General features: G+C 46.9%; 4 protein-coding genes and 1 long non-coding RNA gene across 5 annotated transcripts; 1 reads left to right on the top strand and 4 right to left on the bottom strand.

The window, feature by feature from the left end:
* Positions 1 to 481: 481 nt before the first annotated feature.
* On the bottom strand, positions 482 to 185629 carry XKR6 (XK related 6). Its single transcript, XM_030036974.2, has 3 exons — positions 184863 to 185629; positions 22449 to 22645; positions 482 to 1919 (listed from the first exon to the last, which is right to left on the bottom strand). The coding sequence occupies exons 1-3, from the start codon at positions 185627 to 185629 to the stop codon at positions 955 to 957; spliced, it is 1929 nt and encodes a 642-aa protein (XP_029892834.1). The 3' UTR covers positions 482 to 954.
* Positions 129568 to 132754, bottom strand: LOC121233812. Its single transcript, XR_005934000.1, has 2 exons — positions 132588 to 132754; positions 129568 to 131379 (listed from the first exon to the last, which is right to left on the bottom strand). It is a non-coding gene; the product is annotated as an uncharacterized LOC121233812 (long non-coding RNA).
* Positions 185630 to 218565: 32936 nt separating the features above from the next.
* Positions 218566 to 219914, bottom strand: LOC115351337 (cygnin). Its single transcript, XM_030037969.1, has 2 exons — positions 219857 to 219914; positions 218566 to 218699 (listed from the first exon to the last, which is right to left on the bottom strand). Exons 1-2 carry the CDS (start codon positions 219912 to 219914, stop codon positions 218566 to 218568), a joined length of 192 nt encoding a protein of 63 aa, XP_029893829.1.
* A 3673-nt stretch (positions 219915 to 223587) lies between these two features.
* LOC115350814 (small basic protein 1-like) lies at positions 223588 to 224255 on the top strand. Its single transcript, XM_030036755.1, has 2 exons — positions 223588 to 223645; positions 224125 to 224255. The coding sequence occupies exons 1-2, from the start codon at positions 223588 to 223590 to the stop codon at positions 224253 to 224255; spliced, it is 189 nt and encodes a 62-aa protein (XP_029892615.1).
* An 8738-nt stretch (positions 224256 to 232993) lies between these two features.
* Positions 232994 to 234452, bottom strand: LOC115351255 (cygnin-like). The gene is made up of 2 exons (XM_030037831.2): positions 234395 to 234452; positions 232994 to 233132 (listed from the first exon to the last, which is right to left on the bottom strand). The coding sequence occupies exons 1-2, from the start codon at positions 234450 to 234452 to the stop codon at positions 232999 to 233001; spliced, it is 192 nt and encodes a 63-aa protein (XP_029893691.1). The 3' UTR covers positions 232994 to 232998.
* Between the last annotated feature and the right edge of the window lie 13984 nt (positions 234453 to 248436).

Here is a 248436-nt window from a genome sequence, read left to right on the forward strand (position 1 = left end):
TTCAATGTTTGCAGATTTCTTATTTTGCAGAAATCAAGGTGGCAGGCCTTATTCTGGGCTCAGACGGTTGTTATTTACTCCACTGAAGACAGTGGAGCTTTAGTGTGTGCAATTGTTCGAAACAAGATCAGATACTGTATTACCATATTAATCTGGTGAAAACTGACCATTACACATGGCCCATTTACACGAGGAAAACGGTTACATGGTGGGATCGCGTTTATAACGTGATTCGGTCAAGGCTCGCAGGCTTGGCCAAATGGTGTTATAAATGCATTGCCAAATTGAGTTACAGACCTGATTTTGTCTTTCAGCTGTTGGAATAATCAAACTCCATTGGGGGTGTCTTGGCTTTTCTTTCTTATCTTTAGACATTTGCTTTGTTTCTGCTAAATCCAATAAAAGCAACAAGATTTTTTCATACATTTCTCTCTTTTAGTTGTTGTTGTTAATTTTTTTCTTTTATCTTTTTTTTTTTTTATTTTTATTGTTAATTTTAAGGTTTGTATTTCAGTTGGTTGTTTTTTTCCTGGCATATATAATCATCAAAGAGTTTTGCATGAGAAAGGTGACAGTACTTAATGAAACTCAGCACCTAAGGGCATAAGGCAGTTGTAGGTTTGTTTGTTTGTTTTTTTTATTTTTCAATCAGCACCAATCCCATAAATAATGTTCTACACTTGGTGTACGGTATAAAACTGATGTGGAGATGCCTCCTTCTCCACCTGTGAATCCTAGGTGTGGAAGTTGAAATACTGTTTCTTGTGTGTAAAAAACAAAAGAAAAGTTTTTCTTTTTGTTTTTACTTACAAAACATAGAGAATATCTTTTTTTTTTTTTTATACATACAGCAACCAGAAAGAAAGCTTATCTGAAGGTTTGTGTTTGTTTCATGATCTGTGTTTACCGTAAACAAAAATAAGGTCCCCTCTTTTACTTTTGCTTTAAGGAGCTTTAAAGTGAAGATTCATATTGTAGCAACTCATATAAGAGAGGTCCATCTCTATACCTAATACCTACAGCTGTGGGGGTGACATATTGGAGGATGTTGATAGTTCTTCTTAACCTCCTGTCTACAAAATGAGCATCCCATGCAGGATATCTTTTTCTTGGGATGTCAATCTTAATGAGAGGCCCCTCAGGGGGATAGGGTCGCCCAGATGGAGTAGATGGTACCATTGCTCTCACCTGGAAAACGGGCAAGCAAGTGTCAGCTGTGAGTTCCTCCTGTTGCTCCGTGACCGCTCTGGTGGGCGTAGCCTGGGCCCCCCGGTACCCAGGGGTTTGGGGTGCCATGGGCTCAACATCGGGGGGCAAAGGAATGCCCCAGAGCAGCTCGGCGCAACAGGAGCTGGCAAAGATCTTAGCTCTTGGCCCCGTGGGATGCAGCACACCATAATATAACAGCATCAAAGCTATCCCAGCAGCAAAGCTAAGAAAGACACAACACAGTGCTGGCACGGCATATGAGTCAGTAGTGTCAGGATCTCTGTAAAAATACCAAAGGAGTGTCAAGGCAGCGTTCTCCGTCAGGACTACCGTGTAATACGCAAACATTCTGTATCGAGTCCGCCCTTCCTTGACATTAAACCAGCAGAAAATGTACACAATCCCTACCACCATGTTGAAGAGGATCTCCTCCCACTTAGACATGCAGAAATCTGTCCCACCATGGATGATCCAGAAAGCCATGGCACACCAATGGACCACTACAAAGATCCCAAAGTAGAGCTGGAAGATGGAAGCAAAGAGAGCAAAAGAAAGAACTCGGGATGAGATGGTGAAGAGGCGCCAGAAGACATGGATGAGGGCCCCTCTGTAGCTCATACTCTTCTTGTCGTCCCTAGAGTCCCGAAGAAGCTTGTGATAGGAGGCTAGCACCCAAGCCAGGGACATCAGGGAAGCCACAGAGGACACACCTGCCGGAAGACACACAGATCCACTGAGTTAGACAGGAGGTTTGGTTGAAAACATCATCTGCTCACTAAATTATTGCATCTGGGGCAGGCTCAGTAGCCCAAAGCTTCAACTCACGTCAGGCGGTCCTTACAGTCTGGAGGAGACAAATACAGAAATATCAGTGTAGGAATTGGAAACGATGCTGTATTCAGGAGCTCTCTGACACAGCACATTAAGCTTATCTTCCTGAGCCGTTGGCTCTGCCACCCCACCCCAGCTCTGCTCTTCTTACAGGGAACAGCCTCTGTCCTCATCCTGATTAGATCCACATTTGAGAATTTGAAAATCCAGGTCCCATCTAAATGCTGCAGGCCAAGTATGAAGGTTACTTTCTGTAGGAAGGGGTCTATCTTGGAGTATACCATTGCAAGAGCAGGACATCTATATTCTTTGTAACTGCATGGATCTTTTTTATTCTAAAATACTTTCATACAAGCAACATTCACATTGACTTGTACTTGATTCTGCCTTAATCAGGAATCCCTGTTTGCATTCGCCTTTGGGAAAGATAGGCATTTGGTCAGGTTTTTTTCACGCTGTGGTTCCATGCAGATGAATGTATAAATACAGGGAACACCAAGACTCATCAATACCCTCCAAGTGGTCCCAAAACAAAGAATCTGATCCCTCCAGCAACTCCCCTGCCCCGTGTCCAGGATGGACTGAAGACCTATATTGGAGGTAGTGATCTGCAGCCTTGTGTCCTGGATGGACCACAGATCCAAGCCACAGTCATGTCTCCAGCCCTGTCTCATTCTGCTCCCGGTGGGACCCCCTGAAGAGACCTTGGATCTGGTCCATCCCCTTGCCTTCTCTGGGACCGCTGAGGGAGCCATTACCAGCACGCAGCTCTGCCCAGTGAACTCAGCCCCTGCGAGGGCATTGCCTGCGCTGGGGTCACCCTCGGTTCCCAACTCATGCCCCTGTGCCCTGGCATGGGGTACGCACCCCGTGATATTCCAGAGGCGCCTGATCTTATTCCCCATCCCAACCAACACTTAAACTATTTATTTACTCCAAAGGATAAAATAGCACCCCATCACGCTTCAGGAGCTTTTAAAAATGTAATACCATTGATTATCAAAACGGTAAATTGAACAACGTATTGAGCAAAGCATCGTAATAAAAATTAATTGACAGATTCCTGGGAAATGAAAAGGCCACTGGCATCTTTTTCCTTTAGTCCCACTGCTGCTCACTGGACAACTGCTCTGCAGGTGGGGGAACAGATGATGGACTAAGATCCACGTTTGGGAAGCTCAGTAACTTGGTAGCTATAGTTCGACTGGGCCTTGGCCAAAGATTTGTCTGGGAGCATCACCTATAAAATCTAAAGGAAAAATGCTAATGGTTTCAAGGAAAACAAACAATAACAAACGCCCCTCCATCTCTGATGTGTAACGTACTGGAAGATAGGTCCAGCTCTTTTGCTTTTTCTATTTTAAGAAAACCCAAGGAGCATCTTGCTGCAGCTGCTCAGGGTTTAAGAGCTAAACTGTCCAAACCCCCTAAATTTCTCCTTCTTCTGTTTTCTTCTCACTTTTCCCTCTGCCCACAAGGACCTGGCTCCCATGGGGATGGAAAGAAGATCCACTGGCTCTTCAGACCTCACTCTAGAGACTTCTTCTTTTTGAAGAGCCCACCCCACAGTGCAGCGGGGCTAGATTTCTCCCCTTCCAGCCTAGCTATGTCTGGAAGAGAGGTGATGGAGAAGGCAGCCAGGAAGGATGGCAGACCTCCATCTCTGCCCCTCATTAAAATTCTCCCAGTCTGCACGTCCCCCAAAACTACGCCTTTGCATCAGCTCTCAAGTCTCTCTCTGAATACCTTGCCTTTGGGCTCTCACACGTGCACTAGTATTTCAGACTGAATTTTAAAAAACAACAAACCACAAACCAGTAAGATCAGTGGTCTTATCAGAGAGGGAAGCTTTAGGCCACCACCTTTAAGAAAACCACAATTTTCCCCAAGTTCTAAGTCCTCAGTAAGAAACACTTGCATGTAGGACTTGGGGACTTTAATGGATGGAAACTTCTGAAAGTGAATAGCCTCAGCCCCAAACAGGTATAGATTAGATTTATTTTTAACCTACCAGATGTGTTACATTCTTGGTAGACATAATTAACAGTTTTGGAAAGCTGAGCAATGCCACACAATTCTTAAGGTAAGTGATGCTATGTGTGTAAGCACTGTTTGTTGCAGTACCTTCTAGCTATTCAGTTTAAAAACTTTCTATGTTTAGCAGAAAAAAAAATCGTCATGAATTGTCTTATTTTAGTGCTGTTATACTAGAAACTTGTACACCATTAGATGTACCTGTATACTGAAACTCGAGCAGCACCAACCCACAAGAGACAGATGTGTCACACTGGCTTAAAAATGTTTCTGTTGGGTTCATTTATTCTAGAATAGAGAGAGGAATAAAATACACCAGAAACAAAAACCCAGTATACACATAAAGGCTTTTCCCACTGTAATGTTTTCAGTGCAGAAACCTACACTAATCACAGCCTTTGCTGTAAATTGCACAGAGCTGGCTGAGAGTATGTGTGTTGAGTCACTCCCATTGCACGGTACCATGCCGGCTGATAGTCATCTGAACATCTCCTCGAGTCAACAGAGAGAGGCAGACACCCCCAGAAAGTGATTCAACCTGTCCTAAGATCCATGTGTGGGACAGGGAGGGGTTGACTCATGCTCCCAAAGTGTCTGACTCCATCCCTTGACAGGGGAGTGCGGGGACTTGCAAACACCAGCAGTCAGGTGGAATGAGTCCTACCCTTACAAAACAGTTTGTTGCCTCCTCATTTGCACTAAGACCTGGGGAGGGGTGGGGTGGGGGGGGAATGAAGTACCTCTAGACATTTTGACATATCCCTGCCGTTGTTTAAAAATTCACAACTCTGTGACGAATGCAAATTTTGGCATCTTAGTGATGAGCAGGATCTGGACCTGGGTGTCAGGGAGGGGTGATCAGTAGGTGGATGTCAACAGGAACCATGGAGCAATATAAAGACTTCTCCGGTACTTCTTGCTGTGTTGCCACAGAAATTATTCCCTGGCTATTTCATACAGACTTAAAGGACAAAGCACGCCTTGGCTTTTGTCATCTTGACCATGAATTTCTCATTCCCATCTTTCCCTGTTACTGCTAGCCTGTGACATCTTCATACAATGTACAATTCTCACAGAGTGTGGGATAAACTGGTCCTTTCTTTTCCACATCTCCAGGCCTTATTTCTAAGCAAGTATAGAGATCTCTCCAATTATAACTAGAACAAAAAGTCCCGGTAAGTTGGATCACATGGGAAGTATTTTTTTATTTTGATTTTGACTTTTGCACATGGTGACTGACGCACCTTCATCTAGTGTGAGTGGGTTTCAACTCCCTTCCAAGGTTTGTTTATCAAAGGGTTGGGGTTGGTTTAAAACTGAAGTAATTTCAAAAAACCCACTCCCACTCCTGTCACTCTGTGCTTAGTCTTGGGAGTGGAAAATACCTGCCATGTACTGCCCCATCTGTGTGGGCATTCTCAAGCCAGGACATCAGCTACCATGGGGCTGGATCTATATCCCACCTGCCCATAACAAGTCAGACTGGCATAGACTGGGGTTATCGTCAAACTCTCTGCACCAGGCTGTACAACAGCCCTTGAACTCCTCCTGTCACCTGCTAGGAAGGAATGAGTGACTCACAGGCCGTAGTCAGCAGCATTGAGGAGTCAAGCCCATGTGTCTTGAATGACACATCACAAGAATTAGTTCCCCAGATCCCTTTAGTAATGTGCCCTGAAGTCCTTACGGTGAGACATCTCCTAACCCACATTCAGCACGGTGAGGTAACGCTCTGTAATGTCGCTGTTTGACAGACAAAGCACTAAGATTTGAAGGATTTACCCAAGGTCTCATATAAAATCCATAGTAAAGCAGGGAATAGATCTCCTTCACATCACAGTGCACCTTGCCAAGGCATTTCAGACAGGATTCAGCTCCTGCTTTAGCGACTCGCCTCAGGGTGTCCATGGGTAAGTGGTGTCTCTTACTTTACTCAATGGAGAATTAAGGCTTAGTGCAACCATCATGGATGGGAATCCAGCAACATTTGAGAAGCTCTAGGATATTCTAGACCTCCATGTGGAGCTGGCAGATGTGACAAACTTGCATACGAAAGACAGGAACGTTTTTGAGCTGGGAGCTGGAGTGAGGCAGGGTATTCAGGACATCTCAAATGACACGAGGCAAAAGTCAAACAAATTGTTTCCTTAGTCATTACAGCCAGTGGAACCAAAGCTGTACGAAGGTCATTGTTTAGTCCCTGTGGCTGTATTGCCTCTATCTCCACTGAACACAAGGGGAGCTTGGATATCCCCATCATGTGGAGACACCTCCATCAGAGACACCTTTGTTTAGGTGTCTGAATCTGTAGCTGAACTCGCCCATCATCTTCAGCTGCCTTGATGATGACTTCTTGCCTTAGTAATTCTGCCTTTCTCAGGGGGAGCTAATGAACAGTCCTCAGTGGTAACGGGGACTAAGCAACAGTAAATAGTGAAGAGAAAGGAGAAAGCAGTGGGAAATAAGGCAGCTATATAAAAGGCTAAACTTTCTGAGAAGAGCATCGGACAGAGGAATAGAGTCTCTGAGAAGGGGAAACAAGACCCATTTGCTTGGGATCATGGAAACATGAGTGGACTAGAGTATAATGCAGGTAGCGATCTGACCAGAGGAGAGGAGCATGAACCACTCTGAGTTCAAGGGAAGCTCCTGGAGCCTTGCTGAAGCTCGCAGGGGCAGCCTGAATTTCAGCCTCTTTCAGTTTCATCCTCTAGTTCCTACTGATGGCCCAGAAAAAGGAAAGGCCATCTCAGAAATGTAGTAAGTGTCTTTGAAAAATCCACATCCACAAGAGAGACTCAAAACAATAATTCCCCTTAAATTGCCATTGCCGTTTTTAAAGCCCGTATATGTGCAGGAATAAAAACAGCGCTTGGAAAGCCATCCCAGTCTATCTGGCCTATTCATGCTATGCAATCACACATGGGTTTACAACTAGTCTAATAAAAGCTGTAGACAAATCACACACACACAAAAATGAATATTTAAAATGAACAATATATCCATTTTTCCCTTACTCACAGTGTTGTTCAGCTGAGGAGAGAGATTTTTTCACTAGGGGTATGTACAGTTTTCATCACAAATCCAGCTGCAGGTTATTGGCTGTAAGCAATTTGAATGCACTTACTGTAGCATATTACCTAAATATTTACTGTGGTGCCTGTTCCTTTAAAGCTGAAAATGATGCCTAAATGGTGCTCTTTTTCTTTTTTGACATTAATTCTCCTGAAGACTCTACTAAAACAAAATGGGAAGATACCAACATTTCTCCTGGGTGAGCTGGACAGCAAATATGCGGTGAGACATGAAACCTTCCGTCAACCCCTGTGCGAAGGCACCGCTTGCTTAATGCCAAATGCCGTTTCCCAGTTCCTCCCCATCACTTGCTGGCTGCTCAGGCCTCTGTGCTGTGAACCCTGTTATCATGTTTTCCCCTTTGGGTGGCACGTTCCTCCCTGAAGCTCAGTATGAATCGAGGAACAGGTTTTCATTCTGATGCACACAGACCGAAAATGCATTTGTATACAAAAAAGATCGAGACAGATTCTGGTTTGTAACAACGTTGCCTGAAAGTTGCTCCCCTCTACTTTTTAATCTGTTTTTATTTATTTGCACCAGAGTAAAAGGGCTCAGAATCAGACCCCAGGTCTGAGTTTCATTTGTTCCTGCCAGACTTTGATGATGCCTGGTTTTTCTTTTTTCTTTCCTTTCACAGGAGGGAGTGACTTTTGTCTTCTTTCCTTCATTTTCCCTTTTTATTTTTCACTTTGAACATGGAAAAATATGGATCATTAGCAGTATATAAACAATAAAGCGCTGCATACACCATTTTGCCATTCATTTTTCTCATAGGATTTCAGGACACTTCCTTAACCAGTTTCTCCAGCATGCCACCAGTCTATTATGGCAGATGAGCACTATTCCACCTATGGTGAACATCACTCATAAGTCTGACCCAGGAACAGCCTGCTGACATCTATGTGACACCTCTGTACTCTACTCAGAGCTGGAGTGACCAGGGATGAAAAACCAGAGCCTGACACTGGGAAGAGATGTTACACTGGTGTCCTGTCCTTCGCTCTTTCCTCATGAAAAATATTTTGCTTTCGTTGGGCAAGGGGTGAGTTTCAAATCCTCAGCATCTGCTCCCTTGCTAGGGAGCTCTTCTGAGACCTTCCTCCAAGGAGCACGCACAGCCCCGTTCTTCCCAGGACCTGACACCCACAGGACACAGCCTCACCAGTCCGTAAGAAATAGAAAACTGCTGGTGACTGTTTGGGAGAGGCAGGAAGCAAAAGTAAGTAACTCAGTTGAGGGACCAATCTCCAAGTAGATCTGGACAACAAGAAGAGGGTCTTCTACCACCAAATCCCACTGGCATTTCCTGACATGAGGCTTGCTTTAAGTTTCTATACATGACCTTCCATGTCCAAGCTAGCACAAGGAAGGCTCTTCCACATTAGACCAGAGGAACATCCACATTCCCAAACCAAAATAAAATTGTTCCAAAATAAAATTGTGAGATTGCAAAAGTCCATAGCAAGGCAACTTCAGAACAGCTTGCTCATATGGAGAGTTGCCCTCTCACCCCTCATCAGTTAAAGGCTGGCTCATGTCCTGAAATGTGAATGCTTCCCAAAACCTTTTCTTTCTGCTCAATTAAGATGTCCTCACTGACCCCAGAAACACTGGCTCTTTTTAGTTCCCCTCCAGCCTTCGCCTCAGCACTGCCTTGAGGAACTCAGGTCCACAGGTTCACTACAGATTGTGTTTCAAAAGGACTTGCTTTTCTTCCCTTTCATCCTGCTGCCTTTCAGTTCTCCCGAATGCCCCTTCTTCTCTACTGCTAGAAGAGGTGATCTGCCACATTTGTCTGATCTGTCCTCTCATTATCTCGGCTGCTTCTGTCATGTCTCCTCCTATTCATCTCCTCCGTGAACTCAGGAGCTGCCAAACTGGCTCAGGCCCTGGGGCCATCCAGTCTTGTATCTTCTCCTGGATGCAAGCCAGCGACTGATCCTTCCGTGGGAGGCACAAGCACCCTAGGCCAAGCAGAAATGCCCTCTGTTTTGGATTGTCCTTGAATACCCTCAGCAAAGTGTCAGATCTCCTGTTGAAAATGTTGGCTATCATCCACCACATAAGGATTGGCAAAGCTTCCTCCCCCAATCCCCTTTTTAAAATGCTCTTAATGAAGATCTTCCTTGTATTATGTGCCTCAGTGTTTACCCCACCCAAGGAGAGCTGTCTGAGACACGGGATGAGTTGCCCACTGGAAGTGCCTCTCTCCCTCTCCATTGACTCCACCTGGATTGTGGATGATCAAACTGAAATGACCAAACAAGAAGTGGGTAAGATTAAAAGTACCCTAGCTAGCAGTGGTTTGGCATCCACCAAATCCCCACAAGAGCTCAGAGGAGAGCCCTGAGTTCCAGCAAGGTGAGGAGAGCAGAAAGGAGGGTTGGGGAAACCTGTTCCCCACTCCAAGATGAGCACAATAGCTACCATCGGCTTCTGCAGAGCAGAAGTTGACAGACCGAACACAATGTGGGCAAATTCAAGTGACGCAACACAACGATTTTATACCACTGAAGGCCAAACAGGCAAAACAACCCCCCAACACCCTCCTGATGAGAGAAGGGTGCCATGATCAGTCAGAGGACATATTCAAGTTGCATTTCCCTGAACAGCCAGACAGACTTATCACTATCTTCAAGAAAGTGGTAGCAGAAAGACAATATCCCCCTGCTACATAAATGAGAAGGAAGCTGATCTCAACAGGCATGTATGTGTACAGTCCTCATAGGCATGTAAGTCCACTATTTGCTTTCCATAATAGCCTTGCCCCTTTCCTAGGATGCTGACCACAGGTATCTCAGTTTTTATGTACCTATGTAGGCAAAAAACCTGCTGACATCCACTCCACAGCTGAAACATTTCTGGCAGCACTTAGCTGAAGCTGAAATCTCAGTCCTTACATATGCGCAGATTTTCAAACAAGCCTCTCCTCACCTAGCTAACCGGGATCTTTGATCTTGTATAATGGCTCGCCACCAGATAATGGCTCATAAAAAAACAGCAGAGAGGAGAAGGGCACATGGGAACCCAGTCCTTGAGAGAACCTGGGTCACTGTGGTGACATATAAACTAGCAAACAAGAAACAGAGCCAGGGCTATTTGTTGACCTTCAGCCCAGCTGTCAGAGTCTGCCATGTCCATACTATTAAGCTCTCTCAGACTCCGAAACAGAATATTTATATCCTATCTGCCTTTTGGGAATTGTCCCTGCCCTAGGTGAACTCACTTTCCCATGCTTGGGGAAGCTTTGTGAAAGGGCTAGCTGACCAAAACTGTACCAGGGACCACATTAACAGAATCACCTGAGTGCCAGTACTTGGGCTCCAGCACCGTCTGCATTAGAGGTATAGACGTAATTCGTGCACAGTCCTCTGCCTGTCACAAACACGGTCATATAATGCTCTTCATCACTTTAAAAATAATGGGGAAGACCTGTGGTTCAACTCCTGGAGATGGAGCCTCTCATATTACCAGATTTTCCAGGCTGGGCTTTTTGGCAAAGTAAATTAGCCCAGGTGGCTGCTGTGTCCAGACAGCTCTGGGGAGCCCAGACATGGCAGCTAGAGCTTAGGTAAGGTGTAATACAGACTTGTAGACAGCTTAATGCCAGCAAAATGTTATTTTGGCAGTATACTTTAATCCTTCTAGGAATCTGGTCTCAGCTATGCTCTCAAAGCTATGTCTGAGGAAAAAGCCAGCGTGACTCTACTGCTATAGCTAGACGGGCAAAGTCTGCCTTATGGAGAAAAGTCCTCTTCTGAAGGTCCCTCCAGCCTCCAGAGACTCTGATTGGAGTCTAATGGAGTAAAAGGAAATCAGCTTCAAAATCACGCTTTTCAGGGGGAGCAATGCATGGCAGGCTTCTAACACCACTCAGGAATCTGGGGTGAGTTTGGTGAATAGTTCCAGTCCTAAAGAAGCTGGAGACAATTCAGGGAGTAGAGGAGAAGGGGGACACACAACAAAGACTAATCTTTCCTTTATAGTCCCTTTTGATGTGACATTATAATGACATTATTTATGACATATAGCTATTTACTTTGAAATTACTCTTCCATTTTTAAACTTCCCTTAAAAGTTAAGAAAATATACAGAAAATACTTCACTGTCCCCCTCTGACCAAAGCAAACAGTTCCACTTCAGTGGACGCTATTTTGGGGGTGTTAATACAGAACAGTTCTTTTCTTTGTGATTTTTGGCCAGTAAACCAGAAATGTCATTAATCTTACCGATGGTGTTTTTTGATGTTGGTGTGGGGCTACATTTGATGGTGTTTCCAACTAGGATAGCTGCTGTTATCACTTAAATTGGGATTCATGTAGGCTGGTAACCCACACCCCCCGCAGTGAGGACTCAGGCTATCATACACAAGTGCCAATATCTCTCCAGGATCTTCCCACCATGCCCCCACGCATCCCTCCCCAGTGCATCCTCCAAAGGGCACGCTGAACCTCATGTGGGCAGGGCTGCATTGAAGTTCATAGAGACGCTCAGCACCAACAACTATGTGCATCTCTGTCTTCTAATGCCACACATACAGGAACGAGAGACGGTCTGGTCTGAGCCTGGTCTAAATTTACCCAGGTACCAATCACCTGGGCCAGTTCTGCAGTGGAAATGTGCTGGGAGAGCAGCAGCCAGGATTTCCTGGGCACAGTTTAGGTTGTTTGGAAATAGAGCATGAGAACTCTTACATGTGTCTATTTTTGTCTGCATGAATTGCCACTCTCTTCAGAAAGAGATACCCTCTGCACAGTCACCACTGTAATTATAAAGACTTTAGTTAAATTCCTGTTAATCTGAATGCCTTTAACCAGTGTCTCAGAATCACACTGGAAAAGAACACCACCCAAATCCCCCAAAGTGAACAGTCACAGACAAGAGGACTTGCAGCTCCTTGAGAGACCCCAAAGGATTTCATTTTAAATGCTCCATCAGGATGTCCTGACAAGACCTCTAGCAAGGACAGGATTTAAATCTATGCATGCAGAGCAAAATCTCTCTTTGTAAGCAATGATACAGGGCAGTAGAGTCTATCACAGAAACCTGGTTCAATCTGAAAGGAACGCGGCCAGCAAAGAAGTGTTCAAGTCATCTCTATAGACTTCCATTGCTTTTTCTTGGTGTACTTTTGGGTTTCTCTCGGCTCACTTGCTTCTGACCTCAGTTCAGAAATCAGAGTAGCCTGAGCAGAGCCTTGTATCTACATGGCCATTAGCATGTCACAGAGGCATCCTAATTTTACCAGGCACCTGAGATGGAAGAAAAGTCAACCTAAGCTGCCTTTGTGGGCAGCTAAGCACCACCATTGGCATGGATCTAGCATGGGTGTCTAGAGCCTAAAGACACTCAGGTATGACTGCTGCTCTTGTAGCCTCTTGGTTAGATGTGCAATGTTGTGTGGTCATTGATTGCTGAGATCTGGGTTTTTTCCCTCTGCTATTTAAAATAGTCTTTCCCAGAGCAACAGGAGAAAAAAAGATCAAACATATGATTACTTTAACTGGGAAAAATAACATGGCAAAATCCAAGAGGAGTTACTCTTGGAGGAAAAATCATATTGCACACTCAACAGCTGGTTCTTTGTGAAGGACACTTTAGACACAAATTTTAGCAGCCAATTCTTTGCTCAGATTCTTGAGTATATTGAATGTCTTCACAGACTGCAGCAGAGTCGCTCCCAGTTCACACTCTGCAAAGATCAGAACAACCCTCCTATATTGAGATTTTTCGGACTTAATGATATTTGAACTCTACCACTAGGAACCTTTAGAAGAGAAACACATCATATGATACTGCTAGAATGCACTGAAATGGGAAAAAAACCCTTTACTAAGGAAAACAACACATGGATTGGCTTAAAATAAAATCTTCCCCCATCCACTTTTATGTTCTGAGTAGGGGTAGTCGGCATGACACAACACAACTCTTACCACAAACACATACAATATACTTGCATTTTTTAACACCGTACATTTGATATTTGTTACAGCATCTTTATCCTGGCATTCTTTTTTAATTCAGATGAGAACTGCAGCCATTGAGAAGAATTTAAATCTGCCTAGCACAAGTTGAACGGATGTTGTAATCTTGCAGGTGGGGCAAAAATACTCTGAAAAACAGGGGAGCGCATCAGCACTGGCAAGGAAAGCCCTAGGAGTTCTGCTGTCCACTTCTGAAAGCATCCATGAGAATCTCTTTTCCCTAGCACTGGTCTGGGGCAGCTTTTGAACCTGGGACCCTGTGCCTAAAGATCAGTGACTGAGCAAAGCCTAATTCTGTTGACTGCTACATCCATGTCATTGTGCTGTCTCAGCCCCCAAACGAGGGTGGCCCAATCCAGACTGGTTGTTGGGAATCGTCCTTGGCCTGTGCTGACACCTGAGGCAAGCCTGGGAATTCTTTGGGTTGGTGCTAGCTGCCGTGGGCTAAAAATGTGCCAAGGACTGTGCTGATAATGGAACCACGTGGATGACCGAGATCTGGTGGCTGTGCTCGTGTTCTGATGTGTTTCAGTTTATTAGCATAGATGAAACCCAACAGACTCGTCACCAGATTGAGGAAGCAACATCTTCTGCCAGGGCTTAGTGAAGGAACTTCCTGCTATAAATACAGCTCCCACAGCCAGTTCCTTGGAGACAAGACAACATCAAGGCAATGTTTCAAACAGTCTGTGACAGTACCAAACATGGATCCTGCAAACCACCTCTGGTTAATCGTTTGGCCTGGACACAGAAAGTTTGCAGGCCATTAGAGAAATAACTTCATCCCAATTCTGGAAATGCTTTTGACCTGATGGGGAAGAGGAAGGAAACCCAACTTGGTTCACACTCACTGGCCAAAGTGAGAGGTCTTCATTCAGTGTGTTTAGAGGAGATGTGTCAGCAGTGCACGCTTTGCTAACCTTATGGTTTGTAAATCTTTGTTACTGTGTAGGGGGTCATTGATGGAATTGTCTCGGCATAATTGCAGGTGAGGGGACTGGTCTCCTGAAAAGAAGGAGCATCTCAACGCTTCTGGAGAGTACACAGGGCTGGCATCATTAGAGTGAGTCTGGCAGAGCATTTCTGTGAGGGGGAGTGACAAAGTGACAAAAAAGGATGTGGTGCAGCTGGTGCTGTCTCGCAGTGGGGTAGCTGAAGGCACCAGGGACACTGATTTCCAAGGATAACAGCAGGAACCTCTTTCTTCCTCTGCTTCCCAGGCTTTGTACGCTCTGCAAAGGTCTAAGTGATGTGTAGCAGGCCAGAACTCAATGACACGCCAGCATCCACCAGTTAAGTCATGCTCAGGTTGGCTTGTCTCTCCTGGGTCTTTTTGCCTTCTCAGAAGTTCATTTGTGTACAAGATGGAGTTGAGACTGCCTCTTCAACAGGTTAATGAACATCACCTTCCCCACGAACAGCTGAGATCAAACCATGCATCCGTTCCCCTACTGCAAACATCTGTTTGCACCTTAGGGTATTTCAGATATGGGGTCCTGCGACAGGGAAACGGCCATGCCTGGTCTTGGGTGCCCCATGGGTGAGTGTCCATGCGAAGACGTGAACGCAACTGAGGGCACTGAGAGCATGAGGTTGGTCAAATGCCACTTAGGACAAAAGTCATTTCAGGAGATTTCCACTGACTCAGTAAATCTGCTGCACTCCCAGACTCAGGACTGTCACCTTGAGCTAATCATATAAAACAACTGATAGTTTCTGAAACAAGAATGTTCTTTCCTTCAATACTCAGCAATTTTAAGCCAGTTGCATCAACCTGAATTGCTCCATCTACATCAGGGGTAGAAACACAGAGACATCCCTGCCCAGCACCCGCCCGGCATCTTCCCCAGTTATTTTTGCACATCTCAGTGACTATGTGCTCTCTGTTTATCCAGAGTTAGCATACTCTCCTGGATGCCTGACGTGAACCCCAGAGCTGCGCACTAGAGCAACCTGAAGATGGAAAGACTTGAACTTCCATGCATTTTACTAGCTAATTGCACAGCAGTGTGCAGCCACCTTTTCCTATGCTCTAATCATGAATCTGCCACGGGAGGTATGTCTCCAGGAAAGTCTGCAGCATGAAATTACCTGAAAAAGCCTTAATTTCCTGCCTGGAATCTGTTTGGCATGAACTTGCTCCCCAGGAGCCTGCAGCGTAGAGATCCTCCCCAAGACCTTAGGCTAATCAAACCTCTTTCTCCGTGCCTCAGTTTCCCAGCTTGCCTGCAGCTCCTAGGAACAGCATGGGCTAATGCTTGTGTAGTGCTCTGATGATGTAACCCCCTTCCAATGATTACCACAGTCTTACAAAGCCTAAAATTGGCAGCACTGGCTACCTGCCAATGCTGTCCCGTGAATGGTGACTCATCTTTATTGGCTGTGGCATGTCATATGCGTGATGGCGGCACGTGGTACAGAACAGAAGGTTTTTTATCAGCACTCCAAAATAACAGAGCGAGAGCTATGGCAAGGTGGTGGACGGACAAGCTGCAGGTGGGGATGGGCTAAGGGGTGACGTCTCTCTTTGGGCTTGCTCCAAAGCCCATTGGAAAAAAAAAAAAAAAAAAAAAAGCTGTCACTGGCTTCAAAGGCTCCTGGACCCAGTCCTTCCCCGCCGCGCCGGGACAATACGGCTGATGATAGGGCAAGCTTTCCCCATGCTGCTCAATGCCAGCGTGCCTCAGGCTTGGCCTGCTCTCAGCATGCCGGAGCAAGACGTCCTCAGTGCCCACTGCCAACTGTGGAGATGGCTTTTTGATGCTGCTGGGAATTGGACCGGGACCAGCGACTCATTTCAAGCAGGGCACCAAATTGCTATCTGTCATCCGGCTTTGGTGAGAAGGAGGGGAAGGCAGGAACAGAGCCATATGCCCCAGTCTGGCAAAGCACTTGAGTCATATGAGTGGCCTCCCAGGCGAGCTGCTTATGTGTTTGGAGCTCTCTGGGCATTTTGTGAGGTGCCTCCTTGGTCTGCTGATGAACACTTAAAGGGAAACTGTGGCTGAATCAGGGCAAACTTTCAATGCAGATTATCCCGGTTCCTCCCTGCCGAGCCCCTGCAGCAAGCACACAACTGGTGGGGTCCCTTACCCACATGGCAGTGAGCAACTGCTTTTCTGCTCGTGCCTCTTCTGTCACAAGGAACCAGGTCTGGGTGATGGATGTCTCCCATTTCTTTTACTCCCCAAGGAATGGCATGAGAGAGAGGAAGAAAGAATATGCCTTCAGCCCCATGGGTAAAGTTTCAGCATCTTTTTTTTCCTTATGATCTGCCTCACAACCCAAGCCAAAGCCCAGGGTGTGACTCTGGTAGACCTTACCCTCACCCCATCTCCTGTTACTGAGAACTCTATCAGGCAAAGACTTTTTTAGGCATACGTTGCAGTTATCTTGCTGGATCTTAGGAAAAATACATCGGTCAGAAAAGGGAAGAGGATTTCTGCTTCTGGAGGAAAAGGACTTTGCTTGGGCCTGCATCAATGTCTTACCCATCCCAAACGGAGTCTGTAGATGATGTTGGTCTTTTTTGTACTGAGCCCTGTGGAATCTGATGCCTGTGTAGAAAGGGTGAACCACGGTTTATTTATGATGGGTAACTCTGGTTACAGGACTCGGCACAAATGGGGACAATTTTGTGTAGTGAGGTCACAGGGATTTGAATTTGGGGGTTTGGATTCATGTTTGAGCACTGTTGGAATGCAGATATTTAGTTGCATCCAAACTGAAAGACACCTGTGGAAGACCAGCAGCAACACCCCACAGCAAGCACTTTCCCCTACCCATGCTTTTCCATCCAGCATGGCATCTCCCACCCATAGTCCTCTGTGGCTGCATCTCTACTAAGAATCAAGTATTTGCAGGGGTTGTTCTCCAGCCCGGTGGCCAGTAGGCACACTCTAGCCCCATCCATATCCCATCTCCTGCCATCCAAAGGTGGCCACATCCAACTGCCTGCTGGGAATGGTCCCTGCTCTGTGTTTACCCCCAAGCAGTCTTTGGGGATTGTTTGGCATAGAGTTAGATGGTTCAAGCCAAAACCGTGTCAGGCCCGTGCTAACAGGGCAACAGTGGTGGTGATGGATGTCCATTGCTGGTGCCATTTCTGCTGGGCTCTCCAATGGACGTACCTGCTCGGCCCAGACCAGCATGAAGGATCTTGCACTAACTTCTAGTGCTCCTTCAAGGTTAGCAGTGCTACCTGTAGGATGAACTTTCAAATCTAATGAGTCTCTTTTCCACGTTCAGCAGAGACATGGGAATTTTAGTCTTTCCATTTACGTTCAGGCCAGTGTTGATCACATTTGAAAATCACACCCTTGGGCAACTAAAGGCTGAAGACTCCCTTTTGGACTTGGTTGCCCCAGCTAAGAAGGGGGCCTGAGTGGTCAGGGGACTGAGTAAGAAGTGATCCATTCACGTGTTGTCCTTTAGATATGGCCTCGGTTTTAGATCTCAAACTAAACCACTCCTCAACAAGTCATGGTGCCTTGAGATATTTCCTATCCTATGAATCTATCTAACAGGACATTTCAGACAGTATGTAGTTCACAGCATAGCCATTATTCACAGCATGTTATTGGTTAACTACCGGCCTGTCATTGGGAGAAAATTAACTGAGACATTTATCTCCACATTAGACTTAACTCATTATTGCCCACACAGGAATCCTCTCACCCATGTGCAGGAGTGTTTAACTTGAGGCTGGCTCATCCCAAACCTGCTCAGCTCTATGGGGGATGCCTTCTCTGGGCGGTGAGGACAACGGCTAACCCATCCCTGCTGCTCATCCTTCAATACCCTGCAAAGACCAGTTAAGTCTTCTAAACTAAGTGACAGGGAAAAGCATCTTAGTGTGCCCCTGCAAAAAAGGACAAGCCCTGATCATAGATGGCCCCCAGACATGGTACAGAAAGAGTGAGGACACGATAAAAGATAGGACTTTGCTTTGGGAGGGACAAGAAGATTTGCAAACTCCATCACGATAACTCTGCAGCCAACACACATCTGTATCCGAGATGCCTAAAATCCCTTTTAGTGCCTAACTTGTATCACTCTGCTTAAAAGAGCAACCCCCCAGAAAAACAGAAGCTAATGTTGCTTTTTCTTAAATATACAAGCAGCTTCAGACTACTTATTGCAGGCTGCAGAGAGTGCAGACACCTCGCAAAATCCCAGAGATTTCAACAGGACTTTGCAAAATGAAGGCTTACGCTGCAAATCTCTTTCAGACCAACAGCAGGGTTATAGAGGAGATGGGCACAGCATCGGTGGATAGACAGTCCTTTTTTGCGGGGGGAACCCTGCGCTGAAAACTGCAGCCTCATGCAGGCAAATTCCCAGCAAAAGCTTTGCGTAAAGAACTCATGACATGAGTGGAAGGACGTTAGATGTTCTGCTAAATCTCATTAAGTCTTAAAGTAGCCACATGAAAAAAATTAAGTAAAAGGAAACCTCTTTAAGAGGAGATTTCTGCTGAAAAACTGGAATCCCTCTCACCTCAAAAACTGCCTAGAAGTTAGATTTAACCTTTAAGCTGGTTATATGTGCTCCTTTCCATTCAGTGCACAGGAACAGGCACCTCTGCAGGGTGAAGTAGGTTAAGGATGGTTTATACCGCAAGAAGTGAGGTGGATTGTCTGCTAGGAGTGATTATGAAATGAAGATTTGGGTTGCCTGGCTTTTTTTGTTGTCATTAACATTGTGTTTCCCCCTGCAAATACACCATGTTATTTAAATCAGGGGAGTCCTCTGGCCAGTGCTGTTCTGTAATCTGAGAGAGATGGCCACCCTTTCGTACCATCCTCTCCTATACCTCACGGACAGTTACAGTGAGCAAGGGACAGGGCTGCATCCTCTTCAGAGTCCCACCACCTCCTTTTGCCTAACACTAAGGGTAGATCTAGATACATCACCTAGGTTCTGTCTAGCTGCCCTGGAGAAAGGTGCTGCTGGAGGGCATCTCATCTCACCTCCTTCAGCTGCTTTGGACACGGCAGATCCATGTTTTGGACGCATCCTTCCTCCCTCACCTTCCCTTTACTCTCTTTTGGACCCACACAGCTGTGGTTGTAGCAGATGAATCACTCGCAAAGGGCCTGCATACCAACACCAGCTCCTGCCAGATGCAGATTCAGGAGCTGATGTCGACCCATTTGTCCCAGCAGCCACAGCACAAAGTACTCCAGCTCAGGCTCTCAGCGTGCACCTTCCAGGTCAGATCTGCTCACCTGATGGAGTACACCGAGTTCTCACCTCTTTTCTCTGTGTGCTATTTTCTGCTCTTCCCGAGTCATCGGGCGACGGGAGCTAAGCTGGGATCTGGTCTGCCTTGTGCTAGGGATATGATGAAGGAACGAATCCTGACCTTCATGAAATCCCACGGGTGTTGTCCCAGGCTTTACTGAGGCTGGGACTTGACCTCAAATTCCAGCTCCAGCACTTCTGCTGGTGGTGTCAGACCATGCAGGAGATGCTAACTCTTGGGTGAGCAGGGGCCCATTAGTGAAACTGGTCTGTTCTTTCAGCACTGAAGGACCAATAAACACAGGTTCCACCCAACCCTTTCAAACAGGTACCTCTCAGGGTAAAATGGTTTTTGCAAGGCATGGTGAGGCTTTTCTTTCTTCCACCCACCCAATAGATATGGAAACCAGGAAATTAAGCCTTAGCCTGATTGCATCCCCTTCTACTAGTCCTCGGAGTGCTCCCCTACTCACTGCAACCACAACTGGCAAGAACAACCCTTTCTGTCACCATGTTCCTAAACATCTCTGGAGGAGATGCTCTGGGTTTGAGTAAAGACCTCCAGCGTATTCACTCTTCTTACCTCAACAGCTACCTTAACATGGGAAATAGGAGAAAAAAACAAAACTTCCTGATAGCCGTTCCAGTAACTCCCTTTCTAAAGCTCCTTAAATAGGAGATGGAGACGTTAGCTGACCCATTTGGAGAAGACTGGAGCCTGGCTTGGCTTCCTGCACTGGGCTTGGCATTGCAGTCTTAAGAGCAGGGAGGACTGGGGCTTGGAGGGGGGGATGTATGCCATATAAAATGGTAAATTGACCTTGTTCTAGCACTAAATGAATCCATAAGACACCGTGTGAACCATATGGAAATAGCTGGAGTCTGGACATACTAGCACGGGCTGTACCTGGGTTTATAAGCCCTGCTGTGGGCTGTTTTGCCCACGTGCATCCCTTAGTGACGCAGCTGACGCTGCCCCTGTGTAGAGGCAGAACCGGCCTCTTCCTGTGATGAGCCACGCTCACATAGACATGATGAGCCAGGAGAGACTTGATTTGATTTTTAAACACACTGCCTTCCTAACAATATCCATCTTCCTTTGGTTTCTGCCTGCTTTAAGGGAAATCTTTGATGCTCCCTTTCATAACGGCTCCTCTCAGCATTTAATTTCCTTCTACATAATGAAGTACTGGCCGAGAGGAGGAGGAAGACAGAAGCGCCGAACGGGCATGGAGGAGCTTTAGGAAACCTTGCACCTGAGTCAGGAGCGCCGAGCAAGCTCCGCTGCTCGTATCCGTCAGCAGCGCCCGCCGCTCGGCACGCAGCCCCGAGATGCGCGACAGCATCTCCGGCACAGGCAGGGAGGGAGGCAGGGAGAAGGGGCTCTGGGGACCCTGAGAGCTCGGCTGCTGGAGCGTGGCAGGCAAAGAGCCCTCCAGGGCCCGGGGAGGCAGGCGGGGACGTGCGCTGCCTTGGAAGAGAGCACAGCCTGCTCGGTGTGGTGGAGGAACGGAGGAACTGCATAGCTGAAGAAGGGAGGGGGTTGGAAAATGATGCAGCTTGTTCAGTGGATTAGGCAGCCATGCCTGGAAGTGGCAAACTGAAAGAGCCACAGATTTGAAAGCCTAGAGGGATTATTCGGCCGTGTCGTCTGACTTGCAGCACAACAGAGGCCAGCAAACTTCACCCAGTGCTTTCTGTAGTGAGTCCAACAATCTGCGTAACACCCTGGCAAGTCTCTTAGGTTATGATTTCTACATCTTTAGTAGGGTTAATAATGTTGGAAGCAGCAGGAAAAGGGTGCTGGCAAATGTGAGCAGTTCTAGCAGGAGTTGTAGAAAGGCATGTTCATCATGTCAGCACTTTGGAGGCCTGGAGAGCTCGTGATGAAAGGTTTTAGAAAAAGACTGCATAAATAGGAGAAGGGAGGGAGGCCTCTACAAACAACATGTGATGGACATGCTTAAAGTATGGAGGAAGGGGAGAGTGTTCCAACTTATTGATGCTGTAGATAGTGGTGACCTTGGTCCAACCAGCAAGATTTAACCCTGAAGAAGTGCCCAGTTCCAATCTCAGCTCCTCGAAACTCCTCAGGTCTGTCAGAAATGGCGTGCCACAAACAGGCTGTCTTTGGGAAGCCGAGTATCATGCCCGGTGTGTGAATTGAGCAGGGGCCGAATAACCCAGCAGCTCATCAGCTGATACCGCTGTTGGTCCTTGCCAAGGACAAATCTCCCTTGAGCTAGCGACCCTTAGGCAGCCAGCATGCCATGGGCATGGGCTGGTAGAGCTGCTCACCCCAGGGCTGGCACAGGGGCATATGCCTCTCAGCTGCTCAGGACATCACTGCAGCAAAGGACATCAGAATTGGCAAACTATTCTCTGTGGTTGCTTCCAAGCCTCTGTTCCTCTACCTACCTTTGCAATGATACCTGCACTACAACATCTCTGTCCCTACGCAACCCCCTCCACTGCTTTCCCCTCTCTCTTTTCTTCGACTTCCTGAGAACCATGGTACCAATGGCTAAACCTCAATTCCTGGGCACTCTTCAGAAAAGGTCCTACAGTGTTTAGCTATTAAAAACCCCCCTTATACTACACTTCACACCATCAGAGCATTGCACAGGCATTGAACCATTTGTCCTCACAACACAAATTCAAATCTGGCCAGTTTTATCATCCTACTTATGTAAGGAGGGAAACTGAGGCAGAGAATGATTGTATCTGCCTGCTGCCAGGTGGCAAACGAATGGCGACACTTGCCATAGCAGCAGAGACTGCCTGCCTCCTCCTGATAAAAGCATCATTTCTTTAGACTGGACTGGGTGTGGAAGAGCTGAATCTCATCTTTTCGTTTATACTGTTTTTTTTTCTCAGTGGAATGAGCAGAAATTTTACCCAGCGAACGCAGCGCGGAGCTGGAATGAGATTTGTCCGAAGTGGCAGCCCCTTACACGCCAGGTTGCGTAGGGCAGACGGTTAGCAAAACATCCATCGGCAGCTGAGCATGGGATCAGAGGGGGGAGGCCGGGAGGATGGGGAGGGGGGGACGAGGGGGCCACTTACATGGTAATGTTTCTGCACGGTTCTTTTGGATCATTATGCAGAGCTGTAGCACCAGTTGAGGGGCGCTCTCGAGGAAAGTTTCCAGGAGGCGCAACATATTTACGTCTGCATATTCGTACATCATAGCCCAGTAGAAACGCCGCTGGTGTTCCTTCCGCCTCTGGCTCTGGATCCCCAGGTACATAGTTCGGATATACCTGCAGGAAACAGGAGGAAAAGCTGAACGTGAGACTTTGGCATGCATCAAAATCTGAGGAGCATGGGGCTGTGGGCCAGTTCTTTGGGGAGAGGGAGGTTGTCTGGGGGAAGGGGAATCTGGGGTAGATACAGGTGTCTACGCAGGTCTAACACTATCTCCTGCAAGCTCTGAGGACCACCTTCGTATTGCAAGAGTGGGAAACCTTTGATTTGCACTACCCAAACGTGAAGCGTGGGGATAGGAAATGCTCATGAAACACTTGCACAAGAAAACAACTCCCTCAGTTTGTTTTCGTGATGAGAAGAGGAAAAGCTACTTGACAAATACTGGTCATGTCACTTGGCGGTGGCTTGACAGATGGTCTAAGCCCCTTCAGCACCCTAGTAAGGAGCTTCCCTCACAGAGCCCAGAGATTGGCCCCTGTTTCATCGCAGGTGGAGCAATGAGACACCACATTCACCTTCAGCACACGTGTGACCCACAAATGCAAAAGGCCACAGCTTGCCACTGGTCAGCCATTGAGACTTTGGGCAATGTTGGACTAGAAGGAGGGGTGTCATGCGTGGACAGGTACTGCTTTATCGCCTCTGGTTCCATATCAGTGTGCAAGGAGACCTGCAAACCTCACCCTGGGGACACAACTTCCCTTCAGGGAACTTTTGGCCAATCTTTGTAAATGGAGGTGATCCAGTCAGGGTAGCACAAGGTGCCCAGATGACACAGGACTTGAGCCATTTAAGAAAGAAAACACCTCCTAACAGGGTTCTTTCTACTGCTTGCTGATATTAATGATCTAATAATAATGGGTCTTTTCCCTTCTCATCCTGCGTGGTGGCTGTAACCTTGTGCTCTGAAATTTGGGATGGGCATCGTTTCACCTAACGCTGACCCTAAAGTGGGTTATCTGAGCTAGTCAATGGAGAGAAATGTCCCCTCCTGGGACTGCTCATCTGTCCCACCTCAGATGCCAGCATGACGGTTGGATGAAGTGCCTTCTGGAGGCTCTGGGAGGGGCTCACAGCACAAACTGGGGTTTCGCCAAAACGATTAGATCATTCCTTGCCACTCGGGGCGAGATTGCACAGCAAGGAAGAGCAGCAGGGAAGGACATAAGCCTCGACAGCTTCTGTATCTCCAAATTACACCCAGGGACAGGGAGGTGGGAGAGAGGCAGAGGTACCTCTGCGAGCCCTGCCCTTTCTCAAGCACCTTGTCCTTCCTTCCCGTTCCCAGTTCGCAAGCACAGAAGACGAAAAATCCCGAAAGAAGACACAAGGACACACACACACACACACACACACACAAAAATGATGCAGGAAAGCCACCAGATGGGGCTCGACACTCGAGAAAATGCTATGCCAGTCATATACGACACCGGTGACACTGCTGTGACTTCCCCAGCAGAACCCGAGTGGGGTGGAAATGCCGGTGGAGCCACCTTCTCTCCCATGGACACCAGTCCTCCTCCCACTCCCCCGACATGCCCACCGCCACCGCCTGTACTCAGCAACTCCCTGAAAGCCCCCAGCCCCAGAAGCTGCAGGATGACACAGGAATCCTGCCTTCTTTTCATGCATGCAAGGAATTAAATAAATATAGTTTAGCTGGAAAGGCAAAGCTGGGGAGAGTAAGTTGGAATGGCTCAAAGAGAAGGCAGAGAACAGGAGCATGCAACTGGTTTTTATAATATCAGCAATACAGGGACACTGAAAACCAAGGTGGTGGCGCCCATAAGGTGCTGGCCATGGGCAAAGACAGCATCACCTCTGCCAAACTCTTTTGACAGAGACAGTCACTGAATCTGTCCTGTAGTCTTGCACGGCCTCCCCTTGCCAGGAGCTCCCATTCCTGCTACTACATGAAAAGTAAACTCCCCTTCTGAAGTTTAAGCCACTAATTTCTCATCATTCCAGCCATGGACAAGGAGAGGAATTTATTCATTTTCACCCTGCAGCAGTCTTTTACCTGTATGCACCTAGTTACCATGTAAACCCTCAGTCACCTTTTCTCCAGACTAAAAAAACCCCAATTTCTTTCAGTCCCTTCTCACAGCTCACATTTGCTAGACCTCTACTCTTCCACATTGCTGTCCCCACCAGCTGTCTCCAGTTTTTGGTTATTTTTAAGACTGTTTTTACTTTTCCAAGTACTCCAGGTTGGCAAAACCAAACTATAACAATGGCATTGAGTCACTCAAAAAGATTAAGAAGAAACTTAACAGAAGGGACACCATGTACTGCAGTGATTTCTCCTCGATCTCTAGGGATTCACCACCATCCACACAGCTTAAGCATGAATGCTTCTAACTGGCTACAGTGAGAGGACATGCCACCTCTTCATGGAAGCAGCATGCATAAAAGGACATAAAAATGCATTGGATAAATGTAATGCCCTAGTCCTGTCTCCATCAATGGCCAGAACAACGGCAACGACAGTAATACCAAATTCTCTTGGCTGTCGAGCCCACAGCCTTTTGCAAAGGTCAACTGTACTGTGCCCCTTCCACAGATGAGGAAACTGAGTCATGGAGCACCAAAAGGGCTCTCCGAAAGTCTTCTGGCAGCAGAACCCAGATCTTTTAGTGCTGTCCCCAGCCTCTAAACCCCACAACACAAACCCACGAGTGGAGTACCACTCTGCCTGCTGATGGTCCTCCACCCAGGGTAGACATGCTTCCTTGACGCCGTAAAGCCCAGTGCTGCCCAATCTGATCTGTGCTGGAAGACCCAACAGGACAAATCTGTCCCTATCCAGCTGCCACATGGGACTGTGACCTCAGGAATCCCTTGGTGTAATTTTGGCCAGCAAGAGGTCACAACCTCCCAAATGAACAGCACATGAGCGAAACGGCTCCAAGGACTATTTGCAGCAGAAGGGAAATGAACTTCCCTTTGTACTCTCTTTTCGGTCCAGGCAAAAATATGGCGCTCTCTCTTTAGCACCTTTCAGACCCAAATCCGACAAAAAAAGAGGAAAGGGAGGAGTAAAAACCCATTCCTCCTTGATGCCAGTCGATTGGGAGTTTTCAGCAGAGAAAGTGTAAGAGTAACTGGGAAAAGCAGACTTTCCACCTGGTAGGCTTTCAACAACTAATAAATACCTAATTCATCAATATAAAATTTCACCGAGCTGTAACATTGGTAGTGCTCAATCCTATATCTGAACAGAAATGTATTGCACTGCTGTAAGCAGTTTTATTCCAGTATATCTGTTTCTTCTTTGTGGTATTTTATTTACTTGTTTGAGGGCTTCTTCCTACCTTTACTAACACTGGTTAAGTGTAGACAAACTCTGAAGAAAAAAAAAAATCAATGTCATTTCACCTGAAATTTGTTGTTCTCGGTCAAGCTGGTAGCAAACATGATTCTATAATTAGACTTTCAAATCCATATTCAGGCCTGATCTTCAGTCTTTAGCAACATGATGCTTCCTCTTATGTCAGTGAAAGCCATTCACCACTCTGTGCTTTTGAAAATCAGGCTAATTTATTTATTTAAGAGCTTAATTTTGGATACAGGAGCCTAACTTTGGGCTTTTTATTTTTTGAATGCTGGCTATTTTTATATACGAGTGTGTGTATTTGTGTGTATGCATGTATTTTTAGTTCTAAGTCCCATCATGGCTTCAAGAGATAGAACTAATTTGGCATTGGGAGGGGGATTTGGGGCGATTTTCTTTAAAAGCACAAAGGATTGGCTGTCCCCTCCGTTCTGGCAGGGTTCCCAGAATTCCTGTTGGTATAATTATCCTCACGCTTATTTACTACGTATGTCGCAGTAGCACACAAACTGCGCGGGGCAAAGTCACTGCTGTCCCTGTGCCAAAGCACATTTTTAAGGAGCCAAAGCCATCGGCTCCAGAAATGTGGTCAAACAACCTTTGGAGAAAGCCCCAGGATGCCATCAGGAGGGGGAAGAGGAGATGTTCCTACTGTAAAAAAAAAAACCCACCCTAAGTGCTATGGAGAAAGATGCTTCATGTGGATGAGAGAGGTTGCTTAGCTGTCTCAGCAAGGACTGTAGCAGAAATGTCCAGAGACAGGATTATGGAGTCAGAGACTCTGTCTATACCATTAAACAAAGCAGACCAAAGACCAGCCTTTGTCCTTGGCCAGCTGGCGTGACTTGACTCCACGTGGCTATGTCCACCCTAGTTGGCCTTGGCCAAAATTGCCAGAGACTGTGCTGACAATTTAACAGGGTGAACTATTACAGGATTGTGCCTGTGCCTTGGCACTGTTCAATTTACAGAGGTGGCTTTGAATATCACCAGCAGAAAGTGTGGGAGGATGCCTCAGGCAACAGGCTGGCTTGAAATGAAGAGGATGCTGATGTGTAAGAAAGGTTGCAGGAACATGGAAAAGCACGTCAGCACAGGCCCTGGGCTATGTTTTGAGGAAAGAAGAGTCCTGATGGCCTGTCCCGCAAAACCACAAGCTGACCAAGGTCAGGAATCTCAGACCATATCTACAATAGGCAACAAAGTACAGGGGCCCGATCACTTTTCCTGAGACCAATGGGCCAAGATTGACTCCAGAAATGAACTCGCTCATCCTCCAAAACCAGGTAGCTGCTTTCATACTCAGTATTGGGACCGATCCCTGTTGGGATGGAGTCCTGAACCCTGCCTAGGTTATGATTACTTGGGAGAGTGCTAGTAAGCCTTGACCGATCTAGTGATTATACGAACAATTTAGCAGCATGATGAAGTCACAGTGCCCATGAGCAGGCCTTCAAATTGCCTAGTTTACTAGTACACGTATGTGGAAAAACAGAAAGGAATAGGATTTGAGGTACTCGGTCCACTCCCAACAACTCCAGGTTGGGAAACTCTTCTTGACCAAGCACAGCTTTCAGAGAAGCAAACCCTGGCTTGAAAAATGGCAGAGCATGCCTGAGAAGTCAGAAACAGACCTCTAGGGAAAGGAAAACTAACTCTGCTGAGTAGGTTGCAACTTACAACTGCAGAACCTTACATGCCCCTTCGGATGAGTAGGTTTTATCATGACCAGGAGGGCAACAGGTACAACACCCTTCCCAGCATCTCACCAACCTCCCCTTCTCTCTGGACAACCTTACTTTGCCATGGCGATATGGTTATATCCTAGGTGTCATGGTAGCAACGCACACGGTATGGATGGACACCATCTCCCTCACCATCCCGTGCCACCGACCTTCTCCCTGGTGCTCTCTCCTGGAAGGAGAGGGGTGGGACAGGGCGCATCATTCAGCTGACGGCTCACCCTCCTGCCGTCTTCTCCGCAGGCGCTCCTGCTAAATCTTGCAAGGGGCCATTATCCTTATGCACTAGAAGGTGTTTACGGTTTAAAAGCCCACTCCTTGGAAGGGAGGAAATGAGGACATGTGTAACTGCTCGGCTGGAAGGCTTGCAGCGGAGGCTGCCTGAACGTACCCTTAAAATGAGGTTATGTAAGGCCAGATCTCAGCTGGAGCGAGCTGGCATCTACAGGGCTCTAGCAATTTACACCAGCTGCGGCTTTGGCCCGCTTTTTTAATTTTAATGAATTATTTTCATTCTAACAGATATAAAAGGAATGTAAGATGCAGCGCTCAAGCAACAGGGGAGCATGAAAGTAAAATGCTGTCTATTAAAAAATCAAAATCAAACTTACAGTTGCCATCACAATTAACATGCTCAATATCAGCATTTGTTAGCGATTTTTTTTCTTTGTTATAATGTTGCAAGTTAGCGATAAGGATTCACAGATGGATAATTATTGTTCCTAGTTCGAGTATCACAGTAGTAACTATGGGGCCCCATCCAGGTGCCAATATACCACAGCTTCGTCTGGCTGCTTCCACGGCATCAAACTCCTCCAGAACAAGGGGCTGCATCCAAACTGCCTCTAGGAAATGGTTCCTGGCCTGGGCTAATCCTCAAAGGGTGTGCAGGACTTATTTACACCACTGCTAATTGTGTTGGGCCAAAACCATGCTGGGGACCATTGCTAAACTGGGAAAGATCACTTGCCATCTCAAAAGCAAGAAAAGGCACCTTAATTCTTCTCACAGGACTAAGCAAGCAATGCACAAACCCTTCATTTAATCCACCATCCTCACAGGTCATCCCAGCCACGTATGACTAAATCTCTCATCATTTTGATGGCCTTCATCAGGGCCCTGATTTGCAGAATTGGGATTCTCAGAGCTTTCTGAAATCTTGCCATTTTTGGCATTTCTTCATATGGTTTATACCTAAGAATGAATAAAATGCAGCAAGAAGTGTGTTCATCAAGTGTTTCAGTCCTTCTGCCTTGCAGTTTCTGCCCTCTTCTGACCAGTAAACATGCTTCACAGTGTACAACTACCTCTTATCTAGTTAATTGCTTCTATCAGCTCCCATTAAACAATTAATAAACTCCATTCCATGCTTTGTCTTGCTTATTGGAGGAGAATGCTGCTGAACACAAACAAGCTTGTTCTGTGCCTTAGAGACACTTAAAAAGCTTAAATGACATCATCCATGAGTTGTGTAGACTAGTAGGTCGCAGAGGACACTGTCTTTCTTTGGACACAGAGTTTATCGTCATCTCGGTGCCAAACCTGGAACTCCAATACGAGACTTTATCCACCTCCTCACTTATCACAGCTTCACTGGGATCCCGCATCAGGCTTAGGAGTCACTCACAACAAGATTACACAACAGTGATTTCATCAAGGTAAGAAAATTGGATTACTTGGCCTATATTAACATTTTTGAGTTAAGCTGTACTGCAGTTTACTGCATCAATCTCTTTTCATGTTTTCTAGCATCCAGACATTCCTGTTGGCTCATTATTTCCTTCTCCCTGCTTGAAAACTTCTCTGTGAGCGAGATTCTCAAAAGCATTAGCCAAGATCTGCTCCCTTTAAAGCCAAAGGGTCAAGTCAAGTCAAACTTTCTGAATAACCCTAATTCATAGGCATGATAGCCACCACTTCAGGGAAAATACTGGTCTTTGTGTGAATTTGAACCCCTATTCTTTAAGTGCACGTATTTGAGAGGGGATGATACTTGAACGTCCATTTATATTAGAAAGTCCTGCTTTTTGCAAAATACTATTTGCAACTGAAATATCTACTGGAAAGAATGATAGTGCCAGTCTTCTGCTGTGCAGGAGAAACTGTAATAATTTCATCTTCTAAGCCAGTTTAAAGCTGTTTTAAAGCACAGATGGCTTTACTATACACCAACTACGAAAGAGGGATCTGATTTATAAAACGTACGTTGGGGAGGATCATATCATAGAGTGATACAATAATATAGGTTGGAAGGGACCTCTAGAGACCTCAGGACCAGGCCTCCCCTCCAAGTGGGGGTAATTTTGAAGTTAGAGAAGGTTGGTCATGGCCTTGTGCAGTTGGGTTTTGAAAATCTCCAAGGATGGAGACTCCACAACCTCTCTGGGCAACCTGTTCCAGCACTTAACCACAATCATTGCAGAAATAATTTTCAGCCTGAGATCATTTTCACTGTTTAAAGAAAGTCTACAAATCAACCCCTCCTTGAAAAGAGTACATTCCGTCAAATAGTTGGAGAGAGACAATAAAATCATGATGCTGTAGGACTTTTAGGATCTGATTCCCACAGCTTTGTTGTTTGCAGGCTGATTTAACTTGTGGCTGATAATTTGGGGGCTCTGATACACAAAACAGGGAGCTGTGATTGATAATTTCAGAGTAGTGTTGCCAGCTCCTCTGAAATTATTCCTTTGGTTGCAATGCCAGCCAAATGGGTCATATACCTGTATCACCTCCTCTGGGACATCGTCCACGGTCTTTGTTCAATTCCCTTTTTACTGATGGTTTAAGCAGATATTTGGGACTGTGAGACCACATGGCAGACCTGCAGGTGTGCATTTCATCCTACTGACAGATACCAGGGTCATAGCCTCCAGCAGATGTGTGGGGAAGAAAACTGGGGCAAGGGCATCACTGCAGCTAAAGCTCCAGAGGCCAAAAATGCATGAGCTGCCCGTCGTGTTGCTCAATCTGGGGGATGTTTCTGGGATTCATCTTTGTGACTACTCTCCTTTCCTAGTTGCAGAGTAGTTTTCTCTGACTCACAGACTGAAAGATCAGCATCAGAAGAAGAGAAACAAATCGTAAGAAAGTGCTAGCCCTAAACAGCCCCACTTCCTGGCACTAATTTGTCAAACTTTCCCAAATCTGGCTGTTACTGAAACATCCATGCTTAGCCAGAGCCTGGCCAGTATTTCTTTGTTTGCAAAAATAGTCATGAATGTGTTATTGGCATATTCATTACGACCCCAGTTTTGGAAGCAGGTCTGTCCAGGCTGCCTGCGTCCCCATGGGCTGTGGGGCTCCCCTGAATATTCAGGTTATAGAATCCCTATTTCCAGATCTTTGCTTGGTAATTCAATACAGAGTCAGAGAATAGCATCCTAGCGGAAGCTACTATAGTTTTGACCCAGGTTCATAGAAATCATGTTTATGTTTTCACTTGTCAATTTTGTGAGGTGCAGAGTCCTAAACCAGAAAAAAACCCCAAAGACCTCTTCAGCACCAGGGTATGAATGCCCTTTTTTGATTTTAATGTGGGAAGCATCTCCGTGCTGCATAAAGGAGCAGGCAGGGTAGCAGGGGCTGCTGGAGAGGGTATCAAAGTGATGGGTGCTGCAGAGACATGTCACAGTATCTATCACACGTGGGATGGTCTCACGGCCTAGCACTGAGCCAAGTGCTCTCTTTTATCACAGATTCCCCCCAAAATTAGTTATGAATACTTAAGCCCCAGTCCCTTTCCTATTTTGCACATACTTATTTACTTAAAGTATACTCCGACACCTAGTGCTATCGCCTCTGGCAAAACCTTCTGTTTTAAATCAAAGCTGTTAAATAGCTTTACACAGAAAGAAGAAAGTTGAACTCAGACTGAATTTTTGCTTCAAGTGTGTTTGAGCTAATAAGGTTTAATGTCAGGGCTCTCCTTTTGGAAATAAAACTGGTCTCAGTCCAGTAAGTCCTACAGGAACAGATGCAGCCGAAGGCCTTGAAAGTAATCGGAGGTCTTTTGATTGACTTGTCTTGGGTCCAAGCAAGGGGATTTTCAGGACAAATCAGAGAAATGTCTGAGGCCTCCCAGAATGGGAGTATTCAATGGCATGATGCTACAGGGACACATGGGAATAGTCACCTTGCCCTTTCTATAGGATGCCACATTGCTTAACTCAGATGGTCTTGAGAGGTGATTCGGCATCATGTGGACTCACCAGAGCCACAGGATATCTCAGGAAAGGAGAAGTCTGCATTGCTCTGGGAGGCCAAAGACAGGGACACATCTTCATCTCCTCACGGCTGTCTGCAAGCCTCCAAGATCCCTTGGTGGAAGATGCAGAGGAACAGAGGGGAAAGCAACGGCTTTAACCAGCTATGAGTCCCCTGGAGATAGACACACAACGCGTTTTTTTCTTTCAAGGGTTTTCCACTTTCTGAGTGATTTAACAAACCAGTTTGGGGTAGCACGTCCAAAGATCTGAACAGAGACAGCAGGTTGCCTGCAGTCTAAACCCTCAGAAAGTGATGCGGACCCCAGAGGCAAGGAGGAACACGACTGGGAGCTGGTCCCCTTGCTCTTCTGAGGGAAACATTTCATATTCCCAGGCTCCGGCTGCTGGGGAAGACGAGGTGGTCACATCTCCCACTGGGAGATCAGGGAACTGATACAGGAACTGATATGGATTCTAGGAGAGTATTCACTGAATTTACAATATTTACTCTCTCCCTGGCCATCAAGGTCACTGATGCTGAAGCAGGACCTGAAATCACTAGACAAGACTCTTCCATACAGCAGTGTCTCTCCTAACCCCCATAGACGGTGGCTTTGTAGAGCTGAGGAGGTGGATGCTCCAGGATTTTTTAACAGCATGCCAGAAAAACACCAGCCAGGAACAGTTTAGGGGGAGAGGACCCTGCTTAGGAAAAGGGAACCTGATTCTTGAGTACCTGGTGAAGCTGAAAAAATGTCCCTGCCTACTGCAGAGCTGCCAGGGTCAGAGCTGTAGGCGTGCTGCCGGCTGCAGCGTGCTCTCCCCCCCGCTTGCATCCTCTTCCCAGCACACACCGCTGCAGAGCAAAGCTTCAGGGCTCCCCGGGGCCAGCAAATCCTTCGGGTGCTGCTCAGCAGTGATCAGGAACGCTGGGGTCCACCCCAGCCTTGCAAGGGACCTTACGGACCTGGGACTGTATGTTCAGCGGCATGTCCCCGGCTCATCTGTGCCGCAGGGGTCAAAGGCATCCGTGGAGCGAGGCTCCCGACGCGGCGGCTTTGCACGAGGGTTGAGACTGTCGCCTTCATTTTGCCATCCGTTTGAGAAGAAGGAGCTAAAAATTGGGTGAGCGCCTGTGAAATCCTGGAAGAACAGCCTCAGATCCCAGCTATTTTTAGTTTCACAGAAGCTGCGCATACATTAGCAAGGGCCTGCCTTCCTCTCCGGGTGTGCAGGGCTCTGAGAAATCACACGGTGTCCTCCCAGCCTGCCAGGAAAGAGTTTAACCCTTGTTGTCTCACCACAGCCGGCCCCATCCAACTGCACCTTGCTATGGACTCTGATGGAGACCAAAAAAGGGGGTAAAAAGGTCTTCATGGCCATTTTGGCTCTAGCCAGCTGGAGGAAGAATTGGAGTGATCTTTGCCCCATGGCCCTTATATCATTATAACTGGTGGGAGGAGCAGGGATGTTTGGTATCAGCTGGGGACTGGAAGGAAACTCCAGCACAGAAATGGCATCTGATTCCCATCACCATCAGCTCTTGCTGGGAAACTGCAACACTACGGGCTGAGAGGGGCAGGGAGGAGTTCAGAGCATTTGCAGGACCCAAGAGTTGATGCCTCAACTCCATTGACCTTTCGTGATGGCCAAGATGGATGCCATTCATGAACGACCACGTCACCTTCAGTGCACCCACCATGAGATGCTTAATCCGAATCTACAATCTTTTAGCCATGCAATCTACTGGGAAACAAGGCCGCATCACCACACAGGCTCCTCAGATGCTTGGTGTCACATCTCCTTCCTCCCACTGGCTGTGTCTCCACTGGTCCAGACACATCACGCCAGGAAAACCATTGCTTGGGCCCATAAAGGGGATGAGGCCAGGGATGGGGCATGAGATCACAAGCTCGCTGAAATGCATGATGCCTTTCAACACACTATTAACAGAAAATAATTGCAACGTTTATTTCTACTTTTCTTTCTTCACGAAAGGATGAAAAGCAATGCCTGCGCGAGGTGCACGCAAACGATCTCTGCACTTCACACCCACAGTGCATGTCAGCTCCGCTGCCCGTGCACTTTAACATTTTCCAGCTCTTTAATATTTATTACCTCTGCTGCTTTGTATTACTCATCAGCTATTCCTGGACAGAGGAAATGTACTGGCGGGTTCTGAAGCGTGTACATACTCTGTTCTTTAAGGGGGCTATAAGTGCAACAGCAGCCTTGCAAACGCGCTGCATTTGGGCATCGCAGTCTCCTGGGGCTTTTGAGGCATCGGGTACAAGAGAATCAAACAAGCCTAACTGCCCCCTCGCAGTGGCTTTTCAAAGGCCACAAGGATGTAGTAAGCCATCAGGAGAGGAGACACAGCACTTTTGGAAGGTGTAGGAGCCCTTACCTCAGCGTATTTGTGCTGATCCCTACAGAAACACCCCTTTCCCCCTCAGCATGCTTAGGAAGTTCACATGAGCACCCTTCCCTGCTTTACTTGCAGTTATTTTACAAGTCTCCTCCCAGCCCTGTGATTAACCACGAGCCTGCCAGCAGCTTTGCCTGCTTGCAATATTTCTTCCAGCTGCTGGGGGCTCGGGTGCTCCCAGTAAGGACATAATACAGGGAAGCAAGGCAAGCTACGCAGAAGCCTATGGGTGGCTGCAATTGCAGCTGTTTCATTTAATAGGTAACTCCTAATTAAGACTGACTCTAAATAACATGACAAAGAGGACTACTTTCTAGTAGTCATGTTCAGGAGAAGAAACAGCCCAGGTACAGTATTACCCAGTATTACAGTAATTTTTCTTTTTTCCTCTTCTCCTACTAATTTAAAAGGAGCTTTCTGCTTGAAGCTTAATAAAAGTGAAGCCACCTGACCACGTCCTCGCTCCACCACCCTCCGGGTACAGCTGAGTCTTCTCATGCTGGCGGACAGTTTATCCAAGTGACACAAATGCGGTCACAGGAGCTTTCTACCAGTGAACAGCATCTGGGCTGCGAGGTACAGGATCCTGCAGCCCAGCCCAAGGGACTGATGTTCATGCACAGTTAGGTGCAGAAATGGAGGCAGAGAGGTTAAGTGACTGCCCCCGAGCTAGTGGGGGAAATCAGTGTGGGGGTTGGTGTTTTTTAGAATAGAATAGAATAGAGTAGAATAGAATATTTCAGTTGGAAGGGACCTACAATGATCATCTAGTCCAAATGCCAGTTCGGGAGGTCCTTGTCTCCCTGTCCCTGCTGGATGGGCTCCTTGTCTCCTTTAGAGGTGCAAGGTGTGTGCCTAATACAAAAGGAAATAAAGCCTTTCATTTTCACACACGTACTTTTGACCTCCTGCTACTCAAAATGCTTCCCCAGCCCAATCGAATGCCTCTCGCATGCCTGATACAGCCAACGCAGCTGCCCTGCACTGCGCAGAGGATGTTTGCATTAACATTGACTATTGTAAATGCTTAGACGAGATATACCCCAGAAGCACCAATAAATTGCTGAATGCATTGATCTAGACATGACTCAGGAGTCACCACTGAATAATCTCTTCAGGCACCTTCCTCTGGCTGAGCCCGGGCAGAGTTTCTGCTCTCATCAGTGAAGCAATAGAGGTCTCTTCCATCTTGCACTTCTCCAGGGGAAGGCCAGCTTAAATGACACGTGGGGGCTATTGATTTCTGTAATGAATGAATGGATTTTCCCCCTCTGCACTCACACCCCCTCCCTCTCCTGTGGAATAATTCAGCGCCTCTGTCATTTACTGCCCAAATGCCTCTCCGAAGTGCAAACATGCAACCTTTCCCTGCTGGCATCGCACGCTGCCTCCAAAGCCCTGGCCTTGGCTCCTCTCTTTTCTCCTGCTTTCTCTGATCTTGCAGAGCATTGCCTCCTGGAGGGAGGATTTAATCTCGTACAGTGAGGCAAGGATCCCAGGCAATGGAGAACATGGAAGTTTTCCTCCCAAGAAGGAAGGTGTGTGGCCAGAGTGGTTGGCTAAGCTCAGGCTGTGTGTCAGATGCTGCAGTATTGGCTGGGAAAGGTGGTGCAGCTGCCTGTTGGGATGGGTCTGGAAGAGATTCCTGCACTCTGGGAGTCTGCTCTTAAACAGGAGCAGAGCAGATGCCATGGTCATGGAGGAGTTGAAGGAAATACAGCTGGGGGTTTTGCAGTTATGGGTTGAAGAAAAAAAAAAAAAACCACCCTTGTACACTGGGGTCAGCTGAGAAGCGAAGGGGTGTCCTCTTTTGGCTACAAGGAGTCTCACTGCTAGCCCAAAATGTCCTTTGCCCCTGCTTCCCCCAGTTCCTCCCTAGGTAACCCCCTCCCACCATCTGCTTCTCCTCAGCCAGGTCTCCACAGCTTATCTGAAGTGCCACAGCCGGTCTCCTGCTTTTGAGTCCCTGCTCTTCACATTGCCCCACGTTCAGATGACCTGTCCTCCCTGCAACCTGCTGCCCAGCTGCTGTTGGCCACAGCTTAGGGGAATTGCTCTGCAGCTAAGGGACGTGCCAGATACCTGTGCACATGTTCAAAAGAGCCCTTTTGCAGGCAGAGTCCCCAGATGCAGCCTGACACTGTTAGCCCTCCCGCCCCTACAAGTCCTGCCTTGCCCTTCACAGGAGTTAGGATCTCGAACATCATGGGACATAGCATATGTCACCTCCTACATTTGCAGAGAAGATGTTGGAGACCTGCCATTAGCAACCAGTTTGCACAGGCTCTGAGAGATGGCCTGCCCATAAAACTGAGATCACAGAGCTCCGTGTCCCACCTGCCATCAGCTGGGATTTGACATAACCCCTCTGTTACAAACTCTGAATCCAACTCAGGTTGCCCTTTGCCTCCAAAGTTAAGCCCTGACTTGTAAAAAGATGCAGCATCTCAGTCCAGGATGTAAATCCCTCAAATCTGAGTCTAAAACTTCAGGCATTTGAGTCCCCTAAGCAGGTAAGCTACAGCAGGCAGACACGGGAGGGCCCATCCAACACTGTTGACAGGTCTAGGCCACCAAAAGATTCATAATTTCCTCTTCCATCCTTCCCTGCCTCCAACACACCATCCCACGTATTGGCCCAGACCTCAACATGCAACTAGGAACAGTCCTTGTGCCCTCTCCTGCCACCCAGGAGAGAGACCAGACCCCTTCCTGTGCGTTCAAATCCCTTCTTTGCTAGACATGAAGGAAGGGCTTGACCTTGGCCATCGAACATCACAGGCAAACACATTAACCACTCCGAGCCAACCAAGGAGACAAAGCTCTCAGATTCCTGTGTTGGGGCTGCTGTGCAGGATATCGAACACTTAAACACCTCCTGAGACACGGCAGCACGTCAGGAAGACTCTCGTCTGCTGGCTCGAAGGGTGGCCCGGAGAGGATAACGCCGAGGTTTGATTCCCTGCAGTCAGAAACGCTTCCTCAGCCGCACGGGGTGGCTGGGTGCCAGCGGACTGAGTTACAAACGCAGTTTTGTGGACGCCCTGTTGGAAAAAGGATGTTGCAGGCTTGAGTCATCTCCAGGCTACGGAGGGAATTAAGCCTCCAGCTTCTACCCCCCCCACCACCGCCTTCATGCCCTGCCTTTTGAGGTGACAGCTAAATGTGGGATGCTGATCCTATGGCTTTTAAGGTAGCTTTGTGAATTAATCCCTTTTCCCTTGCTTTCCTCACACAACCTTTTTCTCTGGGCTGTAAAGAATACTTTGTGTCAAATGCTTCCCCCTCCAATACCCCCAAGCCTCTGGGGTGGCCCTAGACACAGTAGGAGTTTGCTCCAGTTGTTTTGCAGCTTTTTGTTGAAGCTCAAGTTCATGTGTCTAAAAATCTTTTCTGGAGCCACAGAAGTAGACCCAAGTCTCCTTGAATATGATTTCCTTTCTTACTTCAACTGTCCAAAAGTTGGAAAGCTAATTTAAACTCATCATCTTGGTTCCATCTTTTATCAATGGAGAGAGAGAGAGATTTCCAGAAAGCCATTCATCCCATCCCAAGATAAGTGTCTACAACACCTCCTACAGATTTCCCGTCTCCTTCCCTTGACTACAGAAGGGTCCAGACAACTAGCTGAGATCTGATGGCTGATACCAGATGTCTCCCATCTCCTTGGCACCACTTTCCTATCAGATGCCTCTCACCTCCTTGCCATCATTTTGATATGCCATTTTGAGGAATCACTTGTGCTGGATGCACATACTTCCCCATGGAAAAGACTTGGAGGACATGGAGAATGAGGCAGTGCCAGGGACGATGCTAACAGGTAGGAAAGGATTTTCCTGTGGGAAGTAAAGTTCACACCAGAATTGAATGCATTCCCATCTGACAGCTGGAGTAGGAGCTCCCAGAGCTGATTGGCATATTTTTTGTTCCAGCCATCTCTTAACTTGGCCTTCTTTTTCTTTGTGGAGCAAATACACAGCCTTGGGAAGATGACACATGCCATGAATAGCTCTTGTCTAGAATAGACCCTGTCCCATAACTTCCATGTCCTTCCCCACCCGGAGGAGTAGTCTTGCCTTTCAATGAATGTCCCCATGAAGGACAATCCCATGCATAATCCCCCAGCTGGCTTCTCCAAGGCATTCCTGAAGATGCTGGAGACCAGTGGCAAGGCTCATAGGCATCTGGGACTGGTATCAAAGATATCCACAGACTGGTGGCAGGTAGGATACAAGGCATGCAGAAGACCTGTGCCCTTCTAGACCCACAGCTGGGGGTGCACTGGGACACCCACAGCATCTTGAATGGTGCTGGGTGCCTGGTTTGGAGAGCAGAATGGAGCTCCTGGGTCTCAGTCCAGAGGGGGAATCTCTACAACAACAGGCCACCAAGCCAGGCAGGCCAAGTCCACCCTGCCACAGAGAAAGAAAGCAGGCTCTCCTCCTCCCGATGTTATTCATTTCTCCATCTACGCTTTGCCTGTGGGGAGCCACCCAGTTTATTCGCCTCACGCCTGGAGGTCTTGCCCTTCCCTGGCCCCTGCTGCCCACTGCGTGCAGCGGCTGGAAGAATCCCTCGCTGCGAGACTGACAGCATAGTAGGCACGTCCCTGCAAGCCACAACTACCAGGACCCTCTGTCCTTGCAACCTCCAGGGCTGCTAGTCCTCCTGTCACCAGCTATGCCCTTTGACAAAGATGTCACTGTTCAGTGCTTAGAAAAGAGAAGCAGCATATAAAGGAGGTTTTGGAGCTCGCTCAGTAGGTTTGTAGGCAGCAAAGAGTGGTACATGGGCAGAATATATCTCTATGAAAAGCTTTGTTTGTTAAGGCAGCAAATGGAGAAGGTTGGGAAGCGCAAGGGAGCAGGATAGCAGTCATGCAGTAGAGCCAAGACACTGTCCACAAAGCCTTTGCTCCGATATTGGATCAGCCCTATGAATAAGTGCAACCCCTTTTAATTTTTTTCCTTAGGACGAGTGACCAGTTCTGTAGGAAGCCAAATATAATTCATATTAGCTATTCACAACTGGTCATTCAATTCTTGCACCCCATCAACTCTACATTAAAGTTATTCATAAATTGATCCTGTTTTCCTCTGCCACTCAGCCAGTCCTTCTGACCACTATTTTAGAGATGTTTTATTCTAGCAAGGGGTAAAGTAACTTGTCCCTGGCTGCAATGCAGGGTTGAGAGACCTGGGCACAGAACCCAGGAGTCCTGGCTCCCAGGTATCACCGTTATTTATATTATAGCAATGTTAAAAGGCTTCTGCTGAGATCAGAGTTTGATTGTACTGAGTCCGGTGCATACATATAGTAAGAGACAGTTCTTGCCCTAAAGGATTTACAATATAAACTGACAAGGACAGAAACACAGCAAAGGAAAGGATGTGTTATTAACAGCAGGGGACTGAGGCATTGAGAGATGCAATAAATCGCCTGCGGTCACAGAGGGAGCTTGTGGCAGAGCCAAAACCTGTCCCTTGATTTCCCACCAACCCTGTCCGGTCTCAGCCATCAGGGAAGGTGCACGCCAGGAATCTGGGTGAGTTGGGAACTTTGCTGATGGTTCAGGTGAGGCCAAGACCCCTCCCAAAAAACACAGACCAGCACAAATGCATCCATGCCCCTGCCCCATCATTATTTGTGCATGACCAGGAGGGAGGAGAAAAGCCCCCTCTGATACCACCACCCCCGGTGTCATCGTCATCCCCTGTCAACTGGCTTTTGTTCACACAGAGAGGTCCCCTCCAAGCCCTGTTAGAGGAGTCAGGACTGAGGCTGATAAACCGCTCCAGGTACTTCTATAGTTCGGCAAGAAAGGAAGGTGAAGCTGAAATCACTTTTCCTTAGGGGAAACCTGCCTGAAAGGGTAGGTTTCAGGGCATACCTGCCTGAAAGAGTGACCTTCAGCAAGTTTGCTATGTTGGGCACAACACCGTGCTGAGACTCTGGTGAGACTTGTCGATCGTTTCCGAGTCTTGTCAGGACGTCTCAAAGCATGATGAGGTTATCCCACCTGCCTGCGCACACATACCCTGCAACACTCCATGTCTACATGGGTGTGAGAAAGCACATGAAAACAAATAAATTTACTCTATCTACTTAAGCAGAGGCTGGTACTACTTCTTGTAGATTTGGCCTCTGACATCAATTTCTTTTCCATTAGCCTACCAAAGCTCTGTGACTCTGAGGGATGGATTTGAACCACAGCAGTGATGCAAAGGAGTTTTATACTGAACAGCTATTCAGTGGAACCCCCAAATTTGAAGAGTTTAAGATTAGGTATGGAAGGATTTGATTTCAGTTGATAAGCATCAATAAATTTAGGGTTTTGCCTTGTCGCATCCAGCCCTGTGTCTCATTTAGCTACTCATTGTCAATCTGATCTGTTTGGGCTCCAAAGTGACTCAAACTCTTAACTGTCCAGAAACTGTAATAGTCAGATCTGCAGGGGAGACAGAGGCAAGGAAGAAGCATGGTGGGGTTGAGGTTTGGACTCTCAGAAGTGACAAACACCAATAAAAATGGCAACCAAAAGTAAAATAGTGGGTTTAGCAGTTAAAGCTGTTTCTTAACAAAAATAAATGTCAAGTCCTACCAAGACAACTTAGAATTTCAATTGCTGAGTGACACTGCGTAGGACGGGTAACAGAAACAGAGAAATACGTAGAACTGTATCTGCACCCCTCATGGCTATGCCCCAGCATCCCTGGCCCATACTATACATTTTGTGGTCATTACACTGATTTCTATTCTGAAGCCATAACCATCAGGGGTCTAGCCCTCAGACAAGCATAGCTATGAAGTAGGAAATCAGGGTAATTTGCCCATGGTCATACGCAGCAAAACCTGTATTTCTGAAATCACCCTGCCTCCATTTGGTCACAGCTTCGTCCTGTTGTGTAACTGCTTTTCTTTCCTCACTGCTCTAGAATCCGTGCTGGATTAGAAATGGTTATGATATCAATAAATATCGTACTGCTGTGGGTGCTCTCAACATCTGCATGTAAGCCTTCGTACGCAGCCACAGCAACGGGGAATTCAAATGATCTGTCTCATTTCATCTCCTCCTTGCAGCATGCCGTCTCAGGAGCAAACATTCCCATGAATTATTCGTGTCAAATCATAGAGTCCCCGCGTGCTCCCGAGTGCAAACAAGCACTTTCCTTACACCATGTTTACGGAGCAGAAGCATTAGGTGAGGAACGAGCAGTTTTAGGGCTCATGTCATTTATTGGGCCAAGAAAAGAAATTGGTTTTTACATCGAGCTTTGTTCCCGTCTCTAGGACCTCATGTAAAGTAATTAACTAAACATTTCAGGGTCCTTCTCTTGCCCTGAGGCCACCAGGCAGAATCTGGCCACATCCATCCTATTGAACCCTCTGAGCCTTCAAAACAGGGTGGGCACATCCAGCGCCTGCAGGGAATGGGATGAGCAGGGGGGACTAGGACTAGACAGCAGGGCAGCTACGCTGTAGCTGCCACCATGCAGTGTCCTCTCATAAACCAGGAAGGACAGGATGTAATAACGCCTTATGTCGATTTATTGCAAACATTTAATATTATCAGTCTTCTCCCATGGGAAAGCATCTCTGACTCTGTGAGCTTAAGCCAGTCTGAGACAGCTGTTGCCTCTACAAAGCCTTAGTCTTGCACAGGATCCTGTCCCAGGGCACTGACAGCCTGCTCGTTCCTGGACAGTGCCCTGAAGAAGGGTAAAGCCTTCAGGACAGGACCCCACAATTCATTACTACGGCTTTAGGAGGGTCCTTGGCTCCAATTTTCTTCACAACACAGGCTGCTTATTTGTGCATTGCACTCCCAACGCATCCCAGCATTGAAAAACATCACCCTGGCTCAAGCAGACTTCGTGTTTGAGCTAGAGCCCTTGGGCTTTGCAATCTGCCCCCCTCTCCCTCCCTTGGCTTCAGCCACCCTCGGTGAAAGTTAATTTAGGATGCCAGCCTTCAAGTGAAAAATAGCGTTCGTTTGGGAAGCACCAGACGGAGGGTAGCTGTCCATGCACAGAGGCGGTTGCAAGGAAGGGACAATCCTGGCTTTTAGGAATATCAAGGACAAGTCCCCAGGAGGCAAAGTTGTGCCTGAAACTCCCGCTGTTACACTGATCAAAGTCAGAGAGCTTCTTGGTGATTGCCAGAGCACCATCCCCACCAGCATCATTTTAATAAAACGCAAAGCAAACCAAGTTACAGTAACATGGCTTTTCTTCATGGACCGGGTTGCTCTCAATCAAGGTCTTTTACGAGCATGTTCCCTAATAATAGGACTCCACTATAATGGTGTCACCAAAGCCCAGCAATGCCACTCAAGAGCCTGTGATCTTAAATAACGTATTTTCCTTCACAGCAGTGAAAACTGCAGTACCTTCACCCATTCTACTGAATAATGGGAGTGTTTCTGCAAGCTTGCCATGGTAATTTAAAGTCAATTTTACTTTTGTACCCCATTATAACTTTTGCTATAGGAAATTAACACTTTAGTAAATCATATAATGTCTGCAGAAACAACAAAGCACATTAAATGGTAGTACTGCAAGGTTTGGTTGGTTTGCAATGAAAAAAACAATGGATCTATGTATTATAATTTAAAGATGTACTTTGGTAGCACATCAGGGATGATAAACACAGGGAAGGTAGGTGAATCTGGAACAGAGCACAATATCTGCTTAGTGATGGAGAGGAACATGCCCAGCCACTTAAGATCAAAAGGTACCCTTTGAGGTATCTTCTTGGGTTGTAGAAAATAAAGTGATTGTACGACTGGGACTTTTCACACCTCAGCTATCACTTTTAATAACTTTCATTCAATGTTCTGCAGGAATGGTATGACTACATCCATGCTAGAAAACTCAGCAGCATTTGGGAATGTGGAAAAGGGCTGAAGCCTGACTGTTCACACTTAAATTGTTAGTGTGGTCCTGGCACAGCTCTGTGCTAGGAGAATTAGCCTTCTCCCACACAACTTCCAGGCATGGATGAGGAATTAGCTGAAGCCAGGAACCATTTACAATAAAACATCTGGGGTGTTGCCACATCATTTTGGTGTTTGAGAGATTTGATTGTGCAAATGTGAGCAGACCATGCAGGTCAGTCTCAAGGTGAGAGGACAGTCACTGATTACTTCCCTGGTTTAAACATAGCCACAAAATTCGGGCTTCAAGTCCCATGTTTTACCTATTTTTCACCTGAAAGCCAACACAGAGAGCTCCTTTTTAAAAGGTGTGAGGTTTATTGTAAGGAGACTCCATGGATGGCTCTAGAAGACCTTTCTCCACAAATCAAAGAAAGCACATAGCAGTGTTGTGGTTTAACCCCAGCTGGCAACTAAACACCACCCAGCCACTCGCTCACTCCTCCCTGGGTGGGATGGGGGAGAGAATCAGAAGAGTGAAAGTGAAAAAACTCGTGGGCTGAGATAAAGACAGTTTAATAGGTAAAGCAAAAGCCACGCATGCAGGCAAAGCAAAACAAGGAGTTCATCCACCACTTCCCATGGGCAGGCAGGTGTTCAGCCATCCCCAGGAGAGCAGGGCTCCATCACGTGTAACGGTGACTTGGGAAGACAAATGCCATCACTCTGAACATCCCTCCCTTCCTTGTTCTTCCCCCAGTTTTTATGCTGAGCATGACGTCCTATGGTCTGGAATACCCCTTGGGCCAGTTGGGGTCAGCTGTCCCAGCCGTGTCCCCTCCCAACTCCTTGTGCCCCCCCGCCTGCTCGTGGTGGGGTGAGAAGCAGAACAGCCCTTGGCTCCGTGTAAGCACTGCTCAGCAGTAACAAAAACATCCCTGTTATCAACACTGTTTTCAGCACAAATCCAAAACATAGACCCATACTAGCTACTATGAAGAAAATTAACTTCACCCCAGCCAAAACCAGCACAAGAGGATGGAAGCATATCTTTGGGTTGAAAAACAACTTCTTTTTCAATCTTTCAGATGGTTATATGATAAGGTGATCAGAGACTGTGGTGACATGATATTGTGCTTACCTAGATGGATTTTAAAACTCCACTAAAATCACAATGGCATTTTTTCTACTAAACAGAGATCTAGTGAAGCAATACACATTAACTTTTTTTTTTGCTTCACTGGTGGAACCAAAGAAGACACTAAAAGAGAGGTGATGCTGGAGGCAGCCAGTAAGAGCAGATCCTTACGGGCTAGCCCGTGCTGTTAAGAGCTGGAGTTCATAGAGTCATAGAATGGTTTGGGTTGGAAAGGACCTTAAAGATCATCTAGTTCCCAACCTGCCTGCCATGAGAGTTCAGATCCCTGCTCAAAAATCAGACTGATGTGGCAGGGGTGGACACAGGCCCGGGGGGAGCATGGGCAGACCTGAGCTTGTCCCCAACAGAGGTTGTGCCCAGCCTTCATATGTGGGTCAGGTAATGGGGCTCTGGGAGGACGGGTGCCACCTGCCCATAGGTACCCTTTGGAGAAGCCAGAATGACTAAAGCATCACCCTGCTGTGTGCATGATGGTTGTCAGCCCCATAACCAGTGCTGTGGAGGGGGTGTTAATGGGCGGAGGTGATAAATAAAGCTCACTTCAGCCTATTGCCCTGCAAATCCTGTTGGATATGATCTGAACCCAGGTCTTCTGCTGGCTGTCAGTTGGTAGCACCAATTGATTATAAGGTATGGCGGAGGACCCTATTCATCCTCCTGCCTTTGGGGAATGATGTTCAAACCCTCTGTTGACACTGGCATGAAAACCAGAGCTGTATCTTGCATTGGGAAAGGAACTGCTCCAGCACTCCTGGACTTATGGGGCTGGTTTTCTACCTGTTTTCCCACTGGTGAGCAGAAATTGCAGAATATATCGGTTACCTCCAGCGCTTTCCGTGACCATCACTTCGATAAAAACATGCTAAAAAGAAGAAAAAAATTCACCTGTCTCTGAGTTCCCCCATTTAAATTGCTACAGCCATTCAAAAGCGAGGTGTTTCATGCTGTCTAAACCTCCAGATTACCCAGCCCAGCTCTTTAAATGCACAGGACAAAAAAGAAAAAAAAAAAAAAAGGCATTAGGCTGGGCCTTCATCTCCTCTCCTGATGATGCCTGCTTTCAGCCCTTGCTGTCAGCAGTCCCCTCCTACCATCAGAGGAATCAAAGGTGAAACCGGCTCCGACATGACAAATAACAAAAGCGCTGGCTCCTCGCTCCCGAGCCGCGAGTCATTAGGAAGTTCCTGCCTCTCTCCCAGTTGCGCGTTAATGAGTGGAGGGAGAGCCGGGGATGGTTTTGCTCCGTGTTTCAGAGCCAGCTCAGGAGATGAAACCTGCCGTTCAGTGGCTTTCACAGGAAAAACGCTCCCCTCCCAGGCTCCAAAAAAAACCCTCATCAAAACCAGCATGTGCAGGTAGGCACAGCCTGATCCAAAGGACGGAAAAGGAGGAGGGCTGGGGATGGATGGCTCCTGCACAGCCCGGTTGCAGAAATCCTCTCTGATCGGCCCATGTGTCGCCCCTCGTTTACTTGGAGGCATTTTGTAGGTGGGTGTGTGGATTTTAGAGCACGAGATGACTTTGGGACTAACGCCAAGGGTGCACAGCACCATCAGTGAATGGACAAGCCAGGCTGGACATTTAACGTGGATTTAACAAGAACCTCCTCAATGGTATGGAGATCCTCGATGGGACGAGATCTGGTTTGCCTTCCTCAGCTTGGTGGCATTTGTAAAACAGGGGCAAGAAGGTAAAATTGTGACAGATGGGACAGAAAGGCTATGTCTATACCTGCAAACCTGCCTTCTACCTCTTGGTCTCCCTCTTCCCCGTACATGCCATGGTATGGAAGATGCACCCCATCCCCACATGGACATGCTTAGCTACTTCAGAAGATGGGATATGGAGCCAGAAGACCATCTTGGATCCAAAATAAAACCCTTCCTATTAAAACTTTCCCAACACAGGTGTTTTCCCACCTAAAGCATTTGCTTTTGACAAATGGGCATCTTCCTTCGGGGGAGAGTAAGCAGTTTCACTGTAAAATGCCTTGCTTGTGTTAATGAGCATTTTGCCCAGATGCAGATATGCAGGGACCCCTACTCCTGCCATGTCAGTCAGTGAAAGCACAACTATATGCTAAGAGGTGTGGGCTCTGTAAAGCCTCTTGGGAGCTGGCAGGGTGTCTCGTAGGCTGCCCGGCGTACAGTAAGTCCTGGGGGATTACTCATGCAATGCCACACCACTACGAAGTTGCACGGGCAGGCACATGGAGAAGGAAGTACGGTAAAAAACATAAAACCTTCCTTGCCCCACCCTCTATCATCCCAAATCAGCAAGAGGCTGCCTGTGCCTGGGGTGCAACGTCCAAGACAATCACGGCTGACAGTGCCTTCAAGGGATGCTGTCAAAGAGTTTTAGGCTCACCATTCGGTGAGGGAAAGATTTCATGACCGACTTCATGGGAACAAGCCCCTTTGCAGACATGCCGAGAGCGCAACCTGCAGCCAGCGTGGATTAACCCCTGGTTCCCACAGCCCAGCACCGCAGCAGGATGGTACCACCGCCATCCTTGAAGGTGAGGGTTGAGTCAAAAAAGCAGTAGGAAAGGTTGGGTGAGGAGTCAGGCAAGGATGAGGAGGTCTACATGGGAAGCTCTTAGTAGGCAGATGGTGGCAATGCTGTGGTGTAGCCAGCCCCAGTGGGATGGGGAAATGCCCTTCGCTTCTCCTTCTGGTCCATGTTTTTCTAGCGGTTTGGGTACTGCAGGTCGCCAGCTTGACACGAGACGTTGGCAGCGCCTTGGGGGTTGTGGTGAGCGGATGTGCAGTGCGTGCTCGGGGCATCAGGTTATTCGTGTCTCCAACATCAGACGTCTGATGTCAACCGGGCTTCCTCTGCGGCCGAGGGAGAGCAAGGGGCAACTGCAGAGGGTGACTCATCTCACAAAACCAGCCTCCTGCACTGAGTCATCCTCCGGAGAAACGTCTCTCTCGGATGGAGAGCGGAAGGATGAGGTGGTACACAAAACTCACGGGCAGAGGAGCAGCAATGGCTGTCAGCGCTTCCGATGGCTGCAAGGGATGGGGCTCCTTCCAGGTGGCAGTCAGGGACCCACTACCCACACATCCATCTGTGCTGGTAAAGTGCAGTGCCCTTTATATTCAACAGGAAGAAAAAAATGGTGTTTTTTGAGTGAGAGCCATCTGATGTGTTTCAGAGGCCCGCTTTAGGCTGAGAGGAATTGTAAGTTTAATTATAAATTATATACCTCATTTTGAAACATCTCCATTGCCAAAGTACCAAGTCAGGTGAGGTGAATCCCATCCTGGTCCAACCGTTCCCCTATTTAGAAATCATCTATATATTCACCCAAACCCGTTTTCTGACACTAGACTGTTGCCTCACTTTCATCTTTCCCAGGATTTTGCCCACAAGTCTCTTTATGTAGTGACTCTGGAATGAATTTTTGAACTGTTTTGATTTTTTTTTTTTTTTAATTTTATGAGCACCACACAGAACTCTGTATCCCAAGGAAAAATATATAATGAATAAATAAACCACATACACATATACATACCTTTATACATACTCTTAAACATTGACATATGTTCATATATATATATATGTACAAACCTACATGCATATGTATCTATGGCTTATTCATTATAGATGTAAATACGTGTGTGCATATATATACACATAGAGGTATATGATATATATATAAATAAATGAATAAAAAATGGTTTTACCTATGTATTTATATGAATAAACAGTATGTGTGTATATATATCATATATATGACCATATACATGCTTTATTTATTCATTTATACATCTATACAAACAATCTCCTGCTGGTGAAGTAGGTCAAACCAGGAATTCCTGTCTGATGTAAATATGGACAATATCAGCTTTGAGGTCAAGCCAGAATAAATAAATGATTATTCTGAAGATTTTGTGTAAAAGACCTTTGGAATGATTTGGGAAAGCTTTTTTTAGGAACCTAGGAAATGTTACTTCTTGGCAAAATTTTTCTTCCTGGTTGTATTTCACTTTTTAAACTTCATATTCAGTGTATGCCATCTGTAGTGCTGGATGGGATGACCCACTATCATATAATGTATTATCATGGCAAAACACTATTTAAAAAAAAAATAAATAAAATAAGGGCAGCTGTAACAATACAGATTGAATCATTGTCTTTGGAAAGGTGAAGGGTTTCTCACTGGTGATCCAAGGAAGCAGCTAGGCCTTGGTACGCCTTGTTGCAGCTAAAGATAAGGAGAAAAGTCACTTTATTGGGTTCCTGCTCCACATGGAGGCATCAAGAGACCATGGCCAAGCTCTCGCTCGCCTTTCCCCATCCTCACACTCTCCGAGGTGTTACACGAGCTGAACTTTGCTCACCATCTGGCACCTCTTTCAGTCCTTCCATCACTCCCCTGCCTTTCTCTGGTTTCCCTCCTGAGCTGCAGACGGCGGGTCTGGACAGTCTCCCCGGAGCCACGGCAGCAACACCAGCAGCAGAGATCACATCGCCGCTCTCGGCTGCTCGGGAGGGCGGAGGAGCCTGTCCTGCCGTGGCCGTGCAGGGGGGACCGGCACTCAGCCGCCCCATCCCTGCATCCCCGAGCTGCATCCCCTTTACCGCAAGTCCCGTCTCCCAGTCTTTGTTCTGGGAGGCGTGACTTTGTATTTGATCTACAAATGAGCGCGGAAATGACTCATTTGATTATATACATACACACGCACATCCCAGCCCTATGTATATATAAAGGAATCTCTTTCATATTAATTCATGAATCAAATCTAAGCTCAGACGCGGATCTGGCAAACTCAGCGGTTGCAGAGATGTTCCCCTCCTGCTGCCCCTGCCCTGGGATTTAGTTCAGCTTTTGATAATCTCAAGGGTAGCTGGCCAGAGGGGCTAATTTATTCATGTCTTGATGTCTGGTAAGGGGGGAAAGAAGACACAGACCAAAGCCCTGGACCGAGCACAAACCAAGGCAAAGAGGAACAGCTCTCCACCATGGCGAAGGGTGGACACGCCACCCAGGAGAGCCGCGGGATGATGCTATGAGAAGAGGTGAACATCTCACTGCAGGGGAAAGAGAAACAGCCAGGATACAGCCCTTTGCCTCTCCCGGAAAATCACTAAAGCAAGCAATAGTAATTGGAGATCTACTTGTAAGCTGGGCATCTTCTCCCCTGCTAAAAGCTTTGCCTGTAGCACTGAAGGAGCGGCTTGTGATAAAAATATATATATATTAAAAATATCTGCTCTGACAAGCGTGAAGCTGGAGAGCAGAGAGGGAGGGGAGGAGGTAAGGCGAGTAGGAATCATAAATCAAAATATTTTGCTGCTTCTAATTAAATCCACCAACCTGTTTGTAACAAAACCACTCTAGGTCACTGGGAAGAGATGGGGATGAGAAGCTGCCACCGCCTGATGGCCACGGTGGCCAACCGCTCCCTCTGTAAGGCTGAGCCTCACGCAGGAATACGGTGGCCTCGGTGTCTTTACACTGTGTTTTCAGCTTCAGAAAAAACTCCAACCATCTGTGCCAGGCAGAGAAAGCGGGAGAAGGCAGAGCGATCCCAGCTAGGTAGAGCGGAGAGGAGGGAAAAGCATTGCAGGCTGTAAGCGGAGGGCTGGAAACCTTCTCACTGCACCGCGTCCTCTCCAGCCAGACGGCTGCAATGTGCTTCTGCCAGCCCTGCAGCCACCACGGCTTGTGCAACCGGCACAGCCTGGGAATGGGTCAGTAAAGGAAAATCAGATAAAAGGAAGGAAGGAAGAAAGCAAACAAGAAATCATGCTACTGCTTCACTGTCCAGAATGCTGGGTGCTGCGTGTTTGTGGTCCCCACTCATCTCCAAAAGGATGTAGCAGAACTCGAAAAGGTTCAGAGAAAGGTGGTGAAGGTGATCAGAGGGATGGAGCAGTTTCTATATGAAAAGCAGTCATAGACACCAAGGCTCTTCAGTCCAGAAAAGGGACAACTGATGTGATGTAAGATAAACAGGTGTAAAATCATGAGTGCCCTGCAATGAAAGATTTTCCTAGCAATAGCTAGGAGCACCACATGAAATGGTTAGGTGACAGTTCAAACCTAGCAAAAGGAAGGCTCTTTTTCTTCTATACAGCACAGTTAAACTGGGCAACTCCTTCTCATGCTGCCAAGCATTTAGAAAAAAATAATAGACAAATTCAACCACTGAGGAAAACTCTGTTATTAAATTGACAACACCATATCTAGCTCAGGAAGACCTTTCACGAGCATCCTGGGATGCAGCATTGTGTGCTTGCCTTGTCCTTACACCATCCTGCTGTTGCTCAACCTGCGCTTGGTGGACTTTAAAGAAGGCTGGCCCAGCACAACTGTTATTTTTTTCAATGCCAAACCTGGTTCAAGTTTCTCAGCAAATTCCACCCAAAAGTTGAGTTAGCATCTGCAGGGCAGCCTCTGCTGACCCTGCTGCTTGTGATTGCAGCAAAGGTACCCAATGCTCTCAAATCTTGGACAGGGATGGCTTTGCCCTGGCTTCCCCGGGGCTCCCTCAAAAGCTGCCACAGCTGAAGCCCCAGAGGTGGTCAGGGAGAAGCTGTGTGGGCTGAACTGCGATTTGTCCACATCCCATCTTCTGATTGCAAATATCATCACACACTCACTGCATGTTGGGGCTATGTCATGGGAGGAAGGTGGTTGGGGGCATCAAAGCCATCTACTATACAGTTGCTTCAGCAGGGAATGGCACAGCTGGTCCAAGATCTTCTAAAGAACCTACAAATCTTTCCACTTTCTTGACATTTGTTCCCTGCCTTGCACACCGGCTACTGAAGGGAATAGGGGATCTTTATCAGAGGCTAATGTTTTTCTACTGATCATATTGATTGCAAGTAGAAATCTGCTGACCTGTTGGAAAGAAAGAAGAAGGTAAAAGAGCAACCTCTGGAGAAACACACTAAGGTTACTACTACTCTTCAGTTGCCAGACAAAATAAACACTGTGAAATTTCCACAGGTTGGTTGAAGTGCCGTGTTAGTGCTAAATATTGCTGTGAAGTGGGCAAAGTGAAAGTGACAATTAAATACTTACTAAATGACTGTTTGGGTTTGGGTTTTTTTCTTCATGGATGCACAGAGTGGGAAGTGGTGTAACAGGACAGTAATGAGCTTCTGGAGTGATTGGTCTTAGCACCTAGGGTAGGGATTTTGCTTGAGAACGTCATCGGATCCCTGTCATGGGTTTTGGCTTCTAGAAAGCTATGCAGGTTTGATTTATCCATGCAAATAATGGAAAAAAAATAAATCATGGTCCCTGTTGGTGATTTGTTCCCATTACTACCTACCCACGCTGTTCAAAGATGTGAAACTTGTTTCAAGTTGGAATTTGCCTGACATCACTTTCCAAACATGGGTGCTCACTAGGCGATTTTATCTCCTACACCAGACATTGCCTTTTGGAGAGTGAGTAACTAACAGTGCCCATTCAAGAAGTGGCTGTGCTTTTAGAAATCAAAAGTTCACCCACTGGGGCTACTCTGACTCAGGAGACAGGAGCCATGGGAACCATTGTTAGCATTTCACAGTAGAGTGGGTTGATATTTTTTAATCAACATTTGCATGCTTTAACTTCACTTCTATTTTATTTTTATCCATCTCCTTTCTCCTTGTATTTTCAGAGGACAAAAGGAAAGAAAGAAAGAGAACTTTTTAATTAAACTTTTGAAGAAAACTATAGTACAAAGCTGTTCCTTATATTAAAGGAGATAAATCACTGCAAACATTTCAGAGCCCTGCCTATTCTACCGTCTTTGGTGCGTTGTGTCAGTGCAATCACACCTCAGAAGTGATCTGGGGTCCAAGTTTGCCTCCAGACTGAAGGGGGCCACCAGATGAACTTAGCTGTCACTACCTGTTTTATCAGGCTAAGGAACCAAGCCAAGGCAACGCGATGCTGGACACATCTTGGGTACCTCTGGCAACAGACAAGGGTGTCACAGCCATCCTATCCCGATGAGCCACGCAGGCATGCGACAGAGCCTGTGTTTGGGCCCAAGATCTTCTGGACAGACAAATTACCTCTGTGTTAGTAAATCAAGGTCTTAAGACTGACACTTTTTTGTCTGAACTTCTTTAGGGTGGTTCTTGCTATAGTTTTGCCCGTTCTTTTACAAATTTTGGCAAACTTCAGGAATTAACATGGGCAGGGACAGCAGTCCCCATATGGCCACTCTGTTTTGGAGGGTAAGAGAGTTTAATAAAATGGATGTGGCCAAAAGGCTCTGTTTTATTTAGTGAGTATATATGCAGTCAGAATTTCCTGATTTGCAGTTCCATGTGGCTGGCTTTCTTCTAGGAAATATTTTCCTATTGTGACTGGTAGAAATTTGGACTATAAGAGGAACCAGGAATGGGATACACCTCTCAGCTACTAAAGCTACTAAAAGTTCTGGGGTCTGATACACATTTTTCAAAGGAAGATTCAACTTTTCAGAAGAGAAAGCTTAAAATCGCACAGGATTACAGAAATGTCATAATGTTTTTTCCTAGGAGCTGTGATTCAGATACTCCATATTTTCAGTCTCAGTAGGATAAGGTTTCTGGGAAGACTTGCATTTCCAGGACGTACCAGCCTTCTTTCCTGTGTATGTGACATTATGGACACAAAATCTAGTGTCCTTTCATGAAGAAGACTTGGAGATACCTAGCACGTGCTTCTGTTCCTGGGACACCCAGTCTTTGTTGTCTCTGTCTTTGTGCCACCAGAAGCAACTGCCAGGATGGTCATTTTGGAGCTGACTGAAACCCTCGTGGGTAAAATGCTGGCCTTGACATGGCTCTTCGTGCAAGCAGATGGAACAGAGGCCTTGGTCCATCCCTAAGCACAACCCCACACTGTAGTCAAAGGGGGAAAGAAAAGGAAAAATGAAGGGAACCTGCAAGAAATGCCTCGGGGGAAGGTGCGAAGGCAGAGCGCTGCTGTGGGGCTGGAGCTGGGCTACCTTCAACCGCACCACCAGCCACTGCCAACGAGAAGGAAGGTCTGACTGGCCCAACATTGCAGAAACTTGCCCTGTTGGTGGGCTCCAAAACACACTGTTACACACCTGCAAGGAGGCATCTCCCTGAGTAGCCTGTGCTGTACCCCTTGAGACAGCTTTGAGGATGACACCTAGCCTCTTGCTGCTGGTCCAGAAGGGCATGGGGCTCCCATAGGTCCCATATCCAAACTGCCATCCCCACATGGATGTCTCTGGGTATCTCAAGCAATGCTAGGCACCTGTATTTAGGCAAAATGCTGAAGCTGAAAAAGCAGTAAGTAATGAATAATGCAACAAGCTGAACTGAACCTTAGGTGACTAAAATATAAGCGTCTACTTTTGAGTTAGTTGCCCCAGGTCCTTTCTGTAATCAACTGAGAGAAATGCATTTGTGCTACTTTAGATACATGTTTCCTTCTATTAACTGTAAAGGGGGTCGAGGTAACAGCTCAGAAATAAGTGTCTACATTGTGGAGGTTTTCTTCTGGTTAGATGATTCCCACTATTTATATCTTCTTGTCTTCCCCAAAGGTAGATGGCCCTCGGCTCTGTTCATGCTGTTTATCCAAGAATTCCAGTTACTGTATGTTATAGCCACCACTGCCTATATATCAAAAAAAACATGAATGCCCTGAAGTTTTTTTTAAAACACCCAGAAAAATGAAGCCTTATTCTTGTCCATAGAGGGAGGGATGGGTTACTACACCAGACAAGAAGGCATCAGCTGTTAATAATACCTTACTCTGTATCATACCTCTCACTACAGAGTGTCACTGTGGAGCTCCTGCTACTTCTGCTCTGCTGTCAGTGATGGGCCAACTCTATATGGGCTGAACCAACACTACTCAGAACTGGGATGGTGAGCTAGAAAGACCTCAAAGAGGGATATTTCAGGAGAAAACAAACAAAGGAAAAAAAAAAGGCCTCTGCTCTAGACTAACTGTAGACTAATGATAAAGGCTTCTCAAACCCTCCTCAGCTGGCTCATTAAACACCACTGAACACAGTGAACTGACAAAACACTTTTTCACTGGTGCCAACGAGGGTCTCGTCATGCTTCCATGGACTTTGGAGCAGCATTTTGGTCATCAGACCCAATTCTGCTGAGCAGTTTGGCAGCGGTAGCCTAGACAGCAGTCAGTCCAGCTAATGGGCAAGACAGGGAGGGATGCTCCCCCTCCACACCCTGGCAAGGAAGATCCTTGGATCTAATGGTTCATATCCTGGCCTGCTCCCCCTTGCACAGGAGCATTTGCCTGTCAGATTAATAATGCAGTCAATGCAGCTTGTCACCGTGCATAAGGTGAGCTGTGATAAGCCCAGCATCCGATAAAGCTGTCTTCAACACTGACAGTTAGTGTAATTTCCCAGACTGTCGGCAGCGAAAGAATGGAAAGAAATTTAATGGGACTCTTCCAAAGTATTTCTTGGGCTTGCTGATCCTGCCACCAGTGGGGGGAAAGCAGGCAGGTGAAGACCAGGATCAGTAACAGGGTGCAGTGTGCAATGGCAGCCTGAAATCCCCACAACAAAATCGTCCCATCTGTCTTTGCTCAGACACCAGGTTTGGTTGATAAGGGTAACTGCAAAGGACTTCTGTCAAGTACTTGGCTTTGTGTCATGCAATATTCAGGTGGAAAACCAGCCCAACAGATCTCGTGCCTGGCTGAGGTTGCAGAGAATCAGAGAAACATTGGGTGGAAGAGAAACCTGGAGGTCTCTGTCTGTCTGCTCGAAGCAGGACTATGTTCAACACTTGATCCGGTCAGCCATGGTGTGGGCTCCCCAGGTCTCGACAACCTCCAAGGATGGAGATTCTCCCACTTTCCTGAGTACCTTTTCCAGTGCTGCACAATCTCCTGTGAAAAAAGCTTTTCCTGATGCTCTGAATATCCCACCAACTTGGAGAAACAATACTTAACTGAATAATGGCTAGAGCCAAGGGAAGTGATGTATGGATCTGGGTAACAGTTTTACATTAGAAGTAAAAAGGCATCAAAGAAAGAGCAGGCAAGGATAAGAATTCTAGTCTGACTTTTTAAAATCAAGTGTTTCCATCTCCCATGTCAACAGTTAGCTCAAAATAAAATGGAAAAATCACCCTGAAAAAAAGGAACTTCTTTTTTTTTTTTTTTTAATATCCAAAAGCAGAGGGTGAGCTGCATTGGGAAGGGGAGGGTCTGTCTGTTGAACGTGGAGAGGGCAGGAGCATTCACAATCAGGCAGTAAAATCAGGGGTGGATCCCCCTTCATTCAGTTTTCCTCCTGAACTTCCACCCCTGCTTGCATCCACCCAGCACCCTCAACCAATATGTGGGTATACCTCTAACCACGCTGCATCCCAGCAGACCCCTCCTCTGCGAAGCGTGAGTTCAGAGACCACACCACGCATTATGTCATCCTGCGAGGAGGAGCTGGGCAATTCTGCAACTGACTTCTTTCCTAGCCCTTTTATTCAATCCTTTCTCTAACAGCATTGCTGAAGAACTGGAAAAAGGAGCCTGGCCACAGGGGAAGGGTATTACAAGAGGAGATCCCATGCCAGGAACTCCCTATCAGCATCCCAAAATTTAAAGTGCTGCGGTGCAGGGCTGAGAGCGGTTAAACTGCCTCCCTGCCTGCTGTTCACCTGCTGCACGTAAAAGCCAGCTCTCTCTTGCTTGCAAGAAAACTCATGTGCAGCAAAAGGTGATGTCATCCCTTCCCTGCTCCTGAAATCCAGCTCCTTGCTGAACGGGGCTCGGGGCTGGTGTTATTAACAGTTCCTTTTGACACATCCTGTGCTCTGATGATTTCTTTTGCTTTTCTTTTTTTTTTCTTTTTTTTTTTTTTTTTTATTTTCCACTCCTCTTTTCTCTTTTTGCTGCACAGTGACCAGGCTCCTGAGAATCAGGTTGATTAAATTTCTATGCCTAGCAGCTTCCCTGGAGTCCACATAATTTATGTAAATACGAGAGATAAGAAACGAGGGGGAATCACAAGAAAAATGGAGCATTAAGCCGCCAAGATCCATTAAATTCTCCATCACCCTTTTCAGAATCTCAATGTTCAGCAGTACCGCCCCCATGTTTTCCCCTTGCCACAGCAGCATGGATCAAATTAACACTCATCGGGCTAAGGAAATCCACAGGATCAGTCCTACCTCCTGCCTAACATTTGGATTTAGCCCTGCCTGCAATGAATCAGCGCACAAAACGAGCCCTATTTGAAAAACAGGTGGTGCAGCTGGTTGCAGCCTTCTTGCCTGGCTGTATCGCAAGGCAATGCCGAGCAGCTGGAGCTCCCTCCAGGCGGAAACGATGCAGGGCACATCCAAATGTACACAGGTATTTGCGGGTAAAGCAAGATAAGCAGGGCTTCTCCATTTTAGGATACTTGGGAGACCCCCTGCACTCCTTTGGGGTGTATCCAATGCTGTCAGCTAACGGAGGGCTAGTCTGAGCCCGCCGTCATGACCAGACCTAGCAATCCCTGAAGTTTGCCCAAATCCAGCCCTTTAACCCAAAACGCTGGAGAGGTGTGCCGGGAAGGAGCAGGAATAAGGTCAGCAGCCTGTTGCCTTCCTTCGTGCAGGCTCTGCCCCTCCTAAGCCCTTCCTAAGCAGCTTGCTGAGTTTAAACCCCTTCTCCAGCCTATTCATCACTTCGTTGCGTAGGTAGGGCTTCATAGCCAGCAGACACCTCCGTGAAATAGTGCCAAGACATCTGCACTAGATCTTGGTGGTCTATCTTGTTAAACTGTTGTGAGTACCATTTTGGCCCACAGGAGCAAGCAATGACCCAAAACGATTCCTGAGATTGGTTTGGGAGGTGGCCTGGATGGGGGACAGTCCCCAGTCTGCAGGCTGGATAGAAACATTCTGTTTCTAGAAGGATGCAAGGACAACAGGGACAAAAGCCGTGGTAGTAAGGGCATGGCCAGATTGCACCAGTTGGCCTCAGGGCCAGCAAACACATCTAGAAATCCATTCCTAAGGTGCACAACCTCTTGGTAAAGTGCCATCCCAGGCGTGGGGCAGCCGTCCAGGGGTGCACACACACATGCCGACCACCTCTGCCTGCTCCCAAGCTGGGCTGAGCTCAGTCCGTGGATGACAGTCACCACGGTCACAAAGTCCACCACCAACAGTAGTGCTCAAAGTGTACCTGCTTTCACAAATGGCAGCTGAGACCACTTCTGACAGCACCGGGAGCCTCGGTGCAGGCTGCGCTGTCTGGAAGTCACTCAGACCCAAAAACCTCCTCTTACACACAGCCTCCTGCTTCCCTGGGATTTTCAGTCCTGCACAGAAAACACAGTTAACCCCAGCTCTTCAGAAATATGTATTTTTCCCTCTCCAAGTGGATGGCATTACTAATAACACCACAGACTTTTTCTTTTAAGTTTTGAGCTCACGGGCAGTACTTGAATTGCTTTTCTTAACAAGTGTGACAGACAGAAACATCTCTTTAATGGAAGCAAAGACTCTCCAACAACTGTATGATTTTAGGATGCTGGAGCTCGAGGAAAAACTTTGCAAATCCGGGGTGGTGATGAAGTCCCAAGAGCAGAAGTCATCAGCTCTCACTCAGCCCTGTCCCAAACCTGGATGCTGCAGCATTACCTTTGGCATTTCTGCTTACAGTGCTAACTCCGCAGAGTCAACCCTTGGTGCCTGTGCCCAGGGCAAAATTAACTACTCCAATAATCAAATATCAACTTATAGATCTTTCAATAGTCATCCAGGATCAAGATCTAATTAAGACTATAAATGAATTACTCGTGCGATGAAGTCTCTAAGAAAATGACACCCAAGATTTACCTTCTCTGAGCTGCAGGTACTTTTGACAAAGGCCCAAAGCAGAGACTAAAATAGTGAAGATTAGATGGAGACATGGGTATGAAAAACCAAAACTGGATAGGTTTCAAAAAAGAAGGCTACCTATAATCTGCAGCTTGGAGTGCTGAATTATTTGAGACAAAATTGATTTGACAGATTCCCTTGAAATATCTAATAAATTTGCAAACTCCTCAGTGACCAGCAATTGAAAGAGATCTACTGAGTCTCCCCCTTTGCCTACGTAAAATATCTAGTTTTGAGCTGTGGACAAATAAAACACACTACCAAGACAGCCCTTGATCACAGCCAAAAAAGGCCAAGGAGAAGTGACAATCTGTTTGAAGTTCCAATCCCACAATGGGAACAACACAGCACAGTCTAAAGCGCCCTGTAAATAATATGTGTGCCTGACATTTAACAGGGTTTGAAAGGTCTGTTCTTTGGCTTCATCCTGTCCCATGGATGCATCATTTACTGTGCTATCATGCTAAAAATGACTACGGTCATTAGGAACAATTTATGCTTAGGAAAATAATTACGGTCATTAATGGGGCTGAAAGCAGACGCCATTAGGAAGCGGGAGCGGAGTTGTGACAGCCAACCGTGCATGCGATGTGATTGACGTACACGGCAATTATGGTGTTCACATGATTAGGCATCCCGACTAACTCAAGCTAAGGCTCAGAAGGGAGCCAAAAAGTGATATGTCCAAGGGATGTCTAAGAAAGGCCAACAGGATCACAAGACAAGCCACAGCACCATCTTGGAGAGCTGGCTGGAAACACAGCGTGTGGGGCAGGCACCAACAGTCACCACTGACCACAGGGGTGTACAAAGTGTGCCGGCAGTTTTAAGTCTACTGATAATATTCAGTGAGTGGTGTCAGTGGCTCATAAACAAGGCCATGTCTGGCTATTGGACCATAACTTCACAGAAATATGATGTCTGCAAAGAGATGCCTAAGCCAGATACCAAAGTCCTTGGGCCAGCTGATGGCACAGGTAGGACTAAGCACAGGTAGCTGCATGGAAGAGATGGCTTATCCTCTGGTGTAGCTCTCCCAGTGGAAAACAATGGTGAAATGAAGTCCATAAGCATCCGATCGGGATCACATTTTCAGGGCAGGTTACATGCTGTGACCCAGGAAACACTGGTTTAAGAAATACGACGAGAACAGCAAAGCCCTGCCTGGATTTCCTCAGGCTCCCTCTTTCTGTGAAAAGCACAGGATTATTGGCAGTTAGTTAATAAAGCTCATTTGGGTTGTCTGGACAGTCTCCTAAAGATTTAATATATTACTTAACAAAAGAGTGAATTTGGAAAGGATACTGGTCAGTGAAATTGGCCAATGGTTGATTGATATCTACACTAGTAATACAAATGTGTACTGTTTTCACTGAGACCAACTAGGAAGGGAAGTTTAATTCAGCACACGGCTGCTCATATCTAAGGCAAATCCCTTCTGCCCCCAAAACAGTCAAGGCTGAAGTCAGCCTTGCTGGGTACCCTGGCCACAGGTATGAGTTTCAGGACATGGATGGCCACAGTTTTGCTCCACGGAGGACAGCAGTGAAGTCCCAGGGGTGATGAGACCATTGTGCAAAGCCCCAAAGGCACCTTCTGATGTGATATCCAGGAACAGCCACGCTCAGCCAGGTGTCATCCACTTCTTTGCTACTCCCTAGTTCAAAACACCTTCCTCTCCCTTCATTAACTCCAAATCCACAGACATCTACTCCCCTTGGTGGCCAAGTTATACTCCCGGGGACAAAATTCCTTTAGAGGCAGACTGAAAAATGCCTTGTCTCTTCAGTGGAGAAATGACCTATCATGTTTATACTCCCTGCTCTAACCGTGTTGCTTGCAAGTATCTGGTCTTGCATTGACTTCCAGGCTGAATTTTGCTGATTCAACAGCTAGGATCTTGTTGTGATTTAACTTGATAAATTAAGGAGCCTTTTAGTACAGGGGATCTCCCTGGTGTTTAGTTAGTGAGCCAGATTAAATCAATCCATAGCATTGTGCACAAATGCGTAACTGAAGGTCAGGAGTGCAGCCTGAGAACCTGAGGGGGAAACTTTGCATTCCCTGCTTGCCTTGGGATTCCCCCAGGTGAGAGGCAAGGTGTCACCAGAGAGAAAAGCACACAAACAGGGGGGTGGTAGGGAAAGAATGGGTTAAACCATCACAAAAGATATGGCTCTGTCAAACTTCCCATTTGGTTGAATTAAGCACGGCACAAAATGAATTAACCGTTTGCAAAATGAGGATGCGCTGCGGCCATTTGTCTCCAAGGCATCCCTTGGGTGGGAAGATGTAACAGCCAGCAACATAGAGGTCCCACCACCAGAAAGTCCCTAAGCGTCAGGAGGATGAATACATTAAGGATGCAAAGTGCTCAGATGTTAGCAAAATAAACATAGCGGTGCTTTGGACTGCAAGGCTGACCAGACAGGAGGGGGAATTACCACGGTTGTAGCAGGCATCATGTCAAGCAGGACACAAAGGTTAAGTGGATGCTCAGGCTTTGGTGCTGCCTTCCAGGCTTCAGCAGTTCTATAAATAGTTCATTTAATAAATAGGCTGGTTAGTTTTGCAAACATGGAGTCCCTCCATACTGTATTGCAGCAGGTGGTACATGAAACATGGTGGCAGGAGGCAGCATCACCAGCCTTGCAGCATGGGGAAGACTAATTAACAAGCAAACAACCCAGCATCCAGAAAGTGGATCTGAGCAGGCAGCATGGAGAGATTAAGGCAGCCAGGAGCACAAGCTTGCCAGAGAGGAAAGCCCCCATACAGGCATGGGAAGAAGAACTGAGGCCAACTGCAGAGGTGAACGTGGATGTTAACAATACAAAAGAAAAAAAATATTTTTATCACTGCACTGTTGGGGGCAAAATCGTACAAGAAGTGATTAAGAGTGGTCCCAGTGATAACTTCCCAAAACACAGCTATTTGATGATTTTGAGACCCAAAGAAAAAATGGGGCAGTTGTCTAGACAGTCTCCTGAGGTCCCTTGCAACCTCAAATACTCTGTGCCTCTGTGAAATGCCTGTGGTGCAGAAGGTTGTATCCATGGACTGCAGTCAAACCCCTGTAGTCCAAAGCCGAAGGGGAACGTGGGCTCAAGGAATCACTTGCAAAGCAATGGGAAGGCAGCCTTGTTTGGAAAGACAGTCAAAAGTCTGATAGCAAAGACAAAATGCAGAGAAATTCCACAAACTTGCTTCCCACAGCTTAGCACGAAGGCAGGCCAACAAGCAAGAGTCTCCTTCCCATCAAGGTTGGTTCTTTGCAACGGGGCCACACAGCATGAACAGTCCACAGAGGCAGATAAGAGAAACCAGCCAGGTTTGCATTAGTAACCTCTGGTCCCTTCAAGCCAGCAATCATTTGAAAATGTAAAGATAAAAATACAAGAAATATGAAAAAGGAAGGTGTAACAGCCCATGTGGAGTACAGGGGAAGTCAAGCTGCAGAAGGAGGAGGCATCCTAAGGCTGTTTGCCTGCCCGAGGCTGGAGAGCTGTGTTCACTCCTGGCCACCCTGAAAAGGATGCATTTAGAGATGAAACCATTTCATTTTAGGAGCATTAAGCCTTTTGCCATGCTGGCGCTCAGGGCAGACCAGGCGGTGGCCCTTGGTCTATGCACGCTAGCAAGAGCAGGTGAAGGCGACATCTCCACAAGCCTTGCGGGCAGGAGAAGGTGGATGACTCCTTGCCTCCCCACTCTGCCTCCTGTAACGATGCAGAGTGGGAGGCAGAACGACCTACTTGTGTCATGCACTGAGTGCCTCTTTTTGCTCCAGCCAAGGCATCTACAAGCACCGCTCTTCCCGAGGCTCCTGTTCTGCCTATCTGCAGCATCTAAAAGGATTGCGTTGCTCCCCGCTTCCATCCCCTCCTGTCCCTCATCCATCCTCTTGGCTCACCTGGAGCTAGGAGGGCTGCAAAGGCACTTTGAGAGATGCAATGGGAACAGACAGCAGCAGCTGGACCACTTACAAGCCCCGGTTTTGCCGTGGGCGGAGGAGATGTGGAGAAGCATCGTTGACGTTGCGCTACCCGTCAGCTCCCCGTGAAAGAGGGAGCCGGGTGCTCCCCTTGATCACAGACTGGTCCACTGGTATGATTAGTGTTCTTCCAGGTTTAGGGCAGGATTACTGAAATCATCCTCTCCTCTCCCTGACAAGGAAGGATGGGAGGAGCTGGGCTTTTGGGGATCAGGCTCTTGTTTTGGTGGGGGTATTTATTTATTTGCCTGCTTAGCCAAAAATATATGAGGGATGAGCTTTTCAAAAGCTCCCAGAATCAGCAATACCCTGCTCCTTCATTGATTTCGGAGGTATAACCCCTGTTGACTTCAATGGGAGCTGAGATAGCCCTGCACTGAACTGCCTTGGAAAATCCAGCCCTAAAAGCATAAATCTATTAATTCTTTTTTAAAAGATTTTTATAAAAACTATTGCTGTGCACATTATCACGGGCTTTCGGCACAGCTCCCACAAAGCCTAAGACATTTTCACTGCATCTTGAAGGCAGTCATAAAGAACCTGCTGTCTGCATTATTGAGCTCTTGTAGATATTTCTTTGTCCTTTACTTGCGGCTGTAGCCTAACAGTTGTGACAGATTTCATTTAAGATCCTTTATTTACAGCTACGATGCGCTCTCATTTAATCAGCCCTGTCCATCCCGCTTCGCACATTATATGTGGCTAACTGTACTCTGGCTGGTTTGCTGCTAAGAAGAAGACGGGAGACACAAGGAGCAAACCCTAGAATTAGACAGCTAATGAAATTTTCCCTCTCCCATGGGTGAATAGTGGTTGTCATATTGTCTTCCCCGCTGTTAAGTTTTCCCTGGACACTCGGACAGAAATCGCTGAGCAGACTGCAAGGATGGGTAGACCCCATCAGAGCAAGATGTAGTCTTGAGTACTATTGCTGAACACATCTCTCCGGCACCAGCACTCCTTCTGTCCCTTTTCCCCTAGTTAAATTGACCAGAGATGGTGGGATGCCTCAGACTTATCTGCAGTGGACTCTCTCTCTCCCATTGGGCAAGCAACACTTCCCAGTCATCCAGGATCCTTCCAAACACAACACACCGGGACCTTCAGTCAGATGATGTCCTGGAGCATGTTGTTTCTGGTGCTGTAATGGCATCTCGCCTCTGCCTGTATGGGAGGCCAGATCTGGCCAGCATGAAGCACAACCACCTGCATCAACTGGCATTCTCCTGAACCTGGTGGCCAGGTAATGCTGGATGCCCAAGTTAGTCTCACATCATAGGTGGTCTGATCATGACCCCATTGACTGCGATCTAGCAAAACTCCTGCACATAGTCTGAACCAAAGGGACACTTCAGGTGTTTAGCCCTTTGAACCTGGGCTAAACTATTGACGTGGTGCAGTGCCCACGGACTCAACTACTTGGGACTGGTGCTTGACATTCAACATACCTGCCACTTCTTCTGGAAGCTGCTCTGACTTAGGAAGGTGAAATGGAGATGCTGTTCAAGTTTTGTCCACTTTTTGTCCAATAAGGCAAGGTCTTGTCAAGCCACATGCCAGATGTGTCTGCACTTCAGGACACACACTAATACAGGGGCCACAGCTTTAGCCTCCCCAGCCACCAGCTGTACTACAACTTCTCCTCCACACTGAAGCCACCAGCTTTGAAGTTTGGCCAGTCGCACACCAGCTCATGGGACAGCAGAAAAGCTGTGGCTGTGGGCTGCAGAGGTGTGAGGTACAGAACTTTAGTGCAGAGAACTTCAGAGTACCAGGAGAGAGACCAACTCTGCTTGTGAGATCACACAAAGAGATGCTAAAATGCATAGTCCTGTCTGAAGAGCATCCAGGAGAGGTGGGTTTCCACCACAGCAAGCTACATTTGCAGTGTGGCTTCTGGGAGAAGAGCTGTGGCCTCCTCACGATCTCGGCATGCTCCATCATCAAACCACTGCCCCTTCACTCAGCAAGCACGGCTCCTCTTCTTGCTGCAGACCTGGCTGAGAAAGCCTGGCTAGTATCTTCACATTAGCATCATCACCATAATCGTTCCCTTAGGGAGCACAGCAAGAGGAAGCTAATGTGAAGAGATGGGCCTCACCATCATCTGTTCCAAAAGCGCCAAAGATCCCTGGTCATCCTAACCTCTTGAGGATTGAGTCCCACAGCCGAAGGGCAGCTATGCAAAAGGTCTGACCTCGCTGCACTTGAGAAGTTCACCCCAGGGCTCGTTAGCACCAGCTGCCCTGGGGATCTGAGCTGTCTTTGTTGGTCACATCATGGGGGAAGGAGATCATCTGATCTTACAGAGAGTTTCCCCTCCCTGACTTCATATATTTTGTATTTCACTAATCCTGGTGCCTTCCCACTGCCCCGCAGCTCCCTGTGTACCACAGCTCCTGCCATTTTTTTAGAGCAAAACCCGGATGGGGTTTCAAACCATGAAGAAGCACTTTCCTCTTTCACCTTTAAAGTACCACCCCGGCACTATCCTTGCCCTCTGCTAACCCCAGCAGTGCACCTAGGAACCACTTGGGCCAATGCTATTGGCCCCAAATCATGTCCTGGCACTGCCTAATTCATCCATACAGCTGTAGTCCGCAGGTGGCTCACTGAAATGATGGAGCAGTTGATAACTCAAGCCACTTTCAGGCACTTTTAAGACTCAGATCTGATACACCCTGGTCATGTTGACTGCTGGGGTACAACTCTTGACTCCTTGTTGGCTTAATATCATAGCGGTTGGAGGCCAGGAGGTCTACAGGACCTCTAGGCCAGGAGGTCTGAAGACCACAGGACTAGAAGAGAGCATCTGATTCACAGAGCACCGCGGGGTGGCAGAGTGAAATACCTCAACAGGCTGCTAGAATGTAGAAACCACATTTAACACTGTCTGGAAAGCTTGCGGGAGTTTCCTGGAAGCAAAAGCAAGTCCCAATAATTTAGGAAGATCACTTGCTACCAGGCTCAAAACCAGAGGTGGGTTCCTTCATGTCTGCTTCTTTCCCTATCATCAATGCCCCACAGTCCCACACTCACAGAAATTTTCACCCCTCTCTTTTCCCCCTATCTTTTTCTGATAACAGAGTGATTTTCTTTATGCTGCTCTGGAGCCAAAAACCTCTGTGGCAGAGCAGGGGGTTCTGTGCTCAAGCACTTCACTCCAGATTAATTACTGACGGGACCTCTTCTTTCTTCATGAATAAATCAGGACTCTTCTTGCAGTCTCCTTTGGGACTGTTCAAAAGGCCTCTTCCTGCACTCAGGCAGGAATTTGTTAAATTCATGCTAGTGAGGACTTTTTCCAATAAACAATATCGCAATCCCATCAACCTGAAGAAAGCAACACGAAAGGGAAGACCCGCTCCTCATGGTGGTTTGGCACGCTCCTGCCATAGATGATGGAGACCACAGGGTCTCTCTGCCAAGGTCCAAGCTGTCGCCTCACTCACCAACACAGCCTCTGATGTGGCATCAGAGAAATGAGGGGTTCAGCATTGTCCTGTCTGGTTCTGCAATCTAAATATTCCCAGTAAAATGTGCAGTTCCCCCTCAGATATGCACCATGTGCACTTAATGCTCTGGTTTTCTGGAATGATGCCTATACACAGTAGGTGAATTAGCACTGACCCAAACAAGTCCCCAAATACAGAACATCCCCATTTTATACCAGCCACACAACATTGCTACCAAATAGGTGTGTGTGTCCCCTTTTTTTTAAAAAAACCCAGCTTTTTTTTTGGCATTTTTCACCTAGATTGGTTCTTAGGATAAATAGATTTGTTTACTGCACCTGGGATGAAATTTCATGCTTGTTCCAAATTTAAAAGTTTTTCAGCTATATAACAAAAAATAATCAGCCAAAAACCAGAAACATTAAATTAGCGACTCATTAACTTGCACACCAAGTGGTAAAAGAATTGATCAGCACTACACCCAGAATGGAGTTCTCCCAACCACTTCTCTAGTCAGGCTACTGTTCTATGAAATTTTTTCTGCAAATTTATTTTCAGGGGAAAAAAAATCACTCTCACTACAGCAGGAAGAGAGTTTAGAGTAGAAGACCTATTTCCCAGCAGTGCTGGGGGCTCTTACACTATATCATATCATTGCAACTTAAAATATTACCGTACATCAGCTGAGACTGGGTTATTGCTCGTGTGTGTATTTTTTACTCAGAGGCAGGTATTGCTATGTGACTTTATCCTCCTCTCTGATATGTAAAATTAAGCTGAATTCCTTTGCATTTTCTATGGGCTTGCCTGCCTATCCAGTTGGTTACCAAAGCTCAACTGATTTGTGCTAATTTCTTAACCTGGTTTTGTGGCAGGGTCCCGGGTGGATTGAACTAATTTGAAATAAGGCGTGTCTGATTCTGGAATAAGAGCATCAACACAGGGAATTAATTACGAACCATTAATGTCAAGTACGTAGTCCAGAATAAGTCCTTGGATAGATGAGGCTTAAGGCCATCTCTAATTTTTCTCAAAAGCAATTTTTTTTTCTTGGTCTGTCTCTTGATCTGTCTATCAGGAAATACTCACACCTTCATTTCAGTCCCTGATCACTCAGGTTCAGCTCTGTGAATGGGATGCTCAGTGTGCAAAGTCCTTCATACATAGGGCTTGATCTTGCCCTTTAAGTCACTAGGCTTATTTTGTCTAAAAGAAGTTACTCAGATCATAGACCCCACTTAATCAGAGTTCAGCCAAAGAAATACAGACCTTCTCAAGCCTTCCTAAAGACTGACTGTATGGGAGCACAATGAAAAAATGAACTGGAAAGTGTGATTTTCAAAGCCAGTGAATTATTCTGCATTCAATGACCCGTGCATACACCCTCTCCCACTATTATTTTTGTTTATTTAATTTCATTTTGCATCTAATAGGGGCCATTTGTTCAGAATAGGCATATCTGGGTTTTAACTCACCTACCTTAGAAGACATTCAGACAGACTTTCTGTTGTGGCCCCACGGAAATTCAACCTCTTAAGCCTGCACTAAAGTTCAACTGTCTTAACTACCCTGGTTTAATTTATATGATACAGGCTCTCCACGCGTGACAACCCTCAAGTGGGATTACACCAAGGTGGAAAGCATCAGTGGCCTCCAACTTCAGGCACAGCCACCCTAGTGATCCCACCGGGAGGGACGGGGACCCCTGGGGTTGTAGCTCCCTTGCCCAGCATGGGAGGTCCCCAGGTGACCAGAGCATCTTGAGACAATCAGTGAACTAATCACTCATTTCAAAGCACAGCTAATCGCTGAGCCCTCTCCCCTCCTCACCCAACCTCCAAATGCGACTGATGGTCCCCTCATTAGCTATAAACCTTGCTCGGCTCTGGGTGCAAGCGCTGCCCTGTTACAGCAACCTCCTGTGTTGGCCCCACTGAAGAGTTTTAGCCTTGCAGAAGTGTAAGCAGGTGAAATTTAAACCTGAGAAACTTTCTTGGCATAAGGACATTGCACTGTGGGTATGCTGGCATTCAGAAACTACCCTTTTATCCAGGAAATTTTCAGCAACCTTGTTAGAGACCATGACAGAGACATGGTAATTCTGTTCAGTTTGTCATTTATTTGCTCAGATTGTCTTCAGTTAGAGATGAAGTGCATGGGCAATTCCTGATTGCAATATAACCATGACAAAGTGAAGATAAATACTGAACTTAGTTTGACTGGAGTGTTTTGTAGAGCCACCAAGAATGATGCTGTAACATAACAATGTGGTAAAGATGTCCTTAGCAAAATGCATGTGGGCAGTAGCTAAAATAAGGGCACCGTACTGGGTGGATCCTTCGGAGATCTCCCAGATGTAAGGTGAGGTTTCTGGCCTCTGTGTCACACTGTGCAGTCTCTGGTAAACTCAATGAAGTGAATTATTGCTTTGATTTTAGCAGTGAGGACGGGTAATTCTGTGTCTTGATTGCTGCTTGAGTAAACCTGTGAGTCCGTTTAATGGTTCTGGTGTGACTAGTCATAAATAAACCTAACAAAAGTAACAGTTAATTGGACCATAATGCGATCTGATGGCCAACATCTATCTCCACAGGTAGTCAAGATGCTACAAAGTGCAATAGGGCAGGACGCAGTGATTGCTATGCCCAGGTGTACATAAAGAGGACGCTCGCTCGCCGCTTACTTCTCCTTCCAGATGTTTGACATGGCCCAGACATGATGGACATGTCACAAGCTGGGGAGGCTCAGGGAGATGCTCCGATTTCGCAGCAATGGGCTGCCAGTAGCAGTGCTCATCTCTCAAGAAGTCCTATCCAGGCAGTGGACATCCAGCTGCCCTGGACTGTGTTTGTTTGAGAGATGCATCCACTCCTGGGGTGGGAAGAGCCAGAAGGTGATGGGGAAGATTTTGGGTGGCTGCATTTGTCTGGAGAAGACCAACTGAAAACCTCTGGCCAATATCAACCAAAGCTTTGCCCCAGATTCAGTGGTGCTGGGATGACTCTCCACTGGCTTAGTGGTGGAGCGTGGAGCTCCTGGCATCTAACAGCAATGACAGACTTGGTGGTGGTCACTGCAGAGCTGTGCCACCATGGGAAGTGCCACCCATCCCTATATGGGAAGGGGCTAAGGAGAGGGTCTCCTCCAGGAGCTGTCATCTCTGCAGGGAGAAGGTCTAGGATGCATCTCATCCTCAGCTTTGCTGCTAGAGGTGTCTTCTTGCCTGCCAGAGCCCTTGGGATTAGCCCTGGGGATTGTGCACCCCCTTAGGAAGCATGTGACAGGTTTTGCCCAGTGAAAGCCTCAGCTTTACAACCCAGACAGCAGGTGACAGTGTGAAGATCTCAAAACAGGATTTTACATTTTATCAAGAGTAAACACCACTCCTTTCCCTGGGGCTCATCAAACATCAAGCCATCTTCAGGCACACAGCCTGTATTTTCTACCTGCCCCTCTACATACACCCCCGGGTGCAAATCTGACATAACCCAAACATACATGGGGGACTGTCTGCTCTGCTCCCAACCCTGCCAGCACCCCCTGACCTCCCCTGTAGGGAGAGGTTGCCAGGACATCCCCATGAGTGCCTGGCTCCTGTTCCCAGGATCCCTGCCTGCTCTCCGCAAGGGCTGGGGTTTCAGTGATGTCATTTCAGGGAGGAGGGGGCTGTGATGTCAACTGTCCATCAACAGCTCTCCTGCACGCACATATACACACACACGGACTTCCATAGGTTTCCTGTGAAAGCCCCCACCCACCAAAAGCAAGGCCAGCTTGGACATAGATGAAGTTAGCTGAGGATTTCCCTCGCTGCAGCCTGTGCCCACTGCCTGTCATCCTTTTATTGGCCATCTCTGAGAAAAGCGTGTTTTGATCTTCTCCATACCCCCCCATACGTGATATTAGAAGACAGCAGTTCAACTGCCCATCACCTTCTCCTACCCGGGCTGAGCTCACCTGGCTTCCTCAGTCCCTCCTTGCAGGTCAGGTACGAGCAGGCAGAGGACACTTCTCTGCAATGAACCCAGGATAAGTCACCTCACTCCCTCTGTGTGACTCAGTTTCCCCTCATTTTCTCTACCAACCTTCTCAATATCCATACAGAGCAGACATTGTCAACCATCTGGGCAGCCAACAGTCACTTTCCAGTTTCCTTGAGAAACTTCACACCTCCAGGTGACTACCTAGCATACATGGATTTGCTTTTCTCAAGCTTGTGTCACCGTCCCACCTCAGCGCAACCAATCGGCCCCCAATGGCTGAAGGACAATGACCCAGGACAAGACCATGGCCCTAAGCAACACCACCAGGCACTGCACTAAGACAAAGCTGAAGACACCAGAAATCAGGAGGGCATTCAGCAGTCTTAGATGAAAATTCCTGGAAATAGAGAAATCCTGATTTTGGCTGTGAATTCTCCCACCCTAAGAACTCTGCAAACTTTGGTTTCTCCTCCTTCCCGTTAACCCCCTGTCTTCTTTAAGAACAAAAAGATTGATGGGGCTTAAAAAGATGAACTACCTGATCTGCATATTCAATGAAGCTCAAATGCTTCATAAATGTGACATGAGTTTTAACAGTATTTAATGGTATGCATTAATTAATAATTCTTTAAAGATGTCAAACATTTGTAGATTTTAAAACTTTATAATTTTCAATAAATTCAGTGGGGCTTAATGAATTCCTCCAGATTTATACAGCTTCTGAAACATGCTCCATCTCAAACAAATTCAATAATGTATGCAATTTTAAGAGAAAGGAAGAAAGAAAAGAAGGAAGAAATAAAAAGGGTGGGGGAAAAAAGAGACAATTTATTAAGTCTTGATTTAACGGGAAATAGATGTATTAAATAACTTCAGCATTTTATTATATTACTTGATGGATTTTTTTTGAGGAGTTCTGTGGAAGAACTCTTGGTGTGACGAGGGGTGGGGAGCTCACAGGCTGAGCAAGCACCCTCTGTGAAAAAAATCTGGCGTCACCCCTTTTAATGTGGGTGGGGTGAACAGTCCAAAATGGGGGTTCATCCCCAAGGAAGCGATAGAGACCTGAAATGGTCAAGCTGGATCCTAGGAGGCCATGGGGCCAGGGTGGACACAGATTAACACTGAGCTGACCTGGGACATTTTGATTATCCAAAAAAAAAAAAAAAAAAAAAAAAAAAGTCCAGAAGGTGAAAATCCCACTTGTCAAATGATTTTCCACAAAGAGAAAGGTTGTTCTGCAGAACAAATAGGTACAGGATCTCAACTTCCTTCTCCGAGTCCAAAAAGAAAATAAGAGCTGAGATATTAACATTTACTCTTGGATTGAGTCTGATTTTCTGCCATTTCTGGAAATTTTACTAATTCAGAAGATGGCCTCTTTATGTCTTATTTACCAGTGCAAGTAATTATTTGTATTATGATAGTAGTTGCATTCCCCTCCTTAGAAAAGGGATAACACACAGCTGGAGTCAGTCCTCCCCAGATGATTTATCATTATTAGCAGAAGTGTTTCATTTACATCCTCCCGTAGCACAGAAGCACTGGAGATCTCAGCCTAGGTCCTACCAAGGGATGTCTTCCAGTTCTCATCAGGGGTAGTGCACTGTGGTGATGGGGAACCGATAAACCATGTGAAACAGTGTCAGACCCCAGAAGACAATCCCAACTCTCATGTCCCAGCATGGTGCCTCAGCTTCGAGGATGCTGCTCCTCACCAAGCTCCAGAGGTCACTACAGCTGGTGAGATTTCATTTTCCAACGGGGTGGCTGTCCGCAGGCACGGATCGCGTTGTTAAAATCGGCTATTTCACTGGAATGTTCCCACTTTGAGAAGTATTTGAAATCTTCTGTGATCAAAATAGGAGACTTCCTTTTCTGAATTGGGACTATTAACTTCTAAAACATTGTTTTTATATTACAGGATGATGTTTTGATTTTTTGGAATCAGAAGGCTGCAATAATAGCAACAAAATAGTAGCAAATAGCTGCAAAATGAGGCCTGGATATCAATTAAAATATGTGTACGTGTATGTCTGTATACATATATGTCTCTATATACATCTATGTCTCTATATACATCTACATCTGTATCTGTATCCATATCCACACAACTATACACACACACGCACACGCACACACACACTCTCTCTCTCTCTTGCTAATATATATATTTTGCTAGTATCATTTCTGAAGCAAACTGTTTCAGAAATCCAATTCCACAAGCATATCCTAAAGGTGAACTTACATCCATTTGATATGAACACAAAGTCTGGGTGTTCCAATCCCCCCACACACCTTTGGTAATTACATATTTCAGAGAAGCTCTGCACAGAGGAAAGCAAAGTGTGAGGCAGGGGAAGGGCTGAAAGCAGAGCAGGGGAAGGAAAGAGAACATAACTCATCCTCATGGGCGAGACACGCGTACAAACAGACCAGGATTTGTCCTAAAACAACTTCCCGTGCTCACATCGGAAGAAAGACAAAAGGGACCGTAAACCCCATGAGTTTAGAGAGGGGAATGAGCCTTTGCTCTGGCTCGTTCAGGGAATTATTGATTCTCCCATGTATCTCACCAGCCTTCTAGTCGAGATCACTCATCCCACTCCTACAACATATTGGATATATAAATCTCAGGGGACGGTCACTGAAATGCTGTCCCTGCCTTCACAAAGGCCACTCTACAAGGGATGAGCATGTCATGCCGCAGGGTACATTGGCTGCTCTTAGATGATGAGGCTGGAGAAGGAATCACAGGGGCATACACGGCCACTGCAGGCTTGACAGAAGGTTGGCGTTGCCTTTTCTTAGTCATAATTGCCTCGTGGCAGAATCAAAATGGCACAAAAATCAGAGCAGAGGCCCCACAAAAAAAGGTGATGGTGCTAGTGTAGGTAAGGATCTTCCCACAGATTCACCTGCAGGGACATGCCCGTGGTCCCTCAAGGTCTTCCCCAACGGGTTTGCATACCTAGGAAGGCACAAAGAAGAACTAGCTGGATTTGCACCCAACAGCTGCTTTCTGAGTGAGCCCTTGGGTTTTTGTATAAGAAAGATCTGAGACAGCTTAAGACACAGTGTGTCTCTGGTGAGAAGTGTGTGAAAACAGGTTTGGAAAGAGCCCATAGCAAGTTCTTGTTGATGTTCAAGGGCCTGATTCACACCACAGGCTCCAGGACAAACTCTGTTAGGGGCGTTCAGGAGTACTCACATGAAACCTGGGGGCTATTGTAATCCACCCGCCTCTTCTTGTTCCCAGTCTCCTCTGAGGGACTCGTAGAAGAGAGAGGCAACAAACCAAAGGTCCACCTTGAGGTCTTTTCTCTCTAGCGGTGACCGGTAGCAAGTGCCTGGGGATGCTTTATAAGGCGACCTTCTCCTGTACCCACCAGAAACTGCAAATCAGCAAATCAGCAGCTCAGGGACCCTCTGATGTACAGGCTGCATTGCTAGCCACCGATGGATGTGCCCTCCATGGACATCTGCTCCCTGTTCAAAGAGACTCCCAGTCCCAACCATGACAGCACCTTGCAGCACCAAGTGCCACCATGCGATAACACCCTGCACTACCACATGCTTTTTGGAGGCTTGTTCCTGATCATTTCACTGATTGCCCCTGGTCCTTTCACTGTGAACCTTCATGATTTTAGAGAACAGTCTCAGGCAACTCTATTTCTTTTGTTCCTTGAAGTCATTTATTCTAAAGGGAACTGAGTCTTCAGGAGGCACCTGGTCCAAAGCCCCAGGCTGTGAGCCCCAAATCAGACACGAGTCCTAGTCCCAAGTGAGCTACTAACCTTCTGAAGTGTGTTGCTTTCCTTGTGTGACCTGTATCCTTCAGGACAGGGATTATAATGTGTGCTTCTGTCTCTAAAAATGTAGTGCAGCAGGACTCTAACCTTAGCCTCTGCAAGCTCCTGTCGTGCAAACCAAACCCTAGCAGATGCCGCTCAGGTTTACCATCCTCGGTCATGAGGAGGACACCTATGCCCTCTTGAAAGCAGGCACAAACATCCTTTATCTTCAGTCCTGATCTTCTTCACCAAGCATTTATCATTTTCGGTAACTCACGTGGTGACTTGCCCACGCTCTCCCCCCGAGCTGTGCCCAACATCATGCACCCTGGGGACAAAACGGGCCACTCCAGTCCTGCTCATTTCTAGTACAAAGTGCCCTCCTGCATTCTGAAACCTTCTCCCCTTTTGCTCCCCTCATTTTACCCCCACTCCTGTTCACCACTGGGGACAACAAAAAAGGAGCAAAGGTGCTCTGGAGCCCCGATCCCAAACCGGTGCCTCTCCTGTGCCTGTCAGATGCAACAGCTGGGGTGCTATTGCTTCCATCACGGCTTTGGCAGGACCCTTTCTCCACCAGGCAGCGAGGATGCTCAGCCCCTGTGATGGGACTCGCAGGGATGCTGTCATCCGTACGGAGATTTCCACCGAGGGGACGTGCTGCTGACGTGCTGCTGCCTCCGCTTGGCCGAGGGAACCCGGCCGTGCGTCTGGCTCACTCCCGTTGCTCATGCGGATCGGCTGCTTGGACTCGCAGCATCCTGGGAACTTCCTGGCTATCAGCTTTACCGGGCGGGCTGAGTTAGGAGACAAACAGAGGAAGCAAGTCTATAATTGCAACAGAGGGGAAAGCTGCAGGGGAGTTTGTCTCTGAATGACAAACAGGAGCTGTGAAGGCAAGAAGAGGCTGAGGGAAAAGGGATAAACAGTAGCGAGCGCGGCTTGACCTGCTTCGTTGCGTGGGCTACAGCCAAGTGCCCTGGAAAAGGAGGAGGCGGGTCTCACTCCTCGCCCCTGACCTGACACAGCAGCACCAAAGCACTTTGCTGTGGCCACCCACTCGCCGGATCTGGCCATCCAAATCAGACCTCGACTTGAACTGTTATTGAAGAAGATCTTGCGAAGGCCAGAGCACCCTGATGGATTGTTGTGGCATTGATAAATAACCACTCAAGCAATGCTACTGTTGTGCTTAGAGCTGCTGACCACGACTGGGACAGAGAGGAGATACTCTTGAGCTGATGTGATCTACTGAGTCTACAAGGGCTGGGAAACTGAGTCACAGAGCAGTGACCCAACTTGCTCAGTGCTCCTTTGGCCTGGATGATGCTGCCCTCAGGGAAATCAGCCTTCCAGGGACATGTGAGAAAGGACAGAACTCTCCCATGAAAACACAGAAGCAATGCTCCCTAGAAACATCACAAACTTCATCTACCAACTGCAGCTGGGAGCAGCCAGACACCAGACTGGCTGATTTGGGGTTGCTCGTCTTGTCTAAATTCAAAGGGAACACGCCAAGGAAACACAACCAGTCAGAGGCACCTAGGAAAGGAAAACTTGAAAAGCTTTTGGGAAAGAGATTAAAATTTTCCTACAGCGCCTTCTTCTGCCCTGTGTTCCCGGTCCTCCTTGAAGGCTTGGGTACTCATTGTTCTGAAGCTGGGGCGATAAAAAAAAAGTCTGTGGCCTTTTTGGATAATATAATAAAGACTTAGATGCTTTTCGGACGTCAGCTGCTGCCAGTAATCAGCGCTTCCCAGCTGCTGAGTCACAAATAGCTTGAAAAATATTTCCAGTCCTTGCTCTCCTGAGAGCTAATCCCAGAACGGGCAGTCTTAAAAAAAAAAAAAAAAATCCCCAAATTACCAGAATGGCCCCAGAAATCTCTTTTAAGGAGATTAGTTAGATGTCAGTTCTGGATTGTCTTTAGCTCGTTGCTTTCTCCTCCGTGTTCTCACCTCCTCTCTTCCCTGGACATCCCCACATGGTTGGAAAAGGTCATTCTTCTGTCCCTTATCCTGTCCTTGAGCTGGTGACAGACATGGCCCCGACCTCCGAACCATCCCCATCCCCAACACATTGGGACCTGCTCTCCTCCTGGTATGGGCTCTGTCCTTCTGCTCCCTCCCCATACCTGCCCTGTCCCCTCTCAATGTCTGTCCCTGCCAGAAGATAAGATAAAACATTTCACTAAGCACAAAGAGATTTTTTTTCTGTTTTTTTTGTTTGGTTTTTTTTGTTTTTCATTTTTCAGGGAGAACAGAGATGTTTCTCTGTGGGGTTGTCCAAAAATTTTTCAAGTCACCCTTCAAACCAAACATAAACCCTTGGCATGGCTGTCTGCAAGAGATCTTACCCTGCTGTCCAAAGGGCTCCTCTAAGTTTGTCTTAAGCTTGTTCAAAATTGTTTTACCAGTATTACTAAGAAAAAACAGAAGAAATAACCAGCTCCTTTATGACACTTTTTTTAAGTGAATGCCAAGCACGCTGCAAGAGTTGTCATCATTAATTAAGCAGAAAAAAGGCCAGCTGAAACCAATATGAGCATGTCCATGCAGCTGTTTGCATCAGTTTAAATAAATAAATAAATAAATAAATATTTTAGAGCACCTTCTCCAGCTCTGGCTCTAAACCCACTTTGATACCACCAAATCCTCACTCAACAAAGCAGGGTGGCTGCACGTGAGCTGCCTGTTGGGGATGGCCCCTGCGCTGTGTTAACTCCCAAATTCAACCCAGCAACTGTTTGGGTTGGTACTCTTCAGCCGGGTCAAAGCTGTGTTAGCGACCATGGCATCATTTTAGTAGTGTGGATGATTGAGTTCCCTTGCACCTTTTAATTTGCTCATGTAGGTGAGGCTGAAGCTGATCCCCATCTTTCAGGTAGGGCAGGAGACACCAGAAGCCCTTCACGTTACCATGTCATGGTGGAAACCACACCTAAGCAGCTTGGTCCCAGTTAACAGCTGGTATGACTGCCTCGGTTGGTGTCTCCCAGGTTGGAAATGACATGCCTGGAACTGCACAGCCCCAGTTAGATTGAAGCTGCCCCAAGGCTCAGAAAATGGGAGAGGACAGCTCAGTCTTCAGGTGCAGGTCCTTACAACTAAAGTCTCATGCCCTCTGAAGAGGGGTGGCTGTATCCAGACCACTTCGTGGGAATGGTCACGGTCCCTGCCCCATGCCTGGGCATTGTGTGGGTCAGTGCTCTTTGGTCTTGGCCAACTGGTGCCACAATAAACAAGCAATGTAGTCAAATGACAGACCCTGTACCAGGGCCCGGACACTGCTGCATTTAATGACACAGACCCCCTATGGCTCTCCCCACTATTGCTCTTCCCCTCTCTACTTCTGACCCCAGTTTTTCTCTCCCAGGATATCCCCAGTTCCAGAAATCTTATTCCCCTTCCCTTGACAAGGACTCAATATTTTATGTAAACCCAGGACATGGGAAGACATGAGACATCCACACGGAGACAGCCTAGCAAGAGCAAAAGCCTCTGTAACTCAGCAGAGAATATTTTTAACATTAACAATAATAACCGGATGGCCTGGCCTACAAAATGCTGCTACAGGGCATCCATCCCAACGTGGCAATGCTCCCGAGTGGCTGCTGGGACTCTCTGAACTAAGTTTAGCACCGAAATGAGCTCAGACCCCTTGCTGAGGTCTCTGACTCATGGTCTCCTAGCTGAGCCGATGGAAGAAGTTTGCTGCTTCCCCTTCCAGCCTTCGGCACCAATGACTTCTTTACCACGGGTGGCTTTCTCTACGCCAGAGCAGGAGACGCAAATGCACCCATGGGATGTGGCGTGGACTTCATGTCCCCCCGATGATGACAGCACGAGGCTCTGCTTGTGCTGAAAGCTTTGGCTCCGAGGGATCAGTGACTGCCCTGGCTTGCTCCCCGCTCTGATTTAGGCTTTGTTTTTCACATTGCTGCTCCCCACGTGAAAAAAAAAAAAACCAGTGGCCGGAGCCAGACTGCGTGGACAGCTTGGGGCTGGGGGTTTGCCCAGCATCGCCTACCAATGCTTGCAGCACGTCCTTGCAGGACCCTGCCCCAGGGCTCGCAGCCAGCCCCAGCCCGGGAGGAGATGTCCAGGGAAGGGCTTTGATGTTCCTGCATCACCCCAGGCATGGGGACTCTCACGCCACATTTGTCACCCTGTGGTTGCCCTGACTGTGATTTTTCCCAGGGAGGACCAGCTCCTCCCAATCCTTCCCCTGCTACAAATGCGAGGGTCAGAGCTGAGCTCTGCCCCGCCACAAGCTAAGCGCCAAGCGGGAGGCCTTCAAGGACATCCTTACAAAGTATGACGAGACATGGATAGTAAGGAAATAAATAAGGAATAAACTGGGGGTGGGGGTGGACACCCCAGGAATGTCACAGCCATCACTAGGAATATGCACAGGCGAAGGGGAAGGAGGGGCAGCGAGGAGCGAGCTTGCTATTTTAAGGACAAGCTCCAATAGTAAAGTAATCATCTCCCGAGCAATGCTATTTTCTGGATCTGTGCCCTCAAGTCAGCACGAAGCCACCATGCTTTCTATTCCAGTCACACCAAACGCTTCTCACCAATCTATCCATCTTAATCTGAGCCCCGGCAGCTGCACAGCCCCGCTGGGGTGGAGGGGGTGCCGGGGACCTGGGGTGCTGAGCTGGGTGCATCCGTGCCAGCCCGCCCGAGGGCACACCAGCCCATCCTCGCCATCGTCTTTTCCCCCAGGCGGGATGCTTCTTTCATCTGCATCCTCACTGCTGCTGCTGGTGCTGGACAAAATGCCTCCCACGTAATCAGTTCCCAGCCTCCCTCTCCTCCTCCTCCCCCCTCCATCGCTCTCCTCCCTCCATCCCCTCCTCTAGCGCACCACCGCTACAGATAAAGGGATCGGTCCTGCGGCGACGGGGTCATTTCAGGAACCGCCGCCGCTGGAACGGCAAATGTTTGCATGCACAAAAATCCTGTCCTCGCTGCAGCACCGAGCGACAGGACCGGCTGGCCACGGGCAGCCAAGGAGATGCCAGGATGCTTCACCCAAGTTATGCACCTGCATCCCTCCTTGCTGACACGCCAGCACTGCACCTGCCTATTCGCATGCCGTGTCCCCCATCTCACGGGGGCGAAGAGCCCGGTCTGCCATCCAAAAGGCATGTGCGCAGCCCGAACGCCCGCTCGGCGCGGGGACACGTGCACGGCACAAAGCCTCCTTCACCCCCTCCATAAGCGCTACGTCCCCCACTTCCCACCCCCACATCCCTCCCCGCTCCCCGGGCATCCAGCCCCAACCAGACCACAGCATCGCAAAAAGCTCTTCCTCCCTCTTTTTATTAGCGGCGCGAGCGCGCTGCCTCTATAATCAGGCAGGAGCTGCACTTCATGCTGCAAGGATTTCCCTGCAAACTTCACCTTCAAAAGCCCAAGTCCCCAAAGCCTCGAGGCACAAGGTTTCCTTCTGCTTAGCGCTAACAAGTGGTCAGGAGCTTGGGTTTTTTTGTATTGTTCTTAAATATAATGCTTCTTCGGAAGCCCAAGAGATTAAAAGCCCAGCTGATTTCTAAAAGTGATGTTTACATGGAGCACAAAAGTATCTGGACTTTAAATAAGCGTATATACATGCACACATGGATGCAACATGCTGCCATGCAAATACATGCTTACAGCCACATCCTGGACACAAATTAACCTCTATTTATGCTTTGGGAGGAAACTTGCCCTGGGGCTGTGTGTTTCCTGTCTACCCAGACAATACACCTAAATGCTAATTGTTGCAATAAAAAATATACTGCATTGAAAAGCCTGATCCACCCAGGCAATTTTGGTACCCTTTGCTCCCAGACACTTGGATTTGAACCCCACTTTTTTCCACCAAAGTGCCCAAAAGCCCTGAGCTCCAAGACGTGCCTCCCTCTGTGCCTCAGTTTCCCCAGGTCCCTCAAGAGCTCAGCCCCAGCACTAAAGTCAGATGACATTGAAGTTTGTGACATATCCAAGACCCGTTTGTGCTGAAAGAAATCAACCGCAAATCAAAAATCAAAGCTGAGAAAATGCTCAGAGAAGGATTGGGGGGGGGAAGCTCGGGGGGGGAGAACTTTTTTTTGAGATTTTTTTTGAGAATTTTCTGAAAAAATATATTTTTATTTAACATGATCCAGAAAATGGCCAGAAACCAGTCACAAGAGACCTAAAGTTTAAAAACATGACCTCATAATTCTTTCCAAAGCCATGGACCAGCTCAAATAGGGACATTAATCAAGTTCCTTCACCAAGAGCTTTGCAGTCCACAGGTGACTCAGATTTGGTTTTTACATTCATTTCCCCATTAGCACCTTTTCCCCCCCTTCCCACCCCTTTTTTCTCCAGCTCAGCACAGCATTTAGCAAGGTGATGCTCTTAAATATATTTATAAATAAATATTTACTTAGATGTTCAGTGGGTAAGTTTGAGTGAATGAAGCTGAGGAGGAAGAGGAGGAGAGGATGGGTAAGGATGGCTGTTTGCAAGGGGCTGCACCCGTGTGGGAGATGCACAGAGGTTATAGCTCTACTGGTTAAAATCAACTCGAGGGTCCCTTCCTTAAACCCACTGGGCCATATCCAGACTGTTCAACTCTCCCCTCCTGCTAAACTGCCTGGGCCGGGTCCTCAGCCCACACGTCAGGATTCAGTGCCCTAAAAGAGTATATATATAGAGAGAAATATATATATCCACAAACACTCAAACCTAGAAATTTTTAGGGCTTTTCCCTGCCTAAAGGGAGGGGAAACAAAAAAAAAGAAAAAAGGCAGAACAAAACCAAACCTCTAACAAAATAACAGAATACGATCCCGCTACAGAGTCATTCCAGGTCCTCAGGACTAAATTGGAGCAGGTCCCCAGGAGTCACTTGAGCAGCAGAGAAGAGGCAGAGTGCTGCAAGAGCCAGTTATACACCCTGCAGCTGGCAAAATAATAATAATAGTAATAATAATAATAAGCCATGTCCAATCAGCCCTAATATCCGTCACCACCATCAGGTTCAATGCGGGATTAAGAACTGGAAGTGAATAAATATGCCTGTGATTTCCGTTGCATTTAGAGACTGATTGGAAATCCCAGCGGAGGCATGTTTTCAGCCACGGATGCATTTCAGCCGCTTCCCCAGGTCAGGGCCACTGCACCTCTCTCTTGGTGCACTCTCGTCTCTCCCAGCGTTTGACTCCTCTTCCTCGCTTCTCACTTGAGTTGTGCCATAGCTGGGGTCGTGCCGGGCTGCAGACCAAGCCAGAGTGGCAAAGCCAACGGTCTCACGCATTAACAAAATTAAGGACTTACTCTATCCTGTGTTAGTGACCTCCACTGCCTCGGCTTGGATTTATCCTGCCTAAACACAGCATACAACCGAGGGCTCAGGTGAGCAGCTAATATTTGGTAAGATAAACCAGGGCTCATCCTGGTGCTGGTGAAATACTCGTCCCAAGCCCAGATGGGGATTCATTCTTTGAGTTGGCCGAGATTTTGAGTTGAGCCCATGAGTAAGACCTTGTGCTGCTCTTTGTGGAGCAGCCAGGAAAAGGCAGCAGTAAATCTCCCACTGCTCAGGCACCTTCTTCCCCACCCAGTCCCTGTTGTGAGGACTTTCAACCCCACAGTGACACAGATCATGTAACTTCTTTTCCTCATGGTGGTCTCATCAACACTCCTAATAAATGCAATTTCCTCACTTCGCCTTTTGGTAGTCGAAGGCCCACTTGCAGGTTTCAGCACCCTGCCCCCAAAAATTCATGCAAAGCAATGGGAACATCCTCAGCCAGGCAATGTAGGTATGGGAAGGTCTGGAGAAGCTGGGCCAAGGGGTGGGATCTCACTGAAGAGTGTGGCACCTCCCTTTAGGTGCCTGCTCCTCCACCTCAGCCATATGGCAAGAGCCACGGCCACCATGGGTTCATCTAGAATCACCATTTAAATACTGCCATGCCACTGGGACTTGACCATCCCCACCAAAACTGCTAAAATGGTTCTTGGCACAGCTCGTACTGACCCAGACCCAGCCAGAGCTCAACCTGGGAGTGAGCACAGCCCAGAGGACTCCCCAGAGTCTTGTTCCCACGGCTGCACCCACAGCTGCACTGCAGCATTCCCTGTGCACACCCTGATGTCCACATGTGAACCTCTGCTCCCCGCCACCGCCACCCTTGAACCACAGCAAGAGGCCAAACGTGGCCTTTGGTGACCTCCCTGCAGTCTCTCTGGGAGAAGCTGGCAAGCATTCGGATGGCCAACAGAGTTGTGGAGAAGGACAGAAAAGCGATGGAGGCCCCTGCACCATGGCCATGTCCTGCCCGCCATGCCGGTGGTCCTGCATCACATCCACGGTGTGCCACCTCTCAGAGCCCCGTGATGAGGGGCAAGATGGGGAGCAGGCTATTTTCTGGGGAAGGCAGAGGAAGGGGCAACCACATTTGCCCTGAAGCACTCAGGTGTTGACAGATGAAGCTGTTATGTTGGTGCCTTCCAGTGCCACACCGCAACACAGGAATCACAGGTATGGGGGCAGTGGGAATTTGGTGTTACTCCTCCATACACCTCTGGATCCTCTGTCTTTTCTCACCAAGAGCCTGGTCTTTTTTTTTTCTTTCTTTCTTTTTTTTTGGTGCTACAGGGAGGAACGAGTTGACTCGGAGAAGGAACAGTGCGGACAAATCCATCAACTTCAGCCTCACCAGCGGGGAGGAGCCGAGCCGGCAAGCTGCCGAGCCCGGCGTGGAAAGCAGCAGCGAGATGTCTCTACCTTGGGGGAATCTCTGCATTGACTGATGACGGGAGAGCCCCTCAGCCCCCCTACCTCCCCGAATCCTCCTCCGCACTCTCGGCATCCCCTCTCCGCCTCCGCACCAACTATCTCGTTACCGTGACAACGGTTGGCTCACATGAGCCTCTCCGCGATGCAGCATTCACCCACCCCAGCGCAAAGCACAGCCCGTGGTGCATGTGCATCCTACACGGGATTTTGCGGGGCCGCCATCAAGCCAACGCCCTTGGGCTGGGTGCTTGGAGGAAGCTCCAAATTGCCGTTGAATCTTGGAGCGGAAGGAAACCTGCTAGGCTGGGGATCGTCTCTTTTACCCGGCTCCCAGGAAAGGCTATCAGAAGAGAGCAGGTGGGATGCAGGAAAGGCAAACTGGCAAACCCTTGCAGTGCTCGGGGCCGGAGCTGGTGCTGAGGTTACACCTCCGCAGTGGAACAGATCCATGATGGAGCTTGGTCTCTGGCCCTGAGGCCTGGCCATGCCCGCATGATAAATCTTTCTCACCCTCCTAAGCAGGGTGGCTGCTTCCCAACTGCCTGTTGGGGATGGTCCCTGGCCCATGCCAACTTCTGAGCTGTGCCAGGGATGGTTTGGGTAAGGCTGAGTTGGCCGGGGCTGAAATGGAGCTAGGGATGGTGGTAGGAGTGTAAGGGTAGAGAAGATTGAACTCCAGCCCTTGTGTCCTGACTCTGTTTCATTTACAACTTAAAATAATCAATCACTCAGCCATGGCAGGGCCTGGGCAAACCAGAGCACATCTCCTGGCTGCTGGCAGCGCTTTTAATTCATCTGTGCCCTGGCTGATGTCAGGGCAGGTGCCCAGAGCAGCAGCAGTAACTTTCATCAATGAATGAAATTAGATGGTGAGTCACATAACACCCTTTCTTCAGTTGCTTGCCCTCTGCTCCAGGGGATAGATTCAAATGCCAGCTACTTTGGCTAAACAGTCACCAAGGACATGAAGCCACCTCTACGGACACTGCTAGGAGTGTTTGCAGTGAGCAAGGGCTATGCCTAGGAAAGCGGCCACATGGTGGGACAAAAGAGCAGGGAGGATTTCAGTTAGTGCAGGTGGAAAAGGGACCATGAAGAAGTTCCCAGGGATAGAGAGGGGACATGCAAGTTGGCTGAAGGAATCACCAGCTCTGCACATCCCCACTGAGCAGTTGTGAACCAGGAGTGAGGGCAGGGAGGAGAAAGCAGGGAACACACTCCCCCAAAAAAGCATGACTCGTTTAGTTGTATTGCTAATGATCAGTAAATGTGGCAGCCCTGTAACCTGGAGCACAAGAAAACAGTCGAGGAAAACATCCAACTCTTGCAGGTCTTCTCCCCATCCCAGTTCTTGGCACCAATGACCAGCAAGATGTAGGGAGGACTTCATTTGCCAGCATAGTCCCTGGCACAGTCTCGGCCCTGACCAACAAGTGCTGTCCCAAATTGTCCCACCATATGGGTCTTAAAGAGGACGCAGGAGCAGCTGCTACACAGAGTGAACACAGATAGGTTGTCCCATTTGGTCCCAATCTTACATCCCCACAAACATCACAAAAATAGGCACTTGGGTAGAAAAGAGAAAGGGAGGCAAACAAAGGTAGAGAGAGAGCACACATATCATCCTCCTTTTCCCAAGGAAAAGACTCTCCCATGGTCTTACCTCCACAAAAGACATCAGTGAGTCCAAGTAGGGTGGACAGCCCTAACCAAGCTTCGGTCAAAACTTGCACCTTTTGAAAATCTCATCACAGGGAGTCTAGGAAACCACACTTTCTAGTTCACTTTACTTGGCCAGAAATCTGAGACAACATTATGAACTCTGCTATAGCAAACACAGGAACGGGAAAGGGGTAAGAGCAGAGTTTGTTGAAAGGGAGATGAGATCCGTAATAGCATAAAGACATGGGTATAGGAGAGGGTACAATGACTTACTTTCCTCATTCCCATTAATTTCGGCAAACCTGATCTGGAGGCAAGATCCCTCTGCTTTCCAGTTAGGACTCAGGGTTGGACACCAGCAATGAGGGAGTTATATATACTGCTGCCTGCCCTGGTCTATAGAAATAAATCAATGGAGGGGAAAACACAACTCAGTGTGAACCTTGGACCACTGGGGAGGGAGTTAATTAGCCCACCTGCAGCTAATTGTTGTCATGAGATCAAGTGTTTTGTGCTCTTTGGAGAATGCCAACCATTCAATGGGAAGACAAAGAGGGCAAAAAGAAAAAAAAAAAAATTGTACTGTCGCTGCTGGAATTTGTTTGCAAGACCACTTTATCAGTGTCAAGAGAAAGGCAGGCTGTTCTACACTGCATGGGTCCAAATCGCTCAACTTATTAAAAGGCAGCTTGCTGGGGGGTGAGAGCCTGCTGCTACCAGCTGAGGTTGTTCCTAATGGGACCCAAAGATGATGGAGATGTTACTTATGGGCAGCCAAATTCCCACTGCATGAAGGAAGGGGCTGGCGTGGGTAACTCTTCTGTATCACATGGAGTCATGTTTTAATGTGGGTTGGGTACAGAGTTGACTTCAGGACCTGGACCCTTGGCCTTGGTAGAAGTACCGGCACCAGTGAAATATGGGTTCGACCTCATCAACATTGAGAAAAAAGCTCAGATTCACTTGGTTGCCAGAACAAACACTGTGCACCTGTACTTAACAGCATGAAGATACAGCTATATATTACATACATCCACGCACACACAAAGTTGTCCCTAGCATTAAAATTTTATTACAAGGAGTGTACCAAGAATAACTGGTATCAATTATATATTACATGCTGCTTTAGTCTAAAAGAAATCTAATGGCTTGGGGGTTCTGCTGCAAGAAGGAGTCTCTCTTGCAAGGTTTGAAGCTGGTTGTGTTGAGGAGCTTTGTGATTCACCACACATCTGCCACTCACCCAGCCCCGTATCGGTACGGTGGGGATATCCAGCCCAGGAGGTGCCTTACTGTTTCCCCTGGCTCCATGCAGGTCATACGGGGTTACGGATCCCTCTGTGGGATGTCCAGGACAGGTCAGGGGCTGAGGACTGGATCTTATGGCTTTCAGAGGGGTTATTCTGTAAAGCTCTTGCTTCTCTGTCCAGATAAGGCCACTGTGCTATGGGTCTCCAGCCCCTGTGATCAATTTGCACCCAGACCTTCACGGACAGCCTTGTTCTCAGTTTGTCATTGTACTGGTACCAGAGCCCCTTACGTGAGTCACCTGGGATGCCATCTACAGCCATGGGCACCTCCAAAGGTGGCTGTTCCTGTGTGTCTTGGATACTTCTCATGGGTGGGAAGAATGGAGGTGTCTCCACTGCTGACAGAAGGCTCTTTGGTGACCACAATCTCCTCCTTTAGATACTTTAGTCTAAGCACTAGACAGGACCCACATCCCAAATCTGCAGTGTATTCACTATGGAATTTGCCCCACACCATTTCCCTCTGAAAGCAGTGACAGCCCTATCTCCACTGCTTGCAGTCACCTAAATCTCCTCTTTCCCCCAGCATACCACGCCTGAAGGCTAAGCAGCTTTTAAAAATGAAAACAAAAGAGACAACCTCCTCCGTTCTTGGAGTGCTCCTCATCCCCGCTCCTGCCTCCAGCCATTCAGCCCCAAGCAGCCTTTGACCTGGCCCTATTGAAAAGACCAGCTGGCTTCCACACCTTCATGTTGAGGAATAAATGTTTTCGTTGTCCGAAGGCTTTCCAGTTAAATGATTCGCAGATCCTCCTTTGTGGATGGCAGACAGCGAACAATTCCAGCATCCTGATAGATACTGTCTAATAAAAGATAATGACGGGGACGCTAAGCTGCAATAGGGCGGAGGGAGGGGCTGCTGTGCTAAAGTCTTAACACTGATATTTTAATCCAATTAGTGCCCCTGTGCGTACCAAGGCAGCGGCTTTTGTGGAAACCTCAGTGCAAAGGCAGACGGGTGGGCTCCCGGTGCTCACCAAAGCCGCTCTGTCACTCCCCTCCTCAGCTGGACAGGGCAGAGAAAATATAACAAAAGGCTTCTGGGTGGAGATAAGGATGGGGAGAGATCATTTGGCAATTACTGTCATGGGCAAAACAGACTCGGGAAAAAAATGATTTAATTTATTACCAGTCAAATCAGAGTAGGATAATGAGAAATAAAACCAAATCTTAAGAACACCTTCTCCCCACCCTTTTCTTCTCCTGGGCACAACTCCACTCCCAATTTTCTCCACCTCCTCCCCCGAGTGGTGCAGGGGGACGGGGAACGGGGGTTGGGGTCAGTTCATTACACATTATCTCTGCTGCTCCTTCCTCCTCAGGGGGAGGACTCCTCACTCTTCCCCTGCTGCAGCGTGGGGTCCCTCCAATGGGAGACAGTCCTCCATGAACTTCTCCAATGTGAGTCCTTCCCACAGGCTGCAGTTCTTCATGAACTGCTCCAGCGTGGGTCCATTCCACGGGCTGCAGTCCTTCAGGCACAGACTGCTCCAGCGTGGGTCCCCCGTGGGGTCACAAGTCCTGCCAGAAAACCTGCTCCAGCGCGGGGTTCCCACGGGGTCACAGCCTCCTTCGGGCATCCCCCTGCTCCGGCATGGGGTCCTCTCTCCCCGGGCTGCAGGTGGAGATCTGCTCCACCGTGGACCTCCCTGTGCTGCAGGGGGACAGCCTGCCTCACCATGGTCTTCCCCACGGGCTGCAGGGGAATCTCTGCTCCGGCGCCTGGAGCATCTCCTCCCCTCCTTCTGCACCGACCTGGGGGTCTGCAGGGCTGGGGCTCTCACGTATTCTCATTCCTCTCTCCCGGCTGCTGTTGCACAGCGGGTTTTTTTTTTCCCCTTCTTAAATACATTATCCCAGAGGTGCTACCACTGTCACTGATGGGCTCAGCCTTGGCCAGCGGCGGGTCTGTCTTGGAGCCGGCTGGCATTGGCTCTGTCAGACATGGGGGAAGCTTCAAGCAGCTTCTCACAGAAGCCACCCTCATAGCCCCTCTGCTACCAAAACCTTGCCAAGCAAACCCAATCCAGCTGGTATTGACATTAGAGCAAAATGGTAGAGCAAGCCAAGCCCAGTTCAGGAGGTAGGATAAGACAGAGATCACTGCCAAGAAGCAAAACAGATCTGGCCACCCTCATGCGTGGGAGACAACAGCAACAGGGAAGGGACATTAGCTGCATGGAGATCAGCTGGGTTAACACTAAAGCGAGTCCCACATTTCTCTGCTGCCAACAAGCCCATTGCTGCATTTTGAAAGCCCTTTTTCCCTTTCCCATTCAGTAGATCATGCCTGAGAAAGTGATTTCTCAGGATGCAGATTAAAGCCGAACAGCAGAGAGCCCCCAGTGCAATTATGAAAAGGAAGTCGTAAAAAATAGTAATTAAAAGTCGTATTTCTGCTGGGTAAATGCCTGGGCAAGTCTGGGAGTTGCTGGAGAGAAAGATGCTTGAAAGACAGAGGATGCAGCGGAGGTAGAGATGGGACAGAAAGGCGTTGTCTGCACCAGTGAACGAAACCGGGACAGGGATTGCACCATCCCCGCTGTTACCTGTTAGCACAGCCCCTTGCATGGTTTTAATTCAGCAAAATGGTCCTAGTGGGCACGACTGGGAGTTAGCACAGGCAGTGTCGATGCATCCACCCTGCTGTGATGGGTGCCTCTATGTAGGGGCCAATTCAGGATTCCTGCAGAAAGAACAACAGGTCCTATTGCTAGAAGCTCAGGTGGTCACAGGGAAGGGGCTGGTGGCTGAGGATGTCCCCTAGGCCTGATGGATCTTGCTTTCTGCTGTGACCTGCCTGTGCTTTGGCTTCCTATTCTATTGGCCAGGGATGACAACATGTCTGTTGGCTGTCCTGTCTGTGTAGATGGGGTGGTAGCGGGACATACGGCATTCCAGTGTGGCTGCTGAACTGGAGGTGAGGAAAAAGCAAAGCAATTTGGGTTTGATGGCACAGATTTCTCTTGCTGAAATGAACACATGGGAAGATTTTTATTTGGTTCAACCCTGAACCAAGCACATATGACCTCCTGGAGTGACAGCCTGGGTGCAGCCCGAGGGCATCTCAGATGGCCTTTGGTACCTATGTTTGGGCAGGGGAATTACTAGTAAAAGCCCCACGCAAAGGCAATATCCACATATGCAAAGTAACCAAAGCATCTTCTCTGAGGTCCTGAGGTCTTCTCCTTGGGCTGCCCAAACTGCAGACCCTCTTCCAGGTCCTGATCCAGCTGTACATGCAAGGATTGTGCACCACCCGTGATGCCTCCTGTACTCCTGCAGGAGATGGGGTACTTCTGTCCACTCCCCGACCTGGCGTCAGTCCCTCAGACCTGGGCAAAAAGAGATCTCCTGGCAGAGGGGTTTGCAGGTGACTGCAGTCTCAACATGTTGCTCTTGGAAACTTTAACTTTAACCTGCCATGGATGTACAGCAGGAGTAGCTGCCAGTGGGACAATTGCAATGAGACCTTCCAAGGAGAGGCTTCACGCGCCATCCATCAGCCCGTTTCAGCTGCAGTGACATGGCACCAGACCCAGAGGTAACAGATGAGGCTCCAGCTATGATGAACCTTTCGGGAAACACTCAAAAAAAACCCCAAAGCCAAAAACCCTAAAGCCCAGTGGGACTCTTTGCCTTCCTGCCGCTGAACCACCAGCAACGCGGGCAGCAGGAATTAAACAGAAGAACTAAGAATGGAGCAACAGTAAATGGATATTGTAAACACGAGCCAGATTAAAAACCTAATGGGTCTAAGCAGGCACCAGGGGAAAGCAGGAGTGGGAGAGAATGGGGCTGAGAGGGAGGGGGGCCTGTTTTTTTCTGATGGGCGGAAAGGGCTGTGGGAAGATCAAGCAATCCCACTGCACTCAGGGGAGGGAACCAGATGCTCAGGGAGTGGGAGCTGGAAATGCAATTACTCTCCCCACACGCAGCTGCCGCTGCGCTGGGCTGGGTTGCATCCAAGAGCTTGGAGGAAATTTGGAGGGAGCTGTGTGCAAGACAAGGCAGAGGTTCCTGACCTCCACCATCCCACTCCTTGCTGTGGTCCCCACATGGGTTTTGGGGCAGGGACTGGGATACAGACTGATGGAGGCTATTCGAGGGATAATGGGAAATTATGCATATGGAGGAGGAAAAGGTTTTTCAGTCCTGTGTAGATGTTCCTGGGACAAAGTGGAGATCTGCTCATGGAAAACAACCTCCTCAGTTCTCCCCATAAAAAAGGAGGATACTCAGGCCAGTCCAGGATAAGCCCAGTGGGTGAGATGTGTGCCTCAGATGTGGAAGACTGAGGCTCAAATCCCTACTGCATTTACTTCTCTGTGGTGCAGATGACCATGCTAAGTAGGACCTTCCAGAAAATCTGCTCCAGATGAAAAGAAGTAGCACCTCTAGGTTTTGACACATCACAATCTTCCCACAGAAGAGCCATTTTATCCACAAATCTCCACCTGCCTTTTACCATCAATGATTCAATATTCAGTACTTGTGTTTTCTACGGGTAGACCTGGAAGCAATGTGCTCCAAAAGCCCTGTGCGGAGCAGTGTTTGACTTGCCATTTTCCAAGGATTTCCAAGAGCCCCCAGGGGTCTCAGCCACCTCACAACTGAAGAGCGAGCTCTACAACTACTCTTCGAAGAGGGAATATTTTCTGGGCCAACAACCCAATGAATTTCCAACTCTCACGCTTTCTTTTTTTCTTTGCAAGCCATTTGGAAATTATTTTCAGACCAGGGATGGGACAGATCTGGTGGCAAGAGGGGCCTTCAGAAGCTCAGATGCAAGGGCTATGGTCCTCGTATCTCTCCTGAAAACCCTGCAGCATGCTAAAACAAAGGCTTTCCCAGTGTGACTCTTCCTGATCCAAAATGCTCTACCTCAGCTCCCTCAGCCTCTGAAAACTTACCCTTACTGGTTGAAATTCAGAGAGCAAGTATTTTTGTTAGGATACGTGGGATTAAGGCCCTCATTGCAGGTGTTGCTTGTCCCTCATGCTCAGGTTTTTGGTCTGAGCCCCGACTTGCAGATCCCCAGTGCACGGCACGTGCTGAGCATCAGGTTTAGAAGAGCTCCAGCTTGGTACCCTCGAAGCTGCCTGACCTTAGGGAAGTTCAGAAAGGATGACCAGTTGTGCAGGCTTGGAGCCCATAAGCTTGACGTCTTTCTCGTGCTGTATCAGCCAGTGTAATAAACCCATGATCCTTCCCTACAAACTTCCCTTCCATTACAATTTGTGTAACTGTACTTTCAGTGCTGTGCATAAATACACTTTAAGTTTCACTCTGCCATTCACAAGAGGTGATTGAAAATGAAAGCCATAAACAATCAAGGCAACATCAGCTTTACTATTATTACGGCCGTTAGGAAATTTCAATGTTCTTGCAGTATCCTGGGGTTCAAAAAAACCCCGCTTTTCCCATTTGTCTCCTGAAGTGTTACTTTACATGCTCTAACATGAAATCACTACCAGACCTCTCCCTATGCTACAATGCAGTTAAGAAAACAAATTGCTCTGTGAGTAAAAGAGCAAAGCAAGGTTGGTTTCCAAGGGATGGTGGTTTCTCTAGTGTCCAATAGAGCACAAACTCCAATGAAAGATTTACCCAAGGCTGTGACATTTATAAAGTCTCTCTAATGGGTGGTTTGGCTGGAATTTAAGAGGGGGTATGCTCCTGGGCTGCTTTTTCCTTCACTGAGGATACTAACTGGTCCCTCTTCTCTTTCCACATGCCTGGTTTTGTGAAACTTGTAGGATTTATCCTCTGACAAATTAGTATTAAAAGATGCAAGAGGTCCTTGGCTGCTGACAGCCACCCTCCATCCCTACACAGGTCTGGTTTCCTTAGGAAATCAAAGTAAAGCTGTGATAGTTGCTGTGGTGAAAGACGCTGCACAAAACCAAACATGAAAGCTTTGAAAACAGATTTTTGCACCTCCCATGAAGATGGGCATTTTAAATGTCTCTGAGGTGAGAAAATTTGACTTGAAAATTTTCCTCCAGGCTCTAACACCTAAGGGAAAAAATAATAATAAAAAAAATTGAATGCTGATGACTTTTTCTCTGCTTGCCTGGTTTTAGTTAGTTTCTGAGGGCCCAACGTGCATCCTGGAGAGCCTGAGATTGGCAATACCATTGGTGAAGCTCCTAAATTTCAAAACATGGTGGAAAGAGCTACTCAACCACACCAGTGTGAGCTACTGATGGGACAGGGACTCTGCCAGGTGGCTCAGCACTCATCTCCCGGGTGGTGGTGACCAAGTCCTCTCCCCGCTGTGCCCGTCACCCCAACCCATCTCTGAGACCACCAAGGAAAAGCCGATGCATGTTGTAGCATCGTGCAGACCTCAGCCACATCTGCTTTTTGGACCTTCTCTGAGCGTGTGAGCCACATTCTCGTGTCCTCCTCCAAGGAGGCACTACAGCCCGGCATGGCTGCACTTGGGAAGAGGGGACACGCAGGATGCCACCTCGTCCGAGCATGCACGTATGTTGGGATGTGTGTTTACACATTAGTGCCCGTGTAAGCTTCAGCATGTGCACACGGGCTCAGGTGTATGCATGCATTAAGTGTGTTTATGCACGTACGTTTGTGTACATGCATAGACATGTGCACGCCCATTTTTGCACCCGTGAGTACGTGTGCGGGTGTGTGCGAGCTGTTTTTTGCAAGTGTGTGCGTTGCATACTCATGCAATGCTGTGCGCACACACGTGCGGACAGCTGGCAGGTGTGTTTGTGTGTGCAGCCTTGTGCGTGTGCCCTGAGCAAGAAGGCTCCGTTTGCCCTCCGGAGCATGCAGTGGCACCCACATGCGAATACAAGGGCATGCACAGCTGTGTGCACACGTGTGTTCAAGGGGGTCCAAGCAAACCCCTGCCACGCAGATCCTTGACTCTCTGCAGAGCTGGGCTAAATCACAGCCGGGGCCGGGGCAGGCTGACCTGCCCTCCGCGAGGTATTAACGAACGGTAACGGGATCTCGCTGTGACTCATCATCACGGATCTGACAAACTGTTGATCCCATTGATAAAAGCCCGGAAGGTTTGGGCACCCAGCCAAATCCCTCCACTTCATTCATGGAAAGGAGGGCCAGGGAGGGAAATCGGCTGGGCTCAGGTCCAGGGAACAGAAGCACAAGCATCTCTGGCTATTGCACAGAGTCCTCCGATAGCCATGGATGGAGGCCAGAGGCACGGGCAGGAGCCGGGAGCCATAGCCATCCCCACACACTGAGGCTCCAGCCAGAAAACAGCAAGGCAGCAGTGTCCGGGGCCAGAAATTCTCCTCGGGTGGGGAAAAGGAGCAGACCCTTCTGCAAAGCCCTGTCCCTGGGAAAGGTCGTGTCCTTCTGCCCTTGTGCAAATCCCTCCGCCAACACCATTAACCCAAGCAGTGCTGTTTTCCCCGTCGGATTTAGAGCCGAACTCCAGTCCTGCATGCCAGCAGCAAGCGAGACCCCATCAACGAGACAGGCAAGGACAAGGAAGGGGGAGCCCGTGGGTGTTGTGGGATGCCCAGGCTGCAAATATTCCTCCTGCAATCCCTCATGCATTCACATCTTCACGTGTGCTCAACCTCTCCTAGCTGCCTCCAGTGTTGGAAATTACATGTGATAGTTCCTTTCAGCTTTTCCTAATGCTGCTGGAGACGAAGAAGCACCTGGAGCAGCCAGCCTATCCACCCCTTATGAATGAATCTCCCAGGCCCTGTCCTTGCAAGTTTATACAGGTTTTTTTCCCCTGTCCTGGGAAGTTTATACAGTAGATCATGGACAGAATTGTCTTGCCAATGGGTGGGGTAGGCAGATGAACTGCACCATGGGCTACTGGAGCGTATTGCACCCATGGGGCACCCATCACAGGGGGAAAACCTGTAAATAGTAACCTCTAGATAAGTACCCAGGGCACCAGATTATTAGTCCAGAGAGGTCCTTCCTGCCAGAGACTTTAGTGAAACAAGCACCCTCCCAGAAAAGGGATTTTTTTTGGCTGAACTGGTGTTTTCCAGCAGGGAAATAAAAGTTTGCCTTGAGAAATTCCTGGTCAACTTTCTCAGGAGATTCATGAAACAACATGACCAGGGGCACTGAAGGACTTATTAAGACTTACGCCTTAGTGCAATCTGCTTGGCAACAGGCCGAAGAGGCAGGAAACCTTCCCAGTTGCCTCAGGCAGTGCTGGACATGCTGCTCTGACCCATCAGCAAGGAGCTAAGGCATTACCGCTCCAGGCAGAGATCTACCAGCACAACCCTGTGCACAGCTGCTATCAACCTCTCTGTTGAAAATGCTAGCTTAGCTCAATATGCAAAGGTCTGGGGTTTTTTTGAAACCCAGGACATTTTGATAGACTGGCCGAAGAGGTCGATCACAAGCAGCAATGCTCACAGACCTGAGGAAACAATCAGTTCAAGCAGGGTTGGGCTACCTTTGCCAGGGGGAACCTTTCTCTCATCTCAGGTGCAACCAGAAAGAGATCGAGTCATGTTCCAGGGGCTAAGTGCACCATCTTATGTCGATAGCACACAAACTTCTCAATGGGTTTCTTTTCAAGTGTCAGGTCAGGAGACCTGACAGCCAACCCTATAATATTTTAAGCTGTGGGGATAAGAACTGAACCACAGTCCTCTCTCAGAAGGCAATGCTTGGAGGACCCAGACTTGGATAGGCTGAACACATCCTGTTGTCACTGATAGCATCTCCAGGTCTTATGGATGAACTACAGAGAGTGACAACCCATCAAGGACAAAAGACTATTCAATAAGACCCCCTTGGACTTTGATCCCTAGCCAAACCTGTTGTAAGAAAGAGAGATGATGGCTGGTTTGCTTTAAAAGCTGCAGCAGTGGCTTAAGTCAATCCAGCCCCCAGACTACTCTTGGATTAGTCTCACTCCACTGCTTTAATGTGTCCGTAAAGGTTAAGTGCTGATTCCTGAAGGTGTTAACCATGCAGTGGGGCTGTGCTGGAAGGGAAAGTAGAAATGATAGCTTGAAAGGAACCAAAAGGCAAATTTAAAGTGTTTACAAAGACCCTTCTGAAGAGAGAGATGCTGGTCTGTGGTACAGTGCCCAGGAGGGAAGGGAACTCAATCCCACCACCCACTTGGGGCTGATTTTGCCAAATCATCGATGCCACAGGAGACAGCAAGGTAACTTTAGAAAACTTGAGTCTAACACAACGCAGATATGCAACAGTAAGCGCAAAACACCTACAGAGACCCCGATCCCGCTACTGGACCAAAGCAAGCAAGCCCTTGGAGAGTATTCTACACCATCCCCTCATATCTTCATGTTACTTCCAAGCCTTGATGCAGAATTCAAGGAAGAACCTGCATAAGTACTAGTGACTAACTACATCAAGCAGAGAGAAAAATTAATACTTTAGTTGCATATTGTAGCATTAGTCACGAGTTTCTGTGCATGAGGAAAGTCGATCCCTGTGTTGTGCTCTACCCACACAAGCAGTCCCATTGAGATCCAGAGTTACTCAAGCAGGGAAAGTCAAGCAAAGTGAGAATGTGTGGGTAGCTTTCACAGTGCTTTTAAGGTAACATTTGAGGTTGCCATCCAATTTTTCCTCTTGAAATTCACTGAGCAATTTTCTCCCTCCTGTAATGCCTTCTTTTTTTTTTTTAAACCAAATCCACATTACAGAGAAAAATGGCAAGAAACTGTAATTGTAGAGGAGGGGAGTGAATGCAGAGAAGGGAGAGAAGGCAGCTGTATTGACCATCTGCTATACCGCTAAAAACACCCACTTAAGTATCTGTTTACAAATCAAGTTGCCTGTGTTAGTAGAAACAGAGGCACTTGCTTCAGAAGTATCAGACGATTGGCTGCCAACACGCTGAGTTTATTAGGTAGCAGACTGGGTCTTTGTGAAAATGTGTGGTAGGAGAATAAAACCAAAAGCTGTTCTTAACAAGGAAATATTGAGACACACACGTTAGAAAAACCAGTGCCGGCAAGGAGGTGCAAGGAGTGCCCACCCCTGAGCCAGCTGCCATTGCTAGAGGAATCCTAAGCTTTCTTAAACACAAGGTGTATCTTGAAAAAAACCCAAAACACTCAGCTCCAGCTCCAGCTTTGTCTCTCTTCTTTACCAAGGACCATGTCCGGGAATGCTGTACTGCCACAGAGACATCTCGTGGCTGTCTCACAATATTGTTAGCAAAACTATTATTCCTTTAAAAAAATTGAAGTTCCCAGTCATTTTAATATTTCTTTACCCACTGAACTCTTGGAGTGCTCAGAATCCCTCGGGAACAGGTTACGTACCACAGAAGTATTTATCTTAAGAAACCTCCTATGAACTATTATTAAATTAATATATTTGTGACATTTTGTGACCGTTACCATAAGATACGGTCTGATCCCTGATGGTATCAAACCAGTCTGGCTGTCTTGATTCAAGTCCAGCAAGTGGGTAGAAAGGCCTCTGAAACCATGAGCCTGAATGCTCTCAGATTAATGAGCCCAGCAAATAAGGTCCTATTCTCCTCCTTCCTCCATTCCATGGAGGTCCCATTAAAAGCCCTGACTTCAAAAACACTTTGGTGGAGACCAATGACAGAGTGTGATGTTGAACCTCCCACACCACCTTTATGTGGAATTATACCTCTGTTTTTAGGAGCACTGGAAAACTGCAAAGGAGATCAAGTACATGGGGCTACACAGGCGCCTGGGAACAGATGGGTGGAAGACACGTGGCAATGGAAATCAATTAGTGCAGCCCATGGATCTTGCACATGATGACCCACCCTAATGTAGACACCTAAAATAAGTTAGATGAACTGAGTTCATGCAGTGCCCATTCACGCTTGTTGCCTATAGAACAAAAGTCTTGCCTAAAGACCATCCGAAGAGGTTCTCTCAGATGGAAACAACTGTGGACACTAGCAGTACAGTTCACTTTCTCATGCGTAGCCACCTCCTGCCATTTGAGATGTCCTGAGGCATCCCTGACACTCATGCATGCCATGCCTTTCTGGAGCAACACCCAGTAGCCAGAAGGATTCTGGTGGCATCTCAGAACTCACCACATGCTTACTGGTGGGCAACTAAACCAATCCCCAGGGATGGGAGTCAGGTCTGGATTCATAAACCTACATTCATGTAGTAGGTGTCTCCATGTGACCTGTGTGCCCGGGCCCTCACCACAGTGAAGTGTATTGGGTTTGCTTGGCAAGATTTTGGTAGGGGGGGGGGGGGGGGGGGGGGGGGTATACGGGTGGCTTCTGTGAGAAGCTGCTCAAAGATTCCCCCATGTCTGATGGAGCCAATGCCAGCCAGCTCTGAGACGGACCCACCGCTGGCCAAGGCCGAGTCCATCAGCGATGGTGGTAGCGCCTCTGGGATAATGTATTTAAGAAAGGGAAAACTGCTGCACAACAGCAGCCGGGAGAGAGGAATGAGAACATGTGAGAGCCCCAGCCCTGCAGCCCCCCAGGTCAGTGCAGAAGGAGGGGAGGAGATGCTCCAGGCGCCGGAGCAGAGATTCCCCTGCAGCCCGTGGGGAAGACCATGGTGAGGCAGGCTGTCCCCCTGCAGCCCAGGGAGGTCCACAGGGGAGCAGGTGGATGTGCCCTGAAAGAAGCTGCACCCCGTGAAGAGCCCGCGCTGGAGCAGGCTCCTGGCAGGACCTGTGGCCCCATGGAGAGGGGAGCCCACGCTGGAGCAGTCTGTGCCTGAAGGACTGCAGCCTGTGGGAAGTACTCACATTGGAGAAGTTCGTGAAGAACTGCAGCCTGTGGGAAGGACTCGCACTGGAGAATTTCATGGAGGACCGTCTCCCATTGGAGGGACCCCATGCTGGAGGAGAGGAAGAGTGAGGAGTCCTCCCCCTGAGGAGGAAGGAACAGCAGAGATAATGTGTGATAAACTGACCCCAACCCCCATTCCCCATCCCCCTGTGCTGCTTTGGGGGGGAGAAGGTAGAGAAAATTGGGAGTGAAGCTGTGCTTGAGAAGAAGGGAGAGGTGAGGAGAAGCAGTTTTAAGATTTAGGGTTTTTTTCTCATTACCCTACTCTGATTTGATTGGCAATAAATTAAATTAATTTCCCCAAGCTGAGTCTGTTTTGCCCATGACGGTAATTGCCAAAGGATCTCTCCCCAACCTTATCTCCACCCAGAAGCCTTTTGTTATATTTTCTCTGCCCTGTCCAGCTGAGGAGGGGAGTGACAGAGCGGCTTTGGTGAGCACCTGGTGTCAGTGACTCAGGTTGTCCCACCTGCCTCTAGCTGCTGCTCCAGCCTGCCTGGTGGCATACCTAACAACCTTATGAGGATGTTCAGATAACCCAGTGCGTCTTCAATGGCACTCGTTGCCAACATGTGGATAAACACTGCTCCCTTAGTGCCACCATAGCCAAATGCAGCACTTAAGTGAAGGACCAGAGGTGTGACTTCCAGGTGAGACCATCTAGTTTGCCATTCTTCCCCCTTTGGATAGATACTCGTATACCCTCACTGCAGAGGAGCCTGAATGCCTACCAGACAGCATTGCTTGGAATTCATATCCATTTTACACAGAAATATTAAACAAAAAGCCCCCAAATACCTTCTAGAGGTGTGTTTAATCACAGCAGGGATAATGAAGCATCCTGACCCCTCAGCTGTCAGGTCATCGCCCATGAATGCCTAACGATGCAAACAGAGTTTTAAAGATGTATTGCTAACTGACTCATATTTCCATTTGCATCATTGCTTGAGAAACAGGTGCAGGAAGATACAGCTGCATTTTGGGAAGTTTGCACACGCAGCTGAGGCTGCCTCAGTTTTGAAAATAAGGGGCTGTGCACTTCTGACACAGCCACTTCTCAGATGATACCCTTCAGAGAACAAAACTTTGGTCTCCAGGATCTACGCCACCATCCCATTCCATCCTAAAATGGGTTTGGGGTAACATCAATTTTAGGGTAATCCAGCAATAATGTCCTGAAGTCATCTGGAGGAAACAAAGCTTTTCTCTGATCACAGAATTCACGGGATAGGACTTAAAACCCAGGGAACAGTGTAAGTAGAGTTGCTGTAAGACTAACTACACTCAACTCCTCCAACTCCAGTTTCTGGGATTCTACAAAATAGGAATCCAGGTACTTTCTGTGTTGGAAACATAATCAACATAGTCAAAAAGTCCCAGGAAAAAAACATTTTAGATGCCAGATGTCAGTCAATGAACCTTTAAAAGTATTCCTCTGACTCCCAGCTTGGCCACTGCTGGGCACATGTAGCAACAAGTGGAAATGAGATGTATGACTAGCATTTATTTCATGAAACAGGAAGCATTTGCCTTCTCCTGAGGTGTCTGAGTGGTGTGGACATCTTTGCCTCCTATGCAGTACTATCAAGACAGTCCCTTGGTTGCAATCTTTGGCTCCAGCCCTTCACCAGAGGGATGGCAAATGTAGAACCATAGAATCATATGTATTGTTTAGATTGGAAAAGACCTTTAAGATCATTGAGTCCAACCGTTAACCTAGCACTGCCAAGTCCACCACTAAACCATGTCCCTAAGCGCCATGTCTACATGTCTTTCAAATACCTGCGGGGATGGTGACTCCACCACTTCCCTGGGCAGCCTGTTCCAGTGCTTGACAACCCTTTTGGTGAAGAAATTTTTCCTAGTATCCAATCTAAACCTCCCCTGGCGCAACTTGAGGCTGTTTCCTCTTGTCCTATCACTTGTTACTTGGGAGAAGAGACCAACCCCCACCTCACTACACCCTCCTTTCAGGTAGTTGTAGAGAGCGATCAGGTCTCCCCTCAGCCTCCTTTTCTCCAGGCTAAACAACCCCAGGTCCTTCAGCCGCTCCTCATGAGACTTGTGCTCTAGACCCTTCACCAGCTTTGTTGCCCTTCTCTGGACACACTCCAGCACCTCAATGTCTTTCTTGTCGTGAGGGGCCCAAAACTGAATACAGTATTTGAGGTACGGCCTCACCAGTGCTGAGTACAGGGGGACGATCCCTTCCCTGGTCCTGCTGGCCACACTATATCTGATACAAATACATGTAATATCAATCTGAGTAATTTCACAATTGTGGCTCAATGAGTGGCAATGACATTGATGTCCAAGGCAACCACAACTGTTGTAAATCAAAGCAGGTCAGTCAGTTTGCATTTCTTTACATCCATGGGAGATCTGTCTTGTACTCCAGCTTAGGCATAAGCAAGGGTCAAAGTGGGACTATGAAAATATTAGTAGGGATACTTAGAAGTGTTAAGGCAGATGGCACAGCTCCATCCTAACTCCTGCCTGCAGAAAGCCCTGGCAAATTCCTCTGAAGTTCTGGCTGACGTGTCTGCAGCGATTGCCCATTTCAGACCATATAAAATCCCAGCCACATGCCAGGGATCTTCTCCCTGACAGTCCCACCAGTAGCCCATCACACCTCTTCAGGAAAGCCCTGCTTGGCTTTCCTCCCTTATGCTCCCCTATAGAGTAGTTTTCTCTTGCTGAGGAGCCCAAGGAAGAAGACCCCGCGCAGGCACACCAATTTTTAAGCTCTAACGACAGCAGCTAGGAGGCCAACCCTCTCCTGCAGCCCACAGTAGGCTGGCAAACCAGCATGAGAGCCAGATCCAGGCAGCTACCAGCCATTCATCTCCTGCAGGAGACAGTATTCCCCGTCTCTTTGAACAACTGCATTTTACGAGGGAGTGAAAAGAGCAGACACTGCCGATCAGCTGTTAATGCTCACTCCAAAGATGAAAACATTTAACACAAAATCAGATCTTAGGGGATAGGATTTTTTATTATTATTCTCTCTCTCTCTCTTTTTTTATTCCCTTCCCTTTTAATTCACTCCTTTATCTCCCAGGCCTTGATAGTGTCAAGAACTGACTGATGACTATGGTGTTAAGTTGCCTCTGGTTAAATCAAACACCGCTTCAAGCAACGAGTGTCTGGCTAGGAGCAGTTCAGGAGTGACAGGGAGAAAGGGAATATGCTCCTTTGATGGGTGGAGGGAACCATGCTCTTGGACTGATGGAGAGAGGAAGAAAATAACCTCAGCCTCTGGCACAACAGAGTTATCCACAGTGAGGGTTCTGATAATTTGGGCAAGAGACAGGGTCTGTGAGGCTGCGGCAGGACAGGAGAGGATGCTCATAGGAACACAGGCTCATAGAAGTGACAACATCTTCCACTCAGAGGGAAGAGACAGTCTTGTGCTTTGTCTTCTCAAACTGAAGCTGCATATATGCATGAAAAAAAAAGCCCAACACCTCCTACTACAGTGAAGCTCTGTGCTACACAGCCTCTCTCTCCGCAGGAAGAAATAAGTGGAAATGTTAGGCAGGGGACTCGTTTTGCTCGGCGGCAGCTGCCTCTTCAGAGGGCTGTTCAGCGACTGAACCAGCACCATCCAGTCATGTGTACAGGTGCACATGGTATAACACCATTGCAAAACCAGCGCTGAACGCATTGCCATTACCCATGCTGAACAGCAATGCAGCCATTTCCAGTTGCTCACAGATGTCCAAATCTGAGCTGCGTTTTCTTCAAGGTCAGTTCCTGCCTCTGTTCCCACCAGGTGAAGCTTCTCTGAGAAGCCGGTGCACTCCTCCCGCTCCACTTTGTGCCATTTTACATTAGCATCAACGCCACTTAGAGCAGCAAAGCACTGCTCTTTATTAATTCAGCAGGGCTGTTCATCTACCTTATGCAGATGAAGACCAAATACATTTTGTGAGCAGCACTGGGAATCTGTCCCCCACTTAAAAGAGCCATTTTGGTTAACACAGAAAGCTGAAAAGTTTGGAGAAAGGGGTAGTTTTAGGAGCTAAGCGGTCTGCAAAACATTACATATAAGCCAGGCTCCTTATAGTGAAGGCTGCATTTATATGGACATGTGCTCAGAGATGGAGCTTGTCACCTTGGTGGCAAGGTGGATTTTCTACCACAGTTCTGAAGTCACGCAGCAGTCGTGACACTGACTCTGGGCTATTATCAGCCCCTTGGAGCCCAAACACTTCTCCTCCCAAGGCTGTGTTTAGCTTTCTGTAGGCTGTGCATTATAAGCTGCCGTGCCATCACATAATTTAAACATTCAAGAGATGTCCAAAGTGGGGTCGCAAATCGCAACTCCTTTGAATTGCTCAAGCTGGATTAAACTGTGTAAGATCTCAGAAGCTGCTGTGCTGGGTCAGACTCGTCCATTTTCTGTCTCCAACAACAGTTAATAACAGATTTCCAAGGAGAGAATAAGAATTGGATAAGATGGTAGTTTCCTACAACACTCCTAACCTCCAGCAATCTCCTTATTAGGTACTACCTATAGAGGTGTTATTTTCCAAATTTTCTAATTCTAATGACTTTTCAAGCACATAAACCTCTAGCATCCACAGCCCTCTACAGCAATGAGTTCCACAGTTTAACCTACATGCCACATGAGGACAATGTGGTGCACAGCAGGATGCTGAAGGCAGGTATCTGAGCTCAAATACAGTCATATTAATACTGCCGACCAGCTCCCAGATCAGGGGTGATTTGCATCTGACAAGTTCAACGCTGGCAGATCCCCATCCACCCTGAGGGCTCGCGTGAGTTCCTACATGAGAGGAGCTGGCAGAGTCGGATGAGCCCTGACACATTATTATTTATGCAGCAACCTGGTTCCTGCCATTGGCTTTACCTTGATTTACCTGACCCAAACCGGTCACCAGATCCAAACAGCACCTCTTTGGCGCTGGTTTCCAGAGTATGTGGTTCCAGTATCTGGATCCTGTGGGATCCCAGTAGGTCAAAGGAGTCCTGTGCCTCAGTTTCTCCTGTGTTTTGACTGCAAATGCTCTAGATCTGGGGCTATTTCTGCTTGGGTGCATGCACTGGATGTTACAAGTACATCACGCGTTTCCCAGGGAGGGGTGGCAACCGGTGGGGTTTAGTTTTCTCATTAACAGTCCCTAAAACTTCCAGACACCTGGCAAATGCCAGTTTTGCTTGCACAGTCTGACAAAACAGCACACAAATCCAACGCCTCCAGGACACATATCCCACGTCCCTGCTAGGAAATCAAATGGGTCATGGCCAGTTCTCTGAGGGCAAGCAGCATGGCACAGCTCACATCCATATGGCTAAACTCGCCCGTCCTCCAAAACAGGCTGGCACCGTGCCGGATGGAAAGTGTCCATGCTAAACCCTCAAGCACGCCCAGATATTGTCTGGAAGAAGGATAGTTGGTCTGGGTCAAAACCGTGCTTGGGACCGTGGTAACAATTTAGTGGTACAGATGATCCCGGACCAGGATTCAGCCTTGTGCACCTCTCCTGGTTGGTTTGTTAGGGCAAATACAGAGATGCAGCCCTGGTGAGCTTTCAGGCTGCACACACAGACCATGCCTGCAAGGACCCACTGCCCTGGGCTGGCCGGCTACGTCCATGCACACCAAACAGTGCAGGTACCTAAAATCTAGCATCACAGATAACTGACCTTCAGTGTCCAGGTCCTGGCAGTGTTTAATTTGCTTGTACAGACATACTCTCACCACCTGGGTACATCCTCCACGTGCCCACCTCCCTGCCTGCTGTTCCCCAGAAAAAATCAGAGGAACCAGACTCACGCGCTCTTGCTTCCTACAAGATGCTGAAGGTACAAGCAGCTGTGTAATCCACACATGTGGGCAGGGGCCATTCCCACTCCAAACTATCCTAATCTCTAAGAAATGACAGATCCAAGTATGGCAAAATAGGGGGAATACACCAGGACTGAATACATGGCAGAGCTGGAGCGTATTTGAAAGCCGGACTCTGTTAGGCTGCTCCCACAGCAGGATGCTGGTGCAGGAGGAGACCCAGTCTCTGCCTCTCCATTGCAAAACCCGATTATCTCATAGGCACAAAAGATTAAAGAGCAGGGAGAGGGGGAGATCCAAAACGTGGCTTTCCATTTGAGTCAAGCAACATTCCTCCTTCTCCTGTTGCCAAAACCAGTTAAAAATATGCCTGAGTTTTAGCCTTCACCATCAAGCTATTTACCATTATCTACAATGCTGTATTATTTTGTGAATTGGGAGCAGCAAGCTCATAAGAAGAATAGATTTTTCCTTTAATAGTTTTGACAGTAGTAACCTCTCCACACAGCCAAAGTTCTGGAGAGAAAAAAAAATTAATTTGGAGGGGAAAAAAAATAGCCAGCATCAGCCTGATCTATCGACTTCAGAAATGGCCTTTTGACAGCTCCTATTCATAAGTGTGCCCGGCCAAAACAGAAACCCTGCCAGCCCCTGAAGCAAAACCCTGCTATGGTCAAGCCTGCAAGCCTCAATTGTTTCGAGAAGAAGATCGGCGTTGCAAGATGTGGTACTGTGGTGAGACCTTCCCTGGCTCTAACCACGCTGGCTGAAGGCTCTTCCGAGCGTAGCTGCATTAAAACAGGGTTCACCTGACTTCGACTTTTACACCATGAAGACATGCCTGCAGGAATAAGTGATTTGATCCCAGAGAAATGTAACTGGAAAAAAAGTTAATTTATCTGCAGAAGGGCCCACTTTGCTTGGGGTCCTTTCAAAATGATGGTAATTAATGCTCTTAATGCCAAGAGATTTAGAGGTTTAGTGAGGATTCGGCTTCCTGGAGGTCTGAAGCCATGCTAGCCTGCCCAGCAGAGGAGGGCGAGCAGAGGGCTCTGAGCTCAGTGCACTCAGGGGGAACAACGACCACTGCCCAGAAAACAAACACTTCACCAATTCATAGGCAAAAAGGATGCATATTTTCCACAGAAAGAAGAATTAGCCACTGGCAGGATTTTCCCGGGAATGTGGTAAACATCTTGTTTCCTGATGTATTTAAATTAAGATTGGATGTCCTTCTGAAACCACCCTTCTTGGGCTTGGCTGGGGATAGTTAAAGTGGCTACTTTTGACTTAAAACCTTCAGAACTAGCTGACCACAGGTGTATATATATAAATACCTACATATTAGATAGGTAATTAAAATGCACAAACACGTGTAGACATACACACATATGGTTTAGGAAAAAATTCCCATGAGCATTTTCTAAACATCATTGGCTTTTCCTTTCTACTGCTTCATGCCTCTCCTTTCCTTCCTTCTCCTCCCCTTTTGGAAGACCATGGCAGGTACTGCCTTCTACAGTGCATTTGTAGACTACTTTGCAGTTGGAGGTCCTGATCCTGGTTAGTGGCCAAGATGACGACTGTGATACCCAGGTCATTAAAGACACGGCCTGGAGAGGTTGTGATGGACTCATGGAGGATGGTCCTAGTCACTGTAATTGGAGAAGACAATTCACGTGAGTTGAGCTGGCTTAGAACTTCTGTATGGTCACGAATGATTTGCAGAAAGCCAAGCTCTCTGAGGGCCACAGTGGAGGCTGGCTGGCTGGTGGCCACACCAGAGGAGCTGATGAAGGTGGTCTGAATGACAGAAGCTGGGGAGGAACAGAAATAGAAATCTGTGCTTTGTTGGTGTTGATGAAAAGAAGAAAGTTCAAGAGGGATTACAAGGTGCTCAGGGGAAACTGTTCTGTGTAAACAGCATGAAAGAGTAGTGAGGCTATGTCAGCAGGGATTCACCCCAAGAGAGGGATGGGAGCTGGCGGAGAACCTCCTTGGTGTGGTGTTCCCAACCATCTTGTCATGGGGAGAGCAGAAAGAGCCTGAAGACAGCATAGGAAAAGGATGAAAAGGAGACCTAGGATGAGGAAGAGACTTCAGCACACAACCTGTTAAGGAAAGAACCAGGGTGGTCTCACCTGGTTTGCTCAGCTGAGTGCTGGAGGGTGGCCAAGGAAAGCTCAGAGTGATGCTGGTGGATGTTGACAGGCTGCAGGGGTATGGTCAAGAGGTAACAGCTGTTGAGCAGGGAAGGTGCTGGTAGCTGAGGTGGGCGGAAAGGCTCAGGATGATATGGTCCAGCTAGCCCCATGTGCTCCCCTGAAGGGCCCAGGTGAACCACTGGAATAAGAAACAGTTGCAAGGTGGGGAAGGAAAGTGACAGATGTGGTTGTCACCAGGGTGGATGGAAGAAGGATGGAAGAAGATGGAAGAAGGTTTAAAGGTTTGGTGGCTGGCCCCAGGGGGAGCAGACTTGGGCACAAACATTACGGCAAAAATCACAGCCAGCCAACTCTGAAGGAAAACATTTACACGCAGGGAGATGCCAGCATCCACGTCCAACTCCCCCCTTGATCATCAATCAATCAATCAATCAATCACAAGAATTGCAATACCCACACAACTCTCACTCCAACAGATGGTCGTCATCTTGGTGGCTATGTGTACCGTTGTACATAAACTAGGAGATGCACCATTCCCTGGTCCTGCGAACTTGCTGCAGCTAAACCCTCTTGCCCAATAGCAGGAGGGTCCACCCAAACCACCTCTTGGGAATGGCCCATGGCTCTTCCTAACCCCCTGAGTGTGGCTGGGAACTGTGCTAGCTGGCCTGGATCAGCCTTATGTGCTTTGAGTTCATTGCTTTCCTCCCCACTGAACTGTTCTACGAGACCAGGAGCAGAACAGCTCCTAGGAAGCAAAGCATTATTCTGCATGCTTCATCACGCAACTTCTTGTTCACATCCTCTGCGGCTTTGCAACAAGAGCTTACAGCTTTAGTTCTGCGATCTTCTGCCCTGGCTCCGCAACACATCTGAAAGGCTTCAAATCAATCCTGAGGGGACATTTATTATTACAGCTTTCACGTTTGTATTTTTAACCTCCTTGAAGAGTTCCCAAGGATAGCCAGAGGAGGGATACTATTTTAAGCGCACGAAGCACATGAAAAAACCCACAAAATTAGCACTTAGTGCATTTAGTGGACTGGCAAGTGGAGCGTTTGTTCTGATCCTCAGGTTGGAAAGGGTTGGATTTCCCTGTACAAAAGCCAAACAGCATCCTCCTCCCAAATAAAATTTCAGCCTCCAGTACCACCACCTTGCAGGCTGTGGTTTCAGAGGATGTTTTTAAGAGCTGGTGTTAGGTGAACACACACACTACAAGAGCACAGTTGCACAATCGCATTAGCTTTATTATGAGCAGTAGTGCTAGAAAAGCTCCAGTGCATGCTGGCAAAACATCAGCAATCCAGACTTGCAATAGCATCTGCTTTAAGGAGCTCAGGGGCAGACAAACAGCCCATGCAGAAAGGCAACGGGTGCTTTTTGCACGCGATCTTTTTCTGGTAGGGAAGTGCTATCAACTCTACAGCCCTGGAAACAGCAAAATGAGGTGAGAAGTCTCCCCAAAGACATCGAGGAGGTCTGGCACTGAGCAGGGAATTGAATGCACTCCACTACGCATTTCTAAATCAGAGGGCACTGCCTTGCGAGCAATATAAACTGACGGACATCTAAGTAATGGGAAGAAAGAGCCCCAGCCAAGCTACCTGACAACCTACTGTAAAATTTCTTGTGTTTTCCTCCAATCTAGCTGGCAGTTGCTAGGCTGGGACAGAGGGAGGGTTATAAGCCAGGGGAGAGGGGGAGGTCGTTTCATATCACCTGATATAGTAATTTCCTTTTCAAGTTCTCCTCCCTAGGCAGATCCACCATTCGCTGCCGACAGAGCCATTCCCTCCACTTAGACCTTTGGGTGCTACGCTGTGGCTTTCGGGTCTGAACTCTTGGAAACAGAGACCCCAATCCTCCCTTTCCAAAGGTTCTTTTTAATTTTGAAATTGATTTTGGTGTGGTTCCTAAAACATTTCACAGAAACTACTCATACATGCCACCAAGCAGTCAAGACTACTTGGTGAGCTTGGGACTCAGCTCCAGGTTAAGGTATCTAAAGGCAGGTGCCTATCTGTAGGTGTCTCCATTTCCACCACCGCCACAGGACTCCTAGCCCATACAGTCAGCAAGGCTGGGAATGCCGTTCAGCTCTTTTTAAAACAGATGTCTCCTCCAGGACAGCTAGATTGCTCTCTCCAAGCTCCTCTGTGCTCGAGTCTCTTGCCCACAGGGAGGCATCTACCACCGACTGTGATGCCCCAAGGTATTTCTCCTGACCTTCAGCTGCTGTTTCAGGGAGATGCTGCAGTCCCATAGGCTCTGTGTCATGTTTGCCAGTCCTGTACATCTGTCTATAGAAGAATAATCCTTCTATCGGGCTGCAATATTCCTTCAGAGCAGCAACTGTCTAGTAAGGATGTGCATCACCTTCAGCACCTGGGTAATTTCAGCTGGGGCCTCTGGGTACTGTTACAACACCACTTCTGGGAGGGAGGGCAGGCAAAAACATGACTGTGGATCTGCACATGCAGGGGAGCGTCAAGACGATGTGTGGGATATGCTTTCCTTTTGTTGTTCGGGTTTACTCTTCGGTCGTTGTTGCTCCAGCTGTGATTAATTCTGCAAACCTTTTGGGGATGCTAACATTTTTATTACTGTGATGCTAATAAGGGAGGTTAATTAGTCCCTCCTCTCTCTCAGCTGCTTGGAGGTGGTAGCTGTCCTAGTGTGGTTTTAGCCATTGCAGGCTGTGATGAAAGAGCCATTGTTGGGAGGCCAGAGACACGGCCGGTGCCTGTGCACCACGCCTGGAGCAAAGGGAGCACCAAGTTCAACCTTGGGTTCAACCAATCCCAGATCTCCTTGCAATGACCCAGCAAAGGGAGACCTTGACCCCCAGGCTCAAGGTACAGCAGTCTCCTTGCTGGTGGCTTCAAACCCATGGGGAAACACAGGGTGGTTCCAGCTGGTACTCCAAACCCCTTCCGCTATCCTTCCAGCTGATGAATTTAGGATGACCTGGGCATCCCGTCTCACCCTGTCCTGTTATAGAATCATAGAATAGTTCGGGTTGGAAGGGACCTTTAAAGGTCATCTAGTCCAACCCCCTCCTCTGGACCCTGCCTCTGAACTCTGCCTCAGTCCAGCCTGGACTCACCCTTGATGCACCAGGGAGACCAGAAGTAGGTGCCACATTCCAGCAAGGTCTCCAAGATATGATGGGATCAAGCTGGTCTCTACTAAAGACACTTCTGATTCCCCCTCCTTCTTCCACTTTCATGCTACATTTTCCACCTTGTGATCAGTTCACACTTGGGTTTTCTTTCCTTCTTGTGCTGTTTCTAAGACAAGTCCCTGCACCTTGGCAGAAATTATTGCAGTGAGGCCCCGACTGTGGGTCCATGAAGTCTGTATGCCCAACTCCACCTGCTCCACTCACTGCTCCTCAAGGCCAGCTAGGCTTACCTGATGGCCCTCGGCTCCTCTCTCTACATCCATGGCAGCCCCAAGGCCAGGTCTGGAGGCCAACCTAAGGTTTGTGAGGCTAACAGAAATAATTTCATTAATGTGAATTCACAATAGATCAGGCCTTTGTGTGAGGATCCCCCCTCTCTAGCCAGCACATCCCATTTAGATCGTAATACAAATGCTTTTTGCAGCACAGCATGGTGGCAGTGCCAATATCTGCAAGAAGATGCCGAAGAGCAAAAAGAGCGGCAGCAGCCTCTGTGGGAAGCGCCTGGTTTCAGCAGCTCTCCTGGGATGTGGTGTGTGCTGGTGCCTCCACAGTGGTGTAGGGCTGGAGCCTCCTGCTCTTTGTTTTGGGGGAGTCTGAACTTGTGAAAATCCCTTGTGCTTCTACTTCTCTCTCCTGGTGAAGCAGGAGTGTTCATCCTTAGCTCCTGGAGCACACAGACTTTCTCAGAAAAAATATATTTTCCAAGCAAGGATCTTTAGGAAAATGAGACACTTGATGAAAAGCTATCCCCTTGCCCTCCCTCCCAATTATTTTTTAAGTACTGTAGACATGAAATAAAGTATTTTTATTAAAATGTCAGCAAGCAAACAAAAAATCTGAAGAGATATTCCACACCAAAGCCAAAATCAACGCTGAAAAATTACTAAAGCAGAAGAGTTAACCCCCAGACTGTAATTTCTTTCCTAGGGAGAGAGAAAAGCCTCTAGAGATCTCTGTACAGAAGGACTACTGCAAAGTCTGGCATTATTTGATTTTATTGTTTTCACTTCAGAGTAATAACAGCCCTTCTCTAAGACTGGGGACTGGATTTGTCCTTATAATATGACCTTTTTGTAGCCTACAAGTAGTGTGAAAAGGACAAACTCTGGCAGAAAATGGACAAAATCTCTGGCTTTCTGCCGGTGGAAAGTCAGGTTTTATCCATCCTCAGCTCCGAGCTGCTCCGGAGACAAGAGCGTGGTGATCTCCACTTATCCGCTGTGATCTGCCATTTCCAGAGCTCCTGCTGGGAACCCAGACCAAGTCCCCAGTGTGTTTTTGCTTTTCTTGCAATGCTTGAGCAATCCGTCCTCACTCTCCAGGAGCAGAAAGAGCCCTTTCCCTTGCTAGACCACCACAACAACCACCCGGTTTTCCTGCAGATGCCCACAGCCTTCCCACTCTTCTTGTGAGTGGTCCATTCCCCTGCCTGGTGGGGAGGACCCGTAACGTTGAACCCAATATCATTCCCTCTCCTGTAATCACACCCACCCTGTTCAGAAACACAATGTTTTTTCTCCAAAAGCAGAAGGCATCACGATACGCTGGAATATGCAAGTGTTACTGCTCAGGTTAATCCACCCAAAGTCTTTAATGTCCTGCAGAGCCACAACCAGAACAGCAGTCTCCAGCGAGGGGCTTTCTTGCTCACTCCCCTGATGGGCTTTAATCTCTTCTCTAGTCAACTGCTCCTTCATCTCCCCTAAGAAAAGCCCTGGGAACTACTCACTGTCTGTTTTGAAAGGCGCAGAAGCAAAGGAAAATAGCCATGTACTGAAAACAGAAGGATAAATTGCTTCCTTGGGTAAATCAGAGCAGGTCAGTGCAGGCTGGACTACCACAAAAGCCATCCCTCCACACAGTGCTACAGTGAGGAACTGATGTACGGCTCTGCTGGTGGGACCGGCTCATCCCTTAACATCACCAGTGATAAAAAACTTACATTTTGTTTTCAAACACATCTGTAAGATACCTTTTCAACGAAGCTACAAGGAGAGGCAATGAGTCAGATAAGGGAAACTTATTTCAGTGTGTAGGAAGCATGAAGACCTTCCCAAACAAACCAGCTGGGCCTCAAATGTCAGGCAAAGCCTTACTCAAGGAGCGCATCACTAGGTACATCAATCAGACAAGTCTTTCTTCCAGCATGCACACGAGTGAATGAATACCTCAATTATGGCTATGTGTTTCATTGCACATTGACCTTAAGAGTCCAATGCTTTATAGGAAGGAGTTTAATTCAATTAGCACACCCATGGGGTTTTCAGCCAGGCTACTAACTGACCTGCTGATGTAGGACATTTAAAGGTAGCACAGAGCACTGGCATTCAAATGTACCATCTTCCCCTGCTTTCCATTTGCAGTCCAAACAAAAAGGACGTCAGTGATCCCAGCAGAGGTGGTATTTGTTGCAAAAACATGCCAACGTTTGTTTTTGCAGTTTTAAAGGCAAGAAATATTGGCTGCTATTCTTCAGGCTTTCAAAGTATATTCAAGCATGGATACATACCATTCATAAAACAAGGAGAAAGTCAAATCCATAGAGCACCCAATGGGAGAGTCTTGTATTGGGATCAAAAGACAACGAGAGGCCAGATGGCCTCTTCTTTGCTTGACAACCTACTGGAGAAGCTGATTTGCAGGTTGTAGCAGACTTGCTCTCACAAGGGTCAAACACAGGTGGGTTTTTTTCTTTGAGGGAGGGTTTTGTACGGGACAAACAAGTGTTGGACAAGACAATGTCCATGGGATCACTCATGACCTTAACGACACCAGTTGTCCATTCTCTTCTCTACTTCTGGAGCTACAACGCAGTGTCTCGTGTCTCTGCTACAAGACCAGCTTAACCCAAGCCGCCCAGGAGAACAGCCTGAGCACATCCACTCCCTGATAGGATCTGACCTTCTTTGTGTAGTTTGGCCAAACTTGGCAAATTGTTGCCAGCATCCTGACATCCCGCTTTGTCACCAGCTATCTCAAGTTCTTCTTGACTGTGTAAGTGCCCCTTCAGCAAGCCAAAACTGATGATCCACATTGCTAACAGTTAGCAGGGTTTGTGACACAGTTTTGGCTGATGGAAACTCACATTGACCCAAACAATTCCCAGGCAATCACCATTCCCAATAGATGGCATAGACAAATAGCAGCAGGTTGCCTCCCCTCATCCAGCACAGTCTTCCACCACCAGCCCAGCCACCTTCACGTTTCTTCGGAGAAGCAACACAGCCCTTCGGCTTCACCCTACAGATACGTCACTCTGGCAGGCTACAACACAGCTCTCGCATTACTCCAGACACTGAATAGAAAAGACCACAAAGATGATGATTACAGCACATCATGGCTACTACTTTGTCACTGAGGAGTCCTAGGGCCCAGCACTGTGTTGTCCAGATGTGGCCAAGTTTGTGTATTGAATTTCTGCATGTCTTCCGCGAAGAGGGAAGAAGACCCCACAATCGTGGGGAAATATGAACGAGGTCACTTGAGCACCAGATCCTCTGCATAAGGGATACTATCTCTCTCTCTCTCCCCAACCCATCAGAGGATGACTTGAGGGAGGAGGCAGTGTTAATCCTAATTTGGAACACCAAATTCCACCTCATTTTAAACAGAGTTTTTTTAAAAGTTCCCAAGTCTGCATGCAGGTGCATTTTTTCTCTAGATGAGAAAAGAAGGTCAAACTGGAAGGACAAAAACTTTTGAAACACCAGTGACACCAAAAACTGTCAAACCCGTAGCTGTGTCCCACTTCTCCTTCATACAAAACATGGGTAATGCTGCATCCTTTCTCCTCGGCCAGAATTTGCCAGCACAGCCGCATAAGGGGTGTCCTTTACAATACCCATGTGCGAGTGGCCAGCAATATCTGTTGCACCTTAATCTTTGCACAGCATCCCACCGGCTGTGAGCTGATGGTCTGCGCCCAGGGAGGTCTGTGCTTGCAAGGCTGCAAGCAAGAGAAGGAGGCAGCAGGGAGGGGAGACGATCTCAGAAAGCACTGAGGAAATTCAGGGAACGGTGAGAATTGCCGAGGCGGACGTGAGCCGAATACCTAGAGGAATGGGCAGATGGGGAAAAAACAGCAAAGCTTCAAAAACTGGAGGCTGGTTCCCAGTGCTTTTGCTCCGAGGATAGCAGGGATGCAGCAAGGGAGCACGCCTGGTGAAGCAGGGGGAGGCAGGGGCACCGACAGCTCATCCTTCTCCAGGGTATCTCAGAGCTGTGGAAAAAAAAGGAGAAAAACCATCCAGCGACCTCGCTGAAATTAGAAACTTAACAATGAACACGCTCCACATACAACTTGCCCATCTCTGTAGCCATGGAGACGGCTACAAATCTGTGTCAGCTGCAATCCGCTCTCCAGTTCCTAAAATTTAAACGAAAAAGGAGGGAGTGAGGGCTGGGAGGCGGGAGCGGGAAGGGGGAATTCCTCTGCACTGTTTGGCTTTGATGTGCATCACGTTTAAAGGCACAGGGGATTATCCGAGCCTGATGCCGGATCAAGCAGCGGCTGTGTAGCAGCTGATGTGTGCTGGCCACGTTTCCCTCCAGCAGAGCATCTCCCCAGCCTCCGTAACGGCCGTGTTGAAACATCTCGGTGCCGGGAATGAACCCAATGACACGGTGTTCCCAGGAGGCTGCAAAGCATCAGCACCATCCTGGAGGCAGCGAGCTGAGGCAGCATCTCAGAGGGGATGGAAGGACCAAGAGAGCTGGGAAAGGAGCATCTGAGGGGTCGGTGCAGGGCTTTGGAGGGGAAACACCCAGGAAGGAGGTTGGCGTTCTCTGCACAGCAAAAAGGGCAGAGTCGGGGACAAATTCCTGCTGCCAGGATGACAGGAGAGAAGATGAAGCAGGAAGGAGAAGGATGAGACCAGAAACTTGTTTCTCCTGGGCTTAGTGGTCACAGCTGGGATTTAGGGCATGAACAACACACCCCAAGTTAGGCAGAGTGTTGGCTGGCTCTGTCTGCAAAGCAGCAAAAATACAGATGTCTATATTGTTGGACAAGACTTACAGCCCCTTGGACTTGTAAACAGGCTCACAAATAAGTAGGAACGGCATATTGAACCTGTGACTATATAGAAAGATCATGGAAAGTTGCCCTTTCAGCTAGGCAAGAGCAAAGCCAGGGGATATAAGGAATAAAGAATAGCCACTCCCCAGAACTTCATGGAGAAATTCTCCCCCATCTTGGCAAAATACAACCAACCAACCACCATCCCCACCCACCCACCCACTCAATCCCCACCCCTGACAATTACTAGGATTTAGGTAATTTTTACCTCTTCTGCTTTTCCTTTTATTTCTTATTTGGGCTACTTTTGGTTGTTTTGCCTCATTTTTGCTACTGTGCATCTCAATCCTATTTCTGCTGCCACATGGAGTTGAAGGCAACATATCATATGAAACTAAAGGGCTGCAGAAAACTCAGCAGTACAAGGAGAGATTAGAGGACTCTGAAACTCTTACAGCAATGAAATAATATTGAAGACTACACTGCCAATGCTAATTTATACAATGCCATTCTCAAACCATGGATGATCTACTGAGTTACAAAGCAAGGAAGAGCTAGGGCTGCTCTCAGCACCACACCTTTGAAGACTCCGTGGGGAGATGCTGTAGGGTTTCCCATCAAGGTCACTAGGGAAAGCTGGAGGTGTCCATTCAGAGAGGTAAAAGAGACACAGACAATTCTGACCGGCTCTGTTTCTTTTGAGAGATAACTCACTGAATCATCCACAGGTGACCAGTTCAGAAGCAGTGTGCAAGTTGAAGCCACGATGATGAAGAAAGCAAGCTCAGTTCCCATCAATTTTTGTATGACTGGAGGGTCCTATTGGCCACAAATTCAGGATAACCCACCAAAAGCAACCTAATTTCCCCCTGCATTCATTCCCTGCTTCATCATGTTCCACTAATATTACAGGGAGATTTGGGATGGATAAGGCTGAGAGGTGAGAAGTTATCCAGCAGAGGAAGACACTTGGAAAACTATCTCTTGGGCATGGATGCAAAAGAGAAACACACGTCACAGTGACTGTAATAACGGAATGACCTACAACTCCTAATTCATTAATCACTTCTATGGAATAAGCCTTATTCCAACAGGGGTGAAATTACCTAGCTTACTGCAATGCACTGTCAAATAGGTTATCACTTGATTAAGGTCTAAAATGTGCATGGAGGATTTATTGAAATGGTCTCATTTACTGCAATGCAATTAATTAGAGATACATTCCCAGCCATGTATATTTTTAATGCTATCTGATCAGTCTTGAAGAAAGAGAAAGGAAGAAAAAAGGACAAGTTTAACTCATTTTAAATCAGGAAATTAAATGCATCGGTGTAACTCCTCTTTCTACAGCACAGAGGTTCTGCTTTTCCTTTCTAAGAAAAACCCTTCGGAAGGCAGTTTTGCTGAATCTTGGCTTTCCCCCACCAGTGAAGTGTAGCTGAAAGCAGCACTTGGACTGGAAGGAAGAAAGTAAACATGAACACTTGAAGTAGCCTGTTGAACAGAGATACGTCAACGCCCCACCCTGACTAATTAGCAGGGCTCTACTTGTTATGTGCACTGCAGTAACTTTCCAATTAATTCGTTCATATTTGCAAAGCCATTGAAAGAGGCGAAGCATTAAATATAGATGCTAAATAAAAGGGAATAAATAGCAACCAACACTTGGCTCTCCAGGTTTTCAGGCCCTGTCAACAGGGACATTCCCTCACTGCCCAGAGCAGGCTCCTTAACTAAGACCCATAAGTGCGCTATTAATTTTTCAGTAGCATCTACCAGACCTAATGAAGACACAGTTATGCTACGCATGAGGAATCTGCTCAGAAGAGCTTTAAAATCTCTAGCCTCATGGCTGGTTAGGGTCACTGCTGATCTGCATCCCTGGCATAGGATGGTCTGGGCACAGCCCAGTATCCCCTTTGCAGCCCCGAGTCCTCCTGCTGCCCATTTTCATGTTCCCAAACTGTCTGCCCCTGCCAGGACAAAGACATGGGATGAATCGGACAGCCATCACCCATCCTGCCTCTCCCAATCTGGACTCCTCACTACATAGTTTTATTTTTGACTCTTCTTGCTGCCAACAAGTAAAGACGGTTGCAGCACCAGGAGAAAACTAGAGCCAGGGACCTTTCTACAGCCTCTGCCGTATGTCTCTGCTATTAAACTATCCTGGCATCCAGAACAGGGTAGTCACATCCAAACTGCCTGTTGGGAACGGTCCCTGGTCCCACTGGGCATCAAAACAGGCAGTTTGGACGTGCCTAGCATTTCTTTGGGATGGCAGTGCTAGTACAGGCACGGTAAGGAAATGATATATTGTCCGCTGGATTGCATGATAGATCTCAACACATGCTGGATTGTAGCTAAAGATCCTGGCTGAAGCCAGGCACTGGTGACCCTGCAGAGCTACTCTTCCTTGAGGAAGGCTCTTTGCAAACAGTTGTTTCTACCACAAAGTCCTTGTTCTGATCCCACTGGCACTGATTAAAAAGTAAAACTAATCCTGTCATCATAGGGAAAAGCCTGAACAAAGGATTCAAGACCATCCCAGTGGCTCTCAGCAGGCAACAAAGGCCACCCCTGCTGCGAGGACATTGGTGGTGATTTCTTCTTTCAGACTAACATGGAGATGCACCTCAGAGTTGGACACCTCTTGCAAAGACTGTGCTGCCAGCCTTCATTTTTAAAACTAAGAGGGAATTTCAGCTTGAGCGCAGGGGTCTGCATTGGTTGCATCTACAGCAAGAAGACGGTAATAGATGGTTTAAGACACCTTACATTGAGACAGAAAAGTCACCTCTTTCCCTTGTGAACGGCTATCTTCCACAGCAGCCCACAGTTATGGGCTGACCTCCAGAGAAGGTATCAGCTTCCTGATATCCATCCCCAGAGTGCCTCTCGCAAAAGCCAGTGGGTATCCAAATTGGTCCATCCATCCCTCGCTCACATCACCCACTGTTATTTTATCACACATGATGATCGGGGGGACAGCATTCAAAAAATATCCTCTTTGCCTGTCACCTCACGACCTCCAGGTGTTGAGGACACAGGCTTATAATCTGTGCAGTCAGCTGGCATGTTCCCTTGGTTTAGTATTACATCAATTATCCCTATTTTTAGGCTTGAGGGTAAAGTCCCATAGTCAACAACAGAGGCAAACAACTCCCAAAGAAAAGGTATTAACATGTCTTTTTATTCCAGTCTTTGTTAAGCTCCATGAGGGATCCATCAAGAACTAGAAACCTACCAATTTCCAAAGCCTGGAGTATTTCCAGGATTCAGTTCTGCTCCAGCCCAGCTGGTTTTTTCCCCCTTCTTTTTCTTTCCTTGTTCTCTGTTATCTGCGGGAGTTCATTTGCCTCAGAGTACCTCCTTGTACTTCGTTGAACTTGTGCCATTATTATCCTCCCTGCAGAAATTCTTGTATAGGAGGTTTATAATGCATGATGCATTTCTTCATTTGTGGCTGCATCCCCATTGCTATTAGGAGCCAGAAAACACAACATCTTATTAGAATTTTCTCTTTGATTAAGCCTGCAAGCTAATCGCTTCCTTGCCGACCTGCCTCTAAGACACGCCCCACGACTCCTCGTGCAGACCTCCTTATTTTTCAAGTCATTAAAATTCATCTGCACAAGTGTTGTGAACCCTGTGTTGGACACCGCATGATAAAGACCACTGTAATGCACAAACAAGGACACCATCAAGTAGAGCTGGAAAACCTCTGAATGATGCTCAGGACTCTTCACATCCTCCTTTTTGATACAGCGCTACCAAGACGCACAATTTGGGAGCATGGCAAGGCGGGTTACACAATTAACTTCCTAAACTCAGGTGTCAATGTCACAAGGAGCTTTCTTGTGCCTTCACCCTTCCTCCGTGACATCATTTTGCCTTTCAAGGGCAAAAAGCAAACAAAAGGGGCTTTTGAGCCATTCCACCACCTGGCTGTCCTTGCTTTGTTTCCCAAGCCTGTGTGACAGGACAGCTCACAGCAGAAACAGAACAGTAGCCGGTACAAAGTCGGCACTTCAAGTGCTTTTGGACATCCATTCTCAAATGCTGCGTAGGTTGGGGGATGATGATGGGCTGTGAGAGCCCGGAGGCATTATTATTTCCATTTTGAGACAAGCTGTGAAGTAGGACAGGAGAGCAGGAAGGTCGGTGGTTGGAAGTGGCCTGGGACACCTGCCTCAAGATGGGATGAGTAACTCTCTGCAAGTCACTTTTTCTCTGCTAAATACGTGTATAGATGTGTTCACTAGTAGAGGCACAACCTAATGTAGTTTTCTTCTAGGACTGCACTCGATTGAATTCAGGACTGCAGGTTTTAAGTAAAGCAAGATTACAGGTTCTCTAGGCTGCAGGGCAGTGGCTGCCCAATATCCACCTCCATGCTTTGCAACTCCACAGCCTCCAAGCATTGAAATGGAGAAGGGCTGCAGGGAATGGGTGGCACAAAACATAGCCAGGGTCAACAAATATGAATTCTTCAACAAATACTTGTGATAACTTAAAATGGGGAAGTGACGCTGAGATGGAGCACAAGTTTCAGGGATCACATCCATTTGAAATAAATCTTCTTATTAAAGAAAAGGCCAACATATCCTTGCAATGGGAAACAGTTTATTTTATGTGAGGAAGAAAGCTTGATAACACAGTGAAGAGTACTGCATAAGTAAGGAAGCAAGAGGACAGGTAGGGACAGGCCTGGGGAAGCAGCTTTGCTGATGTCAGGGAATTGCCATGTGCAAGCCACCCATCGAAATACGTCACACAAGACCCTCTCCATGCTTGGTCCATCACACCCTTGATGTGAACTTTAGCTTGGGTCCTCAAAGCTATTCAAAAGCACACTTTCAAAGAGAGTTGGCTGCCTGAATGTGTCACCCTTCATGCTCAGATGCCAAATTCTGCAAGTTCAGAGCAGTCTTCTCCCATGTCTCCAGGCAAGATCTTCTTCTAGGAGATACTGTAACCAATGAGCCTCATGAAGAGGCTCATATGGTAAAGCATTGCACCCCTTTTGTAAGCACGGGCAGTGGTTGCTAGCTATCAAAGCTCTTGGGTAGGATTCATCCAAACCAAATGTGAATGTTTCCAGTGAAGACATCCATCACTGAAAACATCCATTCAGATCTGCCCAACACCAGGACACCAGAGAGAGGCAGCCCTGGGGGTGGATGAAGCCACACGAGGCTGCAGAGACACACAACATCTCCTGTATTATGCGACCCTGAATATGGATAATCCACAAAGTCACACTTAAGAGGGCCAACTGGGCCAACTGCTAGCCCTTTCCCTCCTACCTCCAAAACCCTGTAGACAGAGTTATTTAACACTGCTATAAAAAAAAACACCCAGACTGCCCCGCTGTGCCAGACAGAGCACAAACATCTAATGGGCAACAGATCTTGTCCCCAAAAACTTAGCAGGAGGTTACTGCATAGCTGAATGCTAGATCCATATGTCCCAGGACCCAGTGAAGTATTTTATCCTCTATACAATGCTCATTCTCCCAGCAACGTGGAAAAAGATATTCCTGCCCACAAACTAACCTGGGAGGAACTTATAGCACAGGAAAGCATAATGCCCAGCCTGGCTTTTTGCACTCAGACGTGAATAATCACACACTGTACCCGAGCTTCATGAGTGACACTGTTAAATAGAAAATTAATATTAAAAAAAAAATGTAAAACAGCCCTTTTAGCAGAAATAATTCCTGGAGCAGCAGGAAAGTGGAGGCCGCGCCGTCACTCAGCCGTCTCTGCACTCACGGCTTCTTTTGAATTCAGAGTTTGTAGAAAAACAGACTCCCACTTGGGGCTTGCTTCCTTCACATCTTGCCCTCGCTGCGAGGCTCAGCGGTGGTTCCTAAGGCCCCGGTGAGTCTGCCCTGCACACAGAGAACGGGTTGCACGTGCTTCTCACGGGATGCTCCTGGCTTTGCACTAAAAACCATGTTTCAGCAGTGGCACATCGCTCTGCCACCTAAATCCATCATGGGAGATGCTTTGTAGACGGGGCTTCACCAAAGCAAGCAGGCATAATTCCCAGGAAGGGGCACAGCCCACTGAACCACAGGTGTCCATGTCAAAGTCCCCTCTCCAGGTTCCCACTGCAGCTAATGGAGATATCTTCACGCAGCCGGCGGAGGCTGCAGAGATTTCCTTCCCTGGAGCAGACTCTTACGTGTAGGTGTAGGAGGAGATGAATACAATCCCAGCCTGGCTGGCTGAGCACCTCTCTTCTATCCTTACTCGACCCCTAAATTCACACACAGCTCGATCTATGGGAGGTTCTCCCAGCTGATCCACTCCTCACCTGCCTGCCCGCTCTCTGCCGTGGAGATGCCTCATTCGGGACCGTGGCACTATCTGGGTTTGCAGCAGGGCAAACGCATGGCGTGCTGGTTGCGAGGGCAGCCAGGGCTTCATTACACGTGATGGCATTTCTTCACTGAAAATAAACATTCTGGTGTAAGAAAATGATTGGAACAAACACCTGAGCACAACGGTTCTTCCTGCAGCAAAAGCAATGGGCTCAGCAAAGGTGGGAGCGAGTTGGTGCTGAATTCCCACAGGGTTTCACTGAGTGATGGGTCTCAAATTGCATTAGCTAGTGATATTCTCCACAGAGGCCTCAGAATCAGAAAATCCTGGGACTGAAGGGACCATAGGGACCAAAATCCACCTGGCAGCTCACTGACAGCTACGCTTGCTCTGGCATCGGCTCTGGCTATCGCGCGTTCCTGGAAGAGCTGCTGGAGCCTGGGCTCCACCTGTGCCTGTTTGTGTCGATGCTCTGAACTGCGTTGTGATGAAGCACGTGCTTTCTTGGGCAATACTGGCGAAAATCTCCATGCCGTTCTCTCACTCCACAAGACAGAACTATGCACGCATTGGGCTGCTGGCAAAATCTGAAGTCGCCTTGTCTGCCCATCACCTCTCATTCAACTGCAAGTTCTTACAGGGTACAGTCTGTTACCTCTTGCAAGCTCAGCTGGAGACTGCTAAGTCCTAACATAATCCAACATCTAACGAAGGAATCAGGGATGTTTCCAAGCTGCGAGCAGGACTTTGGAGCTGCTACTGCTCTCCTCCGAGAAGTTCAGCATCGTGACTCACTGCTGCCAGGCGGAGAGGAGCCCAGCTGCCACGGCTTGTCCTGCTCTTCGGCAGACAAGAAGTGGTCGAGGTTTACCGTGGGCAGCGCCGTTGGGTTTGACGTACCATCTGGACAGCTGTCAAGCCTCTTCTCTTGGCAGCGAGATACCATGTTGGTTTTTTCACCAGTTCCAAGTCCCACATGCTCTCATGTCTTAATCTGCTTGACTAGAGCTGTGGGACTGCAAATTGAAGCAGCTGCACAAGATGACACCGGGAAATTTTCCCCTCCATCACCCTGCCTGGTACTCGCCATTAGTTCTCTTAGATACCAGAAGCCTTTGAGAGTTTCACCCCAGGAATATGTGTGTGTTTGTTTATTTATTTGAAAAGGCAGCACATGGGAAGGCAACTGGTGGGGAATGGCTGTCTAGACCAGGCTTTAGAAGTCCCCAAGCTGTGGCACACATCACAAGGGGTGCTTCAGCCGGGGCCAAGCAGCTCCCCAAGCTGCTCTACACCCTTTGCAGCTCTTGAGCACAATGAGGTGGACTATGAGCATGGTATGTTTGGGATCCTTGAACAGCGGAAGACCCCAGATATCACCACGGCTAAGAAAGTAACATGAAGCTTCTTTATCAAGCTGGATCACAGTATTGTTGGCTTCCTGTGGTCCAGACAACTTCACGGCACCATCAGAAGGGACCACAGGTCTGGAGGCTACCTCAAAGCCCAGAGGGATTTTGCAGAGCGGAGCCTGCCTGTTTTGAAGGGAGAGAAATCTTTCTGCCCACACACAAAGAAAACATGCTGCAGAACGCTTTGAAAGCTGTTAAACTTCCCTCCTGGGAATTTCTCCCCAGGTTTGAGTTTTTCCTTTTGAAAATAAAAAGCACATTTTTGTGGCCACAGAATCACACGAAGGGACTGTTCACACATCAGAAGTTTCAAAACTCACTTAAAAAAGAAGGTTCATTTAATAATCACATTTGCAGTTTGCAAAGCAACTCATTTATAGCGAAGAAAGGATGAACACTTTACACAGAGCAGAAGACATCCACAGGAGAATAAGCTTCATGCAGCAGATGATGGGCGGACATCTATCCCTGACTTTTAACATGAGCTGAGCTGTCCCACTTGTCCCTTTCACAACACCACAACGAGCTTTTTACAGGCAGCAACTCCAGCCCCGCACATACCGAACACCATAGCAGTGTGCCATGAGTGCACCCACCGTGACAGCAACTGCTCCCACCACCACTGCTCGCTCTCCACAGGCCCTCCAGTCCTCCCTCCGAACAATCAGCTCAAACCCTTCTCTGCAAACTCTTTGTTGCTCCTCCTGCCACAAAACCTACTTGTCTCTTGAACCAATTACTCTGTGCCATTAAGGATTAGGTGAGAGTAGACTTGTCTAGCTGAAAAAGATGCAACAGCTTTTCGAAGTGCAAGTTTTTGCTGTAAACTTACCTTGAGCTCCTGGTGCTGTTAACTCAAGTGCTTCTTTGCACAAATAATCTCTTTAGTCAGAAGTGAAGGTGTTTTTAAACTGATTTAACTGGTAGGGCTGAGACTTGCAGAGGAACTGGGGGAAAACAGCCCATCACTTCTACGAGCTCTGCTCTGGGGCATGGAAAAGGGAAGTGTCAACCCTACAGCGCCATTTCACAATCCTGCAAGTATCTGCACTGTGCCCCAGCTGACAGCAGTGTTCAAGCCATGGGATCTTGCAGTTGGACTAGATGATCATTGTAGGTCCCTTCCAACTGGAACTATTCTATTCTAACATACAAATCCAGTTTCAGGTTCCCTTGAACTGGATGCAAATTTCCACACCTCCCCCCCAGTCAAAGCCCTGACGCAGCACAAACTCACCCTGATGGCTTGAATTTAATAAAAACCAGCACAGCTTCATGCCAGGTCCACTGTCCTTGTCCTTCCACGGACACACAACGCTGACAAAACTACTGCACGCTTGGCTAGTCTGACAGGACCAGGACACGTTTACAGTGACCACCATCTCTTGAGCTGGGGCAAATAGAGAATGGCACCTCAAGCACAGATGACCCCTAAAAGCTCTGCAGAAAAGCCAAGCGATATCAAGCTGACCAAGTGAGTTCAGCTCTGTCCCTCCAGGAAGATGCTCCCAACTCAGTTTCCAAGGACCCAAGTGCCACCACCACCAAGGGGCAGGTAGCATGATGCATTTTCGGCAGATTCCTACCAAACTGCAACAAGTGTCCTGGTTTCAGCTGGGACAGAGTTAATTTTCTTCCTAGTAGCTGGTACAGTGTGTTTTGGATTTAGTGTGAGAATAATGTTGATAACACACTGATGTTTTAGTTGTTGCTCAGTAGCTCTTATCCTAAGTTAAGGATTTTTCAGTTTCCCATGCTCTGCCAGCAAGCAGGTGTACAAGAAGCTGGGAGGGAGCATGGCCAGGACAGCTGACCTGAACTAGCCAAAGGGATATTCCATACCATATGACGTCATGCTCAGTATATAAACTGGGCGGAGTTGGGTGAGAGGGCAGATCACTGCTTGGGCATCGGTCAGTGGGTGGTGAGCAATTGCATTGTGCATCACTTGGCTTTTCTTGGGTCTAATTTCTCTCTTTTTGTTACATTCCTTTTCATTACAATTCTTATTCTTGTTATGATGATATTATTATTATTATTATCATTATTATAATTATTATTGAATTTTATTTTATTTTAGTTATTAAACTGTTCTTATCTCAACCCATGAGTTTTACTTTTCTTCCTGATTCTCCTCCCCATCCTCCTGGGAGAGGAGAGGAGTGAGTGAGCGGCTGCGTGGTGCTTAGTTACTGGCTGGGGTTAAACCACAACAAGGTTTTTGGATGAGACACAACCTCAGGAGGTGCCATTTATTGAATGTTAGATTTTCATTCTCCCGAGCCACACATGTGGCTCAAGACTGTACATAAGGAAAATAAATGTATTTCAGCAGAGTCAATGGGGAAACAGCCTTGATCTCAGCACCACGTTCCCACAGCATCCCTGTCCTGCTCTGTCACTCCCCATTTCATGCAGATCCAGCCTGAATCCCAAGGTCCACATATGCTTCTACAAATGCTGTGTTTCTCATACAGGGTCTGGCATATGCTTGGATTCTTGCTGTAAAAATCAGGCTAGGCAGCTCTAAATGGCACAGGAGCTTACAAAGGGAACGATTGCACCTTAAAAGCATGTGACTAACCACAAGAGTCATTCAGTTCAGAGAAGAGGCTGGTATTTAGGCTGCAGATGGAGAAAAATTATGTCAAGAGCACGGTTCAAACCACTGCTGTTTAAATAACCTCCTCCAGGCAGCTTTGGTAAACATAATGCCATAAAGGAGCCCTTCTGCTGCCCATGGAGAGACTCTGAAGTCAGTCTGATAGCGGTCAGTCATCTGGACTCCTCTGCTCGTGCTTCTCAACCGCCCTGCTCCTCTCGTAAACAGGACATGCTCAGAGGGAACAAAGCCTGACTGGTACTCTTGATCCAGAAATATGCTGCTGTAAACCCCAAATAGGATTCCTCGCCAGCTCAGTGACACCATGAATTGAGGCTCAGGTTCTACACAAAACATGCAATAACCTTTAAGTAATGCTTAGCCCTCCCCTGCTATCATCCCTCTATTTCTCTTTCCAGTCCTTAGCAGAAGGAGTATCATCCTTGACCAGAAGCTCTGCAAGCAGACCTGGATGGATGCCCCAGCCCCCATAAAGCACAGCCTCGGTCTCGTTAGCTCCAGCATATCATTATTATTTTAATTGGCCAAACCTGTGTGCCTCAAATACCTTTATTTGATTGCACTTGTTCCCACCAATGCCAGATGCAGCAGCCTGGTTTAACAGGTACAGCGCTGAATTTACGACTGGCCAAAGCCAGCCTTAGCACCATGCAGTCTTTTTCATTACGGTCTCACTCGCTGGAGCTGTCTAAAGACATTTCCTGTTGATCCAAAATTTCCCATGGCCTGGATTAATGCCGGAGAAGGGAGAGGAGGGAAATCTTCAGGCTCTGAGTCGTAAACACAGGCAGGTTAAAATACGCAGCTGGCGAGCTTGCTGCACACGTGCCTGTCCTGTCCTGGAGGTCTCTACCTTTGCTGCAAGCCACCCTCCACTAGAAACAGCCGGCAGGGATACGGGAGACTCCTGAGCACACAATTTGCAGCGGCAACTCTTACCCGCCTTGATCTTTACAAGTCAGAGCCCAAATTGAACTGGATTGAACTGCCTGATGCTATTAAACAACCTCGCTGGCTTGCGTGTACCCCACGTGTGCAGCTTACGGTTGGGTCCTCAGGGCAGGGAAAACTTAATAGTGCTGAGCTGGTACCTAAGGGAATTGAAGGGAGTTTAAAGGGGAGTGTTAAGAGCCCACAAAGGGGAAAATGTGGTTTACAGGCCAGTGGCGTGCTTAACTTGTTACTTTACATTTGTAAAACAGAAGAGCAAAAGGGATCTCTGTGCTCGCTTCTGCAAATTACGGGGAGGTAGGACCCACTCCTGGAGGAGCTGGTGCTGTGGACACATCCTTCATTACCTGCCGGTGCCTAACGAGGCTTCAGCACCTCTCCAGAGAGCATCAGTTATTACTAGGGCTCAATTGGGGGAATAATGGTAAGGCAGATATTGGACAACATTGCACTGTTTCTGCCCTGTAAAACTGCACTTGGATAAGCAAAGGCTGTTTGTGCTTGTACCCTAAAAATCATGGCAGAAGCCTCAGGTTAAAAAGGGCTGTATGCAGGCAAAAGTTGCAACTTTTCCTCCCCAGGCAGGTGACTGTGGGCTGTTCAATGCACTAAATGTTCTAGAGGAAAGACTGAGCACCCCCTCAGCAGCAACCAGCTTCAAAGTAGTGAGCCTAAACCCAGATTTCTAAAGCCGCACTAAGGGATGGAAATAACAGCATCCCAATTTTTGAAAGCACTACAACCTCACTGTCTTCCACAATTGAAATAAACACCATGGCCAGTGTCTATTTTAGAGCATATTATCCAGTTTTGATACTTTCCACGACTGGTTTTCTTTCTTTTCAGTTGCAACTCCACCTTTGGGATTAGTGATTTTATTTTACGATGGGATATTAAGAGTAGGAAGCCAGCCCTTTTTTTTTCTTTTCCAAGCCAGTATTCAGAAGGAATAGATTAAATCAGTAAATACACACAAGCACAGGAAACACTGGAAACTCTTAGCCAGTATCCTATGAAGAGAATGCCAATGCAAACACTGTAATAAAATATCCTTCACTGAAATAAACACTAATTTTCTGAGGCAATCAAATCCATCCCCGTGATCCCTCCTCCTAGGGAAAACAGCCAGCATGGCTAAATTCAGATCTGTGTGGCTCCATGCTTAAATTTGGCTCAGACACGCTGCAAATCAATGACTCCAGAAAGGTTTGTTAAGGAAAAATTCCCAATGGGCAACGTTTGCTACAGCATATGGCACCTCTCCCAACACAGCAGCAGAGTATGATGCTGCATCGATCTGGGGCTCCAGGAAGGCTGAAGCTTCAAGCTACAAACTTGCTGAGGCCACCTTGACCATTATCTGGAGATGGCTGCATGTCATCCGAGGGGACCGTCTCCAAAGAGAGCTCAGCCATGAGGAACACCTCCAAATGCTGATGCTCCACCAGCAGCCCAGAAACAGCACCAAGTCTTTCGCAACGCCTCCTCCTTCCTAGTCAGCCCACAGCGGGGAAGAAGGATGTGCTGTTAGAAAGGGCTAGAGCAGGTCTGATCAATAACCCGGCCAGCATCAGAGGGGCAGGAGAGGACACAGTCATAGAACCACAGAACGGTTTGGGTTAGAAGGGACCTTTAAAGGTCATCTAGTCCAACCCCCCTGCCATGAGCAGGGACATCTTCAACCAGATCAGGTTGCTCAGAGCCCCGTCCAGCCTGACCTTGGATGTCTCCAGGGATGGGGCATCGACCACCTCTCTGGGCAACCTGTTCTAGAACTGTCCTTCCCCAGCTATCTGCAATTTGTGGATTGCCCGCACCCAGGGCTGTGCTCATTTTTCATACAACACTCACTCCTGTGTCCAGAAGGGTGTTGGTACCTCTCTTTGACAGTCCTTTAAATCTTCTGTGGTAAGACAATGAATAAATGTTCCAGCCGGGTATTTTACAGTGGGTGCATACCCTCCAGGATTTCTTTAAAGATCTTGTAGCATGCTGCAGATAGCAGTTTTTCACACCTGAGAAATACTTCAACGATCCTCCCTACTGTATGACGAGTTACCCAAATAAAGCTACAACAAACAAAACCAAGACTTCTCTCTCTCAGACATGACCGGATAAAATTTTAATCAAGTCATCTGCAAAACCATGCTTCAGATCATAATGATCTTACCAGTCTGGAGAGGACCAGTAGCCATGAAGGCAGGTGGACCCACGATCCAATCTACCAATGTAGGTATTGTAGGACAGACATTACCAGGATCCATTCTTCAGTCACGGTGCTAACAGGGACAGCCACATCCTACTGTTTCTCTCCAAAAGAAAATGGTTGCATTTAAAATGCCATTTGGGAACAATCCCTGGAGCAGGCCAATTCTTGAACCAGATCCAGGGACCATTTGGGTCAGTACTAGCTGGCCCAGACATCACAGCTTATATGCAGCTTCAGGGGGGGAAAAAAACCCAAACCCCAAGTGCTGTGTTCTCTGTGTCCTCTAAGGTGTCCTTGGCTTCATGCAGTAATACATCCTCCAGCAAGGTTGAGGTCAAACCCAGAACTCCCCATTCTTGTAAGACTAATTTCTACTCAGCATCATCCAGGAAAAAAAAACCCCAATGTTTCTGATGTTCTCTGGAAGATGCCAGAAATGCTACTTTTCTTTTCATATGGTAACACAAGAATCAGGGTTCAATGTGTTTCATTAGAGAACAAAACCCAGTTTATTCTAAGTTCAGTAAACCTGAAAGGACTTGCAAAAGTAACGATTATGAGAAGCAACCACACATTCACCTACAAGACACAGAGATGCACCAGGGAAGTAACAACCTTTGCAATGGGACTTGCTCCCTCACTCTTTCAAGCCACCTCAAAAGCAGTTTTGGTTGGTGACGGAGCAGCTTTGGGATACTGCAGGTTTTATCCGAAACTTTCAGCTGCATGGGACACCCAGCGAAAAGACCGCTTCCTGGTCCAGCTTTGAGTGACAGAACAACAGTATCACTTTGTTCACGCTGAAGGCATCTTGCACCAAGTCCACAGAACTCAGCGGGGTTTCGCCCTACCTTTGGATCAACTTGGGTGAAATCCTGCTTCTACTGAGGTCATTGAGATCTTTTTTTTTGGATAGAGAGACATGACATTCCCCCGGCATGCCTTGTATGCAGCTCTAACCTACTGTGGACTGCAGTGCCCCATAGATTAGTACCTACCGTATATGCTGGAGGACAGGGCAGCATGACCTCAAGCCCAACAGCTCCAAACCATGGTACATCAGCGGTGCCCCCCTGCATGGATGTACCAGCCCCATCAGACCAGCACAGGAGCCCCTGTACTGCTTTTACAACCTACCCAGCCTTTTTACAGCCTGACACCCCAAAGTCCTGCAGAGCAGCGATGGGTGACGGTCTCTTGGCCACGCAGCGAAAGCTGCGTCATCAGGCTCAGAAACAGCCAAGCACCTCCGTGACGGAGGCTGAATCATTTCTCCTTTCTGTATCCATGGCGCAGGATCAATTAACCTTTGCTATGTCTCCTCCTGTGAATCACTTAAGAGTGGTAACAGTTAAACTGCTTCATAGGAAGTGGTTTTAAAAATGCCCTGCTCTGCATAAGATGAGAGAGTTTGCCACAGAGAAGGTGGAAAAAAATTCAAGCATGTTCAGCATCTTATGGATTAATCCTAGGCCTAGAGCCAGGATAATTACTGCCAGAAGGAATAAAAGTAACATAAATATAGGTTAGCGCACAAAGGATCCCGTTTGCAAGGTTTTATACATCACCAGCTCAAAAGCGGATTTGTAAATTTAATTATAGAAAGATTATAAAAGCAGGTAATACCCAAAGGGTCGTAAAAATAATTTTACTATAGTGATGAGAACAAAACAAAAAAAAATAACCCAAACATTTTAAATTAAGTAGGGCAGCTGATAGATCTCTTGAAGACCTTCCGCAGGAATCAGACCAGACTGCTCGCCAGGGATGTGCACACAGCATCCTGCTAAAGCAGCATCCGCCACGATCTTCCAGAAATGTCATTTCCAAGGGAGAAGACATAAGTCACTCTGACAGCCTTGCAACCTTCCAGCGCTGATTTACTTAAAAACATCTTAGTTCTTTATAGAAGGTGCTCCTCATAGCAGGAGCGTGTGACGGTCTGGTCAAAGCCGTGTTAGGATAGAAGGACACTTCCAAACCCATCTTTTCTGCACAGGTGATGTGAAATCCCTGAATATGCTCGTTCCCGTCAGGGTTAATGGCCTTACTCTGCCAAGAACAGCTTTGGGGGAGGAGGACAGTTCATTAAATGTCGTCGGGGGGGATTTGGGTTCTAGCCCACAACTGCGCTGAGCGAGCTGTCGCCAGTGAAGAAAATGGCAATAGCATGAGCTATCCAAGCAACTCAGCTCGGAAAAGCAAGAATATTCTGTCATCCAGGCTGCAAGAGTGCATCCTTCACGCTGCTAAAAACTGTCTGAAATGCACATATATTTCCAAGTGTCTACACACACTAATTTACTGTAGTAAAGTTCATCCTGTAGATGATCTGGGGAAAAAAACAAAAACCATCCCAGCGTACACAGCACAATATTTAGGTTATCTACTTTATTCATCCTTTATCACCTTTCTGCTTGCCCTCTCTCCCTTCTAGAAATGCTGCAGGATTTCTTCCTGGCAGTGCTGTCTGCACCCTTTAAGAAAAATGAAAAAATACTACAAGGTGTGTATAAAGGGTAAAGGCACAGGGCAGGAACAAAGACGAGGGTTCAATTCTGGGATCTCTTGGGCTTCCCTCTAAAAGACAGATACCTTTAGCAACTCTTGACCTATAAAACACATTTTTGGTGTATAAACCATGTTTCTGACCTATCCAGTACTTTCTACTCCAGAAGGCAGTTACTGAAAGGTCCCTGGGACTGATCTGGGTGCTAACCTAACACGGCTCTGAACAAGCTTTTGTCAGTCTAGCAAAACACACTGACATTTTTAAATGCATCACTTGTGTACTTAAAATAGATCATGTGCTTAAATGCTCTGCTGGTCTGCTACCACGATGCCTGGTGTGTGTAAGGAGGAAACATTCCAAGTGTGCTGCCAACACTGAATGCCTGTAAAAAGGCACTTCAAAGGATCACAGACAAGTATTTTTTAAGCCTGAAAATACACATTTATTAGAAAGAAAACTTACGGTTTTACAAACTCATCATGCATGAAACGCAGTGCATTTAAAAAAACCTCAGGACTGACCATTTGAACCTTCCACTTTGCCAGAAAACAGTAACATGACCCTCCTCTTTGCCTTGATTAGCAATGTTTCTGCACCCATGGCTCTTTTAATCATCTCACACCAGTTGTTTTTGTGCACTATGATCCACACTGGACATTACAAGCCCTTTTGTATGTAAATATGTTCGGCAGTTCGAAGACCTACACACAAGTCACGCACAGTTGTTTGCAAGAATGGGGTTCAAATATATATAGTTCGACTAAGTGTGTAGTGAGCATATAAAATAGCATGAGCGCGATAATGATCCATATGCCTTTGAAAGCCATATACCACAAAGTAGCGACATTATGTATACGGCACAGGATGAAATGGGATGCAGTAATGGAAATGCAAATTGAATCTCGGCATCAAGTAAGTACCTCTAAATCAGAGGCTACACCACACAACCATTTCGCAGAAGAAGTCGTAAGAAGCCCAGTCCCCTGAGACGTGTAAAACTGGATTAGACATGAACTTCAAAACCAGTATGATGCGGAATAATCCTATGCTGGCAGAAAGGGATCAAAGCTAATTTCTCTAACTTGCTTAATCTTCTGCGGAGATTTCTGAACTCTGGATACACACCAGGCTGCAAGTTAAAAACCTCTCTCCTTTATAAGGTTCAGCAGTGGCTAACCGAAAACAGAGCAAGTTAAATATCCTGGAGAGCAGAGTTATTTTTAACAGGCTTTTATAAAGGAATCCTGTGGCAGGGGACAGACAGCAGGTCTGCAGTGAAGGAAAAGCATCGTTACACAGGTTTGTCCGCTGGGTTACTGGCAGGATGTCATCACCCAAAGCACATCACATCTGATCTCAGTCCAGAAATCCCAGGATGCTTTTATATTTACATACATACATAAATTTTTTTTTTTTTTTTAATTTTTATTTTTATTCCCCTAACCTGGCTCATGCAATCCCCGAAACACAGCTCATGACAACTCTCACATTGTCCTGGCAGAGGACTGCGAGCGCTCAGGCAGAGGATTTAGCGCTCTGCTGAACAGGGACAGACCTGAGCACAGGAGGAAATTAAAAGCACGCTTCAGTTCTCTGGCCGAGGGGTGAAATCCCAGCAATACCGAAGCCAGCAGCAAAGCTCCCCACTGTGCTGCGTAGCGTTTGGGACCTCACCTGAGGATTCGCATCCTTTAGCGTTGTGAGATCACACCGTTCCAGCAGATGCTGCTTCAGCCTCGCCTTCTAAGCACAGGAGAGAGATTTTCCTCTTCCGTGTCATTCACACCATAGCAGAAATCTTGCTAAACCTGGGGCTAAGGTGAGCTCCAGCTGACACAGCACTGCTGGTGAAGTAAATCCCCGACATCCCAGTTTCTTTTGTGGAAGTCGGCTTCTTTGCTAAAAGAATCTGCATTTAGTCCACATGTGTATCATGGTTTTCACTGCACTTCCGATATCAATCCAGTTTGAAAAACTCCTCAGCCAAAGCTTCCCCTTTCCCCCTCTGTGGCAGTTCCTCCTGGTCTTTTTCTGCCCTGGGACAGTTACATTTGCTTTGTGCACATACAGTGTTGAACGTGTTTATATACGTAGATACACGTCACCTGGATCTGCTATGCTGACTTAAAAACCCAACCAAACAACAAAAAAAATCCCCTCCTTCCCAACATTAAATGAAACATTGATCCAAGCACTGGAACATCTCACCACCCATAAAAACCTTTCAGACCTAAAAAAAAAAAAAGAAAAGAAAAGAATTAAATAAATAGCAATGCTCAAATATTAACTAATTCATTATCAATCAATTAAAGCTTAAATGGTGAAATAAAAATTAAAATAATGCTTTAGACCTACAGGAACTGAACCGCTGGACAAAAACCTGCTTCTAAGTACAACAGGAATTTTTTTCTACTTGGTATACTCTCATGTTCCCATTTATTGGAGGAAGAAAATTCAGCAGAACTGGAGGAATATAGTTATTTTCTTGACAAAATAAAACTAGGGGAATTCTTGGCATCCCAAGAATACTCGTAGGGGTTTGGCTTTATATTTAGATGCACTATTTTTGAGTGGAATACAACCAAGAAGAGATGAGTTTCAGACCTGTCAGCAAGAAGCACAACTGTAAGGGACAGTCTCCTCTGGAAACCAAGCTTATTTGTACCCAGAACTGACTTGTCTTTGGGGTTTGGTGAGTGGCAGCTTGGGGAATCCATACGCCATCATGTGTGGCATCCCAGTGGTACAGACCTCCTCTCTCTACAGTACACAGCATTTTTTCAAGAAGACCCATAAGCCACAGAGAAGCCACAGATAAAAGTCCTTCCAGTAATTTCAATGAAGAGAGGATTTTACCCTAAAAAAAGGATTTTTTTTTTTTTTTTTTCCCTTCTCCCCCTCTGTAAGGCTATCACAACAGAGTGCCCTGTTGGGTTTTCTGGATGAGTGGAAACAGCATCTTAAACCATCAGCTGGTTTCAAGCATGCTCTACTCATGGCCATTCAAGCTGACTGCAGCAATGCCACATGGTACAACTGCAGCCTCCCAGGGCTCCCATCCCAAACCATGGTGTGCTCCTGTCATCGGCACGTAAAGCTTTCCACATGGCTCCCCGACCCTGGAAATCCCAAGCTGTTTAAGGATGTCTGCAACCATGGCTTTTGTGGAGATGGCATTGTACAGACGAAAAAAATTAAATCCCTCACTGCGACTGGCAAAGGTCTCCCTTGGCAAAGGCAGGATGCCAGCTGATGGCTTTGATTAAAGTAAATATTGACACACATCCCCCTTCCAGGGCTACTGGCCACACGGCTCAGATCCAGGACAAGGTGTTGCATGGGAATCAGCATACTAACTTCTCTGCTGCATGGCCAACACCATCCTGCTGCAGCAGGGGCGGTTTTGCAGCTCTCAGTGGGATATCACAGCTTACGTACCCAGGGAAAGAAATTTCCAAGGCACCAGAGGATGTTCAGAGATCAGCTCCTGCTGATGGGGTGGCAGAGTTCTTCCACCAAACGTCAGCTGTCAGAGAATCAGAGAATCAGAGAATCGTTTAGGTTGGAAAAGACCTTTAAGATCGAGTCCAACCGTTAACCTAGCACTGCCAAGTCCACCACTAAACCATGTCCCTAAGCACCACATCTACATGTCTTTTAAATACCTCCAGGGATGGTGACTCCACCACTTCCTTGGGCAGCCTGTTCCAGTGCTTGACAACCTTTTCGGTGAAGAAATTTTTCCTAATATCCAACTAAGCCTCACCTGGTGTAACCTGAGGCTGTGTCCTCTTGTCCTATCGCTTGTTACTTGGGAGAAGAGACTGACCCCCACCTCACTACAACCTCCTTTCAGGTAGTTGTAGAGAGGTGGGTATCCAGTCAAAGGTGGAGTTAACAGAGGGACAGGATCGCTAGGAGAGGACACATTGCAGTGTCAGGACCATTGACTGAGAGGGAGCCAAGACAAGCAGCTCCGACTGGACACCTAACTTCTAGATAAATGAAGTCAGCTAGAAAAAAACATCCCAGCAGGTTAAGGTAACCACCCCAAAGCCTTTAAAAAATATATTGTACAAGCAGGTGCAAACGGACTAGTGTAACTATACCTTATACTGGTATAGGAATGGGGATATCTAGTTTGGGGTGAGACATCCTTCCACACTGTAAGTGCACCATTAGTTGTGCTGGTAAAAGGATACTTCTAACTGATAAACCCAGAAGTACTCCGGAAGAAATAGTCTACTTTCAAGGGTAAATCAACTCTTACAGTGTCATCTAAAAAATACCTGCCAGATAAAAGGTACCAAAAAATTAAGTATAAAAAGGCTAGATCACATCAAATAATGATTAGTCATAAGCAGATACATCATATCATATACACATCTTTGCTCTGTTAAACATTAATGTAAATGGACACATTTAAAAAGACATATAATATGGACAAGCACTTTTTGTCAGAAGAGAGCAACTCCCATTAGTAAGTAAGAAAGGAACAACTACAGAGGAGAGCAGAATGAGGCATTTCATGCAAGGAGCAGTTCAAGAATAAGAAAAATATATGGTACAGTAACCTGATACATACATTTTTCTGGTATGGACAATAAAATTCTCATGTACATATACTTATACGCATTCAGTGCAGCTCTTGTAAATTCATTCCTTTTTACAGGACTTTTTTCTTTTAATCTTGAATTGCAAGCTACCTAATATGATATAATGCTGTCCTCCAGAATTGTAAGATTATTCAGTTTGAAAAGATTACTCTAGTAAGTATCGAGTAACACTATGCTAAAACGTACACTCTATCTGAAACAACCGCTTATTTAGCTGCAACTCAAACCAGACAGCGCTAGCTGCACGCGGCTGTCACTTCAAAATGTCAAGAAAGTTCTTTCAAAAGCTTCATGCACACCCCCCCTAAATATATCTTGTGCCAAAACACAGCAAATACTCTCTGTAATAAACCAATCTGTAAAGCTTTTTTTTTTCTGCCTTGTGAAGTTCCAGCTTCAAAGAGCACTTGGGTATGAAGTGAAATATCAACCTAAGCACATGGCTACATTGTTTCCTCCAGTGTTGTTAATTTACAGCCAATTTGCTACATTTGACAATTACCTGTCTATACAAAGCTTTGTGTCATGAGGGTTTTTGCTTGGTAAAACGCTGCCTAACCTCCCCTCTGCTCCTAAAGCACTGGCTTTTGGGGGAGTTACAGGATACCCAGGACTACATGCAAAAGGAAACCCCGCAGAAAAGTAAAGAGAAGCTGTGTAAAGAAGCAGTACTTGCGTCTGAAGACACAGAAACAGAAGAACGATAGCACAACAGAAGCCTTTCTGTTTCTCATTACCATTTTGTTGGAAGTTTTTCAGCGTGATGATCTCCTACAGCACCTTCTATGATGAAATCAGGTGATGTCAAAATTACCCCAATTCAGCCTTAATGGTTCATGTCTTTCGCTTAAGCTAAAAATAAAGATACACATGGATGATTATGAAATGGCAGACACAAGAAACTGAAAATAATGTTTTGTTTCAAGATTCTGAATTGCCATGAATTGTGAAAAAAATAAAAAAGAAAAAAATCGGGATGCAAAAATGCTTTATCTTAAATGACGGCTATAATGTATATAAGTTAAAATATATATACATTGGAACAATAAATGGCTCATCAAAAACACATAATGGAAGTAACAGGTAAAATAATGTATTATGTTTCTAACAGATGATAGAAATTAATAGAAATCTGCTTACATTAACAGAAAACACATTTGCCACGGTATATTCCTGTTTTAGGATAAAGGCATTTTACCAGTTACACAGCTGCAATTAAGATCACCTCGGTCACAAACAACAGCATGGGGGGGGGGGGGGGATTATTACCAGCTTATTTGTCATACTGAATTACCTGTCATATGTGTGTGCAGAAGTACCGGCTTAAACATTCAAACAAATTGCCTCCAAGAAAAGTCATCTTTATTTTTATTGTCCTCAATTTCATGCCCAGGCCAGCAACATATAACGTATGCATGTCAGCACGCAGCCGGCAGTTTGAGGAATCCACACTGACACGACAAGAACTAATCCTATTATTTCCTTAACGGCATCTGAATAGGCATTTTCCAAGTACTGCTTCTTATTGTAAGTTTAACCCATGTGTTAATTCTCTTACTGAGATCTCAAGCTGCTTTCTCTAGAATCAGGGATTTAGGGGAATAAAATCCCTTCTATTCAATTTCGTACTTAAGAGACAAACCTTTCAAAATTAAACAGGAGCTTGCAGACTGTTTGCCTTAAAACATCGCTTCTCTTTCCAAGGCATTGGAAAATATCTCTAAAGCCCATTTTAGCGCATAGAAAATAAGTTTTTAGCACATCTCAAGTTTAAACCTGACAGTAGTTTGGGCAGCTGCCTTTAAGTAAGAATCAGGACTGCAGAAATACATCGCGGAAAAGATTTTCAGAAGGATTTTAATGACAATTCGATGAGTGAACAACCAAGCAGTGCTCCATTAGAGTAAATTATTTCCTACGATTGCAATTCTCCTCCAGTAAACCACAATATTCAAAGGTGATCAAGTGGGAAAAGACTTGGGAAAAAACAGACTCCCAGCAGTCACTTCCCTTAGCTGAAGAAATTTTTGAGCACATCGTGCTCAGGGGAGATTTCCTTTCTGTAATCAAATATTAAAATATGAAGTACAATGAAAACAAACATCTTACTACACACACACACACTTTCTGTGCTTTCCAGCAAAGCCGCAATAGCAGATTTGCTGTGGGTACGCAGGAACTTATAGGTAGCGTATTAAATATTGATTAAAAATAAATCCAAATAATTAGGCTTAAATTTTAATACCCATGTACATTTCTCTATAATTCATCATGAACGGAATTTTATAAGGTTCCACGAGAGGCTCTGGGTTTAATTTTAATTATGCATTTATTACATAATTCACAAAATTCAGTAATGTGCAATGAGTCTCCCAGCCATTCAAGTGAGTAACGAGATTTATCAGCCCAGTTTGTCACACAACAAACAGGATTCAGAGCAGTTATAAAGGCGGGTGATGAAAGATACATGGAGGGAGGGAAGAACCAGCAGCAGCTTTATTTCCATGTAATAATGCTAATAATATGCAAATAATTCCCTGTCTTAATGAATACTTCAGATAAATGCCACATTCAAAACGGAGATTGCACGCTGAAAGCTCGCAGTGAAAGAGGAAACACGGCCGCTCAGCTGCTGTGAGTTTTCAAAGCTCTTTTGAAGCCACGAGGTTACAACTGCAGGTACCACTGAGCATCCATCCATCCCCACCTGCCTGAAATGATGCTGTCACATAGCAGAAGATATCGAAGGTCTTCAAGCTCCTTACGTCCTCATTTTAAAGAGTGACAATCATGTCAAAGCTACCTTAAAAATGTGCATAATTTTCAAAATATGCAGGGATCCACAGGTACCTCTAGGGATCTAAATCTGGCCTCTGGAGCATAGCTCTCAGGGTGCATACGAGAGGATCTTAAATGCCCAAACCTCCAGTGGACTGGGACTTGCTCTCCTAAGTACTTCTGGTGACTTTTCAAAATTTGCATTTGGAAGTTTCTGCCAAATCTCTGCAATTATTAGAAGAGTGAGTCTTGCTGTCCTTCAACAAACGTTTTAATTAACTATTTTTTCCCTCCCCCAAGCTTTTGCAAACCTCCCCCCTTTCAGCAGGTATCATCTCCTCCGGGAGAATGGGCACGTGCTCAGAAGTAGGCGATACCAGCTATTGTAACACCCTTGAGCTACCGTGCTTTTGCATGCTGCTCTCTTCCCCAATTATTTTATCCTCAAACATCTTCTGGGAACTCAAATATTTAAGACTTAAGACTCACAGCTTGTTCACAAAGCAAAACCACCCCCTGTCTGCAGCATCCCTTCCCACGTTCTCACTTGAAACCCACTTTTTTTATTCCTGCTTAGACATCCGTTTCATTCAGCTTCCCACATCCACACGTCCTCTCCGATTTCCAGTCTATCTCCCCTTTCAGCAAACCCTTAGGAGAAGCACAGACCTCCTGGGTGCCTCGTCCCTCTGCTCTCTAGCACCCAGTTCAAGGCTCAGGCCCAATGTCCATGATTAGAGACAGTCACGGACAACCTGACCTTGTGTCCTCCTGACAGCTGAGACCTTTCCTACTCATCTTCAAGTGTTCTTCAAGGGGACACCTTCCCCCTTGCCTTCAGTCTTCACGTCTATCCATTAAGTGGTCCAAATTTACTCGCCGCCTTAATACACCAAACACACAAATTATTGTCACTGCAAAGTCCTTTCTGAGTTTTTCAGAAACATTAACCTTCAGAAGCATGTTTCTTCTCATACCTCCACAATTTCAAAGGCACTTCAGAAATAGAAAATCATTACTGCTCTGCTCCAGCTGGATGGTGGCCTCTTCACCCGCCACCGATACAACTGGTCAGCTTGAACCCTTGAGCAAGGGGCTTTTGCTCCCACCTTTTCCAGAATTGCAGCTTTCTTACAATCAGAATTGACAAAGTTAGAAAAATGCCTTAATCACGGGATTTAAAAATATATAAACGTACATGGGGGCAGTGGTACTTTTTACTTCTTGATTTTCAGCATTTCAGACTCACACTCTCCACCTGTTTTTTTGTAACTAGAGACAGGGGTGCATATATACATTTCTTAAGTACCAGCTGAGGGGTTTTTTTCTCATGTGATTACCACATATTAGCAGCTGACGTTCTAAAAGGAAGAACAAATGCTCTCCCAAATAATAACATTCACAGTTAGTAGCTCTGTCTTTCTGTACAGCTACTGAATCAGCAATCCCATCCTCCACAACAGTCACCTGCACTGTTTTCTTTCCCCTTGTTCAAGGGAGGGCATGATGAGGACAGATGACTTCTAAGGTTGCTACATGGGTATCCTCTTTTGAAAATCCCAATATATATATCTATTTTTATGCATGCATACATTTATATATTATTTTATATATTTATATATGTATATATTTCCACATTTTTATACATATCTCTCCATGTATTATCTATATATCTATCCCATTTTATATTTATTCACATAAAGTTTAATCCGACACAGCAACTCCAGTTATAAGTGCACAATATCAGCTTTCTTCTTCCCCTAATAGTTGCATTTACCACACTACAGCCTGGAGGCAGCCACACAGTAAAAGAACAAGCTGGCACCTGCAGGCTTTGGTTGTCACATGAGTTGGTTTAATTTTTTCAGTTGTTTTCTTATGCACAGATATCTTATCTGACCATGTTGTACGTCTGCCACGTACGACACACCAGAAGCAATCTTAAAGATACTTCATGTTACTGGAGGTTTTACAGAGATAGAGGGAAGAGACACTGAGTTGCCATGGAAGATACAGGCTTAAAATCAGTTTGAGCCCACAAAAGATCACCCTGATGCTGAATGGGGGTGGTGGACCCTCCTCTGCGCTCATCCTTGGGGAAAGACTATAGTGTGAACCTCTCCTTTCTTGGGCATCAAAGGATATGCACAGAAGAGAGCCCTATAAATGATAGAAAAACCTTCCACAGGACTGCAATACCCTCCTGGGGTCCAGAGCAGCCAACCGTGAGACACAAGCTCCCAGGATGCCAGGCTTCATTAGGTCTGGCACTCACAGCACTGCTCATGAGACATCCAAACTGGAAGACAACAGAACAAACCTTTAGCAACCTCTCTCCTCTGAAATCCTCAGCTCCAATGCTATCACATGGCTTCACTGTGAAATCTATGGCCCTTCAAATATTTTGCTTATTTTGACCTCAACACAGAGGGTAATGTGCTGCTTTCACTGGGAGGTGGGACCAGCAGAGAGAGGATTTTTTCAACATCTGATCCAGCATCAGCAGAGCTCCCCACCCACTGAAGGCATGCTTTCTGAACTAAAAAAGAAACTCATCTTTCACTTAAGGGATGCCTTTAGACACCAGATGAGTGTCCTGTTACCAGATATTCACTGCAAAATATCAAAGTTGCTGCAGGAAACAAGAAATCCTGAGCCAGGAAAGACCCAGAGACTGTATTGCACCTGCTGACATGCATGGTTTCCAAAATAAAGATTGTAAATTCTACTGTTCTCATAACCCAGACAGCAACCAGCCTGTCAGTCAGCAGAATTACTCAGGAAAGATACCATCTGAGTCTGAAATAAGTCAAATTACGCTTCACCGTTCCTCTTCCATGTATGTCATGGGAAACACAAGGGTGAAGAAGAGGTGGCAGCTTCAGCTGCCTCTGAAACAGTCTGACCTAGGGAAAAAACAGCACTGCCACCCAGGGCATCGTGAAATACTTCAGACTCCAAGTGATACCGCAGACTTCCAATAACCCATGAAGCCCCTGATTCTTCCCCAAATCACTCTTGAGTAAATCCAAGCATGCAAATGAAAACAAGCAGGAACAAGTCTTGCAGCAGATCTTGAAGGGACCATTTCAACTCATTCATCAATTATAGAACCCAAATAAAACAGAGAAAGGAGGACGGACAAATAAGCAACCAGAGCAGCCTATCTAAGCTACAAGGTGGGGGAACATCACTTAATAAGGCAGTTTTGTGAGCAGCACCAGAGCAGGAGACCTTTATTCTGGCCTCTACGATCACCACCTGAAGCACTCTGTTGACACAACAGAACATGGCTCAATTTCAAGCACCGTTGAGGTTGAGTAATTTCAAACATCTTTTAATGTTTGTAGATAGTCCAGAGGGAAGTTGGCCGAAAAGATCTCCAAGGCAGCCACGTGAAAATAGATACAAAACCCTTCAAATCATTACAGCGCCAGACAGGAGGGAGGAACGGAGACTGAAGAGGGAAAGGGGGAAAGGTGAAGATCCAGACTTCCAGCTAAACTGCTTAAAGCATTTATTTATGTCCAGTGACTCCATTACAAGTTTATAGTGTGCCTTGGGGAGCAGTAACAGACCAATTCCATCAACCCAGATTGCTACTTCAAAAGTAAGATTTTAAGTGTAATCTGCACTCTTCTTTCTTCTCATGGTATGAATACTCACATTAGAGGGAGGTAATTCTCCTGTTTTCTTCTGGGTAGCAAAAATGTTGCATGAGAAATCAGATAAGATGTTAATACAGCTGTACTTAACCAGAATATTACACACTAAGGCACTGGTGCTTTTAATGAAAATCTGGGAAAGACTGCTGATAAACCTGGGTTAGAAACAAAGCATGCCAGGGAAAACAGGCAGATTCATCTACAGAACCTAAACTCGCAAGGTCAAGGGAGAACCCTTCGAAAGTCTTAATTAAATGTACAAAGGACAAAATTAGCTGCTCAATGTTAGTATTACAGCATCTTCTGGAGGGTGATCCAGCAACAAGACTACCTTGTGCTGGGTGGTGGTCAAGTATGTTAGAAAGACATTTGGGGAAAGGCATGGTGAAACTGAGGCATGGGAATGTAAAGGACCTCCAGCATATCAGTATCTTCTAAATCCAATTCAAGTCTCATATCAGGTCGTTTGGATAACCAAAAGTAACCAGAGAGGAGCAAAAGTGCCTTTCAGATACTGCTGGTCACCGAACCCCTCAATTCTTACCATTTTTCTCCAGTTTACAGGCAATACCTTGCTGCCTAGGTCAAGCCAGCATCCCAGCAAGGAATTTCAGGATAACAAAGCGTAATAACAGTACAGCACTTATAGTTTTGTGGGGTTTTTTTGTCATGCATATTATAAGGATTCAGTATTAGGAAATCTGTCTCGAGAACTTCCAGGCAAACGCAACATGAATTCCCGGCACCTATTTCTGGATGCCCTATTAAAAAAACAGGGCTCCCCTGCAAACATGTCTGTGAATGCCACCAAGTCATCGCTCCTGCTCCACTTTGCGCCCCTGAAGTCAGCAAAGCAGTAAAGGATGCCATGGCGAACAGCAACACACTGACGCTGCAGAAACTGCAGTATATGTGGCTAAAAGCTACTCGAATCATGCCGACATCTCTGATCTCTTACTGTCCTTGTAACTCAGTGCACGAACTGGATTATCCACTGCTCCAGCAGCTGACTGCTCAGGACAGGAGAATTTAAATCTGGCAGGAGGGGAAAACAGGGCCAGAAATGGCCCAGAAACCCTGAGCCATGCACAAAGTGTAGAGATGATGAATGCAGACTGTTCAGCCTTCCTCTGGATGAGCAGCAAGCCTCTTCTTCAGCATCCTGAAGCTTTCTATTAGTGCATACCAGTGGTAATGTTCTTAGAAGTTAAAACAAATGTAAATGTTAATGAACCAATGCCGGTTTTATGGTGGGAAAAAAACCCCAAATGCATCAGGAACACCAGATTTGCTCTAGAGCCAGAGATAGGGACAACTGTGCAGCTTCAACCTGAGCCTTAAGACAGCTGGTCTGCAGATCTGTCTGCTTTGGACATCTCTAGCTGCATCCACTGCTTCTGAGCACCTCTGACAGTATCACTTTTAGAGTTTCAAAGGAAAGCAAAGTTAAATCCTTCCTACCCATTTGCAGCAACAAAATCACCATGCTTTCTTCAGGAGATGATTCATCCCCTTATATACATACACAGGGGCATCCCAAACAGGATCAGGACAGTTTACCTTTTTCCCCAAGTTGAAACCACTCTCTCAGCACCCTACAACACTAAGTTTTATGGGTATTTGATGGGTGAAGAATAAAAAAGGGTGGGCATGACAGCAAAGGCCCCCTCCCACATCACCTAACCGAGGACAGAAAGCCTCAGAGGCCATTGCATTTAATGAGCACCAGCAGCTGCTAAAGATACTCCTAAGCCTCTGCCAATACCTAAATATCTGACGCCAAAACCATTTCCTAAAGGAAGATTTCCCTCTATGCAGCCAGACAGAGCACAAACCACTCCACCAAGCCCCTGTTAATTTGCCACTTGCTCACACCCAGCAGAGGTAAGGAGTAAATCAGCACCTCTGTAGTTTTGTCACAGATGCCATAGATTTCCTAGACAGACAGACTATAAGTGCTGCCCTGCTGGGACACTGCACTCCACGTCAATGGCACATTAAGAGGATCGCGATCCCAGCATTAGCTGTGTGAGCGCTACCAATAAATAGCTATTTTTCAAGCCTGACTTCTCTAGCTCCCATCGTTCCCATTTTGATGCAGATTCTTACCATGAGCAAACTCATCACTGCCCAGCTAACTTTGTCCATCCAGCCCAGACACCACATTTGTTCACACAAGACTGCGACATAGGGATTTTTCCTTCAAAAAATGAGGAGTGTCAGCATTTTTGTATCACTCTTCTGGAGCAAAAGTGATCCGTTGGTGCCTGGGATGAAAAGATGCTACCACGCAGCACAACCACCCCATGCAGCAGCTGCTCTGACAGCCAGGACAACATCCTCCAAGCACCCAAAATTTCCTCCTGTATTACTGCTTAAGCCTTTTCTTGAAAAAAAAAACCAAAACAAAACAGAAGTTTGTCTTTAAATCAAGACAGCAGAATTCACCTCTCTTGACCCACTGAGTACCAAAAATGCGAGCAAAACACTTAATCATGTGCTCAAGTAGCCCCAGCTGTCGGCATGCTTAAAATCAAGCTGTGCTTGACAGTTTTGTTAGGCCCATGCAGGACAAACTGAAGTCCCATCCTTCACCCCAGGCACAGTGTTAGTGGATTACTCAACTCCTCCCTCCCAAAAGCAGGAGCACATTTCACAAGAACTCCACTTTGTCAGGCCACAATGAAGTCGCAGATCAGTCTGGCAGGCGGAAAAGCAGTTTTTAAATGCATTGTTAGGGTCGACACCACTGAGAGAGCACAAGAGGATCCCTTACACATTCAGGCAGTGTTGGGTTCTTCAGCAGCTCTCTACTGCCTGAATGTAAAGTAGTCTCAACTGAATTTCACTAATTCCTTCAAAGACTCTCTTACACTCATCTCCACAGATTATACAGTAAATACGCTTTAAGAAAGTGCTCTCTAACCCCAACAAGGCTGTTCAAAAAATAAGGCTTAACCAGTTGACCTCTGATTATCTTCAGCATTTCACCCATCTGTCTCCGATACACAAATTTCAGCCTCAAAGCAACACCTCCTTAAGGTGGTGTAACTGGATGTTAACAGTTACAATGCTATTCAATGCCTTAAAGGAACTGGTGACATGAAAGCATCCAAACTGTCTCAAAAAAGCTCAGTAAGGGCCATGAACACTAGACCCCTCTTGAAAGTCACCATGTCCCAGGCACACAACATTTAAGCAGCGTTTCTGCTCTCAAGTGCCACAGCCTCAGCCGATTAATCAGTACCACCCCATCAGGATCTGGCCCAGTGTGTGCAAGTCTAACACTTGCACACGATTAGCCCAAATGAAACGAGATGAACCCAAATCCTTAAATGTTAATTAACTCCCACATGATGACTTTAATAAGAAACCTTTCCAGTAACTCTGCATTTTGTAGTGGCAATATTTACAAAATTTGGGAGCTGTGAATAAAACTGGAATTGCTCAATGACAGCTTTCACTAAACATAGCAGACTGCAAAATAAGTGAAACTTGACACACACTAAAAATTAGTGAATTGTTTGTCTGATGGCTCCTCCAGAGGCAAAGGTGCTGGCATCTTCCTCTAGCTCCTTCATGCCCTCCTCCTTCCTTGACACATTAGTCCATCTGCAGCATGGAGAACTGGCATCATTCATCAGCGAACTTAAGGGTTATCTCAAACCTACTGGGGTACCACAAACTTGTCCTTTTGCCCTTCTCTCCCAGGTTATCTTTAAGGTTCACCCACCTTTAATTGCAGCCCAGGAGTTCATTCTGCCACCAAACATGGAAGAGGAGCTGGCGGTGGCAACAAGTTAATGCTTTTCGATGACAAGCTTATTTTTAAGTGTTACGTTTGTTGGGGGCCGGGTGCCAATGCCCAACACAGTTGTGTGTGCGCTGTGCACTGCAGGCTTTCCAGACGCTGCCACCCTCCTGCTGGCTGTAGACTAAAGGGAGCAATTTCAGCTGCTCCCAGCCTCTAAAAATGGTGTTTCACCTTTTCCAGCCTGGTATGCATGCTATCTAACATCTGATATAGATACTGTAAGCAGCTTTTGCATATGAAGGCCTTCCACTGAGTGCAAATTACAAGTTAGGTCTCTTTAGGAGGAAATCTCTCTCACTCTGGATTTGAAATCACCCAGAGAGATCCTGATCCTAGCAGGGGCTGGAGATTTTTTCCATTACAAAAGGAAAAAAAACGCACAAATACATCTTAAAGGAAGGGGAAGATGGAGCAGGAGCCTTCAAATGGATGCAGCTTTGTTAGAAACAGGAAAAAAATAAAATCACAGGAAAAGGAAACCACAGAACACCAATTTGGGAAACAAAAGACCTGCAAGGGGCTGATTATGGCCTTGATTAGCAATCCCTGCTCAGGGCTGGAGCAAAAGGAGCAACAGTGAGCAAAGACATCCACGGGAAGAGTTGAAGCAAGGTAAGTACTGCAACAGTTTGCTGCTTTCCAAGACAGGTAAGCTACACAGACTCTTCACGCAACCGTTCTCCGTGAGGAGAGAGCACAGAGCATCCTGTTGCCTGTGGAAATGAATCTTGGCTCACGAGCGAGACAGCACTGTTAGAGTGGAGGAAGCGCCTACATACAATTACACTGCCTTAATGAGTCTAAGAATAGATGAATATTTTATCGGTTTTCACCCTGAATATTTGGAGGGTTTTTCATTTCAGGAGAAAAGGAGGATGCAAATTCATGGCAATGGCAGGGTGGGAAATCCAGCTGGTTCAAAAAGAGCCATGGACCTGGTCTTGCACCTTTGAATCCCGATGATGTAGCTGGACCACAGACACAGCAAACCCCGTGAGATGTCACCCCTCAGCCTGAGGCCGTCCTCTGCCACCAGCAGCATAAGGTCAGCTGCAATTTTGAGATACTTTCTTTTGGGGAGGATGGGACAGAGGGGGATTGGGTGCAGCTGTAGCCATCTCCTGGGTTTATGCAACAAAATTCTCTGCTCATGCTCATGATCTGTCCTCCTGTAAAGAAACTTTGTGATGTAACAGAGCATCCACCCCTTTCTGCAGAAGTATGTAGTAGTAATGCCTCAACATGCTCCCTTGTACCCACTGGTCTGGATCTTTACCGACAGCTCTCTCTGCAGGGTGGTAGGCCATACCCTGAGCTAACTAAGACTTGTCTGTAGCAATTGATTTGGGGGCATATACTGGTTTACCTGACCTCCCTGGGCAAATTGTCTCCCTCCATCTTGAGTTAAACCTAAGCATGGAGCAAAAGCAGCTGCATTTGTGTAGTGATACATGAAAGCATCTGTGAAGCACTTTAGGATCCTCCAGGAAAAATGCTAAATATCTGTTCTATAATTCAATGTATGTTAATATATTCACCACACATTTCGACTCTCCAATTGCACAGGAAAACCCAAGAAATTTGGTGCTTGCTGAAATGTTATGATGCCAAGGGATGGAAATGGTCCAGGGTCTCAGAATATTCAACAAAGTTTTGTATGGGGTGCAGTGAAAGACCACACACGCACAGAGCCTGCATGGCGTAGGATGAGGAGCGAGCTCCGCACTCAAGCACACTGGGTTTGACCTGCAAGTGCCAAAGCCGCAAGCTGGATGCTGTTTCACATTTCCGTGGTTGCCAAGATCCAAACCAAAGCCTGCCTCAGTCCTCATACAGCAAGGGCCTGGCCCTGCTTCGTTCCACTGCTGCTTGCCAGGCAGAGAGACAGGTTAAGCATTCTTCTTGCTTATTTTTCATTGTGTCTTCTTCTAAAAAGCTGTACCTTAGGTGCTTAAATCTGCCAGCAGCTTTTTGCCTGACATGACCTCATGAGGACAGGGCTTCAGACCAGAAAGCAAGCGCACTTGCCCTCTTTTTCCATGAACACATGCCATTAATTGCTACTCTTCTGGACTGTAACATATTTTTGTTCGCTGCTTGGAGCAACTCTGAGCACATAACTGCCCTCCATTGTTCACGCTCTTCAGCATACATGAGAACAAGAGAACCTACTGCTTTTCCAATGTGCTCAAACATAAAGACTCTAAGCAACATCATACGTTTAACAGACTTAGCGTTATTTTAGTATGTGCTAAATTAGGAGAGTGTTTGAAACGCACTCACCTAAGTAATCAGTGCTCACACACCACCTGCTTTTACACCTTAAGAAAAAAAGAAAGCACTACTGCTGCATGTTGCACACGGGAATACTCTCCTCTGCAGTCCCCCTTCAATTTTCTCTAAGTCCCTGGCGTTTTCTCCCCCAGCATCTTTGGTTTCTCAGTGACCATTTAAGCAAGTCACTTCTGGACCCCAGCCCTTCTTTCAAACCTCCTCCTGTTTTGCTGCGGTGCTACCGATAATACATCTCAGCCTGACAGCTGGAGCACTGCCGAAGTGAACTCGAGTGCCTTAGCAGGAAGGGCAGGAGAAGCACTTTAAAGTGAAAGTATTATTCTCCAGCAGTGAAGCACCCTTTCCTCCCGCCTCGAGCAACGGCAACCCTTCCATTCCTTTGGTTTCTAACAATATCTTCCTCCTGCTGCAGAGTTACAAAAGGCCCGACCTGAAAATCTGCTCTTAAAACAACTGTCAGCAGTTTTTAAAGCCCGTTAAGTAGTACACTGGAAGGAGAAGGGGAACCAACTCGCCTCGGAGGCAAACTCCAGTTCAGCTTCACTTAGCCATAGAAACTAAAATATAAAAAAAAAAAAAAAAAAAAATACGGGCGCATACTGGTAAACCTGAGCGTTGGCATGTCACAGGATGGCAAAGCACAGGGCTTGCCAGCAGGACACCGTCTTGCTATATGGCAAATAGAGCAAAACAGAGGGTCTCCAGTCGTTTCATGCAAGGACAGTGGGAGCTGTCAAAAGCCAGCTTCAACCCTCTGTTATCTGGAGACAAGGAAGAAGAGGATGTGTCTGCTATTACAGGGCACAACGCCACCTCTAAACCAGCTGCAGTCACCTTAACTAGCTCAGAGACCAACTCAGAGAGACTCCAGGAGCTAAGACACACACCCTTGCTCACAGCTTAGTTCTAACCCTCTGGAGATCCTGGCAGATCCTCACCTGTAAAAACACTGGCAGGTGTCACAGGAACTGGATGCAATTGCTGAAAGTCTTCAAAGACGGCACTCTCAGAAAATGTTCAACCAGTGAAAGGTGATGATGCATATCTGCAACAGGGCTGCAAAGTGTCAGTGGGAAGCAGGTATGCAAAAGCATACGCTGCATTTGTTCTGCTCTGAAGCAGAGAGAGTATCTGTACATGTGCCATCAACAATGCATCGAGGATTTATTTAATTTTAATACACTTGCCGGCAGGGATCCAGCGATAGTTCTGTGACCTTCATTTTCTCATTGCCTAAGTGTGTATTTCACAGACCAACATATTATATACCTCCAGGTAATGAAAGCACATTTATAATCTGATAAACTACTATCCCTAGCTAGGCTTAGATGACACAACTTAAGAACTCTAGTGTTACCGTTATTTTTTTTTTTCAAATGGAAGATTAAACCAAGAAATCATTGTCTACTCTTTTTTTTTCTCAAGCACTGTTGCATGTTGCACAGGATTCGACAAGTATGGAGTTGAGAGTTTGAAAACCCAAATTCCTGAGAAAACTAAGAAACCTGCTTAAGAAATACGGCAGGGTTACATTATAACACCTTGTTACTTTTTGATGCTACTCTCATCTTGCAATGGGCCATTCAGGATCCCATCTTTATTATCTCAATGCCATCAACACCACATTGATTTTGCCTCTTAGTAAATGCAGAGTAATATTTAGATGTCTTAAAGAGTTTCAAGACTGGAAAGCCATTTCAATGTTAAGAGCCTCAAGAAGCAAATCATAACATTTCAAAGAGGAGTTGTTTTTGACTCCAGTATTACTGAGCTAAATTACTTGTACCATTACAGAAAAGTAATTCTGCATATGAGAAATGAGCAGCAGCACTTTGGTGATAAGGATAGAGAGGTATCTGTACTAACGAGGAAACATAAGCTCCATTTTAACGCAGACTCACTGCAGCCGTAACTCTGGAGCTGTTAGCAATGTCTCCTTGGCTTTCTCCAGGGACCGACTCGGTATCACTATCACATACTTCTCCGGAGTGATGAAAGCACATTATAGGCTGATAAAAGGCAATCCATGGTACTTCTTACAGGCCTCCAAAGATGAGCAATTTATTAAAAAGAGCTTTTCAGGAACCTGGCAAAAACAAAACATTCTTCATCAACACCCCACACCAAATCCATCTTCCCTTAAATAAATTCCTAGAGCCAGTGTTACAAAGTTGCTCTTCCCTAATTGCTGCTGTTTCGAATTTGCAAATTACAAGTGGTAATGCCTCCTCACTTGTCAGCAAAGATTTATCAACCCGATCCTGTGTCAAAAGGTCACACCAGTAAATACAAGTGCACTTCCTAGCAAGCGGTTTGAGCAGGAACTCCTCCCCTCCGCCTGAGCTGTCCCATCTATCACAGTGCACAAAATCAGGATGACATAACACGTAATAAAATAGCCTAAATAATTAAAAACAAAACTATAATTATCAAAGTAAAAGAACAAAGCAGCTCTGAGATGTAACAAGCCTTGCTTTTCTTTATCCTCCGTTCACTTACTCGCAACAGGTCTCCCAGGCACTACTGTGAATTAGAGTAATGAAGAGATGCTCCAGGGTTTGGTTAAAGGCTACTGCATCCAGCTGTGCATCCTTCATTAGAACAAAAAGAAACCACCAGAAAGCTGAGGGTCTGATTCTCACTTACCATTTTAAACCACTCTGGCAGTGTAAATGCGAGAATAAATTATACCCACATCTCCTCTAACAGCGGCGTAAATGAGCTGTAATGTAAACGACGATCCAGCTGAAGATTTCAAGTTAAGAACTAAAGGAAACATGGAGGCCAGATGTTTTGTTGTCTCGTGCCTTGTGCAAAAGCTGCTTTCCACGTGTGGTAGAGTTGTTCACCTCTCCTTTGAACAGCACCTGGAACTGCAGCATCACACGAGACACAGTAAAAAATAGGCACAGAAATGCCCAATAAATGAACCATCCAAAACCTCCTTCTACTGTGTCTGCACGTTCACTGATATAAAAATCTCCCTCCCAGCCCACCTGATGTCATAAAGCTCTCTGATTCACCCACACAGCTGTGAAAAGCTTAAGCCAAGCCCCTTCATGTGAAATCAGGTGAAAGCAGCTAAATCAGCCAAGTCAAGTGAAATAACCAGGCCTCACGTTATGTGAAAGGAATCTGCTCCTTACTGGTGTATCTTTATTCAACACAGGTCACACCACTTTATTTCAGGCACATTATTCCTTTGGCTTCACAAGGGACTCTGCAGATTGAGTGGTATCTCCAGTCCTTTGCACTGACCGCGGTCACCACCCGACAATTCAACCCTTGTAGCAACTTGTCATCCTCAAAAGCCCCAAACAAGGGGTGACCTTACAACGATGGACTGACGGGGATGCAGGAGACCGGGGTAGAAGGCTGGCACAAGCACCCTGCCCTGATGCCTTCCCACCGGTGCTCATTCCAGAACCTGTCTGAACTTGACTGCAGCGCTAACATCAGTTTTTCCATTTTGTTATTTTTTTTAAACACGTAAGACTAAAAATAGAAGATGTACCTGTGTGTCTCAAACACAACAGGTCCTGACAGCAGCATGGCAAGTTCAAGTCACCCTGTGATTTATTGACTCTGGGATGTCTCCCCTTTGTCTGGGTCAGGACATCCTACTCCAAAAATCAGTTATCCATATACTAGACCCAGTCCTACAGCCTGTAAAGCATTATTCTCCTTTTCCTCCAAAAATTCTGAGGGATTCTACTTCACCACTGATACTCCAGAATATATCATCTGAGTCTGCTATAGTAGACTGTGAGCAGAAAAATGTCAAAATACACGTTCCAGGATTATACTATCAAACTGGATTGGGTGGGGAAAAATATTTTGGTAGAAAAAGATTTTAGAAGCTCATCTTTTAAATTACACTGCGGTGCTGAAAGCAAGTGGCACTCAGCATTTCAGTCAAAGCCTACTTCATTTTTACTCTGACTCAAAATAAGAAAACAGCACATTAATCCCAAATCCTGTAAACAGAGGCATGTAAACACTCTCTACCATCTTCCTCACCCATGCTGTGGAGGGTTGGCCCGTGTTTTCAAAGCCTGGGTGAAAGCAGATGGTAGCTACCTAATTCGGATTTGATGCAATCTGCTGCTGGTGGGGAAAAAAATCTTGACTGCCTCTCCTACAAATGTAAAACCTGGGAAGTTCAACCCACTTCTTAGTTTTGTTAGATGTTTTGTAACAGTTTTGCCAACAGACACAGCTATGCTCAGGGAGAACACATGCTTCTTGTTCTCAGCCTTAACTCAACAGCAAAAAACCCCTCAGATAATTCTGGGAATGGTTAGTTGTCTGCTTGCTTAGCTCTTATTCTTAGTCTGGCTTTGCAACCTCCACACGCACCACTGACGACAATGTGATACAGATAGACTGATCCAGCTTATCTAGCTCATTTTTTATCACAGCATCTAAGATCTTACGGAAAATACACATGCATTACAGGTAAATGCTTTCTGTCTCAAAAGAAAACCACGCTGGTGGCCTGCTGATGAACTCACTCCAGTTTGTTAAGATTTTCCTGTATTATGGGGCAGAAAACTGGATGCAGGATTTCACGTGTGCCGAGCAAAGGGGGGCAAGTCACTTCCTGCTGTCTACTGGCTGTGCTCATGTTTAAAGAGCCTGGGATGCTGGTGGCTTTCCCTGCTGCCAGCCAGCATCCAAGGGCACAACCCCCAAGTCCTTTTCAGCAAGCTGCTCCCCAGCCAGCTTGTCCCCAGCCTGGACTGTTGCAAAGGGTTCTCCATCGCAAGTGCAGGACTTTGCATTTGTCCTTTCCAAATTTCATGAGCTTCCTGTTGGCCTATTCCCCCAGCCTGTCCAGGACCCTCTGAACAGCAGCCCTGCCCTCCAGTATACATAATTTGCGCCATCTCCAAACTTGATCAGTATATTCAATCAGGTTTACAGAGATGCTAACAGGACAGGTCCCAAGATAGAACCTGTGGTGCTCCACTGGTACACAGTCCTCCAGGTAGAGTATGACCCTCTGAGCCAGACCAGCCAACCAATTTTTTACTGTTTAGTTGTCCACTCATCCTCACTGTAACATCCCAGACTGGATATGGGGATACTGTGGCAGACAGTGTCGAAAGTTACAGTAGAGGTAAACAGCATCCACTGTTCTCCCCTCACCCACAAATCCAGTCATTTTAACCTAAAAGACAATCAGGTTGGTCAGACATGATTTACCCTTGGTAAATCCATGCTAACTGTTCCCAACCTCTTTTTTTTCCTGTACATGCCCAGGAATTTGTTCCAAGAGGTCTCACTCCATGATGTCCCTTGTGACCGAAGAGGAGCTGACTGGCCTGTAGCTCCCTGGGTCGTCCTTGTGGTCTTAAGGAAGATGGGTGCAGTATTTGTTTTTTTCCCATCATTGAGGGCCTCCCCCAATCTCCATGAATTTTCAGAGAAAACAGAGAGTGGCCTTGCTTTAATGTCAGCCACCTCTCTCAGCACCCACAGATGGAGCCCGTCAGGTCTCACAGACTTGCAAGTAATCCCTGACTCAACTCTTATCCGCTGCTGATGTTCCTCTGTGTCTCAAACCCCTTCGCTAATCACAGAGGCTTGGGAGAGCTTGCTGGTAAAAACAAAAGCAAAGGCGGCACTGAAGATCTCAGCCTTATCTGTGTCCACTGGTGCTAAATCACGTGCCCCATTCAGCAACAGGCCACAACGCAAGAATAGACAATCATAGAATCATTAGGTTGGAAAAGACCTTTAAGATCATTGAGTCCAACTGTAAATCTAACACTGCCAAGACTACCAATAAGCCATGTCCCTAAGTGACACATCTACACATCTTTTAAATACGTCTCGCTGCCCTTGACATCCCCTTGCAAGCATCAACTCTAGGTGAGCGCTGGCTTTCCTAACACAAACCCTACATGCCTGAATGTCCTGCGTACTGATTTTTTGCATATTGAAAGCAAAATGAAACACGATGCCCCGTTGTACCTCTAGCAGAGGTCATAACATGATGCCTCAAAGTGAAAAACATCTTCGACCCCCCTCAAAACTCAAGGATTTGATAGTTTTTCTCTCCAAGAGATGAAAAACTGGTTAACACTACTAGTGATTAGTTAAGGCCCTTCACAGCAGCCTGTAAATAACCCTGGCTTGACACAAATGCCACTCGTCACAAAGCTTCAATGTCCTTCTTCAAAACTGGGCAATTTTATTTGACTGGGTTTCTCTGTGCAGGAATGAATTTTGGAGGTTGATTCTATGTGATACAATCAGGATGTTTTAGTTCCTGGAGAGAAGATGACACTTCTCCTCCTACCCACAGCTATAAACTTCAGAAGCGTGACACAGATTTCCTACAAACCTACAAATGTTTGCTTCACTGTTTCAGCAGCCTCAAAGTGCAATAACTATTTAAAAAAAAAAAAAATTCACTAACCTGAAGTTACAACATTTCTGTGATCCCTGACGTTTTATAAACATTAAATGAAGCTTTCAATGAGCACATTCATATTCTCACTAGCACAGAGCTGCCTTGCTTTGGTTTTCTCTCCTGGGGAGAAATCCAGCTCTGAATCCCCCCATGACTAATTGAAAGAGTAAAAGCAGAAACAGGACAATCAGCTGATGAGTCGGGTTGAGCTGGGAACTTTAGTGGAATACTGAGAAATATACCAAGACAAGAGACTAGAAAGCTCTACTTGTCATTCCTTTTCTTCATAAAACCATTTACTTATGTTCCTGCAACACTCTTCCCTGACCCCATCCCAAACAATGTTTTTCAATACTTGGGCTTATAAACTCCTTCTATTATTGCTACCCTCAATACTTCACCGTGTGTGTGCTAACCACAACACGTGGGGGATGAGGTGATATGGGAAGACTCTTCAATGTAATTGATGCATTTTCTTGGTGCATTAATCCATGTCAGATAAACAAATGCTAAGAATAAAACTTATCCCCAAACTCTGAAGTTACTCAGTATCAAAGGTTTTTTTATTTTTATTTTAACATTAAGTTCCGCATAAACCATCACTATCTACCTTCAAGACTTTAACGGAATTAAAGAAGGAAGAAAATGATTGAGAGAACCTGCATTTCTTCCTCTTGGAGAACTGTAAATCCCAAATGGCTCTAATCCTAACCCTAATTTGGGTCCCAGGTCAATCTCTTTTCATACATCTCTTCAACAAGTGACATAGTACTTTCATTGCTGGCAACACACTTACATTGAAGTATATCAGACCAGTGGCCCACCTTGGCTAATGTCCTGCCTTTGTAAGGGACCAAAATTGTTCAGGAGATGGGAAAGGGACCAGTCCATCAAGCCACTCCTCCCGCTTTCCTCTGTGGAGGAGAATTACTAGAAACTGCCAGCAGGCTGGAAGAGGAGCTGGAGGAATTTGTTACTCACTTGCTCCTGTGCTAAAGGCAAAGTCACAAAGCCTTTTTAACCCATTTAGAACCATCAAATCACATAAAGACTTCTCCTCTGCAATTACTTGATATAGTCCTCGGTGAGCAGAACAAGAACATCCTTTCTCAAGCGATGCAAGGTTTTGCATTTTCCACCTGCACCATCATGGAAAAACTTCTGTGGCTAAACTTCACCCGAATCTGCTGCTGCTGACAAAGCAGTGCTGTTGTACTACAGCCTCATTCACTGCCTCTTGTCCTAGATCAGGAACTTTGGGGGCAGGATCTAAGTCAGCAGCTAGCGCAGATGGGCCGTGCCAACCTTTAATCGAGGAAGGGTGCTACCAGGTGATGCTGCACCAGTGCCAAACCTCGCTCTGCCAAAACCACTCTGGAGACCGTCTGCAGCATTAACAGCACCGAAAGAGCTGAACCAGGGTCTGTTTTCTCCTTTAGAGATGGCATAGCTGCTTTCCTTGGTTTCTATGTCACCGCTTCAGGGATTGTCACTAGATGCTGGACTGATGCCCACCCTCAGGGTCCATCCAAGTGTAACAGTTCAGTCCCTGGCAAACCAAACCTGTATTAAACCCAGGGCAATGCTGTCACTGCACACACCATGGGCTTGAAATTATGTGCCAGGTCTTGACCCATCGGGTCATCTCTTAGATGGTATCAAGATCAGGGGCTGAGTTTTAATGCCCTGGAGCCAAGAGAGAGACTACCCTCTGTCTCTTAACAGTGTAATTTCACAGAATACATCTCTCCAGAAGTACTCTTGCTCACTTTACAGGTTAGATGTGGTTTCACAAGATTTATTTTCATGAAATGAGATTTTTTTTTATCCTCCTTTTTGTAAATCATCTGATCTCACAGTATACTTCAGCTATAATATTAACTGTACAAATTCACATGTACCCAGGCAGAAATGTTAAACAGGGAACGCTCAAGAAGTGGAGAACAATGTGCAAGCAACTATGAGGGGATATAGACAGATGCTAGGTTTAAGAGCATTACAGCATCTTGCATAGAACAGAAGATAGGCACATGCAACCATCTTTAACTAATCACGTGAAAAAACTTTGGGAAACATAAATAAATCAAATGGATAATTAAGAAGGGACCGTTTCTGAAATACAACTGATCATTCAGCTGCATAAAATCTGGAGAAAGTTTTAGTCTTAACTTCTCCTTCAACAAAACCTGCCACTTTCAGCCTCTGCCACGTTGTTGCTACCTTTCACCTGGCAGCAATGAAAACTTTGCTTGAAAGGACTGTAAAAACATGCAAGCTACTTCCCCCACTGCTGCTCACAGAATTGCACTGGTGCTAGACCAATGACAACAGTCACAAGCAATGTAACTTAATGCAAAGATGAACAGCCTTTCAATCCTGGACCTAGAAGCCTTAGGTTTGCTCTTAGGTTTTTCAGAAAGAAGGAAAAATTAAGAATATTGGGGAAGAAACTCCTCTTGCACTAAAGTTGAGCCCAAAGGGAAAGCACACTACTTGGACACGGTGCTTTCCTCCTAAGCATAGATCAAGTCCTCAAATCTTTTAAAGCAAAGCCTCTCCAGGCTTACCCTATTTCCAGTATATTGATCCCAAGTACACAAAAATCAGCAGCCGTAATTATTACGGGTTTTGGAAGCAGACATTTTCTTGTAACTTGAACAGAACTTACACGTCAGCGAGCAGTAGGTGAGATAATATTCTACCGCTGACTACTTGGCCTAAATAGTAGTAAGTCTGTGTGTGTCTGTAGCAAAACGGCGAAAACCACAGTCGTCTACTAAGAATGCAATCCACTGCCTCAGAAAGCAGTTTTGGCCAGATCTTAATGCTGTGGAAATTACATTTGTTTCAGCAATCAAATCTCCCTCTCATTACCTCACTGCTACTTGGCTTTTGATATAATTGACATGATCACTTGTAATGGTTAGGAAAGTTTTGATTTTAGAACAGCCAATCTTGCCCTCTTTTTCTGTAGTACTTTAGACTCATCCATTTACACAATCAGATTTTTTTCCATATAAATACTCCTTTCTAGGAAAATAAATTCAAAATAGTTCCAATTTCCCAGTAATTAAGAATATAAATAGAGTGAAAGTCACAAAAAGTGCTTCTAAAAGGACAAAACTTCTTGCTTTTTCACCTGAGAGGATCGGCCTTCCTGATTATTTCCATCTGCAGAAGAGCTTGTCCCCAACATAGTGACAGAGCACTACAGGCCCCTCTGAATGCTCTCATTCACACCTGGCTGTCCCTACCACCCTGCAGGGAAGTCCTGCAGTTCTCCCCTCTCGAGCACGGGTCAGGGACATGACAGCCCAGGCTGTGTCCCATCCTGCCGGTCAGACTGAATTCTGGCCTCCAGAAACCCTTCTTGGTGATAAAACTACTTTTATAGAAGTATTTCTCCCAGTAGTGAGAACAAGGCTGCTTGTTAAAAAATCCTGTCCCACTAACAAACAGTTCTGGCATAAAGCTTTATCATCCTCTGCCAGCAACTGAGGCAGATAAAACTTTTCATAGAATCACAGAACAGTTTGGGTTGGAAGGGACCTTTAAAGGTCATCTAGTCCAACCCCCCTGCCATGAGAGGGACATCTTCAACTAGGTCAGGTTGCTCACAGCCCCGTCCAACCTGAGCTTGAATGGTTCCAGGGATGGGGCAGCTACCAACTCTCTGGGCAACCTGGGCCAGTGTCTCACCACCCTTGTTATAAAAAATTTCTTCCTTATATGTACTCTCCTTATACCCTTAGCTCTTTTGAGTCCCAGGTCCTCTCTGCACAAACTCCTCTTCCCTCCAACAGGGACTCTCTTACTCCTACAGGAGTTATGCATTCCTCTGTGCTTGCAGGCTTACTCCTGTGCTGCTCAAAACCAGGCTGGCTGAAGAGACAAGAACAAATTTTAAAACAAAAGAACCTAAAGCTTACACGTCTGGTGTTTCCTCTTAACACCTATTCAAGCATTCACTGTTCATTGAGCCTTTCATTTCCTTCTCAAATAACCTCCCACTGAGTTAAACCAACACAATCGAACAAAATCTCAGTAACCAGGCCAACATACAGAGCTTGCATATATCTACAAAACACTTCGAGATCTATCACACACCCTGCCATAGTGCCATGCTCTGCGATGCCTTGGATGTTGTGCATCTGAGCTAGCATCGGCAGTAGCTGCAGGGGGAAAATCAGAGCCCTGGACTCAGATTATGGCATCGCTTCTGCCAAAGACTTACTTGTAAAATAGCAATGCTCCTCTGAGATGGCCAGATCTACGAGCAGAGGGGGTGATGAGGTGCAGTACATCATGGATTGGTATCTCCTGGTGAACTCACTCATGGACTCTCCAACAAAACACATGGCAGGTTTTACTCCATGGGGACCGTTAACAGGTTTTTCTCTCCCCTCCACTTTCATGGACTCCAAAACAATTTGGTATCTTTAAAATCTACACTGAAAAATCTGGTTGAAATTGGTCAAATTCAAAAGTTACTACAGGGACTGCCTCTGTGTCTCCTGCACACATGTCAATCATCACAATAAGCATCAACTAATTTCAAAAAAGACTAATGATCATGTGCTTTATGCACATGCTATGCTTTTTCATGATTTGGAAGCATTTTCCTTGAAAAAAATGTAATAGCACATCAAGAAAGGAAGCTAAAGATCACTACGGAAAATGCTAATCAGGTTTTCTCCTAAGTTTTTTAAGAAGTAACATAATTGCAACCACTATTTCTTCTAAATATTAGTCGCCCTGTTCTGCAGACATTTGCAGAAAACTAAATAAAACTGGCAAGGACTAGCCACACTTCTCTCCTTGTACTGGAAGAAAATCTGGGTGTACTAAAGCTTTCACAACAGCAGGGTGACACTGTCACAGCAGTGACAAAGCTCCCACCAGCTCTCACCAGCATGCTGAGTTCATTTTACACTGCAGCTAACTTTATACATCTTTTTATTTCACTTGACCACAACACCTTCTTCTTCTGGCCCCTCTGCCACATTCCTCAGTATAGACACTGTCTGGACTTTCACAGTCCGGGTCCCCCACTGCACCACATCTTGGTCTCAGCTCTGCAATGCATCCCTCCCCAGAGCTCCAACTTGTGCATACTTGACCATTTACCTCCTCAGGAACATGATACCTTCAAAGTGCTTATTTTAAGTGGCTCAGAAGCTGTTCAGATCTATGCAAAATAGCAAGTCAACTGTCTGCCACTCCCTGCTTTAGTTTCTGCACCAAACTGGGGCATCCTTGGGATCTGCGAAAGGAGCATTGAAGATCCCAGCCCTTCCTTCACACTCCTCCTGGCCTCCATCCTTCTCCTGCACTGCCAGCTTTCTTAAAATCTCACATGGTCAAAGAGGACACCTGTATCACAAGAGCATAGCCTTCCTGGCAAAAGTTAAACATGCAAATTTTTGTTTATTTCTGCTGAAAACTCCTCCGCTTGACATGCTAAGCGCAAAACACTGAAGTTGGAGAAAACTATTTGTGCCTGAAGAACAGGTATACCCTCTCTGGAAGGGATGTGATATGAGCCTCATCCCCTCTCCACAGGGATGTTCAATGATGCAGCACTCTCTCAAGATTACTCTCTTAAGTGTACAGAGATGCCCTGAGTAACCCTGCGTCAGTCAACACCACCCTTGGAAACGCAATGAGCAGACTATTTTCTCCCAGCACATCAAAACCACATGCAAAACCAGGTACAATTCCAAAACACTACTGCAGGTATCCACTGCAGAAAATTGTAAGTGAAAAAAATACTAAATCCAAGCTAAACCAGTTACGATGAGACCCAGCTCCCGTTCTACCGACATAACGATTTCATATTCTGGCTGCAAGGTATGCTAGTCTATGGGCTCTGGACTCTGCCAAGGCAACACATGGATATCACAGGGACCCTAACAAAGGCTGACAGCAGATGCTTTCCTTATATTCTCTGCCAGGTCTCCTGTGTGCCAGAATATTCAACAGTCTCTATGCCCACCCCTGAGGAAATACCCCCCAGCTCTGCCATACCCTCATTGATGGGCGAAGGCAATTTGCAGAACACCAGTGGAGAGAAAGCAGCAGCCCAGGTTACACCAACCAGCACAGGTGCTTTTTATTTCCAGGGTTTAGATGTTCTGAAGTCATACCTAATGGCTGCTGAGCAAAACCTGCAGAGTCTGGCATTACGAGCTGCATTTCTGCTTTCTCAGAAAGCCAGCAGTTAATGGCATTCAGACTGAATCTAGAATCATGAAAATATCTTTATTAAGCATGTCAGAAAACGTAGCAAAATGCTGTGTTGAACAATTGGCCGTAGCAATGCTACTCAGTTCTGCAAAGTGAGTCTGTATCACATCTGATGTGTTACATAAAATATATGTCAGCATTTTCCTGGCAATAACAATACAGCAGTTTCTGAAAACCTTAACATACTGCAAATAAAGTATTTGCAATGCACTTGGAATTGTGGTCACTGTGCAGCTTAACACACTCAGCCGTATACTCACATGTCTCAATCGCCTTAGAAGAGCGCTGAATAAGCTCACCTTTTGAAGGTGTATACACAGTGTTGAGTCTTAGGTGGTCTTATATATTTCAGGTATAAAAGAAACATATTTTTATTTAGCTCTATCTATGCATTCTTGCATATAGGCATATGCCTCTAGGAAAAAAAACTGGAGATGAAAGCAAGGAAGAAAGGCCAGTGTAAGGAAGGAGACACAGGCAACAAAGTTTTTCATGAGGGTTGAAAATTGCTGGATTAGTCAAGCTGAGAAAGAAATCAGAAAGATTAAGAAAAAGATGGATGGTTCATATAAGGACAGGAGGGAAAACACTATAGCAAGGGGATGGGGTAATAAAAAACAAACAAGCAAGCAAGCAAAGAAGGACTGATTTTAAACAAGATATAGTATTGCCTGGGGTCAGAGAAGAGTACCAGAGAACGTACCCTTAGAGTTCATCAAGAATGTGGTTTCTGCCTGGAAATCTCTTCAGTTGGAGCTCTTGCTGCTGTTTATGAGGCTTTTTGAATCCACCCGCTGCTGTCTGCTGGGTCCACGCACCCACCAGCAACACATCTCCACAGCACGCTTTCACCAAACAGAAGCTGCTTTCAGCACTTAGGTGGATGGAGAAACCCCCCAACTTAACCCAAGCACAGACCAACAGAGGTGGCCTCCTGTGACTTCTCGTGACCCGACCCTACCAGACAAGTTCCAGTTAACATCAGTGCTCCCATTGACTCCAACGGGGCCAGGATTTCACCTCCTGCCACTTCAGGGTCTGAGCTGCACCGGCTCATCCTGAACCCCACAGAGGTGCTGACACCTCTCTGCTGAGCTCTGAGCAGAAACCTCCTCCCCCATACACACATCCCCATCCAGCCTCACTTGTCTCACAGCCCAAAGGCTTCTGCTACCTGTCAGCCCAATGCTCAACTGCAAGAATTTCCAACTTTTCACACCGTGATATCCTAGGACCATCACGTACACAGGGCTGGGCTGGAGCAACTGGAAAAGAAAGAGCTGTGTGCTGGATACACCCAGTCCTGTGATGCTCATGCCCAGTAGCACGTCAAGAGCAGGACTGGGGTGGTGGCTGTGCCGTGTTTCAGCTACCTTTGAAGAGACGGACACCAGCAGAAACAAAGCACTGGGGTTTCTGTGAGTGCAGTCATCCCAGGAGAGCACTTCTGAAAGGTTTAGGAAGCCTTTTGATTAGAAGGCAAATTGGAAATCCTAGCTACAGATCTTAGCACATAATAGGCAAAAACCTGCTGTCACCAAAACTACCTGTTTAATTTTTTCACAGCTCTACCAGAAAATGAGTTACACAGAAAACCAGATTAAGGAGAAGAAAGAATAGAAAGGGCTGTTGGCGTGGTCTCACTATCACCTCCACGGATGCTCCCTGCTTCAGGTAATTCTACCTTTGTCTAAGCCTACCACAAAGAACTGCCACGCTTACCTGTTTTAACTGGTGACATGACTGAGTTCTGATTTTGATGCATCTCAACACCTACCAAGGCTCCTGATCTTTCAAGTAGTGCAAGGTGCCTCTCCCACCCTTTCCAGTTCTGCTTCTTCCTCGAAAAACTGCATCAGACAAGGACTTAGCCCTAAACCCAACAGCTTAAATTAGTTGGTCTTCCCAGTGAAGGATGATATCCACACACATTTGGTGGTGGAGAGCTTCAACATTAATAGTAATCCTTTGCTATTGGTATAAAAAAAAGACAAAAACAAATAAGTAGAAAGCTGGACCGGTTTTGAGCAAGAACTGAGCGGCTGACCCTTCTCCCCAGGTCCTCCATCTGCAAGGCTGTGCAGCATGGGGGACAGCACCCACACCACAGAGAAGCTGACAAGTTAATAACTCATCTTGTGCAAAGGGAAGAGCGGTTTCCAGGCCTGTCTGTAGCATTCTGGGTAGAGACCCAGCTCATCTTGGACCTGGTGGACCAGGTGAGGACAGCAATGGGCTCTAGAGGCAGAGAAAAAAGGCTTGAGGAGGCAAAGCTTTATAGGACCAGGAGGATGGGGAGGTCTGGCAGGCCCGCTGGACAGGCAAATTTGCTTTTCTTAGATTATTTAGGGTCTCCCCCTAAATCTTCCTTGGCCCTGCCTTGTCTAATGCTGGCCCTGCCAGAGACACTAATTTTCCCTGCCCCATCTGTTTGGATTTGCTTACTTACTAATTTATACAACGTCTAGCTCCATGGTGGCTAAGCATTTTAATCACAGTGATTAACACACTGAGCAAGAACAAAACAAAAATGGTTAATCAAAGGCTATTAGCGGTGTTTGAATGTCTAGACGCTGCTTTTTACACATGAATGCTGGTTAACGATCATCTCCCCATAACGTTCATACAGTCTCTGATTTATTCGTTTTTCTGCCAGCTCTGCAGTTTGCCACAACCCCATCAGGGATTTTGACCCATTTGGCACCAGGAGAATACAATACACTCCTGCAGGAAACACACTTTTCAGCCTGTCTGAAGTGCTTGACGCCACGAGCAATCATGAGCAAGAGAAAAACCTCACGAGAACAAGCACGCTCTGCGTCAGAGCACGACACTGCGCCGGAGATGCAACCTGCACTATGATGCACCAAACTCCCCGTGCCTCCAATGTAGAGCAGATCTTTTCTGAGTCAAGATGTAAGCCAGATCTACAACAACAAGAAACACCAAGAACTGTCATCATTAGATGCACGAGGTACTAACTAGTGTTTGTCACAACAGGAGTATTATTTATACACACACATATGGAGTTTGGTATTATCGTAAGCCTGGGCTTGCTCCTACAACCACCGTTATGTGAGCTGGCAGCTCACCTCCTGGGTAAAGTACTCACTACCCCGAAAATTATGCCAGCATCAAAACAGAGCCCGGTGCCCAACTGGGAATCAGAGCCCCCCTGGGTGAAACAACGTCCATACACAAAAAACAGGCTCTGGCTCAAGGATCGCTCACAGATGCCAGGCAGAACATACACAAGGAAGCAAGGGAATGCCCTAATACCTGGACAAAGTGCTAATTTGGAAAGCCCGAGCCTCTAAGAATGAGTTACCTGGGCAGGGAAAGCATGTCTTATCTGTGTTTGTAAAGCCTTGTGTAAATTAACAGCCTTACACAAACAGGATTTAAAACAAAAATACAAGTGCAACTACAGTGTTTATTGCTTTAAATACATCTCCAGTGGTTTACGCCGTGAACACAGAGCTGAATGGCTTTATTTACGAGTCACAGTTGCTGAAAGTAAAGCATAAATGTAGGTTTGTTTGGAGTTTTTTTAATAGTTAATACAACTAAAAGCAACAAAAAAAACTTGGGGCACTCTTCCATGCTTTTAATTCAGCTGCCTTCAACTAGTCCTCCTGCCACTTCTGCAACTGACCTCTTTCTGAGGCCCCTTTGGCCAAATGGTTTTATTTTTCTTAGGAAACAGGGCACCACAGCTGCAGTACAGGGGTCTGGGCTGGTTCTGGGTTCAAAAGCCTCCAGTAAAAGCTGAATATTGGGTAAATGTCCACGATAACCAGGAAAGTTAGAAAATGCTACAATCCTTTGCCTGTGCACAGACATTTGTCTCTCTCTGGCAATAACAAAAGGTCTATTTGGTGGTAAACTAGCAAGAAATTCCATGAGCAGCACAAGGAAATACCCTTGCTCTGCTCCGTTTTTTACCTCCCTTTTCCAACAAATCACCGCTTCAGGGACATTAATCATTTTAGCTATATCTTTGCTTCCTTAGAAGAAGTGTATGTTTACAGCAAAGTAGCAGTTTTGAGGTTTTTATCTCTGGATGAAATCCTGTGGAGACATGTATCCGAAGTCACGGTGCTGTGCAACAGAGAGGAAGACAGCCATCTCAAGATAGACCTCAATTAGCTCAGTCAAGATATACCTCCAGTCACTTGGGTCCCTTAATACAGCATTACCAACCACAGAAAGTAATAACCACACTGAATCTGCACATTATTAATTTAAAAAGGCTGGCTGGTAGAACCTTACATTGACTGTCCCAGCCTTCCACCAGTTCTACTCCATCGTCAATTGTTTATTTATTATTTACTATCTAGGTGTCTCTGGGACAACTTAATACAGTAAGATAGTCTCTCATCTCTTCCCTGCTAATGAATGTAATAAATAACTACAGTAAGCATTATAATCAATATTACACTCTGCTCACATCCTGGAGAACACGAGGTCTGTGGCTTGCAGTCCTGCTGGAGATGAAAAGTCTCCGTGGGATCCAGATCTGCTTAGTGCTCAGACAGAGCAGGTGAATTAGCAGTGGTGGGCTGGGATATCAGGGGACGACCATGCTCTCTGTAGGGTGGGGAAGGCATCATGCAGCTGATGGTTTCATGTTCCAGATGAGATATGAAGCACAGGTGCCTGCTGGCTTGTGCTTACTGCAAGTGAACCTCGAAAGGAGCAGTAACATTGTCAGTGCCCCACGGGAAATGCAAGAGGAGGTCGCTCAGAAACGTAAAATATGATAAAAGCAAAGAAGAATGGGTGGAAAGAGACATCGGAAGTTTATGCACCGAGTAAACCTCAGCAAAGAGTCCTACAATTCGTTTCTATTTTGAGAAAATAAGTTATTTTAATGGGAAAGTACTATTAACTGCACAATATGGAAAGGCTGGAGCTACTTGGAATTTTCATTCCTATAAGGCAGGATCAGAGAAAGCTCTTGAGATACTGAATTCAACTGCTTTTTTGCTTTGTTTCCTGCTCTTATTAATTCAGAAGAACCCCGCACAAGATTTTACGCTGCCACTTGTTGAAGCAATGATATTCTTCAATTCATCCACCAGCCCTTCATCTTCTTCCTGACCCGCTCCTGCACTGACAGCTCCAAGGCATGAGCCAAACCACATCATCCAGAAGCTGAAATCAGAAACGAGCTTTTCTTTTTGAAACAGCTATCACCTTTGAGATTAGTTATTACACCACTTGGTAGCCTCCCAGAAAATATTTAGCCAACTTATCTTCTTGCAATGCCCATGCTCCCTTCTCACTGCTTGCCCTCTTCCAGGATTTTTCTTCAAATCAAGCCGTACATCTTGCAGCTGGGATCATAACCTGCTACAGCGAAATCAGTGGGGACCCAATTCTTGCTAGACCCTGCAGCGAATACTCCAAAAGGCAAAAAAAGAGAAAAGCAGGAGAAACCACAGCTTAATGACTCAGCTGAGAACGTATCTTTGCTGATGAAGCTATTCCTGGTTTCACACCAAGACATCTCTGTGTAAAATCACTCCAGGTACCCTGTTCATTAGCACATGTGTCCCAGGTGGAAGACAGTATCTGATCCTGCGGGAGTATTACAATGCCCCTGTCCTGTTTTCAAAGCTGGGTTTCCCACCTCCTGGAAGGTGCTCAGCTCTCTTTGCAGCAGTTGTAGAGAGCATGGGTATTTTTTAAGGCAATGTCACCTATAAAATCCCTCAGACTAAAACATGCTTCAATTGCAAAGTAAATAACGCATTCACACTAAAAACTCCAACAGCAAGAAAGTACTTTATACATATTCCTAAAGTCCAATACACACAAAACATAATTACCGAATAAAAATATCAAGAACAAACACAAGTTTTCCAAATCTTCTTCACTGTACTATTCAACCCAGCTTCTCATTTGACTGTATTCCAGGTACCAACTCTAGCTAGAAGATACTGCTCATACAAACCCTAGGAACTGCAAAGATCTTCAAGTCTTTTCAGTATATGACAAATTCTCAACTGATATTACTCTGTTGATATGTCACCAAGAGAGAACCTGGTCCTCCCGGTCTATACCAAGAAGCTGGAAAACTGACCTTGCAACATTCTGTATCTTGCTCCACTGAAAAATAAGAGCCTCCACAATTAATCTATGGAAAGGTACTTCTTGCACAGGTATTTTCTGCCTTTGCAAGGGGCAGAAACTCATCTTGCTGGTTTCAACTCTTCCAGGATAACTTAATATGTCTAAAGCTCAAGTGATGCAATAAGATCCCCATTCCACACAGGAATTTGCATGAAAAAATCCAGCTGTAATTGTCCCATTCTTGATTTTTGCAGGAAAACAGTTTCAAGCCCTCAGAATTCACACCCTTACACGGGAATCTCCCTAATCAAAACAGCAAGGACACACCAAGTGAAGCAAAATTTTCAAAACAGCACTGAAGGAAAATTTGCCCAATTTCAAAAACCCTCAAAGGACTAAAGTATTCATAGGCTATTAAACACACGCCACCTCCTGCTTGGAAACTTTCTAAGCCACAAATGCCAGATGACAGCAAGATAACCTGGAGGAAAATCACGACGCACCTGCCCAGATCCAACACCTTTTCCTAGGCCACCTGTGCTCCTTTCTGTTCACCATCAGAAACACGATAATGAGCTGCACGGCGTTTTGGCCTGAGATCTCTGAAGATAAAAATGCTTCGGTTGCACTTTCCTATACTCCCAGAAAAGCTCTTTCAAGCATTGTGAACTGTTTTCAATAACTGGTAGTGTTCAAAAAAAAAAAAAGGTATTTTATGCTCAAATCGGAACTCCATTAAAAACACCAAACATTGATGCTTCTTTGTGGTTTCTTCCTTTAACTCAGGCAGTCATTACAGATCACAGGGAGCTCTGCACAATAGCTAGTTATACCTGTCATCCAGAGCCCTGACCCATTCAGGACAGAGCTATTTCTTTAATTCACCAAAGGCACAATCGAACGACTGCAGGACACCCCAGGAATGGCCCCCATCAAAGCCAATGCAGAGCAAGAAAACCCAGTGCCAAATTGGGAAGGACAGGGTAGCAAACAGCCTCATTTAGCTAATCCGGCTGGTCTGACCTAAAGTGATACAATCTTATCAGATAACAGAACTCCTACAGGGGAGTGGGGGAGGCATGAGAACATAAACTGACAAAAGTTGTCTTTGCTGACTGAATCCAGAGGTTTTAGATGTATCTAACGCTTGTGTCTGCACATCAGCCCCATTGCTGTGGTCTGTGTAGCTGCGGAGATAGGCAGAATGGGAAATGGTGTATAGACGAAAATAATAGCTACTCCACAGTGCTGGGTAAACAGCCTAATTTAAAGGAGAAATTTCTTTTTATAATTCTACTCATATGATTAGGAAGAGTAATATATATCCTTTAATGGGCAGATAAAGTCATTTCAGTGTTATCATTAGAATCATCGAGCAAAGGATGCATGAGCAAATTTTATGTTTGGGATGGTAAATTTTCATGGTCATTCCCCGCTCCTACAAATGTGCTTTTCTGAAAACTAATATAGTGCGTAACAGTGCTTTCAGTAAAACCAGCCTTAATTTGTCAGGCTTTTAAGTTGCATTTCTATTATGAACCTTCTCTTTTGTTGCTCTCTTCTCAGGTAGTTCTTCCTTATTGGTAGGAAGATGACTCTAAATGACTTCTCCTGCAATGAATGCCTCTTTAACTTAAATCACTATTAGCTTCTCAGCCTCCGACACTTTTCAAAACTTACCACCTGCAGAGTTACTGTTTTGGGTTGATTTGGTGGGGTTTTGGTAGCAGGGCCTACAGGGGTGGCTCCCGTGAGAAGCTGCTAGAAGCTTCCCCAGCTCCAAGTCGGACCCACCTTTGGCCAAGGCTGAGCCCCTCAGCGACGGCGGTAGCGCTTCTGGGAGAAAGGATTTAAGAAGGGGAACCTGCAGTGGGGGAGGAGACTGGAATGTGAGAGAAACCCCCGTGCAGATACCGAGGTGAGTGAGGAAGGAGGGGAGGAGGTTGATGCCCCCACAGCCCGCGGTCAGACGGCAGGCTGTCCCCCCCAGCCCATGGAGGGGAGTGGGGGAGCAGATGCCCACCTGCAGCCCGGGGAGAGAGGAGCCCACAGCGGAGCAGGGGGATGGATGCCCCCCAAGATGGCCGGGACTCCATGGGAAAGCCCGTGCTGGAGCAGGCTGTGCCTGAAGGACTGCAGCCCGTGGGAAGGACCCATGCCAGGGAAGTTCATGAAGGACTGCAGCCCGTGGGAAGGACTCACACTGGAGAAGTTCGTGGAGGACTGTCTCCTGTGGAAGGGACCCCACGGTGGAGCAGGGGAAGAGTGAGGAGTCCTCCCTCTGAGGAGGAAGGAGCAGCAGAGACAACGTGTGATGAACTGACCCCAACCCCCATTCCCCGTCCCCCTGCACTGCTGGAGGGGAGGAGTTGGAGAATTTGGGAGTAGAGTTGAGCCGGGAAGGAGGGAGGGGTTGGGGAAGGAGTTTCAAGATTCAGTTTTACTTCTCATTATCCTGTTTTGATTTGATTGGTAACAAATTAAATTGATTTTGGGTTTTTTCCCCAAGTCAAGTCTGGTTTTTGCTTGTGACTGTAAGTGGTGAGTGATCCCTCCCTGTCCTTGTCTTGACTCATGAGCTTTTCCTTATATTTTCTCCCCCCCCATCCCACAGTGGGGGGAGGAGTGAGCAAACGGCTGCATGGTGATTTGTTGCCAGCTGCGCTTAAACCACAACACTTACACTCCCCCGATTTTGGGTTAATGTTAAGGGCCCTGAGCAGGAAGGCTGCCTGCTGAAGACCCAAGCCAGGACTAGCTAGAGTGGAAAAGTCAGGCTAGCAAGGCTGCATCGCAGTCTGCTGGTGTTCAAGCTCTGTTTGAGAGTTTGAAGACTCTTTGGCTAAGAAATAAATGACAATGATAGGTTTTTCTTCCTTCGATTATGACTAGTTCTTACCCATTACACCTGGCTGTCTGCTGGAGAAGCTGGCTGGGCTTGGATGGGCTACAGGGGCATGGGCAGCTGCCAGGCACTGCCTCTATATTTGAGGCAAATAAAGCAAAGGTGCCCAAGCTCCAAAACCTTGAAACTTCATGAGGGTCAATGGCTGGATGTAACCCTAGCAGATGATGCTCGAAGAGCAGGCAGTCAGCCTGGGACAGCTAGGTGTCTCCTAGCAAATTTCTCAGGTGACCCAACAAAGTCTGCATGAAACAAAGACTGAAACCTTAAAAAAAAAAAGTTGCTGTTCACTGGTTTCTGCCACTCAGTTCCATAAATACAGCAAGTAGCCCAACCCTGGAGATGCTCGCTTTAAAAAAAACATAATGACCACAGCAATTCAATTCAATGCACTGATTACACGGAAACCCCAGGTTTGGGAACAGGTAAGAGTCCAAATCAAACACTTTGACCTACCTTAGCAGTACTGCTGAAGAAAACTACAATACCTTCCAAGCCAAAAGTTGAATACACTCCCACAGAAGGCAAACGGGTAAAGAGCAGAAAATAGAAACAAGCAATGCCAAGGGAGGAGGACATAGCTCATCTCAGAGCTCTTGAAAGATGTCGGAGAACCGCACCTGCTGCACAAACACGAAAGCAAATTTGCAGTTACAGTTAACACAGATTAAGTGTCTTACTGAAAGGTTTCCTCTTGGAAAAGGGATTGAAAGAAAAATAAATTTCTTTAAAGGTGACTGCTCTTTAAGCCTTATCGGTAAAAATCCACAGGTTTATGATGGTGAAACTGCTCCTAAGAATGCAGACTTCTATTTTGAGTGACTAACAGATGTTTTCACTGAGGATTTAGGACAGGAAGAATACAAATGCAATGATAATGGCAACCTAATGAAGTTTAGTCTTCAGTTAATTCACACAACCGATTAATACTATACCCAGTGGGAAGTGTTACCAAGGCAAGAACCCTTTCATTGACCGTAAGGGTCAATGCTAGGCAAAATATCCAGTCTAAACACGTTCATTTTAATTATTTATTAGGGAAGAGTAAGTATGCTGTTCGAGGGCTGCGGTCCTTTACAAGCAGTAACTTCACAGCAGTGCACAAGAACCCAGCACCGGATCCCAACCAGAAACACTGCCCCAGTTACAGTCTGGCTCCTCAAGCAGTCAGGCGGCTTAAAGAGCTTTCTGTCCAAGTGAGCTCAATTTTCAAGGTGGGAAATGGCACTAACTAGTGAATTTTCAGTCGGTACATCGTCGTTCATCAATTCCTACGTGAAATACTTCAGCATCTCCCCTCCAAAATAAAAGTATAATTTCACCTTTCCTCTCCATTTCTGCCAAAACATGCTTTCAGGACCGTAAAAGCAATTCATTCAAAGCAAACAAAAGAGATGTGACCTTCCCAGGTTTTTTAGACACCTTTGTTAGGAGTGCTGGTTTACAAATCCCCTAATCCCCTGAAAGAAAGGGGAAAATAATCCAGTCCCAGGCAGAGAAGTCAGTAAAGCCATCAGAAATTAAACTTAAACCCTGAATTCAAACTCCCTGCTGCAGTTACGTAGCTCCCGGTAATTGTGGTAGCTTTTTTTGCTCTGAGGACACAGTTAAATACGAACAAGAAAAGTATACAGGTCAGAAATAATTTGCCCTCACTGCTAAAAAACTGGTCACTTCCCAGGAACTGCAAAGAGCCAGTTCCTGGTTAGAGGAGCAGAAGGGAATTACAGCAAGATCTGCGTGTTCAAACAGAAAATTCAGTGGTTCATTCCAGACAGAGCTCGATCACAACAAGGAAAAATAATGAGAGCCTTTAACGAAGCTCCAATTGTGCAACAAGCCATACCAGAAAAAAAAAAAAAACCAAACATTTTTATAAATGGAATTATTAAACTCCAGAGTAGTAAAACAAAGACTAAAACCACACACTGCACAAAAGGTAATAAAGCATCAATTAAGGTGGTGTTTTGAAGCATACCAGTGAAGAGATTATTCAGGTAAATGCTAGGTTACCCAGGCAGAGTTTTAGTACTAAAAAGCAATGTTTAATCTTACTTTTTGCTCTCCTGAATTTTTGGAAGGAAAATATTCCCCTTACTTAGGGTTAATTTTTATTTTCTTATGAGAATACGTGGGTTTTTGCAGCCCACCTCTGCAGACTCTACTGCACATTCTGAGATATGGGGCATTATCAGAAAGGACCAAGCAATAAGACCAAGCCCACAGGGTTCATTTGTCTCTTGTGTTCATTGTCTGACAGATTTCAAACTGGTGTTTGCACCCTGACCAGAGAAGCCACACCAATTTTAGAGCAGCTGAGGAAATGCTCAAGAACATTTGAACTTAGGGATGCCATGGTTTTCACACAATAAGACTGTAGCAGATCAAGCATAATTTTTTGCAAAGTTGTAAATGACACCTGAAGTCCTGGCTGTATTCATCTACTGAAGGATGATTAAGTTGAAAATCTACAATTATTTCTAATCTTAAATAACCGATAAGATTTTAACTCCCGACATACAGTAGCTAAGATGTGATATTACTGGGAGCTTTTTGAAACCAATCAATAACTATTAAAGCTGGATCCCATCAGCTACCACCAGGTATTAGCCACTTTCTCAATATTTCAAGTATTCAGTTATTCTTAGATACAGTTAATGTAGTAAAATGAAGTGGTCTCATACTGACACTGCGATAAATATGAGATTAAATATAGAACAAATTTATTACTCCCTGAAGTCCTACTGAGTGTCCTGATTTTTCTGTATCCACAACAGTATAGTTTACTTTGATGTTTTATTATCCCAGATCTAAAGCACACAATGGAAAAGCAAAGCGCGTGCTGGTTCAAAGACCCAACCCAGCCACGCCAGGAATGAAGCAAATGCCAGACCGAACCTGCAGATCAAGATGATCGCCCTCTGACAGCCATCATGCCCCGCTTAAAGCAAGTGGCACGCTCACGCAAGTGACTTGTGACACTGAGCGTGTGTGACACGTCGCGGCACCCATGGAGTGCCTGTGGGCTGCGAGAGGAACATGCCTGCAGGAGACAACTTTTCCTAATACCCTGCTTTGAAGAAAGCAGAATAATCAACCCGGTTTTAAACCACTGTTTTTAAGGGCTCTGAGGAGTTTTAAAGTAAATCAGCTAATTACTCAGCTTGCTTTAAAAAAAAAAAAAATTCACCCAAAAATTCAGTTCCGCTGGGTCTGGGTGAAGACGGGTGACCCCAGAAGTGCATGTTTCTGGCTCACTGCCTGTCCAGAGCTCCCAGGATGGTCCCAGCCTAACCCACCGGGTCCTCACCGCAGAGCAAAGCACGCTGAAGAAAGGTGCAAGAAGGACAAACCACATCCTCCCCCATCAGCACCTAAGCTGGACAGGTTCACAAGGACACGAGTGTTTGGGTCTCAGCTAGATGGACATGCCTAAGCAATTCTCCTTTCTCCATCGCTCACCTGGATTTCACCCTGAAGCATTAATACTAAAGTGATCCGCTTAATATAAATCTCCCAAGGGTGGTATTTACAATCTAATCCAATGAAGGGATCTGGGCTCCACTACCGGAGCACACACATGGGCCATAAAATAAATCTAGACCCAAACAGGTAAACCACGTGGCCACATCTGAAAGCTAGAAGTGGATTTTCACAGAATCAAAGAATAGTTTGGGTTGGGAGGGACCTTTAAAGGTCATCTAGTCCAACCCCCCTGCCATGAGCAGGGACATCTTCAACCAGATCAGGTTGCTCAGAGCCCCGTCCAACCTGACCTTGGATGGTTCCAGGGATGGGGCATCCACCACCTCTCTGGGCAACCTGGGCCAGCGTTTCACCATTTTGCTAGAGACTCTGATAGGTTGGATACACATTCATCAACTGGGAAAAAAACCCCACATATTCTCATAAGAAAATAAAAGTTAACCCTAAGTAAGGGGAATATTTTCCTTCCAAAAGTGTTGTATCCTTCTGGGCTCCTTCTTGTACATTAGGATGCTACAGCCTCTGCAGCTCAACAACTACAGGACTGTCCCTGGCACAATTTTGGCCAGGACCTACCAGCCCTCACGCCAGCAGCCCCTCAGCACCGCTCAGAAGTCAGCACGGCCCAGAAACCACTCTCAGCTGGCAGCCTGGAGGCAGCCACCCTCTCCTGAAAGCCAAGAAAGCTTAACACAATAGAAACAGCTACTCTATGCCAGCCTGTCTCAGAGCCAGAGGACAAATCCTGCCATTACTTAGCTCGCAGGCAGAGACGTGGCCACTGAGGGTGAGCTCCCAGCAAGTGAGTCGAAGAGGGCTCTACGCTTGATGAGTGCACATGATAGGATTTTGTGGGTCTATTAGTCAAGGGAGCAACTTGAAGCAGAGGAAAGCAACAAGGCAGACCCACAGAGAGGCTCCTGTATCAACCAAAAGCAAGCTGCACCAGGTTTTAGGCTGGAGCCTTTCCTGGCATTGGCGGTACAATGTATTTACGTCAATGTGTGACAACAGAACTGGACTCACAAGGACTAAGGTGAGATTAAGCGTTCAGGAGGAAAGCATGTCCTTCACAAAAACAAGGGCGCGAAAGTCTATCGCACTGCCTTTCGACACAGCCACATGCCGATGCAAAAGCCTCAACCTCCAGCTCCCGCTCCGGGTCTGATGCACATGACTTGGCAAGGCACCGCTGCAGCTTTCCCCAAAGAAACCATTTCTTCCCCGGCCCAGTCGTAACAAACGCCGGGAAACAAAGCATTACAGCAACCTCTTCGCTATATCATCAGGTCGATGTGTCGGCGCAACAGCCTGTATGTGGTGACTTCACACCCCAATGCGAGTTCGCATCTTCCCTGGACTTGTAGCCGTAAGCCTCCCGCAAGGGAGGAACAGATGCATTTCTGCAGTCAGTGCTTCGAGAGTCATCGGTGCACACTGTTCCAAATTATTTCCATTCCTAATTAATATTCATACACAAACCACAATACTGCGCCTTCAATCAGCCATCACACACCACCCACGCTAGATGAAAGGACAACTACACGAGATAAGCAGTTTATTGGATCAAAAGTCTCCTTTAGACGAGAAGACAGCTATTGCAACAACGTAAAACTGATAGCATCCCATCGCGGGTGTATGCATTGAGGAAGTATCAGCAAATCTCCCTCTTTAAACCAGAGATTCAGCACAGAGAATGCACAATGCAATTATTATGTTAATTTATCTGCATTTTTCTGCCTGCTTGAGGCTTGAGCTGGAGGTAGGAACCTATGTTTGAAAAGCTGGCAGTTTGTGTCACCGAAAATGGCTACTTCAAAAACCTCAATCGACACCCAATTATACCATCAGCAATTCAAGTTTAATTCCCCATCCCTACTGTCAGCATCACTGCACCACCAGTCTCAAACAGTTGTGGGCAAGGACCTTGCCCTTCAGCTTTTGCTTTCACCTGCCATTTACGTCTTGCTCAAGCAAGATCCAGAAGGTGCTTTTTCCTATCATCCCCCTCAAACTCAGCCTAGGTGGCAGAAATCAAGGATCCCGTCTGCCAGCGCAGAACATGGCCTGAGGATAAAAGACTGGATGCAGCGGTCAAGCACTAGCCCTGCGTGAACAATAAATTAATTAAAAATACACCTGACAATCACGTCAAGCCCACGTATGGTGACGGAAAGGATTTAGTCTGTAACATCGCATTCCCCCCTCTCCACCAGATGGGAAACTAGTATTACCCAGTGTTAATGGCAAGATGGTTAAAACGAGCAGAGAAAGGTTTATTGCCCACCGCTTTCCAGAGCTGTTCTGCTCCTCTGCCATGAGGGACCGAAATGGTCTTGCCCAAGAAGAAGCGTATTTACACCCATTGCCAGAAAGGGAAAGTATAAATATTTCCAAAGCTTTATGAAGGCTAGTACTTACAGTCATGCTTTCAAAGGGAAAGAATAAAGCAAAATATTCAATTAGAAAAAATTACTATAATTGCAGGTTCTATTTTATCCCTCCATTAAAGCAATAAAGTGCCTCGAAATATTGCTGAGCTGGGATACAGAGCTTAGTGCTACTTAACATTTTAATATACATCCAGGGGGGCTAATTTAATTTAGATCTACATGAGGGTCTTCTCTCCTCCCTTGCCCCTACTGCCTCCCCCTACACTTCTTAAAATATGGCTGGATATAAATGCTTGCTTCTCCCCCATGCCAAAGGGTGTATATACAGAGCTGAGGCTGGACATAAATTCTGACACGTGCTAGCACGCCTCCAAAGCCAAAGAGGACATCAAGCATACACATGCATAGCTCCACACATACAGATGCCCAGTTAAAAGTGTGTTTGCCCGCTCTGATGTCTGAACTATTATTTTATTTATTGGAGGAAAATGTCCAATTTCTGCTCCCTGAACATCAAACAAAATCCTCTTGGAAATGTAAAATCATACCATTTTGCTCTAATAGCACATTAATCCCACGGGAAGGGATTTGCTATTGAACGTCACTGAGCAAGCAACTACTGAGGCTGAAAAAGGGGGCTCTTACTCCCAGCCCCAGCTCTCGCCACATTTTCTCCACACTACGATGCTACAAGCCACGGTTTTCTGAATATAACGTCGTTCCTCCCCGAGACAGAAGATAAGTGAATCTTATTTTAGGGAGCCCTTCATCCTTTTAATTAAACAAATTAATATCACTTCTCCGTATCTCATAGCCTCTATTATCTTTTGTGAACTCCTACAATTCTGTTGTAAAGATATATTGAAAAAGCACTAATTGAGATAATCTCTGGAATTCAAGAGTTGGTGTATTTTTAGCCATGTTTTAAAACTATTTTCCCTTTGTTTCTGGAATGCCTCCCATCCTTCCTCCCATGCCAGACTGTTTACATTATTTAAATGCCTTCTGCTTATACCACTCTTTACAATTTTTACTTCAACAACATCGGCCTCCGTTGCTCTTTTTTCCCTCGCTTAGACATAACTGGGATGAATTCCAATCCCAAACTCAAAACCACTCCTGGTGCTTTACTGCTGTCTTCTGTGTTTGGTACATCAGGCAACGTATTACTGCCAGTCCTATCATCCAGGACTGCCTGTGTGGGGGAACCAAGCACAAAGAGTTAACTTGTTTTGTTTTTTTACAATAGAAACCGGGGAAATGGTGATTTTCCCAGACACTGGAATTCTCTGAAAACTCACAGCATTACTTGTCGTCCCCCTGCTTTAGCAGACAAGCCTGAGCCACCCCACTGAAAGGACGGGGGAGCCCATCACTCCTTTATTTTTGTAGAGAGCTGTGAAGTCCAGTGCCCATCGTGCAAGCAGGAGCGTGGCCCATCAGCCCTGCCCCACTGCTGCCCTATAGAAAACCCCATCAAGAAAGACACACGAGCTGAAGGAGGCTCCAGCAGCTGGCCACGCTTCTCCGTTGCTTGGATTTGATTTGCTTTTTCTGCAGGTTTAATTAGAAAGGTGATAAAGCCAGCTCCAGGTGCCAGAGCCTTTTTCATTGTGGCTCCTGAAGAGTTTTTAATAAGAGTTCTGCCAAATTGGTGGGGGTTTTACAGCAAATTTTTCCCGCATGAAGATGACCTGCAAAGGTAGAAAGGGTGATACAGCACAACAGCCTATTGAGTTTTTTCCAGCACGAGTGCAGACCTCTGCAGTGTTAATTTCAGCCTATTCACAACAGGCTTGTTTTTCCTAGTTCCCATTCACAGACCATCTACAGCAGGCCACTAAGGCAGCATTTATGATGCACTCCTGTCTTAGTCCTATTTCCCATGGGGTTTTGGGACAAGTGAGGAGACACCTATTCCCTCAACCCATCGGGTACCAAAGGGGATACAATACACAGATATTTATTTGGGATGCAAAAATCCTCAACAGCCTCTGCAGCAGGTAAACCAAATCACCATAACGTGCAACTGTGCAGGCAGAGCGGAGCAGAGGAAGAGGAGGTTCTCGTGATAAAGGCTCTGGACTTGAATACAGGAGGTTTCAGTGAAGCTGCCAATTCTGCAAAAGATCTTCTGTGCAGCTGAAGTCACTTAAGGACAGACTGTGAATATTTCATAGGTGAACCTGAGCTCTCACAGATTTCAGAAGAAAGGAGACGTGAGGAGAAGCACAGTCTTCACGTCCCATTATAGTTTTGGGGACACATTTAAGATTGCCTTTCGCTCTATTTTTTGTCTCTTGGCCAAGATCCAATTTTGCTCTAACGGGGCTGCTGGTTCAGCTAGGGCTTCGGGACACTGATGGAAGGAATAACACACCCATTTATACTGAAATAACGAAAGCAGAGACAGACACATAGCTTAGCCATCCAAGCATGTGTATACTTTAAATGGAGTACTCAGTCCATGGGTCATATTTGCCCAAGGGCAGACAAACAGCAACTCCTGAGACTCCTCCTGAGCAATGTAAATGCGGCTCCTATGCTACAGCAGTTACACATAACCAAACGTAGGCCGAAACTGGAATATAGGGTGGTGGGCAATACAAATTCCCAGATCGGAGGAAGTTGGAAAAAAAAAAAAAAAAAATCCAACCATGGGGAGCTGCAGTGGGCTGCTGCCAGCCGCCCTGGGACCCAGCCAAATGCTCAGTCCCACAACCCAGGAGATTTTCAGAGCATCTTTGACACTGTGGTCACCACCGGTCCCCAAGGACATGGGATGTGCCTGTTGATCTGCCTGCAAAGGTCATGCCATTCTGCTCCACAGGGTTAGAAACATGAGCTGTTCCTCCCACCACCAGACTGCCACTAGGTTTGAGGATTTTCTAAAGATCCTTCTCCCCAAGAAAGCTCTTTCCCCATTTTCTTAGGATCTGGTTTGGAAAAGCATCTCAGTGCCCTAAAGCAGTCATAGCAGACTAGTGCATCAGCCTGAATCCCAGCACATCAGAAGACGGTGGGTCAATGAAGTAACAATATTTGGCACATGTTCTTTGCTTATACCTTTAATTACAATTTATCTCTAGCTGTAGCAAAGCATTACTCTGATTCATAGCTCCTCCTGCCTAAGAGCTTTCAGGTGTTAGAACACTGGCTTATACTACTGCTGATTTTAATGACAGTGAGGTGCTAAAAATCAAGTCAGGATTCAAGGGAAATAAAGCAAAATGAAAGTACAGCGAGAAGTTCTGTGAAGGATCCAGTCTTCTCCATAGGCTTACCTTCATTCCCCAAGGAAAACTACACATTTGATGTCCAATTTCTGTTCCTTGCAGTCTCAAGACAGCGAAAGCAGCTCTCCTCCAAAGAGATGCTTTACCACCATCAGTTCTACCTCCATCCTTTTCATTAAAAGAAATGCTCCCTGAATAACCTACATTTGTACTGAGAGGAGAACCACTGCAAAGAATAAAGCTAGCTCAATGCAGCTAAAAGCAAAATGGAAGCGTCTAGAAAGGTGGAAAATAGAGAGCTTGTAATTTTAACATACAAAAAAGGTGAGCCATCTTTCCTCTTTCCTTTGGCACCCTGCCTCCCCTCCACCAGGAAAGCCACTTTCGGATTGCCACTGGCATTGGAGATAAAGCCATGGGGCACCTGGAAAAAAAGGCACAACTGTCTTTCCTAGAGTTCAGCATGAAGCCTGAGCAACTGAAAGGGGACGTTCTGGTCAAAGACCATGCGGGTAGCAGCATTTAGGAAAGCAGCCTGCAACCCAACTTCAAAGCAGCCATCTTCCCTTATAGTTTTCGGACTCCTGGAGATGTTCTCTCAAAAATACCTAGCACTGGTGTCCTCACCTTGAAAGCCATGGAAACCGTATGGTGGTTCCAGTAAGAACAAAGTCAGGTCAACAAAGCATTTCTGCTTCCCCTTCCTCCTCCCCACATACCATGGTGAAGAGGTTGACAAGCTGTTGTCACCGCAGGACCACCATACTCACCAGGCACCTCGTGCCCACATGGCTCTTCTTCAACAGCATCCTCACGTCCAAGAGGAAACCAAACTCCAGTTTCTCCTCCGAATGCCACTCACCCATCTACCCAAGCCATGCTGTCGCTGCAAAAACACTGAATTGCATGGGAAGGCGAGTTCCCACCAGGTCAGGGCAGCACGTTATTTCTCCCAAGAAAAGGTTTGGAGAAAACTCTGCCCTCCCAAGGCTGGCATAGCAGAACTGCTTCAACATCTGTGGTTTGACCCCCTCTAGTGGGTAGCACTCAACAAGACACGGAGCCTCGCCACCACCCCGCAACCAATGGAGACCCTACTCAAGTGATAAAGCCTTTTTTCGTGATTATTATGACGATGATTATTTTCACACACACACAACCTACCTCCCTTGCACTTCAGATTCAACGTCTTTGGACCTCTACACCCGCAGCCCAGCACACACTTACAGAGAACCCGTAGAAAACTCTTAGAAATGGGGGCAGAGCGGATAAGGTGTTTGGAAGGGAGAACCGCCTCACTGGAAAAAAAAAAAAAGGTATACCCCAGACCTGATTTTGTAGAGAGAACATATTTATCATCTATCCCAGAATGTCTTCCCTCTGCCAACTTGTCAAAAGCTGACAAAACTCCATACTATAAAAGCAAGCTGTTAAAACTTGGCTAAAGGGAAAAACTTAGCTGCCAGACAAGCTAACCAGAAAAAGCTGAAAAAAATATTCAAGTGTGCCAGGGAAGGCAGTAAATTTACAGAAAGGCTCTACAGAGCTGAACATCCCAAACCAAGACAACGAGGCAGTATTAGGTCAGCAACTTCTCGTTCATCTGTCATTTGACAAGCAGATGTCTCCCACTTCAAGGGACTTGGGCAGATATCTTAAGAGGTGTAGCTGCCTGTATTTCTAAACTATCCAAAGTAGCATGGACCTAACTCACAGTTCATCCCAGACCAAAGTATTTTAGTAGAGCCTAAACCCACTCATCGCGTAGTCACTAAATACCACATACTCCATTTAAACCCACTGATTCATCCTTCCACCTCCGGGCATGCCAAAAGATGAACAACTCACAGATTTGGTCTTTCCACTAATAAAAAAGATGCAAAGTCTTTGCCTAAATTTTAGTAATTTTTCTTTTAATCACACAAATACACAAGGTGTTTGTAATGTCAAAACTGTGGCCAGGGTTGTTCTGGTTGGTTTGTTTTTTTTACAGAATGTTTTTCTTCTAAATACCTATTCAGATCAGTTTTAAAAACAAAACCCACAAACATATTACATTCAAGTCACGAAACTTACCATTACTGACAGTTTAACAGACACAGAGTGATTTCCAGCTGATCAGCATTCATTTTAGCTCAAACTCCACATAGTGTTAATCCAATGGAATCCAATAATGTTTTCTTTAATAGCACGCCGCAATGCAAAGGATCGTACTTTATACTCTAAACCTTGTATTCCAGGACAGCAATCATGACCCACTAACCCACTTATAAGAGGTTAAAGAAAGGTACATCACACATAGAAGTTATACTCTTGATTATCACTAATACAACTTGTGCGACTATCCAAGATACGAAAACTTCAAGTCAAAACTATTTCTCCTGAATTTACACAGCTGAATGGCTTCAGCGAAAGCAACAGCCCTGGCAAGCTCTGACAACCGACCCGCCTTCAGCCTATTTCCAGCAAAACCACAGCACTGCAACATCCCTCCTCAATGAGCAGCCCTTCTGCAGCTTGCAGTGCAGCAGCTCAATGGTGAGCATAATGTGCCCCAACTGGCATCCTTTACTTTTTGGACAGTCTGGCTGAATTGTTTTCGTCCTCAAGACAATCTAACAGATTTGAGAAGAAAGGTGAAAAATTGTAGATTTATAAAGGTAAAAACCCCAGGACCTGAGCTTTATCAGTGGGAATGCCATTTGAGATCATACTACTTCAAGCAAGAATTAAAAATATATATGTACACATATATATGCATACACACATGCTTTTACAATGCATATGTATACTTTCTTTCCAGCAGCCACTATAGGCAGGCAGTATTAACACAGCCTTTGGTTCTCAGCTGAGAAAAAAACCATCCACAAAAAAACAGGAATATCATTAAGCCCCCCTCAGTACTTGCACTGCTCCCCCAACACTCCTGCCTGGTTACGATTCACTCTCTGAATAGGACAACAGAGGACATGAACAGAAGACAAAGCCCCCACCCAGATAGCTCAAAAAAAGCTACTTCTCCCACAGTCCTGACAAAATGGAGAGACGATCTTGCTAAAATAAGAGCCCGATGTATGTTTATATTTCTGCCATAAAATGTTATTTATTCATCATCTTATTGGCAAGTCTTCTCAACATTTAGGAAAATAAATCCCTACAGGAATTGTGTTAGCCCCCAAATCCAAACCCAGATTACCTAACGTATTCAGGATGAGGATTTCTGTACAACTCCAACCTGCTCCCTCTATTCTCTAAGACTTTGCTTCCGGCTGCTGAGCAACAGCCACGACAGCTTCTACAGAACCTACAATCCCGATTACGCTACATGCAGTCGCAGCGCGTATCCGTGATTATGCAGGAAGCCAGGCTCGGTGCATTACGCGCTGAACTTACATCGTCCTAGGTCTTCCTCCTCCGTCTCCACGTATACACTTCTTACCAGCACGAAGCGATTTAGCTGCAGGCAAACACCACTAAAACAGCGCTTTCCAGTATTAGTCCCATCACCGCATTCAAGATTAATTTTAATGGCGTTTGCAATAGCTATAGTGGGAATGCAAAAAGACACCCTTGTGGAAGCTAGCCCACAGATCCCATGAAGTTAATTCTTGCTCTGGTCAGAAACTGGGAGTCAGCTCCATGCTGTCCATGCTGTCCAGCGTGCCTTAAAAAGCTGGAGCTGTGTGCTAGTGGGATTAGCAATCAACAGGAGGGAAAGCTCCCTTATTTCCCCTAACAGTGATCCAGTCTGCAGAGCTCCTTTTCAGTCCCTTTCGGCACTCCCAGCCCTGCACAACCTTGGAAGCAAACGTTTTTCCTCTGCATTAACATAGCGGGGAAAAGTCTGGGCAACTTGAGCTTTGCTTCTTCATCTTACCAAAAAAAACCCAAAACCTCCTTCACATGCATCCCCTCTGTCTCTGCCAGCATCACTTCGGTGTCCCCCTCCCCACCTGTTCACTCAAGCGTGCCACAGCATGGAGTGTTTTTGCAAAAGCCGGCTTTCACCACGGCTAATACACAAGCATTTCTTTTTGCCTGGCTCCAAGAGGGGAAAAATCCAACTTGCCAGAGGAGCATCTGCATCGAGAACTGCTTTTGCTGATGGGATCAGCACTCGGGAGTACCAGGGAAAGCAGGAGAAAGGGTCGCGTACCAATTCATCATCCTCACACGCATCACCCGCAGACATCCCCCTCCCGCCATTCCCCAGCCCAAATCTCAGCCGCCAAAAAAAAAAATTAAACAGAATAAAGCCCCAAGCAGAAGTTGAGAACAAATGTGCTTTGAACGCTACACAAATGACATTGAAGATGCAGAAGAAATATGTATTTGCTGTTGCACTGCACGATTTCATGGGCTTATTTCCTAGGTATACATTTCATGCACCCTTCCCACACAGATCCCCTCCCCTCCACCCCCTCGGGTTCTTTAGAAAAAAATACAAATCTTTGATGTGTATATTCATTTTATCTAGAGAGAGCGGTGTCCTCAGAAGAGGTGTCAAGGCCCTCCCCTGCCTCCACCCACGCAGCCCTCCCCCAGGCTCAACCATGCTGTCTCCATCTTAACTCTAGCCACTTCTCCACTGATTTCATTAGGCAGCAGAGTTAACCCCTTCGGCTACCCAGATGTAGGGGGGGAAAAAAGGACCTCCCCATCAATCATCACTTTCCACCTTCCCCTTCATCTTTTTTCTCATCCGTACTTCAGCAAAAAAATCCTAAAATCCACCAGTGAGGTTATTTTTGCCCCATTAATCCATCTGGGAAATACCAACGCAGGGATATTAACCCTTCCAGCGAGCCCCCCCCCCCCCCCCCCCCGAGGGCTTCCCACTGCTTCACCATGACGTGCTATCTTCTCCCCCCCTTAAAAAAATTCAGCGTCTTCTCCCTAAGGGTTATTTTAAAAGCTACAAACCCCAGCCAACCCCATCTGCAGCCTCTTCCCTACAGTCTAACCCATCCGTGGGGTGGAGGGGTGCACCCACCACCCCGTGACACAACCCGGAGACTTTCCTCCATCACCCACACCTCATCTTATTAACCCGCATCCCATCTCAGAGGACTCTGGGCCACGCCGGGTCTTTACAGTTGTCCTTACAGCACCCCTTTCCGTAAGACCGACATCTCTGTGGTAGCGTTTGCATCTACAGGCTTTCATCCCGGAGAATCCCTCCCTGCCTCCTCCCACATCTCTTTTTGGAGAGGATAACGCAATTTCCAGCTCACTCTGGAGGATGCTTTTTTATTCCTGGGGTCACTTCCCTGACCCTTCCTCTGACCAGCATCTCCTCTACCCCAGGACCTCTCCTGTTGGAGGGGAACAGTCCCCGTCCCTGACCTTCAGTCTCACACCGGCAACCCCAATACCGTCCCCACTCCCCCGCCGCCTGGCCGAGAAGAAGGTTTCTTCTTTCGCCAAAGCCACAGCCGAGGCATCACGCTGCGTTTTTCCACTCCCACAACCTGCTCCTTCGGTGCGGGGGGGTCAGCGAGCCAGAGGCTCCCCCTCCGCCGGCTGGGGAGAGGCTCTCGGGGACGGATGCGACCCTCACCCCCTCACCATCCACGCGGGGTTCGATCCGTGCCAGGAGGACACCAACCCTCTGGAAACGGCACATCCCAGTGCTCGGCAGCTGGGGCTCTGCCGACCGCCCCCCCGCAGACCCTCTCTGGAGCAGCCCCCTGTTTTCTGTGGGGTCTCTCCCTTGCTGTCCCCCCCCCCCCCCCCCCCCCCAGGTCCAGAAGGGGAGCGGTGGGGCAAGCCCTCCCCAGGACCACAGGACCTCCCTCTGCAGCGCTGCCGGTGCGAGGGTCACCCCCAGCCCCGGGCCTGTCTCCATGCTGTCACCCATGGATTGTGTCCCCTCCCATCAGCTCCTGTTGGGAAGATCAGCTCCATCCCCCTCTCCTCGTCCTGCCCCATGTCCGTGGGGCAGCAAGAGCCCACACCGTCCCTTGAGGCACCATCTACAGCCCGACGGAGCCAGAACCCCTTCCACCCCCCATGCTTGTGGGGGGCACCGAGCCCTGTCCCCTCCAGGCCGTGAGGTGACAGCAGCCCCCGTTCCCCTCTCCCCAGCCCCACACACTGTTTTGGGGGGCATCTCTCCTCCCTTCGGGGCTCTCCTCAGTGAAGCAGGGGTCACCCCAAATCTCCACATGGAGGGCACCGACCCACGTCCTGCTCGGACCAACGAGCACCACTCCTCCCTCCTCAGCCCCACAGACACATTTTGGGGGAACTTCTCTTCCCCTTGGACGTCCCCTCAGCACAAGGGAGGCCCTCACACCTCCTCCACCCGGGGGAGCACTGACCGACGTCCCCCTCGGACCATGAGGTGACAACGACCCCCATGTCCCCCACCTCAGCCCCAGACTCATTTTGTGGGAATCTCTCCTCCCTTTGGGTCTCTCCTCACCCAAAGTGGGAGTAACCCCCAAATCTCCCCTGCTTCTCCATGTGGGGGACACAGCACTGACTACAACCACCTCAGACCATGAGATGACACCAACCCACGTCCATCTCAGACCACGAGCTGATAGCAACCACCATCCGCCCCACCTCAGCCAGGGGACAGTGACCCACCTCCGCCTCAAACCATGAGATGACACTGACCCACGTCCACCTCAAACCATGAGGTGACACTGACCCACGTCCACCTCAGACCATGAGGTGACACTGACCCACGTCCACCTCAGACCATGAGGTGACACTGACCCACGTCCACCTCAGACCATGAGGTGACACTGACCCACGTCCACCTCAGACCATGAGGTGACACTGACCCACGTCCACCTCAGACCATGAGGTGACACTGACCCACGTCCACTCCACGGCAGCCAGGGGACACCGACCCACCTCAAACCGTGAGGTGACACCGACCCACGTCCACCTCAGACCGTGAGGTGACACTGACCCAACGTCCACCCCACCTCATCCAGGGGACACCGACCCACCTCAAACCATGAGGTGACACTGACCCACGTCCACCTCAGACCATGAGGTGACACTGACCCACGTCCACCTCAAACCATGAGGTGACACTGACCCACGTCCACCTCAGACCATGAGGTGACACTGACCCACGTCCACCTCAGACCATGAGGTGACACTGACCCACGTCCACTCCACGGCAGCCAGGGGACACCGACCCACCTCAAACCGTGAGGTGACACCGACCCACGTCCACCTCAGACCGTGAGGTGACACTGACCCAACGTCCACCCCACCTCATCCAGGGGACACCGACCCACCTCAAACCATGAGGTGACACTGACCCACGTCCACCTCAGACCATGAGGTGACACTGACCCACGTCCACCTCAGACCATGAGGTGACACTGACCCACGTCCACCCCACATCAGCCAAGGGACACTGACCCACGTCCACGTCAAACCATGAGGTGACACTGACCCACATCCACCTCGGACCGTGAGGTGACGCCAACCCACATCCACCCCACCTCAGCCAGGGGACACTGATCCCCCTCAAACCATGAGGTGACGCCGACCCACGTTCACCTCGGACCGTGAGGTGACACTGACCCACGTCCGCCTCGGACCGTGAGGTGACGCCGACCCACATCCACCCCACCTCAGCCAGGGGACACTGATCCCCCTCAAACCATGAGGTGACGCCGACCCACGTCCGCCCCACCTCGGCCGAGGGACGCCGACCCACCGCCATGTCGGGCAACCGGCAGACGGCCAGCCGCGCTCCCCCGCCCGCTCCGGGGACACACACACACAGGGGACCCGGCCGCCCCCTTACCTCCAGACCTGCCCCATCTGCAGCAGGTGGATGACGGACTGCCAGACCCAGACGGAGATCCTGCAGAGGCGCTGCGCCCCGGGGGTGACGGTGCCGGCGGCTCCTCCTACCCCGCCGGCGGGTCCCCCCCGGCGGCCGACGGCCCCCATCATGGGCGGCCCGCGGCTGCTGAGGCCCTGCACGGCGCCCAGCCCGCCGCCCGTGTAGTCCTGCACGAACCAGCGGAAGCTGAGGATCTGCACCAGCACCGAGGGCAGCAGCACGAAGGCCAGCGTCAGGCCGCACCAGACGTAGTCCCGCCGGCCGTAGTGGTGCAGCGCCAGCCACAGGTCCGTGCCCACGTCCCCCACCAGCACCAGCAGCGCCAGCACGATCCACAGGCAGTCCAGCCACGGCCGCTCGGCCGCCTCGCCGACCTCCGGCGCCCGCGGCGGCCCCTCGGCGGCGGGGCGCGGGGCCAGCGGCTCGGCGGCGGCGGCGGCGGCGGCCGGCCGCCCAAAGAGGTTCCGCAGGCAGGCGCTCCGGCAGCCCCAGTAGCACGACGACGTGTTGCAGCAGTGGCAGATGTGCAAGGAGCTGCTGCCGCCCGGCTCCTCCGCGCCCTCGGCCGCCGCCGCTGCTGCCCCGACGCCGCCGCCGCCGACGCCGCCGCCGCCGCCGGCGCCGCAGACGCCCGCCGCCGCCGCCGCCGCCGCCGCCTCGTCCAGGTTGTGCAGCTGGGCGAAGCCCCCGCCGCCGCCGCCGCCGCCATCCGACTTGGCCGCCATCTTGCTGCCGCCGCCGCCGCCGCGTCTCCGGCCCCTTCGCCGGGCGCGCTCGCTCGCTCTGCCCCCCCCCGTCCCCGCTCCCGGCACCCCCCCACCCGCCGCCCGCCCGCCTAGCCCGCCCGCCGCTTCCGGGGGCGGCGCTTCCGCGCCCGCGCAGGACGGCCCGGGCCGCCTAGCGACCGAGCGGGGCAGCGCCGCGGGCAGCCGAGCCGCGCCGCGCCGGGCCGGGCCGGGCCGGGCCCCGCCGCCGAAAGGGAGCGGCCCGCCGCGGTGCTGCCCCGGCCCCCCCCCGCTCGGTGCTGCTCTCTGCCGGCACCCCCGCGCACCGGCGCCCAGCGCTGCCCCGCTCCCGTTGCACCGGCGCCCACTGCTGCCCTGTTCCCGTTGCACCGGCGCCCACTGCTGCCCTGTTCCCGTTGCACCGGCACCCAGCGCTGCCCCGTTCCTGTTACACCGGCGCCTAGCGCTGCCCTCTGCCCCGCTCCCGTTGCACCGGCACCCACTGCTGCCCTGTTCCCATTGCACCAGCACCCAGCGCTGCCCAGTTCCCATTGCACCAGCACCCAACACTGTCCTGTTCCCGTTGCACCAGCACCCACTGCTGCCCTCTGCCCCATTCCTGTTGCACCAGCACCCAGCGCTGCCCCGCTCCCGTTGCACCGGCGCCCACTGCTGCCCTCTGCCCTGTTCCCGTTGCACCGGCACCCAGCAGTGCCCCGTTCCCGTTGCACCAGCACCCAACACTGTCCTGTTCCCGTTACACCAGCACCCACTGCTGTCCTCTGCCCCGCTCCCGTTGCACCGGCACCCAGCGCTGCCCCGCTCCCGTTGCACCAGCACCCAACACTGTCCTGTTCCCGTTACACCAGCACCCACTGCTGTCCTCTGCCCCGCTCCCGTTGCACCGGCACCCAGCGCTGCCCCGCTCCCGTTGCACCAGCACCCAACACTGTCCTGTTCCCGTTACACCAGCACCCACTGCTGCCCTCTGCCCCGATCCCGTTGCATCGGCACCCACTGCTCTTCTCCCCGTCCCATCTGCGTTCGCACCCACAGGATCCATTGTGCTTCTTCCCCCACCCCCTGTGCGCTGACACCAGCATCTCCCAGACCATCCTCAGCTGGGCCCCTTCCTGCTTGACCCCATTCCCAAATCACCTCCCCAGCCCAGCGTCCGGGCCCTCAAACCCCTGTCCTGCTGCGCAACCTCCCAGTCCCCGTCACCTCCTCACCCTCAAATCCCAGGACCACCGCTCTGCCACCCAGGTTGCCCTCAGCCCACCCTCAGCCAGATTGCCTCCCCGCTTCCCACCTCCAGCAGCTCCCTGGTACCCGCCAGGTCCGGGTCCTCCTCGGGGTTTCTCCTTGCATTCTCCCTTCCCATGGCCGTGCTGGGGAAGGGGGGGGCTCCTGTCCCACCCCCATCCCATAGGTCCCCCATCGCATACCAGCAGTCCCCAAGCACACCTCAGCACCCCGACCTCACATGGCCTCAGTGACCTCCCAAATCTCCCACCGCAGTGTCCTCCTGTCCCTCTCCTTCTAAACGCAAGGATCCCGCATCCCCTGGCCTCTGCACTTGCCCCTTCCTTACCCACTTTGGGGGACACTGCTTCCCCCACCCTGATCTCACGGGGTCAGGCACACCAGCCGGCTCCTCTCCATGGGCTCAGCTCCTTGCTGGAGGAGACAAACCTCTGGCAAGCTGAGGAAGCGGCTCCCAGCTCCGGTTTTGGGATCTGCCTGGGGCTGAGCTGTATCCCAGGCAGGTGTTTCGCCGAAGGACCCGCTGGCAGGCTGGGGGTGCCAAATTCAAGGTCCTTCCTCCCCGCTTCCCTTTCTATCCGTTCACGTTTGTTCATCATATCCATCTTTTCTGCGCTGTCTTGTGCTGTCCTCTGTAGGATACAATCTCCCCTCTTTTCTGTTTGGGGTTTTTTTTCCCCATTTGATAAGTGTGCTCCTTCCAGATGCTCCTTCTCCAGCTGTTGGTTCTGCCTCTTTCTGTGGGACTTTGAATTCTACCCTTTCTCTTTTTTATTTTTCCTTGGGTTTTTTTTTAAATTGTGGCAAAATATCAGGGCTGATAGATTCAGCGCTCCAGAACTGGCTGCCAAAGTTGCTGCTTTGCAGAGTCTAAATTTCAACAGGGAAAAAAAAAAAAACCAGCTGGCGGAAAGGTGCATGAGTGCAGATAAAATGCTTTTTCCAGGGAAGGAAAATTAATTTAATCTTAAGAAGAGTGGGAGGACTTGCATATATTAAATAAGCTGTCTGGGAAGCATGTATTTGGCCTTTCCGAGTGACGCTGAAGGAGTTCGAAAGTTTTGCTAAGTCTGAAAGACGCCGCTGGTTTTGAAACAGTTGGATCCTCCTATAGCAGAGAAAGAGAAGAAAGGAAACAGAAAGCGAAGCTTTGTGTGTTCTCCAGATGAATGCACTCTGATGCACGCCCATGTGCGGCCAACTCAAAGTCTTTTGAAACTCTGGCATAAAGTTCTTCAAAAGGAGAAAACTGGTGTTATAGGTATAATGGGATCGGAGAGGACATGATCCCGCAGGTCCCCACGATGCTGAATTCAAATGTTGAGGGTAGTCCCTTCTTTTCTCCTGACTTAAGCTGTGGCAAGAAATACAAATATGGAAATAAATGAGACGGACGCCAGCCCTCAACTGGACCGAAATGAATTCATGTGCATAAGGCATGTACACGTAACATAAAATTCCTCTCCTGTTTGACACTTTACAACCTAAGCAGTAAATATGTATGTTAATTCTCACAGCAGGAAGAAACAAGGACTCTGGGAGCCGTATTCTTGGGCGAGAGGCACCCATATTAAGCTTAAACTTTTGTTTTGCAGTATGATGAGATATAAATGGAAACATTCCTCATTTCTTCAAACTTTTCTATGTAGCAGATTTGAAAGGAAAAAAAAAAAAAAACCAAAGCAAAACAGCACAGAAGTAATAAAACTATTTTTCTTATTATTTAAATAGAAGTGTAGGTGCACATTGCATTTCATGACCCAATAAGGGGGCAGAAGAGTCATCTGTTTTGATACAAAAACAACCCAAACTTGTGCGATGAGACATATGGGTGGGAGAAGACAGCAGTTAAGGATTTTAGCGTTGGCACACTAAATGAGAAAAACAGTTGCTTGGGCAATATATGACATGATACAATATACTGTTGAGACTGCCTCCGAATTTCTCGGTGCAGGTGTGGCCACCTGTGTCCAAGAAGGGTAAATTCAAGCTGGAATATGTGCAGGCAAGATGCAGGCATTGATCAGAGGTCAGGACAGTCTGTCTTTCTACTGTGGACTGAAAGAATTTGGCTTGTTTAGTTTAGCAAAATGAGACTGGAGAGGGAATATGTATTCTGCCTATAAATACATCCTGGAAAGTAAATGCAAGAGAAGGGAAAGGCGTTGTGACACTGCAGGGCAACAGCAGAAGAGTAAATGAGTAGGAACTGGCCATGAATATATTTAGTCTAGAAATCGGAAGATCCTTCCAGTAGGAGTAACAGAGACTTAAAAAAAAAAAAAAAAAAAAAAAAAAGAGTAACTAGTTTTAAAACATAGCTTCATGATTTTATAAAGGAAATTGCATACCAATGTGAAACAATAAACAGTTGGAATGAAAGCCCTTGAAAGGTTTTCCAGCCCAGATCATCTCTCCTTGGGAAGATCTTGTCCATTTTGATGCACGGTACACTACGTTCCTTCCTGCATCAGGCGATGAGTCACGCATACATGACTCCGTGGGTGGCCAGAAGTGATATCTCCACCGCTTACATCTTAATTCCTGATTATCCCATGATGTTCTCCAGCTCCCGCTCACTCACTTATCACACAGCAGAGATGCAGCCACGTTCAAAGCACCCCACAAACCCCCCTGATTTCCCCGGTACCCACAGCCACTGCCGCGTGGTCGCTTCGGGCGAGGACATGGGAAAGATGCTTCGCCCCTCGAATCAACAAGAGCTGCAGTCCTGCTTTGTCGTAGCACTGGCCCTTACAGAAAGCCAGAAGAGTCATTAGTCAGAACCTGTTTCTTTTATTAGCCAACACTATGTATTTTTAAGGGTGGGTTTTTTTAAGTTGTGAGTGTCAATCACACCCCTGTTGAGATCTCTCTTAACTCCTATGTTTGAGAGGAGAAAGCTTTTCCCTGAGCTAAGCAGCGACCCACGCTTCCATCGCGCTGGAGGCACTTGTGTCCAGAGGTCCCGGTAAACTCTGGGTGACCCTTAGATCTGCAAGTATTTTTAAAACATGTTTAGCAAGGGTTTTCCCCTTGCAGCACTCAGAGCTGATCTGTCTGTGCCTTGCATTTCATGGTTTGTCTGCTCTTCAGAAGAACCAGCGAGACACCAGGAAGGGGAGGTGTGTTTGGTACTCCAGCAGCACTCAGCAAACCAAGGCATGGCATCACAACCTTCTTGTGCCGGTTGGTTAAAGGCTTTTTTCGTCCCGATCAATACACTAATTGAGCTGTGTGGTCTTCCATCTTCCAGGCATTTATTCAGATCAGGGGAACAAACACTATATAGAGAGAGGTATGTAAGCCAGAATCAGTTGTGTAAATCTGGAACTACCTCATTTAAATAACTGGGGGATGGCTCCAGCTTAGTGTTTGGTGTATGTGGTGTACTCTGCTACCAGCACAGATAATTACAATTAATGGGGATTTACTTTAAGCAAAGTAGGTCAGAAAAAATGACATCTTATTGTGTCATTAGTTTCCATCAATTACTTCCATGTTGTTTGCTCAGTTCCCAAGTCAAACGAGTGTGGGCTGACAGCCTTGCAAGCTCAACTTGGTATTGTCTCTAAAAATCAAACTGCATTATTTCTGCCTCATGCATCATCACTAACAATAAAGCATCCACCGCTGGAATATAGCAGGTGGCTTTGTTATTCATGCATGAGGCAGAAAAGACTCCAGCTTCCTTTGCCACAATGTTGAAGTATCCGCGCTACTAAAAGTTGGATATGTTGGGAAACTTAATAGTTATTGCGTGAGCTTGACTCAGAAGACACACTTAGGTCACTGCTTCTGTTGATTAACTTCTGTACTTTCTATTAGACTTTTTGAATGCTACATGTATATGTCGGGGGAGGATTAACACGATGCTGCTTTTGCTGTTACTTGTCGCCCCGTGACAGCACTTTGTGACATTAGGCTCTCTAGGAAAGGTGCAGAAGGTACCAAATGTTATTGTATTGAAAAGCCAGCTCACGGTCATCCCAAGAACTGCCTCTAAGAGACTGTGAGGGGTGTTTGATGAAGCGTTTCAGTTCTAGCACTTCTTTTACATTTGAGGGCTTAGTTTTTGAGCTTTCGGTTTAGCAGTGCAATCGACTGATAAGTGTTATCAGTGACTGTCAATAATCATGTGTTAGTCCCTACTGACATCTTGAAATAACTGAACGTGGCGTGTTCTCACAGCTGGACCAGGTGCTTGACTTCTAATCCCAGTTCCTTACAACTCCATAATTTCACGTGCAACTGAGTAGTTTTGAATGGCTTACGCTTTCCGGGAAATACATTAAAATTAAAGAATATGTTTAGGCTCCAGTAACCCAGCCAGAGGCAGGTCCTTTTCAAAGTAAATATCCCTGTGAGCCCCCCTGGTTTCACTCGCTGAGGTTTTAGCAGGATGGGGCTATCACAGAGGAAGGCATCTAAAACAGGAGGCTCTTCCTAACAAAACAGGTTCCTCTTTCTGGCTGTATTTTTGGCAAAATGGAGTTACTGATATAACATACAGAGGTTGTGAAGCTTGATTAAAGTCCCTAAAACATGTTCAGGTCCTCAGGTGCTGCATGATAAAAGCTGGATAACAATTCTCTACTAAATATGTGAATCCCAAACTTTTCTCTATTGGACAGCAATATTACATTTAAATCACTTTACATCTCCTGACAAATTTAAAAATTAGTATAGTCTTGGGAAGTGCATTAGCAAACTTCATAGTTCCTATTATCTAGATCTTACCTGGGGTGACATGGTTTATTCAGCTCTCCTCAGGCTTCCTTTAATCTCCTGAGAGCTGCAACTGTTTTCATTTATTACTGCGCATCAAAAGGAATCTGTCTCTCTGCTTTCAGAAACATGCCTTTGTGGGACATCTTTTAGACGCAATCAGCTGAACCAGTGACACCAGATGCGTGATCGCAGGGCCACCTGGGGACTGGCCTGTGCAGAAGAGGGTGACTGCAAGGAGCTTTCTGACCTGCCTGCCTTTTCTTTGCAAAGCCTGGCAGGACTTCCAGCTTTCCCGTTAAACCAAGTACAGGCTAATCCCCCCAGTTGTGCTCTTCAAGGTGCTGGTTACCCAGCAGGAAGAAGCAACATGAGTTCATCAGCCAAAAAAGGTGGTGAGCAGTGCAGGGAACTGTCTGTTTCTCCCCTTGGAAAAGCATTAACAGCTAAGACCTCCAGTTTGATGGACTTGCTTGGTGCTTTTCCAAGCTGGGATTTAGGAAAAGCAGCTACACAGCATTTCCTACTTCCCCTCATGGGGCTCCAATGATTTAATTGGCTATGAAGGGCAGGGACGTATCTCATAGAGTAGCTGGCTGCTATTGTCAGTGTGCCACACTGCTCTTTGGAGCTCAGTGAAAAATAAAGTTGTCAGGTGATGCTTCCCTTCTGAACTGGGTGCATGCGAAGGTTGGCCACTGTCCCAATAGGAACATAGCATACAGCTTTTCTGTTCTTCTAGGTCACTGGGAAAGCCAACGTATAGCCATGGACCGTGGAAGCGGAGCTGGATTTCACACCTTAACTAAGGTAAAGTATATTCCCTGTAATGTGACCACCCCCCTTTTCCAGACACACTCCCTGATGCTCATTTTAATACCTGATAATGCTGTAAACCTCATCCAAACCCATGCATGTAACGGAATAAAGTATTTTCCTGTAATTAATGCTGTCACCACAGAGTTGTTAATTAAATGCATGACCTTTTCTATCAAACCCAATAAAGACAGAATGTTGCACTAATCCCAACCTGCCTGGGTTTCCCCTTGGAAAACAACAAGGAAAAGGCTGCTGGTGGTAGCTGCTCTGCTGACTGTAGCTTCTTCCATCTCCCTTTGGCTGAAACACCAGCCCAAGCATTGCCTGTTTCTAATGTGGGCTATTACACCTCAGTGTCTCTGCTTCCTCTCTTCGCAGTCCTTCCTCTAGTCAAGGTACCGCAGAGAAATCGTCTTCCCCTGATTCCCCACTGACCTTGTGAGATCCTCCATGGACCATTTTCCTAAAGCTCTGTCCACACCAGGTCTCCTTGTTTTTCTCTCCTTTTTCATCCTGAGGACAGAATTTCCATTCCCATTTTATTCCTGTTATTTACGTTGGTTACACCTTTGCAGCCCTTTTCTTCTCACCCTGAACCACGTGGGATTTCTCACTTACGTGTCCTTTTGCAGTCAGTAAATCTTATGCCCCCTGCCTTGGCTCCACCACAACCACCATTTCTATCACTTTGGTCCTGAATAAAATACCTCGATCTGGTAGAGCCCCTGTTTCTAAGTCAGCGGGAGCTGGATTCAGCTCCAGACTGAGACATCTGAGTGTCAGCATCCATGTGTGAGTTAGACGTCCGAGTCCCCATCACAGTCAAGAAGGAGCTCACCAATGGCTCTGTTCAGTTGCCCACATGCAGATATCTAGTGCCATTTGAAGGGCCCCGGGAGCCTCACTTGGCCTCCAGCTGATGCTCCAAGAGGGCTTGGGTCTCCCCTACCTCCTGCATCATACCTGTCAGTTTTGGAGCAGGATGTCCCAGCTACCTTGAGGCACCTCAGGCAGCAGTAGACATTCAGAAGCTACATCTAGCCCAGAGTATTCTGCCATTTCTTTTGGAAGGAGCAGGGTTAGGCCCCCGGTGCACATCCACATGTACCTATTGCCGATGTTGGTTCTAGGCACGGACGAGATCTGTTCTCCCTAAGAGCTGTCAGCTTCTTCTCAACAGCAGCAGAAGTAATGAGCTTGCTTATCCAGGGATCTTCCCACGCCATGCCCCTGTCCTCTCCTGACTTATCCTCTCTTGGCAGGAGCAGGCTCTAGTTTCAGGCAGCAACATGGACTTTTTACCTGTTTTGAAAAGAACCGTTCATCTGGCTTTGCCACTTGGCATTAAGTGATGTCAGGAGATGGGGCATAAATACTGTTTATTCTATAACTGAGCAAAGATCTCTTTTGTAGGAGAATAGAAACACTTAACTTCTTACTTCCTTTTATTCTCTCACTGTATTAAAAGCATCACCATTTCCCTTTCTCTATTTTTAAATGCTTTTAATTAATTTGGCTTTCCACAGGTCATTTAATATCTCAGGGGACAGATGAGATTTGCCCAGCTTGAAATGGATGCTTAAGGTCTCTCATCTGTATGGTGAAAATGATCATGTGGCTATTTCAGACAACATCTAAAAATTCAGTATTGCTATTCTGAAGTCGTGGTTCAGGCACACACTGTGCTTTGTGATGTGTGCACATCACCAGCATATCCAGCTTTGGCAAGTGCTCTTATCATTTCTTCCATCTGCCAGCGCACACAATATTTCTGAATCTCTTAATTAAGGAACTGAAGTTTTGCCCTAAGATACCAGAGTAACTGGTTCAGTTTCTTTGCAGCAAAAACTAATGCTTGCCTTGTCCATAATTACCTAAATTGTTGAGAAAAATGATTCTGCTTTCAAGTTGATTCACTTTTGTAATTTCATTGCCAAGGCTAAGTGTGGCACCCATTTAAATTATCTCCTACTCTCATTTTACTCAAGACATGTTATTTGCTAACAAAGATTCAATATGGAAAAATGGGAAGGTGACAACTACCTCCTTCATCAATGCAAATGACAATAATCTCCTCTCCTCCACCATGTAAAAATAAACATTGAATCATCCCAAACGGAAATACCCTTCTGCATTTAGAAATATGGATATGGAAAGGCGACACCTGCTCTCATTTATGTAGCCATAAAACTCAAGTTTATCTAGTGATTCCATGGCAAATACTTCAGGAGATCAACAGCAGCGCGGACTCAGACTGCAAATGTCCCCAGCGTTTTTCCCAAGAATATGCCCATTCTGCACTCTTTGGTTGTACTTGCACTTGAAAATGGAAGATTGATTTTTGTTCCTGTTAAATTATTGAAATTATTTATATTAAAAATCATCCCGTACAGCAACTCTGCTATAAATTCTTGCTTTTGATAGGTCTCTGGTATTATTACTAGCCTCTGTACAGCTTCTAGAGCAACACTAAACATCCCACAAGTGATCACCTCTTGTAATAAGCGCTGTTGGGTGTGCAGAGACTTGTGGTGAGGGTGAGCTCTGGGTGACAGTCCTTTTTGTCGGCCGCTCAGCTGCTGCGAAGGCACCCAGAAACCTTTGCCAGCACAATTCTAGATCTGCAGTTCTGCATGTCAGAGTAGTCACGGGTACTTGAGTTGTCCCTTTGGAAACACTTGAAGGCTTTTTCAATGGCTCTGGGATATCCTCTGTGCCTGATGCCAAAAATGCACCTCCTCCTAGTGCACTTTTCCTGGAAGACTATCTTCATATGCTAACATGGACCACAGTGATCAACTTTGTAGTTTGAAATGGAAGGACCATGGAAAGCATGGGTGCCTTCTGCAGAACATGGGAGCATTTGCTCTTGGGAACACGAAAGGGAGTTTTTTTATCTCACATTTGATTAAAAAGACATCCCTGACCTGCCACAGAAAACAGCTTTCAAGATCTTAAATCCTGACCAGTGCTAGACTCTGCAGTCTTTACCTGGGACAGCAAGTGGGTATGTGTCTTCAGGGAGCAGGATGAGCAAGCAGAGGTTTGTATGTGACAGTGTGGTCACCAACGTGAGGGTGTTCAAGAGGATGAAAGTTTGTGAAGAACTTGGAATTCTGCATGATAAAATGTTCTGCGGGTATTAGGTATAAGGTATATAACTCCAATTATCAAGGGCATGTTTCTTTAGTCATGTGCATGCACGTCCACCTGGCTTCAGATGGAGGCAGACCAAGTTTTGAAGGCAATTGTCAAAGTCTATGACTTCCAGAGGACCAGCTGACTGCAACAACCTCTTTGCTTCCTAGATCCCCATGAATCCTCTCACTGGGACTGAGCAAACCTCCCCCAAAAAGGGAGGGTTTAACAGGAGTGCTACAGGACCCACAGCTCTCTTCCCCTCGCTGGCAGACTCGCTCTGCACAAGAGGAACATCTCCCGCAGCTCACAGCTTTGCTCAGCCCCACTCAGGGCTGTTGGAAGTGTCTGCACGAGTGGGCATCTTTGTGGGACCTGGTTCTGAAAGGTATTGTGGTAGACATGAGGGTCCAGCTGCTGTGTAAATCATCTATGGGGAGCCAAGAGTGCAAAAGCTTTGTCAAAATCCTCCAACAAGGTGGGAAAACACTGTCAGAAAATCACCCTGGGATGGATTTGGCTGCATTATGCCATAACCCAGCAAAGCAGAACAGAAGGAAAAGTTACTCATTTTTGGAAGGGCCAAAAGTTTTTTGCATAAGAAGCTCAAAAGTAACTGCATAAAATAACACCATGCTTCTTCTCAGAGATTATATCCATCTTAGTATAGCAAATAGTTACCTTATCTTGCAGGTTGGGGGTTCTTTGGAAGAGTTTTTTGAGGTTTTGGAGTGTCTGATTTTGTGGACAAATAGAGCTGATGTATGCGCCAGGTCTGGGAGGCTCCTGGGGGCTGCCGTGGACAGGCAGCATGGGCAGAACCAGCAGCTCCTTCTGCATTGCTCCCCTTCACACTGATTTTCAGCCCCGTCGCAAAACATGGGACATATCACGCCACTATTTCCTAAACAGAGCTAATAAATAAAACCTGCAAACGACTCCATGAAGCTTGCACAGAAGACAAAAGTAAACTACTCCAAAAGCGACCCTTCTCTCACCCCACTGAAAATACAAGTTCTCCAGGCTCCGCTGGCTTCTCTTTTGATTCGTCCTCATGCTTTGAGCCATTCTTCTCTCCGCAAGGATGGGTGTTTAGATTCTTGCCTTCTAATCAGCCACAATTACAGCCTTTTCCAGTATCTTCTGCTGCCAAATTGGAGGGAAAAAAAAGAGAAAGAGTTTTTTAAAAAAGAGAGGGAGGCTAATGCTTGAAAAGACATATGTGTTTAGTGTTGTTGGCAGATTTGTAAACTTATTAGTGCCTCCACACACCATGTAATTAAGATCTACTGGTAATTAGTCAATAGTTAAAAATAGGGGCTGGTATTGTGCTACTGAAAACGCCTACAAAATAATGTGTTCTCTGCACTCAAGATGCAGTTAGTGTCTCTAAAAAATGTTAATTTAAAAAATATATATTTGTTTCAGAGGCAGATTTTTTAGCAAAGTAGATTTCAGCGTGTGTATGTGTGTGCATCTGTGTGTTCAACCTATTTTATCTTTGTGCATTTATGTGTGTTTGTGTGATGTCCAAAGAGACTGACTGCATATTTTGTCTTGGATAAAAATGTTAAGCTATAAAACTGCAGACTCGACACAGCCATGGAGGGAATGGGAGCTTTTCTCATTTGTAGATCTCCATTGAAATAAACCTGCTTATCAAAGGAAATTGTTCAAAAATCCACAGGAATGGCAGATGTGCAGCACCATGGGGCAGATGTCTGATGTTTGGAGAGTCGTGCATGTATTTTCTAAACATTCAGGGATTACCACAGTCTATAGATATAATCCTTTAGTAACCTGAAATGTCAAAGACAATGCAAAAGCTCCAATGCCTTGTAGCAAACGTTTGGCCAAACTGCCCTGTAAGAGCAGGCATTTCCACGCACATTTGAAGTCACTTGTCCTTATCCTATGAAAGAAAACCCAAAAGAGGTGATGTGGCATTGAAATCTCTTAACTCCTGCTTTATAATGTGGTCCAAAGCTGTGTGAGAGTTGCCGGGTGATGTTCTGAAAGGATGTCTCATTTGGCTGTCATAAGCAATCTGCGGTGATTTGTCGTGCAGACAGGCATTTGTCTCAAGTAATCCAAAGGGCTTATTTTGATTGCTTGATAGATCCAAGGAACGTATAGTCGACTCGATGGGGGATTCATTTATTATGCTCCCAAACCACTCCTAAACCTTTCCTTATGTCATGTCAATGGATTTGTCAGGCCACCCTCACATAGCAGTGATGCACTGGTGGGGGAAATTTATCCTTGCCAAGCAGAGTTAGTTGCCGTGTTTCTAGACCTCTTTCTGAAGTACCGGCGGTGAGTGAAATTCTGCTGCAGGAAATAAAGTGAACTTTGTTTCATGCCCTTGAGAGAAGCATCTTCTGTTGATCTTAGGAAATAAAAAAACCACCTACTCCAATTCCACAGTAAAGCAGAAAAGACCAAGCCTGGAGAGTCCTAGCAAGGGCCAACAAAGTTATTTCATGGGTTGTTCATGAGTTAACATCTGAAAAGCCCTCCGAGGATGCATGCTACACAGACATGAGGTATTGCTACCTTTGAGTTCACGGTAGGATTTACAGTAATATTTCTTTGATGCTGAACATGAATTTCCATTTCATTGTGTTCAACTCTGGAATTTGAGTGAGGTTTTTGCTCAAACACCTGAATAGCCATTGAAACTAATTTTCAAATAGCTTTTTCAGGTATGAATGTGTCCTTTCTCCAACCTGTTCCAATGTCCTCTTCCCCAGCTGGTTAGGTATGGTAGTTAACCAACACATGGCAAATACTTTGGGAATGTCATAGTCAGTTACATCGAACCCACGAGCAGAGCAATACTATATGATGATAATTAAGATGTACATATGTATATCAGTGATGCTGTTTGTTTTTAATCAAACAAAATTACTGATTGCAAAAAAAAAAAATCCAAACAAAATTAAACCAACCATCTTTGAACAAGAAGTAGGTTTAAGAATTGCGAAACTGTTGTGTGTGAAGACAGAAATTCATTATAAGAATGAATTGGTTTTATATCATTATGTTACATTCTGGTGTGGAATTCTCTTTATTTTTTAATTGAAGAACACATAACCAGAGAGTCTTACAACACGGGGGACTGTTTTCCCCCGGATTACCCTTCCATTGGAAAACACTGGTTTAGGAATAAATGAGAGCTGTGGCAGAGGGACAAAGCAGGAGACACGCTCATGCAGAGTTGGCCATACTGTGTAACAGCCCTGCGGAGGAACCAGCGGGGACCCTTCCTTTGGAGCTGTGCCTGTCATCTGTAGCCTTGACTGGGAGAAGACATGGGTAGGTTCTCTCTCCTCTCCTTGGGATCCAGTAGAAACTGGCCAAGGGATGAAGGAGTTCTTGGAGCGCATAGGAATGATAAGGACACAGAAAACCAGAGCTGAGCACTGTGAGGGTGTGATCTCCCAAGCCTTGTTTCCTCAAGAAACCAGAAAGACCTAAAAGAGCCTTTATTCCCTTTGCTCTTCTCCTTTTCACTGCTTCAAGCTCTTCTATAAAATCACCATCCCCAAGTCTCACTGTCCAGCTTGGGCTCACCTGGGACTCAAAGCCAACACAGCCACTGATTCACCTCGGGGTTGATGCACATTTCTTTCAAAGAAAAGCTTAATTTGTCAGCTGATCAGCCATCACTGGGGACCACCACTTGATCACCAGTCATGCCAGTGCTTGGGAAAAAGTCACTGCATGGAAAACTGCTGGAGCGTAAGAACCTCTGGGACACCCAGCCACCGAGGTTGGACAGTGACAAACCTCTCCAGTGGGACTCCTGACATGTTCTGCATGGACTGTCCCAGAGCTGTGTGCAGCTGCAAAATCCTGGAGGACTTAAGAGTTGTGAATAGGGAGAATAGGGACCAACTGTTCACCGTCTATTCCAGAATGAGAACTAGGAAGAAAAACCCACTGCAGGCAAATAACAACAGGTTCAAGGAATCCTCTAGGCTGAAAATGATCAGAAAGTGGGAAATTAGTAGAGGTATGTATCATATGTGCTTGCCCTGTTCTTACTTTTCTTACAGGGACCTGTTAATGGCCAAAACTGGGGAGAAAATACTAGGTGTATCCTTGGTTTGAACCAGTCCAGCTGTTGTAATGCTCTCGGGGCAGACTGCTCCCCAGAAGGATGCACGCCACAAGTCCGTCAGTTTGGCCCACTGTGAGATGAGGCTTGAGTAGCCCCCATGTCACTGTCTCTGTAATATATAATCCATTGGTGTTTGCTTCACAGCGATGTCTTTTCTTCTCGGATAGAAGTTTTGCTTTGAAAGGCAGTTCTGATGACTCTGATTTACGATGACAGCAACTTCAGTGGCATTTAAAGAGACTGGAAGAAAGATAAATAAGCTTGAAGATTGCTAATAAAGCAAGGGAAGAATTGTTCTTCCCTATAATGCTCCTAAATACTAAGCCAGGCATGGGAATTTGTCTCACCTTGTTTTAGACATCTAAAAGTTGGACATTTTGTTCAAGATGGTCCTTCAGAATTTCTCTGCAGGACTTGGAGAGGATGCCAGCACATCTAGAAGGCAATTCCTCTCCCTGTTTTAGGCATGCTCTTTGGGACAGGATGAACGGTGCTCTGGAGATGCCTGTCCTCTTTCTGCTGACTGCAGAGAGAGTGCAGAGCACTGCACAAGAAATGTAACTTTTAGAGGGCTGAAGTTAGGCAAGAGCAACCCAGACTAGGCAGAGTGATCAAAGCCATGTTCAGAGCCCCTGACAGCTCTGATGCTTTGGTTAGGTGACACTTTGAGTCTTGCTTCTTGGGTTGCTGGAGCCCGAGAACCATGAATGGTATGCTTGGTCTTTGGGTGAGTGTCACAAAGCGCTCCTTGCGGCATCTCCCGTGGGAAACCCAGCCAGTACCGGAGAAACCTACATCCTTGCTCTGCTCAGGTGATGGTCAGTGCAGTACAGAGGGAAACCTGGGGAGGTCAAGCAAAGCTGGAGGTTAGCAAAGACTCCTCAAAGAGAAGTGTGAGGAACTCAGTTATCTGCTAGTTAGGATGATAAAAAGGGGCACGGGGGATTCTGCAGCACAAGTGCTCAGGTTGAATCTCTGAGAGGATAACAAGCTCTGGCATTTTTAGGGCAGAATGAAAAAAAAGAAAAGAAGCTGAAACAGCATCAAACAATAACTCTTGATCTAAATCTTACAGATCACTGTATTTGCAATGAATCCAATGGGGCAACCATCCAGGTAAAGACTGCAAAACTGGGCCTGTTGAATGAGAACTACCTTGACCCAAAAAGTTCTTAATGGTCCTTCTAGCTCCAATGGAGACTGGGCAGCCTTGACTAGTCACTCCTCAGCCTCTCTAGTATTTCACCTGGAAGCGAGGAAAGAATTCCCCTTCCTCTGAGACATAAAGAGAGACTTAATTCATAGACCTGAACACTAAGAGTAGTTCTGCTGATCCTGCATAAGACAGGACAGAAAGTCCCACCAAGAAATCTCTACAATACAGAAAACACGAGGAACATGAGGAATGGCATTCATCATGCATTCAAGTAACTGCCGCTCACTACTTCACAAGGTGCTGTGAAGATGCAGCGTGTCTGCTGTCCTAGCTATTAATTAATTAACATTCAAGAGAGAAGCCGCCGGTTCCACTTGTGCGAGCAAGTTGCTCTCTGCACGGTGTGCTGCAGCTCACTGCTGCCGGGAGGGTTCAGTGCAAGATGGCAGCTGGGCTGGGCCGGCAACATGTGAGACAGCAAACTCTTATTTTCAGGAGCCATGGTAGTGTCGTGACACACCAGGGACTGGCTCACACACACCATTCCTTGCCCCACGTTTCTCACAGGGAATGCAATACCATCGCATTGCTCGCATGCGCTTTCAGTATGTTAGTGCACACCACTGTTTCCACCTCTGTTGACAGCTCTTTTATCAGGTCTTGATTAAGCAAAACATTTAGATCCTTATCCCTATTTAAGCACATGCCTGAGACATGTCTGTGTGGCAGAATATTTTAACACTAGCTTTCAGTGCCACTTGCTTCAAGGAGCACAGATGAGCTTCAGATTAATTTTGGGTGTAACTTTGCTGAATCAGGACCTTGCCATTTCCACTGCAAAGGACAACCATCTAGGTACAGAGAAGGGCAGTGCAAGAAGACATCCAATTTGTTGCAGGAGACACAAGCTAACACTGTCTTGGCAGGAGCAAATGTGGGTGGAAGGACCTCACAGGTCCCTCCTGAGCTTTCAAGTCTATGTTGAATTGGTTAATAGATGTTATGGTAAAGGGTCACTTGGTAGTTGGACCTCACCTGAGAGTCAAAGCCATATATACATTGAACTTTAGGAGAAATCTCAGTGCTTTCAGTCCTGGGACATATGTATTTTCCATCCCTGTTCATTCAGCCAGGCTGTCAGTTGGCCTCAGTGCATCCATTCTTCGAGTTTTTTCCTGATGGATGGGGCTGTATTCATCTCTGACTTTGCCATCCAAAGCACGTGAACCACAGTTTGGGTCTCAACAGGTAAGTGTTACTACAAACTCCTTCGGGGGCATCACTGCTGGGAAACAGGGATGAGTCCTCCCCTCCCCAGCCCATTACTGGTCTCTGCTGAGGACTGACTTCTTGAAGAGTGTGAAGAGTGCAGAGCTCTGCTGTGGCAAGGCTTTAAATAAGCAGAGACCTTAGTGTAGGTGCTTGCAGCTTCTTCTCAGCAACAGGTACAGATAGATTGGTTGAAACTAAGGAAACATCAGTGGGAGAGTCTTGAGGCCTGATGATCTCCAGATCTTCCCTTCACTCTCACCGGAACAAGATGCATCCATCTAATGCCTCTTTGATCAAGTTCAATTTGTTGTTCAACGTTCAGAAAATATTATTGTATAATCTGTGCCTCCCCAACCATTTTCCAGGACCTATCTTCTTTTCTTCAGAAGGGCTTGGATGTGTCAACAAAAAACTTGCACCAGTGAAGGATGCTGGACTGAGTAGGCTGTATGGGCTCTATGAACAGAAATGATCGGCAAATATCACAGCTGACTGCCAGCACTGCAGCAAAGCTTGTTTTCTTTAAAGCCCTGTGTACTTTAACCCAGTGCTTGGCGAATTGCGAATCCGAGTGCATTTGACAGTGTGAAGGCAGTGTAACAGTCTGGCGGCTGGTACCCCAGTGGGAAATCCTGTGCCTGCCTTGTGTTGGCTCACTACGTCAGGGAGCTGCAATCATGACCGGAGGTGATACCTTCATTTTCAGGTGCAACTGCTCTTTCAGCTATTTGCCTTCCAAAATCACTTTTTATTGCTATGTGTGAAAACCTTCACCACTGTGCAAAATTACTGTGTATCAGATGGGAACAGTTTCCTGGCGGTGGTTTTCAATAGAATATTTCACAGCTCTCTGCTTGCTGGGAAACATCCATTTCTGCTCCAGTCTGTGCTGACCTGCAGAAGTTACAGGCTTTCACAGCCTCCTGAGGCAGAGCTTGGGTCCTGTAATCAAAGATGCAGCCACTCGGACATTTAGGTTTGAAGAACACTAATTCAGCATCCGCTGCACCAGCCACGGCAGGCATTTTTGTCTGACCAGTGTTCACACTACTGGATGATGCCATTTTCTCCAAGAAGCTGCTTGTCTGTACCATCTTCTTACTTCCAAACATCCCAACTCTGCAGTGCCTTCTTCACCTTGCAGTGTCAAAGAGTTGTCTTACTGCCACATTGCTTTTTTTCTCTTGCATATGGTGGAAATTTTAGTTGGGGTAGGCCTGCACAGATTCTGATTTCCAAGATTTATCCACACAAATGCATGTAGACCACAATCTTTGACCCCCAGCATGATACCCACCAGGGTGTTATGTTTCCTCTCTGGTTTGCAGTACTCGTAGCACCGTGACTGGTCTTTTCATTAACATGAATACCAACAGCTTGTCATGGGAGGGAGGTTCAGTGTTTTAGTGTTCGCTGAGAACCGAGGGCTTCTTCATCAGTCCTCATTCCTGAACCGGGCAAAGTGCCACCTGCAGTCTCTGAGGATATTTCAGACTCCATTGCATAAGTGCCCTCTGGTCCTTTCTTGACGTTTCAGACTACGGTTTGCTGTTGAGGCTATCTCCTGGACTGCATATATTTCCAAATGTGGCAGCAAAATGGCTCACTGTAGCACATTAATCGCACACTTCCCCTTTCGTGATCTCCCCAGCTCTTGCATAGGAATTGCCATACCTGGTTAGACCACCGGCTCATCAAATCCTGCTTCCCGCCTCCAGCGATGGCCAAAACCTGAGGCTTCCGAGGTTACCTCCATAGCACACCAAACTAACTGCACAGTTCTGGGTGCGCGGGTGGAAAACCTCTTTCGTGGCTGCCGCTGAAGATCCACTTATGCACTGAAGCATGAGATTTGATTACTTTTATTACAGGATCTTCACATGCAGAGCTACAAATGTTCATGGTCATGCAATTATCCAGTCACAGCAGTTGACTCAGTGACCTTCTTTGGCAGTGAAGTCCATAAATTGGCTATATATAGTGGAGGGACCTCTGATTTGCTGCACCTCCATTGAAGTTTACCTTCAGTGAGTGACATCCAGTGACTTATATTATACACGGCAGGGTAAAATGGAAAGGGAGTTTCAGCCCTGTTGTTCCCTTTTTTCATTTGAATATCCTCAAACTCTTCTTTTGTTTTTACAAAGCATTTCTGGATTTTTGACCATCTTCTTTCCTCAAACAAGGTCATACCTGGGCTGCTCTCCAGCACCCTGGAGCAAAGGTGAAAACCCATGAAATGTCCAACATATCCTTTGGCTTCTCAGGTATATTTGGGAAAAGAGCATAGCTATTACACAAATGCAAGAAGGAAGGTCCTTTCAAGGGCTGACACCATCTGAGACCCAGCAGAAGAGGGAAGGTGATGAGTGCACTCAGTTAAACTTTCAGGTGAAATTTATAGACAAGAAGAAAGTCAGTGATTCAGAGAATAATTTGGCCAGAGATCACATTTCTCAAGGAAAGGTATAACAAGCAACAGGAGGAACAGGTTTTCAGGGAGAAGTAAAAAATGTTAGTTTTAAGCAAAACGATGCCACAAAAAACATTTAGCATCTCTTCAAGCACATGCTGCTGCAGCCTTGAGTGCAAGGAGCCGTAAACGTGACTAAAGCAAGAGTCTCAAGAGCGGATTGCTCAAGTGAAAGGAAGCTGGAATGAAATGCCAGCCAGCCCCGTCGGTCCCTCATTCAGCACTGCTCAGAAATGCCTGATGCTTTCTGACTGGATAGCCAGGGCTGGAGTAATTACTCGGTTGCAGCATTTTCACTTTTACAGTGAAAAGGAGGCTTCTTTTCTTTGCATGAGTTACAATTTTGCCTCATATTTTATGAGCTGACACTGTGAAGGTCTTTGTTATGTAGTCCTGGTTTGCTCCTGTCCTGGTCATAACAGCCACATGGCCACTGTCCTACTCTACCATACTTGAAGCTAAACTCCCTGGGGCTATGTCTATACCTGGGAATTAAACAATTTGGGGCACAGATAGTCACCCATACAGCTACATTGCTGAACAAGCAGTTCACAGATGAACAAGCACTGACCCAAACAACCCTGGGAAGCTGAGGAGTTAGCGTAGACCAGGGACCACTTCCAATAGACCATCTGGAGGGAACACCCTGTTTTGAGGACTGAGAGAGTTTAATAGCATGGACGCGGCCAGACTGCGCCAAAGGGCCTCAGGACTGGAGAGCAGACTGGCCCTGGGGTTTTTTGACTGGTATAGATACAGCCCAACTGCCCACTCTGTCTTGGCTTTGGTGCGTGCATGAGAGCATTTTTAAATTATAAATCTCTTAAGAGATTTCTAAATCTCTGAAGAGAGTCTGGTGAAGTGCTCTTGCCCTATACGCATGGCTACGACTGGGGTCATTGCTTACATCAGCCTTTCTGGAGGGGTCTCTGTGGAAAAACACAGCCACAGCATCTTCATGCCTGGTCCCTACGTCTGTCCTTAGTGCAAGAGCCTGGGACACCTAGAGAGCCAAGTGACCCAGATCCACCTAGCAATGAGCTGCCCAAGAGTGCAGGGCATGAGACAGACACAGCACACAGACTTGACACCACCCGACTGCTCCTTGGGTTGCTGCCCTACAACCTGCTTGGTCCTGTCCATCTTCCCAGCTGGGTCACTGCCGAAACCTGGGACAAGTGGACCAAACAGACATTGGTCTGGTCCTGGGGGAGCAGAAAGGAAAGGAGACAGCCCTGAGGTTTAGCCCTTCATCCCTGGTCACCACCCTTTGCTATGAGATACTGGCATAGCTCAGGCCATTGCCCCCCAAGGTGGCTTGCACGGTGGGGTCCATGAATATGGGAGCATCTCTCCCAGACCTCATCATCCTGCGTCCCCTCTGTAATCAATGCCTCCAAAGGGAGATCCATCTCCAGGATAGGGACTGGAGGCCTGAATCCACCCTCCAAGGGTATAGCAGGACACGAGTGTCTGACTGGTGAACCCAGTGGTAGGCGGTCCGAGTCAAGCTCAAGGCAAATGCTGTAAGAGCCTTTCCAAGGATGCTGGAAGGGCTGTTTGGATGGGAGGTGCCCCAAGGTATGGGGCATGTGGATATCACAAAAGCGTGCTGGAGACACCAGCAAAGCCTGCAACACAGCTGTGAACAGGTCTGTCCAAGTGGGCCTGGGACTCCCACCACAGAGATGTCCTTAGGGAGGACTGAACATGTCTGTGCTGGCCCGTGTCTTCCACCAGACTAAGCCTTGGAGCTGGTGAGACTGGAGCCTTTCTTACCCAGGGTACATCTGCCTTTCTGCGCAACTTTGGATGCACTTCATATCTTTTTTGATTCTCTAGGCAATTACACACCTCTATTGACTCTGAGCACCCAACTATTCCCTTCCAGCAAAACACCACACCAGACCAGTCCCCCAGGACTACCTCTAAATCCTCTTGGTCATACAGGCATTGGATGAATTGCCTTCATTCCCTGCCAGCATTCCTCCCTCCATTTTTTCTCCTCTTCAAGCCACAGGTCCAGCATCTACCCAACCCTTCCTTGTGCCAAGTCCTGAGATGCTTACGAAGCCATCACGTTACCTTGGTTAATGCAGCTTTCCTCCTTCTGGTCTCTGGTTCTGTACCTGGAACCCCTCCTTGCCACATCCCTCCCTGCCCTCACTGGCCATCCTGCTTCCCTTCTTTTCTCCATGTCTCACTTATGCCACTGTGCTCCTTCCCATGGGCCCTTCTGCTCTCTCCCAGCCCTTGCAGCACCATGAGCGGTGGGAGCTGAAGGACTGGGCTCCAACTCTACTGCCTGTGGAGTACCTGCCTTGGCACTCCCCACACAAGGGGGGCACCCCACATCCTAGCTGAAAAGCAGAACATATTTCTGGGCAATAGCATCACCTTGCCTTTTTTCACCTTCCCATGCAGCCCACGAGTTCTTCCCTCCTACCAGACCGCTCTCTCCCAAAGAGGATCACAGCCACCAAACCCCATGATACTCTAAAATCTGGCAACGCTAAGCCATTCCCCATTCCTCCGTTCCAGACACCTCCCCCACATGCTTTCCTTCACTAATCCTCAAGGAGCACGGCTTAGGAGCCCTAGCTTAGCATCGCATGATGTGTGCATCCCATTGTCCCCCTCTAATAGCATAAGCCCTGGACGAATCCCCTTGATTTTAGGGCATGGAGTGTTGCTGGAATTCTTTGCCTTGTTTCTAGTGCTTTCAGTCGTGTATTATTTTCTGTTCTTTATTTGCTTTTCTACTATGTATTTGCTGCATATTCAGAGCATGGAAGGATGTATTATTGTTTAGATTTTAGAGGCAGTATTTGCTTTCAGTATAGATAACAAAGCAGGGGTGCAGCAGAGGGGCAGTGGTCTATATCATACATCCTCTGGAGGCAAAAATTGAGTAAGAGGTTAAAGTCATCAAGATAAAAAGTTCCCTTTGAAAAAAAATCCCAACTCTTACTGTCTGGGCCAGATAGTCCCAGTATCGGTCCGGTTGATCATCCTCCCATGTCACATACTGGCAAAAAAGCTGCTGATCTGGCTTTGGGGCACTCTCACTCTATTTGCATTTGATGCTTTTGGGGGTCTAGGCTAAAGGTTTCAGTTTGGTCAGAGATGGGAGGGGAGGTCAAGCAATGGAGAAGTAGAGCTGCCAGGCTTGTGGGGGTGGAAAATCCTGGAAGCAATGGATATTTTGACTCTGATTTGATTTGGGTTTTGTCAAGCTGATTAAAAAGCACTGTACACTCATGCATTGACAGATCCTAAACGTTGTGGCATTGGCTTGCTAGATGAACACAGTATGGGATCAGGGAAAGAGGCTTGCATTGGGATATCCCGGAGAGATGGGGCAGGGTGGAAAAGGGATGCAGGCTTGCAAATTGTCTTTGGCCACGTAAAGCAGGCCATCTCCCTTTATCTGTGATGGGGCAAATTCTTCACTCCTTCATGCCCGTGGAAAGGAGATGAGCTGACTGGATGCACAAAGGGAAAGAAAACAGATGACACATCCATAAGAAATGCTTTGGTGTGGGGGCATAGCAGTGGTCCCAGCAGGGAACCATTTGTTCTCAGGGCGCTAGCAAAGGGGCTTTGCCCAAGACATATTTAAGCAGCTTATGGCCATTAGACAAATGTTTAATCTGCAGGAAAGTGGGCCACCAGGCAGGCAGGTGCTCTGATGCATTTAAAGCCACGGAGCAGCTGGGCCTGTGAGGCAGAGCGGTGGAGGGGACCCAGGGGACAAGTTATGAGAGGATTGTAGGACCGAGGTGGCCGATGTTGGAGCTTATGCCCGAGGGGTTGAGAGAGCAGGTATAGCAATTGCAAATGCCAAAAAGGTTTCTGTGGAAAGGCAAAAGGAACCCTTGAAATCACCTGACAGCAGCAGGGAGAGGGAGAGAGAACCCCCAAAACTAATGTTCCAAGCCTAGTCAAACCTCTGCCACCTGCATCCTGTGTTGCTGGCAGGACCTGAGCCAGCCAGGTGGAAGGCGGCGTGAATATTGCTCTCCAGATGTGCAGCTCCGTCCTTGCAGATGCAGCCACTGCTGAAGGGCACGAGGGGCCAGACAGAAAATCTGCCAGATCATTTCCAGATCTGATCCTAGTTTGCCCTAAATAAAGACCTGCATTGGTTTGCGGGAGGCAAGAGCAGAGCAGGAATAACTTCAGTCATCTGCAGCTGCACCTCATCCTCCAAGAAAAAGGCTTGAGCTGACATATCTTTGGTCCGTGAGTAGCATTTCCTAAGCAGGTACCGTTATTTTGCAGTCATCCAAAAGATGGCAGCCTTCCCCAAATCTTCTTCCTCGCCGGCTGGCTGGACTCTGACCAGGAGATACGTGTCTCACCTTGATTACTGACACTGCAGCTGGCACCACCCATGGGAGACGGAGCTCAAAAGCTGCAGAGAGCTGCTAAAAGCCATGTCTCTAGCCGTGCTTTTGGCATTTTGCTAGTGCTGGTTTCTGCCTGGAAAAGCGATCACGCCTGCCTTCTCCTGGAAGAGGGATTTGGATTTTCTCTTGGTTGTACGAGAGACAAGTTGCCTTTATGCTGGCAGACCCAGCAGCCTGGGTTGCTCCTGCAGCTCTTCCTCACCATCCATGGTGCCCAGAGCAGCTCCTTTGGGAAGGGGTGGTTGGATTGGGAACTCAAGGGGGAAGAGGCTGTAGGAGCCAGGAATACACTGTCTTGTGGTCTCAGCTCTCTGTGGTCTCTGTTCCCAAATTGTCCTTCCTTGCAGAAGGACACAGTAAGATGGTGGGGTGAGCTCTACCACCCAGAGCCTTCGTCGTGTGGCAGAGCACACTGTGCTACTGGTCACCCACACACAAAAGACCAGTGTCCCCCCTCAACAAATCCCCACCTTCCTTCCCAGAGCTGTTCTCTGCCTCAGTTTTCATTGCAGCAGCTCCTCAGGATTGGAAACAAGGTCCCCTCCATGTCCCCATCTCGTGCATCTCTGTTCTCCAGGCTTTGTCTTTGGAAGTGGAAGATGGGAACACAAACATAAAATCCATTCTTTTCCAAGCATCCCTTTTATCAGCTCACATTTCTCTCCACATTGTGTTTGCAGCCTGTGGAAATCTACAGACAGACCCAAATACAGACCAACATCCTCAGCTCTATTTCCCCCACTTCTGTTTCTCCGAGTTCACTGGTCCGAGAGAAATAAGTCATGCAGCATATTTCTGGCTCTGCTCCTGTGGCCTTGGACACACTGGAGACATCTTTTCCAGTCAATTAAACAGTGCTGGGACCTGTTTTCTGGCCCTGAGGCCAACTGGCACTACCTGGCCGTGTCCGATGAGTGGTGTGTGAGCAATCCCCCATCCCTCCGCCATCCCCGTTCCTCACCGGTGGGCAGCTCTCCTGTTGTCCTCACCTGGCCGTGCAGCCTCCCTGCCAGACAGGAGATGTCTCTGCCGAGTAACCAGGGAGCATTTCTCTCCTGCAAACAGGCAGCTGTGGGCTTAAGCTTCCGCAGGTAAAGTATAACTTTTGGAAGTAAAATCATTGGTTTTCTGCTGAGCTGGCTTCAGTGATGAAGATTGTAGGTCTTCAGCTCCTGGTGACATCTACTGTCTTCTGCTCCCTGACTGCCCAGCATCTAGTGTAACAAGGGCACAGGGGTGGGGATCATTTCAAAGAGCTCCCGCAGCGATAAAAGCAATAACTGCAGCAAAGGGAATAATGAAAACCCTAGAAATAAGCACTGACTGTGGTTGGCTGCAGCACTTGGCCTGTGTGGTGGTCAGGACACTTGGGGAATCCTGCCAGGGTGCTTTGCAGCAACACTGGGTGGGCTGGAAATTGTCTTTATGAGCATCCTTAGGTATTTTCAAACAGCAAAGTGAACTGGCACATCTTAGACAAGGAGAGAAGTGCATCACTAATACCTGCATCCAAGTTAGACCTGCAATAGGCTCTGTTGACCCCTGGTGACTCCAATGTCACTAAAAGATGAAATTGTCATTATTCGCAGTGTATTTTGTGTTTCCACAAGGCACGCTGGAAGCAGGAACCAGCAGGCTGGGCAATGCACAAGCAGCAGGCATCGGTCCCACTCCCAGCACTCTGGGTCGATATTCCTGCCCCTCCAAAAGGATCTCGCTACAGCCCCAGGAATGCAGATGGGGAAGAAATGAGGGCAAGAGCAAAATGGCAATGTGATAGCAGTATTACTGACATTTTTCCATACGTATTTTTCCATAGAAAGAAAATGATCTCTTTAAATAAATATCCCACAAGGTGAAATTGGGTTTGGTGGAGGACAGCTGGGGAAGGGAAAAGATTTGGGTTCTGCTGAAGTGTTTTTCTCAGATAAAACTGCAGTCATCCATTTTTATTTTGAGTTTTTAAATCCTTTCCCTTTGCTGTACGTTAAAGCTGAGTAAAACCATAATTTTCTTCCCCTCAAAGAGAGATGGGGGAGCCCTTTCCCCCCTGTGCTTAGGATAACTCACCTGTGCCTTGTAGGAGGTGACAACAGAGTCCACAGCTGAGGACATTGATGGGAGTGAAAGGAAAAATTCGCCTCAAACATCTGCAGAAGGCACTACCCTGAATCACAGTGAATTCCTCTCCAGGAAACCCACCCAGTCTCTCTTTGGACCAAGGTGAAGTCTCAGCATCCACGGTACCCTGCAGCAGGGATTTCTAAGTGCCCCTCCTGGAGGCATTGCTAGAAAAGGAGAGAAAATCACAGTGATGAATAGGAGCTAGGGTCAGCAACGCATGAAGCTCATGTGGGTTCTTTTATGCTTTGTCTTCCAAGAAAATGGTCAACAAAGAAGAGCCCTGGATATTTCCTTCTCGTCTAGCTTGTGTGCTCTGCTTCCCACTGCAGCACCGGTGCGTGCCCTGTTCTCCAAACCGGAGAGGGGCACGCAGTGGATTTTCTGGTTCATTGGCAAGTCCCAAGAATTGAAAGAAAATTGACTTTGAACTAAAAAGAAATGAAATTTTTGCCTTTTCCGTTTGTCCAAAAAAAGAAAGAAGAAAAGATTCCTTTGAGATCAGGCAAAATGTTTTCTTTCATGTCTGGGCATTTTAAATTCTTGTTTAAATAAAAACACAGGACAAAAAGGGGCAGGTAAAAGGCCGTGCGGAGGACTGCCTGGTTCATCCAGCACTGTCCCGTAGCAGTGAGGCCAGATAAGTCAGAGGGAATGTGCTTTGATGTGGGAGGGAGAAGCTGCAAGACGCTGCAGAGGACGCCTGGCTTGTGCAGAAACAGACACAGATGTGCCTTGCCGGAGGCGGGTTCGAGCCGTTGCATTCCCTGCACATTCCTGGTAGCATTTGTTCAGCACGGTGAGATATAAATGAGTGTCAGGAAGGCAAGTGCCTCAGGGCTGTTATTTAGCATCTTGGTAACCATGCCTAACCCATGGTGAGACCCTCCAAAATTTTTCCAAGTGGACAATTTCTGGGGTTTAGGACATATTTCCCTGACTATTCCTTATATTTCCTAAGCTCTGCGTTACACAATGTGGGGCTCTGCTGCTGTCAGTGGCTGCAGCTCTGCTCTCACCAGTGGGATCGCTTTCACATTCACCAGATTTTTCTCCTTCAAGTGGACCCCGTGATGCTAAGAGGTTCTGCCTTGGCCGAGAATGAGCAGTTGGAGGGCAAGTTCCCCATGCCATCTCCTTGGGAAGAGTCTCCTCGTGTCTCAGCATGGATGCCATGGGCTATCTACCCAAACTCATTGCAAACTCATTGAGAGAGTTACCCTGTTTTGGAGAAAACAGGGGATGATAACACAAGACTGCCGAAGGGAAAAAACTAAGTCCATCTGGGGACAATACTCAATTGCTGGTGGCAATTTGCAGATTCAGAAGCCACAGCACAATTTTTAGGCTGCACCAGCCCTAGCTAGGTCCAGCCTGTTATCTGAGACGTGACAGATTGTGTCTCTCTCCTCCTGCTTCATTCTCCAGCTACTCAGTCCAGAGGAACCTGTGTTTACAAAGTGCCTCTGCAGCACAGAGCTGCTCACAAAGCAATGGTCGTTACTGTGTTACCCCTCTCATCCCAGTCCTCATCTTGCACCATTTAAGTCAGTGAGAGCTTTGCTCATGAAATATTGACTCCAGGACCAAGGCCCTACCACAGTCCAAACTGAGGCTTTAGCAGGGATTTTGTCCCTTCACATGACTCTTGTTTTGAACGAGTAGGCTCTGAGCTCCCTCCGGACAAACAGTGGGGGAAGAATGGGAGAAAACATCCACATTATGGGATGCAAATGCTTTAGAGAATTGGTTTTCAATGTCTGGGCAGTGCAGGGGGGTGAGGGTTGGAGCTAGGACATCCCAGAGGCCTGTAAGGTTACTTATATGTCAAAGGCATCTTCTGAAGAAATCCAAAAGGGCTTTGGAAACTGAAACCATCACCTTCATAGCATTATGTCTGGGCTGCTGGTTCAGATTATCTGGACCAGAAGAAGAGGTAATGAAAACCTGTATAGGGGTCTCTGGTCCTACAAAGCAAAGATGGTGTTTGCAGTGTGCTGCACACCTCGGTGATCGCAGCTTTCAGGCAGTGCTGGCTAACCTCTCAGAGAATATCGCCCAGTGGTTTTGTGGGACTTGCTGGGGTCTGCTGGCTGGTACCACAGCTCGGGCAGCGAGCAAGTCTGAGCTTAGAGGACATGACTCAGAGCTATAAATATGGGCATGTTTGGGGATGGATATAGTGAATATGCAAAGCCTTGGTGATGGTCATTGCTGATAGATCATCTCAGTCCAAGTGTGGGATGGACCTCTGGAGGACACTGATGGGGAATACAGTGGATTTCTCTCTGATACCACCCCACCGTCTCTGCTTCTAGGCATCCCTGCAGGATTTGAATCACACAAAGGCACAACCTCACATGAACAGACTACTAAGAAACTCACTTATAACTCCTGTTGTGTTGAGGCTGGTATGAGAAAGTTCAGCATCTGCATTTGACCATATCATCTCCATAACCATGAACTTATCTGGCAAGACTCACTAGATGTTTCCTGATCCAACTTTTTGGAAGACAATGAACCACACAGCACACTTCAGGGTGAGAACTGGTCTTTTTTAATGAGAAGCAAACTCCATTTCCATCAAACAAGAAGAAACTAATGCAAACATGACTGTTTCCCTCCTCCTCTCAGCACCGAAAATCTCTGCTCTACTTCTTTTTCCTGTGCGTCAGGCAGCAGTACATCCTCCTGCAGTTTTCAGTGTGCTCCTCCTTCTCTCCTTTAGCGCATGTCCTGGAACAACACCCACCGCAGCACTTTTTTGACTGGCTTTTGCCTGCAGAAAAAAAGAAAGAGAGCTACGTCAGCATCGACTAATTCATCATGGTTAACAGCACAGAAATCCCACCACCACACAGTAAACTCTCTCCTTAAAACAAAGTGTCCACATCCACACTGATACTTGGGAATGGACCCTGGTCACTGTCAGTACTTGTCTCAGGAATGGTTTGAGTCCATGCTATTTGGCCAAGAGCAAAACTGAGCCAGTGACAGTGCTGTCAATTAAATGGTGTGGATGACTTAGTTCATATGTCAAGCTGAGAGCTCAGTCCTGGCGCTGCTGAATTTATCAGTATAGTCACACCCTGGGTATTTAGCTTGAGATGAACTGAATTGCTCTGACTCATCGACTAGTGACCAATGACCACGATGGGACGCAGTTCACATGGAGACCCCCAGATGGTGGGTGTCTAAATCTAGGATGGTGCGATTCTGGAGCTGAACTCCACTCCAAAAGTCTCATGAGCCGAACCCAACCAAAATCTCGATACAAGACCCACCACCCGCACCTACTTTCCTGGAAAAGTCTTTTTTTAACCTTAATTCCTTTATGGTTCTCTATTCTCTCTCATTTCTGCTCCACATAATTTGCCACCTTACCTGGGGTGGCCATCAAGGCCATTAGAAAAACAGCAAACACAACATAGATGATCCTCATGACTGGGTGTCCACCGGGATCACAGCAGGTCTGGGATGCAGCCTTGCAGAGAGGTCTTGAATCAGTTGCTAAGAAAAAGGCTGGAGATCCTGATATTTATAGACATTTCTTGACAGAGAGGACAGTGTTAAGGAGGAGCGTGACTTCACTGTTGCCCAAGGACAAATTGTTTGCTGCTTAGCGGGATATTATGTCACTCCAACCCAGTGGCCCTCTGACAATGAGACGTCCACTCTGTGCCCGTTTGTCACTGGCTTTTTGAAGGCATCTCATGTGGCCTGTGCAGGCGTCTCTCCCCTGGGAGCTGGAGTCCTCTCAATCTGGCTGCCAAAGCTTTTAGCACAGACAATTGGGACTATTAGTCCCTGGTCAGGAGACTTGGTGTTGGCTTGTAGGAATGGTTGTGGTGGATTGTGTTACAGCAGCAAGTTTGAGACCCCTTCTTCTTCTCTTCCAAAATAGAGACCTGAGAGGACTGGTAATACACTGGCCAATGCCACCGTGTGCATTCCCAACCGTATGTCAAGACCTAGACCCTCTACTAGAATCCAAAGTGCTGTGGCAATGGACTTGCAAGTTGTTACAGAGTTGAAATGTCTTTCCTGCAAAAAGACCCTGGCTGTCTGAAGGTGAGGTCACCAGTCTAAGTTAATCATCTGGGGCTAAATTCAGTTGCCTGAACACAAACAGCACCATTTGAGACCTCCTGAAATTTCCCAAGTTTCTCCTACTCTCCTACATCAACCATATCCAAGAGATTTGGATGGCACTTTCTGCAGATAGGATAAATAGCAACTCAGTGCCAGTCTCTGAGTGTTGGACTTTGTAAACATAAATGAACAGAATATTGCAAAGCACTAAGTGCAGAGGTGACCAAAGAATAGCAGCAAGTAGCATATGCCTCTGTTGCCCACCTAAAGTCTCCTTCACCACAAGCTGGGAAGAAGTCCTAGCATTTACATTTACATCAGCTTGTGATTGATGTGTTTCTTCCCTCATTTCCTTCTCCCTTGAGGAGAAGCAAAGAAATAACTACCACAGCACCTCCAGTCCAAGAAGAAACTGAACCCAAGCAGAGATACTGTAGGTTGTGTTCCCTGGCAATGAGTGAATGTTTCAGACTGAACAATATCGGCAGTGCGCTGCACCTTTCCCTCCAGAACTGCCTGAGAGCAGGCTGGGGCTATCTGCCCTGGAGAGCAAAAACTGCAGAAGCACTCACTCTACATCTGTCCACTCTGAGTGGGATCAATTTAGAGATGAGTACACCAGTATTTTTATTTCTTATATGGGTGTCTCCTTTTGTTCTGGATGTCTACACTCCTTTGACAGTCAATGGAAATCTACTCAATATAATCCATGGAGCTGGGAGATTCACTCAACTTACCAGCCTGGAGGTTTTTATTTAGGGTGAGTTGAACCGTGCTCTAGATGATCGCAACACTATTGACTGGACTGACTGTTCCCAGTGACTCAGACATCTCAGGTGCATATTTGAGATGTTCCACCTACTCTCCAGCTGTGTCTCTAGAGGGTAATGGTCTCCCATAGCTCCCATATCATACTTGCCAGCCACATATAAATGTCCCAGGCACTCATTGGTGCCTCACATGGCACTAGACATCTTCATTTAGGCAACTCAATCAAGCGCTAGCATGGCTGCAGGTCCTTCTGTGTAAACACCTTGTTTAGCTCTCCCTAATCTGCATTTCAGTCTCACCCAGAGAGTGCCAGGTGGACAAAGACATGAGAGGACTGGGACCAAGGGGGATACTCTAACCTTTCCACTCTGTCCTTCTCATCCAACTTGGGTGGCACAGCTCTAAGATGCTGAGCAGATCCCAGTCCCTCTGGTCCACTTGCAGTTGTTCTCCTTTCCACACTGAGTATGTCCATTGCATTACAAAGAAAGCAGAAGAGAAGCAGAGGAGAAGGTAAGGCAGAAGAAGGGTTACTCTGTCCCAAATTTTCCCAGCGTATCCCTCTAGCTGGCCTCTCTCTCAAAGGGAAATGATCACTACAGCTCTTCTGGTCCTTGAGTCCTCTACTAATAACAACAACCACTGTATCCATTAAATAGTTCAGTGATGCGTGCCATTAACTCAGAACAAATTCCTCCTGGAAAAATACCATCCAATGAACCCCCAAACGGCCACTGCTGGTGGGTAATGTCATATAGACCTCTCCTTAGACAAGTGAGAGCAGAGCTGGTTGTAACAGATTTTCCTTCCAGAAGCTGTTTCACTGTTGGACTCTGAACTGGGTTTGCTTGGCAAGGTTTTGGTAGCAGAGGGGCTATGAGGGTGGCTTCTGTGAGAAGCTGCCAGAAGCTTCCCCCGTGTCCGACAAAGCCAATGCCAGCCGGCTCCAAGACGGACCCACCGCTGGCCAAGGCCAAGTCTATCAGTGACGGTGGGAGATCGTATTTAAGAAGGGAAAAAGAGTTGCTGTGGCACAGAAACTGCAGCCAGAGAGTGGAGTAAGGATGTGTGAGAGCCCCAGCCCTGCAGCCCCCCAGGTCGGTGCAGAAGGAGGGGAGGAGATGCTCCAGGCGCCGGAGCAGAGATTCCCCCGCAGCCCGTGGGGAAGACCATGGTGAGGCAGGCTGTCCCCCTGCAGCACAGGGAGGTCCACGGTGGAGCAGATCTCCACCTGCAGCCCAGGGAGGACCCCACGCCGGAGCAGGGGAAGAGTGACGAGTCCTCCCCCTGAGGAGGAAGGAGAGGCAGAGACAACGTGGGATGAACTGACCCCAAACCCCATTCCCCATCCTCCTGCGCTGCTGGAGGGGAGGAGGGAGAGAATTTGGGAGTGGAGTTGAGCCTTGGAAGAAGGAGGTGGGAGGTATTTTAAGATTTGTTTTCATTTTTCATTATCCTACCCTGACTTTGGTATGCACTAAAATTAATTTCCCCAATTCGAGTTTGTTTTGCCTGTGATGGTAACTGCCGAGTGATCTCCCTGGCCTTATCTCGACCCATGAGCCTTTCACCATCTTTTGTTCCCCTGCCCACCTGAGGATGGGGAGTGATAGAGCAACTTGATGGACATTTGGCATCCAGCCAGGGTCAACCCACTACAGACTTTTATTCCTTGATTACATCCACATACTTATACTATAGCCATTCCTTCACACCTAAAGCCATGTTGTGGAAAAAGTTAGATTTCTTACTGAGAAGCCTAAAACCCGTGTTGTCTCTCCTAGACAGGTGTAAAAGTCGGAGACTGCCAATCCAGTGGTGAGAGTCCAAACAGTTTGTCTGTGCAGAGGTGCATGACTGCTCCTGCTACAGAGGTTTCACACACCTTTGATCACCTTCATGGCTCTTCTCCATACTTTTTTATGCTCCACTACACCCAGTTCAAGCTAGGGAGAGCAGAAACCGAACCCTAAGTATGGTATTGATCTGCAAACAAGAGAGAAGCACTGACTGAGCAGTCTTGGGACTTTGGCACAAAGAGAACGAGGTCTGTGAGGGCTTATTTGCTTCTCTGTTGCCCACCTCTGTGGATTTGCTGAAATTTTCATGGAAAGAGGGCTGTCCTATGCTTAGAGGAGACATTGCTGGGCTACCCACATTTTTTAAGACATCTGCAGATAACCTGTACCCTGAAAAAGCAGTAAGGAATTGAAAAATACTCTCTTGTCTCCAGAGGGTTGTGTTCAGGGCTATAGAGGAGGCAAGAGGGCAAATTATATGTTTTCTTCCAAAATCTCTACCCCATAAGACCACTGGTAGCTCTGCAGCTTGTTGTCACTGGACGATCAGGTGCTTTTAGTGCTAATGGGCCTTTTGGGCTGGGCTTGGAGAATGGGCTCATGGGGATGCAAGTAACCACACTACACACACCAGAGTTACATCGCCTTTTTTTCTCTTTTTAATTATCGAGAGGGGGGGATGGCAATCGGGTTAGAGAGTTAAGAAGCTGCTCCCGAAGCCACCGCGGTGCCTCCTCTTCCCCAGGTGCGTCCTCTTCGGCTCCTATTTCCCCTTCCAGCCGGGGGGGACGCAGCAGTAGTACTTGCAGTCGGAGGAGAAGGACCACACGTCCGCCTTGCCGCACTTGCTGGAGCAGTACCCCACCTTGGGGCAGTGCTTCCTTATCTGCCCGTAGCCTGCAAGGGACAGACAGAGGGAGAGGGGTTGGGTCAGGATAGGTGCCTCTGGGCCCCCCCGCCATGCCCTCCCGTCACCTCCAGGGACAAGCGGGGCAGTGGTCCGAAGGACGAGACCCTGCTTGCGGGGAGGTCCTGCTCCATCCTCCCGCACGTCCACCGCTCCTGCCCAAGCCCAGCCCCAAAGCAGGGGGGGACCTTGAAGAGCACAAGTCTGAGAAACTCCCTTTCCCCCCGGCCGGTGACTACAGGGCCAGTTGATGACACAGGCGCGGTCTGGGAAAGAGATGCTCCCGAGGAGAGCAGATTCCTTGCCCGCATTGAGAGACACCCCAAAACCAAAGTTCATAAAGATGCTCATCTGTGCAAGTTCATAAAGATGCTCATCTGTGCACATTGTCTTGTACCTCTCCTTAAGGGATAGGATCAGTGTTCTCAGAGCAAAACAGCAAAAGCCACATGAAGCTTATTTAAAAACTTAGCTGTCCACTCAGGTCCCTGTACTTATATCATGCTTCTAAAAATTGCCCTCTTACTCAGAAAAGGCTGAAAGGATGCTGCAAAGGTCTTGAAATTGTCCCCACACCAGCCTTGCACCAAATATTCACCGTGGTGGTTAAATGTGGGCCAGCTGAAAGACTTGGCCCAGGTGGATGAGAACTGATATCTGAAGGGAGTCTCTAATGCCTGTCTGGGAGATCTCAGCCCAGAATCCCCTTTCAACTCCTGTAACGGGACCAGAAAGCTCTGGAGTCTCAGAAACAGGCATTAGCAGCAATTGCTATGTCACATCAGCAAATCAAATGTGCCCAGGACTGTTCCTTGACACAGAAATCGAGTGGCACAGAAAAGTCCCCTCTGATACTATGAAACTCTCTGAGCCCCCAAGAGAAGCGGCCACATCCAGACTCCAGTTTGGCAATTGTCTGGCCTGGGCTCTCTCCCAAACTGGATACTGAAGTTTTAAGCTCAGTTATTCCTGCACAAATCTCTCTGAGGTAGTCCTTATTTCATGGTCCCTTGAAAGAAGTCATTAAAGTACCTGGCCAGGTTATAGTAGTCACCTCAGATGGTAATAACTATATTGACCAGAGCTGAAGTTATTTTAAAAGAATCCCAGCTAGTATCAGCCCATCTCACCCGATTTTCCATCTTACCTGGAGTGGCCAGGGAGACCAGTAGGAAGACAGCAAAGACAAGGTAGAGGAACCTCATGGCTGGAGTTGAGCTGGGATCTCAGGAAGGCTGGAGAGAGAAGTCTCGGGGTGAGCTCGAAGGGAGGAGGTGGTATACAGGGAGGCTGCGGCTGCCAGTTTTTATAGAGTGTTTCCCCGCAGAGGGGAGGATGCCGGGGAGACACGGGAATTCACCCAAGTCATGCTATTTGTGGCTGGATGTGCAGTCGTGGCACGAGCCCCAGAATTTCCCACGGGCACCCAAGTGTGCTGGCAGCCACCTCCTTCCCCCAGATCTGGCTACCCAACATCAGATACGACTTCAGCAGACTGGCCTTGATGAGAGCAGAAACGAATAGGGGCTGTCAACAGCAGAGTTGTTAGGACCAGGCTGATGGGTCAGAGGGAACTGATAGAGATCTGCAGGTATAATGATGAGGGGAGAACAAGATCAGTATCACAAGGTTTCAGGCCTTTCCCAACATCTGGCAGAGATGCAACTGAATGCAATAGGGCTGAGTTGTGGCCACGATGCACCGATAACTCTCCTTCCATTGTCCGGACTGGTCACCATGTGGGGCTGTTGGCTTGGAAAGGACCCGTGTTCCCATCTCTGCTTGTGAAGGGAACCATGTCTGCAAAATCTTTCTGATAAATTTAGCAAACATCATGTTCAATGCAGTCTCTTTTGTTGTCGCCTCTCACCCCTTCTGATGGATGGGCAGGAGCACTGGGGCTGAGAGCTCCCAGGAGCCTGGATGAGCAGACACTTTGATCATCACCTCTTCCTCACAAACCCTCCAGACAGATCGGGGGTTTCAAACATGACCAGAGCTCTGCAAAGGAGCTTTTCCAACCCCAGTTCACTGGCCTGTTTAATAGCTTTATAAACAGCCAGAAAAAAAGAGACGACTTGTGAAGGGACAGAAGCTGCTGCTGCTGCAAAATTACTGAATACCATCAAACCTAACTCTGCAAAGGGCAGCAGACAGATCTTACAACACTGAGTAAGAGGGCAGCAAAATGTCAAATGCTGAATCAGTGTCAGTTAGTTTAAGGTTGTAAATTTGGAAAAATATATAATCTCTGTACAAATGATGGGTCTGAATTACCTAAAGCGAGTTAGGAAGAAGGTTTGGGATCCTTGAAGCAAGTGCTCTGAAAACAGCAGATAAGTACCAAAAAATGGAAAATTTTATATTAAGAAATCTTAAGAAAGTTACTAAGACAAAAGAAAGCATTGTATCACTGCATCAATCTGTGGGGTATCGCACTGTATTGTGTGCACTGCTCATCTCCCCATCCCTGATGGCCTACAGTAGGGCAGGAAGAGGTGAAAAGGAAGGTGGCAGAGCCAGGGATTGGATTTCGTAAAATTAAATATACTAGCACTCATCAGCTCAGGGAAGAAACACACTGGAGGTATATCACAAGGCTGTACAAATTTGAGTGGCCTAAGGAAGAGACAACTATGGTTGTTGACTTTTTATAACCCAAGAAATAGGTGAGATGCAATAGTAAATCAGGCATTTATCAAAAAAGTAACCCAAAAAATCCTCTTTCACACTGAGCATAGCTGAAACATGGAACTTGTTCAAGAAGTCAAAATGTATTGAAGAGACAAATGTATTGAAAAAGCAGTTTATAAATTAATGAAGCAGGTACAAATTAAAAAAATCAGATAAAAAACCTTCTTGAGGAAGTCACCAAACTTCATGTTACTGGAGGGTGGGGAATTTTACTGAGTGTAAACGCATGTTCTTGGACTCCTTCCCAGCCACTCGCTTCGGCCCGAACCAGACTCTGCACTCTGACTTGGCTCGGTCTTACGTTCCTCTCTGTGACCTTATTTGAGTACAGAAACCGACTAAAAGTAAGGGTGAGGGGACTGTACACCTTGCCTGCTTCACCGCCACTGTTTCTAACTGTCATTCTCAGGAGTTTGTCCATTTTTTCTTGAAGACCTTCAGTGATGGTGTCTCCACCCTCCCCTTATTCAATCCTTTCTGCTGCTGTACAGCCCTGTCATTACAAAGGTTCTCCTGTAACTGAAGTGAGGACCTCTTGCTGCAGCTGGAGTCACTGTCTTCTCATCCTGGCCACCAAGAACAGACCATCCCTTTCCAAACTATTGTCTTTTGTGGATTTAAGGACTTTAATGTTTTCCATGTCTTCTCTTTCCTGATCATCATTATTCCACTTCCTTCAGTCTTTTCTTACTGGTCACATCTTCTTGACCTCCTGCCATTTTCTGAGCTCCCTTCAGCCATTTCTTCGCTTTCTCGAAGCACGGTGTACAAAACTGGATGGAGGCACTTTTAAAGGGGGCACAGTGCTGTGGGTACGTCCTGTGTTTTACAAACTCGGCTTTTGTTTATACTTGTAGGACAACTAGTGCTGGTTTCCCAACACCATGACATTGCTCATTTATGCCTTCCTATAAGCCATTGCAACCCAAATTTTCCCTGCAGAACTGCCATACAGCCAGAAACTCCTTGATCTGTATTCTCCAGCTAAATATTCTTGTCTGTATAGACAAGGTAGCTTTCCTGGTTACTTAATTATATTTTTTCCATTATCTCTTTAGCATGAGAAGATCTACTGGAATGCTAATCCTGTCCTCTAATGCTTTGTAGTCCCTTTCAATTTCTGACTTGACATCAGAGGGCTGGAGCACCTCTCCTATAAGGACAGGCTGAGAGAGTTGGGGTTGTTCAGCCTGGAGAAGAGAAGGCTCCGGGGAGACCTTATTGCAGCCTGCCAGTACCTAAAGGGGGCTTAGAAGAAAGATGGGGACAGACTTTTTAATAGGGCCTGTTGTGATAGGACAAGGGGTAGTTGTTTTAAACTAAAAGAAGGTAGACTCAGACTAGATATAAGGAAGAAATTTTTTACACTGAGGGTGGTGAAACACTGGCCCAGGTTGCCCAGAGAGGTGGTGGATGCCCCATCCCTGGAAACATCCAAGGTCAGGTTGGACGGGGCTCTGAGCAACCTGATCTAGTTGAAGATGTCCCTGCTTATGGCAGGGGGGTTGGACTAGATGAACTTTAAAGGTCCTTTCCAACCCAAACCATTCTGTGATTCTATGATTCTATGAAAATGTTCCAGAGCACCACATTTGGAGAAGACCCTTGAGGAACCTCACTGCCAATGCACTGGTCGGGGATGGAGGCACCCTCAGAACTGTTCTCCGTGACGGATCTGACGCCCCGGGATTGTCCATTGTATCCGTGCCTTGCAGACAGCGCCGAGAGCTTATCAGCGGGGTGCCCCGACTTCATTCACGCACCGCTGGGGAGCAGCTCTGCTGCCGGCAGCCCCGGCTGGCACCGGGCCGAGCAGAGCTGTGCCCGGCGGCTCCGCGCGTGCTGGCGGCAGAGTCCTGGCAGCCGGATCTGGAGGAGGGGGAATCGCCTCGGCATGTCCGGGTTGGGGAAAGCGGCCGGCGACCGGCGAGGAGAAGCCCGCTGGAGCATGGACCTGGCTGCCGGCTGCCTTTGTGAGCGGGACCAGCGGGTCGGGGTGACATTGCACACGCCGGCAAGCAAACAACGCCTCTTTGGAGATGGCTTTGCTCAAGTTTCTCCTCCTGCCGCGCCGCTCGTGGCAGGAGTCCCTCTATAAAACCCAGGGCCTCCAAGGTCACCCACCGTAGCCATCTCAGACCTACTTTGCTCCCACTGCACCGAGATCTCCGCTGGCCTCCGAGCATGAGGGTGCTCTGCGCAGTCTTTGCTGTGCTCCTGCTTTTCTCCTTGGCCACCCCAGGTAAGATGGCAATGCATGGGGTGGAGAAATTGGGGCTGACCCCGGACGCTGGGGTATGGGTGCCTGTCCCCTCTCCAGCCTTTGTGCCTTGGGTCAGAGGGAGGTGGTTGATCTCACGCCGGTTTGGGAGTGGAGATCAGCTACCTGCAGCTGGCTCTGGCTGATGATTTACCCAACCGAGTTGGGATGAGATGAATGCCACACTGCAAATGCCTGTCTCTCATGCTCATGCAAAGGGATCTTGCCAGCAGGTTCCAGCACTGACATGTGTAGAGGCATGACTTTTAAAGAGTCCAGTGGTCCCCCAGCTCAATGGGGACAGAAAGCTTGGGTCCTATTCTATGTGGGTCTAAACCCAAAGGTACCCTGAGCATCAGTACCACACCGGAGCCAGCAAGGAGATAACTTTTGGGGCTCTGCCCTCCTACAGTGTCTGACATATTCTCTTATAACACATCTCTCTCTCCCTCCCACCACAGGGTACGGGCAGTCTAAGGGCACTTGTGATGGGTACTGTTCCTACGTGTGTGCCAAAAGGGACGAGTGGACTTTCAGCCAGTCCTGCGCGAAGATGTACTGCTGCATCCCCCCACCCAAAAAGGGAAAATGATTAGGAGAGTCCAAGAGCAGAGGAAGAGCAGCACTCGTGGTGGGGCTTCTGGCGATGTATTCATGGTGTAACCGAGACGGTGTTCACTGCTTTGAAGTAAAGATGGGCAGATATGATTTCTGTGTGCTGTGTGATTCATTCACCTCCTGGGAGGGGAGCTCCAGGAGAGGTTCTGCACCCAGACCTCCCTGGACCGTGACCACGACACACCTCTGAGAGCCCCAGACACTTCTGACAGCCCCAGACCTGTGACACAAAAATAACACACTGGAAGAGAAAAGGCTTTGGGATTTTCCCGTTGCTTCAAAGCAGGGTGGTGGCAAAGGCTGGGAGAGGACAGATTGCCTAATATTGTGTCTCCCTTCTCCACAACTTGAATCCCAGTTTAGTTCTAGGGGATGCAACAGCCCCCAATGCTCCACCAGTCCCATTCAGCCTCTGCACTGGGGACCTCAGTCCCATTGCGGGGGCAGAGACGGGAGGCGAACAGCCACCACCTTCCCCTTGCACCCCTCAAACCCCACTCCTGGGGTGCCTATAGAGCACCCTCATCCCAGTGCAGCCACTCAGGTTTCGTGGTCCCGTGGCTGTCGTGGACACCCTTGCACAAAGCAAGTGACTTCTCAACATAGCCTGTGACCAGATTACTCCTTTGGGGGTCACCAGTAATGGAAGAACAGACAAGGTGGATTTCTTCAGTGTCCGCTTCCCTACCCTCTCCACTGCGTGATAAACTATTCACCCCAGGCTTTCTGCAGGGGGACATGGAGCGATCTGGTGTTGCATGGCTCAGAGCATTCTGGCAACGGGCAGCCAGACAAGCCTCAGGACCAATACTGGAGGGTGAGGCGTTTGTGTCAAAATAAGTTTCCAGCCATGGGGCCTTTCAAACCCAGAAGAAGGCTACTGCACTGGTATTTGTTGGACTGAAGGATGCTGCAGGAGAAGAGAAGAGATACAGACCTCTCCTTGCAGAAAGATTGCTTAATTTCTACAGGGGGAAGGTCTGTGTCTCCTCTCTTCTGCAGCCTCCTCTGTGGTCAGCAGAGACATTGGTACTACAGCCAGTACACAGACTTGGGGGGAAAAGTAATTTCTTCCTAAGGCTAATTTCTGTATTTGTTCCAAACTCCTCTGATTGCCAGGGAACTCTGAACACACGGTGCCTGCAGCGTGTCTGCTGCCAACCCGAGAGCTGAAGCCACCCTTTGTGTCTGTACGTGCAATGTAAGGTGCTCCAAGGGACTTGCTACTGACCACTGTGGTCTAAATGACTGCGTACTAAGCAATTTGGGGGGCAAACAGAAATAACCTAGTGAGCAGCCTTATGCTCCTTTATTTTATCCTTAGGACATAGGATAAATGTGAAATCTGATAACTTTAAAAACATTATCAGTTTAAAGACTAACCAAGGATACAGGAATCCTGACAAAGCTGTGGCAACAGTGGGACTTCTTATATTTTTCTTACTAAGAGGAATGAGTCTCTTTCCAAACTAGGTGCGTACTGTGAGATACTGAGTGTGAGGGGCTTAACATCTAGTCCATGGGGGCTGAGATCAGGCAAGGATAGGCAGCAGGTAAATGTCATGCTTGATGATATGATACAGCATGGCTCACCAAGAGCCACAGACTGTCGTCTTCAAAGCAGTAATTTGTCAAGCTTCACCTGACCCCAGACAACAGGATATGAAAGAAGGAAAATTTACCTAAAACCATGAGGTGTTGGCGGAAAGACTTTACAGACACACGAGGTTGAAAGTTTGATAAAATAATAAAAATTGCAAAAGGAAACACTGAACAACAACAAAAAAAACCCTTTGCTGTTTCTTTCCCATTTTTCCCCAAGAAAAAAATAAGCATTGTGTGAGGAGAGTGAAAAGAAAAGCCATGTGAAAGTGAATGAACTGCAAAATGGGGTTTTGAAGTGGTGCCTTTCGCTCTGCTGCATCTCCAGCCTTCAAAATGTTTCTGCAGCTTAAGAAAGTTTCTGACACCAGCAGTTTATTTCAAATTTTTGTTGTTAGGAGAATGACTGTTCCCCCCTGTTACTGGCCCTACCATGTGCAGCTGTGTGACCTCCTAGGGCACCTTGTTGCAGCCTCTTGGGGAGCAGAGGGACCCTCCAACTGCACTAAACAACAGGAGGGAAGGCATGAGTCCTCTTTGGGGGGTTTCAGCCTGGAATTTGACATGGGTGTAATGCAAAGAGTGAGGGAGACAGGCTTCCTTCATCTTCAGATCCCACTTCTTCTATCAGCAGAAGATTGGACCTGGGATCTCCCAGAGCAACACAGTGCTCCTGCAGCAGAGAAGCTCTCAAAGACATGGCATGTGGATTTTTCTAAAAAAAAAAAAAAAGGCAGAGGGAAATTGCCTGGCCTCTTCTGCCCAGGCGCCCTGAATGCTAACACTGCATTTCCCAGCTACATGAGTTACACATGTCGCAATTTGGGGGTTCATCCACTGCAACTGGCTTTTATCTCCACTGCCCGCAGAAACAGGGAGAGCAGGCGGGATGCAGCTCTGCTACACAAACCAGTTAACATTTCATACACGTGCACTTTGTGCTAACGTTAAATATGTTTTTTGCTTTTTCACCTCTTTCAGAACAGCAGTGCAGCCATCTAACATTTCCACCGTGAAAGGCACTTGAAGGAAAAAGAAGCTGTGTTTGCCCTGTCCTGACAGCCAGGAAATATATGTCCAAAACCTCTCTGGGCCACTCATCTCTTCTTGCAATGGTAGAGCATCCTGCAGACGCTACACATTCATCTTCAGAAGAAGCGAGTGAGGAGCAGGCAGCGAGGGACACCGGCTGCTTACAGCAAATGTTTTGGCTGCAAAAGTGTTGTCTCTGTTGCATGGACGTGCTGTTTGTCCAAGCTGTCTCCACCAAAGGAAAGCAAAAGGCCCCTTTGTGAATGGCATCCAAGAGATTTTCAATGGCTGCCTTTGGAAGCAAAACAGGAGCTGACACGAACAAAAATTTGACCGGTCTCTTGTAAGGATGGTCAATAATGGTAGGAGACTTTTTGATCACAAAGGCTGTTATTCCAGGACCACGTAGGAAGCGTAAGCTTGCAGAGAGCACTTGAACCAGTCTTATTTATACACACACTGAAAGCAGGGAGATGTACTGGTGATGACATGTACGAAAGAAAAAATGTAAAAATGGCAGGGATTGTGTTCTGGTGTCTCAGAAATCAGTGATAACAGACTGGCATTATGAGAGAGAAATATTGAGCTATTACACCAACAAGAAGTGGTTTCCAGGGCTAAACCTTCCTCTTGGCATCATGAAGCTGAGCATCCAAAAGAGACATGCAATCAGATTATATTGCATACATGGAAGGTGCTTGTGGCAGTTTTGGGCTTTCAGAAGAAGAATGAGCAAAAGCACAGAGTCTAAAACAGTAACCTCCAACATCACACATTTTACAGCATTGCACTGAAAGTGTGCTACTTGTTGCGTGTTGGATGGTGCTTTGGGTATGATGGTGTAAGATAGGTGGATGACACAGTCCTGTCTTCCCAGAGTAGAGCTCTGGTACAGAAGATCTCAGAAACTGTGCCCAGACCTTGTCTTGGAGGGGATTAGTTGCCCAGAAGTGAATTTCTTGGACAAAGGTATCCAGGCGTGAACAGATGTCCAAGAAAAAGAGAAAACATTTCTTCCCTAGCGTGGTCAGTCACCATTACTGCTAAAAATATGGTCTCTCTCTAATTTCAGTCTGTTCCTATTATAAATTCTAGCTATGCCAAGAAGCAGATTTATGTCCCGGAAAGCACCTTTTATAGGAGAAGTAGTTGAATATTTATACCTTATGAAGCCAGTGCTGATAAATTACTGGATTACACGGTTTTCATATGTTTACAGGGAGAAAATACCAGCTATAGGCTCACCGACCTAGCAGTAGGAGACAAAGACATAACAAGTGACTTCTCAGCACTGCCTTTGGTATGCTAAATAACTGAGAAACAGCACTCAGTTCTGACTAACACACTGGACTTGGTGCAAAGTTTTAGCTTGGGAGAGCTCCTCTGCGGCACAGATCATACGGTACTTACAATCCACATCTTTGCTGGAGCAGCAAGGGATGAAAAGGCCACTACTTCTGTGCTTAATTTCAATAAGGAGGCTACATAAAATTGGGGAAATTGTTAAAAAGAAGACAAAAGGGACAGCTAAAAGAGTTAAATCCTTGCAAATAGATTCTTTGCAAGCACTGTGGGAGCTATTTAAGGCCACTATATTGCAGACTCAGAGAAAATGTATGACACCTATTAAAAAAAGCCCTGAGAAAGAGCAGAAGGAAAAGGTCATAGCAGAACAGTGGGATGAGGGAGGTTGTTAGAAAGAAGCAGCTGAAATTGTGTCCAAACACAGAAAATAGAAAAGATAATAAACTGTGCTTGACAAAGTGTAAAACACAGTAAGGCAACTCAGCAGAGAATTGCAGGAAGAACTTGCAACTTTAAGAAACCCCTTAAAATAAGTCTCTTTTTTTCTGAACACATCAGGAACAGGAAGCCTGATGAAGAGCGTGTAGGGCAGGAGATGGTCAGAGCAGTAAAGCTAATAAAAGCTAAGGCCACTCCATGGAAACCAAATGAAATATTTGCAGCTGCGTTCACCTTGCAAGAAAGAAGAGAGGTCTTCATGCTGAACTCTCCTTTGTGGGGACTCATCAAAGGACTTGTCTTAAATGTAAAGGAGGTGAAAGAGAGGAAATAAGCAGCAAGAAATCACCAGTACCCAGATCTTTTCCCCAAAAAAGTCCTAAAGGAATTCAAAGATGAAATAGCTGCCCTCCTGACTGCAGTGTCTGATCTATTGCTTAACAAAGATTTACTGCGCAAAGATGGGGAGATGCTAATGTTATTAAAAAACCCCCAAACCAACTTAAAAGGTCCTATAGAATTGCAAGCCAGGATTGTACCAGTTATAAATATAATAACATGGGAAAAAACCAGAGGAAAATCCTGTCCTAAAAGCCTGCTAGAGCTCCCAGAAGGAGGCAACGGACTTGAGGACTAGAGAGATGGGGATGCAGGAGGCAGGGACCAGCACTATGGGGCCAAGCTGCAGGAGAAAGAGGTCATGGGGAGCGCTGTGGGAAGTCACTGTTGGGGCTACAGTGGTAAATTTGATCATAAAAGATCTGGAAAGGTGGCAAAATTTTCTACTGGTGCTGTATTGTTCAGGGTAACGAAGGTGATGGCTGCGGAAGGATCTCGCTGTTTTGAGCGGCTAGCTCGTAAACTGGCTGATGAAATTCAGTGCAGATCGATGTAGAGTGATGCACATAGGAAAAATCAAAGTAATTTTATATGTCAAATGAATGGCTCTATGTTGGTTATTTCATGCCCAGTAGAGACCGGGAATGAAAGTAATTAGGAGAGGAAGAGAGAACAGGGAACAGCATCATTACACTGTATTGCTTAATAAATCTTGGGAATTTCAGCCAGACATTTTGGGACCCTTTATTTGCTCTTTTTTGATTTTCCTGTTTCAGGGCAAAAGCGTTTACCTCTTTTTAATGACAGCTAATATCCCTGTACAAGAAGAGGGAAGAGTTAGAGGCACCGAGACTCGTATGTGCCATTCAGAGAGTGAAATCTGAGATCTGGTGAGCTTTCAGCCTCCCTCTTATCGGGGAAGCATCAACTAGAAGAAGCCCTGACGGGTCATTGCTTTGCTATTTATACAAACTGCACTCAACCAGAAAGGTCCACGTCCCGATGCAAAAAAGCCAGTGCAGACTCTGCCCTGATCACTGTCTGTGATTATACGTAGGTACGAGTGACAGAGAAGCAGATGGGCATATTAACACGAATCGTTGGACCAGACGTTTTCATTATGCCTGGCATTCCTCTTTCTTCCAGGGCAGATGCACTGACTGTCACTACAAGAAAAGACAGATCTTTAAAATGTATAGCACCAGACAATATGGCAGCTCCAGATTTGTGTGGAAAGTGGTTTTTGCTGCTGTATGCAGCTTGTTTCTGCAGAAGTCATTATATTTCACTGAAAATAAGATATAGAGGAAAGCAGTGGGAAAAAAAATCTTACAGCCAGGATCCAATCTATTATACCCTGCAGCTTCCAGAAGCAGGGCTCAGAAAAACATCCTTTCTTTTGGAGCTGCAATTTATGGTGCTGTTTTAACCGGTACTTACCCTAATTTCTCAAGTTACTCTAGCTGCCAGATACAAAGACAAAGAGTTTTTTCCCAAATACCTGTCCTTTCAAGAGGTGGAACACCATGAAAGCTTCACGTGAGAGGGGTGAATAAACAACTGCATTAGTGATGTGGTTTTAGATGACAACCAATAGCAATTAATGATCACTTCATTATTCCACTCCTGCACATGCTCTACAGCAGTCTACAAATATGATGGTGTCTCTGCTTTGCCATTGAAAAATATGGTTTCTTCTCCAGATTTGTTTGGACCCCTGTGAACCTCAAGTCTTAAGGCCCCTTATCTTTTTTGCTTTTCTTACTAAATTCACCGGTGAAAGAAAATGTATTAGTAAGGAAATACAGATGATGACTGAGGAAGGATCCTCTGCTGAAATAGTGACCATTTCCACGATGACTTCAGGGTACCAAGAGACAAGGGCGATTCAAGACTTGTAAAATACTTGGGCTCACATACACCAAACCAAGTCCTGGATGAGTGGCATAGAGAACATCCTAAAAGAGATTATTAACAGTGCCCTAATTTTACAACACAGAGAACTACTGTTTCTCCCGAGTTGGTGAGAAGGTATTTTGACAACACCAGAGTTCACTGGGAGGTCAGAGCTGATGCTGTCAGAGATGTGTTAGGTTCCCAAAATTGTTCCTTTTCTAGGAACGACCGAGTGGGAAAACAAAACAGGCAGTTTGCAGCCCCTTTTCTAATCTGCTGCAGAGGTTTTAGTTATGTGTTTCTCTTCACCTTTCCATTTATTCATTCCCCACCCAAGGTCCACAGAGGTCGTTGGAAATGGAATAGGCTTTATTCAAGCTGGCTATGTATTTACTGGAAGAGGAGGAGGTGGAAGCTTGCCATGGACCAGTGTGGGTTTATCATGCTTGCAGGTAGCTCCTTGAATGCCTTCAGCAACTGCTGGTCATTACTGGGTGATCTCTCAGTGCTCCTGTTTAGGTCCCTCTATCTACATTTTTAACTTTCACCAATCCCTGTTTTGTTTCATTGTGTACCCTTACAATTCTTGGGTTTCTCCAGCCCTGTGGCTCTTTCTCCCCACAATCCAAGGACACCTTCGGATGCTACAAGATTTCAGCAGACCTGATCATTACCAGCACTCACAAAACCACAGCTAGGACACAGGAGCATGAAACAGGACATAATTTAAAAGTCAATGGCCCAGTTTTCAATATGGAAGGTACCTATGGTGACTACACAGGGTGAGACAGATGAGGATGGACATAATCATCATAGCAGAAAAGGCTGCTGCAAATAGCCCCTTTACAGACCCTGCTACAGCTGCTGTATGCTCACAGCAGGCACCTGTGAATGACTCCAATAGGTGCTCTTGTAGGTGGTCTCAGCAGAGAAACTTTTGGGAACAAGAGGGCAGGAATGATGCTCTCCCAAAGATCTTTGTCATGGTTTAACCTCAGCCAGCAACTAAGCACCACGCAGCCACTCACTCACTTCCCCCTCCACCCAGTGGGATGGGGGAGATAATTGGAAATAAAAAGGTAAAACTCATGGGTTGAGATAAGAACAGTTTCACAGAACAGAAAAAAAGAAACTAATGATAATGAAAACACTAATAAAATGACAACAGCAATAATAAAAGGATTGGAATATACAAATGATGCACAATGCAATTGCTCACCACCCACTGATCAACACCCAGTTAGTCCCTGAGCAGTGATCCCCCCACCCCCACTCCCCCCAGTTCATATACTGGGCATGACATCACATGGTCTGGAATACCCCGTTGGCCAGTTGGGGTCAGCTGTCCTGGCTGTGTCCCCTCCCAACTTCTTGTGCCCCTCCAGCCCTCTTGCTGGCTGGGCATGAGAGGCTGAAAAATCCTTGACTTTAGACTAAACACTACTGAGCAACAACTGAAAACATCAGTGTGTTATCAGCATTCTTCTCATACTGAACCCAAAACATAGCACTACACCAGCTACTAGAAAGACAATTAAATCTATCCCAGCTGAAACCAGGACAATCCTTCGAAAGAAGGTCTCTGGAAGATGCTGAAGGGAGTCTGAATTACTGCATCCATTCCTGCTTGTTACCCAGTCATGGTAACAACAGTCTTGCCAGGATCTCAGCTGGATACCGATTTTTTGAGCCTCAAGACTGAACTAGGCTCCCTCCCACACATGAGACCCATGGGTTTTGCTATGAGGCTCAGTAAGGAAACGGACACCCAGGAGGGTGGTATTACAAACAGACCTTTTTCACCCACCATTGACTGAATTTACTGTGGGAAACTCCATATGTTTAGCACTTTTGTTACGTATTTTGCGCAAAAAGAACAATAAGACGTGCTGCTAATGGGCCTTTCGGACTGGGCTTGGAGAATGTGTTTTAACTTGGGATCACGGGGACGCAAGTAACCACACTACACACACCAGAATTACATCGCCTTTTTTTCTCTTTTTAATTATCGAGAGGGGGGGATGGCAATCGGGTTAGAGAGTTAAGAAGCTGCTCCCGAAGCCACCGCGGTGCCTCCTCTTCCCCAGGTGCGTCCTCTTCGGCTCCTATTTCCCCTTCCAGCCGGGGGGGACGCAGCAGTAGTACTTGCAGTCGGAGGAGAAGGACCACACGTCCGCCTTGCCGCACTTGCTGGAGCAGTACCCCACCTTGGGGCAGTGCTTCCTTATCTGCCCGTAGCCTGCAAGGGACAGACAGAGGGAGAGGGCTTGGGTCAGGATAGGTGCCTCTGGGCCCCCCCGCCATGCCCTCCCGTCACCTCCAGGGACAAGCGGGGCAGTGGTCCGAAGGACGAGACCCTGCTTGGGGGGAGGTCCTGCTCCATCCTCCCGCACGTCCACCGCTCCTGCCCAAGCCCAGCCCCAAAGCAGGGGGGACCTTGAAGAGCACAAGTCTGAGAAACTCCCTTTCCCCCCGGCCGGTGACTACAGGGCCAGTTGATGACACAGGCGCGGTCTGGGAAAGAGATGCTCCCGAGGAGAGCAGATTCCTTGCCCGCATTGAGAGACACCCCAAAACCAAAGTTCATAAAGATGCTCATCTGTGCAGTCTTGCACCTCTCGTTAAGAGACAGGATAAGTGTTGTCAGGACAACAAAAAAAACCAGGAAAAGCAATACCAAAGCAGTTTCAAAAAACTGAGCTGGTGTTCCAAAAAATATGGAGGGTTTCACAGGTGGCAGTTCCTGTGGTAACCAGAAATCTGACCTGCATGTGTTAAAAGACATTCAAGTGCCAATCACCAGGCACCGGGGTGGGAGACTGTTGGCCTAAAATAGCTGGGAAATTATGTCCAGAGTGAAGGGATATTAGACTGGGAACCCTTATGAGCCCCAAATCTCCCTTTCGTTCATGGAAAAGGGAGGCGAGAACCAGAACTGGAGGGATATCTGTCAGCAGTGCACGCTAAAAATGTGATGGAACTGGACCCTGAAGATATACTCGGAACTGGACCCTGCAGATATACTCAGAACTGGTGTGACACAAAAGGTGGCATCATCTGAGCAGGAAATGTCCAGGACGCTGGTGTCTCTGTAAAAGACATCCAGCACTCATTTGGCACTCCATGGCTAAAATAATTACACCAAGGCCCAGCTCACCTTGACCTAGAAGGTGTCACAAATGTCTAAAACATCCTAACTGTGCATCTTACAGTACTTTAAAGTGAGTTTTTCTTTAAAGACTCATTTGCCTGCACATGAGCATAGAGCCCCATTTAAGACAACCTGAGGCAACCAAGTCACCTGTGCATTCGCAGGAGACCAGCATGCATCTGCATACCTGAAGGACTAGACACCTTTATGTGGGCCACCAAACCACAGCCTTTAAAGCCAACAGAGACCACATTTCCTCAAGCTGCCTATCAAGCACGGTCCACTGATCCTCATCTCTCTGGTTCTCCCACGGTTGCCCAGCCCACCCTCCAAAGAAATAACCCTCTTACCTGGGACAGCCAAGGAGACCAGTAGGAAGAAAGTGAAGACAAGGTAGAGGAACCTCATGGCTGGGGCTCGGTGAGGAACTCAGCAAGGCTGGAGAGAGGAGGGTTGGAGAGAGCCTGAGCTGGACGCTGCTGAGTGGCAAGGCTGGGCATCCTCATATTTATAGTGTGTTCCTGAGCAGAGAGGAGGGTTCTGGGGGAGGTCCTGTTGCTCACGGGACCTCTCATGGTTCACTGCACAGCACAACCGCTGGCCCCTCCACCCTGCACCTGGCTGTGTTGGCAAAACCCTGCTCTCCCCAGATCTGGTATCAATACCCAATTCAAATGAAAACCATTGAGTGTGACAGGAGTGAACGGTGAGTAGATAGAACAGATCTGCTGGAGCAGAGGGACCTGATAGGAAACAAGATCAATATCAAAGGGCTTCAGGCCTTTCTCAGCCTTTGGCAGGGATGCAACTGCATGCAATAGGGCTGAGCTGTGACCATGATGCACTGATAATTCTCCCTCTGTTGTCTAGACCTGTCACTGTGTGGGGCTGGACAAGCGGAGAGGGGCCCTGGTGTGAGCAGCCTTGGCTGGGGAAGGACCCAATGTCCCTGTATCACCCTCTTGGGAACCATGACTGCAACCCTCCTCTGATAAATTTAGCAAACACCGTGTTCAATGTAGCCCATTTTGTTGTCCCCTCTCATCCCACTGATGGGCAGGAGCACTGGAGCTGAGCCTTTTCCCAGAAACCGGGATGAGCCAGCCACTTCCAGACACTTTGATCATCACCTCTCCCTCACGAAACCTCCAGACAGCTCTGGGGTCTCAAGTGTGCTTAATTTCTGGGATGGAGATAGCCTGATCCCTGCTGCCAGAGAAGGTCTGATGATGACAGAAGAGTTTTCAGTGAAACAAAAGCTGACTGCAAGGAGTCTGCAAGGCAGAAGGATCTCAGCACTGAGTGGCAGCATAAGCAGACAGCAAATGAGATGGCAAACTTACTTTCACCTTCCAGGAAAGAGATGGTCCCAAAGACCACTGCAGAAAAAAGTCACCTCAGTGTCCAGAGGCAGTCAGAAAGGAAAACTGAGTGTTAGGGTTTACTACAATGGCCACTGACAAAAAACAGTGTATCACTGACAGTTTTGAGGGTACTTTATGCTGCATACTGTGCACGCTGCTGGTGTGCCTCGCTCTGCAAACCTAGAGTAGGACAAGAAGAGGTACAAAGCGTGGTAGCAAGGACGGTGAAAGCTGGGGACTTATTTTCAGACAGTGAGATAGTAATTATACTGGGACTCTTCCACTCCAGGAGACAAGTAGATGGAGATATGTGACAGCAGTGTAAAAACTGTAAGTGTCCTAACAAAGAGAGAACTATGGTTTTCCATTTCTCATAACCAGATAAGTAGGAGATGGCATACAAAAATACAATGCACTAAAAGAAAATCTTCTTTCACGCTGCACACAGCGGGATGGTGCAACTCATTGCCATGGATATTGTGGAGAAAGAAACTGTAAATGTGTTCAGAAAGCAAGTACGGCAGTCAATCTAACTTTGAAGTTTGCTCTGCTCTGAGCAGCTGGCCGGATCAGATGACCTCCAGAGCTCCCTTCCACTGTGCATTATTCTATAATACCATGAAATCCATAAAATCCATTGAGGGGCATTCAGCACAATGATATGGATTTACAACCAATTCAGCAACCCCCCAAACCTCAGATTGCTGGAATCGGAGGGGTTTCCAAACACATGCTGCTGTATGTTTGCCATGTTCTTCCACTGTTCTAAGCATCAGCTATTCACCCCTGTCAGACTGAAGACATTTGGCTAGATGGGTCCCTGCTATCACCTCCTTTGCTCTTCTGTGGCTGACTTTTCCAAACACATTTCTCACCACACTTCACAGTTGGACTTGATGATTTTAAAGGTCTTTTCCAACCTAAATAATTCTATGATTCTATGATTCAGGAGTCTGCATGGGACAGGTATGATTTCCAACATGATTGGGATGTGGTCATCCTGCTTTGAGTGGACTTGAATTTAATATGATAGATGTGGGCAGGGTATGCCCACTGGCATCAGGACCATAGAGTGGGCCCTGGCACTGTTCAGTTTACCAACAAAGATGCAACCATAGTGATTTCATGTATGTTGTTACCAAAAAGGCATGGAACCATAGATGTCCTTAGAGTCACCGCTCCACATCCCCCATGCAGAGTTCCTTACAACCCTAAATCATCCCTCTCAGAAAGCTGTTAAGCCTCTTTGGGAATACCACCAATAACTGGCCTCTCCCACACCATTTGCCCTCCTTCAGGACACCATTCACCATCCCACTAGAAACACTCTCCTATATACAACATCCTATATACAACACTGAATTGTCATTGCTGCAGTTTCAGCCTACTCTTTCTCACCTGGACCACTCTAGTCCCTTCCTATGAACTCTTTATTCCAGATTTGTGGGGCACCATGGCTCCTATATTTTTTTTTTCCCATGATCATGATCTCAATTTTTCCAGATTTTTGGTACAGATTGTATTTTCTTGGTCCCTTAACCATCTCAGCTCTAGGCTCTCTCCAACTATTCCACCTCATCTTGAAGTATGGTGCCCTAAGCAGTAAAGAGCATACTACCTGAAAGTCTAGCAGTTTGGAGTAATAAATGGATTAATTTAAGTCCTTAACAAGTGATAACCCTGTTGGTTTTGTTTTTTTTTTTTTAGAAAGAATGATTTCTGCCTTTTCCATAACAGGATGACATTGTACCATTATGTGCACCTTGTTACCCACTGCAGCCCCAAACCTCTCCTGCAGAATCGTTGCATTGCCAGATATTGCTCATTCTACCTTCTCCACCAATTGTTCCTGTCTTTTGGAAAAAAATGTCAATCTATCTCCAGTGTCCTCCAACATGCTGCAGTCCCTTTCAGCTTGCTATTTGCAAATTCAGCAAGCACAACCTTTATTCCATTATGCAATTTGTTAATAAAGACCCTGGACAGTTCAGGACTCAGAACAGCCTTCTGAGATGTCCTTCTACCATCACCATGGTAACTGGAGATTTATTAACTCCTGTTCATAAACCATTTTTCCTTCACTTCCTTTAGGCCATGATCAATACTGAAAAAAACCCCCAACACTGAGACAAAATGCTCAGCCAAATGAATGTGATGAAGATGTTCCAGAGCACCACATTTGGAGAAGACCCTTGAGGAACCTCACTGCCAATGCACTGGTCGGGGATGGAGGCACCCTCAGAACTGTTCTCCGTGACGGATCTGACGCCCCGGGATTGTCCATCGTATCCGTGCCTTGCAGACAGCGCCGAGAGCTTATCAGCGGGGTGCCCCGACTTCATTCACGCACCTCTGGGGAGCAGCTCTGCTGCCGGCAGCCCCGGCTGGCACCGGGCCGAGCAGAGCTGTGCCCGGCGGCTCCGCGCGTGCTGGCGGCAGAGTCCTGGCAGCCGGATCTGGAGGAGGGGGAATCGCCTCGGCATGTCCGGGTTGGGGAAAGTGGCCGGCGACCGGCGAGGAGAAGCCCGCTGGAGCATGGACCTGGCTGCCGGCTGCCTTTGTGAGCGGGACCAGCGGGTCGGGGTGACATTGCACACGCCGGCAAGCAAACAACGCCTCTTTGGAGATGGCTTTGCTCAAGTTTCTCCTCCTGCCGCGCCGCTCGTGGCAGGAGTCCATCTCCAAGCACCAATGTCTCTATCTTTGTTTTTGATGGGTATTGTTCTTTGCTCCCGGCGCACCAAGATCTCCCCTGGCCTTCAGGCTTGAGCATTTTCTACACTGTTTTGCTTTTCTCTTGTTTTTCTCCATGCTCACCCACGTAACACAGCAGCTAGGAAGCTAGAGAAGACAGAGAGAGCTGGAAGGTCAAAATTAGGAATTACCACCTTCAGAGCCTTCTTGTCTGGGCCACCTGCAGTGGGACAATTTTTAATACAATCTACAATGGCTATAAATTTTGTATGTTCAGATTGCTGAAATGTAAACTGCAGAAAGACTCTCCCCAGTCTCTCATCTGTTACTCGTTTACCCCCTTTCCAGATTTCTCCATTCCTTCTCTCTTTTTTGTGCCTCCTCCCGACTATTTGCCACTACATGTTCATACCCTCCTAGACCCTCCTTCATTCTTTGCGTTTTCCCTTTGTTTTTCACTCTATCTTTTTCTTGTTTCCCATGACCACTACAGGGAAGTAACTCTGCTCATTTCTGCAATTGACCATTCATAACCTTTTAAAATTAATAATTCCATTTACTGGAATTTTGAAGGAAAAGAAATCATTACTCTTATACTAAGCAGCTTCTTTTTTTCTTGACAAGCAATGGGGTTTTTTTCAGATGCAGAGTTTATTTTATAGATATTGAATGTGAATGTTCCTATAAATGTTCAACAGGGAATCCCTCATTCCAGCTATTCACATTTGAATTCAAACAAACACCACCACTCATTGCTAATGTTGGCTCAGCACAAAAAGCTGCACTGTTTGTGTGGCTTCATGTTTTCTAGATGCAAACCCAACAGCTATAATTTCTTCCTTTCAGTTAAGTCACAAGGAGCAGAAAGGATGAGTCTGGATGAGTCTACAGATACACGAAAGGAACTGCTACTGGGAGATGCTGAAGCACTCTGCACCACAGGAGAAACAGCAGAGCTGGAGAAAAGCCAGCAGAGGAGGGGAAGGACCTTTTATGTTTCTTCACAAAACATATTATTCACTGTATTTTTTAATCGGCTACAATCTAGCCTTGATGTAATTAATTTTTTTTCCCCAGAAATTCTAGAACCATTTGTCCCGAGGCAGATCTGTCACCTTGCACAAATGTTTTCATGGGGCTTATTTCTTTCCAGCTTTTTCCTGGTAAGCGTAGTGACGTCTGCGATCCTTGTATTGTTTACACAGTCTGCCTCAGTATGAGTAAATTAAATATTTTTGAGAGTGGTAATAAGAAATGTATAGTCCATCATCATGATATAAATCTGGGCTTATTTTCCCTTCTTCATTACCTTGCAATTACAAGTTTTTGCAAATCTTTCCCAAAATGCTTAGCAGTGAACATAGACTTGGTCTAGCCTACTTCAGAGTATTAGGCATGGAGGATTTCTACTGTGCAGCATTGGTAATTGCCAGATTAATTAGACTTATATGATACTGCTAATGAGGTGCTCCAGGAAAGGCAGATGCAATGGATGCAGTTGTAGAAAGTGGGTACCTTGACAGCTCTTTAAAACTAGAGATAAACTCTAGTTTACCCAGCAAATTAAATAATGATGGTCTTTGCTGGTTTTAAGCTAGACCCCTTGTTTTTCATCTGTATTAAATTATGTTGGGCACATTTTCAAGGGGGAAGGAGGGCACTGAGAAAACTGTCCTGTCCTGTCCTGTCCCATCCCATCCCATCATATCGTATTGCCTTTCAAGGGTATCGGATACCTATAGGCTATCTGTGAAACCTTTCCATTGTAAATTTTCATGCAAGCAGATAGAAGTCCTCACCTAGTTCTTCCAAAAAGATGTGATTTTTTTCTGTGGCTCATGGTGCACAGAGGACCTCCCTTTTCCACTGCTCTTGGTTCATTGAATCCAGAAGAGGGAAAGACAAGGGGATGAATGGCTCAGATGATAGTGAGACAGCAAAGGGAACTGGGATCTCTTGACTCCTCTCCTCTGGCTCTTTGTAGTTGAAAATTTGAAGCCAAGTCCTTGGCACGCCTAAGTCAGCTGAACCTTATGCTGTGCAGCAAGGAGATGGCAAAAGGATAACTTAGCTCAGCTGTGGAGGCAAGGATATTTGCAGCCTTGGTTCATCTTGCTGTCTGTTTTTCTGCTGAGCTGCTCAAACATTTGCTATGAACTAAACAGCATCAGGGCCCGTCTCCTCATCCATAGACCAGCTGGCCTCGTTTGGCCATCACCAGGATATTAAACTCTAACAGCTTCCCAAACAGTGTGATTCTATCCAAAATGCCTGTTGGGCATGGTCCTTGGTCCATGGTAACTCCTGAACTTGCACTGAGGATTTGGTGAAACTGAGGCTAGTTGTCCTAGGACACATCAGCTCCTGGGACTTGGCCAACCATTTAGGAGTACTGCACTGTCGTGGTTTAACCCCAGCTGGCAACTCAGCCCCACGCAGCTGCTCACTCCCCCTGAGTGGGATGGGGGAGAGAATCAGAAGAGTAAAAGTGAGAAAACTTGTAGGTTGAGATAAAGACAGTTTAATAGATAAAGCAAAAGCCACACATTCAGGCAAAGCAAAACAAGGAATTCACTCCCCACTTCCCACGGGCAGGCAGGTGTTCAGCCATCCCCAGGAGAGCAGGGCTCCATCACGCCTAACGGTGACTTGGGAAGACAAACGCCATCACTCTGAATGTCTCCCCTTCCTTCTTCTTCCTCCAGCTTTATATGCTGAGCATGATGTCCTATGGTCTGGAATATCCCTTGGGTCAGTTGGGGTCAGCTGTCCTGGCTGTGTCCTCTCCCAAGCACACTGTCCCCAGCACAAGCACTGTTTAAATTAGAGTATGGGTGCACCCTAGGGTAGCTCAAGATCACAATGTCTCTAAGTATTAAAGAAAGAAGGAGCAGTAAATATAATCAGATATTCTGGATTTTACAAGCCATGGAGTTGCACTCTTGGTGAAAATTTTCCCTGGCAAAGAGTATCCAGTCATGAGTTGAAGATCTCCAGGAAATGAAGACATTACCACTTCTATTATTAATTACTCTCACTCTTAAGAACTAAGCTTTCTTTCTAAGTTTAGTCTGTTTAAATAAGAAGCAGCATCAGGAGGTTATGCCTTCCTCTGTTCAGTTAAACAGCTCTATTTTTTTTTTTTTTTATATTCTCCCTGTGAAGATACTTGTTCCCTGAACTGAATCACACCCCAGCGCAAACCTTTGATAAGCCACACTGCTTCTGCTCCTTATCTTCCCTCACGGTAACATTTCCTCCATTTCACTATATAAATCCACATCCTTTTTCCAAAACGTGTTCTTTCAAGTAGCATCATCAACCACAAACATTCAGTTCAATGTGAGTCAGCAGGGTATCCTTGCAGCAGTGAAGGCCAACTCTGTACTGGAGGTATCAGCAAAAGCATGGACAGCACGTCAAGGGAAGTGATTATTTCCCTCTGCTTGGCACTTACGGGACTGCATCTGGAGTCCTGTGTCCAGTTTTGGGCCCCTCAGTACAAGAAAGATATCAGTAAAGGCATGAGTTCTGTTCTGTTTCTATCCAGAGTTTGGTGCCTCCGTTGCATTTGCCTTCTCCACAGCTACATCAAATTATTGGCCCAGAGTTCTGCTGTGATCAGACTAATACAGCTCTTCTTTTTACTTGTGGCAAGGTATTTACAAAAGCAGAGTCTTGGTGTTAGTCTTCTGGCACATGAGCAACAACTTCACACCATGAACAACTTTACACTATGAATCTCATGATTTTTTACATTGCAAATTTCATTGCTATAACTCCAGTCCTTATGACGACGCAGTTCTTTCTGTGTGTTACCTTACTCTTTTCCTGTATCAATGGCATGTGCGAGTTTTGGGTCCAGTATCTTACCTTTTCACACTTGAATTTTTGTTCTAAGAATGACCATTGAGAAAATTTCTCAGTAACCTCCCTCCTGCCTGACACTTTCCCTTTCAAGGGTATACTTCAGTCAATTTACAGTGCCTTTATTAATCCCCTCCACTTCATCTAAAGTAGTTTTTTGTGAACATTTTACTAATGTTCTTCATTAAAGTGCATTTGCTAGAGTCTGATGCCTTCTCTTTACTAAGAAACACTATTTCATCAGGTCAGTCTGTTGAAATCTATTCAGCAGAGAACTCATGATGTGTTTTGTTTTATATTCTTGCTTGCCTGTTTGTTCTCAAAGCCTTGCATAATACTGAGATCAGATCATACTCACCTGGATGACTTTTTTTTTTCTTCTCGCTCTGAACTGTAATACTGTGTTTGCTGTTCTCAAATTTTACAGTGGAGTCACAGACTGAAAAGACTCCTGAGAAGTTCTTGTTATTTCACGCCAGCTTTCTGAATTTGGGGAAGGATGGTATCAAATAAGGCTCTTCCCTTCTGTGGGACTGACTTCCACTGAGGCCATTCCCAGTTTTTTTTCGATTTTCTGACCCTACTTCTTTCTGAACACCACAGCAAAATATTAATCCATTGGCTGTGCCGATCTCTCCACAAAGCTATCGTACCACAATAGCAGCTCCGCTTTGTCTCTGATCTTGCAGCTTAAGAGACTTTTACTCTGCTTCAGCACTGCTGGTGAGTTATAGCACAGCTTGATTTTTTCCCAGTGCTGACTTTCTCTGTGTCCTTTTTGATTTCCGAAATGACAAGTCATTGCTCTAAATTTATCCCACTTCCTACAACAGGGAGTGGAACAAAAGGCATTTCAGCTTGTAGGAGCATGTCTGACCCTACTGGGCTACCCCATCTCTAATCTCTTTGTCACATATAAGCATGGTTACTCTGGCCATTTGTTCTTTATTAACTGGAACCATTAATTGGATTCTGAAGGAAAAGATTTTCACTTCTGAACACCCAACAGAGAGAACATTTACTCCCACGCTGAGCACCCTTTTTTCCCTGACAAGCAATGCTTCAGATACAGCCTCAAGCTACTCTAGACACTCAGCCTAGCAAACCCTAATTCAGCCTATTCATATTTGATCTTAAATACTCAGCACAACCTAAGCAGTCACTGCTGAACTAACACCACCAGCGTGTGGTTCCAGCTCCTGACTTTTAAAAACATTTTCCCTGGTTGTGAAGTTCATGGGACCTGTAGACACACAGTGAAATGTGCAGAGATGCCTACTGTAACCCAATGTGCGCAAATTGATGGGTATTTGTAGGAAAATGCAGCTGTGGGAAGTATGGCTGATGTATAGAGATGTTGCCTCAGGCTGACTTGGTGGCCAAGGCGGAAGAAGGTGGTCGGCTGCTGCTGCTGCTGCTCCTCTCCTGTTTTCCAAAACAGGTTGTTCACTGCTCTTTCTGAATTAGACATGAGCTGGCTTTGCTGTCTCTGTCCCCTCTCTTTGGGGAGGCTTAGACTGGGTGTATGAAACCCATAGTTCCTCAAGTCCCCCTGCCTACTCAAGAAAAACTTTCTAAGCCTTTGAGTCAGGCATCTATGCTGGTGGGTTTGAGCATCAAAAGGGCATCCTGGAGTTGATTAAATGGTTCCTCGGGTCCTATTGGTGTCGCCTGTTTAACCCACTGTGAAATGTGGTCTTCAGAAAATACTTCAGTTGGAGACTTTCCTCCCTGCCTGTCAGGGCTGTGATGAAGGTCCACAGCTATATCAGATGTATTTGTGGCATAACCACAGTGTTTGGATACGCAGAGAATATGAAGGGGGAAGAAAGTAATTCTTAAGTCCCTTAGCATAACCGTGACAAACCTGTTCACTTTGTAGGGATGAACTAACAGTTAAACAGGATGCAATTTCTTATGGGGCAACTTGCCAGGTTTCACCAGTTCTGATCTTCCAGCATAAAACCCTTTGGGTTTTTTAAGCAGAAGCCCTCATCAAGTCTCCATCAAGTCCAGGAGGGTTTGGTTTTGAAAATATATTAATTTATACTCTTCAAGAGGCAATTCATGATGCAGCTTTGTCAGGAATGACCTGGTAATTTTCTAAATTTGGTCAGACCCCAAGAACCCAGCTTTGAAATCATGAAGAATTACCCCAACATATGCACCTCCTAGGACACAGAGAACCCAACCCATAATCTATGGAAAAGCACACAGAACTATGTTTTCAAAGCACCACAGCTTTTAAATAGTAATAATAAAAAATCAGGTCATAAACAATTCATTTTATCATGTCACGTTATCCCCATTTGCCCTTTCAGAAACAGGTGGAAGAAGAGCCCTGTTCATTTGAATGACACTACGCTTTCTTGTGGGCTCCAGAGAAACCATAGTTGTCTCTATTGCAAACTAGTCACTGCATAAATGTCTGTTTAATTATCTTTCCACTTAAAACCACGTGCAGGTCAAGATCATTTCATTAATGCCCCTTTATTCATGCTGCTATCTGATGGAAAACCTTTGTAACTGCAGGGGTTTCTCTTCTCTGCCACCAAATTCTCCTTCTTTCTGTTTTCCTCCCTCCACACTGAGAGATCTAAGGGCCCCCCAAATGTTAAACCTCATCCAGAGTGAAACTCTCAAAACCACCCCTGCTTCCACCTAATAAATCAGGTCATGGCACATCGACATGTGAAATATTTATCAGACCCCTATACAGTGGCTTAAGTTGATGTTTTCTTCAGAATTCAATACTTTTTGAGTCTATGGAAAAGGTTGGTTTTCCCCTAACAATTTCTGAAAATGCCAAATGCAGATGATATCAGATATCCTACCCTTCCCACACGGGTAGTAATGAGTGCTGGGGAAAGTTTTGGGGACAATTTGTACCCGAGCAATTGTTCTCACTCACTCAGAATAATTGCATACAACTTTGTCATCAAGCTGTCTGTGTGTTTCGGATGGCCAGCCCTAAAGATACTCTGAGAGCACAGAGACCTCTAGGTTTGTCCTTGGAGAGTGCCTGGCTAATTCCACAACAAGAAAGAATTTTCCCAAAGTGAGGAGAAAACAAACCCAGAGTTCTCTCTTCATTGCCCAAACATTTCCCAGGTTGACAAACGATAACTAAAAAAACCTTGAGATGGAAAAGACAAAAAGTTTTGCAAAAAATGTTTCTGGGTGTTATGCAGTGTCCCATGATTCTTTATGACAAAATGGAAAAGCTTCAGCAGAAACTAGCTATTCCCTGGGGAGAAAAAAAATATATATATCTGCTAAAAATAATTTATTATGGAAACTTAGACCCGAGGAACACTTGTGTCTGCGGTGTCGGGTACATATGTCTGCTCTATCACATCCTGCCAGCCTCCTTCTTCCTGCGGTCTGACTTCAGACTTGCCCACTCACTCTCTGGTTGCCAAATCCCCAGTCTGACGTTGCTGTGGTTTCAGGAGCGCTAACTGGGGAGCTCTCCCACACCTGCAGGCTCCCTCCTCCCAGCTGTCAAGAGGACAAACCCGGTTTGTGGGAAACCTTATACTTCAGATAGGGTTTAGTGTAGAAGTGTGGACGGCAGCTCTTAGGAATTGCTGTGTACTCAGACATACTGATGGATATTAAGTGGAAAACAACATATAAATCAGCTTCGGCTGACTCTTCCTCTGTTGTAGCAAATTTTGTATAAGCAGAATAACCTATCTATGCATGTGGTCACTGCGACCACAGATGATTTTCAGCCGCAAACACCTTTTACCTTGTGCTTGCTGCTCTTTCACTCCCCTTCCTAGGAAAACATCAGAGGGTAAAGAGGCTGGGGGTGTGGATAATACGATCACAATCTATTTCAGGAATGAAAACAAGCAGATAGAGAGCCCTAAAAATACTATTTCTCATCCAAGAGGCAAATGGTCATGGGACCGCAGCATATGGAGGGTGATTCTCTGCTATTCTGCAGCCAATTACTTCTTGGATTTCACAGGCAAAACCCTGCTGGTGTGAGTGCACGTAGCAGAGGAGAGCTCGCTCGCTGAAAAGCCTAAAATCGTGATAATCGCTTGTGATTTGGGAGATGTGGTCTCACCGGTGAATCCAGACCAACTCCGTGCAACCAGGGAGAGGGACCTCTGCTCCCCAGGGTCTGCCCTGTGCCCTGGGGTCCTTCAGGGAGATGCGGGAATCGTAGCCAGAGACCCAGACGGTTCCTGATCCTGCTCTCCAGCCGGGAAAGGAAGATGTGGGAAGAGCCCCTTCTCCTGCCGAGGCCAGACAAGCCTCTTGGCGAACCTCCCCAGGACACATTATGGGGCTGAGGGAAGCAGATGGCCAGGCATTTAGGGATCTGGCAGGAGGAATCTCTGGGCATTTGGCAAAGAGCACTGATTTAGCTGCATTACCTTCTGCTTGGACACTTTCTAGATGTGCATGCTACTCCTGCTTGATAGGGATGTTGCTTCTTAGGAGACTTTATCAGAGCAAGTAAAAGCATTTGGTGCATGGAGCTACCTGCTTCCAGGAGCTGGCGGACCCTCATTAACCCCTTATCTGTTATTATGAACCAAATGCATCCTCACAGTTACCAGTACAACTTCTCTCCCTCGTGCAGGGAAGCCTGTACCCCCTTGCCATGAGGTTATATTAAAAATGTTGGTGTGCACAGCCCAGCCTGTGGATTGGGTTCCTTCTCCTCGAGTGGGGAGCGGCAGCTGTACGTTTGGGAATGCAGGACAGGATAATTTGTGCAGGACCAACAGAAAAAGTTGTCAGGCTGGTGGGGTTTTATTGCACAAGAGACGTGTTGTACTCTTCATGATGTCCCGTACATCTTCCATTCTTCAGAAGATTGTAGTAATGTTTACTGACTGATAACAGGGCTGTATTGGTGTCAGATAGTGTTGCAATACAGGAAGGGAAGGAGCCTGCTCCAAACATTACCGATTCTTATTTTACAGGAGGAAAAATGAGTCCAAAAGAGCAGGATGAATCTCACTGCAATACTCAGAGGTTCGTCTGGATGAGATGAGTTTTGAGCCAAATTTTTTTGAGTACAAGTCTTTCAGCTTTGACACACAGCAGTTCATTTTTCCTAAAGCACATGGCAAACAGACAGAAAAAGGCAGACCATGAAACCCATCTGAGTGCCAGTCACTCCTCCTCTTAGGCGCATTTCTAAAGCACCTCTTGCTCCTTTTTGTCAGTGTAATATCTGATATGCCCTCGATTTGGGGACTATATTTAATGCTTTTTTTCCTCTGAGCTGGCAGAGAGAAGATCCACTTCCACGCATTGCCTGGGGATTGCAGAGTCATCAGGACTAACGCGGGGGAAGTGCTGGGATTATAATTAGTCCCAGGGTGTGCAGCCACTTCCCAAATTTTCCTTTTCCTTCACTGGGGCGACAGTGCTGTTTCCGGACTGCCCATGGGGCTGAAGTCTTTGCTTTCCTTTGCATCCACTCTTCAGCTGAGCATGCCCCATCCCTGGAAACATCCAAGGTCAGGTTGGACGGGGCTCTGAGCAACCTGATCTGGTTGAAGATGTCCCTGCCCATGGCAGGGGGGTTGGACTAGATGACCTTGAAAGGTCCCTTCCCACCCAAACCATTCTAGGATTCTATGATTCTATGATTCTGTTGAGGATGCTCTTAATAAATAGAACTCCTCACAGCGCTTTCAGCAAGATGGAGGCCACCCCACCGAGAAAGCAGCCGTCATTCGGTCCGTGGGGTCTGGTGGTGCTTCATGAGGATGAGGACGGGGGCTGCTGGGGCCATGGGGACGGAGGGGGTGAACATGTGAGAGCCCAGGCAGTGTCTCTGAGGAGGTCCAGGATGGTTAATACCCATAAATTGATTGCAAGGCAGAGGGAGATGTATGGAGATCCCAGGCTCCTCTCCTGAAGCTGCAGATATCCCCAAAGCACCGGCCCTCCCTATGCAATCCCAGAGGGAACTCCAGCACCACTGCGCATGGTGAAGGACAGTAAAGCAGCTTTTCATCTCGAGCCAGGATAAACTGCACAGGTCAGCAGCACTTTAACAGTCCTGCTCATGCCCTGAAGACAGGAGTTTGTGTTTAGCTCTGGATTCATACCAAAGGCTTCCCAGTCTGTACAGTAAAATGCAGAGAGGATTAGTCCTGTGCTGCTTCCAGTCAGCATTGGACTGAAAGCAGCAGAGTTGCCATGTTTTTCTTTTAAGTTACACGTGGGAATCCCATGCCCTGGTAGCTCCAAACCTAGGAGAGACCCCTCTTCTCTTTTGGAGGGGTTGATGATATGGATCAGTGCAAACCGCTGTAACAGGAGAATTAATCTTCCTTAATACCTTTGCATACATCTATGAGAAGCAAATGTCATTAATTAGACTTTCAAATAATTCTCAGATATTGAAATCACCTAAACTGCCAGCATTAATAAGATATGCAAGTAACAGCCTGGACAAACTCAGAATGAAGTCCCCACCAGAGGTG

This window comes from Aquila chrysaetos, chromosome 15, assembly GCF_900496995.4.
Source record: "Aquila chrysaetos chrysaetos chromosome 15, bAquChr1.4, whole genome shotgun sequence".
Classification (NCBI taxonomy): domain Eukaryota; kingdom Metazoa; phylum Chordata; class Aves; order Accipitriformes; family Accipitridae; genus Aquila; species Aquila chrysaetos.

Coding starts and splice junctions, on each gene's coding strand:
- XKR6 (XM_030036974.2), bottom strand. CDS start 185,629: ATGGCGGCCAAGTCGGATGGCGGCGGCGGCGGCGGCGGGGGCTTCGCC. Junction 22,646..184,862: donor CAGATGGGGCAGGTCTGGAG/GTAAGGGGGCGG, acceptor TGTTTCCTGCAG/GTATATCCGAACTATGTACC. Junction 1,920..22,448: donor CCGTGCAGAAACATTACCAT/GTAAGTGGCCCC, acceptor GTCTTCCGGCAG/GTGTGTCCTCTGTGGCTTCC.
- LOC115351337 (XM_030037969.1), bottom strand. CDS start 219,914: ATGAGGTTCCTCTACCTTGTCTTTGCTGTCTTCCTACTGGTCTCCCTG. Junction 218,700..219,856: donor GGTCTCCCTGGCCACTCCAG/GTAAGATGGAAA, acceptor TGTCCCTTGCAG/GCTACGGGCAGATAAGGAAG.
- LOC115350814 (XM_030036755.1), top strand. CDS start 223,588: ATGAGGGTGCTCTGCGCAGTCTTTGCTGTGCTCCTGCTTTTCTCCTTG. Junction 223,646..224,124: donor TTTCTCCTTGGCCACCCCAG/GTAAGATGGCAA, acceptor CTCCCACCACAG/GGTACGGGCAGTCTAAGGGC.
- LOC115351255 (XM_030037831.2), bottom strand. CDS start 234,452: ATGAGGTTCCTCTACCTTGTCTTCACTTTCTTCCTACTGGTCTCCTTG. Junction 233,133..234,394: donor GGTCTCCTTGGCTGTCCCAG/GTAAGAGGGTTA, acceptor TGTCCCTTGCAG/GCTACGGGCAGATAAGGAAG.